The sequence below is a fragment of the Uloborus diversus genome, chromosome 1, assembly GCF_026930045.1.
Source record: "Uloborus diversus isolate 005 chromosome 1, Udiv.v.3.1, whole genome shotgun sequence".
Classification (NCBI taxonomy): domain Eukaryota; kingdom Metazoa; phylum Arthropoda; class Arachnida; order Araneae; family Uloboridae; genus Uloborus; species Uloborus diversus.
Window position 1 is genome coordinate 118,075,074 of NC_072731.1, and position 258,985 is coordinate 118,334,058.

Consider the following 258,985-nt stretch of genomic DNA (forward strand, 5'->3'; position numbering starts at 1 on the left):
AAATTAAAGTAGCAGTAAGTAAAAAGAGCAAAATAGTATTCATTTAGAAACGAAAACACGAAATTTAAGCGTATACAAATTTGAAGAATTTCCAAAATATGAAATTAAACTTCACATGTTTAAAAAGATTTATCAGTTAATATTTATTTATTATTATTTTTTTTTTTACATTGAGTCTTACCTTCTCTGTATGTCTGTTGAAGAACGAACTTTTTAAAAAAATGTAGCCGCGCGCCCGTGATCCCCTTAAACTTGCTTTAGTTATTTTGGAAAATCTTAATTATTGTGGGTTCTAGGTGCGATTTAAAATATTACCGAATTTGCGGGAATCGTTTTGGGATACCTTGGATAATGCTCCCCCTCCTTACTTTGTAAAACGGTATGTTACTAATTTTTGTTAAAGAGATATTGTCGCCATATGCTAAGACACTTTTGGTCACCATAAAATGGCGCTAAACAATTTCATCCGAAATGTTTCCAAAATAAGTAGTAAAATTTGGCGATGGTTTAAATTTGTGCAGAAAGTCGCATTAATGGAAGTTTTTGTGCTGTTTATGTATTTGCCTAATTTAGTTGCTGGATTATTTTGCAGTAAAAAAAGTTTTTAAAGAATCTTTGATTGACGATATATATATTTTGTTTACATGGTGAAAGCTGACAAACATTATTACGTAGTCTTTGACTTCAAAAACCGTGACAGTTGAAAAAACTGCCAAATGCATCCGCTACTGAAATCTTTCTGCATAAATTTTGGCGAGGTTTCTGCTGTTAGATTGGATAATGATTAAAAAATCCAATCAGCACAAATAATAAAAAAAATCCCATTAATTACACTAAAGTTCCGTTTAAATGGAAAATAATCAACCAAATCTAGAGTTATTATTAGCCAATCTTGGGGAAAAAACGTTACTTTAAGATTTGACTTGAGAAAAGCCTCGAACAGTCAGACGGAACGCAAAAATATTCAACAATACAACAATTCTAGCTATCAACAGGGAGTTGAGATGATACACTAAATAATGAATTGGGTTGAGGAAAGCCTTCGAACATGGAAAAAAAAAGCCCATAACTCGTTTTTCATACATATTAGAACTTTCTAACAGATGCCATCATCAGCAGAAAAATAAGCGCTTTCGATGGACACATAATTTTGATATGTGCACGTATTTTTTAACCGTCATATTGGGAACTATCAATCGGATTTTTATCGAACTGGTCTACAAACCTCCCCAGTACCAAAAAGAACAAACGGTGAAAGTTTCAGCCAAATCTGCCGGGTAGTTTCTGAGATCTTAGGGAACAAATTTACCAAAGTCCATTTATATATATATATATAGATTATGAACTAGCCACCTTCGGCGACCAGCTGGTTCGTCTTTTTACGCCAGGGTTGCATAGACAATTTAGCGACGGTATTAATCAATGTTTTTCTCTATACATCAATATTATCATCTGCCTTTTTACGCCAATATTGTCGCCTTCGGCGGCTGCTTAAATAAGTTTCGTGGCGGTATCAATCGATCTATATCTATATCATTATTAATTTAAATAAAATATTTTCTAGATCTATCTCCAGTTCCGTCGTTTGGAATATTTTTAAAAGAGGGGGAGGGGAGACACAAACTGCTTGCACTTCATGCAAATTTTATCGAAAAATAACAAAAAACACTTCCACTTTTACTTGAAAGCATTGTTTTTTCAAAGTCATGGTGTGTGTGTGTGGGGGGGGGGGGCATTGACACCCCGTTGAAGTTCCTTAAATAACGGGCATGTCTCTTTTTTGCTCTCCATCTACTATATCGACCTCTGCATTTGTCTATCTATCTATCTATCTATCTATACGATCTATGCGTATCTACCTCTGACAGTAATTAACAATGTTTTCAAATCGCAGCGGCGCCCCCCCCCCCCAACCCCCGTTGTTGTTCTTTAAATAACGGGGTCTGTCTATCTCTCACTGTTCATCGACCTGTAGATTTATCTTTCTCTAGATCCATGGAAATTTACCTCTAATAGTAATTAACAATCTTTTTTCAAAGAAAAAAAGTATTAATTCGAGAACAAAATTAAAAAAAAAAAAAACATTTTTTGTACACTCAATGTATATCTATCTACCTATTCGATCAATCTCTAAATTTTCTCATCTATCTCTATTTATTTTGATCTAACCTCCAATCTTATTCCCTAACAAACAGAAAATCATGCAAAAAAAGCGCGCTTACTTATTTATTAAAATGCACAAAAAATTGATGTCTGTGTGGTACCCGGGGTTTGCCAAAGTGTAAAAATCATTGTTTTTATTAAAATTCAAAAGAAAAAAAAGTGACTGGGACCAAAACGATCCGATGTGGTCCGTCTGATTAACCGAAATCGAATGTTTAGCAAAACATCCGGGGGGGGGGGGGGGAAAACAAATGAAATACCTGGAAAGAAAAAAAAAAGCGGATGAATCCTTCGAAAGGAAGAAAAGAAAAACAAGTTACGCACTTCAGTTAGATCACGTGGTTGCGTTACATCATATTCGCAGCGGTCAGCGGACAGCAGATCTTCGGTGAAGCGATAGCTCATATCTTCGTTCTGCCTTTAAAAAATTGTAAAAAAAAAAAAAAAAACTTTTGAATATTTTTTTAAACGTTTTTTTTTTCTGCAGAGGGCGAAATGTTCTGGCTACTACATAGTAAAATTGTAGAAAAGCGGTTATTATATTTTTCACGGGATGCGTTTAGAAAAACATTAAACCCAGAAAAAATGCAAAATAAAGGTCTTTTCAAAAATTCCTAAAAAATACAAAAATTGCTCTATCTTCAAAATTTTTTTGTTCATCATATTTAAAATTAAATTTCGGACACTATAGTGGAAAACATATTTGTCTGGCGCGATTGATTCGGGGTCTCTGAGGTTAAAAGTACTAAAAAATGCTAAAAATCACATAAAACATTAAATAACTTTTTTTCTAATTAAAATATCAAAAATCGAAGCCCGAGGTGCACAACTTCAGCAAAAACTACACCTGTATACCAAATTTCATCTTTCTAGGCCTTACCGTTTTCCCGGGATGCGCGCCACAAACACACACACACAAACATCTTATTTTATTACCAGCCGCCTGCGGCGACCAACTGGTCCGCCTTTTTACGCCATTCGCCTTTTTGCGCCAGAGTTGCCGCCTTCGGCGGCTGCTTAGATAATTTAGTGACAGTATTAATCAATGTTTTTCTCTTTTTTCTCAATATTATCATTCGCCTATTTACACCGATGTTGCCGCCCTCGGCGGCTGCTTAAACAAATTTCGTGGCGGAATCAATCAATCTATATCTATGTATATCATTTGTAGTTTGAATAAAATATTTTCTAGATCTATCTCCAGCTCCGTCGTTTAGAATATTTTTAAAGGAGGGGGAGACACAAACGACGTACTCTTCATGCAAATTTTGTCAAAAAATAACAAAAAGCACTTCCACTTTTATGTGAAAGCATTGTTTTTTCAAAGTCATGGTGTGTGTGGGGGTGGGGGTGGGGGGTGGCATTGACACCCCGTTGAAATTCCTTAAATGACGGGCATGCCTCTTTCTTGCTGTCCATCTGCTATATCGAAATCTATATTTGTCTATCTATCAATCTATACGATCTGCGCATATCTACCTCCTGACAGTACAATCTCTTTTTATTTATATAAGTATTAATTCGAAAACAAAAACATTTTTTGTCCACTCAACCTCTATCTATCTCTGTATCTATCTAACCTATCCGCCAATTCGTAACAGAAACGAAGATCATGGAAAAAATCGCGGGCTTTATTTATTTAATCAAAATAACCCTCAAAAATAAATTCTCTATGTTCCCCGTAGCGTTCAAAAAGTAGCGCTTGCAAAAAAAAAAAAGATGAAGAGAAGACAAACGATTTCAGTTGGATCACGTGATGAGGTAAGCTTGGAACTCAGCCGGCAAGCGAACAGCTCGCGTTGCGTTCTGCCATTAAAAAAATTGTAAAGAAAAAAAAAAAAACTATTGCGTATTTTTCAAAACTTTTTCTTCTGAAGGGAGCGGAATGTTTTTACTATTACCAGCTAAAATTTTAGAATTGAGGGTTCAATACTTGTCGCAGGATGGGTTTCGAAAAAAACTAAACCCAGAAAAAAACATAAAATAAAGATTTTTTAAAAAATCTATAAAAAATACAAAAATTGCTCTATCTTCAAAATTTTTTCATTCATCATATTTAAAATAAAACTTCCTACACAATAGTACAAAAAATATCCGTCTGGCGCGATTGGTTCGGGATCTGTGAGGTCAAAAGTACTAAAAAGTGCTTAAAATAACATAAAACAATCAATAACTTTTTTTCTAACTAGCTGCCTGCGGCGACCAGCTGGTCCGCCTTTTTATGCCAAAGTTGCCGCCTTCGGTGGTTGCTTAGACAATTTAGTGACGGTATTAATCAATGTTTTTCTCTTTTTTCTCAATATTATCATTCGCCTTTATACACCGATGTTGCCGCCTTCTGCTGCTGCTTAAACAAATTTCGTGGCGGTATCAATCAATCTATATCTATGTATATCATTAGTAGTTTGAATAAAATATTTTCTAGATCTATCTCCAGTTCCGTCGTTTGGAATATTTTTAAAGGAGGGGGAGACACAAACGACGTACTCTTCATGCAAATTTTGTCGAAAAATAACAAAGAGCACTTCCACTTTTATGTGAAAGCATTGTTTTTTCAAAGTCATGGTGTGTGGGGGGGGGGGGCACTGACACCCCGTTGAAATTCCTTAAATGACAGGCATGCCTCTTTCTTGCTGTCCATCTGCTATATCGAAATCTATATTTGTCTTATCTATCAATCTATGCAATCTGCGCATATCTACCTCCTGACAGTACAATCTTTTTTTATTTATATAAGTATTAATTCGAAAACAAGAACATTTTTTGTCCACTCAACCTCTATCTATCTCTGTATCTATCTAACCTATCCGCCAATTCGTAACAGAAACGAAGATCATGGAAAAAATCGCGGGCTTTATTTATTTAATCAAAATAGCCCCCAAAAATAAATTCTCTATGTTCCCCGTAGCGCTTGCAAGAAAAAAAAAAAAAAAAAGGTGAAGAGAAAGCAAACGATTTCAGTTGGATCACGTGATGAGGTAAGCTCGGAACTCAGCCGGCAAGCGAACAGCTCGCGTTGTGTTCTGCCATTAAAAAAATTGTAAAAAAAAAACTATTGCGTATTTTTCAAAACTTTTTTTTCTGAAGGGGGCGGAATGTTTTTACTATTACCAGCTAAAATTTTAGAATTGAGGGTTCAATACTTGTCGCAGGATGGGTTTCGAAAAAAACTAAACCCAGAAAAAAACATGAAATAAAGGTTTTTTAAAAAATCTATAAAAAATACAAAAATTGCTCTATCTTCAAAATTTTTTCATTCATCATATTTAAAATTAAATTTCCTACACAATAGTACAAAAAATATCCGTCTGGCGCGATTGGTTCGGGATCTGTGAGGTCAAAAGTACTAAAAAGTGCTAAAAATAACGTAAAACAATCAATAACATTTTTTCTAATTGAAATATCAAAAGTCGAAGCCCGAGGTGCACATTTTCAGCAAAAACTGCACCTGTGTACCAAATTTCATCTTTCTAGGCCTTACCGTTTTCCCAGGATGCGCGCCACAAACACACACACACAGATACACACAAACATCTTGTTTTATTATATGTAGAGAAGATATGTACTAGCCGCCTACGGCGACCAGCTGGTCCACCTTTTTACGCCATTTGCCTTTTTGCGTCAGAGTTGCCGCCTTCGGCGGTTGCTTAGACAATTTAGTGACGGTATTAATCAATGTTTTTCTCTTTTTTCTCAATGTTATCATTCGCCTTTTTACACCGATGTTGCCCATTCGGCGGCTGCTTAAACAAATTTCGTGGCGGTATCAATCAATTAATCTATATGTATGTATATCATTAGTAGTTTAAATAAAATATTTTCTAGATCTATCTCCAGTTCCGTCGTTTGGAATATTTTTTAAGGAGGGGGAGACACAAACGAAGTACTCTTTATGCAAATTTTGTCAAAAAATAACAAATACACTTCCACTTTTATGTGAAAGCATTGTTTTTTCAAAGTCATGGTGTGTGTGGGGGTGGGGGGGGCACTGACACCCCGTTGAAATTCCTTAAATGACGGGCATGCCTCTTTCTTGCTGTCCATCTGCTATATCGAAATCTATATTTGTCTATCTATCAATCTATACGATCTGCGCATATCTACCTCCTGACAGTACAATCTCTTTTTATTTATATAAGTATTAATTCGAAAACAAAAACATTTTTTGTCCACTCAACCTCTATCTATCTCTGTATCTATCTAACCTATCCGCCAATTCGTAACAGAAACGAAGATCATGGAAAAAATTGCGGGCTTTATTTATTTAATCAAAATAGCCCTCAAGAATAAAGGCTATCCCCGTAGTGTTCAAAAAGTAGCGCTTGCAAAAAAAAAAAAAAAAAAAGATGAAGAGAAGGCAAACGATTTCCGTTGGATCACGTGATGAGGTAAGCTCGGAACTCAGCCGGCAAGCGAACAGCTCGCGTTGTGTTCTGCCAATAAAAAAATTGTAAAAAAAAAAAAAAAAAAAAAACTATTGCGTATTTTTCAAAACTTTTTTTTTCTGAAGGGGGCGGAATGTTTTTACTATTACCAACTAAAATTTTAGAATTGAGGGTTCAATACTTGTCGCAGGATGGGTTTCGAAAAAAACTAAACCCAGAAAAAAAAATGTAAAATAAAGGTTTAAAAAAAATCTATAAAAAATACAAAAAATGCTCTATCTTCAAAATTTTTTCATTCATCATATTTAAAATTAAATTTCCTACACAATAGTACAAAAAATATCCGTCTGGCGCGATTGGTTCGGGATCTGTGAGGTCAAAAGTACTAAAAAGTGCTAAAAATAACATAAAACATTCAATAACTTTTTTCTAATTAAAATATCAAAAATCGAAGCCCGAGGTGCACATTTTCAGCAAAAACTGCACCTGTGTACCAAATTTCATCTTTCTAGGCCTTACCGTTTTCCCAGGATACGCGCAACAAACACACACACACACAAACATCTTGTTTTATTATATGTATAGATAGATTAAAATATCAAAAATCGAAGCCCGAGGTGCACATTTTCAGCAAAAACTGCACCTGTGTACCAAATTTCATCTTTCTAGGCCTTACCGTTTTCCCAGGATGCGCGTCACAAACACACACACACACACACAAACATCTTGTTTTATCATATAGAAGATAAGATAGATTGATACTCATTCATCTTTCCACTAGATGGCAGCATTAACGAAAAGAAAATCAAGCAGAAATGCGAATATATTGCACTATTTCACTCGGACACCTTCGGTCCCTAACCGAACGTCAAGAATCGCGGGGAAAACAGCGGCGGTCGACACACTACTATTTCTAGGCGCTATAATTTTGCTTATCGCCAAATATGGCGATAAACAATATAATCTAGCAACCGTTTTTAAAGATTTTGCTGTATATAACGGACGGTTATTAGTTATTGTTTTGTGTTTTCGGCATGATTTTCGGTACTTTCGTCTGCTTTTAAAGTTGATAAATCTGATAAAAGTGAATAAAAAAAAAAGCCCTTTAGTTTTGACTACAGGACTTGTGAGTAGTAGAACTCATATCGCATTTTTACTGAACAATGAAGTAAATTAAAATAATGCCTGCAACAATGGTTTTTTGTCTCAGCAAATCTTTACAGAAATTCGTCAACTTTTCCTCTTTTTCAAACAAATTTTTTTCCAGATATTATTCAGGTGCTTGCATCTTTGTTTTCCATAATAAGATGTGGCCTTATTAGTTATTCGATTTATTCATTATCATTTTTCTTTTTTAGCTCAGAAAAAAAGATTTTATAAAAACGTGTATGTTACTGACTCTGATGGTAACTATACTGTTTTTTTATCTCTTCATCAAACTTAGCTACATTAACCTTAGTTATGCAAAGAGTTATATAATTTTAATACGTTTAGGTAAATTTGAAATCAGTCTGGACAAACGAAAATTGAAAACTCCTCTTGGAAATTTGCTACAAGTTCCAAACGAAGCTTTAGCCGTAGCTGTAGCTACTGAATGGGATTTGCAACCTCATATTTTAGAGCTGCAGAACATGCACATGGTAAGTGTTGTTATAACAAGTTTCTGTCTTCCAATGTAATGTGAACTTGATAATAGCATTCAACAATTTCATCCCAGGGCTTTTGCATAAAAAAACCCACTGACTTCGATGTTATAGCTACTTGGATTCTCATTATTATTATCTTTATTAGGTGAAGTCAGTGATGTTCCCATCAATTTTTCTGAGGGTATACTCGCAGTAATCCATTATGCGCAATTTGTGTTTGTGATCATATGCATAGTATGTCATAATACCAAGGGCGGATACAAGGGAGGGGCGATGGGGGCGATCGCCCCCTCCTTGAGCCGAGAAACTAGTACTTTCTTCAAGTATATTTTCAATATTAAAGTTCCAAAAACGCAATTTTACGTAATCTTCATTGGTGTTAGAAGAAAAGGAGCTAGCTATTCCCCAGAATTCTTCCAGAATCGAAGTTTTGAAAACGCAATCGTAGCCCATCTCTTATTACTCTGGGGATAGGGACTAGAACTTTCAATAGGATATTTTTTGAAGTTCCAAAGAGTGAACAGTAAAAAACAATCGCCCCCTCCTTGAACATTTTCTGGATCCGCCCTTGCATAATACGAAAATGTTTGAAGCTTGAGGGTTTATACGCTTTATGTCTAAAAAAAATTTGAGAGAATACCTCATTTATGGAGTATATACCCTATGGGAACACCCCTGGGAGAAGTGAGAAGAATTTTGCTAACTGGTTCTCTTGTTTAATCTGAATAAATCATCATATGCATTTTAAATTGATATCCCGATATCAAATTAAGTTTTTAAACCAAAATCAGTAATAAGGAACTGATCTACTTGGGGTGGGGAGTATGCTGATTAAGTTAAACTATAATTTTAAAGGTCAAGATTAACGGTTGCTCTTGACACGTGGCGACTCAAAAAACTTGCCTCCCTTGCCATTTTTACCCCAATGTTTTATACAGATGCTAAAGAAGTAAATAGTAATTACACATCCCTGCTGTAATTTAGCATGGTTTGACTGAATTAAAGACTAATTAATAAGAGTCGAAGGCCAAATATACAAAAAGTAGCAATTGCCGTATTCACAAATTTCCCCGATAATAGAAGTATGGGGGGAGATGGGATACATTGGACCGGTCTTGATTATTTTAATGATATTAATCTTTTTTATTTTATTTCATGTCTAACAAACAGCACCTATGGTCTACAAATCTTATAATTAAATAGCAAGGTACAGTTATGTTGAACAAATTTTATTTCAGTTCTCCTGAGTAATTTTCAGAAAATTGTAACTTTATTTTTTGTAACGGTTTTCATCAAGATTGGGGGGGGGGGGGAACTGAACTCTTTTCTAAAAGTAAGTTTTTTTAGTTCACAATAAATGGCATTTTTTTCATTTTTCGTCAAAAAGGAAAAAACTATGACATCACTTTTTCATACCAAGAATATGGAATAGGTTGGTCTATTCTTTGTGGGGCATGTTGGACCAGACCAACCTACCCCACATCATTTTAAAACTTTTTTTTCCTTAAATCTCAATAACTATAACAATATGCTAAGTGCTTGTATATTATACATTAATTTAATTTCATGTTACACATGTTTTGAAATAATAATTAAAAACTGAGAGCAAAAAAAGCAAGATATATTTTATAATTATAAAACAAAAATTGTACTAAATTAATTTCACCAAAAGATTTATTTCATATCTGCACTTTTTTGTAATTTATATTTTTGGACATACTTCTACCTTTTTGCACACACACACACACACACACAAAAAAAAGTTTTCTTAGAGTAAAATATGCAATACATGCTATAATAAAGATCCTGCATTAAACAATTTTTTTTTTCAAAACATGCATTTTACATAGGAACAAAATAAAACAAATAATTGATTAAAGGAATAAAATTATACTTTTACTGAAGATTACTAGAGGTCAAGATTCACGGTCGCGAGTGGCGACCTAGTTTGAAAAAGTGGCCACCTAAAAAAAAATGTCCTCAGTCGCCATTGTTGTTTTAAAGAAAAAAAATCTTGGTATGAACAGTGGGACTCAAGAGGGTGGAAGAAGATAAATTGCTTTAGAAGCATAAACCTAAGGATAAACACATCAAAGAAGATCGTTTTTTGACCAGAATGGCAATACTTTTCAGTTATGTGTGAAACATATACGCCATATTTGGTCACTCACAAGATGGAAGTAGGCAAAGTACTAAAGTGCTTAAGTTTGCAAAAACAAAGCAGAATTTGATATTTATTCAAACGTAAACTAATGAAAATAACACAAAATGTGCTGTAAAGAATTTTATTCATTTATTTATTTGTTTTTTTATTATTTAAAACAGTTTTCTTGAGAAATGAAAAATTTTGTATTTAAAATTTCATCTTATCCTTACTGCATTGGAGGCTAATGTGCTAAAACCTATAACAGTTCAATTAAATTGATATTCAATGAACATTTTCCATTTTATACAGTGAAACCTCAATAAGTAGTCGACCGGTTTAGTGATCACTCCGTTTAAGGAGTCGTTTTTCTTTGGTCCCAACAAGATTTCATTCACAGTAATGTAAAATGACCCTCCTTTACTGGTCACAAAATTTAATTTCATCCGCTTAAGTAGTCACTCAAAAGTTGTTTTCTAAAATTCCTTTCCCTTATCGGATCTTAGAAAATAGTGTCGGACTTAGTTGAAAGGCTGTTTCATATTAATTTTCCTTGAAATCTCGATCCTCGGTTCTGGTCATTCAAAGCATACTTCTTGCTGTAATTCTGCCAAGTGCAGAGAATATGAATCTAACTACTTCCAGCAAGACACAAAATCTAATACCTGGAGAAAGTTAGTCAGTATTTAACATCCGTTTGCAAGGAACAACAAACACAAAATGTAAAGCTTGAAGTGTGTTAGAAGAGAGTTCTTTTTCGTAAGCAACAACTTCATCAGTCAACATTGAAAGATTGTATTAATAAACCATAACTGCATTAAAATAAGTTGTTATTAAGTAATGTATAAAGTAGGAGAAAATAAAACAAAGTAACTATCATTAGTATTTTCCTCCCTTTTTAAATTTTCCACTAATTTATAGACATTCATTACATAAACTATTGTTTTTCTCACAGAATTCTACTGCTATTCATGAATATTTGTAAGGCTTTTTTTTTCTTCCTTAATTTCCCACTCCACATAAGTAGTCACTCCGCATAAATGGTCAAAAATTTTTGGTCCCTTGACTGACGACGTAACGAGGTTTTACTGTAATTATTTTTATGCAACAAATTCAAAAACCTAAATCTTAATTTTTAACGCAGTTGCTATATTTGGTCTCTTCTAAGATGGAAGTAGACAAGATTCTTTAACAGCCTAAGTTTTCAAAAATAACACTGTATGTCTATTGCAATACAATGCAAACTATTGAAGAATCCGAAAATGTGCCGCATTCCCCCCCCCCCCAGATAATTAATTATTTTCTTGAAAATGCATTTTTTTTTCTTCAAATTTTATATCCAAAATATTCTGGATACTGTTAAGTTATGGGGACTGTAGAAAATGAAGAACAAGCAAAACAGCTGCAAGAGGATCTAGACCATATTACAGAGTGGGCTGATAAATGGGGTATGGCTGTTAATGTAGGGAAATGTCAAGTGCTACATTTAGGGCATGGAAATAAGTGTACAAGTTATTATTTGCAAGGTTCAGTCATTAGTCAGGCAGACAAAGTTACTGATCTGGGGGTCTTAATAAGTCAGGATTTAAAGTTTAGCCAACAGTGCAGCATTGCTAGCAACAAAGCCAATAAGATGCTTAGGTTTATCAATAGATCTATTTCAAATAAATCTAAAGAAGTTCTTCTGCCCTTATATAGAAGTTTGGTAAGACCCCATTTGGAGTATGCTGTTCAGTTTTGATCTCCTTATCTTAAGAAAGACATTAATACAAATACAAATACAAAAGTGTCGACCAGCAACAGGCTCTGGGCCCAGCTAAACTGGTCCTAGTCAATTTACAATCCCCATTGAAGATCATTGGCCCTCTCAAAACTATCTACTCCCTTGCTCATTACCACCTCTTCCGGTAAACTGTTCCAAGGTTCCACTACCATGCTAAAATAATAATTTTTCCTAACATCCATGTTAGCCTGAGATTTAAATAGCTTAAAACAATGACCCCTTGTCCTGTTTTCAGTGCTAAACTTCAGCCCCGTAACATCTTTCATTTTAATAAATTTAAACAACTGAATCATGTCCCCTCGGTCTCTTCTTTGCTCAAGACTGTACATTTTTAGCCTTCTAAGCCTGGAATCATAATCTAAGTGGGAAAGTCCACTTATTAGCCTTGTAGCTCGTCTTTGAACCCTTTCCAATACATTAATGTCTTACTTAAGAGAAGGAGACCAAAACTGAACAGCATACTCCAAATGAGGTCTTACCAAACTTCTATATAAGGGCAGAAGAACTTCTTTAGATTTGTTTGAAATAGATCTATTGATAAACCCAAGCATCTTATTGGCCTTGTTACTAGCAATGCTGCACTGTTGGCTAAATTTTAAATCCTGACTTATTAAGACCCCCAGATCAGTAACTTTGTCTGCCTGACTAATGACTGAACCTTGCAAATAATAACTTGTACACTTATTTCCATGCCCTAAATGTAGCACTTGACATTTCCCTACATTAACAGCCATACCCCATTTATCAGCCCACTCCGTAATATGGTCTAGATCCTCTTGCAGCTGTTTTGCTTGTTCTTCATTTTCTACAGTCCCCATAACCTTTGACATCATCAGCAAAACAATTCATGTTCCCAGAAATATTTTTGTGAATATCGTTCATAAAAAACAATGAACAAAACAGGCCCCTAACTCTGATCCTTGAGGAACCCCGCTTAAAACCTCACTCCAATTAGAATAATTTCCCCTTACAACTACCCTTTGTTTCCTTCCGGTCACCCAGTTTTTTACCCAAATGAAAGTTTTCCCTCCTATTCCTATATCAGCTAATTTACTAAGTAGAGCAACATGCGGTACCTTATCGAAAGCTTTTTGAAAATCAATGTAAACAGCATCTACAGGCTTCTTATTGTCCAAAGCCATGGTAACTTTGTCATAGAAATGTAATAAATTGGTTGCACAAGATTTACCTTTCCTAAAACCATAAAGAAAACTAGTCAATAGATTATTAGTCTCTAGAAAATTTACTATCTTAATTTTTATCAATGTTTCAAAAAATTTTGCAAACCACCGAAGTTAGACTCACAGGTCTATAATTTCCCGCACTCCCTTTAGACTCTTTCTTGAAGAGCGGTGTAATGTTAGCCAGCTTCCAGTCCTCTGGCACTGTCCCCGAGTTATAAGAAGCATTGAAAATATTTACGATTACATCTGTTAATTCCTCTGCACATTCAACTAAAATTTTTGGATAAATATTATCAGGTCCCGGAGCCTTAGTCTCTTTAATGTTTTTCAAATGAAGTAAAACGTCATCCCTGGAAAAATACAAAGTCCTCAAGCTGTACTATAGCTTGTGTCTTGTTGGTGTCAACTGTTGAGATACAGTTATCGTTAAAAACACTCGAAAAAAAGTTATTAAGAACATTAGCAATATCACTATCGTCCTGAATTAAAATTCTGTGCTCATCAACCAGTGGCCCAATATGACTAATTCGAACTTTCCCCCGAATTAGCGTATGCAAAAAACCTCTTTTGATTCCTGTTTATGTTATCTGCCAGTCTTTGCTCCAACTCTCTTTTCTGAATCCGTACCAAATACTTAAATTTACGCCTTGCCTTACAATATTGGAGCCTATCTGCACTGTGTTCAGTTTCTCTAAACCTATGAAAAGCAGCAGGCTTGGAGTCAATTACGAGGGAATGTAATCGATTATTATTACGGGCAAAAAAAAAGGAGGATTACAATTATGATTAGAATAATCATCTGGCAAGACGTAATTACAATTACAGCAACTATCCGATTATGCAGAAAATGTAATCGATTACGATTATAATATTCCGATTATGATTTTGATTACGATTACAGACTTATATTATAATGTATATATATTACTCATTTGCATCAACAATGTAATTGTTGAAAATTATGATTTTTGATTTCATATTAAAGAGATAATTGCAACTACCGTGTAAAATTAACTTAAAGACTTGATTTTGTATTATTGCGCTGTCGCAGGAAAAGAGCAATATATGAAAGATAAAAAAAAAATCTAGAAAATTTAAACGGCATACATTACACAGTGCTATAATGATTGTACAGGTATTGGCACACTCTTATTCAAATGTATACACAGTGTATATTGTTTTTGGCTCAGCTCAGCTGTTCGTTATTATTTTGCCGTTGCAGTAGTTCTGCCTTAGCCCTGGCTTAAGGGCTTACTGCTAAACTGCTCAACATTTTAGAGCTTATAATTTCTGAAAATTGTGTGTCATATTTCCCATTTGTGTGGTACTCTGAATTATTTAATATATTATCAGCTAATTTAATACGCAGCTATTTAAAAAAAAAAGAACCTCGTATGGTTCTTTATGCAGAAAAACTGCAATGTAATAAAATACGCATTTCTTTCTTCATTCTTTGAGAAGTGAAAAAAATTCCAGCAATGCTAAACAATTGTTGAACTGGAGCAGATGGCGCAGAAATTAAAAAAAATACTTGGGTAGTATTATTTTTACAAAAAGATATATATGAGTATTAGACTCCAACAACTCTATAGGATCAATTTTATGATCATTTGATAAGCTATTTGCATATGCTTTAATTTCATTCTTGAATCTATCACTTACTAAAGAAATTGCACTTTCACAAGTGCTAAAAGGTTTCAACTTAACATTCATAAGAAATAAGATTGGCCATAACATGCTTTGCTATGATTTCCACTTTTACATACAGCTTTTTTTTTTTTTTTTGCATAAATGAGTATTTTATAATAATATTTATACATCACAGTTTTAATGCAGAACTTAGTGCAGTTTTTCTCACTTTAAAAATGTGGCATAAAAAGGTAATTAAATTTCAAAATTTGTGTTAATTCCTTGATAGAATTAAACGTAAGCAAATATTATGAAATCTATCAATGCGAACTTTTTACTTTCATACATACTCATTAAATAGAGATAATATCAGTTGTAAACATATAAACATACATTTAATTATTAAACTATGACATTACTAACATACATTATTAAACTATGCTAGAAATTATTATGAAAACATTAAAAAAAAATCTTACTCACCAGGGTTTAGATTAGATGTCATGTAGCAAAAAATAAATGCAATACGTGTAAAGGCAAGAATGTTTAAGGAATCACTGAAACACAAATGCGAATTCGGTTTTCTTTTGACAAAATCTTTTTTCAGTCATTCACTACTTTCTCATGAAAGTATAAACCCAAAAGTTTTTTGTTGCGCGAAGCTAAGTACTTTTGATATCATTGTACTTTTTCTGCTAAAATAAGATTTTGAGGCGGCAATGTGCTTTGCTTGATTGCCTATCATTGACAGATGAAAGGGAAACTGATGAATGATCAATTGTAAAGATTTGGGAAGACGTTCCGATGAAGCTTCCTGTCAAATGCGCTCACAGAGTACTAATTGTACTAAACACTTAAGAGAGGGCTCGATTTATGACTCTCGTTTGCAAACAGGGACGAGTGGGGACGAGCACTGAATAGTTGTTTAAAGATAGAAGTCATTTTCTATGTCACTATTGAACTATGTTATCTTTTCATACATTAGTAAAAGGGCAGCCAGCAGCTTAAATTTTTTCACTTTTAGAAAGTCAAGATTACACGATTACAAGGGGGAAATTACGGATTACTTAACTTAGATTACAGTTACGATTACGCATGAAAATCCTGATTATGATTTCGATTACGATTACCGGAGTATCCCATCAACAGATTACGATTATGATTATGATTACAGAAAAACGTAATCGATTACTCAGATTACGATTACGTAATCGGCGATTACTCCAAGCCTGAAAAGCAGCTTGCTTGTAATTTAGAGCGTCCTTAGTTTCCCTGGAGAACCACATTGGCCAAATTTTAGTGTTGACACCCTTTGTATTGGAAAGGGTTCAAAGGCGGGCTACAAGGCTAATAAGTGGACTTTCCCACTTAGATTATGATTCCAGGCTTAGAAGGCTAAAAATGTTCAGTCTTGAGCAAAGAAGAGACCGAGGGGACATGATTCAGCTGTTTAAATTTATTAAAACGAAAGATGTTACGGGGCTAAAGTTTAGCACTGAAAACAGGACAAGGGGTCATTGTTTTAAGCTATTTAAATCTCAGGCTAACATGGATATTAGGAAAAATTATTATTTTAGCAGGGTAGTGGAACCTTGGAACAGCTTACTGGAAGAGGTGGTAATGAGCAAAGGAGTAGACAGTTTTATGAGCGCCATTGATCTTCACTGGGGATTGTAAATTGACTAGGACCAGTCTAGCTGGGCCCAGAGCCTGTTGCTGGTCGTCACTTTTGTAATTGTATTATTTTATTCATACTGCTTTAGACGCTAATGTGATAAAAATTGACTCTTTCATCTAAATTAATGTTTTTTGAGGGTTTTTAATTGTTAAAATTACTTTCATATCTTAAATTTTTCGTGTAGTCACCATGTTTGGTCACTCGCAAGATTTAAGCAGACAAAACTATTTAATTGCCTAAGTATCCAAAAACAGAATTGAATGCTTATCTCATTGCAAATCACTGAAAATAACATAAAAAGGGCCAGAAATTATGTTTTTTTTTAAAAATTAGTTATTTTCTGGAAAAGTGAAATTTTATCAGCAAAATTGTATTTTTTGTAAATTCCTCAAAAATGCAGTTTCTTGCCGACTTTTCCTTGATTTAATTATTTATTTATTTTGAGAAAAAAAAATGCATGTTTATAGCTTTTAAAAAAACTCTGTAAAGTTCTATTTATTTGTTTTTTTGTGAAAGTTGTAAAAACTCTTCTCCCACTTTGTACTTCAACACTCGCCGACAGTATTGGCCACCAAGTTTTTTGGGTCTAGTGGCCACTGGCCACTCAGAAATTTTCTTAATCTTGACCTTTAATGCTGACTTAAAGTTGCGAATTTTTCTTTGAAATATATGGTATTAGTATACAGGATTCTTTTCTTTTTGGAGCTGTTTCATGCAATGCAATGAAGAAAAAAATATCCTTTCCCCCAAGCAAATAGTGATATAACTTTGCATAAAAGTAACATATGACTTATCCTTCCAAAACCCCTCCAATAAAAGTGCTATTTCCAATGCTCTGGATTCTGGAAGTAGTATATTCTCAAATATCATTTAACGCATCTTTAGGTACTGCATGGTTAGGTAATCTGCATTAATTGTTTCAAGAATATTCAATAATTGATTTTTCTTTTAATTTTTAAAAATGATTGTGTACTAATGGTGAATGCTTCTTGCTGTTTTTTTATTAAAGATAATTTATCAATTAAAATCAAATTAAAATGTTATATTGATCTTTAAACTTAATATTTTTTGCTCTACACACAAAAGGGAATAAGGTAGTTACAACATTTGATAGTATTTATCACTAAAATTATAACAAATGTTGTTTGAGTTATATGGCTCAACATGGGGCACATTGTCCATTTTACAAGGTTACGTTAAAAAAATGAATTTAAAAAAAGTTTATCAGTTTTACAGTTCCAAAAAAATGTGTGGTGTTGAGAAATGTTTATTGAAACGTATTGTAGAAAATCAATCTGTTCGTTAAATTTTTTGATGAGATCAAAAATGATAAGTAAAAAAGCAAACAAATGTGCCACACCTCCCTCTATGCTCATATTTTTGCAAAAATAATATAATATGACACCGGAGCATAACTTAATTGATATTAATTTAAAATAAAAGCAACAAACAACCAAAATCGTAACAAACCCTTTACAGAAATCGAGATTGCCTAAACAAACCTCTTTTATCCAAAAAAATAAAATTGAACGTTTTTTTAACATAAGATTATTATTACATTTCATTTTCTTTCTTTTAATAACTTTATAGTCAAAAATGGCAGCAAAACGTTCCTGATTTTTTCGGAAGGTAGGGGCTCAACTTATATGGAGGTTTTCAATTTTCCCCCAATTCTCTTCCTAAAGTATGGGGGTTAACTTATACCTGAGCACATTTGGTTTACTCCAAAATATGATGCCAAATTTAGTATCAGTCTGGTGAAAGTTGTCTCTAAACTATCACTGCCAATATGTTGATTAGTAAACCAGGGGTGCTCCCCCCTAAGGGCAAGGGTGCACCCCCCTCAATATTACAGAGACCACTCCCAAAAGCAAGAGCCCCCACCCAAAATAAGAAGAATACCCCTCAAAACACCCCTTTAAAAATTTACGGCAGTCTGTGCCATGACCCCCCTCCCAGGGGGGCACCCCTGAGTAAACCATATCCAGATTTCTATCGAAAATCTCTGTAAAAGCTTTTTGTCATCAGTTTTGCAGCACTGCAGGAATCACATAGCAAAAGTATTTTGCTCTTATTTCTGCCCAAATTAATAAATAATCAATGGGCTGATGTTGATTAAATTACAAAATATTTATACTTTAATTATAATTTTAATCAATGTATTTTATTTCGTCAATATTTTAAGGTTTTTATTGCTATTCATTGATATATCCAGTAAATCACTGCCCATTAGCCAGGGCTAAAGCTGAAATACATGAAATACACCGCCAAGATGATGGAAATGACTGAGCTGGCGGTGTATTTCATGTATTCATTGATAGTCGAACCTATAAATACGTTTTTTAATTTCAAAATTTTTTCACTATTGTGGGAAAATTGAAAGTGGCAGACGTAGCTTTTTTTCTCCAAATAGTGGCACTCTATCCAAAAACTATGGTTGACTATCCGTAGCCTAGATCATAACAACAAAACCTTCTTATAGGAAATCCCACAAGTATTCTATGGGATTCAGATCTGATCTTTGAGCAGGGCAGTCCAATTTCTGAACTCTCAAACTTATTGCAGCAAACGATCTCAGGCTCTGCAGTATGGATTTTCTCAAAACTCTCCACAACAGTAGCAGTTCAATATTATATTAAATGATCAGAAATGTAGCAATTTCCGTAGATAATTCATACGTATATATCTTGAAGTTTATACAGAGTAAAAATATTAGCTTAAATAGATTCTTACTACAACTCATGAAGTGAGTAGTATTTAAATTTTAAAGATTCCCATTAGGGTGTATTTCTTTTATTTGAAAATGAGCAAAGATATCATCGCCTCAGAGCGATATCCAAAAACTATGGTTGACTATCCGTAGCCTAGATCATAACAACAAAACCTTCTTATAGGACATCCCACAAGTATTCTATGGGATTCAGATCTGATCTTTGAGCAGGGCAGTTCAATTTCTGAACTCTCAAACTTATTGCAGCAAACGATCTCAGGCTCTGCAGTATGGACTTTCTCAAAACTCTACACAACAGTAGCAGTTCAATATTATATTAAATGATCAGAAATGTAGCAATTTCCGTAGATAATTCATACGTATATATCTTGAAGTTTATACAGAGTAAAAATATTAGCTTAAATAGGTTCTTACTACAACTCATGAAGTGAGTAGTATTTAAATTTTAAAGATTCCGATTAGGGTGTATTTCTTTTATTTGAAAATGAGCAAAGATATCATCGCCTCAGAGCGATATCCAAAAACTATGGTTGACTATCCGTAGCCTAGATCATAACAACAAAACCTTCTTATAGGACATCCCACAAGTATTCTATGGGATTCAGATCTGATCTTTGAGCAGGGCAGTTCAATTTCTGAACTCTCAAACTTATTGCAGCAAACGATCTCAGGCTCTGCAGTATGGACTTTCTCAAAACTCTACACAACAGTAGCAGTTCAATATTATATTAAATGATCAGAAATGTAGCAATTTCCGTAGATAATTCATACGTATATATCTTGAAGTTTATACAGAGTAAAAATATTAGCTTAAATAGGTTCTTACTACAACTCATGAAGTGAGTAGTATTTAAATTTTAAAGATTCCGATTAGGGTGTATTTCTTTTATTTGAAAATGAGCAAAGATATCATCGCCTCAGAGCGATATCCAAAAACTATGGTTGACTATCCGTAGCCTAGATCATAACAACAAAACCTTCTTATAGGACATCCCACAAGTATTCTATGGGATTCAGATCTGATCTTTGAGCAGGGCAGTTCAATTTCTGAACTCTCAAACTTATTGCAGCAAACGATCTCAGGCTCTGCAGTATGGACTTTCTCAAAACTCTACACAACAGTAGCAGTTCAATATTATATTAAATGATCAGAAATGTAGCAATTTCCGTAGATAATTCATACGTATATATCTTGAAGTTTATACAGAGTAAAAATATTAGCTTAAATAGGTTCTTACTACAACTCATGAAGTGAGTAGTATTTAAATTTTAAAGATTCCCATTAGGGTGTATTTCTTTTATTTGAAATGAGCAAAGATATCATCGCCTCAGAGCAACAGTGGTATAACTTACTGTTATTCCTGGGATTAGATGTCTTACTGTTGCTCAGAAGCGACAATACATATAAGTTGATTTTAGCAGTAATTTTTCTATGAGAAAGATTTATATTTTCAAGTAGTCAGACCTGCTGAAATGAATGCTGTCTGTTCCTATTCCTGGTCTTACTGTAGCTCTTGGGTGATGATAAAGCACTCAATTAAAGGGGTATTTGATTATTCTGGGAAGTGTCCTTTGCCTTACCAAATTAATAACAGTTGTCTAAAACACCAGTATTGAATCATTAGCTATTAAAAAAAAAAAGAATGTTAGTGTAAAATTTTTGAAATTAATTCAATAAACAATAACATGATATAATAATTTAGTATGTAAGTAACTTAGAACTTAAACTACAAAATCTTTGTTTTTGCATCCTGCATAACTTTTTGAAAAAGTCCATAAAAGGGGATGGTTTGCTGAAAGTGTTTGAGAACACTTTTATATATCCTTTTTCCGCAATCTTGAAAGAACCTTATAATCCTCACTTCTATTTCCTAAGTGCCTATTATTCCCTGGTCAAGGGGCTGCATTCTGCTATGTTTGTTCAAAGTATAACCTTCATTTTCCAAATCCTTATGGAAGTTCTTCCAGCATTGTTCTTAAAACAGGGCTGCCCTCCCCCCAGAGCAAGGGGGGGGGCACCCCCACCCTCTAAATATGAAGACTCCCTCCCAAAGCAAGAGAGAATTTCCCCTCAAATCTTCAGCGGCGCAGTCTGTGCCATGACCCCTTCCTTCCCTAGGTGGGCACCCCTGCTTAAAGAAACAATCTTATCTTTTTTTTTTTAAATTTATTCAAAATTTTGCCAAGTAAAAATGTTAAAAGAGCAGACCAGTGTTAGTGAATTATCCAGGGAAATTATTCAATTGAATGGAGACCTTTAAAATTGTCTGTATGAGAAAACATTTAGTTTTGGAGAGTTTTATTCTTGTAACCGGGGTATTGACTTATTCGTTACCTGATTAAGTGTGACTGACAGTATATTTGTTTATTTCAAGTGTAAACAAAATTTTTTTATGGATTTTAAAAACAAAAGGCAGTTTTAACTAATTATTATCCATATAGTCCAGTCAATGAACACATTGTAGCATGCATGGAATATGCGATAATTTTTGACTTCAGAATATTGTTAGGGGTAGTTAGTGAGTAAACATGCTAAAAGTCCCTGACTCTGGGGGGTGAGCTAAAGGTGGGAGGGAGAGGGGAAGAAAATTTTGGGTTTTTCGCGAAGATGTCGGAAATGGTAGAAAAATGCGTTTAAAATAAAAATTCAAGCTAAATAAATTTACTATGAAACTTTCTACACAAATGTGTCAAATTTCCAATAATTTTCCGGGTATATGTTATGAAAAGTCGATGATTTTCGAAAAAATTCTCTCTTTTTGTCAAACATTTGCTCCTAGTGCTTCCCAGGATCAGTATTCATAGAAATTGTCAATGACAAAGTTGTAGAGCTTTAAATTTCCTTCAATTTGATACGCTACTTTGTTGTAGTTTATTCAACCAATGAAAAGTTACAGAATTTAAAACATGCACTTTCATGGCAAAAAATGGAACACTTGCCATTCACAAATTTCAAACAGGCTTGAAAGGATCACGCACTTTCTTTCTTGTATGAATTCGACAATCCTGATACACAATAAAGAAGTATTTCTGGATTACTACAACACAAATGATGTTTAAGGTGTGTGTGTGTGGGGGGGGGGAGGTCATGAAATTGCAACTTTGTGACAAGGGGGAAGGAAAGAGTAAGAAGTGTGACATCAAACATTTTTTAATACGAATATGTTTATGAAAAGTAGCTTGTAAAACGAACTTTGTGACAAAGGGAAGGAGGGGGGGGGGGGAGAGGGTTAAAAATGTTGAAAAAAAGTGCGACATTATTTATGGACACACAGCCCTTTACCAAGGAATCGGACGAAGATTTGCAAAATTACATATATGCAGTATGAATTGGTGGACTGAGGTCGTGTAGAAAGTCAGCACTATACATACTGTTTAAGGAAATTGATAACAACATTGTTTTAATTAAACTTGAGTTTGTTGTTTTTGAGGATACCTAGTTTACAATACTGTTAAGCAAAAAGAGACGATTGTATAAACCATATGGACATCAACGTCAGTTAGAAAATTTAAACGACGGTCAAGCAAGAAGGTTACTGTCCAACTTTCATAATAACAGTCAGCTGACAAATCTGCTGATGATGAAGCTGCTGAAAAAAGAGACAAATACGCTCCAAGCTTTAGGTGATGTTGACCTTGATATTGAGAAGACGGCTATCATCAGATGGCAAAATTCTTCGGTACCTATCATTTGAGAGGAAGTCTTCCTGGTTGTCCTCTTGATAGCCAAATCCTCAACTGATCACAACATTCTGCCAGAAATCTGAAATTAAACAACATGTATCTGAGGTATATATTAACAGTTCTTCTTCCCCTGAATCCATTGAGGCTGCTGGGGTGGTCATATCTATCTCTCTTGGTACGGTGCTCTAGCCACTGAAAAGTCCCTCGATGAGTTCCGTTACAGATCATTTATCAAAGTAGCTGCAAACATCAAGACTGATCTCTAACTTTGCTGTACTACCAAGATAATCTGTAGTTAGGAACTTAATAATGAAGTACCGGATTGGACGTTTGGAAAAGGAGGAATGACCAACTCGTGCTGAAACTCTCGGAATTGGATGTGGCTCCTGACAGTATCTTAAAGATGACTTTGACAGATTGCTTTTCTAAAAGTGACCAGGAGGTCACTTGTAGAAAATCATTGTTGGACTACCCTGTCGCAAGCTTGCATTGCAAGGGCAGTTACAACAACAGAATCAAAATATTTATCCAGGATGAAGGGGATGACAGTGACATCAATACATTACCAATTTCTAAGAACAACTTTTCCACTGCTGGTGACATGACCCTTCCGCCTCAGAATAGAACTAAGATGTCACCCTAAAGATGATATTTTCATTTTCTAGTTACTGTCAGTCCATATTCCATATAAACACTTTCAAAATATGATTAATAATAATGTAATAAAAACTATAATTACAAAAAGATGCTGCCAGTTAGCTACATTTACCTTATTTCTATTATTAAAATTTTCATTATCCTGCTATAGTGTCACATATTCATTTCAATAAGAGTAATGAAATTGAGTGCATGCTAGAACTTCATAGTTTTTGATTGCTTGTCAGCTGGGTGTCGCTGTGATTGGGCATAGGCTTCATATTTCTTTGGTATCAGGTTTGTATCTGCAGTTCAACTGTTCAGCCGGTGGATTTTCAAGACACAGAAAACCGTCAGGGTCCTTGTCACATGATTGCTGCACAAGATCCATTGAGCACCTGCTTGGCACAGACACTCTGAGACAAAAAGAACAATGTAATTTTTTTTTCGAAAAGTATTGGTTTTCAAGAACGCGTACCTAAAAAAACACTGAAAATGTGACATGTATGAAAACAATTTCACAATAAATATAGTTAACTTTTATTCGGAACACATTTTTCCTGCCGTTTCCAAGACATAATCGAAAACCACAAAATTTGGCTCCCCCTTCCTCCTTTAACTCCCTCAACCCCCAGGGTAGGGGACTTTCAATATGTTTACTTATTAATTACTTCTAACAAATTTCTTACTGAGGAAATGCTGACTTTCTGCACTTCCTCAGTTCACTTTTGTTAAATAATGCAATGGGTATGGAGCTAGTTCATACTGCATAAACGTAGTTCTACAAATCTTCATCCGATTTCTTGGTAAGGGGCTGTTCACAGTCTTGAATAATATAGACGAATATGTGCGAACAGTGTTCTCAGAAAATTTTTGGCTCTCTGCGGAAAATTTTTTCAGACTGCTTAACGTTAATAAAAAAAAAAAAAAATGAAGGGAATTGAAAAAAAAATCCCCCCAAAAAATTTATTTCTGTTAAAGCCTTTCTCCAAAAGCCTTTTAAAGCACATGTGTGAAAAAAATAATGGTTTCGGCAGTTTTCTTCAGTTGGTGAAAAAAATAAGTACAAACTACATGTTATTGTAAAAAATAAAATAAAATAAAATAAATGATTCAAAACATTTTTTTTTTGTCTCTTTCATATTTGAATATAAACTTAATTCTTCATTCAAGGTTGAGTTAGATAAAATGATTATTTGCAGAAAATTTTAGTTAGGATTAGTGTTCGCAGAAAGCTTTTCATTTTATCTAAGTCTGGCTGTTCATAAATGATGTAACACTTTTTCTCAACATTTTGACCCCCTCCCCATTTGTTACAAAGTACTTTTCATAAACTAATTTTTATAAAAATATTCATATTAAAAAATGCTTGATGTCACACTTTTTACTCTTTCCCTCCCCCTTGTCACAAAATCACAATTTTATGACCCCCCCCCCCCCAGGAACGGATCAAGGAGTCGGAGGCCCTTAGGCATTAGAAGTGATGGGGCCCCCTAGAGCCATCCCAAGGTCATAAAACGGGGGCGGGGGTCTGTAGCGTCTAAATTTTTCACACCCAACGCGCAAGCACATATTTTTATTGAATACAAACAAGGAAGGAGAACCCCCTCCCATTTTTTTGAAGATAATATATACTTTTTATACTTTAATATATATATACTTTTTGTATTTGCAACTTTGATATTTCTCTGGGGCCCCTAGGCTACTGCCTACATTGCCTATTTGGTAATCCGGCCCTGCCCCAACCCATCATTTGAGTTGTAGTAATTCACAAATTTTTTTTTTTGTCCATCTGGATTGTGTCAAATTTATTGAAGAAAGAGGATGTGCGCGATCCTTTCGAGTCAGTTTGAAATTTATGAATGCTAAGTGTTCCATTTTTTGCCATGAAAGTGCATGTTTGAAATTCTGTAACTTTTCATTGGTTGAATACTCTATAACAAAGTAGCATATCAAATTGAAGGAAATTTAAAGCGCTACAACTTTGTCATTGACAATTTTCCTGAATACTGATCCTGGGAAGCACTAGGAGCAAATGTTTGACAAAAAGAGAGAATTTTTCCGAAAATCATAGATTTTTCATCCCGGAACATTATTGGAAATTTGACACATATGTGTAGAAACAGTTTCATAGTTTATTTAGCTTGAATTTTTATTTTAAACGCATTTTTTCCACCATTTCCGACATTTTCTCAAAAACCCAAAACTTTCTTCCCCCCTCTCTCCCACCTTTAGCTCACCCCACAGGGTCGGGGACTTTTAGTATGTTTACTTACTAACTACCCCTAACAATATTCTCAAGTTGAAAATTGTCGCATGTTCCATGCACACTATACCCGTTTTGAGCACTCATTGACTGGGATTAATATGATACTACGAATAAAATTTAAGCTGCAGAAAACATGGATGTTTCTGGTTTTCTTTTGTAAAAATTGTTATTTTTTTCCCCAGACATCTTTGTGTAATACAGCTTTGGATAATCCTTGTAACCAAAACAAAGAAACATTAGCAGACTCCATCCTACAATTTTTAGCTGCAGATACTTTATGGTAACTAGAATTTATTTGAACATAAAATGTGAACTTTTATATTTCATTGACATAAACACACTGCTTTTTTTACCAGTGCAGGCCGCTCTGAGAGAACAGCAGTTTTAGGTTCTCAGCTGTTAACTAGTAGGAAGGATCAATGCAGCTAAAAATCCACTTTTCACATTTTGCATTGTATCGTAGTTCTTTCAAAAAAAGGTATAATTAAAATTTGAATTAATTTATGTTAAAAATTTTGTTATATTGTTACGAGTTCATTGTTATCTCAGTTGAACTTGAAAGGGTGATTCAGCCGTTATAAAAGCAGAGCAACGTAGTTGGGTCATTCCATGCAAAATGACAAGCTAGCTGTGGCTGACATGTCGCAGATTTCAATGAAAATATTTATTTAGGTAAACCATGCATATCTATGAGGGACTGCAAAGTATGGAAGTTTAAAAGCTGTTTGTTGCTTTGTTGTTGAAATTAAAAGTTGATGCTTACGCTAAGCCTAAATTTTCAGAGTTCATTGCAGCCACTTTGTGACTCATAACTCCATAAGTTATAAACATACACTTAAAAAATAAATATTTCACATTCTATAAACAAATCTCTATTGAGAAAGCGGAAAGTATAATTTATTCGGATCTTTTTTTGAATCTGAGATATTAACAAAGATTGAAATTTTGCCAATTTACTTCAGATTTCAAATCACTCTTCTAGCTATTTTAATGAAAAAATAACAGTAAAAATGATTCAGATTGAAAAACTATCTATAACTAACTATCTCTAATTTAGTAATTGTTTATGAATTTCTTGATGACGAAATCGTACTTTAAAAAATAAAAAAATTCCGAAAATTTCATTTTCCCCTCTATTTCAGATGTTTTTTTGAAGATGAGGGAATGCTCTAAATTTGCTCAATTTTTTTTTACCGAACATATTGAAGTGTCTTTTACATGCTACTAAATTTTAATCCTTCAAATCAGCGTATTTTTGTTACTAGAGTAACTTGAACTAAGGTAAAATTTCATTAGTTACTTCTTTTTATTGTAAGTTTAGCAAAACTAACCATTTTTTTCTTGTTTCATTTTCTCAAAAGCATGTTTATGAAGTACTTGTTGAAATGTTTCCTTAATTATTGTGTTGAATTTTCCTCTCTATTCGTGATATAGGAAAAAAATAGCTCTTAAAGAACATACTGAGTTTAAAGATATGGGCAGAGGTCCATCTCGTATAATTCACAATAGCATTTGAGATTGGACTATGAGTTTGAGGAAATTTGTTTTATTCATGAATAAGTATATTTGAAGAAATACACATATTTATTTCAACCGCCCTGCAGCGACGTTCTTTGAAACAAAAAGATTCCTTTGGTAGTGAAACTCGTCTATTATAGTTGTAGCTTTTCCTTCCAAAATAAATATCCTCAGTTAAACAACATTTGCCACAATGAATCTAATTTTCAATGGAAAGCAGCTGGCTTTTCTTTCTACTATCATTGGCAAAAGTGCGTATTATGGCATTGATAAACTATCAAACTATTATCCTTCAGAATAAGTATGCATACGACATACAATAATCCTCTTATAACTGCAAGATATTTTCTTCTTCTGCCTACTACTCTGAAGAGAAATTTAGAGATTTGGCCTAAATCCAACATCAATTATTTCATTTGTTTGTTATACAGTCGAACCTGTCTATCTCGAATTTTACGGGAGAAAGGAAAAATTCAAGATGTGGAGGTTTCGAGATACCGAGGTTTTGAAAAAAGTTCTAAAAATAAGTAATTGGAGCAATGACTCGAAAGTAAAACTTTGGAAGCAATTTTACAAATCAACAATGTCCCCTTCCTCTCAGTTTCAGAATGGATATAATTGCTGGAAAACTTGCTTTTTGTACATAAAGTTTTAACACTGGAGGATTATGTGACTGCTAATATTAAGAAAAATGCTTTCTGTCTCCTAATTCCAGTCAATAAAGATCGTTGGGGATGGAATTCAAAAAAGACACTTTAGTCGAAATTCGAGTTATGCAGGTTTTCAGAAAATTTCATTCGAGACAAACATGGGGGAAAACATTCAATAAATACTTTATGTGCAGGGAAAATGAAAAACTTCGACACAGAGAGGTTTTCGAGATAGGCAAGTTCGAGATAAACAGGTTCGACTGTATATGTATAGTAACTATTTGTGACTAGGTAATATTTTTCTACACATTGATTTTATGCATTGATATTTTTTCAGACAATTGATTTTTTTAAGTTACTGAATCCACCGTAGTACACATGACCGATTAAAGATGATATTTGTGTGAAACTACTAGAAATATATTAATGAAAGTACTATTAATGTCTTCAACTGGAAGCCACAAATTTTTAGCCAGATAGGAAGATTTTTTGTGAAGAGCAAAAAGAGAAAGAAAAAAAAATTATTTTGATGTTCAGTAAGTTACCGCCCTATATCCAGGGCTAAGGCAGAAATACATGAAATACACCTCCAGCTCAGTGAATTCCAGCCGAGGACTGCAGTTTCGTGCTTATTAGCACTCATCAGCCCGGCATAGGAAAGTGACTGAGCTGGAGGTAGAAAACCTCTTAAGGAAGCCAAGAGTGTCAAACAAACTGGTAGCTAATACAGAATTAGCACTGACCAGACGAATGACCGAAGTAATGGTTCAGTCAATTTGGTCGCCTTCAATATTCGAGTTGAACCGAACCATTGCATTTATCTAGTTGTTTGAATTCTCGTAATTTCACATAAGGGGTCAATCCATACAAGTTCTATACAGTATAAACCAGGGGCGGACTGGCCAGGTCAGCTAGTCGGAGATCCCCGACTGGGCCAACCGCCGAGTGGGCCACTTTAAGCAATTTTTTATTGAACTTAATACATTTAATTAACATCTAACATTTTTTAAAGCGTAATAAAAGAAGAAAAAATTAAACTTGTTCACTCAATGCGAAAAAAGTGTTTCAAAGCAGATTAATTTTTCTTCCACCCTTAGCTCAGGGGCCAAAGTAAACAGCCGAAGTCCACAGGTGCGAATGCTTTCCTCTCTTTGTCAACTCTCTCTCTAGTTTTAGAGCTATGGGGTCCATGGCTCCCACATTGAGGAAACGGGAGGGGGCCAGAGAAAATAGGGTCCGACGCGGCCTGAAAAAGGACCCAGGACGAAAAAAAGCTTTCAAAATCTTACATTAGTACGTCTATTAACAACAATTGGCCTGCACCACAAGACAAAGAGGCCCCTGATAGACATCGGTAAACGATATTTATCCGCGTTCTCATTCCTAATGTAATGTAATATAAAATTAACTTTATTCAAATTAGATTAACTTCTCAACTCTTTCGGCACGTGTAAAGTTTCAGTTTTAGGTTGGCATCCTTTGATGCCCAATCATATGCAAATGAGGCAAGTATAAATAGTGAACGATTCCAATCGTTCTCTCTCTCTTCTTTTGTGTTCGTCAGCCTCTTGTGAGTTAGGTCCGATAGGTGTTGGGGAGTTGCGAACTCCGCCTCCACTTATGGCCGGGTTTTATTCTTAAGAACTTATTTTTGTTAGTTATATTTATTTTAGTTACTATTGACCAATAAATTCTTGGTAAGATTTTAACAAGTTTCCAATGTTCATTTCTTCACATTAATATTTGATTCTGCACCTTCCACTGTATGATATTATCTCTGCTTGTATAAGCATGTAACATTGTTGACTGACTTACGAAATTAGCCCTTCGGCTTTTCGTTTAAACATCGTAAGTTATCATAAGGGTTATGGGCCCAGCCCTACCCAATTGTATCATAACAACTACGTGTTCAGTATCATGATGTATTAAGATGTTTTCGAATTGTCAGCAGAGTAGAGTATTAGACTTCGTGTTTTTGTGATGAAATGGAATGTTGTAACTGACTTGTCTTTTTGCTGAATCGGTAGATGACAAGTGTTTGGAAATCTTTTCAAATTGTTTTCCCCGCATCGGCGTTGAATGAAAACTGTGAAAATAGAAGCTTTTCTTTTGCTTTTTGGAAATTTGTATCGAATCTTTAAGCCATGTGTAGTGTAAACTTTTCTCAGACGTTTCGTTTGCATTTTATGGGGGGATATAGTTGGTTTGGTGTTAGGCAGAATAGTGGCTGCTAAATTCAGCGGAAGACCTGGACTTGTTCCAGGGGGGAAGCTGTAACAGTTGCACTATTTAGGTTTTTTTTCGGGGATGTTTTGAGATTTTGTTGGTTGTTTTTTTTGCAATTAGGTTTTTTTTATTTTTTTGGCGTTTTTCATATTCTTATCAATCATGGCATCCCAGAGTGTTCCTATCGAAAAATTAAGGTCTGACAACTATGTGAGTTGGTCATCTGATATCAAATTTGTCCTAATGGAACGAGGTTTATGGAAGATAGTTAATGGCATTGAAAAGGAACCTTTTTCTAATGATGGAAAAAAGGCTACTGAGCAAGAGATTCGTAATTTTCAAAATCGACAGGATGTGGCTCTATCCATAATTTATTTAAATTTGGAGAAAAATTTCAAAAAGATAATCGAAAATCAGGTCAACGCGGCTGATGCCTGGAAGGCTTTGAAAGATCACTTCTTTCCTGACAATCGTTGTCAGCACATGACATTGTTTTCAGAGTTATCCCAATGTCGTATAAAAGAGGAAGAGTAGATAAATCTTTTCGCTGCCCGTACTCGGCAAATTTTCGAAAGAATTAAGGCTATAGACGCGAATTTCTCTGAAAATTATTTGATTTTTCAAATTTTGCGTCATTTGCCCTCAGAATTCGACAATATTTGTCAAGTTATTCTTAGAACTACTGCACAGGAATTCACATTTAATAAAGTAGTCAGCGAACTTATTGCCGAGGAATCGCGAATTCGACTAAAAGATGAGGACGATAAAATTATCGGCAGGGCTAACTTTGTAAAGAAACCGGGTAATTTTGACAAGAAAGGAGTAAAAGGGAAACTAATTTGTTTTAACTGTAATAAACCCGGCCACAGGCGGAATGTGTGTCAATATAAGAGGCTTGACAAGGACCTCGAACAACGTAACAGAAAGTCAAGATCACCAATCCGGAACAAGAGGAAGGCGAACAAGAAAACTGCGAGGTGCAGTTCCCCATCAGTGGAAAAGGAAGCATGTAAGTACCAGAACTTTTTCATTTCCGAAGTACATCTGAATGAAGTATCAGAAGACCCAAATGAATTTATTTTCGACACTGGTTCCACCCATCATTTTGTCAACATTCGTAGTGCGTTTGAGGACTTTAAACCATTACGAAACAAAGAAATGGCTGTAGCCGTTAGAAATGAAACTTTCCCCATTTTGGGGATGGGAACTGTGAAATTAAAGTTTGATGATACTATCATTGTTTTAAAAGATGTAATGTACTCTCCTAATCTGCGTCAAAATTTGTTATCGGGTACTAAATTCGATAAGGGGGGTGCTAAGTTTGAAGGGGGAAACGGCTCCGTGACGATATCTGGTCGAAATGGATTTATATTTAGAGCAATTTTAAGAAATGGCATTTATTTTGTAAAACCTCAAATTTTGTATAATAAATCGTATCATGAAAGTATAAAACCAAATAAAAGTAATGATCATTTCGAAAATGAGAAAATTGAATGCTCTAATGTAGAAAAATTAGAATTGTGGCATAGAAGGCTGGCACATATTAACACCGATAGTATCAGAAAGAGCGGTGAATTTGAGTGTGTCCATGGCCTGCCTAAATTCAAAAATGTAAAAATAGATTGTGAAAATTGTAAAATTGGTAAATTTAAACGTGTTTCATTTAAACCAATAGGTAAAATACGGTCTAAATGTCCCCTTGAATTACTTCATGCTGATGTGTGGGGTCCATGTAACATGAAGGGAAATAAGGGGGAACGTTTTTATTTATCAATCATTGATGATTTTTCACGTAAATCTGCTTTGTATCCAATTAGTGAAAAGAGCAAAGTACCAGAAATTTTCATAAGGCACATAAAGCGTGCTGAAAGATTTTTAAATCTTAAAGTAAAAGCTGTTAGAACTGACAACGGGGGAGAATTCGTAAATAAAGTTTTTGACAATTATTGTTTGGATAACGGTATAAAACATGAGTTAACCAATATTTTCAGTCCAGAGATGAATAGTTTGGCCGAAGTGTACAATCGCTCAGCCGCTAATGCTGCAACAGTATTATTGGAAGAAAGCGGGCTAAGTAAAAGATTTTGGCCGGATGCTATGCTTTATTTCAATTATACTTGGAATAGGATTTGTCACTCAGGACAAACTAAAACACCTTTTGAGTTATATGGTGGACGTAAGCCAAGTGCTAGGCACGTCAAACCTTTCGGTGTTTTGTGTTATCTTGGAACACCCCGTCAGCAAAGACATAAACTTGATGTAAAAGCTAAAAAGGGTATATTTTTGGGCTATGCATTTAACACTAAGGGTTTTCGTATCTGGATTCCCGAAAGCGGAAAAATTTTTGAAAGTATAAATGTAAATTTTAATGAAAATGTGTATTACAAAGAAGCTTTTAAAAATATATCAGAGAGTGACTCTAGTGGAGCTGTGCTGGGTCCCTGTCTCAAATGGTCAAATATTCAATCAGATTCTCAAAATTCAGAAAATGAATCGAATTCCGAATCGGATAACGGAAGTGAAAGCCCGAGTACGCCGTCTAAATTCTTATCTTCTGATGAGAGTGAAAGCGAGACGAGCGGGGATGAATCAGATTCGAATTCTGACTTGAGTGAAAATGGGGAAAACCCACCACGCGCCCAGCTGTGTGAAACAGAATGGGTGAGGAAAGCAATCCCAAGGTCAGATAAATCTCGTACTGATATTTATTTTTATGAGAAACATTCTTCTAAACGATTACGTTCTTTAAATGATGTTGAAAAATATTGTTCTGAAAATGCTATTTTGTTTAAGCCACATTTATTTGATTTTAATGGTAAAAATCTATATCAAGGTGAAATTTCTGATCAAACTGTTCATTTAAATTTATGTAACTTATGACTAGATGATGAAATTGTAATTCCTAAGAATTACAAACAGGTTCTTAAATCTAAGCAAAAGGACCAGTGGTTAGATTCAATGAGGGATGAATTAGAGGTTATGCATTCTAGAAAAGTGTGGGATTTAACGCCTTTGCCTGCAAATGAAAAACCAATCGGATCGAGATCTGTTTTCAATGTTAAAAGAGATGAATCGGGAAAAATTGTTAGATATCGCGGGAGACTTGTTGCTCAGGGATATGCACAATCCCCTAAATCGTACGATCAGACTTTTAGTCCGACGATTCATTTTTCATTGGTTCGATTTTTCTTTTCCTTGAAAATATCAGAAGGTTGGTTCGATTTGCAGTGCGATGTGAAGAATGCTTATTTATATGCACCTCTAAAAGAATGCATCTTTATGAGACAACCACCGGGTTTTGCAATAGAAGGGAAAGAAAATCTAGTTTGTAAGCTTAATAAAGCAATTTACGGTTTGCACCAGAGTGGCCGTATGTGGTTTTTTGAGATAAACAGTGTTTTATTGAAAATTGGTTTTCAGAAATTTGAAGAATGTAATTGTGTTTATATTTATAATTCATGTGTCATTTTATTGTTGTATGTTGACGATATTGTTTTGCTCGCACGGAAAGAAAAGAATTTAAATCATGTTTTAAATTTACTTAGGAAAAATTTTAACTTAAAAGTTCTCGGAAAAACGAAAAAACTGTTAGGTGTTGAATTTGAAAGAACTGAAAATGGTTTGAATTTGTTTCAAACGAAATATATCATTGAAGTTTTTGAAAAGTTCAAACATTTTAATTTTCCGGTTTCATCATTGCCGATTTGTAAAGGTACTGTTTTTTCGAAATCTAATTGTCCTAATACAGAAAATGAAAAATTTGAGATGTCAAAGATTCCTTATCGTAATTTGTTGGGTTGTCTTTCTTTCATTGCGAGCAGAACGAGACCGGACATTTGTTATGCGGTCAATATCTTCAGTCAATTTCAAAGCAACCCTGGTGTCATTCATTGGAACGGTCTTTTAAAACTTCTGGGTTATGTTTTTCAAACAAAAGATTTAAAACTTAAATTAAATTGTAATAGAACCCAATTAATAGCTTTTTCTGACACCGATTATGCAGCTAATCGAGATGATCGAACTTCACTCGGGGGGCAGTTAATTTTGTTGGATAATGCGCCGATTGAATGGCGAACCTTCAAGGAACGTTGTATTAGCCTTTCCACTATGGAAAGTGAGTTTGTGGCCCTTTGTGAAGTGTCTAAAGAGCTTATGTGGTTTGACCGTGTATTAAATGAATGTTTACGCTGGGGAATTGTTAGAAAAAGTAAAATTAAATCTGTAATGTACGTTGATAATCAATCGGCCATTGACTTTGTTAAATCTCCGATTGAAAATCACCGTACAAAACATATTGATGTAAAATTATTTTTTGTTCGTGATTTGATTCAACGGGACATTTTTACCGTAAAACATGTAGGCAGTAAATCCAATAGGGCCGATATTTTTACGAAGCCGCAGACCGTTTTGAACTGAATCGTTTTTGTGAACAAATATTTTGTTAATTTTTAATGATATGAAATTGTTTAGTATAATAAATAAAATGGGGTATTAAAGTATAAATATATTTGTAACAACTGAAATTCTTTTTCAAATTTCTCGTTGGTTTAATCTTTGAGATGGAGGAATTTGATTCAATGACAAGAGTTTATTTTTGGAAACTAAGCGTTTTAAATAATTTTGTCATTGTGAAAAAAAAAATTTTTTTGTAAAATCATTGTGCCCATCTATTTCAAAGATACTGTTTCGAGTATTTTTGTCAATTACAGTTTGACAAGATAGTTTGCAGTGGAAATGTTAATCTTGGACTTACTATTTCCTTGGACTGTGGATCATCAATAGGAAAGAAGGACTTTTTTTTTGAGAAAGGACTTCAATCAAATAAGCAGTGATGTATTGAGCTGCAGCTGCTGATGGATGATGTATTATGATGGATATATATCCATATTTGTTTATTGTTGAATTGTTAAATTTTTGTAAAAGATTAAGCCTGGCCCTTTGTGGATTTTTTTGGGTTATTTTTGAATCTATTAAAATTGTATAAAAATTTAAAGTTTAATAACATTACTGAATGAGAAGGGGGGATATGATAGACATCGGTAAACGATATTTATCCGCGTTCTCATTCCTAATGTAATGTAATATAAAATTAACTTTATTCAAATTAGATTAACTTCTCAACTCTTTCGGCACGTGTAAAGTTTCAGTTTTAGGTTGGCATCCTTTGATGCCCAATCATATGCAAATGAGGCAAGTATAAATAGTGAACGATTCCAATCGTTCTCTCTCTCTTCTTTTGTGTTCGTCAGCCTCTTGTGAGTTAGGTCCGATAGGTGTTGGGGAGTTGCGAACTCCGCCTCCACTTATGGCCGGGTTTTATTCTTAAGAACTTATTTTTGTTAGTTATATTTATTTTAGTTACTATTGACCAATAAATTCTTGGTAAGATTTTAACAAGTTTCCAATATTCATTTCTTCACATTAATATTTGATTCTGCACCTTCCACTGTGTGATATTATCTCTGCTTGTATAAGCATGCAGTGGCGTAGCTAGACCCGACTTTCGGGGGGGGTTACTTCTTATATATATATATAATATATATATATATATATATATATATATAATATATATATATATATATATATATATATATATATATATATATATATATATATATATATATATATATATATATATATATATATATATAAATATATATATATATAAATATATATATATATAAATATATATATATATATATATATATATAAATATATATATATATGTATATATATATATATATATATATATATATATGTATATATATATATATATATATATATATATGTATATATATATATATATATATATATATATTATAATCGCTTGGAATTTTTTCCTTTTCTTTTTTTTTCTTTCTCTTCTCTCTTCTTTTTCTCTTTTTTTCTTGAGACTAACTTTTCGGGGGGGTTTTGTCCCCAAAACCCCCCCCTTAGCTACGTCCCTGTAAGCATGTAACATTGTTGACTGACTTACGAAAGTAGCCCTTCGGCTTTTCGTTTAAACATCGTAAGTTATCAGCCCCGGCCCTGCTATAAATGTGTGGGTCATGCTTTGGGGTGTTGATGGTGTTGATACATGAGCAGTGGCATGCACAAGGTTGGGGGGGGGGGCAGTTTCGCCATTTTTGCGCAACAACTCCGCAAAATGCGGAGCAGTTGAGACCTGGGTCCCTATGGTATTTCAGGTATGAGGTCCCTTTGTAGTCCTAAAATCACGATAGTATTGAGTCCATAATTGAGGACTTTGATGCAGGAACGAGTTAAGTCCAAACTTTACCTTTTTTAAAAATTCATTTTTGCGTGTGGAGAATTGATTGTTCCGATTGGTGCAACAACGGGTCACAAAAGTAAGATTAGACCTCTGCTTTGTAGTAAATACTGTGGGAAAGATAGTATTAGCCTTTTGATAGGACAGTGATGAATATTTGTTGGTCTTACTAAAAATGAATGAGTCTGGACTTACCTGGTTCTTGGTTTTTGCATTAAGGCCCGAGAAGGAAATTGTGTATTACAGATTTAAGGTGGTCCGGGACACATTTTGAAATAAAAAAAATGGTATTAAACAATTTAGAGTTTTGAAATTTTTTGCACTGATTCACCATCAGTTTGATTCGCAAAATCATAACATAAATATTTAAAAAAAAAATTATTTAAATTTAGTTATTGTTTTCTAAAAAAATAGGATTGCTTTAAATTGCTAAAACTCAAAATATTCTTGGTCAATTTTCAAATTTTTTTCAAAAACTATGCAGAAATATCTAAGTTTTAATTTTTATTCGACGATTAAAAAAATATTAATTCAATAAAAATAAATATTTGAAGAAAAATTTCGAAAAATTCAAAGATACTTTTTTTAAAAAAATCATATTTTTTGAAGTAATGGTTTTTTTTTTCTTTCAAATTCACCATATAAAAATCAAAGCAAACTGTTTGAAAAAGATATGTTTCAAATTTCAGTACTTCATCTTGATCAGTTCTTAACTTATAAGAGTTTGAATGCGTAAAATTGGAAAAAAATGCATCATGGAGAGAAAGGCCTTTGAAGTTTTAAAGTTAAATATATTATTAGTTAAAGAATGCAACAAAAATAATTATATCTTTCATTCTAATTAAGATAGAAACAAGATTCAAACGTCCTTTTAAGCAGAAAAAGACGGAGAAGTTTTTTTAATGATAAAAAAAAAAAAAAAAAAAAAAAAAAAAATTACAAAATTTGACACATTTTGTTTCCCGGACCCCCTTAGATATCTAAAAATTGCCGTACAAAGTCTTCGAACCTTAGGCATTCCCCTTAAAATCACTAAAGATAGCTTAGAATTTCAATTATAGAAATTTTCATGGAAGAGCTTCGCAACCCTTTTGTTTGCATACTATAGCCAAAAATTGATTTCGGTTTAAGAAAAAAATGCCCAGAGCGAACAAGCGTTTCCTCCAGACCAAAAAAGTTGCAGTGTGCTTTCAGATAAAAGGGTAGAGAAGTTTTGTTGAATAAAAAAGGTGCTTCTTTTACATTTTGGTATACTAGGTACATACAAAGTTCAAGTGTTTTCAATAGTAATTATTTTTAAAATATTAAGCTTTTTGATGTTTAGTTTTAAAGGTAATGCAAAAAACATTCAGATATATTCTAATCGGATTCTTGTGGATGAATGATTGAAACGAAAAAATGACGTTTCAAGGACAGGGGTCGAAGGTTAGCTTAAAAGCGGAAGGGCACGGTGCCCTTCTAAAAAATCTTGAGGGAAAACTTTCTCTTTTTCTTTCAATGTTTCCAAACATATTATAAGATTATAATTTTTAAAATTTGAATGTCAGAAAATTTCGAAGGAGAATCGCCAGATTCCTTATAGTAATGACATGTAGTTTAAAGTTTGGTCAAGTATACTTCAGTTTTTAAATGCTTCCAAATGAGATCATTTACCCTCCTATTATCTTAAACGTGACCAAAGTTAGTTTTGTGTTTTTTAATAGTTCAAACTCTAAATGTTTTTGTAGAGAGCTCCGTATTATTTTTCATTAATTATACTAAGGGTAGCCTAAAATTGCATTTCTAAACCTTCCCATTTCGGAGAATTTCTGGGAAGAGCCCCCAACATTCCATTGTAAACAAAGATAGACTAAAATAGATTTCAATTTTGAAAAAAAAAAAAGAAGTCAAGAAAACAAAATTGTGGGGGAATCCCTTGTTTTCCGTCTCCTTTAACGCTACCGAACATTGTAAAATTGTGTTTTTTGACATCAACTTTGAAAATATCACTTGAAATGGAACTAGAACCCTGTGTCCCGATTCTTTTCTTAGGCCTTATAGATCAATCAACTTCAAAATATTTCCGAGGTTATTTCCCTGGTTCTCATCTCTTCCTCATGTTCTTCCTATGTTGTCAGTATAGAAGCTTAAACATGTGCCTTTTCAGGTTTATAATCATAAGTATCCTTTCAAGGCGCATAAAAAATGTGTTAGTGTAAGCTATTATTTTACGTTTCACAATTTTCTGTTTTTGAACTTTAAATCTTGATTTAGGAACTTAAAGAAAAATAGGAACTAGTGGTAGTTTAATGTCTTTGCTCGACTAATTTCCAGAAGTGGGCCAAAATATTCTTTTGACGACTGGACCAAAGTCAGCCAGTCCGCCCCTGGCATAAACTATTCATTCTTGTTCAAATATTTCTAAGTTATCAAATTAAAATAATTATTTTGAAAATTACAATATGTTTTTCCAGCATGAGTGCAAGACCTTCCGTCTCAGGACGGATTTCCGTCTTGGACAAAATTTCCGAGACAAAGGTCGGGACGGAAAGAAATTCGATGACTTTCTTTCATTTTTTACTTAAAAAAGAAAAATCGAGTGTTTGTAAAATGTGCTTTAATATTACTGGACAGTTCCATAATCACGAATTTACATCGACATTCTCTCGGTTTTCCGCCATGTACTTGTTTTGTTTGCAACTTGCATTTAGAGGTGTGGCTCTTAAGACTCGTGCCGTGTGACTTTTTTTAGGTATAGCTCTGTTATTTCCAACTCACTGCATTGCAGACCAAGGATTTACTCGCTATTCTCCCTGATTTTTCGAAATAATCGGCTCTAATTGAAAATTTAGCCTTTTCTCATGCTATTTTCGATCTTCCTTTCGTTTTTTATTTTTGCAAACTTTGCACGCATAAATGAAAATTATGTACGGTCTTAAAATGTCTTAGAGTTGAATCTGAATCACCGATTGAGAGTGATTGCTGACAAGATGAAATGTTTTCGCCACAGCAAAGGGCGTCCACATACCAGGTAAAACGGAAACTATCAGGGATTTTGAATATTTCAATGAAAAAGGGAATTTTGGATATAATCAAGGGGAAATTTCAAGCTGGTTGGAAACACCAATGGGCAACCGTTCCTGCATTTTTGACAAAGACTCCAGGAATCACTAAATTCCAATGTCATTGAATCTAACACTCACTAGAATGGAAATATGGGAGGGGGGAGAGAGAAAGGAAAGGAGAAAAATAACGGCAGCACGAGTTTGCGAAAAAACGCTGCTTTTGCAAAGAAGGTAATCAGTCCGCAAATTAACCCACGATACTGAGGTCTTTAAACGTTGATATCTTGGACCATCTAAGACAGGGGGGGGGGGTTACTCACGGGTTACAGTATAAAAATATCGAAAAACTGAAATCGAAAATATTTTTGAAGCTAGGAGTGGTTCGATATTTCTCCTCTGCAAACTCTTATAAATTTACAAGTCAAAAAGTTTTAGGCTGTCGTTGATGATGTAAAAGTGGGGAGGGGAAGGTTTAAAAAAAAAAATCGAAAACTGGAGTCTTAAAAACACTAATTTAGGCACTCTTTGGTGAATTTATGAGAGATGGTTTTGGTGTTCTAACATGTAAAATTGGAATGGAATTCGAAGGCTTTCTCTCAATACGTTTTAGAATTTAAATTCTTTCATCTTCGATGATGAAAAGGGGCAACCGCAAATTTAAATCAAATTTAGTGAACGTAGAGGAAAGAGTTCGGGGGGGGGGGGGGATCTCTCTCTCCGAAGTATTGAAATGCTATTTTGGCTATTTTTGAGTGAGTTAAGAGTTAGGGAATTCAGGGGTCTTTCTCGAAATTGAAGTCTTAAAACTTTGGGTTGTCTTTGGCGATGTGTGGAAGGAAGTTGCTCTGTCAATTGAAAAATAAATCTTAAACAAAACTTACACTGCGTTTAGTAAACACGAGAGGGGAGGTATTCCGCACCCCCAGCCCGAAATATTTTCGTTTCTGAAATTTTAAGAGCTTTGTTTTGGACTATCTTTGGATGACTTAAGGGGGAAGGGTGTAGAAAGATTCTTTCAAAAAGTTTCCAAAATTAAAGTATTAAAATTTTTAGGTGCTCATAAGTCATGTTTATAGGTAAGAAGAGATACTATTCCTACAAAATAATTTGAAACTGAAGCCTCAAAAATTGAAATTTAGGACATTTATGGTGAACTCAGAGGAAGGTGTTCGGGAGATCTCTTCCGAAAATTCTTTGATGCTGAAATATTTAAAGCGCCACTTTAGGCTATATTTGAGTGCCTTAAGAGGGATATGATTCGGGAACCCTGCCTGGGGTTAGGATTCAGTTCCCCTATTGCTTTTTTAGTTAATGAATATTGGATAGTGTTCTTCGTTTAAAAATATATCTACTTCACTGAAGCTGTTTTTATTGCTAATTTCACCACCTGCTATGTTATAAATGAATTATTTTTCAAATGAAGACTGTGGGGGAATGCTGACAGTTCATTATCATTTAGTCGGTCATACCCTTCCCCCACCTTTCCTTTTTTTCTGGTTTGATGGCGCTACCTTGGGTAGACTTTTCGGTGAGAACTAAGTTATGTTGCAAAAGTGAAAATCTTATGTCCTAAGCGATTTTATTGCTACAATAAAAATGTTTACGATCGGCGAAAAACTAATGGTGGGGCGCTGGGAACGCTTTTACCCCTTACATTATCCAACATCGTCTAAAATTTTCATTTTTGGAACTTCAATTTCGAAATATTGCCGAAGGAGGGTTCCTGAACTCCATCCCTTCAATAGTGCATTCAAAAAGCGTATAAACGTTATGAAAGATAGAGTACAATTTCGTTTTAAAGCTCCCCCCCAGATCCCCCCCCAAAGTTGCCGAATTTTAGATTTTTTGGAATTATGATGTCAAAATGCTTAAATATTACAATTTAAAGGCTTAAAATTTAAATCAAACACAGATTCCAAAACTGATTTTGTTAAAATCTACAACATTTGTACATACAAATTTTTCCTTAAACCCGCATCCAGGCGGACCATGAAAATATTTTCCGTCTTGAACACATCACCAAACTTGCACCCATGTTTTCCAGTATAATGTATTATATAGGGCACAATATACGTAATTTAAAAAGGTGCAATGAAGTTATCACACTTTATTTCTGTTTTTGTGTGTGAATTGACTAGCGAAATTGTTCAATTTCAAAGACCTGTATCCTTTTTCCAAACCAAGTACAAAAAACTAATATATATATATATATATATATATATATATATATATATATATATATATATATATATATATATATATATATATATTAGGGTGGTCCTTTTGTATATGGGAAATTTTTTTTTCGGAATTCAACAAGTGATGCCCCCTAGTTTTGTGACACTATTATAAAAAGGAATCTGTGCAAAATTTGAACTCGATCGGTCAATAATAACACGTGCCCCTAGGACGTTGAACTTTAACACTTTTGATAATTTTCTCACTAATCTTCGATTTTTTACTTCAGACCCAGTACATCGTTTCTCCTATGTTTGCAAAATATTTTTCCAGTGAGGTAGCACAAAAATTAATCTTTTTAATTACTTCATATCGTCTAAAGATTTTACATTGAATAAGAAAGAAATAGTGCTTTAGAAACTTTACCTTAATCGTACGCTTTTCTCAATGTATCTCAGTCGTGTGCCTATTTTTTCTGATAGTCTTGGACTGTCTGTAAAATACTAAATTACTTCTGTGACTCATACTTGGTTAATTGATTGTGAAATTCTTCGATTAATTGTGCTCCTCTTTTAGTTGTATCATTCACAACTTTCAGCATTTTAACAATATCTCTTCTCTTTAAATAGCTTCCTTCATTTTGCCATGAATCAGTATCAAATAGGAAAACATCTTTTGGTGTTTGTAACTTATCCAACAGTTTTATTGACTCGTAATTGATTCTATAAAGAGGAAGATCTTTACTAAGAAAGTATTACAAATCATCTACTGTTATCTGAAATTTTTTATACAGTCATCAGACATGTCTTCCTATTCAGCAAGCATTTTTTTGAAGTAGTCTTTTCCTATTTTCAAAGTTAATTCCTTCATCCAATACGGACAAGCTACTAGTTCATCCTCTAAGTACCACAAGTGATTTATGAATTTTTCAATTACTGCTTCTGCTGCATGTTTGTCATCATTTTGTACGCTGCAGGTTTTTTAGACACTTAGACTTTATATTACTTTAAAAGGCCTAGAATGGGTTGCTGCGAAAAACTATATCTTCACACAACATTTAACTGTAAAACAGCATTTATGGGCATTCTCTTCATGTAAGGTCAATTTAAATTGTTTCCTAAATGTATAAATATTCAAACAATAAATTCCTTTTGCCACCTATCTGGCTCACAGATAAGCTCCAGTTTACCAAAAAACATATCCCTGTAGGAGGGAGGACTTCAACAAGAAATATTATTACATGTTATGAGAATTCTCTGCAATATTTCTTAATTCCGCTTTCTACGATCAATAATATGTCATCAAATTTTAATTCAGTATTTAAGTGGTATGTGTACTTTTTGAATTTTGAAGCGCTTAAATAATGGAATATTGAGTCTAGAACTAAGAAAGGCAAGAACTTCTTTAAAGACACTGTGCAGTACAATTTCAAGTGCATGATGATAGCAATACAAATGCAATTTATCACCGTTCAGCTTTTGCTCTAAAAAATTACATGGCCGGTATTGAAAGTCGCTGTATAAAACACTACAGCTTGAACAGTTAGCAATAAAGAGCAATCATCTAAGATATCATATACAACTGAAGAAATATCTCAGAAATTTTGAGTAGCTGTTCAACATCGGGACCTGAAGCTATCACGGTAAGCCTATCGGCATTTTTTTCCAGTTACATCTGGATGTAGCTTTGTATCCCAGGGAATAACTAAAAAATCTAAATTTAAATTCATGAAATCTGATTTTACGTCTCGAAGATTTTCTCTTGCTCTCTTAAGGGATGTACGATTGATTATAAGGTTATTTGGATTTAAATTTACTGCATCTACATAGGCTGTTAATAAATGAGCAGCATCTTTGTCCCTAATATAGCATTTGTCTAACATTGATGAAATGTGAGCAGATATCAATAGTTGTTAAGCTTTTTCGCATTGTGGTAGACCAGATATAGAAAAAAGGTTCAACAGGTTAGGATAGATACCCATTTCGGTTTCTAAATCTTGTGAATTGCAAGAGGAATTTGATGATAATAAAGGATTATGTACTGAAATAGAAGACAGTTTAAAGTATAGATTTTTACATTATTCCGATCTGGAATTTTTTAAATTTATATTTTACATATGGAAAATAGAGTTTATTTTTATGGGGGGGGGGGGGGGTCTAAAGGGGTCTAAAAATGACATTTTTCCGATTTTTGAGGGACTATAATCTATAAAGGGTACACAAACACACACCAACAGTTACATTCTTTTTTAGCATGGTTCCAGCGATTAGTTTTTGTGGTATTTCATTTTGCGTTTCCGTCCCCTACGTGAGTTATCCCCCTTTGATATGAGTAAAAATTTTTCATTTGACCTTGAACTTTAACCTGTTGCTATTATTTTAATTATTAACTTACAGCTACGTAACTCGGCATGTAAGACTATCTACTTATGCACCTGAGCATTAAAGCGTTAAATTAACTGTCATAAATGTAATTCAAATAGATTTTGGCCAAAATGCAAAGGTCTAAAAGTCCCATTTTTGACTACGAAAATCACTTTTGATGACCTCTAAAAAATCAAAGGTCTAGTTGAGAGAAAAAAATGAAGTGGTTTTAAACATCTTTCCCATGTAGCTTTTTGGGACATGAATTTCAAAAAGAAAATAAAAATGGTCGAGCACACTCATTTATCGAACCTGTATATATATTGACCCATAAAACACAAAGAAAATGATATTTTTCTGCATTTTATTTTACGTTTGGAAATCGAAAACCAATTTCGAGTTTCTTCAGTTTAATAGTAGAAACACAGCTCTATATTCTTGCAAAATTTTAAAGTTGTCTGAATGTTTCCTCATTTGAATTTTTGTGTCTATGTGAAGGGAAAATCATCATTTTACAAAATGTCACTAAGTTTAAAATTTATTTTGAAGACAAAAGAGTTAAAATACAACTTCAAAAGTAAGGTATTTCTTTTATGATACTTAGCACATTATTGGGTATTAATTTCAGCAAAGCTAATGCATTCCTTAAAGATTAAGATTAAAAAATAAAATGCTTAATTATGACAACTGAAATATTTTCAGTTTTTGAAACTCGGTTAAAAGTTAACTATAATAACTTTGAAAATTTTACTGATATCAGATTAATTACCCTATTCCATAGATTGCAACAACATACAACCTTTATGTTTTCATTAAATTGTTACTAAGATACAAGCCATCAGAAATGGAACATTTAGCATTTATGAGAATGCTGTTCAATTTGACCAATTTTCAATTGCATGTAACTATTCAAATAAAAAATATTAAGCAAAATATTTTAAATATTTTTATATAGACATAAAAGGAACCTGTATACCAAATTTCATAAAAAACTGTTATCATGCGGCCACCACTTTTTTGTGCATTTTGCTCATTTCGTATGAATGACCCAGTTCCGAAATTAAATCTTTGCAATCACTGCAATTAGAAAAATCTCATAAAGCTCTTGAGTCACAAAGATAGTAGAACAAAATAACAGATCTAAGTCTAGGTTCCTGTTGGTTATATCTGCTAGGAAATTTGATCCACATCTAGAAACAGCAATCTATGAAAAGTGAGGAAAAAAAAAACCTAATATTTTCAGAATAAAAAATCTTAAATTTCAGCAAAGGGAGATTGGTAATTCACGTGTAGCTTATATACAGTCGATATCCATTATAACGACACTTGTCATTCAGACAAAATCAGTTACTGTTACCAAAGATCAGTATAAGGATTATGTACATGATATTACATATTGTCTTCAAAAAAAAAATTCTGGAATAATGTTTACAACTTACGCTTCAATTTAACAGGTGATTTATGAAACAAACAAAATAATGAATGGTTGCAATTTATAATAATATATATAATTTAAATATTTGCAGCAGAATCCTGCTTACATTTAAAGGCATTCAGGCAGTGAAATATACTCTGAAAATAAGTGGCAGAAATTCGCCATATTTTAAATTAGAGATCATGCTTTGCTTCTATTTTGTTTGAGATATCAGGGGTCTGACCAGAGCAAATTTGGGTCCGTTAACGGACCCTTCACAAAAATCCGATCAACCAAAATGGACCTTTCACAAAAATCCGATCAACCAAAACGGACCTTTCACAAAATTCCGATCAACCAAAACGGACCCTTCACAAAATTCTGATAAACAAAAACGGATCTTTCACAAATTGTTTATTGAAAGAGCAAATCTCAAATTAAAATAATACAGTATATTTCCTGTATAAAAACGAAAATGTTTGAAACCTTTTTTAAAAGTTAAATTAGAGGAATCAACTTACACAAAATAAGCTAATTTTGCAAAAAAAAAAAATCGGCACTCTTGTGATGCTCCTGCAAGCCATAAATAATTACTACAGCCAAATAAATATAATGCCTGTTGTTGGTTTCTTTGAAAGAAATTAACAGCTGAGAGTCAGTTCGGTTTATTATTTTGCTTGTTTGTTTTATTCAGCGGTGTTGTTGTAAACTTCTTTGAAAAAGCGTCAACATTCTCTGAATAGCCATAGTAAGCACTTTTCTCCCCACTCATGATTTAATAATTAGTTATACAGCGAAATGAACTTAGAACTGCAAAGGATAGTAGGGGTGGGGGATGTGATCGCTTCAGATAGGGTTACCAAATTCAAACATATTGCCACTTAGAGTCTGGTGGTGCGATTTTTAACTGTTTATCGCCACTTAGTGTCTGGCGCGATTTTAAACTGTTATTTTGGGAGAAAGTTATACGAGGTGGGACCCAAAAATAACCGGATTTTTGTTCTAAAATATTTATATATTAGTTTATTCACAAAATTTCTGTTGTCTCCTTTAAAGTGTTCACCCTTAGATGCAATACACTTGTTAATTCTTTTTTTCCTCTGTTAGAAGCTCCCCTGGAACTCTCTAACTTTGACCATGTCCAGTGCCTGTTGCGAAGTAGTTTTTACAGCCTCTACATCATCGAAAAGCTTCATTTCCAGATTTTTTTTCATCCTCGGGAACAGAAAAAGATCACAGGGGGCTAGGTCTGGCGAATACGGGGGTCGAAGAACGACTGGCCACCCCTGAAAGCGGTTAATGGCAAAGGTTGTATGTGTGGGAGCGTTATCATTGTGAAGGAACCATCCTTCCAATCGCCCAAGCGAGCTCCAACTCTCTCTTGTTTCTTCTAAATTTTCGTCAGTCGTAAAACGACCACTCTCGTTGATTTTTTGGCAGATTTTTTCAACATTTTCATCATTTTCAGACGTTGAAGGGCGCTCAGAGCGAGCATGATCTTCAACATTCATGCTACTGCGTTTAAAGCGCCCAAACCACTCGAAAACTTATAGACGGCCCATAGCATCGGTCTTGAAAGCTTGTTGAAACATTTGGTAAGCTAATCCGTTGCCGACTTTTCAAGCAGGAGAAGCAAAATTTCAAACTTAGTTTGTTCTTTTAAATCTGCCATGTAATGAGTTCGCAGGGGGAAAGAAACAGCACCTGAGAAAACTAATCCTACGATCAGACGGTATCAATTAAACTGACGCCACTTGCACAGCTGGTTTGTGAAGGTCTCTACTTAAGCCATCTAGATGGAGAACACTCTACTACATCTAGGATTGGCATCGCACCATTAGTCCGGTTTCTTTTGGGTCCCCCCTCGTATGGGTTTGATTTTTCGATGCTAAGAAGGATAATTAACTTTAAATAAACTCTTTGTTTTACCGTTTTTTTTTCTACAGATACCTACATTTTGAAAAACGCAATCTTTTTACATCCAATATGAGAATCATATTTTATTCTTTTTCCAAGCTAACTTTGCTTTATTAGGATGCAAATGAATGAAAAGTCTCTTTATTTTTGTAACAAAGCCTATTTTAAGTTTTCAAAGCGAAATTCCATTTTCTTTTGTGAGTCAATAATTAAAATGCTGAATCGGTGGTTTATTTTTTATTTAATTAATTGATTTATTTATTTTTTGCTTCAACTGTGTCCAGATATTAATGATATGTTTATCAGAGGACTCTAAAGTGCAATTCTAAAATAATTTTATCAAAAATATTTATTTTACAAGCCGTTTTTATACTTTTGACGCCTTCACTTTGAGTATTGCAATCTCTTTGCATCCGCTATGGGAATCTGATTTTTTGAATTTTCGATGTTTAGTACGCTTAGTTAAGAAGTAAACAAATAAAATATTTTTTTTATTTTTGTAAAAATCATGGAGTTTATAAGTTTCAAATGAAACTCCGTGCTCTTAAACAGTGTCTTGGTTTAAAAAGTTAAATGCGGAACCCCTGCCTGATTTTTTTTTTCTTAGTTATTTTAAATACTATACAAATAACATTTCTAGTATAATTTAACATGATGTAGAATGGTTGATAAATATTGATACATGAGGGGTGCCCATCTCCCAGTGAGCGATGCCCCCCCCCCATCCACAAATACTAGAAAAACACCCAAGAATGATATTCTCAACAGAAAAGAGGCAAAACACTCAACATTAAGTGTCAATGATGCAGTTTCCACCATCTCAAGAGTTTAAACCCTCGTTTTTACCAAAAAAAAAAAAAAATTCTTTTCTTTTCTTTTCTTTTCTTTTTTTTTTTTTTGCAAAATATTTTGATTTTTTACAAAATTAATTGATTTTTCACAAAATTAATTGATTTTTCACAAAATTATTTGATTTTTCACAAAAAACGACCTTGTGAAAACTCCTGGACAGACCCCTGGATATATTCCTTCATACTGTCTATCGTTTGTACGCAATTCTGATGAACGTTTCACCATGTAATAACTCCTTTCAATCCAAATATTTAACCTTTAGAAACATACAATTGATGAATATTAGTGTTCTCAAATATATAGTTTTGAGAATTAGAAAAAAGTTGAAACCTGGATGATATATTGGAATGAGAGGTTCAGTTTGTAGACATTCTATTGGACGTTAAAATGACATTACATCTATGAAACAGCAAACAGGATTCCATGCGTCCTGGTCTGGATCTATAAATTTTGGGCCCACCTGCAACAAAATCTGTAGGGTCCCTCTACAGAGGCCAGCAGTGTATGTTTTCAACGTTAAAAGCCATAGTGCTAGCTTTTTCATTTTCTTTTTCCAATTTCATGGCCGTTGGCCCCTTAAGGATATGGGTCCCCCCACACTTCGGGTATGTAGATCCGGGCCTGCATGCACTGGTTGTTTAATGGAAGGGTTGCTGTAATGAGAGGTTATTCTTCAGAGCGTTGATTGTACTTGCATTAACATCCTATTTTTAAGCATTTCTCAGAACAGATTTATATTTTATGATTACTTAACGTCAGTTTATCTTGCAGATTTTTTATTTTATTTTGATCTGTGTCTCAGACTGCTGCAAAAAAAAAAAAAAAAAATGTTTCTGGAGAGGTGATTATTGTTGTCATTTAGCACGAAACATTTTGAAAACATGCAAAATAAGAAATAACCTTATGTTGATTTATCTTGCTGACTTTATTTTTGACCAGCATCTCGGACTGCTGAAAAAAAAAAAAAAAAAACTGCTATTGGAATCAAAGCTATATAAATCCCAATCTCATTAATCGTAGTTAAAATGCTTAACTACACCATATTTTGTGAATTACCAATTATTTTATTGTTATTTTTAAAAATAAATCTGATGTTATTAGTTACAGTTAAAATGCGAAATTTCATTACATATTGTTGCCTCAGAGCAACAGTAAGACATCTAAGCGTGAATATAACTGTAAACTGTCCTACTGTTGCTTAGAGATGATGATATATCAACTATTGTTTTTTAAAAAATTGGTTTGTATGATTGAGCTATTTCATTTTTTTTTTAGATACGTACTTTTATAACTATAGTAATTGATTTTCAGTTATAGATCTAACGAACCACCAGAATTATCCTCTTTGCAAACAAATGAATGGAATCCAATTTTGGAATGGTTTGAAGAAAGGTAAAAATTTTGCTTTGCCTGCCTTTTTTAAAAAATTCTTTTTGACATCACAGTTTTTTTATTTGACATTATTTTTTATTTTACAAGGTATAAAGTAAACCTCTGCATTTGTCAAGATGTCAGTGCTATTCCAGCATCTGATGAAACCATCAAACACATAAAAAAACAGCTGATTTCCTTCAATGATTGGTGCTTATTAGGTAATGTTTTTTCTAATTCCTCCAAAATGGTTAACAAGAGATGCTGTTTTTAGAAAGAGTATGTTTTGAACAAATACTTTAGCATAATCTTTTTTTCTTTTGAAAAATCTTTATTTTTTTAAAGACTATCCTGTTTTATACCCACCGCCCTCTCTTTTCAAAATAGCAGATTAAAAAAAATAATAATAATAAATTGTAAAAAGCCAAAGAAATAGATAAAACAGAAATTTTTATGTAACATTATTTTCTAACAAAAAATCAAACCAGTTGTTTAATTAATAAAAATTGAATAAAAGGGTAATACTTACTTACTACCATCAAATCATCACAAAGAACCATTATAAAAACTTATGATTCTTGATTACTTGTAATCTATAGAGTTTTCTTGTTTAAATAAAAGAAGTGTCTCTGTTATTTATCCGAATAAATTTTTCGTGAATAAGCTCACTAAGAATTCTTACATAGTTTTTGAAATTAAATTTTAGCATTTTAGAAAATGATCAAAAAAAAAAAAAAAAAAGACAAGCTATAGAACATGATTAAAAAAGTCCAGTAAGTTGTGAAAATACAGGCCTTACCTTTTTATTTAAATTGAATTCAAAATTAAAATGCTTGAGATTAATCTGGATCTACTTGAATACTTCTGTTAGGGGGGGGGGGATACATTTCAGAATGTTTCTTGCTTTGATTTGTGGAATTTAACTTATATAATATTTACTATTTCTTGCATTTAAGGTATCAACTATGCTGCAGAAAATTTGAAGTCCCTTATTTTAACATTTGCTCTCATTAACAATAAAATTGATGTACAGAAAGCAGTGGCTTTATCAAGATTGGAAACTCTTTTTCAGGTAACTTCTTTTTGTTTCCAAGCTTTACCATCTGTATGTAGTGTTACAGATGTAAAATTTAGAATTTTCAGGAAGAATAATGTTTACTATTTTTATTTATAATAACTTTTAAAAATGCTAAAGCACAAACAATTTCAACTAATCTAGTACATGTAAAAATGCAAATATTGAGCAGTTAATGTCACTAAAAGCTTGGGAACTAAACACTGAGGATTCTGCGTTAGGTTGACCACCTAACCGGAACATCTGCCTTGTACCCCAGGGCCCCTGGTCAGCAAAACTGAGTTGGGCACAGTAGGCCATGGCCCTCACAGGCTGGCGTGCCTCAGGGTTTGGTTTTTGTCAATTATACAAATGCTCTTAATGTATTAGTAAAAAGAAATCTGGCTATATCTTATCTAAATATTGAATAGATTCTTTTAAATATCTACTGTAGATGGATGGTATGATAATAAATATATCTGAAGTTTTTTGAAAAAGAATATCATATTTCTTTTGATGTTGCAAAAGTTAATGCACAAATCAGATTTTATCCAAATAACTCTTGAAACATTATAGGTGGAGAAAAGGTAAGACTTTTTCCTTTGACTATATTGTGTAGAGATCTCTCAACAGCGCCGTGTCCAAGGGGAGGGTTTTAGGGGTTAAACCCCTCCCTTGGGGAAAAAATAAGCAAAATGAAGAAAATGTATATTTGGCTTAAATTTACTTTAATAAGAAAGTTTGCGTTCAGCGTTTTTATTTTATTTTAATTTTCTCTCTGAAGTTTTTTGCGATTTACAACTGCTAAAGCCTTACAAACTGATGTAATATTTCGGAAAAGTACGGCCGACGAACCGCTGAATGATCTACCAATGCAAAGAAAGAATATTGCTTATTGTAAGGAGCTTATGGTGAATTTGGCATATGTTACATCTATAAAGATGCATTAGTGATTGTTCTTGGCTATGTAATTTGCATCTGCAAAGAGCTCCTTCTTGTTTAGTTTATTAAGCATTATTTCAGAACATAACAACCTGATATACATTCTACATTATAAAAGAATTTGTGAAGAGTTTTTAATACTCATTGCAATATGCTACATAGTAAACAGATTTAATTAAAAAGAAACAAGCAAAGTTTGATTAAAGCGAATCTGTGAAACGAAGGAATACTTGGGTAACTTGTACAGCTAGAGGTATCCTTCAAAAATACAGCAGTCCTTACATGTGAATAAACGCCATACTGGGAGTGGCAATTTGTCGTAAAACTAAAAGCTGTAAGGGGGTTGAATTCTCCCCCCCCCTACTAGTAAGATTAAAACCCCTCCCTTTATGAAAATCTGGACACGGGCCTGTCTCTCAACAAATAATCTCTAGTCCCAAAATCTCTAGTTCTCGCCTGCAGAAGATGAGAAAGCTTGGAAGCTGAATCCATTTCACAATTTTTTTCTTTTAAAATTGTTCCCAAAGCACAATATACACAGCAAAATCTGTTAGATTTTTAATTTAAACTTTCACAAAAAGTGAAAGAATCACTTAATTTGAAAAAAAAAAAAAAAAAATACGTTTTTGCATCATGCAGTATCAATCCTTTTTCGATGTAAACATTGCATCACGTTGTGACGTCATGTGTGCGATCGGTTGCAATGACTCAGTCAAGTGAATGAACTTTTGGGTGAACCGAGTCACCAGTTCATTGTATCTTATAACCGCGAGAATTTTTTTGTAGATTGAGTTACTTTTTGATTGGCAACATATCTTTAACTTTCTTGCATTGGCAACACATCTTGTATTTTGCATATTCTTAATTTGAAAGCCATGTGAAGACCTTTAAATACTTCGAGCGATCTTTTTCGCTCTCTCTCTCTCTCTCACCTCACATAGCCGCAAAATGTGTTGTACGTGATTTCGTGATGTCTGCCAGTGCCCTTTACTCCTGGCAGGGCGTAATACAACGTGATGTCAATTTTAAAGTCATAAAACGCCTTTAGGCCTATTTTTGTATGTTACGTTAATGCCATATATTCCTTGGAATCAGCATGTTCGTAAAAACTGAATGTATCGTTGTATTTTAGCGGCTAATCTTTGTCTATTCTTCTAAATGTTTTTTAATATCAATGAAGATGTTGTTCGTCAACTTAAGTAATCCTTTGTGGATAATAAATACAGATTTTCCATGAGGAAAAATGCTTCACGTGTTTTTCTTTCCAACTTCAGGCTGTGGACATTTTTATTTGCAAGTTCACTTCTACTAGCGGTGTAGTAAGTCTAAATTTCACTACACATAATGCTCACAAGTGGTTATGGGCCCAGGTCACCTGGACTTTGCAATTCCTGGCCATAACCTGAAGAACTTGGAAAATTTGAATTTTTATGCTCTGAAGAATTTTTAAAACATCGTGAAATTTTGAAAGTATGGAAGTCCCTACAATACCTTTACTAAATGCCAATAATTGGAATACTTGGAAGAGAAACATACAAGTTGTCTTGCGTCATTCGGGTAGCTGGGAATTTATCGAAGCTGACGAAAAAGAAAAGAAACTTGAAGAAGAAAAATTGACGTTCCGAGATAAAGCGGAAATAAATCTTAGAAGAACTCGAGCTTATACTACTATTTATCAGTTCCTGTCAGAAGAATTCAAGCCTCTCATCGAATGCACTACTGAAGGAAAGATAGCTTGGGAAATCTTGTGCAAGTATTTTGAACCTGACACCCGTGCCAGATTAATATCCCTGTTGGATAAATTTTTTCAAGTCAAGTTTCAAGATGGCGAAACTGTTGGTCTTTTCATCTGCCGAGTGAAAGCAGCCGCGTCACAATTAAAAGAAGTTGGCCATGCGATGTCCGACCTTTACATAGGTTTCCAGTATATCCGGAGTTTACCCCCTGAGTTTGCATCCATTGTACAGCAAATCTACAGATGGTCTGACGTGGACTTTACCCCATTGAAAATAGAACAAGAACTGTTGCTCGAAGCAAATAGAATTTCTGAAATGAACGTTCCACTACAGACACCTGCTGTGTATGTGACCGTTCCGAATTCGCTACCTGCCGGTAAGATCCATCCTTGTAAAAGTAGTTGTAAACCTGTGTCAAATTTTAGTAAAAATAGATTTAAAGGGAAATGTAATTTTTGTGGGATTTTTGGGCATAAAAAGGTTGATTGTTTTAAATATAAGGCAAAATTGAATTCTAAAAATTTATCTCAAGGGTCTTCTAATTCTCAACATAATGTGAGTGAAATTAATGAGTCAGAAGCTTTGAATATTACTTCATCTGATTCAGATATAACGTGGATTGCCGATTCTGGAGCTACGTCACATGTCACTAAAAATAAAAATCTTTTCTCTGATTTTAGGCCAGTTAATAACTTAAAAATGTCTATGGCTGTTGACGGTAAACAAAGCAATATTTTAGGGATTGGTACAATTCAATTTTTGGTCAAAATTAATGGTAGACATAGGAAAATTATCTTGAAAGATGTTCTGTACAATCCTGAAATCCGTCGTAATTTATTGTCATTATCTAAATTGGAACAGGAAGGTAACAAATTTGTTGGTCATAATACCATTCTTAAAGTTTATGACAAAAATTGGAATCGATTATTTTATGCAAAGCGTAGAAATGACATAAATTTATATTTCTTTAAGCCTAATAGATATTTGTATTTGAAAAATAGTGAACATTGTGATAATTCTGAGCCTGTTTGTAACATTTCTGAAAAAATTGGTAAAATTTCACCTGAAGATTTATGGCACAAGAGATATTGTCACATTAATTATGAATATATTTCTAGAACTAGCAAAAACAATAGTGTTAGAGGTCTTCCTGAACTGAAGAAAAATGTTAACTATTGTGAAATTTGTAAATATACTAAAGCTAGGAGTATTTCTTTTAAATCGATTGGGGCCGTGAGATCTTCTAAACCTTTAGAGCTTATACACATGGATGTAGGTGAAGTCCCAAATTTAACTTTGAGGGGAGAGAAATATTATTTATCCATTATGGACGATTTTTCAAAACGCGTTGCTGTATACCCTATGAAATTGAAGTCGGATGTTTTCAATATTTTTGTAAGATTTTTAAATCGTAATGAAAGGCTTTTAGGGAGGAAAATTAAATCAATTCGTACAGATGGGGGGAAAGAATTTTGCAATCAAAATTTTGAAATTTTCTTGAATAACCGTGGCATTAGGCATGAGAAAACTAATCCCTACACACCAATGATGAATGGCATAATTGAACGGTTTAACCAGACATTAATGGGGGGAGTTAGAGCACTTTTAAAAGAGAGTAACTTACCTTCGAAATTCTGGGGGGAAGCTGCATTTTGTTTTTCTTATGTTTGGAATAGGTCTTGTCATGGGAGCAATCATACCCCGTTTGAACTGTTTTTCAATAAAAAGCCTAACGTGAAACATCTCAGAACTTTTGGCTGTTTAACTTTTGTAAATGTTCCAAGTCAGAAAAGAAAGAAATTGGACGATAAATCTAAACCAGGAATTTTGTTAGGTTACGCTCAAAATACTAGAGGTTATCGTGTCTGGCTGGAAGACGAACAAAGAATCATAGAAACATGTAATGTCAGTTTTGATGAGGGAACTAAAGGGGCAGATGTTGTACTAGGTTCTGGATCAAGTAGTCCAAAGGTTATGAAATACTTACCTGACAATTTTGATTATGAATATCCTGTAACTTCAAATCAGGGAGTGGATGAGCTTTCCAGTGATAGTCCTAGTGAAGAATTAAAACCTTGTTCCGAAATTAATTGGTTGCGTCAAGCTGTTCCTAGACCATCAGGTGATAGAACTGATATTTACTATAGGATTGAAGGTTCAAATATTCGCTTGCGTTCTTTAAATGAAGTTATTAAATATTGTAATGATAACAAAATTGAATTTGATGAATCATATTTTGACTTTTCGGGCAAAAATTTAAAAGAGGGAAAGGTAATAGAAATTTTAGAGGGAAATCTTGCTGAAATTAAACTTCCATTAAATTTTAAAGAAGCCATTAATTCTAGGGAATCTAAACATTGGATTAACGCGATGGATCAGGAAATACAAACCATATATAATCGCGGTGTATGGGAGTTAGTGGATCCACCTGAACATAGTAAAATTTTGGGAAATCGGTGGGTATATACAGTAAAAGAAGATCAGCAAGGGAATATTGTGAAATACCGTGCTCGGTTATGTGCCCAAGGTTATCTTCAGGAAGCTGGAGAATCATTCCAAGAAGTTTTTAGCCCAGTCATTGATTTTTCTATAATCAGATTGTTTTTCTGTATTTTTGTATGTCTTTTTAAATGGTGTCATCTGCATGTAGACATAAATAACGCTTATTTGTATGCTAATTTGGATACTAATGTATATATGAAACAACCTAGTGGATATGTACTAGAGCCTGGTAAAGTTTGTTTGTTAAAGAAAGCTTTGTACGGTTTACACCAAAGTGGTAGAATGTGGTACTATCAACTCCATGAAACACTTTTGAAAATGAACTTTTCTAGTTTAGATTGGTGTAATTGTTGTTACATATATAAAAATAAGGTTATTCTTCTTTTTTATGTTGATGATATCATACTTTTTGGCAAACTAAAATCTGATTTGAATGAAATTGTAAATTTTTTAAGAAATCATTTTGAATTAAAAATTTTGGGTGAAATCAGAAAACTTCTGGGTGTTGAATTTCAAAACATTGATGGTAATTGGTATATTCATCAGACAACATATATTAATAAAATTGTTGAGTTGTATTCTAGTTATAATATTCCAATTAGTAATGTTCCTATTTCGGTTGGGGTGGTTTATTCAAAAATTGATTCGCCTACTAGTAAGTTAGAAATAGATAAATGTAATTCTTTACCATATCGAAATTTAATTGGCTGTTTATCCTTTTTGGCTAGTAGAACTCGTCCCGACATAACATATGCTCTGAATATATTTTCCCAATTTCAATCTAATTATGGTGAAAAACATTGGCATGGTTTACTTCGTCTTCTTGGTTATGTTTTGTATACGAAAAATCTTAAATTGAAGTTATCAAATATTTCAAATTTAAATATTAAATGTTATTCTGATTCAGATTGGGCAGCTAGTAGAGATGATAGGGTTTCAATGGGAGGTTACATCATTTTGCTAGATAATGCACCTATCATGTGGAAAACCTTTAAGCATAAATGTATTGCTCTTTCCACTATGGAAGCCGAATATGTCACTTTGACAGAGGCTGCTAAAGAATTTGTCTGGATCATAAAAATTTTAAAAAATGAAAATTTGAATTTAATTTTGAAAAATTGTGAAATATTTTGTGACAACATTGCTGCAATAGATTTTTCCAAAAGTCCTATACAAAATCAAAGAAGTAAACATATTGATATCAAGTATCATTTTTTGAGAAATTTAGTAAATGAAAAATTGTTTAAATTAATGTATGTGAGTTCTAAATTAAATTTAGCTGATGCTTTGACAAAACCTTATACCAAATCTCAACTTGGACATTTTTGTGACATTATTTTTGGGGGGGAAAAATATATAAACTAAATTTGAACTTCTTGGGTGTGTAAAATTTTTGTGAAATTCAATGGTGACTTTGTCAATTTGAATTTATTGTGAATTTTTCTGATTGTTGTGCATGTTGCAAAAATGGGGCCGCTTGTTAGATTTTTAATTTAAACTTTCACAAAAAGTGAAAGAATCACTTAATTTGAAAAAAAAAAAAAAAACGTTTTTGCATCATGCAGTATCAATCCTTTTTCGATGTAAACATTGCATCACGTTGTGACGTCATGTGTGCGATCGGTTGCAATGACTCAGTCAAGTGAATGAACTTTTGGGTGAACCGAGTCACCAGTTCATTGTATCTTATAACCGCGAGAATTTTTTTGTAGATTGAGTTACTTTTTGATTGGCAACATATCTTTAACTTTCTTGCATTGGCAACACATCTTGTATTTTGCATATTCTTAATTTGAAAGCCATGTGAAGACCTTTAAATACTTCGAGCGATCTTTTTCGCTCTCTCTCTCTCTCTCACCTCACATAGCCGCAAAATGTGTTGTACGTGATTTCGTGATGTCTGCCAGTGCTCTTTACTCCTGGCAGGGCGTAATACAACGTGATGTCAATTTTAAAGTCATAAAACGCCTTTAGGCCTATTTTTGTATGTTACGTTAATGCCATATATTCCTTGGAATCAGCATGTTCGTAAAAACTGAATGTATCGTTGTATTTTAGCGGCTAATCTTTGTCTATTCTTCTAAATGTTTTTTAATATCAATGAAGATGTTGTTCGTCAACTTAAGTAATCCTTTGTGGATAATAAATACAGATTTTCCATGAGGAAAAATGCTTCACGTGTTTTTCTTTCCAACTTCAGGCTGTGGACATTTTTATTTGCAAGTTCACTTCTACTAGCGGTGTAGTAAGTCTAAATTTCACTACACATAATGCTCACAAAATCAATGTTATTTAACAAGTCATTGATTACATTGCCATTACTATCTTTACTTCCAGCTATCCTGAATTGTAGAATTGCCTAAATTCTGGTTAAGATTTGAAATAACCTGAATTCCTGGTTGTTTCCAGAGTACAAACACCCCTGAATTTGTAAAGGATTTTTCAACTAACACTCGAGTATTGAAAATTTTTTTGCACAAACACAACTTTTTTTTGTACAATTTTTTTTTGTTGTAGATGCTTTGATTTAAAAGATCTTGAACTGTAATCTAATTTCATGTAGGAATAAATTCTATTAGAAATCTAAGTATTTATATGGTTACAAAAACCCTCAGGGAAATACGCAAAAAAATAGAACTGCATTTAGCATATAGACTTCTATTCATTGAGGAAAAAATTACAAAGTAATTTGTAAAGCATTTTAACTCTGAACTATTAAGACTACAAAATATACAGCTTGTTTTAGAATGTAGAGCAGACATGTATTATTGTAACTTGTAATCGCTTTTGTGCTGAAATGCAGGCATATTGCTATGTGATTTTAAAACAGTGAAATAAAAGTCTCTTTTCTTCTAGCCATACTTGATTTGATGCTTTTGAAATTAACTTAACAATGCATTCTACAGCTTTTGTGTGGCAAGAAAATTGCATAAAACTCCAATTTTTCACATGAAACTCCGTATATGGAACTCCTCCTTCTCCGATCAACCATCATAATTCGGAGATAGTCTGAAGAAATGTTTACTGGGCAATGGCAGCGATGTTATTTTGCAATTATTCCAGTCAATCAAATCAACATTATCTGCAGCCTCAAAGTTAAGTTTTGTTATACGGGGTGCGCACATTGTCTTCTTTGTCAGATACACCTTCTCTAGCCTTTAGGATTCGATGGAGGCCTAACACTTTGATATGCACCTTTTCAGGGCCAGATATGGAAGTGTGGAGGCCCCTAATCAGGGTTCGAAAAGATCATATTTTTGAAAATATCCGATACTTTGATATATATCCGAATATTTTGATATATATGTATATGTCCAATATTTTCAATCAGCACTTTAATAGTAAATACATCCTGAAGTTACTGCTATTTATTTTTTAAAATTATTATTATTATAATTTATAGGGGAGAAAAAACATAAAATTTGCCGACCCACGAAAGTTAGGATATTTTGTAAAAATTTTATTGTGGGAGCCCCTTTGTTGTGGAGGCACTGGGGCAGTAGCCCCGCCTAGACTCCCCTAAATCCGGCCCTGCACCTTTTTGTTTGTTATCATACTTAACAGGATATTTTCTGAAGCAAAAAATGCAGCTTGGGCAATGGGGAGAGCTATCACATTGACACATTTTTTTGCTAGTATCTTGATGCATAAATGAATTTTCATAGATGCCTTGCTTCATCTTTAATAGAATGGTTGATTTTTGTTCTAAACTTGTTCAGACGGGAACCCTGTAAACATGATCTACTATTGAAATAATAAATGAAATTTTTCAATATATATATATATATATATATATATATATATATATATATATATATATATATACTGAAACAAAATACAAGAAAATTAGAAAAGAATAAAATAAAATGGAGTAAACCACAAGCGCAATGTTGGCAAAGCAGCCAAACAAACAACCACGTAAATATTACAAAATGCAAACAATAAACACATAAGGGATTTACAAAATTAAACAAATAAGAATGCTAAAACTAATAATAAGACTAAGTTGATGAAGCCAGAACTCCTCAGCAGTGGGACCATCATCCTAAGGTCATATATATACATATATATATATATATATATATATATATATATACACACACACACACACTCAGTCGGCCTCTGATATAATTTACTGATTATATCAGAGGCCGACAGTAATAGTTCAGAGTTAAAATGCTTTACAAATTACTTTGTAATTTTTTCCTCAATGAATAGAAGTCTATATGCTAAATGCAGTTCTATTTTTTTGCGTATTTCCCTGAGGGTTTTTGTAACCATATAAATACTTAGATTATAATTTACTGATATAAGGTCACTTTTCTAAAGTCCTGACTCATTGAATAGGGATGCTGTGTTATAGATTATCGGATATATGGTCAGGTCTCAAACACCGCCATCGCTTATAAGGTCATTTTTGTTTGCCTTTCTTTGGAGTGATTTCAATGCTTCACTGATTCAGTTCCACAAATTTTCCCTAGTACATGATCTTTTATCGACAAAGTGCTATCTGCCCGACGAATGTAAGCAAAACTTTTCCACGAAACCCTTTATCCCCTCAAATTCTATGGTCGGGGGCTACGGGGGAAGAAATTGCATTTTGTGATAAAATTTTGAAACTTGGCATATTTGTACACATTGTATATACAAATATTTCAGGAAGGTGAGACATTCTAAAATCCCCCCCCCCCCCAGACCCCGAAGAGTTCCAATTTTTCCTACTTTTTAGAGCTCTCTCCTTATTTTCCTACTTTTCCCTACTTTTTCTTCCTTTAGTATAGCACTTCTAATTGTGCATTGATTCTTATTTTTACAATGCCGCACCGATAATTTTCTACATGTTTCAATTTTGAAAAGCAGAAGAAACAAGCGGATCCTGAGCTGTTCATTGACTGACTACAGTAATTTCTGGAAGGAACACCGCAGCGTCTGCGTGTTTAAAAATTAAATTTTCGTAAGTGACTTTTTTGCCGTTGCGGCGTTTATGATCGACTTTTCTTTTTATCGCCCCAACTGCAGTCCTACTGTTTTAACGAAACAATAAAGAAATAAATAGTGGCACATTCTGATGCAATTATATATTATTTACCAGTCAATTAAAAGCTTCAATTAAAGTAAACGGCTGACGGTTCAAAAAGTGCGGGAAAAGCCGAATTTCCTATTCGCCAATTTTTCGTAAAGATGATTACAAGTGAAATGGAGCTCTATTTAAGCAGAAAGGCAATGTAAAATCTTAAAAGGAACATAAGGAAGCAAAAATTGAAAAACCTGTACAATGTACATATTTTATTGATGTTAGTACAAAATACAGTAAAACCTGTAAAGTTGACTACCTTTGTAAGTTGACCACCTGTCTATGTTGACCGCTTTTGTCAGGAACGGAATTTATCCTATCTTATATAATGAAGGAAAACCTCTGTAACTTGACCACCTCTCTATCTTGACCGCCTGTGTATCTTAACCACTAATGAACACTAAGTTTGGTTTGGAGTATTGTAAAAAACCCTTTAAGTTGACCACTTGGTTTATTTTTTTTTTTAAATTTTATTTAGCAAATTATTTTTTTACTATTATTATTTTTATATCTTTCCAAGAATATTTTTAATGCCAGATCAGCATTTTACCAATTAAATGAAACAGCAGCATAACTAAATCTCTTTTTGAGTTTAACCACATGGGGAAAACTACTGAGAACCCTTTTATTCTCCAAACTTGTTTTTCTTTTATTGTTAAGCGAAACTTTTGTAATTTTTTAATAGCTATAAATTTTTAGGAACTATTAATATAAGATGAGTAACTTTTCATAAACAATAAGAGTTTTTTTTTTTTGATCAATTTACTGAAATTTTAAATTGGCATGACACATTATACGTAGTTCTGGGAAAATAATCTCTAAAAATATTTGAATAATATCTTAAATTATTGTTTCAAAGTAATGCTAAACAATGAAAATGAGTTGAACAGAAAGAGTTGGTGTCAATTAGTCAAAAAATGAATAAATGGTGCAAGAATTACAAAAAAAAAAAAACCATTACCCCCTTTATAAGTTGACCACCTGTCTAAGTTGACCACCAAAGTACTGCACCGCAAGTGGTCAACTTACGCAGGTTTCACTGTAAAAGCAACAGATAACAGAAATTCGCAAAAACGGACCACTTCAAAAATAATCGCGGAAACTTAACTTTTTTCGTATATAATATGATTACTGTTCATTCTAAATCGGAAACACGATTATAAATTTAAAATTTCAATTTCTTTCCTTGCAAAAAATGTATTTGCAAAAAAAAAAACAAAAAAAAAAAAAACAGCAAAACCTAGATGGCCAAAATGTTCCTGATTTTTGGAGAATAATCGGGAATCAATTTAAATGCGAGATTTCGTTTTTATTTCTTCACATTTTCAAAAATTGTGGGATAGAGCCACGAGCTAATATGTACTGTGTGTTTTTTTTTTCTTTTTAATGGGTATTTTGTACTCTGATATATGATCAATATCGAGGAGTTGCTCATCATTTTTATGTGTAGCGTTTATGGCAATTTGGCATTTCTGAACATTTAAAATTTGTTTAACAGACTCTTGTTCTTTTCGGGGTGCGGCAATTATATCGATGCAGCGTAAATACTGTAAGTTATTGTACTCAGGGCACCTGATCAAACGGAGGGGGAGAAAGAGATATATGCTGGCATTTGATGCCAGGTGTTCCCCCCTCACTCTCAATTTCGTGAACAATTTCCCAATAAAAATTTTTGTTGTATGGTGAGGATGGAGAGAAACTTCATGGCTTCACTTTTATGCACAGAGAAACATTTGTAACTGATCTTTTTTGGCTTTGATAAAAATGTTACGTTTACCATGCATGGATTTTTCCTTTTTTTTCCGTGACAAAAAATTTTGGAACAAGGAAGTAAAAAATCATCAAACCAAATAAAACAATATTTTTTTTATTGCTTGATTAAAATTAAAACTGGCCTGTTGTTTCGATCCCCCCCCCCCGGGATGGCTAGCGAAGGATGTATAACTAAATGCAAATTTTATCTGAAAACAACAAAAACCGCACAAACTTGTATAGTTAAGCATTAATTTTTCGAAGCCAGGGAAGGAAGAATTTGACCCCACTGACCTCCATAAATGATGTGACTGAAACAAAAATTTATGTTGAATGCTAAAAATACATAACATAATACAAACCCTTTAGTTTACTTATTTTGTTATTTATTTAGTTTAATTATTTTATTATAAATTTTATGTCCCAAATCTAAGAATCAATTTATTTTAATTCTGCATTTTCAGTCCTTTTCCCTTTTTTTTCGAATTCAAACATCTGCCCCTGTTTATGCAAGAAGGCGTGTCAGCTGCTGATTATTTTAAACTGAAACTAATTTAATATATTGTTACAAATACTGTAAATAGTAATTATTGTAGTAACGTAACCTGTAAATAGTTTCCTGTAATGAATATACAACCCCTATACATTCGGCTGAAGTATACGATCCCCCTATTTCTTTTTTTTTCTCATTGATAAAATTTGAAAACGGTCTACGCATTTTGAGAAGCATTTCGAATGTTGTGGAATCTTTTCGATGTTTATAAAGGCGTCCCGCGTGATAAAGAGTTCAGTTTCGATTGAGAATTTGTACTGAGAGTGTATTAGCTTTGTTTATTGCAAGGCATTTTGCTGTGTTGTTTTTTGTATTTGGAAGTAAATATGTGTGTAACCATTGAGTTTACGGTGTTGTGTGATATTTGCTTAATTGTTGATGATTAATTTAGCAGTTGTTGACGATCTTTCCTGTACATAGTGTAAATAAATTTCCTGTGTGTTTAATCAAGAACTGTGTCGTCCTTTCAAGAAAGTTGGAAGTCGCACCGAATCCGTTACAATATGCTTCGCCAACTGATAAATGGATGCTCTGGAAGGAATGTTTTCGTTTTTGACAAAACAAATCTTTAAGAAAAATGGTTTTATTGCATCAAAATATGAGTTTTATTATTATTGTTATTTTCTTTTTTTGCGATCGCTGTACTGCATTTTATTCTTTCACATTTAAGTTTTTATTACTGTATTGTTAAAAAGTGCTTCTTTGTTTGGATTTTATTTTCATATTTTTGTAATTAATATATCTTTGTTTCCACCAGTTTCTTTTTCATACTAATGATTGTCAGCTTGTTTCTTTCGTTTTGTTTCTGCGACTCAGTCTTTCATTAAATCCCTTTCATACTTCAAAAGTACTTTTAGTTTATTTTAGGGGCAGTTTTAAATCAAAAATAGTTTTAGTTTATTTTACATTAGAAATAAAATTTATGCTAACTTTGTTTCCCCTTGATGTTTGTGTAATGCTACCTCTTCCTATTTTTTCCTACTTTTTTAAGTGATATTTTTCTTACTTTTCCAACTCTTTTAATTTTTAATCCCTTATTACCTACTTTCCCCCTCCCCCCAAAAAAACCACTTCGGGGTCTGCCCCACCCCCTCCCCAACTAGCGGCCATTTTTGGTCCAAGACCAAATTTGGCGATTTAAAAAAAAATATATATATATAATTTTTTTAATCTTTGGTTGTGTAACTCCGTAGATGTTAATTATATTTTTTTACCATTTAAAGCTTCATTAAATGTCTAATTTCAGAAATAACTACACAAAAATTGGTTTTAAAAAATAAATCAAATTTTTAAATTGTAAATTCTTCGATGTGAATTTTCCCCCCTCATAACATAATTACTGGTTTCTGAATTTAAAGATACATTTAATTAGGGTATATCAAAAAAGGGTTCCATTTATCTGAACTCTAATTGTCCAATTATCCGGCAATGATGCATGACTGAGCTTTTTTATGACTGAGCACGCATTCTCAAAACTATTTCCAACGGGTATAAGAGAATAAAGACTTGAAGGAAAATGAGTGAAATTAATGTCAAGACAACATAATTTTAATAGAAAGAAATTTAATGTTTAAATTTCTACTTATTACTATTGCTGTTGTTAATTCTTCGTTACCCGATTGATCACTGGTAAGCTTTTACTCATTTTATGATAAAAAAACACACCTGAAGTGTATAATAAAATGTTTGTAAGTACTTCTTACAAAAAGATTCACATCGATGCAATGAAGATACTTTTGACAGAGAAGTTTTTATAACCTAAAAATCTGAGAAAGAAAGCAACCATCTCAATGTTCAAATTTTGGAACACCGTATTAAAGCTGGAGCTTGTAAGGTTAATGGTAAGGCTTAAGGTTAATTAGATCACAGCTTTCAACCAACTTTTTGGTAACTATATATGCTCGATGGTTACCAGTTTTCTTCTTTAATTCACAAACCTTCCAGACATACACAAAGCCTTCGAAGAAGGAATGTTTATTGTAAAAAAGATAATGAACGTGTTTTTTTGCAATTGGATTGGACCATGCTTACAAGCAAAACAATTCGGTTTTGTGAAAGGAGACGAGGGTATAATTGGTCTATCACAGATCCAACTGCGTTAAGAAGATGGATGTTGGTTGGTCTTGAAGTTATCGATTTAGTTACTCATTTTGAAAAAGTTACCTTGACTCATTTAAAGAAACACTGTATATGCGCAATGAAGAAATGTTAAGATTCCAAAGCCTGTTGTCAAGAAAGGTCTTGAAGAGTCAAGCCTTGAAGAACTGAACAAGGAAATCCATTTTTTGAAACATCGAAAGAATTGTTCTCATTAGAGACGAATATAGCAGGAGACGAAGAATATTTGGAGGAACTCATAAAGATTGGGCAAGTTGGGGGAAAAAACCGTTGCAACAAAGTCATAGAGAAAAGAATTGCGATTCAAAAGTCACTTCATATTCACGGGTAGAAAAAAAAAAACTTTTTAGTCTTTCATTTTTACAGAAAACTAGTAAGTCTGTTTAATGAAAAGATTAAAATTCGATGCAGATTTATTTTCAAAACTTCATTATTTGCAATATCGTACTTTTAAACCAGGATGAATTTCTCCTCTATGAAAATCAACCTCACCCTCTATTGATTTCAATAAATGGAATCTCTTTGAACGGGACATAAGTCTAGTCATTAACATTCTTGCTCAATGAATTAAGTAATAGTATTCCTACTGATGAAGACTACTCGAGAGAAGACAAAAACGAGTTGAGAAGGGTTGCTGAAGATGAAAATGAATGCCAATTTTAGAATAAGTGCAGAGATACATTGTGATGCTATTGTCTATGATTGATGGTTCTTTCATCATTCACATAAAACGACCTAGGACCAAAATTCTTTTGTTGGAGTATCTGAAGTCGATACAGATACAAGATGTGTAAGAGGACTAGGAGAAAGACAGGGGCGCCGACTTGCCAAAATTATTGGGGGGGGGGGGGGCTAGACATCACTGGGGACTTAGGGGGTTATGTACTCCTACGGAGGTTCCCCCCAATAAAGGTCAGATTTTTGTTTCTTGAAAATACCAATTAACATATTTTCTGGTGTGTATAATTTAAACAAACAAATGTGACATGGCGTTTTCAGAGTAAAACAATCTAAAAATTGGTATACAAATTTTCTGGTTCAACTTCTGGATCATGTCACTTGTTTTAGTAAGAGACATTTTTTTGTTCTTTTTTATGGGAAGCCGTGCAGTGCCGTAGCTAGGCATTGTAAAAGGTAGGGCACTTGACTTGCATAGAAGGGCACTCCCAGAGATGCTGACTAAAAAAAATATTGTAAGGGGGGGGGGGCATACCAAAGGATCTTGCAGCGGGAAATTTCCTAAAGATGAAAAATAGTGAGTTTTAAAGCATTTTAAAGTTATATAATGAACATAAGAACCCCGAAAACTTGAAGCCTGAAACATATTTTTTGGCTTTGAAAAAAGGAAAAAATAAATACAAACATGCACAGTATTTTTGTAAAAAGGTAATTTAATTTACATATATTTTTTAAGACCAGTTTTTTTTTTCATTAGTGATATCGGCTAACATATTCAAATGTAAACGCTGTCTCTCAATGTCTAGGTTATTTTTGAAAAATAGTTGATTTTTCAAAATTTCTTTCACCTCTGTTTAAAAAAGCAAGAACTCTTGTTCAACTGCAATGACCTGTGGGAGTCCAGTTGATGTAAACAGCCCAATAATGCAAGATTGCGCCATTTCGCAAACCTCATCAGTGTATTGCCTTGTAGTAATTTGGGATTTTGAAATTGTGCGGTGAGCTGGCTTCATTGTCTTCATACTTCCTTGGTAAATGTCGATTCTGAAGAAGCGAAGGATGTTGAATTTGTTCATATTGTGAAGGTTTTTCTTTTAAACACAATACCCAAAAGTATTCAAAACTATCACGCCTCCCATTTAATATAGAAATTAAACCCTCGTATATTTTTTCCAGATCAGCAAAACTTAAATGAGCACGTGGCAGCGCTGCCCACCAGCAACTGACTTGACCCGTAAGTTCGCGCACTGGGACGAATTCTAAGTGTACTTGCAGCACCGTAACACTATCATTATTCAAATCACTTGTTTTCAGTTAACCTGCTTACTACCGCAATAATTATTTGTTTTAACTCATGTAATGAATGTATTTTACAAGGTAAACTGTCTACAAACAAAGAAAATAAAAGTTAAATTTATGAGTTTAGAAAGCATAATATAACTAATAATTTTCTTTATTTATTGCGGGGGGGGGGAGGGGGGGGGAGGCTCTGCCCCCTCAAAAATATTTTTGAGGGGCCTCAGGCCCCATGGAGTCGGCGCCACTGGAGAAAGATATCATTTTGGAGAAAATGGTTTGCTTCCTGAGAACTGGATCAGTTTCCTCCGGAATGCAGATAAGAAGACAGAATTGGTTTTCATGATTGCATTGCCTATACCATCTTGTTTTGCTCTATTAATGATTAGACGTTGATTTTCATTGAATACAACATCTCTAGCTCCATCAAATCACGAGGAGGCTGATTGTAGGATCTTGGTACATGTTTTGGATGCTGCAGAAAGAGGATACAGAAGCATATGAGTAAGAATTGTTGCCCCCCCCCCCCCCCCGCTGTCATTTTAGGCACATCATACTTTCATGAGCTGTACAAAAAGGGGAGTTCTTTTGACTTATACTAGTCCAAGATTTTGATCACAAATTCAGTCAGCAAAAAGCAGTTTTTCAAAGAGGGTTCCACTCATTCTTAGCATGTGACACGACCTCTTTTTTTGCAGGTTCGGGAAAAGTGATGGTGTGGAAAAGATGGAAGACTATCTTGATTGGTGCATTTTTATACCTATCCCAACCTCAGAAAAAAAAAAGGTTGCCTGTTTAAAAATTTCAAATATCTTAGGGAATCTTTGCTACTCGTCTTCATGTAACTTCTGTCCATAAATGAAGCTAGAAAATATTTTTCCACCAGCAAACAAAGATCAATGATTAACTTATCACCCACAACTGAAGCCCTTAGGCAACTTATTTAATGCTTATCACGGTAAATATTAATGGGGCAGTATGCCCAAAGTTTTAGCCAATACTTAAATTCATGATTGGGGTTTACAGTAATTGATGAGAAGCATGTTCTTGTTTGTTTGAGTTTGCCCGCAGTTTCAAGTGCTTGAAGCGAATTTATGTCATGCTAGTGTAAAAAGCAGCTGCTCTCAAATAACTTGTGGGTGTTTCAGAAATAAACTTATCTGCACATCGATGTGTAAATGCTGTAACTGTGTAAATTACTTGTAAATTCAAACGTTTTAAATTACCTTATATAAAATCATTGTACATACCACTCAGATTTGTTAATAATTTTTGTAATAGTGAGTTATATTTCAATAAATAACAATTTTATTAATAATAACAATATTGTTAGCTTTATCAACATAGCAATAAACTTCTTATTGCAGTAATTAATAATTTATTCCTCTTACATCGTTTAAAACATAGAACAAACGCTTCAAATTGTCTGAGAAAAAACTTAAAATTTGTTTTAAAGCTTTTTATTATAAATTCTATTCTATGAACAAAATATCCGTGCTCCCCCCCCCTCCTCTCATTTTTCTAATACAAATATTACTTATAAAAGTAAAGAATGTGAGTGAAATTTCCAAAAATTGCGAAAAAAAAAAGTTTGAAGTTTTCTATTTTTTTGCCAATAATGAAAATTGATTCGTTTAAAGTAATCAAGGTATTGTATTCTTTCTTAAATAACAAAAGTAATCAAGGTATTGTATTCTTTCTTAAATAACAATTCAAATGTTTGTTTCAAGTTTTGAAAGAATTACTAGCTTTGTTTATGATTTTTTATTTCTAGTTTTATTCTTTGTTTTGTAATCAGTTTTTAACAGTAAATTTTGAAACATTTGTTCAGAATTTCTGATGTTTTGGATTTCTGGGGTGCAGATTGTTGGATTCTTCTATCAATGAATTTATTTTCTTTAACATGGTGCTTTAAAATACATAAAAAATTTCTCAAACAACACCTTCAGAAATGTTAAAGACTTCAGTTAAAGTTTCTTTAAAAAGAAATCAAAGTGTTTGAAATTATTATGAAAATTAGGAGGTTGAGATATTTTGATGGCTTTTTGCACTTAGGTAAGGATAATAGAATTCAGAAAAGAAGATTCTGTGAGTGTTTTTCTAAAAATAAAAAGTAAAAGTAGTTTTGGATTTTTGACCAAAAATGGCCGCTAGGAGTTTTTTTTCGGGGGGGGGGGGGGTTTGAAATGTCTCCCCTTCTAAGGGCATAGTCTGCATGCATGCCAAGTTTCATGATTTTATCACAAAATGCAGTTTTGGGCTATATTTTCCACCATAGCCCCTCTACTACCAGGAAAAAGGAGTGTAGAGACACTAGAATACTGCAGAGAGAAGAGAAGAGTGGAGTGAGTAGGAGGGAACACTCACCCCCCATATCCTTAACGCAGGTAAAGAGAGAGAGTTCTGTTTCCTCTGGCTGCTTGCTGTTGGTCCCTATTCATGCTTTGTGGGTTGAGAGTGACAGCTTTTAGATAAGGGTCAAGGTCAATAGATACAGCTTTTAGTAATTCATGCAAATTTGGAAGGCAGGTCCCCCCTAGTGCAATGTGTACGTCGTAAACACATGACCATTTTTGGCCAGCAAATCACTGGAAATTATCTCATTCCAGTCGTTTTTCACTTGTATTAATTAGAATTTTAACAAAAAATTTCCTAATTTCTAAATAATTGCATTAATTTTGATTGACTTAAACTTAATGAAAACATCATAACTTCATCAAGTGATATAGTTTTGAAAACATTATATTTTAGAATTTTTTTTTTTTGATAAAAGTTTATGAATTGGTTATAAAGTCGGTCCGCTTATGTCACATTCTCGAAGTCCTGAAGGGTGACCTTATATCGAGATCTGACTGTATATATATATATATATATATGTATATATTTAAATTTTAAATTAGGTGCAGCAATGGGGTAATATAGAATGGTGTCATGATGTTGACAATGCTCAAACATGTGCCAGAGTTGCTGCTGCTGCTGTATTCATATATTTAAATGAAGGCTCCTCAAATTACGTGGATAAGCATAAGGTATGTACATGTTCGAAAATAAAGCAATCAGTTTATTTCGAAACGATATGAATTTTACGGCAATAGGTTAAAGCATATTTGTAAATGAGAAACTGAAATTATTTGAAAACATATTAATCTTTTAAATAAAATTAGTTAATTTACAAAGTTTTGCGACAAAAAAAAGAAAAAAAATATTGAACTATTTTGTGCACCATTGAATTTGTCATCATAGGTCAACTATAGGATTTATGGCATGAATAATGACCATGCTACATGATATGAGTATAAGAGTCGTAATATAGCACACACACACAGATGAACAAGATATCCCTTTTACAAACTGAATAGCACTTGCATTTGTTCCAATGATACATTGACTATTCTAAGTAATAATTAAAAAAAAACTAAAGCAATGTATTATTATTGTCCAAGTTTGGTTCAAGTAAAAATAATTATTCCTCCGAAAATAAATAATTTCCATTTTTACCGCTTTGGCAAAAAGGTATTTTTGCTCAGACGGTTTTTTCCACCCATATCAAAGTAGTTAATAATAGGTTTTCAGTTTTTTGGTTTAAGACAATAAGAACGTAATCTTGAGTATAATATCCTAGTGGTGGGGTCCAGGGGTTTCTACTCCTGAAAATTTTCAAATTTGTAGTTTTAATAAATGCATTTTATATGAGCTTTGATAAATGTTAGGGAAAGAAGAGGTTGGGGGGAAGTCCCCTGGAAATGTTCCGAAATTGTAGCTCTTAAAACCCAGTTTTAGACAAATTTTGGTGATGTTACGGGGAGGAGAGGTTCAAGGGCTCACTCTTGGAAAATTTTGAATTTATAGTCATAAAGAGGCATTTTGAACTATCTTTGGTCTAGAGAATGTTAGGGCTTGAAAAGGATCGGGGGTCCATCGCCGAGAATTTTTGAAATTAAACCATGAAAATCCTTTTTGTAGGCCATCTTAGAAAACGTTTAGAGGACAGACAGTTTTTGAAATAGAATCTCGAAAAACGCACTTAAAACAACTCTTTAGAAAACCGAGACAACGCCCTCTCCCCATACTGATACTGCTCTGCTTGATAGATTAAATATAATTCAAAATGTCACAGTAAAAATTTAGAATTAAAGTATTAGTATTTTTCATAAACTCCTAATTTCAATTTAGCATCAGCTCCCCTTCCAAGGGTTTCTCCCAATACAAGCATTCTCTGCCTCCGTGTTGTGATGCAAATGTGTTTGATAGAGGAAATGGAATTTAAAATAATAGGGCAAATTCTGTGAAATGAAGTATTTGTATTTTTCAAAATTTTTTGCAATTCCACTTTGGGTGTTACCCTCCAGACGATAGACACCCGGGGCGGACTGCCCCCTCATAACTTTTAAGCCATTTGCATCTGTGTTGATTCAAGAGATTCATAAAAATGGTCATTAATTTTCAGCAGTCAAATTAGCAGTTCAGTTAATGAAGATTTTAGAAAATAAAGGTCTACAAAACTAATTCAGGACATTGATAAAATAAAAAAATCAGATTCTTCAAGGGTAGAAGTTTTGAAAAGTCCGAATATGTTGCAAAAATTGCGAATTTGGGATTTATTTGTTGCTTCAAAAATAATGGAAACTGACAACTGGTCATGGATTTTGAGTTCAAGGACATGCATATTTATCTAATTCTACAGATTAGGTGCTAAATGTACACATGATTTCAGTTTCTTATGCTTCAGTTCAGATTTTTCAAAATTTCGAAATCAGATTGCATCGGCTTCTTTAATACTCGCATGATTTTCTTTTCTGTGTTATTCTACCATTTGGAAATTTATAATAATATTTTTAACCCTTTTTATATGTCTAATTGTGCAGTTGAGAGCTTTTAAGACTTCTAATATTGTCGCTCTCATGCTCATTCGACTCAACAATTTTAAGTCATCCGTGTTGATCATTAATTTTCAGCAGTGTTTTAAGTTAATGAAGATTTTAGAAAATAAAATTGGTCTGAAGAATTAGTTAAGGACGTTTTGGACATCGATAAAATACAGAAATCGAGGAATATCCAGGGTTCGTACGGGTCATGGAAATCCTGGAAAGTCATGGAAAAAAATTTAGCGAATTTCAGACCTGGAAAAGTCATGGAAAATTGAAATTTTCGTTCTAAGTCATGGAAAATTATTTAAAGTAATGAAAAAATGTCCTGGGCAAAGAGAAAGTAAGAGTTGCTAAAAGAGCATCAGAAATATTGAGTGATTTAACAGTCTTACATATTAAAACTGGAAAAATTGAATGATCGCAAAAACAATTCCGAATTTTGAAATCTCATTACATCCACTTCTGTAGCAGCCGCTCGTCTTTTTTTGCAATGTGATTTTACTGCTTGGACATCACTCGTTTTGCATTTACCATTATTTTCAAGACTTTTTATATTCTGTAGTAGCGAACTTGTACATTCTTGATTTTGCCACGCCCACTTAAAAAATGCAATTCAATTGCATCCGAGTTTGTTTCCATCACTCGTAAAAACTTTTATCTCAATTTGTTGAAAGTTTTAGAAAATGTAGATCTTTAGTCAGGGCATAAAACATAGAAATAAAGGAATTCTAATGCTCTAAAACAGTACTGCCCAACATACGGCCCGCAGAACTAATCCATACGACCCACTGCTACGTTCAATGTCAGGAATCAAACCCTATGTTCAGGAATTTCTGAACCTATTAATTTATATGCATTTGAAAATGTGCAAATAAGTAAACACGTACATTTGAATCAGAAGATTTATTCGCTACTGAATGTTTTTCTTTCTTTTTTTAAAATATAAATATTTGGTTTAGAAACATGAATTTACTGAAGAATGGCTTTTCTTTAATGAACCAAAGTACTGTCAAGCTATGTGTATGCTTAAATGCACTGCTGATGCTAAAAGGCAACCTTTGAAGCAAATTTATTGAAATTTAGTTTTAATGACTCATTCAACCTTTGTCCCACTCATTATCATTTTACCTGTTTATAAAGATTATTAGACATTTAAGCACCGTTATATTTCATTCACTGTAGTTTTACTAACTTTACTAAAAGTTATATGATGAAGACAAATAAGAATAGAGTTTAGTTTTTAGGTGTACACTGATATTTTTTCAATCTCAAGTAAGTGTTTCGATGAGGTAGAAGCATTCACGTAGAAGTTTCGCTAATGCTCATTTTCAAAAAATTTCCAGTTTGAAATTAAATAGTACTATTCTCATCATGTAACAAGGTCATGAAATTTTTTTATGAAGTCATGAAAAAGTCTTGGAAAAGTCATGAAATATTTTCATCCGAATAGGGTATGAACCCTGAATATCATGAATGAAATTTTTAAAAAGTCCGAACGTATTACGAATTACACAAATTCTGGAATTTTACAATATTTTTAGCCTATCCTAAATTGGCAGTTATCTGTTAGTTATTTATTAAGTACTTTAATTTAGTACTTTATTTTTCTGATTATTTATTTTATTTATTATCGACTGAATTTAAAATTTAAATTTTTAGAAATGTCCAAAGCATTTGATCAGATAGTTACCATTTAATTTTCACAAGAATATCCAAAGAAATGTTTTTCTTTGAAAATATTGCATCCCATGAGTCATAGAAAGTTACAAAAACAGCTCATGGATTTCAAAATGGAGCAGATACCATGTATATTCTTTGCCCATGAAAAGGTACAAGGCAAAACTCTGCATTTGTTAGAATAACCTTGTAGATGTGTGGTAATTTCCTCTGTCAACGTTTCTAGGGTGGTTAACTTTACGTTCTTGACAAAATATTTTTTAAAAAAATGTTCTGATACTTTAACCTGTAAAAATAAAGTACGTATGATTATTTGTTGAAGTTTTTCAATGAAATTAAAAGGAGCGAAATTTAGAGATTGATTCTCAAATCAGTGGACGCATTACAGTCGAAGACTAAAAATCCACTCACAATTTTTCTTTTTGTTCATTTATCTTGAGTATTTTTAAAGAAACTAAGAGGTGTTACTGAACAAGACTTAGCACAAACTGAAGTTTTAAAATTGGTTACAATTGTCAGACCTACTGAAAATTTCCAAAATGATTTCTCATTATATATTGTTTCATTGCATAAATTTTTAATATTCAGTATTTTTTGCCATATTTAATTGTAGTAGAAAAATGCATATATTCTATGTTTTGTTTGCATTACTTACCTGTTTTAAGAATTGAAATCTGTACAACCTTTAGCCCTAAGTCTGTGTAGATTTAACTCCCTACTTAAAAGAATATGCATTCTGATTTAGAACTAGCACATAGTAATTTATTTTTAAAGCTTCTTATTTTAAAAAAAAAATGGATATTGTTCCGGAGATTAATTCATGTCATTGCATATTATGTGTGCAAGCTACAAACTACTTTAAGCTACTGAGTAATTAATTGAGAACTTTTCAAATAGTTTCTTTCCAAGTTAAAAAAAAAGTACACTTATTATCACTTAGTTATAAAACTTTGGTTCGTGAATAATGAAATATTTCCTTTTACTACATTATTCTAAACACTAATTCCACAATTTTGTTTTTAGGTGAAAGGGATGCAGCGAGCACAGTCATTTAATTAGGGTATTATTTTGATTTCAAAAACATTTCACATAAGATTTTTAATTTGATGTACAATAGAATTAACGTGCATAAGTGCATTTGGAATAAATTGTTTAAAATATTAAGTTTGTGTTGTTGCTTTTTATTTAAAAAATGACCTTATAAAAATTGTTCTGTCAGCTAAAAATATTATCTATTTTTTTAATCCCACTCCCTTGGTTCAGAGAAATCCTATGGGTGATATTAGTGGCAATTGCTGTTGAACAGCTATGGAGCGATCTCCAGAGGTTCAGACTATTTGTCGGCTCCAGTGATTTCGCAAGACTAGTAGGCATCAACATTTTTACAACTTTGTGTCTCAAGGCAATGACTGCATTTGAATATTAATTAGAGCTTGATCAGGAGAGATGGTGGATGACCTTGAAGTAGAAACATGTGTAAAAGGGAGAAGAGGCGCATTCTCACTGATTATATTGCAAAAAGAACTATGGAACCCCACAATAGAGAACACATCAGATTAAAAGTACATACATTTCAATGATTTGCTTGATTTTTAGGAAATGTCTGTTTTTTTTTTTTTTTTTTTTTTTTTTCTGGATAATTAAATAATTATTGAAGTTACCTGAAAATAAGATATCTTTTCTATTAAATTTTTTATTACTCTTGTTCTTACTAAATCTTACTTGATAATTTTATTGTTTAATGGCAAAGTTAGGAATTTTAGCGAAAAAAGGATGTATTTCTACAATTACCAACTATAACTTGTATTTTTAATGTTTTAACTTTGAACTCCAACTCGTTTATGTTCACACTGTAGAATTTGAGAAATTAAGACACAAAACACATAAAACAAAAGTTTTTATTATATACTATGAACTTATGAAATGTTTGGGCAGAAAACAAAATTACATGATAATAATTAGGAGGCAAACTACAGCACTGAATGATTAACTGGACAAAAGATGACAAACAATTTCACCTGGCAAAATGGTCCTTTAAACCGGAACAGGTTACAGATGTGCTGAAAAATATAAAAAGAGAAAATCAACACATTGGCACCCATTTCAAATTTCACTCTTAAAATGTAGCTATATTTCAACTTCTGGCATTCTACATAAAGAGAGAAAAAAGTGATGTGACACATTATCCTGCTTTTATTCATGCTAATTTCTGGTTTGCCTGTAAAGTTCAATTTATTAATATGCTTAATACTTTTTTTTTTCAAGACAAAAAAGTTCAGAAACTAAACTTACATGTTTTACAAAATTTAAGTCTATACTGAGTTTTAAATTTTATCATTTGAAGACTTGCCAAATCTTTTAAGTTGCTTTGAACCTCTATTTAATAAATATATACAGAACACTACCAAGTGTTTGAAGCAGTGTCATGAATGCAAATAACAATCAAAACACGTTAGGCAAACCAGATGTGTGTGTGTGTGTGTGAATCGAGAAGGTGGAGATACACAAATGTGTTACAAGAGCCCACCTCTAACAGCTGCTGGCAGGAAATCTTCATGGAAACCTCCGCTTACTTGTAAGAAGGCCAAGTATCATCTCACAGCTAATCCTACATTAAGATATGTTAATTCACTCAATGAACGGAAGTTTCAACACATTGTGTTCTAAAATAATATCACAAAAAGCCGAGCATATTCGGGAAATTCCTTTTTGAAGAGTCAATTTTAGCTCTCCTAATTTCTGCAAATTTGTGGTACTTGCCCTTTTAAAATTATAATTTAAAAAAAAAAGTCTTGTTTGAAACATGATTGTGCTCGAATTAAGATTTTTTTATTCTCTTTCATTTACAAAATTGCAGTTACGTGTAAATCAAAATGTTTTTTTCAATGAATACCATAAACTAATACTAAATATTATCCATACTTTTTTTTTGATATGTAAAAAAATAAAATAGAAAAAGGGCTACTGCATTATTGGTCTGGCTAAAAATACAGAGCTGTGTGCTTGATTTTTGACATAATTCAAGCTCTCCTTGTTCTTCTATGTTTTGAAAGTAACTTGCCACATCGCCTTCGACAATTTAGTAAGCAAGGCGGTTGAATATCAAAAATCGTCTATACGTTTGAAAAGCCAGTTTTTTGCTACAAGTGTGGGAAAGAGATTAGGCCCTGATTTTTCTCTAGCATGAAGACACCTTTTGAATGTACTCATGCTTGTCTTTGCAGTCTTAATACTTTTGTATGCCACATTTCAATTGCTGTAGAGTTGAATTTAATATGAGATTGGTTCTCAAGTAGATATAGGAACAGGGCAATGACAAAAGTTACAATGAGGATTTAGCCGTGATTAACTGCCTTTAAGCCAGGGCTAAAGCAGAACTACATGCAATATACCAGACAGGACGGTTGTCAAATCCTGAGACTAACTATGGTTTTGTTCTTAACCGGGCTGTCTGGTGTATTGCATGTACAATAGGGATATTTGATACATGATAACAGTTTGTAATTGACTGTTTCAAAAAATCTTAAGGGATTATTTTGAGATGCCATGCTGAAAGAGACCACTTAATGAGGGTGCTTGCCATATTCAAGGGTGTAATTATCCAGGATTATACATCAATTGTTGAGTTTATCGAAAATTTAAAATGCAGTACTGGGTGTAAAAACATCAAGGTTATACATTACTCAAAAACAATTACACCAATGTTGCATATAAATATTCCAAGCATTATAAAAAAAAACAAACCCCTTAATACATTTTTCTTCTTTTTCAGCAAAAAAAAAAAAAAAGCTTCTGCACCCTTTTAAAATAAAAAAAAGGATAAGCTTAACTGATATAGTTAGGGCTAATTAAATGCAAATAATATATTTTTAAAGAAAAAATTAAAGTTAGTTTTGAAATGGTGATTTATTGCAGGGGCGGATTTGGAAGTGTGGGGGCCCCGGGGCAACAAAGGAGTGGAGACCCCTAATTAGGGTTTGAAAAGATCATTTTCGAAAATATCCGATACTTTGATATATATCCAAATATTTTTATATATATGTATATATCCGATATTTTCGATTTAAAAAATTTCCATTCAAGTCATTTCGTTAAATAATTTTTAAATTTTTGAGCTCAAGAAATGAGAAGTTATAAGGATGACCTGCAAAGCTAACCATTTTTCGGATTTTTTTTAACTTACTTTATTTTTATTTAACTCATAGGTACAAATTACAAATTAAATGAATAAATAAATAAATATATATATATATATATATTGCCACTGAAGTGCTCGATCAAATAAAAAAATGACAGTAAATGGATACTTGCAATCAGGGCTTTCTGATATATCGATAATATTATTTTCGTGCAAGCATTCTTTGTAGAAATACAAAAAAAAAAAAAAATGTCTGGGAGAAAAAATGTAAAATTTGCTGACCCGTGAAAGGATATTTTGTAAAAATTTTATTGTGGGGGCCTCTTTGTTGTGGATGCCCAGGGGCAGTAGCCCCGCCTACCCTCCCATAAATCCGGCGCTGATTTCTTGCTTGTTTATACATTTAAAAGAATGTAAATGTGACCTTAAGAAATTAAATTTGAAATCCAATTTCTCAACAAATTGAAAGGGGGGGGGGAGTAATAATGACAAATTTTGTTTCAAACTAGTATTGAACAGTTAAAAAAAGGTGTTTTCTCATTTATTCAAGTTTTGAAAAATTACAAACCATATTTTGATTTTTAACTCTTAACAGCCATTAACTTTAAAACGTTGAAGGAAACATTCTGAATTTTTGTTTAAATGTACGAAAACTATGATTTTGTGATTATTTGATCATAATTGGAAAATAAAACATTTTACATAAAAATTAAAAAAACTAGAACTCAGTAATAGTCTGTAGACCTACTCAACAATTTGCGATGGAAATCGGTTTCTGCCACCGGAATGGGAATTTTTTTTGCCTATAAACCACATTGCAATAAATTTGCACCAAACAATGTTTTTCAGCACATTATCGGCAGTTGGGAAGTATCTGCAGATAATATGTTCTGTCTCATCATTGCACTTTATGCAAAAGCCAATTAATGCAACCATATTAAAATATTGGGTTGGAGGGAAAGTTCTGTCGTATTTTTTAAAGAAAGGAAAGCTGTGTCATATTTTAAAGAAAATATTTGAATTCATTTATAAAAATATGTTTAATATTAATTATATATGCTCCATTATTTGTTACAACTTGTTGCCATCTTTTAGGTAACCTGTGAATTCCCGTTTTGTACAAGTTCTCGTCCTTGGATTTAAAATCGGTAACTGCCTTAGAAACACTTTCAAAAGACTCGAACTTTTTTCCCATTAGATAATTTTTCAGGGATCTGAATAGGTAATAATAAATATTGTAAATGAAAGCACACATGCTAAAAGATTACTGCACAATCATACGCATAACACAAGAAGAAACACGAAAATACGACAAAAATGCGAAGAGTATATAAATGTGAAATGTAAATGATTTCGAACCTGTCATTTTAAAATAATGCCTCCGTTTTTCCTCCATGTGACTGTGGTTGGTCATAATAGAATATTTAAAAATTTGATTCAGTTAATATCTACTTGTTTGTACAGAAAGGTAACATTTTTATTCATTTTCAATAAATGTTACTTCTCCATTCAAAATGAGTATTTTTAGTATTTTAAAGCGTGAGTGGTGTCTCCAAGCTATTTTCCTGCATAATCAATGTTTTAAGAAACTTTACAAATAAATATCTATTTACAGTGAAACACAGTTTATAAGTTTCTCCTTTATGTTTTTTAAATTAGTCCCTGCAGAGTCTAATACATATTAACATATACCTATTATACGTTTTTTCATTCATATGCTTTTTTCATTAAGTTTCTTCAAAAACGTATAAACAATGCTTCACTGTACACTCTAAATTTAAGTTAATTTTCAAAGTTTAAACGGTTTATAGGCAAAGATGTGAAAACAACATAGATAATATCTTTATTAACCTAATTTACAGCAAATTACTTTTTTTTTGCTGCAAGCTGCTAAATTGCATCTGATCTAGACGATTATTAAGTAGGTGTAACATTTTAAATTAAGACATGTAAGTAAACTCCAATGACATCCCTGCTTAAGTTTAGAAACTTTAAAAAGTTAAATCTATGTCTATGTAACTTGTGGCATAGGCAAACTCCACCCCAACATGATCACATTTTGCCAAAAATACGATGGTCTAACTTTTGGAGAAACTTGGGCACCAGTAGATTCTGAGTCACCTTAGTTGAATAATGCCACAGTATAATAAGATAAAAACTTACATTAAAACATCCTATCAGCAAATAGATAGTAATATTAAAAAAAAGATAAATGAAGTTTTCAAAAATCTCAATTGGGTCAGTTGCATATAAAAGCCATTGAAGAAACAAGACTTAGATTAAAAAAAAACAACTAAAGTATCACTTTGCCAAATATAGTCACAAACATGAAAATTAAGTAAAACAAAAAATGAAAAAAGCATAAAAGTGATGCCATAATGTAAAAAGATTTTTATTTCCAAATCAACTCTAAAACATTACCATCTAAATGCAAAATTTAAGCCCTGCATTACCAACTATGGTGTATCAAATAGAAAAAAACATGGTAATTAGTTATATCAAGCAAACATGCCTAATTCTTTTAAAATAAATTGAAGCATCACATTGTCATATTGAATCCCGAAAATGACAATTAAAATAAAATTTTACTCAGGGGATAAAGATTTAGGGCGGGATGGCAAGTTTCACTCCGTAATTTTAGATCCCTCTTGATAAAGGTTCTACTCTGCCCACAGAAAATTCGAAAATCTTCCATGAAAATGAGCAATTGTTAATGATTTAATTAAAGTGAAGGAAAAAACACAACCCATCAAACACAAGAAATTACTCTGTTGGAATATGAAAAATGCTATAATAATTAAACAATCTTGCTGATTTTGATTCCTCCCAAAAACTGACCTCCTTTAAACATAACTTGCTGACCCGAGTGAAGCATTCACACTCAAAATTTATAACAATGCAGTAAAAATATCATGTAAAAAACACACAATCTGTGTTATACATAAACGGCTTGATTTTAAAAAATGAAAAGTTTTCCTGCTACATTAATTTTTAACGCCATAGGTGTTATACGCAAAATGTTTGTTTTAAAAATGCTGTAGAGACAGACGTCCCGAACAGGGATTCGATCTCTGGTACTTGTGGTTGAAAGTCAAATGATATACTAATTGAGTTTGCTGCTCTAACTTTTACCAATGCAAGAGGAATTAACAATGTCTGAAATGATTCATCCAAGTTGAGAGAAATTTTCGAAAAATAGGTAAAATATGAACTGTTTGTATATTTTTTGCCGAACAAGAAGAAATCTTTAAAATGATACTTTACTTATGAATTTTGATGATGCATTAAGGAAATTTTGGCATTCCCACGAAAAAAAGCCTTTGAGAAATATACTGTATTATCCGACACGCCACAAAATTCGGGGGGTCACCAGATTTTCAATAACGCTTGCCTGGTCCTTTCCAGCATGCCGAAAAAATCCAGGTTAGGAAAAAAATTTAATATTATAAAAATATATGTTCAGCTTAAAAAGTTATAAAAGTTCAATAAATATCTTATTAGTATTAATAAACAGTTTAATTTTGTAAAAATATTAGCTAACAATGTCATTTGTTATTTTAACAAGAAAAATATTATTAAATAGCAAATGAAGTAGTACTAAAGAATTTACTACAGTTTTTCAATAAATAAAAATTAAACTCACTTCCCTAAAAGGAACCTAAAATAATTAATACAAAAAAAATTATGAACAAATCGCAGTAACAATAATTGCTTCTGAATTGATTACTTCATTGGCGTATAATTAAATCCGTTAATAATGACCTACCATAAATAAGAAGCACATATAATATGCAATACACAATCGAACTGAATGAGAAAATTTGCTTTTATTTTGTTGTTAAATAAACCTCAAATTTCCTGGCATGCTGGTCAACCTCGCTTTTTTCCGGCATGCCAGATAATGTGGGGTAATACAGTATAATTCAGAGGGAAGTTTCTAATTTTAGCCTTTGTATTTAAAAGTAATAAGTTGTAAAAAATAAATTAAAAGGGACACAAAAATTATTGAGTTAAGTCTGCACTAATGTAATTTCTTTTTCATCTTTAAGATGACAAAAGGATGATGAAGGCACGCAACAGTGCATGCCTTTTGTTCATGTCATTTTCTTATGTTCAAGACAACAGGAAAGCGTATAATATTAGTAGAAAGCCGACAATAAAAAGTAGAATGGTAATTCATGACCTGTGTGGTGCTATAAAATAAATAAAATTGAAATGAGGCAGTGAGAAGCAAAGGGATCGAAGTCGACTACTTCAAGTTTCGAGTAAATCCTGTTTAAAGTTTAGATTCTAGGTAAGCTTTCATTATTTTTTTTCTAAATCATGCTGTACAGCAGCACCTACTAGGGCTACTAGTACTATTTCTTGCCCCAAGACAGAAGAGAGCTCCACCTACCATTTGTTCTGGTTACCTCCAAATTTTTAATTTTGTCACATCCCTTTGATTCTTCTTACTGCCTCGAATGTTAAAAATTGCATCACAAACACACTTAATTTGAAAACACAAGCCTAAAACATAATCACAGGCTAAAACTCAGAATAAGATTGTAGAACTCTTGCCAAAGCTTGCACTCAGTTGGTAATTCTTCTGCAATTTACACATTATTTAACTTTTCATGCAATTTTAATTTATTAAAAGTAAGAGTTCAAATTTTAGAATATGATAGTACTAAAAGTGAAAAGTTAAAATAATCATCCTACCCTTAGTTTGTGACCTCTTCTTAACATAAAGCTCGGAGTGGAATCCACATAATTTAAATGAAACATTAAATCCTTTCTATACGAAAATGTAAAATAATTAGGCATCATAACCATATTTTGTAAGCCAAGTAAATTTAGATCACCCAGGATTTACTTATAATAGGAGAATAGGCTCTAAAGGCTAAGATGAAATCTGCTATTGAAGTGAAGGCATTGAAATTTTGAGGGTGGAGTTTGTCTTTGCCAAAAGATGAATGTTATTTTAAATCACCACTACCAAAAACCAAGACAAGTATTGTTTTATAGACAATCTTGTAATACTGTACGAAAACACAGTTGTCCAATCACCGCAATTGGTATAAAAAGAGATCACCTGTTATTAATGGTCTCCAGATAGAAATGAGAAGAGTAGACAGTATACCAACAGATGTTCCAGTTGCTTGGCGCACCATGTGACAGAAATAGACCTGCTAAACTGACGAACTACAATTGTTAGGGGTATTGAGAAATATCTGTTGCGTCTCTAAAGTAATCAGTCACACTACTCATACTTGATTTTAAAAAAAATGCCACACAATAATGTTAACTAATAGAGCTAAATAGTATGCAACTTTCATGTGTGATTACTAGAGGATTTTATTTTGTTTTTGAACCCATTATGTTGCTACATTATTTTTAAACTGTTGAAAAATAAAATTTTTAGTTTTCCTACCTTCCAAAAATAAACAATGAAATAGCTAATAGCAGGATAAGAACTATAACAAATTGGTGAGGAAAATACTAAATATTTAATTAACTAAACTACCCATAAATAGGCATTATGCATTTACAATTTCAATATTAGTAATCCTTAGCAATGCAGATATTTTATCTATATCTATTATTATTATTATTATTATTATTTTGTAATAATAGTTTAACAATGCAGATATTTTATCTGTATCTATTATTTTATTTTTTGTTCTATCAGAATTCCCTGATTTTCCCGATTGCGACAACAAAATACAAGCTATTGATCTCCTTATATCTCCAATCATAAGTTTAAAAATAGTATTTAAATACTTAAACAACAGCTTGAAACTAACAATGGGTAATTTAATATGCCCAACAAAATCTAGTTTTTGTAATTTAAATTACTTTTCTCTAACCTCAAGATAAGATTGAATCAAAGAATTAAAAAAAAATCAAAGAATTGGCTCAAAGATTTCAAATAAAATTGTTTTGCCTTAGATCGAACATGTATTTATGCTTTGAATATCTTGTTCTAATTAGTGAGAGTCTTCTAAATAAAGCAATTTCTCCATGAAATCTTTGCCCTTTGGAAGGAAAATATACAGTTTAAAAATAAAGAAATTATTGAAAATAACTGTGTATATGCATTTTAGAAATTTTGTTTGTGTAAAGGTCGCAAATACCTGAAATACATAAAGAGCTTCAATTCAAAATCCTGCTCTGAATCCGATCTCCTCTGAAAGACATAGGTACAACAGAAAGATGCAGGCAATCATCTTCAATTTGGCATCAATTGATGCTTAAGAATAGGTACTTACCTGTTTTAAGAGACATTAGATCTGAGCTCAGTCACCTGAGGAGTGGCGTCCTTTATTGTTATCTTCAGAACGTGGTAATTTTTCTGATGAGTCACCATTTTCATCTGCAATAAAGGAAAAAAATCCAGCTAAAAAAAAATTAACTTGAATCCATTTCCAATCTGAAAACTTCAAACCATATTTTTTGCAATCAAGATCAAGATTGGAATCATATGATCATAAACAGAATTTTTCGAGGAAATTCAGTTGAGTTTAAAAAATCTGAGGTCCCGTATAATTCGAGTTGTTGATTTATATTAAAGGTTTTTTTTTCTAATAGCTAAAAATGTTTTGCATTAAAATTTGAAAATCAAAATTTTTGCTATAAACCTTTCTTAATTTACAATATTATACAATTAAGTAATAATACGATACTGAGAGGACATTATCACAACACTTGCCAAGTGGTACCAAATCATTAACTAGATACAAAAAAAAAAAAAAAAAAAAAAACAAATTAACATTGTTTTGCGGCAAAAAATGAATTAACAAACCGCTTGGTACTTACATACATACGAACATTTGTTTAGGTTTAGACATTATGAAAAAAATACTATTAAAAATTGGTTTAAGAGTAATTGAAATTTGTTTAAATTTGAGCGATACATTTTTCATTTTAAGACAATACATCCTCTTCTTTGTACAGGGAAAATTTTTTTGCTCAAACAGTGTAAAATTATAATCAATAAGAATTTTCCAGATAATCCGTTACCACAAATTTTCAAGGTTATATAAAAATACACAAATGATGTTACCTCTACTCCAGTTGTGTAAAAACAAGAGTTTTGGAGATTTTAATCCCCTTCTCCCCTCATGCTGCATCACTCACATAGTATAAGTTATACTGTATAAGAACAATTTTCAAAATAATTTTTAAGAGAGAAAAATTTTATTGCATTCACTTAGCTGGCATAGCTATAAGAAAACTCAGAAACAAGTCGTGAAAGTTATATACAGACGAGTCCCGACTTACGCGAGGGATGCTTTCCAAGATTCCTCGCGTAAGTTGAAATTTCACGTTGTGGAAAAATGTATATAATTTTTCTAGAAACATACTAAATCCTTTAAGACATTTGTAAACACCCCTCAAACTGCTTTAAAGCATTCATCAACTATACATTACAGTTTATTACACCAAGAATTGAACTGTTACTGTACTTAAAAAATAAGAAAAGCTGTTTTGTTCAACATAAAATACTTTTAGATGCACAAAATGAATGATCTATGGGAGGGAAAGACATAAAATTAAACAACATGGTACGCACAGTATGTAATAATAATAAAATGCTGCACTATAGTAGTACTGTACAGTAGATACAGTAGTAATATTAATGAGTTAAAAAAAGAAGGTGATGATGGTTTATGCTCCACGATCAGATTGTTATTCTTATCTAATACAGTTTAAAATACGGTTGCTTCGCCTTGCCTTTTATAACGTTTCCATTTAAGGTAACAGCACCTCTCTCTGATCTCTTTAATCCTCAATACAAGAGCAGCTTCCATTTTCATAGTATTTAATTTGCTTAGACTCTGCAAGCTTCAATATTGTAACTAAGAGGCCTAGTCTCTGCCCAATACGTAAAAATTTAACGTATGCAACGCCCACCCGTGACGTCACTTTTACGTACGCAACAAAATTCGCTAGTCTCTGCCCTTTCTTACCGGACGCAAAAGGCAGCTGCCAAAACGCGAACGTACGGTAAATTAACGCCATGATTTTTCTGGCGTAAACCCTTTCGTACGTACGTTTAGAGTCAAAACAAAGATGGCTGCTGTATTCGCCGCGCAATGAGTTTTATGAAACTTGCTGAACTATTGGAACTTATCGAAAGAAAAGTATTGAAGAATCATCACACGCGTTGGATATTTTTGATGCAAGGTTTGTCAAACTTTATAAATAGATCAAAAGTTAAGTGATTAACGCCACAGAAGTGAAACATTGCTTTCCCTCCTGTATATAGGGTTACCAGCTAATTTGCGAGTACATTCTTCGTCACTGTTCTACAAACACAACATCATTTTTAATTCTTAGCGTTCATTTATATTTATTGATAAGAGTGAAGTAAAAGATCTTGCACCATGGCCCTACGAAATTTGCTGTTGATTTTGTTTGTACAGATTAATTATTTTCCGACAGGTAAGTGGGTCATTCCATTTTAAACCAAGCAATAAAATAAACAAAATTCTCAAGCTGATCGTTTCAGATTTTCAAGAAACTTTGCGAAATCCTACTACTCTCTGACACCTCAAATGTATATAAACTTTAAAAAAAAATCTATCTTACACAATTGATCAGTAACTAATGTCTGAGTTTGTTAAACACTATTTTCCCCGCAGTGTTTTGAAATGTTATACCTAACTCAAGTTCTATGGGAGCTTCAGAGTTGCATAATAGCTCATTTTAAAGAAAACTGCATATGCCTTACTTTGATGTGTAACAACACAAATATTTCAGATAAAAATATTTTTTCACAATTTTAAATTTTGACATTGTGTCTCAAAAATTCAGGGGTTTTTTTTTTGTAATGTATTATAATGAATGCATCCCAAATGTTCAGAGTGGGCTCAGAACAGTTGATACAAATATTGTAGGATAATTTTTACAAAAAATTGGCTTAAAAAAATCCTGACTAGTGTTATGCCGGATGTCCGAGGGAAGATAAAGATGTGTATCCTTATCTGTTTTTTCCAGATCTTAAACAAATCTTTTATATTCTTAAATTTCAACACATATTTGAATTCTAAATATAGATAGGCATGAAACACTCTTAAATTCTATGTAAGTTAAGTGTTTTCATTTTGTTAAATAAGGTATCATTTCAGAAATTGAAAAAAAAGTTAATTTTTAAACCCCGACTCTATTAGGAAAGAGATAATAAGTTTGACATGTATATTTGTGTGTGTTTGTGGAATCGTAGCTTCCAAACAGATGAAACGATTTTGTTCATTCTTTTTTACGCTCAAAAAGTGACTTGACCTTTGTGTTCTTAGCTTGGTCTCATCTTTGTAACACTAATTACCCAGGGGTGTCCACCTCTTCCCCAAATACAACAGAGAAAAATACCCTTGAAAACAACCTTCCTAAAATTTTCAATGCCGTAGTCTGACCTTCCCTTGGTGGACACCTATGAATTAATGAAGATATTAATTAAAAACCAACGTAGTGTTTTTCGCAGTTTGAACAGTGAGATCATATATGTGCGTTTAAATATTGGGACTAGTTGAAAGAATGAAATTTTCTGCGTTGAATATTTGTTAGGAATTTCCAAGTAGGAGTTATAATCTTGTTTACACAATAAAAGAAAATTTTGAGTTCAATGTTAAACCTTTATGCTTGCGAGTAATAGCAATTTCTTTGTTGCTCCACGATTTAAAATTTATCTACTTTCAGTTTCTGGCGTGTACTGACCCACAAGTAGTTCTCACGGATCTAGACACTAGTGATCCCTATCCGCAGATCTGAACTTTTAACGATCCAGCACGTCACTAGTTATAAGTTTTTTTTTTTGAACTACAGAGCTGTACAATAGCACATTTTAAAGATAATTTCATTATCTTTCATCTCTGATTTGTAAGTTAAACATTTTTTTTATTCCAATAATTTTAAAATTATGTACTTTTTAAAATTTTGTTGTAGTCCCACTCTGAAAATGTTTGGCCCTATTCACTAAAATACAGTAAAAATCATGCTCTTTTTTATAAAATGACATTATTCTCAATTTTTTTTTAATTTGAAAATTTTGGGAAAGAGAATTTTTTTCCGAAAAGTATTTAAGTTACACATTCAACTGAAGTGCATGTCTTTCTCTTCAAAGTGAGTTATAATACAGCTCTGTAGCTCTCATAAAGATTGAATTATAAAATTTTACTCACTGCCAGCAAGTTAGAAAGAAGTGCTGTGCTTTTTAACAACTTTCAGAAATTAATTACTAATCATGTATGAAAGTTTTTTAAAAATTATATACAGTAAAACCCCTCTAATACAGACACTAATGGGACAATTTTTTTGTCGGCAATAGAGGGATGTCCGCAGGACAGAGATTTAACAATGTTATTTTCTTTGAAATCGGAGAATAAAATATTGTTCACATCAGTGAGGTGACCGTTTGGAGGGGTTTTACTGTTACATTTAAGATGTCAGAGAGTAGGGCTTCTGAAACTTTCATGAAATTTGAGACGGTCAGGTTGAGAATTTTATTTATTTATAGGTTTGATATATGATCCATTTGCGTGTCGAATAATATTAATTTGTACAAATAAAATAAACAACAATGTTTCTAGGGCCAAGCTGCAAGATCTTTTACTTCACTCCCATCAGTAAATATAAATGAATACCAGGAATTAAAAATGATGTTGTGTTTGCCGAATGATGAGGTAAATTAGTTGGTAATCCCATAATGATGAATGAGCAAATGAGCTGGTAATATTGCTGACGGAAAGCAATGTTTCATTGCTGTGAGGTTAATCTGAACATTTTGGTCAGAAAAAAAGTTTGACAAACTTTGCATCTAAACTATTCAACACATTGTATAAGACTCCTGAAATACTTGTCTTTTGATGCATTCCAATATTTCTGCTTCTTTTTGTTGAACACTCAAAGCAGCAAATTCATCACTCAGCAGCCATCATAGACTTTGCACATAATAGCTGTAAGCTCAGGTACACATGTATACTTCCGTAGGACTCCCTTAAGCTACAGTAGGGTCTCATTTCACAATTTTCCATGGGTGGGGGGGGGGGGGGATCTAAAGATTTGTGCGCAATAGATTATATAGGAAGAAAATAAACTGCGTACACACAATAATGCCAAATTTGATTGTTTCTAAAATTCAGAGGGTTCCCTTACCACCCAATTGATGAATCTGGAATTCCTGTTCTTCACTATACATATCATCATTCCCATAATACACATCACAAAATTTTACACAGTTGCGGAACCAATAAATGCACATTTACATCAATGTTCATTGTTGTTTCTTCAATATGCACTTTATTTGTATACCTTCGGCTGATTTCAAACAAATTTCTTTATTTAAGCTGTCATTTTATTATAAAAAGGAATATTAAAACATATTCTGTACAAACTGCAGTATAGTTGTAATGGAATTTTAGAGGCTCTGCCCCCTGCTTGTTTGGCTCGCCAACCCCCGGTTGCCACCTGTGGGCGCTCAAAGCCACTTGCAGCAGGTGACTATTAATGATTTTAGGGGTGTCGAGACATCCCAGAATATCCTCAGGAATGGAAGCCCCTAAAGGTTTAGAGGGGCGTTAAAGAGTGGAAATGGCTTCCCCTATTTGCCCTGTATCCAGTGGTACAGGTAGACACGGCCAATCCGGAGAAGATAGACACAGAAATAAATAGTTTAGACTAGGGGGCCCGACTCCCCTGCTCGCTTTGCACGCCAACCCATTTGCCATCTGCCTCAAAGATTTTATGCTTTTTAGGGTATCATGACATCCTTGGATATCCTCAAGACATAACTGGATATCTGGTTCCTCAAGGTTTAGAGGGGTGAGACAGGGTGCAATAAATACAGAGATTAACAACCCGTATCCAAAGGTGGGGTGTGTTGGCCGGATTCGTAAGGTGTCAGACTCTTAACTCAGGGGTGCCCACCTGGAAGGGGTCATGGTACAGACTGCGCCAATAGAATTTCTAAGGGAAGGGGGGGGGGGGGGAAGAAAATTGAGAGGTATTTTTTGGGGGGTGCTTTTGCTCTTGGGGGAGGACCCCTGCTTACCCGAAGGGTCCAAGGTCCGATGCCAGCCGGTCAAAGATCTTCCATGTTTGTTAATGGTGACTGGGGCAAGTTAAATATGTCGCAGTCAAAGTCCTTCAAAGAATTAATACCTCTGGGAGTGCTAGACCAGAGATTACTCGTCTTCTGACCTGGATCAAAAAACAGCTGTCTTCAGGCCCCCATCCAACAGTTTAGAACAAAAATGGTAGGTACGGGGAATCCTAGAGTGTGATGTATTCAACAGTACCAGTATTGACTTGGCAGACATTTCCAGTTCAGAGGAGATGCGGTTAGGGACAGGCAGTCACAGAAATTAATATTATCGACTATTAGATAATCTGTTATGCAAATTGTTCTGAATGATGTTTTAATTTTCAAACTACAAATAGAAAGAAATTCACGAAAAAACATTTTAGCAATTATTTTTCTTTTCGTAATTGCATATGTAAAGCCTAATAAATACAAATTAAATTTCATTCATTGGATATTTAAAGAGAGATGGGTTTCTAAACTCCTTGGGCCTGGGCTCAGTTAGCCCCCGCTCTAGATCTACTTACCTGCAGCGCGGGGCGGCTCACTATACTAAATGGGCCCCCGGCTTTAAGTGGCTTAGAACTCCAGTAGCCAGTTAGGGGCTCTGCTAATTTTTTGCCAGGGGGGCCTAAAATTTATAGATCAGAGCCAGACAAGGGTGTCATCATCTCAACATGGAAGGGGAGGGCAGGCCCAGGAAAGTCCCAATGCAAAGTCGTTGTGACTTCCCAAAATTTTCCTTATTCGATAAATTTTTTTGCCGCTTCAGCAAAATTAGGAGTTTTATTAGGTAAAATTATCCTCATTCAGCGACAATATTTGTGGCATTCCATTCGGCAAATAATTGAAGACTTTTTTTCCTCCCAAAGATTAAAGTTCAGTGTCCTCCTGGGCAGGGCCATAATTTGGACAGTTTGGGGACTGGTCTTTTAGCCCCCCGCCTCCCCCCAAGATTTTGGAAGCAATGCAATTCTAAAATGATAGCAGTATTAACTCAACACCAGTAATTTTTCTTTTTTAATGTACTTGGAAGAAGATGTATACACTTTCAAACTCCATTGACAAACGCCCCCCCCCCCCCCGGTGAATATGTCCATGGTGCCAGAAATGCCTGTTTTTTATTTGAGAGTTGGCACAAAAGTACTTTGCGCCAAATTCTTAAAAAATATTATAGTGTTAAAGCTATTTTGATAATTTACAAAACAATTCAAAATAATGTTTCAAAGAATGATATTTCGCTACATTAGGAATATTTTGTAATTTCATTATCATATTGACAGATCAATGAAGAAATATTAAAAATGAATTTAATTAGAACCTTCCATTGCTTTGTTTTCTTTGCTGGTTGATATTTTAAATTTTAGGAATTTGTTACTGAATGCTCCAAAAAAAAAAAAAAAAAAAAATGGTAAAAACTCCAACAAAAATGCTTTTTTTTTATTATCATTATGATTCTTAGGTCAAAAGGTTCTTCTTTTGTGGCCCTTTTCTTCTGATTTGGGTACCCGAGTGGTGTAAGTAATAACAAGAAATTTTTTTTCCATCTTTCTATGATTGAGAGCAGACGTCAAAAGGAGAATCAAAACAAAACAACTGAGGCTAGCCTCGTCTCCTGAGCGTTCTCATGTCAACGATTCTAATTTTCCATTGGCTTACAGGGACAGGAAGAAAGGCGTGGTTTAATGCTTACCGTACGTTCGTTATCCCAGTGAGTATTAACGAACTTCCGGTATTTTTGGGCAGAGACTACCGCAGTTACCGTACGTACGGTGAGTGCGTAAGTTGCTAGCGTCCGATACGAAGTGCTCGTGCGATGACGTCACGATTAACGTATGCTATTTACGTATGGGCAGAGACTAGACCTCTAAGTTCTGAATTTTTACGGATAGCTTTTTGTTTTGACTTTTAATTTTATATCGTATAGAAGATTCACTCATACTCATTGTGTTGCTACCCTCAACGTTTTGTAGATGTTCATGTAGATGTTCAATTCGCGTTATAGCCATTTCGCATAAGTTGAATCGCGTTGCAGCGGGAGTCGACTGTAGCTCCATTTTTCCTCTCTCCGAGGGAGTTGATATCTATATTGAAGTCGGATACTTTTAGTCTCAAATTACTCGCAACATTCAATGCACTTCTATATTTATTTTATTGAAAAACTGCAATGAAAAATCTCATTCAAATACATGTAGGTTGTTGAAAACCCCCTCAAGTGTCTCAATTCACTGGTTAGTCATGCCAGTTCAATAAAAGAGGAGCATATTTAACTTGTTTGGCAATTTTATTTCAAGGTGTTTCTGATTCATTTGATTTCATCTTCATTTACAGGGGAAAATTCCTTAGTTGCTATGAGCTAAGGAGAGCTTTTGAGTGACGATACATCTTAATAAGTGAATTTCGCAAACAATGGAAATTGAGACCGCAAGATTTATTTATCTTGGTTCAGATTCTCGACCAGTGTCCGTTAGGGTGGATCGAAAAAAAAATATTTCAAATCTCAATTTGGAATACCCGCCAAAAGTTGTGAATGTGTAAGTACAATACACTTGTGAAATATTATCAAGTTTGAACAACTCCTTGAGGGTCCTACCAAGGCTTAAAATTTTCCAAAAATAGGAAAAAAGGTCAATTCTCAAAATTTTTTTTATGAAAATACTAATGTTTAAAATTTTTGTTCTTATTCTATTAAGTTGCTTCTTTTTAAAACCCTTTTCGTGTATCTTTAAAATTATATTTATTCTTTGCAGCATTAAGTTCGCACATAGGCCGCAAAATTAACCAAAAACTGACTTTTTAAAAGCTTTTTTGCGTATTGCAATATTTCTTCTTTTGAAGCCCAGTTATTATTTTTTCTGTATGATCGTGCAGTATGCAGTTTTAAATGGAAGTTAATTGATACTTTATTACATTAACAGTCCAGCATCCATTACAGGAGATGACTACATTTCAAGTTCAATTCTGTCTTTTTCATCTACTCAACCACATGTATTAAGTAAAAATATATTATTCATTTTACATTAGAAGTAAACTATCAAAATGCTTTAACAGCATTAACGAAAAAAAAGTGAAGAGCAGTATTTACAAATAATGTATATTTATGCATACACAATCGCTCCAATATATAGGCAACAACATTTCACAAAATACAGAACTTGGGGAGCAGTTATTTCACATCCTTGCCAGTTGATAACATTACAGTAGTCTGAAGCATAAAAGTTAATCTTTGAAATACGGAATTCTCTTATTTTTCCATGAACAGAAGGCCTTAAAATTTCTCCGCAAAGCGAGTTCTCTGAAGTGCCTTCATTCACCAGTTATTAGTGTTAAGAGAATGTTTTTCGGGTGGAAGAAATAAGTATTTTGTTAAATGTCAGGATCAATTACTTTTTTTTCCAGATCTTCACCTAGATAACGAGATGCTGTAATTGTCTTGAATTCATGCCTTGCTCCCTTCAAACAAGATGGGATTTTCCTTATTTGGAACCAAACTGGAGCGCAATCTTTTACTATATATCCAATCAGAATTTTCAAATTTAAAGGAGTGTCATTCAAAATGCCAAGTCTTAACATTCTATTTGCTGCTGTAACCCATCTCGAGTGGATATTTTTTCTGGATTACGGCTACTCAAATTCAAGGAACGTTGGCCATTCGAAACCGTCTGACACATTTTATACATATATTTCTGGTCCATACTGAGGTCATCATGGTCTATTTCTGGCAAGATATACGTAATTGCTTCAAACTGTGTAAGTGGTAAATTTTCGCACCTTTCCAGCAATTTACTTGTTGGTCCTGAAACTTCCCATTTACCTGTAGTTTGACCATCAAGGAATGTGAACAGGTGACGCAAAGGCAGCTCGTTTGCATGCAAAGGATATCCTTTTTTTTCTCTATATCTGCAACTGCACTGTTCCTTCTTCCAGTATTCGTGGCCGCAACATCACAGCCAACAGCTAAAATTTCCTTGAGGCTTAAACCATTTTCAGTGCAAATATCACACATTCCTGTCCCGACATGAAAAATTGGCGTCACTTCACCCAAATAAAGAGAATTGTTTTCTTCAATCATGGATATATGTTCCTCGCTTATGGGTCTTTTATGGTATCTGTCTTCAATCATTCCTTTTGACAGAGTTTTGTCTTTACGACTATCGAAAAATATACTTTTCAAACCCCGTTCACTTCCAGTTTGCAGGTTTTGAAGAAAAGCATGTGTTTTCTGTAGGTCGCTGTCTTCGAAACTTATCCCTATCAACGACTTTAGAGCAATAATCGCTTGACCCAATACCAAGATCCTGTAATGTTGCTGAAGCAATTACTGCAGCACATATCTGTCAGAAGTGCGGTACTGGCCACACACTCTTGGTATAGTTGGCAGAGAAACCCTCATTTGCTCTATTTTTGAAGTTACATCAACACTGAAAGATGTTGATGGTTCTGTTAGAGGGAACATAGCCATTACACTTTTTTCTTCTTCTGGAATTGATACAAAGCTTTGCTGATTTTCATCAGTGTTATCAGCTAATCAGAACTTATGTCATTGCATGCTAGTATATTAATGTTTGCACAATTATTACACTAAATGATATCCATTAATGTTTTGATTCGTATAGTTAAAGAAAAAATATTGCACTGTGCAAAAAAACTTTAAAAAATGCTTTTACAGCTTAAGTGCAAACTTAATACTGCAAAAAATGAATACTTTTGAAGATACAGTAAACCCTCGTTTTACGTGGTTTAAGATTTGACACCTTTATTTTTATTTTAAGCGGATGCGGCAATGAAAACAGATAAAATTTTCTCCTCTTTCAAATTCCAAACTCCTAAAGGTTGCAGATTATACGTAATAAACTGCATTTTGGTGATTTGGCGTGCTAATAATCGAGCTTGGGCCACTGGAGACATTTTAAGCAATTGGTTCCAAAGCTCTTTTCAAAAGTAAAGTTATTAAACTCAGTGAGTTCAGAACTCATTGCAAGGAGAGCTTTTAGGAGTGACAAAAGCAGCTAAAACCAACAAGGACATCGACATTGGTGACACACAACCGAAAACGATCACATTGAAAATTTTGAGCCATTCCTATACAATAGAAATGATCTTTCTGATTTGTTACTGAAGGAAGATTCTATCATGGAAATCACGCAAGTGGTCATGGATGCCTTGCATGCATGTTGTGCATAAAAATTGATATAGACATTAAACTTATTATACAATTAGTGATCACTATAATAAAGTAGTTTTTTTATCTACGGAACCTAACCCCTATTTTAACACTACTATAAGGTCTCAATTCATGCAGTTTCGATTCAGGCGGCATTTCAATGGAACGTAACCTCTGCGTAAAACGAGGGTCTACTGTACATGAAAATAGTTTTAAAAGGAAACATTTTAACAGCACTAGAACAAAAGTTTTAAACATTAGTATTTTCATAAGAATTTTGGAAAATTGATCTTTTTTGATATTTTTCGAAAATTTCAAGCCTTGGTAGGACCCTCAAGGAGTTGTTCAAACTTGATAATATTTTACATGTATATTGTACTTACACATGCAGATTTTAGGGGGTATTCCAAATTAAGATTCGAAATTTCGTTCTTTTCGATCCACCCTAGTGTTCGTTGCTCACTTAAACCGGGGGGGGGGGGGGGGGGGGGCACACATGGCCCATGGGTTGGGAACCGTCGACTTACGCATTCATTTCTTCATTTATTATTTCTCTCTCTCTCATTTGCATTCTTTCATTTAATAATTCCCTTATTTATTCATTTATGCACTTAGTTTCCTATTCATTCACTCTCTCTCTATTTTATAAACTCATTTATTTTCTCTCACACATTAATTTGTTTTTTCGTTATAGTTTGATTAACTTTTATTTACTCATTTACTCAATAAATATTTTTACTAATAGCATAGAACATTCTCATTCAAAAAATATTTTATTTTTCACTTTGCACCCATAAAAATAAGAAGTCAAAAATTTCCACCTTTTTTGGATTTACAAATTTACTGCCAAAAAAAAAAAAAAAAAAAATATATATATATATATATATATTGTAAAATATATTGTTATTTCTTTATGTACCATAATTTTCAGAACAAATTTCCAATTTATCCATATTGAAAAAAGTTATCTATTTCACTTAGTCCTACATTCCCTACTTGAATAAATATATCAAGAGAATGATTCGAAAATAACTAAAAGAACATAAAATAAGGAAAAAAATCCTCTAAAATCCCATTAGAATATAACATTAGCAAAAAATGAAGAGAATCAATTTTTGTCTTTACCCCTTGAAATAAACACAACAAAACACACATATATGTCATTGGCTAAAAAACCAATAAAGATATATACATTCTGCAAAATAGCAATTAATAAAATAAAAAAAAAAAAAAGTTTCATTGAGGAGAAGAAAGATTTGCAAGGATTTATATTGCATTTTCAAATAAACACTATGCAATAAATCATGTGACTTATTTACCAAACACAAAGTTAATAGAATGCCTAAACTCTAGCAACTGCAAACTGAAATGAAAAAACATTCTTAACTGTTAAAAAAAAGATGATTGACTAGAGCAATAGAAACATGAATTCAAATAGAAAATCAGTGTGCTTAATTCTGAAACTAAAAAAACTCTTACATGACTGTCTCCTGTGCTTCCGACTCTTTTCTTCATCTTTACGGTCTTTTCGATCTCTGCGATGTTCGCGTGACCTGGATCTAGAATGTCGTGAGTGACGATCATGAGATTTGGAACGTTCTCTTTTCCTATCAGAGCTTTTGCTTCTTTCCCTTTTCCTATCAGAGCTTTTGCTTCTTTCCCTTTTCCTATCAGAGCTTTTGCTTCTTTCCCTTTTCCTATCAGAGCTTTTGCTTCTTTCTCTCTTCCTATCAGAGCTTTTGCTTCTTTTGCGTGACCTATTAAAAAATAATACATTTAATGCATTCATAATTCAAAATAAAATGCAAAACAATGCTATTTAATACAGATAGATATAATTCTTCGGTAAAATAAAAAGCACACCTGACAATGTAAATCCACAATAAAGGTGCTTCACCTACATGAATATTTGTTATACTTCTGGTGCAAATAAAAATAAACTGCTAAAAATGTATTTCAACAAGCAACATTAATCAAAGTAACGGAAACAAATAGAAAAACTAAGAATTTCCTTTTAGTTTAATACAGCATTAATGGCGGAACTAAACTTACCTGTCTTTATCTTTACTCTTACTATGTGAATGTCTCTCTTTACTTCTACTACGATGAGAGTGCCCTCTATTTCCTGTTCTTTCACGGCTTCGACTTCTTCGTCTTGTTCTATCTCTCTTTTCCAAATCTCGGCGCCTTTCATCTTCAAACCGCTTTCTCCTTTCTTCTCTTTTACGATCATCTTCCTCTTTTGCTTTGCGCCTTTCTTCTCGTTCTTTATCTCTCAGTTTTTCTCTATCACTCCGCTCTTTTTCTCGATGACTCTGTAGAAAAAAAGTAATTTAATTCCAAATAAACTATTCCAATAAAAATACTAAATATTGTTTGATAAATTATTCATTGAGACAAGCATAAATTGCTTTTTTTTATTGATGCAAATTCCTTTCTTCTAAAACACAAGAGTCAAACCTTATACATGAACATAAAACATTATTTCTCATGGTATTTGTTTTTTTCTACCATAATTAATAATGCATAAGATTTTTTTTAAAATTGCGATATGAAAGTGGGGCGTATTGCTGACATGATTTTGAAGCATTAAAAAGAGTTCCAATGTCATAAATTAAAATAAAACCTGGAAATCTTGTCATGGATTGAATATGAGATGAAGTTTACCATACATAAAAAAAGTTTTTGGCTTTCAATTGGAGTTGATTGAAAAATTTATCTGGAACTTAAATTAGCCAATTTTCTTGATTCAGCTCTAAATAAAGTTCAATCAAGGAAAAGGAAAAAAGCTTTCAGATTTAAAAAAAAATCAGAAAAATTAAATACTGAACACTTATTAGGCACGTTTCCACGGCTTTGCACCGCATTCTCGTTATTTCCTTGGTATATGTGGAAATTTTCTCTTTCTGCTTCATTCTGGGGTAAAAGCGGAGTTTTTACCCAAAATGTACTACGCAGACCTCCCCCAGGATTGGGCGGGAGGGCGGCGCGCCCAACTTGCCCTTTGATTCTTAGAACGCGCCCAACTTGCCGTTTTATCGGTAAAACGGCGCCCTAATTGCCTTTTTCTTCATGAACTGGCATCCTTTGGATTTAAGATTTTTACTAGAAAAAGGAAGGAGCCAGTGTCCCTTTCCATTGTTTTCCCACAATGACTTTCTTCTAAGTGAAAACAGCGGACATCCGCCCCTCCCCCTCGTCTCTTAACTAGGATTGCCATTGAGCTGACTATTAGAAAAGCATGCCTTCCATTATCAGTTACCACAAGGGATAAAAAGTGGCCTACTGGGCATTCTAGAGACTTAACAATGTTCTTCCAAGGACCTTTCACTTTTAGGAACACTACTGATAAGTCACTGCTGAATTCCCAGAATCACTTCCTTGCTCCTTGCCTCGGGCTTCCCATCGCCCTTTATTTAATAATGGAGGGCTGTAGTGAAGAATACTGGCTGTCATCCTTCCTCCTTATCGCTTCATGACAAGGAAAGTGTTTCTTTGTCCAATTGACATGTATGTTAAGAAAACTCTACTTCTCTTCCAGCCAGATCAACTTTAAGTTAGCCCTGCATTTTATAATCATTCAATCAAATTCATATTTTTAATAGTGCTTTTCCATTTTGAATTATAATTAAGTAGATGCAATGGAGCGCCACAAATCCACCAACCTAAAATCCGCCAACGTCCAAAATCCGCGCCATTTTTTTTCCTGCGCTGCGAATTTAATCTTTTTTTTTCTTTAATTTTATTTCAGTCTAAATTAATCAAAATCATGATTATTTGCTGAAACAGCTGTTTTAGCGGATAATATGCTCTGTTTTATTATTATGCTTTATACGCACGCCGATAATTTTTTATCTGAAAAATAAGTTTGTATTTTTGCTCAGTTTTCTTCATATTGTGTACTACTCAAAAAATAATAAGAAATATCGAAAACTGAAAGCAGATGCTAAAAGATTGCTGCAGATTAACAGCAAAACGCTAATATTTCGCATGACACGTGGCATCAAAAAAACGCAAAAATATGACAAAAATAAAAAGAATTCAGCATGTAAAAGTCAAATGTGGATGATTTTCGACATTTCAAATGAAAACAAATAACTTTTAATTATTGAAAATAAATACTAAGTGCTTTGAAACTGGTGCTGTTTATTGGTTTTTGTTTCCTTATGGTGGTGGTTACTCCAAGAGCAATTATTACTTTTGGATTTAAAAGTCTTAAGTTACAGCTAGTAACAGCTGAAAGAATTAGTTTTCCGCCCCTCCCCCTTTTATAGTTCATTCTTTGTTTTCCAATTTAGAAATCAAAACTAGAAATTATTAAAAAAAAAAAAAAAAGCAGAATGTCCAAATTTTCAGATCATAATACTAATTTGTTTTACTTATGTATATCTGCTTACAAAACATTATTTAGCCGCAAGCAGAAACTTTTACTTTATGTATTCATTGTTTAGATATTAGTAAATCAATTGTTTTACATAAACAAGCCATTCTTGCTTAATGAAATTGTTACCAAATGTTTGTGACATCTCAAAGTACTTTGTGGTAACTAATGTAAGTCTAATTCATGTTAAAGTGTGTATTGGGGAAAGTTATTATGTACATAATTCATCAAAATCTTAAGAGAAACGTGAGTTAAGCTGTTAGATTTGCATCAATTACCACTCACATGCTCTCAAAACCAGCCTTAGCAAAATTTCGTACTGTTTTCTCTCCTTTTTTTCTTTCGTTTTTCAACCTCCCCCCCCCCCTCCTCTTCCCCAATTTTTAGTCCCAATCTCCTCCTTTGAAAATGTTTATAAACTATTCAAAAATGTCCTACGAAGTAATTCATAAATGTTTCAAAGTTTTTTTGTTGCGACAGTAAGACATTTGAACCCAGGAATAACAGTAATATCCTGCGACTATATCCACTGATGCTTTGAAGCTATAATTAACATGCCTTTTAGTTTCGAAAAAGTGCCCTTTTCTCAAAAAAGTGCCCTTTTTTTGAAAAACAGCACCCTGCCCTTTTTTAATCCTGGGGGAAGCTCTGGTACTACGTGAAACTAGTTCGTCTCCTTGCTGGGTAATTATTTGGGTGTGGATATCCCCCCCCTCTCTAAGCTTCTCTTTTTGTTATCTGTGCTGATGATTTTAAATATTGAGCCTTTCTTGCCCTCCAAAACAATGTTAGCAGTTAATATAATGCTCCTTTCTCCCCCAAAGTAAAATAATAGATCTAAAACTAAGGGAAATTTTTCTTAAAAAAAGGGGAGGGGACTCTTCTAAAAAAAATTGGTATCAGTAGCGGGAAAATGGAGACCATATTCGGATTCAGAGGGTCATTTTACATAAGATTCAGCCGACAAAATGCCAGAAGCATTTTGAAGGTTTTTTTGCCGTATGGTGTAATATGCCCAAGAGTTTAAACTCACATTGTATACATGTATATCATATGCTTGTATGTAAGTGTCTACCCCAAGTAGGTCTGAGTATATAAGTGTTCGTATATATACAAGTATAAACGAGTATATACATGTATAGACGAATGTATATCTGTATAGATAAAAAATACTTACAGATACCCATATACGTATTCATTGGTGTATTTATGTGTATACGTATATACACGTGCCTACACGAGTATATGGGTCATTCTTAAGAAAACGTAACTTCTGAATGCAAATATTTTTCAGTTTCAAAACCTTTTGTTTTCTTTTTTCTTCATTCTTACATGAAAGTGTTACCTACTAGAAGTAACCATACAAAATGGCCCAGCTAAGTTCCAAATATTTTACTCATAAAAAAAAATATTAAAAAATGCCTTGTTCTCGGAAATTAAAAAAAAAACTTCTGTTTAAAAATTTAGGATAATTCAACAAAGTAGTAATTTTGTTAATTGTGCAAACAATGAGGCATTTTAATGATTAGTGAGAATCTAATAAACTCCGCTAATTAAAGCACGGCTTAATTAGTAGTTATGGTTTTAGTTCAAATGTGTGTTAAAAATAATATTTAGTATATTTGAGAATATACCGGCAATTTATAATTTTGGTAGAATGCCTAAGATTGATGTATTTCCCCTCCATCATTTGTTTTCAGCACAGAAATAATGGCATTGATAAGGTCTGTCATGGAGATGAGATTCACGGAGGTGAAGAATTTTCCATTAATATACACTGGTGCGCCAAAATTAAGGACGAAGTCGAAAAATTAGCATATAAGCTGAACGAAGAGGCAGAGTGGACAGAAAGACCAATCAGGAGATTAAGTAAGGTGATGTACGGTAGCACATGCGCAGATATGCAGGCAGACGTAATGGGGGAGTGTCTGAGTAGTATAAAGCATGTTGTCGGTGTAAGATCAGTATTTCTGGCAAAGAGATTGTACGCCATATAGCAGTTAAAATCACACCGAGTTGCTGCCTCAGCGAGAAATGGCGAATAATCAATCTGTTAGACGACATCTGGATACTTTTACCAGAGGTCGAATCACTGGGAAGTTGGAGGAAGGTCGCAGTGTGACAAGTGTGGCTGCAGAGTTTGGAATTGCTCACAGCATCTTTTCATGACTTTGGAGACAATTTCAAACTACAGGAACAGCTATCAGGGGGTTCAGTAGTGGTCGTCCACGAGGAATCACACCCGCAGATGACCGGTATATTGTCTTACAGGCCGGAAGAAACAGGCGGCAGACAGCGGGAGAAATCGCTAGACACACGACACAGGCGACCAGTATCGCATTTTACCGTGGCCAGAAGACTGCACGGTGGTGGTCTATTTGCATGACGCCCTATACAGTGTGAACCTCTAACACCTGCCCATCGGAGAAGGCCTTCACTGTGGTGCCGGGAACACCGGAATTGGAGAGACAATGAATGGGGACAAGTACTCTTTACAGATGAGAGCAGATTCAGTCTGAGTAGCGATTCTCATCACATACTCATCTGGAGAGAGCGGGGAAGCCGCAATCATCCCTCGAACATCATTGAAAGGGACAGGTATGTAGGTCGCGGTGTTTTCATTTGAGGAGGTATCATGCTTGGTAGTCGTACAGACCTTCACATCTTCGACGCAGGTTCAGTCAACGGGACCCGTTATTGTAATGATATTCTTCTTCCATATGTGCGTCTTTTTAGAGGCGCTATGGGCCCGCAGTTCCTTTTCATGGACGACAATGCACCATGTCGTCGCACAGTAGCTGCCGAACAGCTCTTGGAGAGTGAGGATATTGAACGTATGGATTGGCCGGCACGATCTCCGGATCTCAATCCCATCGAGCATGTATGGAATTTTCTAGGCAAACGCTTGGCAGCTCGTACCTTACCACCAGTAACGATTCGGGAGCTTTGATTGGCGCTGCAAGACGAATGGGCAGCAATGCCTAAACAACTCATTGACACCCTCATTCTCAGCATGGGCAGACGCTGTGAAACCTGCCTAGCAGTCGGGAGAGATCATATCCCCTACTAAAGACCGGATGTTTTTTGCTGGACACCCATCACAGGGATGTTTCGGCCTTCAGTCGCATTGCGCTCCATGCTACTTTTTCAATAAAGCTTCTTTTTATCCCTCTGATTTCTCTTTTAGTAAGTGTTGCTTACATTACACATGTCCTTGCGTATTGGGGATCTTACGGTATTAAATGTGTTGATTTTGAAAGCTTTTGTACAAAGTTATATTGAAAAAACCGTCTCGTCCTTAATTTTTACATACCAGTGTATTCCTAGTGGATACATTTTTCAGGGAAATTTTTTTTTTTTTTCCTTTGCTAAAATTTACACGTTAAGAAAATGTGAAAACATGTTCACTTCTTTTTTCACATTGATTTACCTCCCTGAAAATCAAATTCACAGAGGTGAGAAGTCAGTGTAACCACACTTAGATTTTAAAACAAAACCTATCTTCTTGTTTTTCGACAAAAATATCACAACTTATTTATGGCTGAAATCAACAAGGGGTCTCCCTTGTATCATGGAAAATAAAATTTGATGTCCACATGTTAATGAGGAATGGCATTTTGTGTTTAGGTAACGGAGGTGAGAATTTACTGTGTGAAATGACTCCTTATCCTACTAAAACAAACGATAACACAATATTAAAAAATTAAATGTACTTAAACAATTAATATTGTAGACTAGTGATGTTCCCATCAATTTTTCTGAGGGTATACTCAAGGATCAATGTTAGGGCCTGTTTTGTTCATTGTTTTTATGAACGATATTTACAAAAATATTTCTGGGAACATTAATTGTTTTGCTGATGATGTCAAAGTTATGGGGATTGTAGAAAATGAAGAACAGGTAAAACAGCTTCAAGAGGATTTACATTATATTATTAAGTGGGCGGATAAGTGGGGTATGGCAGTTAATGTAGAGAAATGTCAAGTGCTGCACTTAGGCCATGGAAATAAGCGTACAAGTTATCGTTTAAAGGGTTCAATCATTAGTCAGGCAGAAAATGTTATTGATCTGATTATCTTAATAAATCAGGACTTCAAGTTTAGTCAACAGTGTATCATTGCAAGTAACAAAGTCAACAGAATGCTTGGATTTATCAATAGATCTGTTTCAAACAAATCTAAGGTTCTTCTGCCTTTACATAGAAGTTTAGTAAGACCCCATTTGGAGTATGGTGTGCAGTTTTGGTCGCCTTATCTGAGGAAAGATATTTGTGTATTGGAAAGGGTTCAAAGAAGGGTAACTAGACTAGTAAGGGGACTTTCAGATTTAGATTATGATACCAGACTTAATAGGCTTAATATGTGTAGCCTGGAGCAAAGGAGGATCAGAGGGGACATGATTCAGTTGTTTAAATTTATCAAAATGAATGATGTTAATGGATTAAATTTTTGCACTGAAAGCAGGACGAGGGGTCATTGTTTTAAGCTATTCAAATCTCAGGCTAACCTGGAAATAAGGAAAAACTACTACTTTTGTAGGGTTGTGGGCACTTGGAACAGCTTACCGGAAGAGGGGGTAATGAGCAAGGGGGTGGATAGCTTTAAGTTATTCATTGGGGACTAATAAATTGACTAGGATCAGCCTAGCTGGGCCAAGAGCCTGTTGCTGATCATTGTATTTGTATTTGTATAATGTGTCATAATATGAAATTTTTTGAAGTTTGAAGGTGCTATATGTCTAAAAAATATTTGAGAGTATACGGCATATGTGGAGTATACCCTATGGGAACACCACTGTTGGAGGCACTTGTGAAAGGAATAATAAATAAATAAGTATACACTTTTAATTAAACAAGTTATTAAGTAAATAACATAATAAGCATAAACAGTCACACAAGGTGTATGACATGCCACGGAGATGAGAATTCACATGCTGTGAACCAAAAATAGATTAAAATATAAATTATTTTTAAAAAAATGTTGGCAGGTTTAAATAAATATATTTTTGATGAAATTAAAAAGCATTGTTAAATGAATTGTTCTTTAAAGATTTTACTGTAAAAGGTGTGTGACATAAAAGTTATGCTTTTTGAAAAATGACCCACATGCGTATGCATACGCATTTACTCGTATATTTAAGCCTGTTTACTGTAAAAACAATACATATTAAGTGAAATTAACATTTAATTTATGTTTGTCTTATATTTTAAGATTAAGCGACTTTAGAAGAACAATATTCGTTAAGCCTAATATTATGACCACTTTACCCCATCTTACTTAAATTGTTCTAAAAAATTATCCAAAATAGATTCAGCTAACTGCTAATGAGTAAGAGTTCTTAAGACATTAGGATGCTTCCTGCGCAGTCAATCAACAAAACAAAATTTCCCAGGGAAGTTAAAAGAGGTATTTAGATCTTAAAATTTTACATATTCACACAAAATATTTTTTTTACCAAATAAGATTTTGCCGGTTGTAAAATTTTGTATTCAAAATGCAGTTTCTAACTGCACTACCCTAAAAAAATTTTTTCACATTCATTCTAACATTTATTTCCAAGCTATAGCTATTTATTTGACGTATGACCACTTTTCCCCAAAGACCCTATTTAAAGAACTTAGTTTGTGTAAGTTGAAAACACAGTGGAGTCTCGAGAATCTGAGGTAATTGGGGCTCACCTGATCTGGGATTACTGAAAACTCGGAATATCCTGAAAAATTCTTCCAAATTTAAAATTTACACTACTCGGAAGACATAAGGAGGGGTAATTTTTACTTTGTTGCATAAGACAAGGATCTATAGTTTTCACGGAAATTCATCACTCAATCTTTAACAAAAATTTTCTTTTAAATGCGTCTAAACGAATGTTAACTTAATTTTTTCGATATCCGTGTGGATTTATGTGTACAATGCAACCAAAACATAACGAACCTTTTGGTGTGTTTTTATTATTTACTATATATAGTCAACAAAATTTGCAGCAGTAAAAGATTTCTGATTTTAATGAAAATCAAATTTTGAGCTACTAAAATATATAACTTAAAATATTAATGAAGCACCTCAGATTAAGCGGAACCTCGAACTTGTGAGACTCGGATTTTTGAGACTCTACTGTATGTGAAATGTATCAAAAACTTGGATATTTGATGTTTTAGAAAATATCATGATGATATTTTTAAACTCAGAATAATAATTTTTATTGAAACTGACCAGAATTTCATCAACTGCTTCTTTTAATTTAGCATATCCAACGTGTTGTTTCCCCATTAAATGATCATCTACTCGTTGTTGAGCATCTCCAACGATAAGAAAAGCACCACAAACTTCACAAACTTCCATTTGCTTTTCTTGAGCAGCAGCAATTTCAGCAGTCTAAAAATTAAAAATTTATTTGTTATTCACTGCATTTCTAGAGAAATGTTATGTTAACAAGCATGACATTGTCAATGCTTACATGCAATCTAATCATAATAAAGGGGTTGGCAAGGTTTTGGACACTACGGTAAAAACCCTGGTTTTTATCTGAACATTTATTCAATGTGAAGATTCAACTTGTTTAAGCAGCTGATTTTAATCTAGTTACATAGTAGTTGAATTCTTGATTAAAATTTAAACTTTTATGCATGAGGTTATTTATTTTATTTATTTATTGATAATAGTTAAAAAAAATCCCTATATTTATGCATGTATGCAAATAACAGCAAGGTTGGCAAAGTTTTTACCATCTTTTTTAAAACCCTTGTGTCCAAAACTATTTTTTAAGAAACTATATTTTGTGAGAAAATGTCAAAAACAGAACAAAATGTGCCAAAATTATGTTTTTCTTAACTATTTAATACATTTATTCAATGTGAACATTCAAGCATAAATATATATATGTAACTTATTTATACATCTGATTTTAATCTAGTTACATAGAAATTAAATTTTTCATTAAACATTTCAATATGTATGCATGTTTTTTTTATTATTTTTTTAATAAAACAAATTTTTTGACATTTATGCATGTGTGCAAAAGAAAGTGTTCAAAATATACTGCAATAATTGACTTAAATGAAATAAATTACAGCATTTTGTAGTTACAGAATGTATTACATTAAAAATATGAACTAAAAAAAGAATAACACAAGTTTTAAAATATAAGTGTTTAATCATCAATTTCTTGTTCTTTAATTTATAATTCAAAAAATAATTTTCATTAAAACATCATGTAAAACTTATTAGCAAAAACTATTAAAAAATTAACTCCCCCCCCCACCTAAATATAGCTCATTTAATAACATTCCTTTCAGTTATGAATGGAACTGAAATTAGTTGTCTTGGTAGTGTTGTGAATTTCCTTTCATAACTCTACCACCTGTTACATAAGGAAGTTTTTATGTAATAGAGTTATTGCCAATTTTTTTCAGTAAAATATTTTTTAAATGAATATTTGAGAAAAATATTATCAAATACTCATTAATAAAACCTCATTCACATCTATATTTGTGCATTAATAACATTGCAATAAATACGAATTGATTTGATTACCCCCCTTTAGCTTTAGCATACTTTTGGACAGTTTAAGACAGTTTCAGACACTTTTGGACAGTTTTAGACAGTAAAAACCACCTGTCCTGTCCTAAACCAGTTTCGGACAGTCCAAAACCCAATCCTGCAATAAACATGTCCCTATGAAAAGATTTTTTGAAAACAATTATTCTTACTTGAAACCAGTGATTAGCTTCTGAAGCTTTGCGAAGAGTTTCTCGTTCTTCTTTAAGTTGCTCACATAATTTCATGATCCCTTGAGCTTCCTCAACTTTTCCTTCACATCCTAAATTTTCAACCTATAAAAGTTGACAAAATTAAGAAATATACTACTTAAGATTTAATAAATGATTATTTTTTTGTCTCTATAAAATATAATAGCTGCAGGGCTTACATACATCAGCCAAAAAATTGAAAGGAGTCCAGAAGAAACTCAAAGGAGTATAAACAATTTTAAGAAACTACCTTAAAACACACACAGCATGTAATATCCTCATATTTTATTTACTTTGAATAAGGATATACCAATTTGCTTTTTACAGTAATAAACTAAACATCAAAAATTCGAAAAATCCAATTCTCAAAGCGGCTACAAAGAGATTGCAATTCTCAAAGTGAAGACTCCAAAAGTATAAAAACGGCTCATAAAAGAATTAATTTTTTAAATTTTTTTTTAGAATTGCATTTTAGAAGCCTAGATAAACATATCATTAATATCTATCGACACAGCTGTAGCAAAACTAAAATTAAACATCTATTCAGCATTTAAATTTTTGACTTGTAAACAAAAACAAAATTTCTTTTTAAAATCTTGAAATGATGGTTTCAATAGACTTTTCATTTATTTGTCTACATATAAAGCGAAGTTAGCTTGAAAAAAGAGAAAAAGTTTTATTTTCATATGGGATGCTATCAGATTGCATTTTTCAAAATGAAAGCATTAAAAGTATAAAAACAGTACTAAAAAAGTTTAATAAAGTAAAATAATTTTAAAATTACCATTTAACAGGTCTGCATGATGAATATTATTTATATCACTGACATATTCACCCAAAATCCGAAGTCGTGAAAAAAAAAAAAAAAAAGAAGATGAGTTAAAGGTTTAACACCAGACACTAAATGGCAATAATTTTAAAGCTGGTAACCCTATTTGAAGCTATTACATTTCAATTTGCTGATAAATGCTTTTTTTTTAAAAGTCATTAGCAGAAAGTAAAAGTCCTTACAATTCATTTTCAGAGAACTTTATAACAACACCACTGCTATACTTATCGCTTGCATCACAAAAATGAGTCGACTTTTTTTTTTTTACACAGAAATATGTTAGGGCAGCACCACATGATCCTTCTCTTTCTGCATCATGATCATTCTCTCCCTGCCTCAGCAGTTCATGCAAATGTCTGAATGTCTACAAATTTTTTCTTTTAACGCAGACAGAACTGTTCTCCAGGATAAGGTTTCATTGTCTGCAACAATGTATGTTGCTATGTGACGTTTCTGGCACTGGGTATGATGTATACATATGTTTTTTTTTGCTGCACTTTTTCTTTAAAAAATAGCAGCTAGTTAATTTCACACATTTATGAACACTTAAAAGCTATGAGAGTCCTTTTCTCCTAGTTTCTGTTTCATATTTAAACTGGGTCGTTTGGTTTAAACCATGGTTTTAACCAATTGTTTTTTTTAAAAAAACATGCGGTTTTTTTTAAAATGGGTTTTTTCAAAAAAAAAAAAAAGCCAAAAAAATCCATTTTACAGGTTTACATTGATTTCCCTACACATATTGAAAAATGTAAAATTCCATTTATGCTAAGTTCCTAGCTAAGTTGCAGAGATAAATACTAAAATTGCAAAGTTGTGTCTTTAAAATGTATTACAAGCTTTAATCGAAAAAAAATATTAATATATTTTTTATTTCATATATGTGCCCTAAAGCAGATTTCAGTCAATTTCCATCATTATGCTTAATTTGCATGATTAGTTAAGATTTACTAAGGATTGAATCTTTTATTGTAGATGCAATCCATTATATTGTTCACTCCTGTTGCAGGGGTGTGACATTTTTGCCCATTTATATGCACTTTCCTGAAATTTTAACTTTGACTTGTAAGGTAATCAACAGTCTAACTTAATTGTTTGCACCTAAAAATTAAGATTTGTTCTGCAGGTGAACACAAATAATATTTTTTGAATCAAATTAAAAAAAAATGTTTATAGTTCATATTATGATATATAATAGTTCCTTATATTATAATGTAGGAAGATTAAAAGACAAATTTTTAAATTCCCAGAACAAAATGCAAATGTATGTGTAAAAATTGATTGAGAAATATATAAATCTTCATATATAAACTACACTCTCCATTGGTGTGGTTTTTTTTTTTGGATTCTGTGTGCTCAAAAGATTTTGATTGGCTATACACCTATGCTGCTTTATGACTATTGGGTGCAGATGATTCTTAGTCCCCCCCCCCCCCCCCTTTTATTCACTGGAATTGGGATTTTGGTATTTGCTTTGCTTTAGCTAACCTGTGCAGTTTACAGTGGTGGCGCTAGGAAATCCCCGACAGGGTGGCAAACTTGCCCGACAGGGGGGCATAGCCAAATTTCACTTTGCAAGATTCCCCCCCCCCCAGAGCCTGATCATCCTGACATTGGACATGGGGCGCATTTCTAGTTCAGGAAATTCATTTTGTGCCCCCCTCCCATTTCAGTTTTTTTTTATATGTTGAAGCAATAAAATATTTCGATACTTGCGTTTTTACACAACCGTACTAAATTTAGTGGTACCTCATATCACAATGTAATGTATACATTTAAAAAGTAGAAGAGATATAGTAGTATACGATAAACATATAAATGTGGTTAAACTTTGCAGTAAACTGTAAATACCAAAATGATCTATCATATAACTTTTAATAGTAAATACAGACTGAATTTGGAGTGGTTTTCCGATTTGCAAAGAGATCACACTTTTAAGGCGAATTTTTAACAACAAATAGATTTTTTCCTTGTTTTGGCATTTGCAAAACTATCAATGATATCATTGTACTCTAGATTCTGAGTGAAATCATTATTTATTTTTAATTAACATGATAAATTAAGGGGATTTTAGCCCCCCTGAAATCTAAGAGGAAGGGCCTATGCCCCACATGCCCCTGCGGTAATCAGGCTCTGCCCCCCTCCAATTCAAGTGATAAAGAAACTAATCATTCTTTGCTTCTAAGAACACGAATTCCCTATAAAAATTAAAGGCAAAAAATAAAAAATTTAAAATAGATAAAATGAAATATGTAGGGAAAAAAATCAAATTTAAAATGAAAAACATGAAACTAGGCTTTTGTGAGCAGGGTCACCGCGAGATCAATAAACTAGAACTGTCTGAGAATCAGGAATTGACGAAAAGTCTGACTATGATGTAAAATCATTATAAATGCGTGCTCAACAGAATTTTATGCAGAGAAAGAAACTTAACAACAGGAATTTAGTTGTGCTTGTAGAAATTAGGGGGGTCCGGGGGTTCTCCCCCAGAAATTTTTCGAAATTGTAGCTCTGAAAACGCAATTTTAGATGATCTTCGGTAATTTCATGGAGAGAAGGATTTGGGTGCTCACCCCCAAAGAATTTTAAGAAATTGAAGTCGAATAAGCGAACTTTTAGTCGATCTGTAATGGTATTTTATAGGGAGTGAGAGTCGAGGTGCACCCCCGAAAAAGTTTTAAAATTAAAGTATCGAAAACACAATTTTAGGTCATGTTTCCTAACGGACCCCTGTTTGATTACGGAAGGGGGAGGGTTCCCCCCCCCCCTTCCGTAATCAAACCTTATAAACACACAAATTTACGGAGGGAAACTCCAGGGCTCAAGGTTATAGCGGTGCTCATCAACTAGCTCAAAATATTTATTGAGGAGCAGAGAGACCCACATCTTAAGCAAACAAAAGAAGAGCAACTAATATTAAGTTAAAAAATTCAAAAGAAACTTGAGCCCGATACCTAGCTTTATATTTAGATGAACCTCGCGAGTCAGAACATGTATAAAATTAAATTTATTTATATTTTCTTTCATTATGTTATTTTTCCGGGATAACTTGGGAAAGCATGGAAAAGGGAAAACGATTACAACTACTAAGTTTTGCTAGCGCAAAAGCAGAATCAAGAGAAAAAATTGAAAATCTTTTGAAGAGCCTATTTTGCTAAAACCCATTACAAGTATTTTATTTGATAACAAATAGAAACTGGAAATGGGTAAAAATTTTGCGCTAAAAAAATTGGAAAAGGTGCAAATTTTTACGATTTTTAATTAATTTGTATGGTAATAAAAGGTCTACATCGATTAGGCCTAGCTGGTGGTGGATGGAGCCGGCGGGCAACCGGGCTAATCAGATAAATAATCATGATAGTTTCATAGGGGCCGCAAACATATTTCATTCCTAGATTTTTAAATATCATCGTACAAATCACAGCTATTTGGAGGAAAATGTGTGGGCCGTCTAAGCATGTTTGAAATAGAAAATAAAAGTTAAAATGTAGTGAGCGAGATTTAAATTATTGAAATGAATAGTCACACCAGCAGTTCTAAGCAAGACTACGGAGTCGGAAGAAAAATGACCGACTCCGACTTCGGGAAAGAGCCTTCGACTCTGATTCCACAAGAACTGGCATGGTTGCAGATTTTAAGGGAAAATGATCAACTCCGACTGTTGAATTTTTAAACCTTCGACTACTGACTCCGACTTCTTTACCTCAAAATCAATCCGACTTCAACTCCTCTCCGTTGGTTCTAAGTTTTTGAAATGTACTAAACAAAAGTAATGTGTGTGTGTGTGTGTTTTGTGTAATCCAAAAAAAAAAAACGAAACTTGATAATATGATCGGCACTATGCTAAACTCGGTACAAACAAAGGTGAAAAATCGCGAATCTCGTTTTTCAAATTCAATGGTTTGCCGTAGTACTCAAAAAGGGCTATTACTACTGTACACTGCCCATTATCCGCGGAATTAGTGGCCCAAGTACCGCGGATAACGAAAGTCGCGGATAATGCGAAAAAGGTGTAAAACCAGTGATAAAGAAGACGGAAATTATCTTTTGCTTGCGAATGGTTGTATTGTAAATAAAACGTGAAACGTTTAAAAGAGATGCGGCAACATTAAAAAATATTTGTATTTCAAGCTCTACAGAACTAAAATTTAAATCATGAGTAGGAACTTTCCGTCAACCTAAAACATTCAACAGCCCAGAAGTGATAACAGTGACCACAACAAAAAAGACCACCCCTGTCAGAGAGTTCTCAATCGGAACAGATGTGGATAATGTCGTACGCTCCTTAGGGGATAAACTAGGGGTCTTCAGTAAACACATGTGTTTTACCGAAATCAGCTGAACGCTTTCCCTTGAGGCACGTGCATACCGACTTTCACGTTTTTTGAGAAGGAGCACTGTGGGAACGTTTTTGAAGAACAAAATTTTTCAACTATTTTTTTTTCCGAGACTTTCGCGGATAATCCGCTCGTGGATAATCGAGAGTTTACTGTACTTCAAACAATAAGATTTACACTTAATGTTATTTATAAAAATCAAAACATTAAAAATAACTAAAGCGTCTGGTGGACAAAAATATTGTTTCGGCTCTCCTGAAAAGAGCCAATTTTCACATTCGGTAGTTCAGCATAGTGCCGACGATATTATGCCATAAACAAACTTATTAAGTATCAAAGTGATTAACATTAATTGCACTAGTTTCTTTTGTGTAAGGTTTTTCTTTTTTTTAAATTAACTATATACCTAACTTGTTTATTTTTCAAAGTTTTTGAAGCATTCATAATTAGAAAATGCATAACCATTAGTTTCAAACTTTTTATTGAACATGCCAGTTGAAATAGGTCATTATTTCAAATTTTAAGTTTTAATTCACTTCCCAGACTAAGGGGGGAAAATGTAAATTCAAAGTCTTACCCCAAAATTTATCTACATAGACCATTTTTGCAGATCTACGGAGTCGGAGGGAAAATGGCCGACTCCAACTCAGGGCCGGATTTAGACTTAACGGGGCCCTAAGCTATTTTAGTTATGGGGCCCCTTTTGCAGTTTTAACAACGTTTCTCTCGGTGGTGTAAGAGAGGCATTTTTTTTCTTTTTTACTATGTCTGTCTCTTTCATCTGATACATACAGCAATACTTTAATTTTGATGATCGTGTTTTAATGTGTTTTCCCTGATGTCCTGTGTTGGATTGACCTTAAGAGGGGAAATGTTATCAAGAAAGTCACACATGACTCCGCTTTAAGTGGAGTACAAAATATTCTCAATTGTAGGGGATCCGGGGATTTCCTCCCCGGAGGAAATTTTGAAAAATAGATATAAAATTCCACATTTTTAAGCCTTATAAGATGTAGTTGGAACTACAAAAATATCAGGACAGAAATAGGCAAACAAAAATTTTTTTAAGTTATAAACTCTTTCAAAAATTAAGATAATACACAGTAAAAATTGTTTTTGATTCGAAAAACCAATGACAGCAGTCGACAGAGAGAAACAGCGCGGGAAACGAAAAGACAACGCATTGCTTCGTGCTCACATTGGCTTTCGATACAGTTAGTTTTTAATCACCCCTCTAATTCACTGACAAACAATTCAACTCCGACTCCTTTACCTTAAAATCAGTTCGACTCCAACTCTCACTCCGACCCCGCAATCACTGGCAGTGTTACAGGCATTGAGGGAAAATGACTCCGACTCTTGGGATTTTTAACCTACAAATGCCGACTCAGACTCCTTGTCTCGAAAATCTGTCCGACTCCGACTGCGCAACACTGCTTTTTTACACTATTTTAGTACTTGAAAAAAAGCATATTAAAAAAAAAGGAATATAGCTTGCAAAAAAAAAGAAAAGAAAACTTAAGCAAGATTGAGTATGGTATCAGTCTGTAAGTTGATTTGATCGATCTCGAAGGAGCAATGTTGACTTTTGAATTGGACTTGGTCCGATCAAATGATTACAGCGCTCTGGGCTAAGCGCAGCTTTTACTTTAAGTTAGAAACATGTGTTTCGACTACAAAACATCTGAAAAAAAAAATAAATTTGGAAGCAAAATGTATGTTTTCAATTGCTCTTAACATATGACTTATTTATGTATTTAATTTTGCCTTTTCCAAAAGGTTCGCCTCTCCCCCTCCTACAAACATTTTTCTCAAAAAGAACCCAAACCCGATGCATTATCAACCCGACGTTTAATAATCCAATGATTGTTTAGTTGTGCCAAGCCCGAATGTTTAGTAAATCATTCTCCATTCTTCCCAACAAAACTATTATGCAGTCTACAAACAAGATCAATATCAGTTTTTGAGAAAAATGTATTTAAAATGTTAAACATTTATTTGCTTTTATTATATTAGTCCAAAGAATTTTTTTCTGCATTTAGCATTTGCCGACAAGACATCATTGCACTAAAAAATTAAAACATTAAATCTACTTTAGTACACTTCCTTGTATGAGGTAAAAGGATCGTTTACTCATCGATATGTTTTGTTGCAGAATAATCAAAAATAATCAGAAAAGTTGTAAACATAACTATAGTAATAACTTACTTGTAACTTCTCTTCTGAGTGAATATAAAGTACTTGAAATCGCATCAATGAGAGCGGTCTGCGTCTGCGCACTTGACATGCCGATGAAGAGCTGTTTAGCGAATGTAATAGGAAAGCAAAAATCTCCGAAGCATGTTTTTTCTCCGATGACAACCCCCCCCCCCCCCTCGTCTCGTCCTGGCTATTGTCATTCGGTACGTATTTGTCTCGTAACCCGATGACGACGCCTTAGGTCTGACCGGTAATCACCACTACATTCTGCAGGGACGGGGATGGTACTCTTTTAGCCTAAGTGGACACCCTGAGGTCAAAACCAGCTCATCCACACCCTGCATCGACAAACAGAAATTTCAAGGATCAAAACACACCATTTCCCCCGAAGCAATAGCTATATTTTGTCACCATCTGGACGACGTTATACGGACTCGGGCTAACCTTGCCTCAAAGGGGATCGATTTTTTGCTTCCTTTTATATATATATATATATATATATATATATATATATATATATAAGATACTTCTACTTTTTTCTACTAATTTTTTTTTTCGAGTTCATATATGAGAAAATGATATCATTTACGATAAACGCCAAAGCAAATAGATTCCCCGACGAAATACTAAATTTTCCCCGACGGGGGGGCAAGATGCTTCCGACGAGGGGGCAATTGCCCCCCCTGCCCCTCCCTTGGAGCCACGTCTGGCAGTTTACAAAAGTTACTTAATCATATTGTTTTAAAAAGAATGTCTATGCATAGTGGATGTGGATCGGGTAAATACCCAGCGGGTAGGTAAATATTTTTTGGGTATTTACCCGGGTATTTATCCAAGGCCTCGGTAAATACCCAAAAACTGGGTATTTTACAAAAAAATGCAAAAAGTGAATGAGAATTTTTTTTTTAAATCTAAATATGAAATAATTGGTAAAACTGATACATACATATGTATTACATAGTTTATAATACTTTTTATTGAAAGACTTAATGAAATTATGAAAGAAACATATCGTGAACCAAAATATCTTTCTTTTCAATGCCATAATTGGAGAAGATGTTTGCTTTTTTTTTTTTTTTTTGTAAACAGTTAAGCTTTTTACTTTTTGTAGAATGGCTTTTTATGTCTGAAATTTGGCTATCAACTTTGATTAGGCATATTCAACACATTTAATGTGAATATCATATTAAATTGCCGAGTTGTTTCACACAATAATTCTTTAAATATATGATCAAAATACAAATTTTATTGAAAAATTAATTGTTTTGTATACGGTTGGTTATACAGGGTGTTCCGTTTTAACCTGCAAAACCTTTATTTTTGCAACCGTTAGTCCTAGATGCATACTTCCAATTGCAAAAATATTCAAAATCAGATGCGGAGTAAAGATATTGAAAGTTTGAAGCAAAAATAAAAGTCAAAAACTACAAAATTTAACTTTTTATTCAACCCTAGGTCCCCTAACTTACATTTAGAGAAATGATCTGCATTTAAAACTTACTGACACAAAAAAACTTGACATTTGTGCAATCAAAACTCAAGGAGATATTCCATTTGAAAGTTTTAAGGGACCATGCAGAAGATGACATTAGAACTTATTACCCTTTCAGAACAATGACAGGTTGGCAAAGTAAAAAACACAAGGAATTTACATTTTTCATTTCTATTCAAAAATTCATGCAAACGTTATGCAAAACACGCTGCAAAACCTTGAACAATTTGAAAAACCACACTCTGCACACATATAATTTTATATAAACACTCATTAACTGCTATATTTTCCCCCAAAAGATGTTACTGATGGCGAGTGTAAAGTGGTGTAAGTCACAAAACGCTGCGTTTCATATCTCAGTGAATATTGGTCGTACTAATGTCAAACTTTTTTTTGTTGGAATTGTTTTTCAGTGGAGATTTTTTCCCTAAACATAAGTCAGAGGCCTGTGTAAAAAGTTAAAATTTGTATTTTTTTACGCACTTTTATTTTCACTTCAAATTTTTGTATCTGATTTTGAACATTTTTGCAATTGGAAGTATGCATCTAGGGCTAATGGTTGCAAAAATAGAGGTCTTGAAGGTTAAAACAAAACACCCTGTATATATACATAATGGAATACATACAAAAAAGTATATTAGTTGAATATACATTTTTGAAATAAATACCCGGGTAAATACCCATTTTTGGTATTTACCCGGGTATATATCCTGGGTATTTACCCCTAAAAATAAATACCCAGGTATTTTACATCACTATCTATGCATACTAATATGTTAATCAAGTCAAACATTTCAATCAATATTTCCCTGCAGAAAGCTATTTTAATTATTTAATTTAGTTACAAGATTTTGTTCTAATCTCTTTAATTAATCAAGAAATTAGGTATAATGTGACTATTGAATAACTGTTAATTACATGGAACCTTAATTACCTTCCGAAAATTAATTGTTTTTCTCGCAAATAGTATTTAAACCAAAAAAACCTGGTTTAAACCAAAAAAAAGTTTTTTTTCATCTTTTTGAAAAAAAACCGGTTTTTTTACAAACCCTGTATTTAAATGAGTTAGTAATAGTAAATAAAATACAAGAGTATTTTCTCACACATTAAAATTACTTTGAATGTGATTATATTACTTAGTATGTAACAATTCGAATTAGTGTACTGTGATACCTACTATACTTTAATTTTCATTTATTGCAGAAAACTTACATGCTTGTTCACCAATTTTTGAATATTTTATTCTGTAAACTATTTGTCTGCCAAATATTTAAGTATTCCGTTTCCCTACCGAATAGGCAGTATACCGAATACCAGCCAAATATTCAGTGTATCTCTAATAATTACTACATAAAGTTTAAGATATTTATTAATTTATATAATATCACATAAAATAAATTAGGGGCTCAAGGAATCTTTTGTCACATTTTAAGTCACAATTGCAATGCCTAAATGAACATGAATAAACAAGCATATGAAATGAAACAATTAAAATTCTCAAGAGTAACATTTGTACACACTAAAAACCAAGTTTTTAAAAAAAGAGTAGTAAAAATTTAGTAATTACCTGGACTAACAAACCATTAATTTTTTCTGTAAGTACATTAACTTTCTCTTCGTTATTTTTAACTTGGGTTGGTTGGGATATCTAAAAATAAATTTTATAATTAATAAGCATGTTAAAATCGATAACTGACAAATAAGGTTCTTTATACAAAAGTAATTACAGAGGCTTCTTTGCTGCTGAGTGCCAATCTCTGCCGTGCTCTCCTGATTCGTTTATCCACATCAGATAGCATGCTTTGACAAAACCGTAAGAAATCTTCTTCATAACCCATTTGTTGAAAACGAGAACTTTTTTCATACCTGCATAATAAAAATGAGTTCTTACTATACAAAAATTACATTTGCTTTTTTAACCATAAATGATTTTCAACAGGTGAAGAAACATTTTATAAACTGACATAAACTATTATTTAAAAAAAATATTTTCTTTCAAATGTAAGCCTTGGATAAAGCATGATCAGTGCCCCAACCACAGAATTTTTTTAGGCAGTTTGTAATGCAGATTAAAAATCCAAAAATAGTTTGTGGGCCAAACAGACATTAGATCTATTGTAAAATCTGAATAGACTACAAAAAGTACTTCACCAAACCACTTCCTTTTAAGAGTTTAAGTAATAGATGTTTTTTAGGTAATTCAAAAAGATAGGTGTGTAAGCATGTTGCAATACTTCTTAAATGAATAGCTTTTTAGAGATTTTTCTACACAGTACTTTTTGATTTAACCTTATTACATGTCCAATTCTGATTAAATCCTCCAAAAAATCATTGTTTCTTCCAGCAGAAATATAGGCCAAATGTCTGTCAATAGTTTCCAGCATTTGTACATTGGAGAACTCAAAATAATCCAAATGACAATTTTTGTTTGTTTACAAAGGGATGATGGGAAGGGAAATCTTAAACTGCCAAAGTTGAGGTCACAAGCCGAGCTTGGAAGAAGGTTGTGCTGTGACAAAATTTATCGCTAAAAGGGAATGCAGGGCTCCCAACATATTTTAGCTTTTGAAGAGGGAAAAAGAGGACTATTTTCAATCAAAAAGAGGACTAAAGAGGACCAGTTAGGAGTAAAAAGCGGATCTTAGGAGGACCATTCATTTAAACCCAAGGAAGCACCAAAAGGCAAATTAGCTGCCTGCGCTAAATCCGTGGATATAATTTGTTAATTAACCATAATACTGATTTTTAATGACACAATTCCTTTATCACCTTCTGCACAATCGATCTTTTATCTATTGAATAATAACATTATTTACACAAACATTTGGATGGGGGGGGGGGGAGGAACTTAGCTCAGCAGGTAGCTAAATAGGTGTATGATACATTTTCAGATCCCGAAGTGGTTTCTTGGGGAGGAAAAATAGGAAATAAGGTATCAAAAATTAAAAAAATAGGAAAAGTAGGAAAAAATCACTTAAAAAAGTAGGAAAAAATAGGAAGAGATAGAACTACACACGTCAAGAAAATACAAATTTAGCGAAAATTTATTTCTAATGTAAAATAAACTAACAGTATTTTTCATTTAAAACTGCCCCAAAAATAAACTAACAGTTCTTTTGAAGTATTAAAGGGATTTAATGAAAGACCGAGTCGCAAAAACAAAACGAAAGAAACAAGCTGACAATCATAAGTATGAAAAATAAACTGGTAGAAACAAAGATATTAATTACAAAAATATGAAAATAAAATCCAAACAAAGAAACACCTTTTAACAATACAGTAATAAAAAGTTTAAGTGTGAAAGAATAAAATGCACTATAGTAATCTCAAAAAAATTAATAAATAAATAAATAATAAATAATAATAAAACTCATATTTTGGTGCAATAAAACCATATTTGTTTCAGATTTGTTTTGTCAAAAACAAAAGCATTCCTTCGAGAGCATCCATTTATCATTGTAAAATACTAACACTTTCAGCTCTTATTATCGTAAACTATGATACAAAAAGCTAAGCAAATATTAAATTAGTTTTAGTTAAAAAATTATCAGCAGCTGACATGCATTCTTGCATAAACAGGGGCAGATGTTTGAATTTGAAACGAAAGAAAAAAGACTGAAAATGCAGAACTAAAATTAATTTGTTCTTCAATATGGGGCATAAAATTTATAATAAAATAACTAAACTAAATAAATAACGAAATATGTATTTTTAGCATTCAACATAAATTTTTGTTTCATGCACGTCATTTATACGGTTCAGTGGGGTCAATTTCTTTCAGTATGCACCCTTCGCTAGCCACCCCCGGGAGAAAAATCAAAATGACAGGCCAGTTTTAATTTTAATCAAGCAATAAAAACGAATATTGTTTTATTGGTTTGATGATTTTTTACTTCCTTCTTGTTTCAAAATTTTTGTCATGAAAAAAAAAGGAAAAATCCATGCATGGTAAACATGACATTCTTATCAAAGACAAAGATCAGTTACTAACGTTTCTCTGGACATAAAAGGGAAGGCATGTAGTTTCTCTCAATCCTCACCATACAACAAAAATATTCATTCGGAAACTGTTCACGAAATCGAGAGCGAGGGGGGAGCACCTGGGATCAAATGTCTGCATATATCCCATCCCACCCCTTTGATCAGGCATCTTGACTACAATAACTTACTGTAGATACACCGCATCGGTATAGTTGCCGCACCCCAAAAAGAGTAAGTTTTTAAAATTCAGAAAATTTTAAAATGTTCTGAAATGCCTCATTGCTATAAACGCAGCACATAAAAATGATGAGCATTTCCTTGATATTGATGATGTATCAGAGTAGAAAATACCCATTAAAAAAAAAATACAGTACATATTTTCTTGTTGCTCTATCCCCCAACTTTTAAAAATGTAAACAAATAAAAACCGAATCTCGCATTTAAATTAATTTCCGATTTTTCACCAAAAATCAGGAACGTTTTACCTTTTTTTTTTTGTAATCACTCTTTGCAAGGAAAGAAAATGAAATTTTATAAATTTTATAATTATATTTACGATTTAGAATGAACAATTATGATATTTATGTATGAAAAAAGTTAGTTTCCGCAATTTTTTTTTTTTTTTTTGAAGTGGTCCGTTTTTGTGAATTTCTGTTACCTGTCGCTTTCATTTTGTACTAACATCAATAAAATATGTAGAGTGTACAAGTTTTTCATTTATTGCTTCCTTACGTTCCTTTTAAGGTTTTACGTTGCCGATTGCCTTTCTGTTTAAACAGAGGTCCATTTCAACTGTAATCATCTATACAAAAAATTGGCAAATAGGAAATTCAGCTTTTCCCGCACTTTTTGAACAGTTGGCCTTTTACTTTAATTAAAGCTTCTAATTGACGGGTAAAGAATTTATAATTACACCAGAATATGCTAGTATCTATTTCTTCATTGTTTCGTTAAGACAGTAGGACTGAAATTGGGGCAATAAAAAGAAAAGTCGATCATAAACGCCGCAACGACAAAAAAGTCACTTACGAAAATTTAACTTTTAAACACGCAGACGCCGCGCCGTTCCTTCCAGAAATTATTGCAGTCAGTCAATGAAATGCTCAGGATTCGCTTTTTTCTCTTGCTTTTCAAAATTGAAACATGCAGAAGATTATCGGTGTGGATTATAAAAATAAGAATCAAAGCACAATTAGAACTGCTATACTAAAGAAAGAAAAAGTAGGAAAAAAAAAGGAAAAAATAGGAAAATAAGGAGAGAGCTCTAAAAAGTAGGAAAAAGTAGGAACTCTTCGGGGTCTGCATTTTGAATTGAAAAAGAATCTTTCTTTCCAAAGATTGCCTATTGTTGGAAAAAAAAACTGAATTGCTTTTGTAAAGAACCTTAAATTAAGAAATTTCAAAAGTTACTGACTATTGATAAGGTAATTACATCCAACACCTCCTATTTATTTCACCCCTTTTTCCTAGTCGGTCTAAATATAAGAAAGTATTCAAATAGCTACACTTGGCAAGCCTCCTCCACCCACTAAAACCATTAGCTTCTCGAACCTCGTTTTCAGGGCTTCAATGTCGAAACATCTACAGGGGACTGTTACCAAACTCCTTGCCTTCTGAAAGCATCGAAAATCATTTAAGATTGCTTTTATTGAGCTTCAATTTTGAAAAATGTCGAACCCCTAATGTTACCAAATACGGCCCACAGTCGCTCTTTGAAGACTTCAATTACGGAAAAATTTCAGATAAGGGTCCAATTGCTCCTGTATGAAATCTGAAAATAAAAAAACTACAACTTCGAAAAATTTAAGGTGGAGAGCGTTTAAATCCCTCCACCTAGTGTCACTGAATATCTCTTTAAAATTTCGTTTTTTAGGCTTTTAATTTCAAAATAGTTTTTGGGGAGAGCCCCAGAACCACCCTGCCTGTAACATCATCGACGTTGGTCTGAAACTGCGTATTTAGAGCTTCCAATTTCCAAAAAATTGAGTAAAGGGGTGATTGATTTCACTCTGTTTTTTGAAACAATCAATTGGGGACAACTTCAAAAAGTCACATTCCTTTCATTACACTAACGTCAACAAGTATAGCCTACAATTGCATTTTTAAGATTTCAATTTCAATTTCTAAAAATTCCTGCCGAAGGCTCCTGAATTTTTCCTCCCCGTAGCATCACCAGAGAATGTCTAAAACTGCATTCTTAGGACTACATGTAATTAGAACCCTTAAACCCGCCCACCACCAGAAGCAAGAATATTTTAAGCGTTCCCCTTTAAAACTGTAGAACAGTGGTTGCACCATTGGTCACTGGGTGACAGTATGAAGACCTTGCCGCACATCGAAAAGATAAGAAGATCAGGGCACTGTTGCTCCCCCTCAAAAAATTCAAATTACAAAAAAAAGTAGGGGAGGGGAGCTAATCTTAGTTATATGGGCCCCCTCCAAAATAAAAGCGTATGTACACCGTCACGGACGTATGAACCTTGTTTAAACGAGCGCCTGCATCCTAGGAAGGGACTCTTACTCATGTCTCATACGATTGGATGGCGCATAAACGTGACTTCATGGCGCGGGGACTTCTACTCATGTCTCATTTGATTGGATATTGAAACCACATGACTTGGTGACGCAATTCCCGCCGTTGTTCTGAATGATATTTTCGTGCTTTCATTCTGAATGTTGAATATTGTTCTTCATAGGTGTTGCTCTGCTCAAAATGAACATGGAATTTACCTGTTCTATTTGTGGTGTTGGATTTTATGAGAAGAGATATTTAAAAAGCCATTTAGCTCGAATGCAAGGCTCAAGAAACCAAATTTCAAAAAAATGAATAAATAAAGGAACTTATACTCAAATTTTAAAAGTTGAAAATATTTTGTTATGTTTTAGAAAAAAAATTGAGGAAAAATATAGAAACTCAACACGTATGAACAAATCAAATCTTACTTAATAGAAATAACTTACTAGTAATAATAAATAATAATTTTTTAAGATTTAATCTGATGAATTCAAAATATAGGTAGAAATAGTAAAGCAGTTAAAATCTAACAATACTCTATCCTATAAAAAAATTTTTTTGCAGGGGGGAGAGGACAATCCAGTAGGCTGCTAGGGGCCCTGCTGCTTTTTTGTGGGGGGGGGGGCAATATTTATAGAACCTGCCTGTTTAACAGGTGTCTTTTGGGGGTAGGGATGGGCATCCTTGTGTATAGTAACAACCAGTGGACAAGAGCAGGAATTTGGGGATAAATCCCTTTGACTATAGCAGGTTGGTTTTTGCATGGACTGACCAATCTAGAATAGTTAATAACGGAACAAGAGGCAGATGTTGTTCTTCTCATTGGAGCCGAGAGTGCCAACAAACTTACCAGGTTGTTGATATGTTGCATGTAGTTCTGTCCTAGCCCTGCCATAAGAGCGGTAACTTACTGCTTCGTAAGTTGGTTGAATCAAACTACTGCTGAAAACTCATGCTGATGAGCTAAATCTATTTTTGCTACCAGTTTATTGGTCCTTGCAGCTTTAATGTGTTGGCGACTGTCTCCAGCTTGGTTATTCACTTTTCCAGACTGATGAGCCCATTACAAGGACAAAGCGACAGTCTCCGGATGTTATAGCAGAGCTGTCGATAAGTTGAATGTTTCTTACAAATGTAGTTTGCTCAGATATAATACTGCTGTATTATTCTCAGATATGAATTTTTTTTTTAGTAAAACAACACAAGAACTCAAATAAGTGTTCCTTTTTATTTTTGTTGATAAACCAAGTTCATCTCAAGCAAAATGCTAGAGCATTGTAACTATGAGTGGATGAAGAAAATTTCACTCATGTTGATAAAAGGATTCCTTAATGCAACTAAAATGAAATTTAATTATGCTGAGTTAATTCACGACTTAAAAGCTTCTTTAAACATATTTATCAAAACTCGCTCCATGATGGATATATTAAAAAAATAAATGCATAGTATATTTTCAATTACGAGTTCATCAGAAGATGGAAAATAAAGTAGAGTGATTTTGTCAAAATAGTAATATTGCAATAGTAATATTGACACATTCACACATAAAAAGGCCTTGAGCCTATAGCTGGTTATTTCTTTTATATGCGAGTGATTTCTTTTACATGGGTGACATTCATCTATACACAGATGTACACACACTCTCTTAATTTTACTAACCTAAAATCCATAGGATTTTATTTTATATGATGGAGTACATACTTAAGGGTAGTCGAGTTTTTTGACAAATGTTAGAGATAGAATCAGTTGAAATTTAAAGGTTCAATTTTCAAAACCAAAAGCTCTGTACTAAATGCTATACCTTCCTGTAGCTGTATCACCAAGTGTGAATACAAAGGAGTGTCATGTTTCCTCCCCCCTTCCCCATAAGTGACCAAACAGTCAAAAGCTACAAAATAGAACCAAAAAAGTCAAAAAATTCTCCCCTGACCACCTTTCCTAGAATCCAACAATTTGTTGATTCTAAGCTGTATCATGGATTTTTTATAAGCACACTGTATACAGTATAAGTACCCAGAATTCTATTTTATTTTCGCCTACATTATAAAAATTCATGTAACATATCAATTGCACCAAATATTCAGGAAAAGTTCAGACCAAATATTCAGCTAGATATTGAATATTTGTTTAAAAAATATTTGAATTTTACACAAATTTTAAACAGAAAACATTAATCTGTTTACGGGAAATGTATGTGCATTTCCATTTTTAGCATCGGAAATTTATCAACATTAAATTTAAAATAAACCGTTTAGAAGCAAACACTAATTATTACTGTAAGTGGCTAATTTGGTTTATATCTGAAATTCTGGCATTAGTGGATACTAACTTTCTTTCCTGTTCCTGATGTATGATTTGATGATTGATAATCATGGCAACATGTTATGTTTTAAATAATCTTAATACATTTATCTTACATACAAATAATATAAACCTAACTTGCTTAAAATATCATAAAAAATTACAATATTTTTCATGTGATTTCCTTGCACATTAATCTCTTCAGTAACTGATAAATAATTGTGTCATCATTAAAATAGAGGAATAAAATTGAAACATTATAAAATATTTTTATTTTTCACTTTTAGTATACATGATCATTGAATTTCTATTACAGTAACAAATTTAAATTTGTTGTTTTTAAACAATAATGTTCCATATGGTGTAACACACAATCGGTGGTTTTCTTTCATATTACTATGTTATATTTAAACGAGGAAAATAGTTAGCTATAAATGTGTCATAAGATTAAAGAAATATTAAAAAGCAACAAGATTAAAATTTAACATCTGAGTGTTTCTCAAACTTTAAAATTACTTTAAATATGATAAAATTAGTAACTAACAATTTGAACTGCGGTAGTACCTGTATATTGCAACTTTCATTCAATGTCTAAAATAGTATGCCAGAAATAGTTTACAAATTATGGAACATTTAAATTTGTTTACCATTCGGTTGCCGAATATTAAAGCATTCGGCTGAATCGAGTATTCGATTTGTCTGCCGAATAGCAGTATGCCGCATATCACCAGTCGCATTTTATTTTCGGAGACATCTATCTTCCATTGTTGAGCTGCTTCATGCGACAACAAACAACAGCTAGCGTCCCAAAGTCACGTGTTCTCGCCATCCAATCAAATGACACATGCGTAAAAGTCCTTTCCTAGGATGCAGGCGCTTGTTTGTTTAACACGCGCTACGGCAACATGTTTGGGTGTACAGCAACTTTTAACGAGATGAAAAACTTTTAAAATCTGATATTTAAGTAAAAACTATATAAAAGTGGACTAATCGAACCAAAATGTTAAAAAGCGGTCTAAAGTGGACTTTACCATAAAAAACGGAATTTGGCAGGAAAAGCGGACCATTTGGAAGCCCTGGGAAAGAAGAATGCAGTTTGCTTTTAGCTTCCCGTCTTGAGCTTTGATTCGAGTTTAATCATCCACTGACAGGGAGTTGAGAATACCGTACTGGTATTAGAAAACTTATGCTTTATGCTTCAATCCTGTCAACTATCCCATGCACAAAAATCCCCAAAAATAACAACCCGTTTCTCTAAGTTTCTTAGTATAAAGTTCTAACTAGCCTAATGCTTCCTCTGAAACAGTGGCAGATCCAGAAATTTTGCAAGAAAAGTGCGCTTGATTTTTAAACATATCTACGTGTCTTGTTTTATACATTCTTGGGGGAAGGGTCTGGCATTTTTATCTACTAGGGGAAATCTCCAAATTCCTTTTTCCTAGCATCAGTAAAAACGCCTTATAATGCATCTTTGAAACTTCAATTCTCAAAAGTTTCCGAGGAGATTTCAGTTCGAACCCCATTCCTTAAGGTCGTCAAAGATTTGCGCTTTAAGACTTCAATTCAGAATATTTGCCAGTGCAGGATCCTTCAAGGGAGCGCCGATCGCCCTCATCGCCCCCTCCCTTGCACTGAAAAAACAGCAAACCCTGAGTTATCACCAAATGAACAATCCCCTTCAGAACAATGCATATTTTGAATGGATCTGAAGCTTTTTATTACCTAGTTTTCTGCTATTCAGGGTTTTAGTGTAGTACAATAATACTTACTCTCGTTTGAGTCTTTCATCATGAATTTTAGGACACACTCCCAAGTCTGCTTTTGTATTTACAAATAAGTCATTTGGGCAGAACTTTACTAAGAAATGTTTACAAACCTAAAAAATAAAGAAATATGTTATTCAAATTAAAAAAAATTTTGACATATTTTCAATCAGAAAATATGTCACAAATTATTTATAATTCAAAGCCTAAAATGAACAATAAATTATTTACATAAATTCTAGTTTCTCAAGTGACCTAGTTTTTAATGCACAGTATGAATTCAAAACTCACAATTGAAAATTTTTTACTGTACAAACAACCAATCTTATTTAGCTTTTTGACCATAAAGAAGAACTTGGGATAGGAATAATTTTAGCTAAAGTGCTTTGATAATTCAATGAAACATATATCATACTTGCCAACCTTCGAAGAAAAAAAACAGGAGACTCCCCCAGAGGTATATAAGTGATCCACCAGCTACATATATTCACAGCAGAATTATTAAATTATGCTTTTAAATAACATGAATACTAAATTTAAAGTGAAATGGGGATATTTTGCAGATGTAAGCTAATCGGTAGTAGTAAGAAAAATATACTGCAAAGGAGAAACCAAATAATGAGTGAGTTTGCTTAAAGTATCATACATTCTCTAGTCTCTACCAAAAAAGTAGATAGAAAAAATTTAATTACAAAAATCCGAAAAAAAAAGAAAGAAAAATCAATATGTAATGAAAATATAAAATAAGTAGGTACAGGGTAGCACATGGTAAAATAACTTCAAACTTTCAAAATAATTGAAATATTTTCAGGATGCAAAGAGATGGAAATCTGCTGCCATTTTCGGCAAGGCACGTGTTTCCTTAAACATGCAATGTGGAAAGCTTTCAAAAATAAATTTTTACTGAATGAGTTATTAATTGGAAAGATTATTTTGCTCTGACATTGGTGGATGACTAGAAAAGGGCGCCACCTATTAAGAAGAAGGTGAAACTTTTTGATGATCGACTGAATAAAACTGCAAAAACAGGAGAAAATCGTAAAAAACAGGAAATCGGGAGATGGAAGCAAAAAACGGGAGTCTCCCGTTAAAAACAGTAGAGTTGGCAAGAATGATATATTGACAACAAATCATATTTTAGATGAGTAAAAATATAACAACGTTAATACATGTACAAATAAAATCTATTAAAAAGTTTAAAAAGTCTGCAAACAGTTGTTTCGGGGTCATAAAACCAAACTCCTTCATCAGCGCATAAAAGAACACTGGAACAAAGTCAAATGACCGACAAGTGAACAAGAAAAAGGAAGACAAGGACAAGTAAATAGACCGGAAGTGACCGGAACCGGGAACATTACGTCAGCAGAAAACAGTAAGAACATCTGTACTACTGTTTTCCGCAAACCCTTCAATATCACTGTTCTCCTTCATAAATTATCTAGTCATTCCCCACAGCAAAAATTAGCCTCTTTTAAAACTTTAACTCTCTGGGCATTGTCTATTTGTTCGGATTCTGTTTCATTTTCCTCAGAATTGAATTTCTTAAAAAAGCATAGCGTTGGATCGAGGTTTTTCAAATGTTTAACTTAATTTGAATCATGCATTTGTGTTAAAGCTGTTATACAAATACATACTGACACCTATTATTTAAATAATAACTACTATCATGAAACAAAAATAGCTAAAATGTTGCTTTTTCATCTATTGTATGAAATATATTACAGGGTGGCGACAGAAACTGTAAAAAAGAAGTTCCCCGACTTTTTCCTGATTTCCCTGGCTGAGTTCATCAAATTTCTCTGATTTACATTACCAATGATAATAGTCTCCTTGCTTTGCCCTACTTGAAAACTTCTGCATATTAAATAAAATGCAGTGTTTAAAACATTTTAAGCTGTTAATTAAAAATACGTTTTGAAAAAAAAAAAAACTTTGTTATTATACTTTGTTTCCAATCTTGAGCTTTGATTTGAGTTTAATCATCTGCTGACAAGGAGTTGAGAATACTGTACTGGTATTAGATAACTTATGCTTTATGCTTCAATTTGCTTTGCGGAAAACAGTATGCATTTCAACATTGAAATGCAAAAAAAAAAAAAAAAACAATTAATTTCAAAACATATTTATATGTATATATAACTTGGTTTTAAAATAAAAGAATTTTGTAGTCTGAACAAAAAAAAAACCTTCGTATAACATGAGGCGACAGCGAATAATAAGATGGCAAAAAACAAAGTTGATTCTTAGTCAACGTTCAATTTTTAGCAATTGAATTAAAAACGCAAATAAGGAATAATTTTTAAGCTTTTATCTGTATTAATTTTAAAAAAAAGATTTTTTCTTGAAACTTTGATTACAGTACGCTCATTACTTCAAGACACCGAGTAAAGGCAAGGGAGCTAAGGAATTAATGACATCTTCCTCTTTGCCTGTAGGGTTATTTATGTTAGGTAGCATGGAACTCGTGAAAGGTATATATGTAAAATAAACAATACTAAAGACACAGAAGCAATCATAGGAAGTCCATCCCCTGTTTAATAAGTTAAGATTCAATACTTTGACATCAAGAAAAAAAAAAGATGCACAAATATGCGGCAGTGTATAATCGCACCTCATTAATTACTTCCTTTTACCTTTTACAAAAAAGGAAGTATTGCATTCGCAAAAAAATTTTCACTCAAAAATCAACCTTAATTTCCATTTTGCTCACCCCCAAATGAATGTTGAGTTTTTTTCAACTCGACCACAAGTGGATAAGTGCCTTAAGAATATATAGACATCTGAAATATCCATTTTGACTATACCCGAGTTAGTTACGAGTTTTCTCGTGACGTCTGTATGTACGTAGTATGTAGCGTAACTCAAGAACGGTATGTCCTAGAAAGTTGAAATATGGTACGCAGACTCCTAGTGGGGTCTAGGTGTGCACCTCCTCTTTTGGTCGCATTCGGATGTTTCTAAGGGGGGTTTTGCCTCTTTTTGGGTGGAAACCATTGTTAATTTCAATGTAAACTCAAGTGGTGTTTCAATTTGGCAGACACTTGGCGATATATCGCCAGTCTTTTGGTCGCCAACTTGGCGATTTTTTTTAATTTTAAATCTGGTTTCAATTTGAACACTGTTGGTGATATTTAGAGAGTAAACTATTGAATCACATTAAAATTGCCAATAATGGGAAAATGACATTAAATTGGAGTAAAAGGAAGTCACTTGAGGCACACATCAGCTTGTTTTACTTTTTTCTCAACAGATAATTGGCAGAAGACTCGTAGGAAATTAGGGTACTTAATTTTGCAAAGCAAAAAAAAAAAAAAATTTTTTTTTCTTCATTTAATCAATTTCCCCTGAATTTTTGTTACTTTTTCGAAATTCCCTGATTAATAAAATTCCCCGACTTTTCCCTGATCTGTCGCCACCCTGTATTATGTTTATAAATAAGGCAGTGAGAAGCATTGGAATGTAGTCGAGTTTTTCAAGTTTTGAGTAAAATGTGTAAAAGATAACATCCTAGGTAGGCTTTCATAGAACTTTTTTTCCTAAATCATGCTGTATAGCGGCAACTACCAAAGCTACTAGTACCATCTCCTGCCCCAAGACAAAAGGAAAGGCTCTGGCAAGTTGAGCTCCGCTGCCCGACCGATTAAATCAGCAATTCCCAAAGTGTGTTCTGCGGAACCCCAGGATTCCGCCAAAGGATGAGAAAGCTTTGCCGCGAGTAGCATAAATTTATTATTTTCCACAGTAATTTTAGAAAAAGAAACTTTATGGGATTAAAATTGCTGCTCTAAACTGAAGTAGTAGTTGTCATTATATCCTTGTTACGCCAGCAAAAAACAACATCAGATTTAAAGAAAGTTCTTTATGAAGATTTAGAGGTAGTTAATTTTGTCTTGTTACCTCTAGTTAACAATATTGAGCAAGATTTATGAAGATATGAGTAACAATCACAAATCACTACTTCTTTGTACGAAATATGTTGGCTACTCAAAATAAACTCTTTTGAAAGATTGTATGAACTTACAGTTGAGCTGAAATTTTTTCAGTTAGTGCAAAAGACAGTAATATTTTTAGCAGTTTTCAATGTTTTGCATGCTGTCTGTTGGTTGCCTATATTTTCTGTAAACTGAACTCAGTCTCTATTATCATTCAAGAAGAGAGTTGTTGTCTCTCCAGGGTTCATACTGTATTTGGATGAAAAAATTCCATGATCTTTCCAAGACTTTTTCATGACTTCAATGAAAATTTTCATGACCTCGATACACGAAGAAAAGAGCACTATTTAATCTCAAACTTGATAATTTTTGGAAAAGTAAAGTAAAAATGCAGTGAAACGAACAGGATGATGCTTAAATGTCAGATACTTTATTTATAAACAGGCAGAATGATATTGAATGGGACAAAGGTTGAATGAGTCGTCACTAAGTTTCAATAAATTTGCTTCAAAAGTTGCCTTTCAGTGTCAACAGTGCATTTAATCATCCACGTTACTTGACAGTATTTTGATTCTTTAAAGTAAAGCCACATAGTTTAGTTTTTTATGTTTCTAAATCAGATCTGTTTTGAAAAAACCATTTAGTAATGAATCAATCTTCTGATTCAAAAGTATACTTGTTTTGTTTACTTATTTGCATAGTTTCAAATGCATATAAATTAATAGAAACAGAAATTCCAGAACATGTTTGATTCCTGACATTGAACGTAGCAGTGGGTCACATGGATTAGTTTTGCGAGCCGTATGTTGGGCAATACTGTTTTAGAGTATTAGAATTCCTCTTTTTCTGTATTCTATAGCCTGACTAAAGACCTTTATTTTCCAAAACCTTCAACAAATGAAGATAAACTTTGATAATTTTAATAATAAAGTTCTTAATAGTGATGGAATCGAACTCGGATGCAATTGAATTGCTTTTTTTTTTTTTTTTTTTGAGTGGGCGTGGCAAAACTAAGAACGTGAAATTTCGCTACTACAGAATATGAAACAAAAGAAGTGTAGAAAATAACAGTAAATTCAAAATAAATGATGTCCAAGCAGTAAAATCACATCGCAAAAAAAGGCAAGCAGCTGCGACAGAAGTGGATGCAATGAGATTTCAAAATTCAGATTTGATTTTGGGATCGTTCAATTTTCCACTTTTAATAGCTTTTATGTGCTATACTGTTAAATCACTCAAGATTTCTAATGCTCCTTTAGTTACTGTTACCTTCTCTTTGTTCAGGACATTTTTTCATGACTTGAAATAAATTTCCATGACTTTCAATGAAAATTTCAATTTTCCATGACTTTTCCAGGTCTGAAATTTGCTTATTTTTTTTCCATGACTTTCCAGGATTTCCATGACCCGTACGAACCCTGTCTCTCTTTTGTTGTGAAAGACAAAATAACTCAGCAAAATGAAAGGTAAGTTTTTGTATTCTGTGCCTAAGAGGAAACAACATAGAATATTTTCCTCTCTTAAAGTAAAGTTCTGCCCGAAAACCATCTCTATGAAGAAAATTCTATGCAAGTATTTCGTGGTACTTTAAAAAACATTACTGCTTATTCGAGAAATCTTACAAAACACTTCCCGCTCACTCATAACGACTTTTAAACGACGGCACAAAATCCGTTTACCAAATGACTGTTCATGCCAGAGCATGAATCATTAAATGAACTTCAGAGATCATTTGCATTAAAAAACTTGTTTGATTCCATTTCACTTAATGATTTTTGGGTTGGTGTTTAAGAGGAATACTAATTATTGAATAAGAAAGCTCTTAACTTTATATCTTAAAACAGCTTCAGCACATAGCAATTTCTCAATACAATTAAAGCTTTTCAGCCAATGTGTGTATGAAAAACAAATTCAGTTCTAACATGGATTATGCTCTGATTGTATGTACTGAACTTTTTGGCATAAAGCCAGAGTTTACGGCCATTATCAGTAATACAGTGAATCAATTTCATTCTTCATATTAATAACATTTCTTGAAGACAGTGATAATTGTAGACTGCTGTAACAATTTCATGCAAAAAAATTTTATGTATAGGCCTGTTATTTCAAAATGAAGGTGGTATTTTTTACTGAAACAGCATCAGTTTCTTTGAGAAGTTGCTTTCTGTACAAAGTTAACTAGAATGTTGTAAGGTAGCCCTACTGATAAGGCACCAGATTTGTGGCAAAAGTATCACAGGTTCAATAGCAACAACAATTGAAGATCCACCTGGTGAGCTAATTTGACTACTTCTTGTTAAATCAGTCGTGGTTGTTTATTAAATTTTCCATGTTTCCCTTCCAAATCAATACTTCTGAGGTTTTTGAATCTGTTCTGACTTGCTTCCTGGTCTGAATTAAAAACAGAGCTTACTGGTTACCCTATGAACTGGTGAACATGAAATCATCCCTGTGACAGATATGAAGAACCTTGCAGAGGGAAGTGAAGTATGTAATGGACATCATGAAACTTTCTTATTTAAATTTCACTTGAGCAATCGATATTTAGGGACTTTCGTTCACATTTACCACAGGGTTGGCAAAAACCCGGGTTTTTTTAAAAAAGCCCATGGACCCAGGGTTTTTTTTGAATAAAACCCAAAAAAACCCAACTAAATGTGGGTTTTTTTTAAAAGAAATGTGGGTTTTTTTGTATTTTTTTAGTGAAAATGTAGGGTACTTGTAGCATATTGCAGCGTAAGTATATGGACAAAGCACAAAAATTGTCTTGGGGTAAAAAAAAGCTGGAAAACTAGTTAAAATTCAACGTTTTCTGAAGAAAAGTATAAAAAACGACGAAACCCAAGAATGGTGAAGTTTCAGATTTTTTAGTTTCCATAATTACCAACAGTTAAGGCAAAGTTACATCTTGAGTAATAAAATCTATTGTTCGTTTTTAATTTCTTTTTTTTTTTTTTTTTTTGCATTTTACTTTATCATATTTCATTTTGTTATGCAAAACTTCTGTAGAACCTCAAGTAGTTTAAATCCCTATTTACTGAATTCCAGCTTAATCAAGACATTTCTTTGAATTTTATGTTGCCTGTTTTTCTATTTCTGTGTACAGAGTAAGAAATATTAAACTTTTTCGTAAAATAATGAAAATACTGTACATCCTATTCTGTTTTCTGTCCGACCATTTGTAAAACCTGTTAATTTGTTTAAAAAAATATAACTTGTTATTCGAGATTTGTGACATGTTGGGTTGCAAAAAATAATTCACATGAAAGCCTTTTAGCTAGAGTAGTTTCCTATGTACAATCTACAAATATTGATAAAATCAGAGGTGACAGGACTTAGTCAAGATAATTTAAGTTATTTATTTAACCAGTTAAAGAAAAAAGTGAAGTATATTTATTTAAAACCTTTGAAGTACTTTTTTAATGCCGTTAAGAGTTAAGAAATACCATTAAAGATCAAAATTCATTTTTTATGTCCATTGTCTGTGGCGAAGAACAAATAAAATAGAAGTTTGAATTGTAAAAGTATTCAAATTAATTACTTTTTTTTAAAAACTTTTCAGAAAGTTTTAAAAAACCCAAAAGTGGGTTAAATAATGGGTTTTTTTAAATGGGTTTTTTGAAAAAAACCCATTGGGTCCAACCCAATTGGGTCCAATCCAGCCAACCCTGATTTACCAAAATTTGGAGTTATGGTTACATTTGAACTTTTCGTGTCATATCAACCAGGTTGTAGCAATTTTTTGTCTTGGAGAAATTTTAACTGTATGTATTATCGCAACCAAGTTGCATAGATTAACGCTAATATTAACCAACCTGAGCTGAGGAAGAGTAACTGCCGAGTAAGTGAACCCAGGGCTAACTCAAACCGCGAGGTTACTCACAGTTGTCATTATCCAACAGCGGGTCACCCAGATCGTTGATTTTTTCCTCCCTAGATGTAAAAACCACTCTCATTGGTGGATTTTGGTCATGTGATGTTTACAGGAGAGGCAAAGTCGACGGTCGGCAGCGCGACCCTGTTGTTGATTTTGAAACATGTTGTTAGGCTTCGAACGAAAGTGTCTTTTTTTCTTCTATTTATCACTAAAAGATGAATTCCGCTTCCACAAAACAAACTATTCTCCTTTCGAAGCTAAAATACCGACTGTGCTCGGTGCAGAGTTTCCGCTACGGTCGCCTTTTTCGCAAAATGCGAAAACACTATCTCAATTGTGCAAACAAAGTAAAGCATTTTCGCTTTTTTGCTCAAACCAAAAATAAATTATCAAAAAAAAAAAAAAAGAGAGAGAGAGAGAGAGAGAGAGACAATGTATAATCCAAGAGAAGAAGCAGCATGACGATAGTCAATTTGATCTTTTTTAAATCTTAAGCCAAGATTTTAAAATTACCATGAAGTCACCCAGTGGCGGATCCAGCCGATTGTTTTGGGAGGGGCCATCCGAAATTTTTGAACAAACTCCGAACTCCCCAGAAATTTTATTAAAATGAAGTTTTAAAAACTCAATTTTCGGGGTATCGGGACATTAGGTGAGGGGGTGGATTTAGGAATCTCCCTTGAAAATGTTTCAAAATTTAAATTGCCGAGTAATTTTTGAAAATTAGGAAACTAAAAACGCATTTTGTCTATTTTTGATGATGTACCGAGAAATGTCAGGTTTCAGGTGCTGGCCCCAAAATACTTTTTGAAAATAAAGCTTAGAAACCACAATATTCTGTCATTATACATTGAGAAGCTAGAAGAGGAGGGATGCTCTTCTAGCTCTTCAGCTGTCCATCCTAAAAATGCACCTTTAGATAATGTTTGCTTACATTAAAGGAAGAGTGAAGGTGCTTAGAATCCTTCCTTCCTAGAAATATTTTGCATTTGAGGCTCTAAAATTTCGATTTTTAACTTTTTTTATACATATTTTAGAAAGAGATGGAAAATTCGTGAGCTCCTCCAAAAACCTCCTTTTAAAGCTATCATCACGATATAAACTAGGGAGGGAGGGGGTCCTATCAAAGATCGTTTGTAATTGAAGTCTCAAAAATTTTCATTTAAGTTGCTTTTAAGCAAGTTAACTGATAAGGGCTGGATAAGCTAGTTTCCGTTGACATTTTTTCCAAATAAAAGACTTAAAATGCAATTTTTTGCTACATATCAAGGCATTTGGGAAAGGGCATGGAAAAAGGGGGTTCTCTCCCTAGTTTCGAAATTAAAGCCATAAAAATGAAAATTTATGCACTCTTTGGTCTTGTGAACAATAGGTATACTCTGAGAACAGCAGCATTTAGAGATCGTCCACAAGTGTCTGCAGTTGAAATCAAGAAATAATGTAAAAGATGGAGAAAAATTTTGGAAATAAAAGTTTTGTTTTGAGGGTAGGGACATAATTTATCTCTCAATTAATGCTTATGCTTCTTTTTCAGTATAACACATGTGTTAAATTTTGTTATCTTCTCATCATATTTTTTTTCCTTTTTTTTCTTAAAAAAATTTCTACAATCACAAGGCTTTGGGAGGGGCCATGGCCCCCATGGCCCCCCTCTAGATCCGCCCCTGAAGTCACCAATACTTAAGTCTTCCGGCATTATGCCCTTCTCAATAGCATAAATAGTAACTAACCCTAAATAACTGCATTACTAGGAGAAAGAGAGTGCAATGTTCTAAAAACCAAATATGTAGTTTTTTTTTTCATTTTACATTAAAAAAAATAGCTGCTGTACTTATTTCTTTAAAGATGCCATAGAGATGAAATAAGAATTTTATTTTGAAGTGGAGATGAAACGCACTGAGACATTTAGAAAGATATGCGCATATGTAACATTTTAGCATTTTCCTAAAACTTTTTCCCCAATTTTAGCTTTTATGCTAAAGAACATTTGAACCCAGCTCAAACCCTGGCTCGGTGACAATTACAAAGAAATCAGCGCAAGAACTATTTTTCATTAAATATCTTGGGAAATTCCATTAAAATTATAACTTAAACGATTTTGTTTTAAAACTAATTTTATTGATATGATTTTACAAAAATTGTTTCTCATTATGCTTATTCACTAAATTTATATGAGCCAAGTGCATTTTTTTTTTTTTTTGTTTGTTTTGTTTTGTTTGTTTCATTTAAAATATTGTCACTTTTATCGTTAATAATGGAATTTAAACATTCTTGTCATGTCGTCACAGCACCTAAACCCCAACTATTTTAATCCAATGCATAAATCATTATTCAGATTAACAGTTTCTTTTTGTTATTTCGGTATCTTAAAAATACTCATCACTTAAAAGAATTAATTTCTACAGATTTAAGAATTCACATAAATTTCGTTTTGTAGTAAGAAGTTTGAAAGCTTTGTTGACAAAAATGTCACTCCACTTAGGAAACAAACAATAGTGTAAAAATTGAAAAATAAAAGCTATAAAAATATTATACCTTTCTTTTTTTGTTTTAGCATTTTAGTAATGAAAAAGGAAATGGAAGAAAAAAAAATATCAGTTTTAATGAAAATTATTTTATTATATAATACCTCTGGCTACCACCAAATTTCTACAACAAATTTACTATTAAAAATGAACTTTCAAAGTTGTGAACAAAACAGTGATCAACTTTGGCGCGTACTCCACTGGCTCACTGAATGCTTACGCTTGCTGTCTACCACGCTTTCAGATTATGATAATTAAGAAGCGAATTAAATATTGCGGTCTGTGCTAATGGCGTCAGTGAATGCCAATCAATTGTGAAGCCTTGTGCAGAAGCGTAAAAAATGAAATCGAATCTGCTCACTGATTAAAATAATTGTTGAAAAATATAAAAGTTTGTCAAATTATTTCGAAAATTGTCAAATCATATGTTTTTAAGCATGCTCTTTGAGAAAAAAAAAACTTTTAAAATTTCGGAAATAATCCCATTATTAAAATCAACTGCAAACTATATAGCATTTGATCTATTTCAGCCTCTGCTAGAAATTTTGAATGTTGACTATTAAATTCAGTTTTAAAAATTTTGGAGCAAAAGTTTTATTTAAAGTATAATATCACAGCTGTAAAAATGTGCTTTAATGTTTACACTTTCCTCAATATAGTCTGTAACAATGTGAACTTCATCATGTACACAAAATTAATTAATGTATAGTTTGTTTACTTCTGAGAGTTCCGGGGGGGGGGGGGGGGGGGGAGAATTGCTGCGTCCTGCGTGCATTTAAGCAAGAACTTTTTTTTATTACATATTAAATGGGCTTTCTTTTCGAATTAAAATATCGTTACTCGTCCTTCAACCTACATTCCTTCATTTAATAATTCCCTTACTTACTCATTCATTCATTCATTTTCTTATTAATTTGCTATTTTATCCACTCATTTAAATTATTTTCGTTTATTCTTTCATTTTCTTCTCATTTATTAATTCACTCTTTTATTTACCCATTTATTTGATAAAAAATATCTTCAATGATGAAATTAAAAACAGTTCATTAGAAAAATATTTCATTTTTCACTTTGCCCCATAAAAAAAAGATGAAAAATTTCCACCTTTTTCCTGAGGCACAAATTTGCCGCTAAAAATGAAAAATAATATTTCATTGCGAGTTTTACTGTAAAATATATTGTTCTTCCTTCATGTACCGTTATTTTCAGAAAAAAATTCCAATTGTTCATTTTGAACAAAAGGAAGTTACTTTAAATATTTCACTTTGCCTCCACATATAAAAAAAGACATGTGCAAAGTATTTAATTTATTCACATATCACCATTATCAAGAAAATTTAGTAATTACTAAAAACCAAGTATATCCGATTCTCATCGCTGATTAGTGTTTAATGTTAAATAATTTAAAATTTCATAACCAGAATCAGTGGTAGATTAATCATGTCACAGTTGAGAGGAGTCCCCATGACATTAGGGCCCCTTTCTTTTATTTTAGCCGAACTTTTTGAGGCTTAAGTTCAATTAATTCCAGCAATTCCAAACCCTTCAACATAAACAAGTCGTAGTTGTCCAATGTCCGCCATCTTTAGTAGCTCCCTGTCGCGAGTTAACTCGCCGAAACAGAGGGGCTAGATTTGGAGCTGAAAAACCGGTTCACAACACGGCGTTAACTGCAATCCGCGTTGGTTAATAATGTCAACCCTTCGATTGGCAGGTAACCATTGGATGCCGGAGTCACTCGCGTTGGTTAATAAGAGCGTAAGTGTCTTGACCATTCTACTTTTGATAATGCACAGGGGCTGAATCATGCAAGAGAACATCGGTTACAAAGGACAGCAAAAGCAATCAATGCACCTCCTATCTTGAGCAATAAATCGATGCCAAAGTCAACTCAAAACTAATCCACAAATGTTTCAGTTGTGTTTCCATCGTACTTCAGTTTTTGTTTGAATATTTACGTTATTTTTCCAGAAAAAAGCAAACTTTTTGTTCTGACACTCCTTGGAAATGAAAGACAGCAAAACTTTAGCAGCTCCTCTCCCAGTGTAGTGCATATGAGTACCAATTTTTTTGCGAATCCTTGTATTATTGTTTCAAATACAGCAGTCAGACTAATAACGAAAATCATTCGGATGGGCTACCATCTTTAGAAATTAGTGCCAAAACTATTACCAGTTCACAAGGGCGTGCACATGCATACCATGTTTTGATCAACTCCATGTATTGCTTTTTCCATTAGAACGCCTACAATAAAACGGTCAAATATATGCAAACCTAAACAGATCGACAGATAGTTTCAAAAAATGGTCAAAATAGGTTCAACATTCAGCACACCTTAAAACTTGACAATCTGTCAAAATATGAATTTTTCCCGTGGTTTAGCTTTCTTTATGTAGAAGATAGTATTTAAATGATTTTTCATCATTATGATTTGAATATCAGATGGTTAACATTTTGTCTTTAAAAGTCGTAAACAATAACGGGGTTCCTTGAGGTAAATGTAAAGCACTAAGGGCTCCATGGCCTAAAAAGTTTGGGAACCACTGGATTAAATGATTCCATTAGTTGAAATAGGGGTGAGGAAAAGAGACTTAAGAACTTGCAGATTTAGTTGGCATCGTATTGTCCTTTGGCGAACATTACTATTCAGGTTAGGGCATAGCAAGTGGTACAGGATTTTCTCACCAATAAAAGGGTTGCAATGGTAGCCCAACTCTGCATCTAATAATTCCCCTTCTAATTGATTGCTCTCTCTTGAAATAAAAAGACTTGCTCAAGGCCACAACTCAACTTCTCAAAGGTGGACAGTACAGATGTCCTTGCTGTTTTCTGCTGAACAGGGATGAGTGTGGTCAGACAACAAAAAGGAGGAAATCCAAAACAATTTCGTAAAAGGGATGATATCCAAAACCACATCAAAATAAAACCTGGAAGCCTAATGTTCAAAAATTTAACAAAAAATGGCTAATTTACAAGTTTTGAGCCAGATGTCAATCTTGGCTGCATCACACGATAGTGTCAACTTTTCATATTTTTTAGAGAAAAATACTTTTTTTCATTAAAAACATTTGAGTTTATAGTGTTAATGAGTGAGAACATAAATTTTAAAATTAGGTCAGTTTGTAAAATAAAAATTTTCAACAGAGAGAAAAATCTAAAATTTCCCTATGTGGTAGAACATACTTTTCATAGTAAGAATTGAAAATAAATAAATATATATGTATATAAACGAATGCATTGGAACCCAAAATTTGTTTTTAAAAACTTCCTAAATACGATTTCAGAATCAAAAGAACAACTTTCAGCTGCCTCATTCAATCATGAAATCCCAAAACTTTTAACAGGCTGTAAAGCCCAAACATTTGAGATTCACCATAAATATTTTTTTACGCTTTCTTAAATACATAAAAAAAAGTAACCATGCCAAGTTTCAATAACATTTGAGACTGTGAGTGCTAAACCACATTTTTTGATTGAATTTTGCATTTTTTATTGAAATAATGAATAAAATAAGCAGATAAAAGGTAGCACATAGTAAAAAATTCACCCGCAACATTAAAAATAATTGAAATACTTGCAAGGTGCAAAAAGATTGAAATCTCAAACGAGGCATGCAAACTTTCGGTGCAGCACATGTTTGACATTGCTGGCATGATTCCAAAACATACGCTTTTGGCAGATATCGTGAAGGAGGATGAAGATTTGAGGGGGAAAAATAAGAAATCGGAGACCAAAAATTAGAAAAAATCGTATTCTTTTCTGATTTTTGAGAAAAATAAGGCCTGAAAGAGGCAAAAAAAGGAGGAAAGGTTTTAAAAGCCAACAGAAAAAGCCGGAAAACTTTCATCCCTGGCTAAAGTGATGTTTCTGGTTCCGGCCACTTTCAGGCTATTTACTTATCCTCGTCTTACTTCTTCTTGTTCACTTTTACCATGTTTGATTTTGTTCCACCGTTCTTTTACGCACTGATGTGGGGGGTTTTATAACCACGAAACAGCTGTTTTCAGAGTTTTTTTTAACTCTTTTTACTTTATTTTATTTGTACATGTTGTTATATTTTTACTTATTTCCCTGTACTAAGTTTTTGACTGCTTCTTTTGCATATATTTAAAGACCTAAGAAAACACAATATTTCCTTCCTAAAGGTTAAAAATGATGCAAAAAATATTAAGTATACCTATGTGATTGAAAAGAAAAAAGGAAAAAAAAAACAAATTTTGTAGGTTTATTTTGCACAAGGAGACTTATTATTTTTTTTAACTTCACACAAGGAAGTAAAATTTTATTACAATTGGCCTATTTCTTAAAAAATGTCATTTCATTAAACCGTGTGAGAATACAACACTGAAAATCCTTTTGCTCTTTGTTTTCCATTTTCCACTATGCAAAATACAGAGTGAAAACAAGCTTAACCAAAAATAGAAATTGTCGGGGGAAAATGAAAACATTTTAGTAAAAAAAAAACTTTTCCCGAAAGGGTTTATTATTTCCACTTGGGAAACATATGAAAATTTTAATAATTAAAGCAAATAATGCAGTCAGAAATTTACAATACTTAAATTATAATACTTTTCTTGATTAAAAAGTTTTTTATGTTCGTACTCCATATGAAAACACTAATTTATGATAATGCAAGCTGATTTAATTTCCCTGTACACCAAAGTACCATTTGCTGCTTTTCTCACTAAAACTGTTATGTACATTAGGGTGGAACAAAAAAAAGTTTTTGATTTTCATTTTGCCGTAGTGCGGAATAGTTGCCTTTTCATGCAAACAAGATGTAAAAAAAAATATGAAAAATATTGAAGCACGTCTTGAGGTGCCGCAAAGAGCATAAAGTTTTGCAAAATTGCAATTTCTGCTACATTTTATTTTTTTTCAAAAAAATTTGAAATATATCTTTATGCCTCAAATGCTGACAAAAAGCAATTTTTATGCTCAACAGGTCGCACAATAACTTTTTTTGTTGTTCGGATTATGTCTTGAGGTTCCGCAAAAGCAAAATAAGTTTCGCAAAAACGCACTTTTTGCCGAATGCACTGGAATTGGGAGCTTGAGTCATTGCAGCAGGGGTTATTTAAATGGGGCTGGTCAGCAAAGATTTGTGTGAGTGGGGCCAAGCTCAGATCAGGTGTCAATTTCTTTGTCAAGTTGAGTTAGTGAGTAATGTAAAATTTCGTTAGTTGGTAAGATACTTCATTGTTGTGAGTTGCAATGACTCAGTCTAAACAAGTGCAGACGAGACAAACATCAGAATGTGCTATATTTGGAATCTTTAGCGACTTCAATGAAGTTTTAAGTTAAAAGTGCGGCTAGAAAAGATTCTTTCTGTCAGTGAAATATATATGACTTTTTAGTTTCCAGAATAGATTACATTTGGTCAAGAGCTTCTTTGAGATAACAGGAATAGAAGCCTAATGGATTCTTAGATGGTAAAACAAAATAATCAAATGAATTTAAAGACAAAATAGTTCAACAGCTGGAAACCTGTTCTAATCTTCCTGTGGTTACTTCCTTACCTATTGAAAATAACCTTCGTTTTGAGAACATACAGGACTTAAGTACCGATCACAAATATGTATTGGATATGTGTGTCACTATATCAAGTGGGATTTGCTCACTAGATTTATTTTCAAGGAACCTGGGAAAACTTCCCCACTCCAGATGACTTACATTTGCAAACCGTATATTTCGATTGTACGTTGCAACTAAAAATCCGACAGAAAATCTCAAGACTGACTCAGTACATTGTTAAAGTGTAGTAATGTATAGTTTAATTTATATGGGTGTGGCATTTCGCTAAAATTGTTTGAAACAAATAATAATACTGAAATATATTAATAGTAATCATTATTCATTCATACATTTTCAAGAAAGGATCCATTTCTTGTACGGATCAAGTGGGCAATGCGTATGCTCCTGTGTGGTTTAACATCAAGTTAAAACCTTCTGGTACTTACGGCTCTAAACATTTATTTGAATGTATCTTACATTCACGATATCACTCTCATGATTTTAAGAACATTATAGACCGGGTTATATAAAGAAATAGGTATTTTGATGCAACAGAAGATCTCTATTTGGCTATGTTATGCAACGAGCGTAGAAATGTAAGAGAACTTGGATTACGACGTGTGTTGAATGCAAGAACACAAAATAGAGGCGGGTTTAAGAAGTTGAAAGTTCAATAAATATGCTTTTCTGCCAAAGATTACATCGATTTGATCTCATGGGGTGAAAATGAAAAAAACCGAACGCCTCTTGGTAAAACATTTGTCTAGTGAATCCCTCAAAGTGAAACTTGTAACCCCTAAGCGGCTCTTAAAAAGTATGGTTCAGTCGCAGGAGACGAAAAATTGACTCAAGAGTTATTTTAAAGTAAGAGCTATTTGGTACAAAAAAAAAAAAAAAAAAAAAAAAACACTTTAATGTGTCAAAGAAGTAGACCCAAACATCATACAGGTTTAACCATTTATTTACAATCATTAAGAATAATGGTAAAAATGGAATTGTTAATGTCTTTTATAGTATACTAGTGATACCTGCACAGCTTTGCCCGTTGTAAAAAAATTAAAAGGTCATTTGGTTTGCTTGTATATTTACAAATAATGTAAGAAGAATTTCAAGCCAAATGACTTGCCCATGTACGGTTTCACGTTATGACAACTTGGTAATTTACTCGCTCATCTTATAATTTTGCTCGGGTAAATGTGATTAAAATCGGAATAGAAAAAGAACAAAATCGAATTTTCGAAAAATCGCTTCGAGGTGCACACCCCCCTGCTACAAACTAACTTTGTTCCAAATTTCATGAAAGTCGGCCGAACAGTCTAGGTGATATGTGCGTCACAGAGATCCAGACAGAGATCTAGATCTCCAGACTTTCAGCTTCATTATTAGTAAAGATTATGATTTTTTTAAAAAACTGTATTTTGTAATTAGTATTTTTTCCCTTATGTAATGCTTAAAAAATGTATTTACTGTCATATTTTGAGCCGTTATATACAGTAGGAAAGCATAAAAAGGAATTTCATTGTTAAATGGAAATTTCGGTTATTATCAAACTTTAACATAGTTGCCAACCTCAAGATAAAAAAAATAGGAGCACTTAAGGGAAAAAATAGGAGCAATGAGGGTTAAAATAGGAGCGCCAAATCGTGGTCTGTGCTAAACCTTCCTTCAGTACCGTAAGCTTCTATAAGTTCTAAGCACCATTACAATGCGTTTCTGAATTTTCATGTTAGATTTTTAACAAAACTACAACCAAGTATAAGATAAAAATATTTTACATTAAAAAAGCATCATTACGTAGGTACATATTGAATATTAAAAAAAAAAAAAACATGATTACTGTTTGATTTAATAAAACTGCAACCCTTTTTAAAAATATTCCTTTATACATATCCTACATATATTGAAAATGCATTGCATAAAAATATATTGAAGATTTAAAAAAAAAAAAAAAACACGATTACTTCTTATATTTGGAAGTAAACCAACTCATAGTAAAAGTCAAGACTTGGAAATCTTCTAAGTGGGCAGTGGCCACTAGACTCCAAAAACTTAGTGGCCACCACTGTCACCAAGTTTTGAAACACAAACTGGAGGGGAGATAGGGCAGTTTTTACAACTTTCATGAAAAAAATAGATGAATAGGACTTCATACATTTTAAAATAGAGTCATTCAATACTTTTTTTGTACATGGAAAATTCAAGTTAAAATAGATTTCTGATTTATTAAAAAAATAAATAAATAAATGAGAAGTCAGCAGGAACCTTCATTTTAGATGAAATTGTTTCAGCTTATAACAAAGCCTCCGAGGCAATAAGGATCAAATACAGATAAAATTTTTCTTTCAAAAAAATAATTAAAAAAAACCCATAAATTTTTGCCTTTTGTTATTTTTAATAGTTTGCATTGAGACAAACAACCAATTCTGTTTTCGGAAACTTAGGCTATTAATAGTCTTGTCTACTTCCATGTTGCAAATGACCAAACATGGCAACAATGCAAAAAATTTAAGATGATAGATTTTTGAATTTGTTGCATTAAAAGTAATTATAAATAATTAATAATCCTCAAAAAAACTAAAATTTAGATGAAATAGACAGTTTTTAGCACATTAGCATCCAAACCAATCAGGATAACATAATATTCTGAAGAAATTTTTTTTTCATTTTACAAGAAAAAAATTAAGAAGTTTCCGAAAAAAAAAAAGAAAAAAGAAGTCCATTTCGCATTATTTTCAATAGTTTGCATTGCAATAAACATCTAATTCCGATTTTAAAAACTTGGCCACTTTAAGAGTTTTGTGTACTTAAATCTCGCAAATGATCAAATATGGCGACTAAGTCAAAAATTCAGATATAAAATTTTGAATTTGTTGCATGAAAATAATTTGAAAATAAAAAATCCCTATGAAACTACAATTTAATTGATAATCTTTAGCACATTCGTGTCCAAAGCAATAGGGATAAGATGAAATTTTAAATCGTATACTTGTTTTCATTTCTCAATAAAATTATTTAAAATAACCAAAAAAAAAAAAAAACATTTTGCAGCACATTTTGCTGATTTTCATTAGTTTGCAGTTAAAAGAAACCCCCAATTCTGCTTTGTCTTTGAAAACGAAAACACTTAAGCATCGTCTACTTCCATCTTCTGAATGTCCAAACATGGCGGCTACGTTTTGCACATAGCTGAAATGCTAAATGAAAAAACGATGTTCTCGGATCGATTAGCGCTCCCACTCAGTGTTTATCTTGACACTAATGCTTCCAGGGCAAAATTGCCTCCTCTTTTGTTGAGTTTGTGCACAATTCCTACCTTCCAGGATAAGGAAATTTCTTCTTTTTCCTCAGAAATCGAAAAGTGTACGAGCAAAGTCAAAAAACGGAGTTTTTTGGAATAAATCGGATTTTCGGAGTACGCAATAAAAATCGGAGAAACTCCGGAAAAAACAGAGCACTTGGCAGCTATGCTTTAAGCTCGTTGCGGCACCTAAAGATGTTGTAGTAAAGCAATGAAATTTTTTCTGCTTCTTTTTAAACTTAAATGACAACTTTTCCCCCCTACGGCAAACCAAAAAAATTGAAAAAAAAAAATTAAGGTCATTTTCGTTCCACCCTAATGTACATCCATTATAGAATTAGTATATCAGTATTAAGTCGAAATATTTGCAAAAATGTTATGCATATTTTCATTTATTTGTGTACACAGTAGCAGATTTTAAAAGGGCCCCAGGCACCTACTAAAGGAAAAAATTAATTTAAATATTTTCTTTCTTTTTTTTTTTTAATTGACTTCTCTATGTAACATGAAGAAATTTTTAGTTATTTAAAAGAAACACAAATCTTATTTGAATTTTTGGGACCAGAGAGGCAATTTAACTTAAACTGGTTTTGAACTCAAAGGAACGTAATACCGCCATTCGTCTATTAATTCTTATTTGATGGAATCAGTAATTGATATTTTTTTTAAAATGTTTTAAGATATGCCTATAAAAGCCATTTCAATTCAGGATGCTTAATTGTGATATAACAAATTTTTTTTTCAGCTTATAAAAAATTCAAAATGAAGTAAGTAGATGATAGTTTCTTGGCAAAACCATAATAGTAACTGAACGGCATGTAGTGTTTAAATTTTTAAAAACAAATCAAATGCTATGCTCATTTCATTTGCTTTGAAATTTATAAAATGTAGGTTTTGAATTCTTCAACAAAACCTATATACATTATAAAACTATAATTTCCTAATTTACATATTTTATAGTTAAAATATGAATTTCTTTAAAAACTCAAATGAGGTATGGGTTTATTTAATAACCTTATCCTTGTATTATAATCATAATGAAATTGTTCCTAATGAAAACCGCTCATTTTACAGCATCTCGGTGAAATTATATAACATTTACAGTTTGTCTTGAAATGCTGAAGATATTTTATTTCCATATATTCAAAGTAGACAAGTGCATTAGTATTTATGAATTTAAAAGTATATTAATTGGCCGTAAGGGATTCTGGGAAAAAAAAAACATTTGAAAAACAAAAGTCATGAAAACTTTGCTATGGAAAAATTGGAATTATGCGGGGGTGAAAGGGGGTATTGAATTTTCAATTTCTAGGGTCCCCTCCAAAAATTATTTCTGTATCTGCCCCTGTATGAACAGAATTGTACACAGCGTATATACAGTGAAATCCCATTAGAACGAACTTCAAGGGACCAGAAATTTTGTTTGTTGTAACAGGAATTTTGTTTTAATGGAATTCAGTGTAACAATTACGTTGAGACTAAAAATTCATTTCATTGAAACAGAAATTTCGTTGTATTGTTATTCGTTATAACGGGATTTCGCTGCAGAAAATATCAATGCGTGTGTCTTTAGTCCAATGGAACTGCCGTAATATCTCGAATAAGCGCCCGTACTTTAACCAGTCCCCCTTTTTAGATTAGAACATTTATGCTTTTCAAGAGACATTTCTCCAAAATGACCACTTTTCTTTTTCCAATTCCATCATTTATCGTAAAGATCGAGGAGTGGGCGCGGGTGGCGGCCTTATGACCATCATCCCCAGAGCCTTTCCCTCTGCTGAAATTAATCTCAACCGGTTTCACTCCCCTCATACTGAAATTCTTGGCGTCAGCATCTGGAACAACTACAAACAAATTGACATCATCAATATTTATTCTCCCAAAGGCAAAATTCAGACAGATTGGCTTGAGAACTTAAAAAATTCCCTTTCCACGTCCTTCTTTATTCTCGGAGACTTCAACCTTCATCATAATTACTGGGGCAGCTCGTTCAACTCCCCCAATGCTGACTCTTTCGCCAACTTCATTATCAACAATAATATATGCATTATCAACAACAGCTCCCCTACTCATAGGGCCCCCTCCGGCGCTCACTCCCTTATCGATATTTCACTTTGTTCAATTGACCTCTTCCCCCTCTTAAACTTTTACGTCCAACCGAACCTTTTTGACTCTGATCATTACCCCATCATCATTGACCTCTCCCAGATTTTTACCTCCAACATCTCTACAATTCACCAGAAGAATAGCCATAATAGGAAACGCGTAGTAAACCACATCAAAAGCAACTTCCAGGACAATTCTGACTTTCAAGATCTCCATAACCTTTTTATTACTGCACTCAACACCAACAAGAAAACTCACTCAGATCAGAAATCTAAATTCCCTCCATGCTGGACTCAAAAATGCAGTTTCCTTCTCGGACAAAAACGCAAGTTCCTCCGAAAAGCAAAAAAAACGTCTCACGTGACGACTGGCTTAAATACAAATATTTCTCCGCTAATCTTCGTAAAGAAATTAAAAAAGCATCTCGCAACTACTGGAACAATACCTGCAATAATCTTGGATCTAGCAAAAACGCCTATCGCATGATTAAAGCGATCATCTCTAATAGATCCAAGGGGATCACCGAGTCAAACAACATCATCAATATTGGAACCACCTCTGTCTCCTCCGCCCTGGCTCAAGCCAACGCTTTCTGCTTCCATTATTGCTCCCGCCCGTCTCTTCCTGGCATCCGACTTGACTTTAACTCTAATCATAGCCACCATTTAGATAAAAACTTCAGCATTCAAGAACTGAACATTGCTATCAACCATATGAAGAACACCTCCCCCGGCGAAGATGGGATCTCCGCAAAAATCTTCAAACTTATGCTCGACAATATCAAAACCAACCTCCTAAAGCACCTCAACTCCATGTGGGACAACGTCACCATCCCCCAAAATTGGAAAACTTCTATCATTATTCCTATAAAGAAATCTAATAAACCCGCTGCTGACATCTCTGCTTACAGACCTATCGCCTTAGGTTCTGTTTCCGCCAAATTATTTGAACGTCTCATTCTCCGCCGCATTGTTTCGTGGTCCATCTCCAAAAATCTTTTTCACAGTAATCACCTTGGTTTTCTCCCTTTTCGTGACTGTAACAATGCTTTAACAAAATTCTCTACGATAGCGTCTGGATTGACGACCTATCATGGAAACTTTTGAAATGCGGCATCAGCGGTAAAACAGCGTGTTGGATCAATAAATTCCTTTCAGTCAGGTTAATCAAAGTTCGGTGGAGAGAAGCCACCTCTTTCTCCCACACCCTCTCTTCTGGGGTCGCCCAAGGATCCGTTCTGGCACCCCTGCTTTTCATGATCTACATGCAAGATATCCCTTTTGGAGCAAAAATTCTCATATACGCTGATGACAACATCAGTTTTTCCCAAGCAGATGCTTCAGAGAATGCTAAGCTTAAAATCGAAAAAACCCTTTCCCATATTACCCAGTGGACCCAAAATTGGAGACTAACAATTGCTCCGTAGAAAAGCGTAGCCATGAATTTTTCTAGAAAAAGATATTCAATTCTCCCAACTTCCAATTTCATTACAACGGGAAAGTCATTCCCTGGGACACCAATATGAAATTCCTTGGAGTTACTTTCACTAACAATTTTTTATTCAACAGCCACATCATTAATCTTCAGAAAAAAGCTTTCCAACGCCTTAACTACCTCAAAATCATTGCTAATAATAACAGCGGCACCAATGCTAAGAACCTCGTTACCATCGCAAATAGTCTCATTAGAGGATTAATAGACTATAGTTCTATCGTCTACGGCGCGGCTAGCATTTCCAGCCTTAATAAGATTGAAGTGATCTACAATAGCGCTCTTCGATGGGCTCTTGGCCTCCCTCGTTGGACTCCTCTCCCTATCCTCTACCAGGAAAGTAACGAAAACCGTATCAGCGACAGATGTTCTTCAAATGATCATTAAGTATACCCTGTATCATTTCTCCCTTGATTGGATGTCTCCTATTTCGAACAAAACTAAAGCACATAGTATTGATAACCGCTTCAAAAGAGACAATCACCACATCTTTCCCCGCCTTTTCGACTATCTCAGAGACAATAATATTCATTATAACAAAATAATAAAGAAAAGATTTAAAGAAGACCTGATCAACATTAATAATTTTTACATTATCTCGGATGGCCTCCCTTTCCAAGACAAGAATATCAACTCGACTATAGCACGCTCATATTTTTCTGAATATCAAACTAATTTTCTTCAAGGTAAAATCATTCTCAGCACAGTTGGATCAAAGAATAACAACTTCACCAGTATCACTGCCATCAACGTTTCTCATAATATCAACGCTGCGACCAGCATTAATAATAATGCCTCCATATTTACAGCTGAAGCCCTAGCTATTTCCCTCGCTATCATAGAATTCGCCAATAACTACGAAGATTACGTTCTTTTCTCTGACAGCAAATCCAATCTAAGTGCCCTCTCTTCGTTCAACCTGAAATTCCATTCTGTTATTTTTTACGCCATCGAAGCAATTGTTGAAGCTACACAAAGTCAAATCTATTACCATTATTTGGGTCCCAAGCCACATTGGTATTCCGGTAAACGAGAAAGCAGATCTCCTCGCCAGAAACGGGCCCTTTTTAAGCCGCTCCATGTACGATATTGCCTCTGAAGACATCATAACCATGAACAAAAAAGAACTCTAGTCCAAAATCAACAGCGACTGGATTAACTGCAAGTACTTCAACCACAAACTCTATCTTGGATCCATCAAAGACTACATCAACTGGACCCCTAACAGAAAACTTGGAGTTCTCCTCACTAAACTCCGAACTGGGACTCTCCCTGTCAACAAGACTCTCCATCGTTTCAAGTGCAGCGTCTCCCCACTCTGTCCCCTGTGCAATAACATCGAGACAATTGACCATTTCCTGCTTCAATGTCCCTGTCTCTCCAGCCTTCGTCGTTCCCTTTTTTCTCGCCTCAATATCTCGGATCCCAATGCTCCTCTCGCCCATGTGATCTCTCGTATATGCGCCAATTGTTCTTCCATCCGTGCGTTCTGCGCCTTTCTTGCTTGTTCCAATCGCTTTTTAAGTCCCTCCCCCCCGCCCGTGCATCTCCCGAGTTTTTCCCCTCTTTCTCCTGTCGTGGTACAAGCCTCTTCTCGTAGGACAGGCAGAAACCACCTAACATTCCCAATCAAGCAATATCAATGCATGTAATTCGAAAATAAAAATTTCTGTAGAAAATCTCACAATTCACAAAAAAAGAAAAGATAATTTCCTACGAAACAAGTCTGAACTATTTACAAAACCCATAAAAATTAATGATTTAATTGATGATTAGAATAATTTGGATATTTTTTGGTGCTTTGAACAATGAAAGTTACTGGCTAATTTTTTAAATAGGTTTAAAAGTATATTGTATGCTTCGCAACTCTATGCACATTAATTAGCATGATTGCCAACAACACTGTAAGAACTATTTGAGGAGCATCTGTGGTGATTTTAAGCAGAATTTTGAAATTCTGAGGAGCAGCTCAGTACAGCAGAATGCCTTTATAACGCCAAGTTATATAATGCAATTCTCTATAAACCGCACAACTTTTCAGAAATAAACAATAGGTTTTGAAGATTAAAAAATCCCTCTATTTTGCTTTGCAAACATAAAAATTGTTATGCAAATTAAATTTTGGAACAGTTTTTCATATTTCCATCTTAATTTAAAGTTTTTAAATGAAAATTAATATTCATAGTAAGCAAAAATCTTCAAAGATGGCTCTTGAAGATGCAGCTGTTATGCAAACATTGAAGCTAGCAGAAATGCAGGATATTTCACTTTCTTTTAATTGTGAAACATATTTGTGAATGACTAATTGTTATGTTAGTGCTTTAATACGCATTGCAGATAAAACTCACTGTGAAGTGTTTTTTATCCTATATTCTGAATAGGGATGCACTGGATATCCGGTAACTATCCGGTATCCGGCTGATTTTTTAACTATCCGGAACTATGAGGTATCCGATCCAACAAGCCACTACGGATCCGGATATCCGACAGTTTTTTGCAGGATATCCAGGCAGTTATCCGGTAAAAATGTGAGAGATATAAAAAGAATTTATACAGAAAACAGAAACCGACTATCACCAAAATAATGCAGAAAAACTTCTGTTTGTAATGAAAAGTTAGAATGTTGAATAAAGTAATAATTGCGTTTAACAGAATAATTATTTTAACTAAGACTTTCAACTGATATTTAGCATTTAAAATAGACGATGAATATAGCAGTGAGAAATAACAGCTATAAGTTATTGCTTCATTTTCTTCTTTCTAATTTTTTAATTATATAGTATAACTTTTAATAATATATTTAAGAATTTAATTTGTATTTTTTAAGAATGTGTATTTTTATTTTTTCTAGAATTAAAGTAAAATGTAAGTTTATTGTTCAAATATAAATTTATAAATTCATTTAAGAAAGATTGAACATGTTTAGCATATTTTTTAATATTATATATAAGATGTTAATTTGCATCATTAAGAATGTGTAACTTTATTTTTTGGAATTTAGTAAAATTTCAAGTTGACTATTTAAGAATTGGTTTATTAATTTATTTTTAAAAGCGTGAACGTGTTTAACACGACTCTTAATAGTTTGTTTAAAATGTTAATTTGCATCATTTATGAATGTGAATCTTTATTTTCAGAAATTAAAGTGAAATTTTCAGTTGATTATTTAAGTATAATTTTATTTATGTTTAAAAAAAATTGTTAACATGTTGAGAACAACTTTTAATAATATATTTAAGATATTAATTTGCATTTTTTAATAATGTGAATCGTTATTTTCTGGAATTAAAGGGAAATTTTAAGTTGATTATTTAAGCACAAGTTTATTAATTTGTTTTTAAAAAGTGAAGGCGTTGAGAATGACTCTTAGTACTGTATTTAAGATGTTAATTTGCATCTTTTAAGAGAGTGAATCTTTGTTTTCTGGAATTAAAGTAAAATTTTCAGTTGATTATTTTAGCATAAGTTTATTAATTTGTTAACTGGGGTGCCCACCTTGGGGGGGGGGGGGATATTTTAGGGGTATTTTTCTCTCTTTTGGGGGGGTTTCTATTTGGGAGGGGGGTTTTTATGGTTTTTAGGGGGTGGGCCCTTGCTCTTAGGGGGGGCACCCCTGTATTTAAGATGCTAATTTGCATCTTTAGAGAGAGTGAATCTTTGTTTTCTGGAATTAAAGTAAAATTTTTAGTTGATTATTTTAGCATAAGTTTATTAATTTGTTAACTGGGTTGTCCACCTAGGGGGAGGGGGTTTAGGGGTATTTTATCTTTTTTTGGGAGGGGGGGGGCTTTCTATTTGGGGGGTATTTATGGTTTTTAGGGGGTGGGCCCTTGCTCTTAAGGGGGGGCACCCCTGTATTTAAGATGCTAATTTGCATCTTAAGAGAAAATGTACCTTTATTTCTGGAATTAAAGTAAAATTTTAGGTTGATTATTTAAGTTTATTTATTTATTTTTTGAGTCAAACTGGCCCTGTTTTAATATTTTCTTTTTTAACTTGTATGTTAGAAAAATTTTACACGTGTATTATCTGTAATAAAAATGATTTCAAAGCAAAGTTTTATTTTTTGTTATTTCTAAATTGGAAACAAGAAAATGTATTACTTTATGATGAAGTTTAAAAAAAATTCTACACGTCATGCAAATCTAATAACAAATACGACTCATTATACGACCTTTAAGATTTCAACTATGAATAATTAAAAGTTTAAACCATGTGTACAATCAGGGTTGGCCGGATTGGACCCAATTGGGTTGGACCTAATGGGTTTTTTTGAAAAAACCCATTTAAAAAAACCAGGGTTGGCAAAAACCCGGGTTTTTTTTAAAAAGCCCATGGACCCAGGGTTTTTTGGGTTTTTTTAAATAAAACCCAAAAAAAAAACCAACTAAAGTTGGGTTTTTTAAAAGAATTGTGGGTTTTTTGTCTTTTTTAAGGAAAGTATGGGGTACTTGTAGCATATTGTAGCGTAAGTATATGAACAAAGTGCAAAAATTGTCTTCGGGGAAAAAAAGCTGGAAAACTAGTTAAAATTCAGCATTTTCTGAATAAAAGTATAAAAGACAAAAAAACCCAAGAATGGTAAAGTTTCAGATTTTATAATTTTCATTATTACCAACAGTTAAGGCTAAGTTACTTCTCGAGTGATAAAATCTATTGTTCGTTTTTAATTACAACATTTTTTTTTTGCATTTCATTTTATTGTATTTCATTTTGTTATGCAAAACTACTGTAGAACCTCAAGTAGTTTAAAAATCCCTTTTTATTGAATTCCAGCTTAATCAAGACATTTCTTTGAATTTTATATTGCCTGTTTTTCTATTTCTGTGTACAGAGTAAGAAATATTGAAATTTTTCGTAAGATAATGAAAATACTGTACCTGTTCTGTTTTCTGTCGACCGTTTGAAAAATCTGTTTATTTCTAAAAAATATACCTTGTGTTTATTCGAGATTTGTGACATGTTGGTTAGCAGAAAATAATTCACATGAAAGCCTTTTAAATAGATTAGTTTCCTCTGTAAAATCTACAAATATTGAAAAAATCAGACGTGACAGGACTTGGTCAAGATAATTTGAGTTATTTATTGACCAGTTTAAGAAAAAAGTTAAATACATTTATTTAAAATCTTTGAAGTATTTTTTTAATGCCGTTAAGAGTTAAGAAATACTATTAAAGTTCAAAATTCATTTTTTATATTAATTGTCTGTGGTGAAGAAAAAATAAAAAAGTTTAAATTGTGAAAATATTTAAATTCATAAAATTTTTAAAAAACTTCTCAGAAAATTAAAAAAAAAACCCAAAAGTGGGCTAAATAATGGGTTTTTTTAAATGGGTTTTTTCAAAAAAAACCATTGGGTCCAACCCAATTGGGTCCAATTCGGCCAACCCTGAAAAAAACTCATTATTTAGCCCACTTTTGGGTTTTTTAAAATTTTTTGAGAACTTTTTAAAAAAAAATAATTAATTTAAATACTTTTACAATTTAAACTTCTTTTTTATTTCTTCTTCACAATAGGCAATGGACATAAAAAATGAATTTTGAGCTTTAATAGTATTTCTTAACTCTTAAGAGCATTAAAAAATGCTTCAAAGATTTTAAATAAATATATTTAACTTTTTTCCTTCAACTGGTCAATAAGAACTCAAATTATCTTGACTAAGTCTTGTCACGTCAGATTTTCTCAATATTTGCAGATTGTACAAAGGATACTACTTTAGCTAAAAGGCTCTCATGTGAATTATTTTCTGCAAACCAACACGTCACAAAACTTGAATAAACAAGGTATATTTTTTAGAAATTAACAGGTTTTACAAATGGTCGGACAGAAAACGGAATAGGATGTACAGTATTTTCATTATCTGACAAAAAAGTTTAATATTTCTTACTCTGTACACAGAAATAGAAAAACAGGCAACATAAAATTCAAAGAAATGTCTTGATTAAGCTGGAATTCAGTAAAAAGGGATTTAAACTACTTGAGGTTCTACAGTAGTTTTGCATAACAAAATGAAATACAATAAAGTAAAATACAAAAAAAAAAAAAAATGTCGAAATTAAAAACTAACAAATAAACAATAGATTTTAGCACTCAAGTAACTTTGCCTTAACTGTTGGTAATCATGGAAACTAAAAAAATCTGAAACTTCACCATTCTTGAATTTTGTCGTCTTTTATACCTTTCTTCAGAAAACGCTGAATTTTCCAACTTTTTTTATCAAGACAATTTTTGTGCTTTATCCATATACTTATGCTACATTATGCTACGAGTACCCCACCTTTCCCCTAAGAAAAGACAAAAAAACCCACATTTCTTTTAAAAAACCAAGTTTTAGTTGGTTTTTTTTGGGGGTTTTATTTAAAAAAACCCAAAAAACCCTGGGTCCATGGGCTTTTTTTAAAAAAACCCGGGTTTTTGCCAACCCTGTGTACAATACAAACAGAATAGGGAAGTTTTCGATTTTTCAATTTTATTTTTATATGATAGAGTAACATGTATGAACATCATAGGTGAAAAAATTTTACGATACGATAAGTAGTTTTTTTAAATTAATTTTTAAAGTTCAAGCGCTTGTGACGTCAAATTGCATAGGAAGTGACCTCATGCGCTCTTCCGATAGGGGAGAAGCCAAAGGTCACGCATTCGACTTTGAAGACAAAACGTAAAAGGCTTATCTCCTCGCATTTCTGGAACATTAAACATCTCATCCTCTCGGATATATTCGAATATCATCATTGATGTTACATGAGGAAAATTATTTAGATTGTGCTTTAACGAATCTGGTCTCCATAGTGTGTTCAAAAGGATTATTGAATTTCTAAAAAATAAAAATATCAGCGTGCTCAAAATGTCCCTAGCGAAAACAAGGGATCTTTGGCCGAAGGCTGCCCATTCGCGCCCTGTGACGTAGGCTCGTGACGTTTCAGAAGAGAGCACTTTTGAGCGTGGATTTTTAAAAATTCATTAAAAATCAACCACGGTGTTTTAAAATTCGGCGATGGTGAATTTTTTAATTTTGAGGGTCAATTAACAATATCCAGTAGCCAAAATATGAACATTTAATAGGTTGCAACTTCCCTATTAATTTTTGCCGAAAGTTTGTCTCTTTCGAAAAAATCTGTCGAAATAAAACAATATTTTAATGTTTCATTTTATATATAGCACAATTCCTAAATTAAAATATAGAGGCTCTAAAAAAGTACATTTGAATGTACTTAACATGTTTTTAAAGAAATGATATGTGGAACAAGTTTGATTTATTGTTTTGAAACGGCGTTGTAGAAAAATATGCGAACATGCAATGCAATCGAATTGCCGGATATCCGGCAGGTAAGGGGGCATCGGATATCCGGTATCCGGCAAAATCACTATCCGGTGCATCCCTAATTCTGAACATTAAATTCGGATACGCCTTTCAAAATTTGTGAAATGATCTATATAATGCAATAATCTGTATATGTAAAAGCTCTGGTCCCAAGGTGTACATTATAACGGTCTTCTACTGTATTTTGTATTTAAACAAATCAATATAAAAATATAAACCTTTTATCTAAAATTGTTTTTGATAATCATTTTAAGCACTGGAGAAAAAATAATTATTTTTAAATTAATAAAACAGCTTTAAACACTTATGTATTGTATAAGCATCTTTAATTTCCATAACTGTTAAACTGTTGAACAGTAACTGAGTAAAAAGCGAGTTAATTTCAAAACAGTCAGCCTTCTGTTTTCATACTGAAATATTTCAAACATAATATGCAAAACCTATTTGAACCCTGCAGTCGATAATCAAATCTAGGAACATAGGTTTTCGATTTAAGTTAAAAAATTTTAATGTATCCATTGGTGTAAAGTATACTTTAATTCAGAAGAGAAATACATTAAATTGCAAAAAAAACTTAGAAATAAGATTAGTCACAAGTATGAGATTAAGCCTAAGTCACGCACAAACTTACATCAGGTCCATCCCAAGTAAAATCATTCTTTTTTTCCTCCAAACCCAAATCTCTGTCTCTGCCCATTAATTCATCTAGAAGCTGTTTCGCTGACAACAGAGCCATATTTTCTGAGCTAAGTTAACAAGAATTAGGCATTGAATTATTTTTAAAACTGCTAGCAAAACAATGTCCAAAGTTCCAGTTTGCGGGGAAAAAAAAACTGTAGGGGAGCGGAGAGGGCAGAGGGGAGTGACGGGAAGAAATTGTAGTGCTTCGGGTGTAAAACATAAAGCAAATAAACATTTCGTAATTTTATTATTTTTTTGTTTTAAAATGATCTAGAAAAAATGAATTTTTTTATTAAAAAACAAAATATTTTTGTATTTTTGTGAGATATAAGCCTCAAACATGAAATGTGGTGGCTAGCGCACTGCGGTCCGATTAGTGCGAATGTCGACGGCCACGCGGATTGCATTTGCTATTTTGTAAAGGTAGGGTACCGAACTGACTAAGACGTGTTTTGACTAATATCGCTTTGTTGGTTTGCTATTTAATAAAAATGGACCAAAAAACAGATGATCAAGGCACTCCAGATTCTTGGGAACAGCATTCTGATGGTGCCTTAGATAATGGAGAGGATGATAACGATTTGTTAAAGCCTTTTATAGGATTAAACGTAGATGCCCCGCCATTCGTACCATCTTTTGCGACTTTAGTAGCAGCTCAAGCTGTACCTTCTGAGCAAGATGAACCTAATTCTGAAAGTGAAAAACAACCAGCGCCAGGTATTCGAGAATTTCTAAGTTTCTGATTTCAAGTATTTATTGTAATTTCAAAACGAGGTGATCAGTGCATGCAATTGTTGACATGTGTACTATAATAGTTTTTTGAGCGCAAAAAAGTTGTCTTCGTGTTTTCAGTCAATAATTTGAATGCAAAATTCAATATTTTATGAAAATATGTACTCAATACTACATATTAAGCGATTTTTGTTTGTTGTATTAAATGTAAACACTGCTGTTCCAGATGTTAATGTCCGATTGCCTTTCCAATTTTTGCGGCTGCATAACATCTCTTTTAAAACATTGTTGTGGTCAAGACAAGGGTGTACTTTTGTTTTTCAGAAACCGATCTCTCTTTTTGTTTTATAAAACTTCCTGAAAATAGTCATTGAATTGAGCTATGCAATTTCCTAGTTAACTCTTTAAGCGAACTTCAAGTACCGTAACACTTTTTAATGTTTTTATAACTGCAAGAACTCTATATACAGTGGCCCCCAAAAGTGTTTGTACACCTATGACTTTCAATGAAATAGGCCCCCGTGCATTGGTTAGAATTAATGTTTCGGAATAGGTATTTAATTATAAGATCTATGATCTATTTTTAACAAAACTACACGAAAAGTTTTAATAAAACATTAAAACTCAATTTTTTAAAAATCAAAAACCAAAAAGTGCCGGAAATCTTATCTCACAAAAGTCTTCGTACACTTTGAAAAAAAAGTCAAAAAATTAGTAAATCTAAATTTTTACAAAAGTATTATTTAGTAGAATATCATGCAGTATCAACAATAGCTTTTAAACATCTGGGAATAGATTTCATTGTTTTTTTTTCTTTTTTATGCAATTTCTGAATGAGTGTTCAGCCGCACTTTGAGTCTTACTGTTTCTCGTTCGCTTTTCGTTTCAATGGTGTATCTTCGTAATCAAGCCACCAGATATGTCCACATACAGGGCCCAATACAGGCTGATTTTGCTACCGTTTTTCGGTACCTTCACAAAAATCTTATTTTGAAATCGGTACTTTCACAAAAATCAAGTAATAAAATCAGTAGCTTCACAAAAATATCGAAAATTTCACAAAAATTCACATTTTAAAATATGAAATTTGTTTCTCTGTTTAAAACAAAATATACTCATAAAATAGAATTATAAGCAGGTTTATATGAACAATAGCTTAAATAGAAACCTTTTTGTAGTGTTTTAACTAATTTTTAGTTGTTTCACACCAAAGTGTATTTATGCAATATTATCGCAATCTTTAAACATCTGTTTTGAGGAACCATTTTTCTCATAATTTCCTATATTGTACACAGTACATAGACCATTAAGCTGAAATTACGATGGTATTTTTCCTACTTCTTAGGTTTTCAGCTTCCCCCCCCCCCCCAAAAAAAAAACGAAACCTGTTAAAAATACTAGATGACATTTACACTTTTCAAACTAAAATTTCACTTGTTCCACTACTTCTTTTACAAAAATTAGGATGTGTCTAAAATTTCACAAAAGCAATGCTGATAAAAAAAACTTTCACAAAAATAGGTAGCAAGAAAAAAATCCTGGATTGGCCCCTGAAATATGTTTCATTAAGTTTAAATCTGGCAATTGAGGCTATATTTCTAAGTTAAAGGACAATTTTTGATGCACCAAACGCAAATGTGTACTTCTTATCGTTATGTTGATAAAAAACAAAGTTGTTTCCGATTGCTAAATTTTGGGCTAATAAGTGAACAGCATAATTCATTATTTCATCAAAAAATTCCAAATTTCCAAATCCTGATGCTGTTATTCACCCTCACACAAAAACACCTTCACCGTCCTGATTAACTGATCCAGCAAAGTTCTTAAAATTAAGTTCCTGATTTTTTCTTATATTGACAATTATACACCATTTTAACTCAAAGTATTGAATTTATTTTCATCTATAAGTAAGACATTGTTTCAAAACGTTTTGAGCTTATTTATCATTGATTTTACGACGGAAAGCGTAAGTTGACTTTTTCGCACAAACAAGAAAATTTCTGCGGGAAGAGGTCCCCTTTAATCCAGCTAATCAGAGAACTTGGCGAACAATTTTAGGTGAAAATTAAACGTAAAATGTTTCATTCAATTCTGCAGAAACTTTTTCAGTACTCAAATGTGTATTTTTCATAGTTTTTTTAACTGTAAACTTCCAATCCCGCATTGTTAACTTTGCTAGTTGACGTTTTCTTACCTTGTTTTCGATCCGATTCCTTTCGTTAAAGTATTTTATCAAACACTTTAGTATAGAATGGAATAAATTAACTAATTTAAAGACATTTCAAACCAATTTATGGCTACTGTGAGGGAAAAAAAATCAAATTTTGAATTGTGTTTGTTGTTTTCTACTCATACCTGCCATTTTAAAATAATAAGCAGAATATTAGGGAATAAATAAACAAAAAATTAAAGGCAAATGACTTTACGGTGTCATTACAATGCAAAAAATATAAAAAACCCACATATGATAATTTTAGTCACGAATTTAATCGAAAATATTTCAGTGTACAATGACTTTTGTGGCTTATTTTTTCTGTCTCATCGTTTTTTGACAAATTTCAAAAATAAAATTTTGCAACATTTTGAAAAAAAAAAACTACTGGTTTTTATTCAAAATGGCATAGGAATGGTGTGAAAAAAAAAATTGGACTTCATATTTGAATTCAGTTTTGCATTATTTTGGTTTTACTACAAAATTTCAAGGTGTACGAACACTTTTGAGAGACACTGTAGGTGAATATGAATTTTCATATTATTCAAAATTCATTGAATATTAAGCACCTAGCAGGGCTTTAAATTAAAAGTGGTCTGCTGGACCGAGACAACAAAAACATTTTAATTTTAATGGTCCTTTGGACCAATGAAGATTTATTTCTGTTTCTCTGTATATTAAAAAAAAGAGTGTCAAAGAAGTTTACAAGATGTCTGGCGCACCTGCATCCAGGAGACCCCATAGCAAGGGCGGATTCAGAACGTATTCAAAGCAGGGTTGCTATTTCGTCCACTTTTTGTAAAAAGTCCGGGACGCCGAAGAAATAGGACGAAATATAAATCAACTGATTTTCCATATGTTTGATACATACATTTAATTTAATATTATAAATTTAGTAATTATTCTAATACATTGTCCACTGTCAATTGGATGCCTCAGTTGCCAAACCGATTATACTGCAGTTTAAAAAAAAATCTTCTTTTCTGCTTTAATAGTGCTTAATCAATGCTTAGAATGTGAATTTATATTAAACTTTTGGTTCAGTACATTTCTGGTCCTGCGATGACAGAAAATGTAACACAAGGGCCCATTCACTTCTATGTAAAACGCTATCTTCTTCATCACTTTTCTCGACTGTTAGTTTTATGGAGTTAATCAATTTGGCAAGTGAAGCATCCAATTAATCCATAAAATAAAATCACTAAATCCATAAAATAGAATTACTTTAAAATTTAATAAATCAAAAAAAAAATTATTAGACATTGGTGTAACTAATTTTAGATTATAATTTACTAAAAACTAAAAGAATTAAACAAAATGAATAAGCCATTGAGTGTAATTACATTATTATGTTTTAAAATAATAGAAATTGAAGACCTCAATGGAGCAGTCGCATGGAACGCTTAGAGACACACTTAGGGTTGGCCGGGGCACTTTTATGTAGTGCCCTTTTTTCAAAGAGCCAACAGTTATATCAGATTGATGCTGCTCCCCAAGCAAGAGCGGAAGATCATTGTCAGGTGTTACGTTATCCAAATAAATTTAGGCTATGAAAACTTTTCAATAGTAATTTTTCTCCCCTTCCCCCATCTTTTATTGTCAAAATAAATAAATAAATAATTCCAGTAGAAATATTTTTTATACTATTCTTCAAATTATTATTCTTAATATTTAGTACACTTTCACATCATAAGTGTTTTTTATTTATTTATTTATTTTTACGAAGTCTGAAAACCACGTTTTTGCACAATTCTTTTCAAAAGTAAACAACTTTTTAGCGATTAACTATTGATGCAAATCCTTTGAGAGTCCAGTACTAATTGTTCTGAAAGGTTTTTGGCCTTTTTTAAGCTTAAAAGGGATTTAACCATCTTGCAGTTCTTGACGAGATATCTCGTCCATTTAACATTGTAATTCTGGGACTGGCCAACCACAAGGGGGTTAAAGTAATAGAAAACTTGTATTTTCTGCAAAACAAACTTTATTTTCATTTCAAAACAACAAAAAGCACCCTTCTACTTTTTTTCTACATAGCTGATTTAAATATGCTAAAATAAAAAAAAAAAAATGATGCAGATCGTAGTAGGTACTCCGGAGATATAACTTATTTAATCTCCCAATTGAAAACACATTAAAACTGACTTTAGATAAAGAGTGGCAACACCCAACTGTTCATAGAATATTTTCTGTCCATTCACATTGAAAGAGAAAAATATTAGCTTGAAATTGATACCAAATTCAACTTAATTGGTTGAAAAATAAAGAAATTAGAGAAATTTTCTGAATTTGTGCCAAAATGGTGACTCTAAAAAGTGATCAAAAATCGAATTTTTGAAAAAATTCTCCAAAGCGTAATTTTCATTCAAAAAATCTAAAAAAAAATGAATTTGGGCTTTTCTCATAGGTATCTGTTCGTAAAAAAATAATGGACAAAATCTGAGACATGACGGCACATGGCATTAGGCGATTTGACGTGAAATAACCCTAACCAAATTTATCTTTTACCGGGACATGGAGTAAACCGGCCAGGACTCAGAGATTTTGTCTGAAGACCAGGACTCCTGGTCAAATCAGGACGTCTGGCAAGCCTACTTATAGAACTAGAGATATCAAGTTTGTTGTTCTGTCCTTTTCTTCTTTACTTTCCTCATACATTAATTCTCCCGCAAAGGAGAAAAAAGGTTTAGCTTCAGAATGGAAAAAAAAGTGCTGGCTTAAAAGCATGATACCTCTGAATAAACAATGTAACCAGAAGTAAAACTAAATTATTATTGTAGTTTAAATTTTCAAAATATTTTACAGTATTTGTTCATGTATTTGTAGCATTTGTAGAATTTTTTTAAATAATTATTTATTGTCAATTATTCTTTTATAGATCCACCACCTTTAGCCATGGAAATAGACCTTAAAGAAGGGGGGGACATAGAAATTGGCAGTGATGACTCTCCTGCAGGTAGTTTAAACACTCTTATAAAAAAACTACATTATTCTGACAAAATTATATTTTTACTATACATTTTTAATTTTATAAAAATTTAACTCTCATTATTATTTTATTAATAAAACGCAAACAATTTAAAAATTCTCTATGATAACTATAGTCTCGAGCCCGCTCACATATGGGTTATTCTCCTGCAATATGGAATTTTGCAATCCTGAATTTTTAATTTTTGAACTTTTCAGTAAGGATGCAGTTTGGCATTTTTTTGAAAGACAAAATATGTGTCTTGGTAAAACTACAATAGTTCATTAAACATGTACATTTATTATGCAGATAATGATGCTTTAGTGTGTGAAAGGGACAAAAAGTGTCATTATCATCCCATGTTAAAAAATCATGTAGAATTTCCAAAAAAATATATTGTTTTTAGTGGTTTTAAGGTTTACAATTAAGTACCAGCAATAACCTGACAGAAAATAAAGAACAAATATATCATTTTAAATCTTTTAATAAATTTAAAGTAATTTTGAGATTCTTTTTGTTTTATAAAACTATACTGGATGCATTACATCATTCATTTTTACTCGTTCAAATTAAGTCTTATAACCTAAAGTAAATATGTTTACGAAAATACTAATAGAACTACCTATTTAAAATACTTTTATTTAAAAAATTGAGAGAACATTAATAGTTTGAGAACAAGCCATTCTGTAGCAAGGACGGTAATGCCTCTGGAAGGATGGTAATGATCATGGCAGGTTGGAAATGACGTATGCATGGTTAAAATAACTTTAAGCAAACATACAGTAAAATTAATGTCAAAATACTATGTTTTTTTTTAAAAACAGAATATTATGACCTCATTATTTATGTATTTATTTTGCATTAAATACAGATGCTGAGAGTTTCTCTACCGAATTATGTTCTTCTTTTGCTACACAAAAAATATCTATGAGAAATGAGTATAGGAGGATCTTTAATAATGCAAAAAATGTGTTCTATGTCTATCTGGTGCTTGTCCTCTTCTGTGGACCAACAAAATTACTTTTTGTTTTTAATCTGGAGATAAAGTGGATTCTCAGACTATTACTTTGGTTTGAATCAACAACACCTGCACATTAAGGTCTGAATTAGTTATCATCCTTTGACAAATTACATTTTAAACCAATCAATTTAAAATATAATTTATTTTACAAAATGATAGCTAACTGGGAACCATTGAAGATTAAAAATAACAGCAACCCACTGCCTAACAGGTACTTATAATATAAGGTAATTTTAAAAAAAGTAGGTTTAAGAAAATTATGCATTTAAAATATTCAAAACAACGACAACAATTTGAAGGTAAAAATGTATATAATTAAAAAAAACAAAGCAAATAATTTTATTCTATCCTCAGTCTGACATTACCATCCAAATCTTTACGCTTTGTGCTGGATGGTAATTATATTTCGCTTTATTTTACCTGGCATAAGCTAAACTGTAGCTACCATTCTAAAAATTTTGCACATTTTGATCAAAGGTTCATCTAATGTAAGCAAATAAAAAACAAAAATACATAATAATGTTTAAAATAACTATTAATAGGTATGGATAAAAATGACAGCAATAAAAAAATTTCTGCTTAATTTGGTAGCTACACATCTAATCAAGATGCATGAAGATTTCCACACAATTAAATTTTTGCTTTTCAAACAAACTTAAAGGTGGCTGTTACTAAAACTGAATACTGTTTGGGTTAATAATACCACCAAGTGGTTATGAAAGAGTGTAAAAACTGTTGGATGGTAATGATGCAAAATGTCAGGGACAAATTAAAACTGTTTCACTAAAATTTCAAAATTGCAATCAAACAAAAAAGAAACTTTGTTTTGAATTTGATTATGGTAGGCAATTATGAAGAATTCTTTTCAAGGCATTTTTAAGTTTTATTTGCAGTATAGTTAGATCATAAAAGACTAACATTGAGTTGAGGGACAGTGGATGGTAATGACTTTTTAGTATATCTTTTTAGTCTCAACAAAAATAGATATTATCTATCACTGCTAAATCCATGTTATTTTGTTTGGCAGATAGTGACAAATAAATAGTATTAAAAAAAATAGTTTTTAAAGATTTATGAAGTTGCAGCAAACATGGGACAGAAAATTCCACATTTCTAGAGAATGACCCATATGTCCATATGTGTATATATATAGTTATTGAAAAAATAGATTTAGTTTCTTTTGACTACTTATGTTTTATTTCATTATTCTACTTTTTTGATTCAGCAGTAATGATATGTATGTATATTGAGGAAGTATTCTAGTCTAGAGGCAGAGCTTCAGTAATGGAGGTACCACTATTAGGGTGGAGTGAAAAAAATAAATTTTTGAATTTTGGAAATGCTTGGGGTCTCAAAAGTTGCCTTTCAGCATCAATAGATTAGCCTTAAGATCTTAGTCTCCTAGGATAAAGTTTTTAGGTTCCAAAAAAGTCCAAAAGTGCTTAAAATTGACCTTTTTTTTGGACATTTTTTGCTCAAGATAAAATATATAATTTTGAAATTGCATGTTGGTGTGTTAAGTCTAGGTAACATTAATATCTCCTACAAGTTTTAGTTCAATAGAGTAATGTCTTTAAATTTTCCAAAAGCCACAAAATAAACCAAAAATCTATGTTTTTCTTCCATTTTCACACAATCTTTCAAAACCAAAATAGGTTTAGTGCATACAATATAAATAGTTTAAACACAGAGTTGGAACTTATTTATCAGTTATTTAACTTATTTCTTATTTAGTAGATAACAGATAGCATTACATTTAAGAACATTTGCTATATATCAATACAGTAGTCTTTTATACAATAGTGGTCCAAGTAAGAAGCACCCAACAAGAACAAGTAATTTTTTTACCAGTGAAACTTTTTCGATTATAAAATTTTTCAAATCCATTTTACCGAATTTTCCTTTATGCAAGTCGAATTAACTTGTATTAACTTGCAAACAGGGCCACCTTCTTTTTAGGGTGGGGCGAAAAAAATTAATTTCCGCATTTCGAAACGTACAAGTGATTTTTTTCCCAAGTGAAAGAGCATTATATTACATCTCCTATAGAATTACATTTTATTCTGATAAAAGAACCCTGCTCAAAATACACAGGACATAAAGCAGTTCCGCACAGAGAAGCTGAAATGATACAGTACAACATTATTAACTTCTTAACATCTAATGAGCAGCCACTTGACAACTTGGATGTTTTTGGTTGCAGCGGTTCCAACACCAATACCGGTGTGACAGGAGGTGTCATTCGTCGTCTAGAGTTAAAACTAAACAACTTCAAGCAGTGGTTGATTTTGTCTGCTGTGTGCAAATGAACTTCCATTGCTTGATTCCTTGATTGAGACATTAAAATGCACATTTGAACAGAGCAACAAAATTACCCGCAAGTTTTTTAGTACATATCAGAAAAGCTACCAAAACGAGCAAAAATCTCCCACTGGTGAAGTTTAAATGTAGACAGAACCGGTATCCAAAGTGGTCATAATTTCAATCCCATGAAAAAAAAATATATATACATGTATATACTTACATATATTTTACTTTACCTCGACATCGTAAAATGTGCCGCCCCCTAATATATGCCGCCATAAGTGGTAGCACAGTGCCTACACAAGAAGCCAATTAATCAACGAGGAAACAATCAGTCATTTGTTGATTTTTATTTAATAATTTTACTAAAGGCGAATCTATTTAAGTGGCTAGTACACGTGTTCTGGTTCAGTCCCACGAAAAGTGCTTACTTATCTTTGTTGCACCTAAAAACGCTTGTGTAAAGAATTGCTTGCTGCTCGCCGCTCCATTTTACCGACTTCTCTTTTAAAATGTGCAGCTGTTTTGAAACTAAATGACTCTATAAGTCAAAAACAAACGAGAAACTTCCTACACAATTTTTATCGTATCTATTAAGAAAAATGTTCTTAGTTTACTTTTTCATTGCTTTATTTTTTTTCTCCAGTTTCAAATATTCAATAATTTAATACTTTCTAGAATTTATTAGGATACGCCTTTCTTTCCTGCTGGTAACACCACTTGAATTTGCCGCTCCCCTGAAGTTGCCGCCCGGGGAAAGAACCACGGCTTGCCCCTCCATAGATCCGGCTCTGGTTTTTTTCTGCATCTGATAGAATGTGTTTGGAACTTCCATGTTATATAGAATTCGAATTATAATGCTTCTTTTTAAAGCAGATTTTAAACATGGCTAAGCTTTTATTCAAGCAATTGGTAACCAAATTAATTTTGGCCGACAAGGAAATTAAAAGCAATGATTTAAAATTTTATCTGTTGCCAGTTTCTATTTGTTAACAAATAAAATACAGTAAAACCTGTAAAATTGACCACTTGTCTAAGTTGGCCGCTTTTTTCAGGCTCGGAATTAGCCTTTATTGTATAAATCAACCTCTGTAAGTTGACCACTCAAGTAGTGCACCGGAAGTGCTCAACTTATACTGGTTTCACTGTGCTTGTAGTTTATTTTTAATAGTGTAAGACTTTTTAAATATTTTTCAATTTTAACCCTTGATTCTACATTTGCGACTCAGGTGTTTTTTTTTTTTTTTATATATAATTTTTCATTTAAGATGATCTTGTTTCCAAAAATGTTTTTCACTTTACTTCAGAAAATAAGAAACAGTTTTGGTGATTATAGGAAAAGGTATAAGTGCATTGTTATTTAAAGTCTGTATCAAATGACTGGTATGACAGCAGCATTGTCATGAGATCTTTTGAACTCTTAACTAAAATTTATTTATAATTGTTCAAATTCTATTGCAGGTTTTTTTTTTTTTAACTAAACGGTGCTATTTAACAACTACCAAAGTTTTATTCTTTTTTCATCTAATTTGATTTAATACAGTAGTAGTAGTTGAATGAAGGATACCAAGATAATTTTCATTTTGATTAAATTACAATAAAAATAACCCAAAAAATTAATTTTCTTAAAAAAGCCGGCTTTTTTAAAAGTGATTTAAACAAAAAAAAAAAAAGGCCGGGGCTTTTTTAGCCCGGCTAAAATCAAGCAGTCCTGTTATCCCACGAGGTTAAGATTTTATGGGTAGCCTATTAATGCTAAAAGGCAATTTTTGAGACTCCAGGCTTTTCAAAATTTAAAAATGTTTTTCACTCCACCCTAAACACTATACCAGTACTCTGGTTATATAGATAATCACCAGAAGAAGTCGCAAAGCTATCCCAGAAATTTCTTGAAATTGTAGTCCTTACTATGCAATTTTAGACAATCTTTGATGATTTAGGGAAAAAGAGATTCGGGAGCTCCCTCTCGAAAATTTTTCGAAATTTGGCAATTAAAATTAACTACTAAAACAAAGTTTTTGGAACATCTTTGGTAATGTTAGTGAGGAAAGTTCGCGAACCCTTAATCAGCATTTTCTAAAACTGAAATTCCAGAAATGCAATTATAGATGATCTTCAATGATTCTATCAAGGAGTTCAGGTGCTCTCCCTCGGACAGTTTTTCGTCATTGAAGCCCAGAAATCGAAATTTTAGACAATCTTTGATGATTGAAGGTGGTTCGGGGGTCCCAGAAAAATGTTGCAAATTAAGGTCCTAAAAACAAAAATTTAGACAATCATTAATGATGGATAGAGTGCGTTTCTCGCGGTTTTAGGTTGGGCGTTTCTCGGGGAAGCACTCTTACACTTAGTGGTAGCACTCTCTTTGAAGTTTTTTGGAGTTGATGTCCTAAATATGTAATTGTAGGCCTTCTCTGGTTACGATATTGGAAAGGATGCGGCTTGGAAACTCTCCGTCAAACTTCTTTCAAAATCAAAGTTTCAAAAATCCTCTCCACAACTACCTTTGGTAACAAAAAATTAAAGGATAAATTTCGAGTTCCCTCCTTTCCCTTTCTTCGCTATGTCCCTATCTTCTTTTTTGTGTCAATTATTGATATAAATATTGTGGAAACCCATTGCCGAGTTTTTCTTCTCCAAAACTGAGTGCTTTCGTTTTAAATAATGAAATTTTCTATTTCCAGCCTGGTACTTTTATTTATTTGAAATATAGTGTTTGCAGACTCAATAAAAATACATTTAACATTTTTGATTGATTTGGTACTTTTAGTGATACAGAAGTGACTCTCGACAAGGGTGCAACAAGAAGAAGGGCCGTAATTTACCAAGATTATTTCGAAAAATTATGACTTTAAAGTTAATTACCTTAATTATTTTTTCAAAGAAAATTAGTTACAATTGAGCTAGAAGGATAAAAGAGGCAATTCCTAATGCCCCCCTCCAAAAAAAAGAATTTTTGCGTGCATGACGCATTTCCTGGGTCTTCTAAATACTTCTACATTGGATTCTCCCCTTCTCTCGCCAAAAACATTCAAGATAGTATCAAATTTTCGCTTCAATTTCATAAATGTTCCGAGTGAGAATCTTCGTAAACTCCTCCTGTAACATTATAGAAGATATATTTAAGGCTAAAAAGCATTTTTGGCTCTTCAGTTTTGAAAAGTTTCCAGAGAGGACCTTGAGTCTTTCCTCCCTCTAAGCATCACCTGAAATAGTCTAAAGCTGCGTTTTTCGAACTATATTTTCACAAATTAGGGGGCAGAGGACCCCGTGGTTCTTTCTCTCTAAAATAATCGAAGATGATCTGCAGCAGCGTTTTTAGAAACTCAATTACGAAATTTGCCGGGGGAGGGAGCTCAAATCTCTATTTCCTTGAAACCTACATTATCAAACATCGTCTAAAAATGCACTTTTACAACTACAATTTCAAGAATTTTCTAAAGGGAGAAATCTCCAGATCCCCTTACTTCTACGTAAATATTTTACTTACGAATGTTTCATAATAAATTGCTACATTTTATTTTTATTAATGTATTTCCAGAAAACGGTGTGGGGGGAGGGCGCTAACCTTATAGTTCCCCTTGGACGCTTTAGACTCAATAGGCACGCCACTGAGCATCTTAAATTTGCACACGAGCGTCTTTATTTTTCTTTCACGAAAAGCATAATATTCCTTGATATTTTTACTAAGCGTTTCAATATTATGAACTTTATTCATGTAAAAAGGGGGTAAAAATTAATTTCAAGGGTGTCAAAAAAAGTTCCCATTCAAATTTAGGACCCGAATTGATTTCGCAAAACATAACCTTGCAGCGCTAATTCATGAAAACATTTTTTTATATTTTTTATCATAACATAAATGAAATGCGTATACAAGAAGAAGAAATGATGAAAGCTGAGTGTGTGATGTGGAAGCTGAAGCTGGTTTGTAGAAGCTGCCTTGCCCGTCAGATCTTAATAAAATTTACAATAACTCCAAAAATAATTCGAATTTCTGTAAATCCTCTCGGGGGTTTATTCTTAAAGGTCTAAACTTTGAAAATATGAAAAGAAAAAAAATCTATTTTTTGGAATTTCTGGACTAGAATACCTCTTTAAGCGCGTAGTTAATGCTCATCATAAGTAAAGCAGGATGTTCGAAAAAACCATGAAAGTTATAAGTTTTTGTAAAAGCTAACTAAAATGTTATGTTCATGACCCAAGTTTTGATGACATTTTTTTTCGTTCTTGGGTTAGTTTTAATTTTTAGGGCATTTTTTCATTTAAATGCATATTTTTTTTACATATTTTATGATATTTTAAACATTTTAGGAGATATTTATTAGGAGGCAAGGGAATGTAAGTGGACATTTTCAAGCTTTGAGAAATCCTTGTTCAAGGTTACGATTGTAGGTAGGCTTTCATTGAAAAGATTTTATAAATGTTGATAGCACCTAACAGGGGGTAATTGTACTATCTCTTGGTCTAAAACAGATGAGAGGTTCACCTACCATTTGTACTGGTTATCTCTAAATTTCTAATTTAAGCACGTACATCTGTTTGCTTCTCACTGCTTCATATAGAATTAAAGAAATTGTTATAATATTTCTGACTTTTGTTGTGTAACTCAATATGTCTCCTACAACCTGCTTATCCTTACTATCCTAAATTCAGGTTACAACGGCATTGCTTTTGGAAGTAGCATCGATGAAATTAATGATTATTTATGAAATAGCCTATTGTCAAGCATTAAAAACTTGATACGAATGCAAGAATTTTTTTATCTGAACCAATTGTATGAAATTTAATAAACTATTGTATGAAATTTAATGGCCTAAATATTTTTCTCAGACTGGGAAAATGTTGACATAGAAAATAACCACATTGCTGATGATGATGAAAGTGCAGAAGTAGAAGAAGTAGAAATTGTTACAAAAAGTAAGAAGAAAATTTTATTGGAGGAAGAAGAAGGGACGAGAAAGGAACATGTAAATGTTGTTTTTATTGGACATGTAGGTAAGCATACATTGAAATTTTATAACCAGGTAATTTTTGGATCAAACTATTTTCTTGTTTATTTCCAACATCCTCATTAGCTTCTTGAATTTGTTGTTAATTTCATATCTTGTACGTCCTAGCTTGGACAGGACAATATTCATTCTATCTTGAATTTCATATAACAGAAGAAAAATTCGAGATAGAAGGGTTCTAGATATAGAGGTTTTGAAAAAGTTTTTTAAAAATGGGCAAGTGGAGCAAAATTAACGAGTTTATATTCTTTTACACTGATATTGTTGATAAATTTTGCCGTATGATATGTTGTATCAGGGGCAAATACAGGGAGATTTTGTATTTAACTTGGTAAATAATTTCAATCTCCTGAACCGGCATACGCAAATGCTTACCCCCTTAGTGTCTAAAGAACCAACTGATTCATGTGTTTACCAGCAGAAACGGTATAACGTCACAGCCTAAGTGTTGAGTAACATGTTGCAGACGCTGATATGAAAAATTGTTTTAAAAGTTTTCACGGTTAAAAATCTCTAAGAGTTGAGATGTAAGGGGTGTGATCGTAAAAGGATTATTAGAGGATTCGGATGTATTAAAAGACATGTTTTTGCTTTTCTGAGAAATGTTGCGCAAGTGACACAGTTAAAGCCAAAAAATCATAACTTTGGCAATTTTCATGATATCACAAACATTTTTTCATTAGAATGTTCAGAATAACTTGCAGAATAAGGAAAAAATGTATTTGAAAATATATATATTGAATAGTGCAGTTACCATTAGCTCAAACTCGGATTTCTAAAAAAATTTTGAAGAAAAAACATGAAATTTTTTTAAAAATATTTAAAAAAAAAAGGGCACAACACCAATCAAAGTAATTTTTTAAAAAAATAATCCTTAAAGTATAAACTAAATGCTTCTAAAAAGAAATTGGTGTTTTTTTTACTGGCAATATAGTTAATTTCACTGTAAACAACAAATTATGTTTACAATAGCTTACGCAACATAACTATTTTTGGCTTACTGCTATGCAATACTAATTGCTCTATAATCATATACACAAGCTATATATAATACAAAATAGGGCTGTTTTACAATATATTAGCTCATAATTCAATGTTGATGAGATTGAAAATAAAGAATTTACACAAAATTGAAAAAAAAGAAAAGGTGCTATTTCATGATTTTGTACTAAATATTCTGAACTTAATACTGGCTCATTTAGAACTATTTAAAACAAAAATTTGTGTGTGACAATAACTTTTAATTGACCTTGAAACTATTTTAAAATGCAATTGCAAAGGAGGTCGATTGAATTTATCTTTCTCCCAGGAAAATAGTACATTCTGCCTGTGGCTTTTGTAAGAGGAGGATTGACACATAAAATTATATTGCTAATCGGAATGCTGCTAACATCTTCTTTTGAGGGCCAGTGGAAAGATGGAGATGGTCCATGGGGATGCATAAAAGTTACTTTAAAAACCCCTTCTTCTTTGTGTTTCGAAAATACTAATCCAAAAAACCACTGGTTGTCATAAATGCAGGCTACATAATTATGTACACCAACATTTTAATGGATGAACTTTCTTCGGAAAAATTGAAGACAGTGCAAAAGTTTTTGTCAAAACTTACACGTTTTGTTGCAATTGAGTTTTCAGAGATGGGTTGAAAATGGCAATAACTACGAGTTCCTGGAACAGTCTTGGCTTTTGAGAAAAGAGTCTCCAGTTCTTTGCGTGTTTCTCTTAGTGTTTTTTTTTATCATTGTGAATTTTACGGTTTTAATATTTGTAATACAAAACTCAACGATTTTTTGTGTAGTATTAATACTTTTGCTAGGAGTCATTTGGAGACTTGCTTTTGCTACCATGCGTTTGACGGTGCCACTACTCACAAAGAGATTTGCCTTGGCTTGTGGCAAAAAAACACCAATGAGCTTTTAGTTGGAAATCTCTTTTATGAAGCCAAATTAAGAAAATTTTTAGTTTTTGTACTGTGCAAGCACATTTATTACTAAAGTAGATTACATTTCTTACAGCTGGAAAATTATTTTTTAAGTATTCCACTATAACCTTTTGTGTTTGGTAAACAAATGCAACATCATGTTCCAGGTCATTTGACACTATGCACAAACTGGAAACTATTAAAGCATTATCGTTTTCGTTCTTTGTATAAATTACTGCTGGATGAAGAGAGCAACTATCACTTGTGCAATGGTACCCTTGGGCTTCATTTTGTAAGATAAAGGAGTAGTTTTCACTAAAATCCATAATAACAATGGCTTTATCTAATTGGGATTACCTTTGATTTTTTTCAAATACCTAGCTTGAGCTTTAGTTATGAAGGATTGAGGTATTAGTTTTTCTAAGGCTTCAATTAAAATTTCCGAATATTCTTCAAAGGTGACAGTGAACTGCACCTGTTGAGTTCTGTCTTTAGAAATCCAAGCAGAATAAGTAACTTCAACAATAGGATCCCACTCTTCAAATTTTTCCCTTATAAAAGATTTCAGGTTGTCACTTGAAGGGCAGACTGTACAGCGCTGTAACATACAATCCCTGTTTTCTCTTGAACAAACTAACTTCTCAATGAGTTCATTGTAGTTCTCTTCAATTGAACAAGCATGTAATAATAGTAAAACATTTTCATGAATTGTGTATACACAAACGGTGTACCAGCAGTACCTGCTAATACACACCACTTTGGTTTAAGCATGCAAAAATTAACAATCCAATTTTAATCTCTGGGTGGTCCAACTTGAAAGCAGAATATAGTTCATTTAGATTTCCTAGCAGCAACACGTTTTGCATATATGCATTTTTTGAAACACTTACTTTATCTTTAGCACCTGGTTCTAGAATATTCATCACTTTGATAGAAGTTTTTCACAAGCATTATTATGTTTTCATCAAGTGTTTTCCCTTTTGGATCAGGCAGTGCAATTATACCCTTACTCTTTAGAAGATCTTTTGCTTTTCATACAGTGTACTCACTCACATTGAATTCTTTGCTTATTTTAGTTCTACTGCATAAAGCATGAGCTAGGGTTAAAATTTGTATTTTTTCTCTGCATGAAGTAGTAACCCTAAGCTTTTCTTTCATTAATTCTATTAATCTGTCCATATCATTTGCTTTTTGTTCAACTTCTTTTGTCAATGCAAGTGGAAATTCATCAGCTGCAGGGATTTCCTCTTATAAAACTTTGCTCAATTTAGATTTCAGTGTACTGGTAACAGATTCAACTTTTCACTTTGCATAGCTTGATTTTCTGTTTGGTGCATAGACATGGAAACCGGTTCGCTCGCGCTCTCTTAACTAGATGGATCATCCTGTGGTAGAAAAGTGATTCCTTTTCAACCAGCGATCGTCCGCCATTGGTAGGGCAAGAACTTTACACCGCGCAACACATAAGCTTACTATCGGTTCGTTTTCCGCAATTTTCTGGGATTTTTCTGTTTTAAAATAGTACTTTCAGTGAAAGATTTTTTTTTTCAATTTGAAAAAAAAAAATCCTCAAAATAATTTTTCTGTTCGAAATTAACTATTAGAGGTAATTTCAAAACAGAAAATAGATTTCGCATCTTCTTAATTTGTAACTCATTCGTCATTCGGAATTATGCGAAACATTAAAGTATACTTTTGTCTTTAACGAAAAATTAATTTTTGGGTAACGGATAAGTCAGTTTTAATCACTACGAGGATTTTTTACGCTGCATCTCGTATTTTGTGTGAATTCTCGCATATTTTCAAATAAAGGGATTTTAAATTAACTCGGATATATCTGTGAAGTTTACTGCATAAAATTTGCAATTTATGGGTAAATTTATATGTACTTTTGGTTGGTAATAAATTATAAATTTAAGAAATCAAAATTGATATTGAATGGCTTTTAAAGTCATGATAACATGTTTAATTACTCGTAATCAGAATATGTACTTTAAATTGCAAGAAGTAAAATTTACAAAATATTTTTATTGAACAAAAATGGCATAAGGTACATAGATTTGTAAATCTCACATCCACTTTCGGATCAGAATCAATAACAAATATCTTACTAATATTATATATGCGAAAGTTTGTCTGTATGGATGTATGGATGGATGTATGGATGTTTGTTACTCTTTCACGCAAAAACTACTGAACGGATTTTGATGAAACTTTACAATAATATAGCTTATGCATCAGAATAACACATAGGGTAGTTTTCGTCCCGTTATGGGGGGAAAACCCCCTTAGGGGGGTAATAAAACATAATTTTTGTATAAATTCTCTAATATTGGGATGAAAAAATACTTGCACATATTTACATTATATGTCCATCGAAAGCTCTGATTTTTCTGCTGAAGATGGCACCTGTTCGAAATTTCTAAGTAGAATAAAAAACGAGTTATGAGCTTTTTAGATCCATGTTCGAAGGCTTTCCTCAACTCAATACAGTATTTAGTGTATCATCTCAACTCCCTGTCGATAGCGACAATTGTTGTATTGTTGACTTTCTTTGCTTTTCGTGATTGTTCAAGGCTTTTCTCAAGTCAAATCTTAAAGTAAGATTTTTGCACAAGATTGGCAAATAATACATGATTTGGCTGATGATTTTCCATTTAAACGGAACTTTAATGAAATTAATGGTTTTTATTATTATTTATGCTAATTGAACATTACTCATTATCCAAACAACCAGCAGATCGCCAAAATTTTTGCAGAAAGATTTCCGTAGCTGATGCATTTGGCAGTTTTTTCAACGTTGCTGTTTTTGAAGCCGAAGACTACGTCATAATGTTTCTCAGCTTTCACCATGTAAACAAAATATCGCCAATCAAATAGTTTTCAAAAGACTTTTTTTACTGTGTTAAATAATCCAGCAACTAAATTAGGCAAATCCATAAACAGCACAAAAACTTCCATTAATTTTCCTTTTTGCACAATTTCAAACAATCACCAAATTTTATTACTTATTTTGGTAACATTTCGAATGAAACTGTTTAGCGCCATTTTATGGTGACCAAAAATATCTCAGCATCTGGCGACGATATCTCTGTAACGAAAATTAATATCATATCGTTTTACAAAGTAAGGAAAGAATGGGAGCATCATCAAAGGTACCTCGAAACGACTTTCGCAAATTCGGTAAAATCGCACCAAGAGCCACAATGATTGAAATTTCCCGAAATAACTAAAGCAAGTATAAGGGGATTACGAGCGCAGCTACTTTTTTTTAATCACTTCGTACTTCATTAGCCATACAGAGAAGGTTTTAGACTCCATGTTAAAAAAAAGTATCAACAGATTAATCTTTTTAAACATGAGAAGATTAATTTCATGTTTTTTAAATTTGTATATGCTTAAATATAGTGCTTTCGTTTCTAAATCAATACTACTTTGTTCTTTATACTTATTGCTATTTTAGTTTTATGGGTAAGGAAGAAACTCGATTTTTAATCACGTCAAAAAGATGTGTTTTAAATTCTTTTACTTAAAACAGAAAACAAAAGCAAGTAACGATTTTTTCTAATAATTTTTACTGACCCAGGCAACGCCGGGTATTTTTGCTAGTTATGAAATAAAATAATATGTAACACTTGCAACTAAATTGTTGATAAAACACGAAAATTTGCTATTAATTCTCTATTACGTGCAGGTTTTAATGGTGACAACTTTTCAACGCTATTTTTTGATTGATCTAAAAGTTTTTTGTCCTTAAAAAGACAAAAGACTTTAGTTTTCGAGCGGTATCTGCCTGCATGCGTGTGAAAAATTTTATCCATTTCTCACTGAAACTTGCTAAATTTAAACTTTTCTTAAAATTACGAGAGAACTACAAACTTCATATTTCGGTTACGGGGACACGAAGGCAAAAAATTTACGAATCTAGACACATGATGTACTTAGCTCTTTCCATTGCTACTAAATCATCAATATTTTTTCGTTATTACACTATCGTATGGTTTCCTAGTATCTTTCAAACTTGAAGCATTAGCTATCGTTATATTGTTCTAAAAGCTAGTAAATTGCATAAAACTATACGTAATCAGCTTATATGTTAACTTAGTAATTGTTCATGTTTTACTTCAAGCAAAATTAAAATAAAATGCTGTTTGGTATAAGTTTATTTATGCTATTTTACACTTAACGCATAATTTAATCGTTATTAAAGAGTTTTTGTTAATTTTTGTCTGATTCTACTACGCTTACAATTGAGATTCTTAGAAATATGGTGACATCTAGTTTTAACATATTGGTTTGCAAGTAATTTTATTAGTTGAAGTGTATGCTCCCTATCTTTATCATCATTGCCATGATTGATCTCTTTAAATAATGAAATGCAAGTAAAATTGGCTACCACTAAATTGACAATTTTGGTTCTTATTTTGACCACACACATTTTTGGTAAACCTTTGTTAATATACTTACGGATATACTTTTCTGTTTCTGAGCAAATTTTAACACTATCCTTAGTCGGTTTCGTCAGCCCTCCTTTATTTTTCCTATCAAATAGTAGTATGCGTTACAATATTACTCCTGTTGATTATTTAACCTTATAGTAGCTCAAACTAAATTCTACGCTTCTAAATACAAACTCACTCTTATCTGTAGAAAGATACATTGCTTCCTTTCTTTGCTCTATTCGTACACTTAAATGCTGAACACGAAGTCGGCATGATTGAGTTTCATCCACCTGAAAAAAGCTGAGAAATGAAGCAAATGGTGTTCAACCACCAATATACAGTAGTACCTCCTCTATCGGACACCTCCAAATAAGGGACACCTCTATTTAAGGGACATTTTTTCTGGTCATTGGGAGCTTCATGTATTTGCCTCTGAATAAGGGACACTCTATTTAAGGGACAGTTACAGAGAAAACATACAAAAATTAATGCATACAAAGTATTGAATTTACTGGAATTTGAGTCTTTAACTCAATTGGAGAAAGGTTGACATGAACGTATACTGACGTATTCTAAAAGTCTTGCTAAAATTTATATGCCTGTTCATTTTCTCTCTGAGCACTTTATTCAAGTAGGCTAACAGCCGATGGATAGTCAACGGCCCACGAATAGCTTTGTGAAAAAAACTTGAGGTGTGAACACTGATTGAAATTTATACTGTATTGAATTTTAAATTGCATGAAATCAAATAAATTCATGTAAGAAATTACTTCAAAATAGTTCATGTATCTTCCAAAACTTTAGGATAATCAAATTTTTGATTAAATTTTAATTATTTAAAGAATAAATTTTGAAATTTGAATGGTTTTGAATTTATTCAGTATACATAAATCATTTTATCTTAAATGTTAATAGTTCATGTTTATTACGAAATTATTCTGAATTAATATCTAATCATTTCATATACCTCCGAAGAAGGGACACCTCTATTTAATTGTGAAAATTTTCGGTCCCCTTAGTGTCCCTTATTGAGAGGTTCTACTGTATTTGCCCTCACAATGTCTGCCGCGTCTACTCCTAGGGAGAATCATTTTCCCCTCCGAACTTCGGTAGGCTGATCCATCTAGTTAAGTGAGCGAAAGCGAACCGGTTCCCATGTCTATGGTTTGGTGCTAACCCGTGAAGCTTCATTGGTGATTCTCCTAAATTTTGTAGAGATGAATTTAGGTCTTCCATTGTTTGTAGCTTGGAAGTAGATGCTTCTAAGTAGCTCACTTCTTCACTGTCACTGACCATTTCTTCCTCTTGCAATAAAGTACTACTTTTGTTTACTTTATTTCTACAGACATCACATATTTTCTGCCGAGGTACTGATTTCACACAATTTTGTATGTTATTAATTTTTTGGGAAAATTATAAACTTATTACTTGAAAAGATTTTGATACATTTTTCTTGTGAGATCGGAATGGATCCACACAGAAACTTTGGTGGATTTCAAACTTTGTTTAACAATGTTTAACTTGTTATAAAATACAAGTTGTTTTCTAAATAAACAAATAAACGGCCTCTTTGGAATACTCGATTGAAATCAAAAAAAGTCGTGCGAAACTTGATGCTGTACAATCGTATGTACGTACAAAATTTTAACTTTGGATTAATGAATTTGGCATAACTGCAATTTTTGATTGCCTGCAAACATCAATATGTGTTCAAATATCGTTTAAAAACATCAAAATTGGTTTCAAGGTAATTAAAACTAAATTTTAATTTTTTCGGATAATCCGAGTTTTTAGTAGTCCAAGGGTGGTGCAAGCCCCAGTTACCTCGGATTTTTGTGACTATACTGTACATATTACTGCTTTATACCAATTTTTTAAAAAAAGAAGTTCTGGTATTAAAAGCCCCCCCCACTCCACCCCACCCCTCTCATCTATTGTATTTGTGGCATCTATATGACCAATTTTTAAATATGTTATAAATCAGTTTTTCAAAAAAAAAAAAAAAATTGAAATTATTTTTTGCACAGTTAAACTTTGAACCAATTTCGAGCTTCTAAATGCTCGAGACAAACATAAATTGCTAATGATCAGTAATGATTCATGGTCATTTGGCTATTTTATTTAATTGTCAAATTGAACAGTTCATAATTAAGAAGAGATTTTTTTCTTTTTCTATTCTATTGGTGTGATTTTTTTTTTTTTTTTTTTTTTTTTTTTGCTTACTGTACAACTTTCAGTTATCTTTTTTGTTTATACTGTATAACTTTTAAATTTCTTTTTCCCTTATAGATGCTGGAAAATCAACCATTGGAGGCCAACTTTTGTAAGTCTTTTGATGTCAAGGGTCAATCCAGTCCGCATTATGTGAAAAAAAAAATTTTTTTTTGGCATTTTTCTTTTGTATGTTCTTTGTGAAAAGAACAATGTCATGTGGTATAGACATACTTGCCAATTCTACTGTTTTTAACGGGAGACTCCCGTTTTTTTGCTTCCACCTCCCGCGATTTCCCGTTTTTTACCATTTTCTCCCGTTTTTTCAGTCAATCATCAAAAAGTTTCACTTTCTTCTCAATAGATAGCGCCCTCTTCTAGTCTACCAATGTCAAGGAATAAGAATTTTTACAATTAATAATTCCGTTAGTAAAAACTAATTTTTTGGATGCTTTCCACATTGCATGTTCAACAAAGCATGTGCTCTGCCAAAAATTGCAGCAGATTTCAATCTTTTTGCATCTTGAAAATATTTCAATTATTTTGAAAGTTTGAAGTTACTTTAACATGTGCTGTGCTCTGTACCTACTTATTATATATATTATTTTCATTATATATTGATTTTTTTTTTCCCGAATTTTAGTCATTAAATTTTGGTAGCTACTTTTCTGGAAGAGACTGGGGAATGTATAAAACACTTTTTAAGCAAGTTCACTGCTTATTATTAGGTTTTTCCTTTGCAGTATGTTTTTCTTGCTGCTACCAACTGATGTTCTCAGGGATCGTGCTGAGGATTTCGAATTGTTTGCCAATAAATTAGCCAAATTTTGAAAGTTAGCCATATTTCAAAAGTCTTAGTCAATGACTAACTTTCACTCATTTTAATGTATTTTTGTCTGCAGAAATATTTAATCAGAGTGAGGAATAACTTAATTTTTGACAATTTTTTGAGGATAAGGACGGGTATATCCAGGAATTTTTGTCCGTTTTTAGGAATTTTGTGAGAAAAAAAATGCAAATTAAGTACAGTTTTTCCACATCTTATGTAATTTTCCCAAGGAAAAATGGCTAAAAACAACTCAATGTGATATTTATCATTCTTAAAAATATTTGAGAGTAGAAATAAAAACTTTTAATCAAGTAAAGATTGCATTCTTATCTTACTCCAATGTTTCAGACATCAAACTCAATATAACAAACGCGCTATTCACAAAGCATCCGCTAACAATTTCTACTCGGTAGCCACGCTGTGCACTCGATATCCAATCAGCAAGAGGCGCAAATACAGTGGCGCAAAGAGGCGAGAGACAAACATCCTTCCACCAATCCGATGGAGGGTAATATTCCGATCTGATGCTAACGCGCATGCGCGCACCTCATTCTGCTCCGAGTGGTCTGAGGATTAAACAACTTTCAGTGATTGCTAGTCTGAGAGTTTTGTGAAAGTTTCGTTTTTATGGGTTTGAATTTAGCGAAGGATCGGTTTTTAGGGGTCCGAATTTTGTGAACGGACCTAATTTTTATCTTGGTTTGACATCTGAAGGGAGATTTTTCTCTTCTGTGTATATTTTAGAGAATTTTCTGTTCGGCAATAAAATCGCCAAATTTGAATTTTTTTCGCCGAATTGACGATTTTATCACATTTAGTGCATTGGCAAATGCTTAACGCGATCCCTGTGTTATGATTTAAAAAATTGATTGAACTTAAAAGTGATTAAAGACCTGTTTTGGTTTTTTTTATGATAAAGAATTTTGTAAAGGCATTGCAAAACGGACCCAATTTGCAGTTGAATGGACCCCTGGATGTATATTATTGGTATTTTATTTATTGCCTAGTACCCACTTCGAAACTAATTATATATATTTTTTGAAATAGGTACTTAACAGGAATGGTTGATAAGCGCACACTTGAAAAATATGAACGAGAAGCAAAAGAAAAAAATAGAGAATCCTGGTACCTTTCCTGGGCTCTTGACACAAATCAAGTTAGTAAACATATTTGTTCTAAATGTACTGCGTTACAAATTCGTATAAAATGTTATTGATCCACTTCAAATTTAACATAAAATATGCATTTTGCTCTTTAAACTTAAAAGCATTTTTGATCATATAGTTTTTCTTTTTTCTTTTCATAAAATTTGGAAAATTTAGCTAAACTTCATTTCAATGCTTAAAACAATAAACTAATTTTTCATATAAGAAAAATTGCCTAAATATAATTGCTCAAGACTGCTGTAAGTACTGTCAACCCTCCTATAATGAACCTTCAGCAAGCTGGCTTAAGAGATCGCTATAACTGAGAGTTTGCTACATCAGATTTTTTTTTAATTTAATTAATGCAATCTGAGCTTATTCTATAATGAATCTTTGCATTAACACCTCGGAAGAAACATGTCAGCCTTATTTATTTTGCTTACTCAACTGTTTCTAGTTAGGGTTTCAAATCCCAAATCCTACAGGATCCCACATGATATTTAGCGGAATTACGAGCAAAATCCTGCGGGATTTCCAACCCTGCAAACTTTTTCCATGTGAACATGTTTTGGCTTTTCCCGCTCATAAAACGACTATTTTCACAAGCATCATTTGAAATTCGAATCACTTTTCTTGCATATCTGCAAGAACAGCAAGAAGAACTCTGTCTCATATGATGAGTTGTGGATTTACCATTTAAGAACACAATAAAAATAGAGTAAATTTTTCTGAGAATGAATTGGTATTCTCATTCGAACTTTCAGTTTTAATGCTTTCAACAATTGAGAAAATGCGAATAATTTGAAAACTTTTTTGAAAACCATGACTAAAATTTAAAATCAAAAAAATTACACTTTAGAAACTAGTATGTTGTGGCCATCACGAAACTTTCTTCTATATTTTTCCTTTTTCTGATCCCTCCCCATGCTTGACGAGGAAGCAATATTCCTAACAAAAACAAAATTACACATGCAAAAACTTGACGACCATCCCAATGTCTGAATTATTGTAAAAACAGAACAAAGAGCGAAAATTGAAAGTTACTTTAAAAGCCTTACTTGAATTAATTACAAATATTTTATTTATTAACAAACATAAGATGGCAACAGTTAAAAATTTTAAATCATTGAGATAATATATCCGATCATTTCCATACAATTAAAATCACGAGAAATACGCAGACGACAATCTATTACGATTTATCTTTCTTATTGTTGCATTAATAAAGCTATTTTTATTCGCAAAAAAAAATCAACACGTCTTGGAGCGATCGGCGTCAAAATTGAACCAAAGCCTGTTTACGTATGGATTCACATATATTCCAAATTTCAACCAGAACGTAGCATTACTTCTTGAGATAGGGCACTCAAAATGGAAAAAAAAGAACGGGTGATTGCGCTACCCCCTTTTTAGCTGTTGACACAAAAATAAAATCAGTTCTTATACCCACTAAGGGCTACTTGCCGATAAATTTTTCTTTCATTCCGTTCATTATTTCTTGAGATACAGCAGTCACAATTGACGACAAAAAACGTTCTATAGCTCAACCCCCGTTTGAGTTATTGACACCAAAATTGAATCAGCACCTGTTCCTGTTAATACCAACATATGGACCAAATTTTGTTTGATTCCGCCAGTTACTTCCTGAGGAATAGCAAGCACGCGTAACTCGAAAAACGTCCCATTGCTCCACCCCCTTGGAGGAATTCGCGCCAAAAACTAATGGGCACAAGTTCACATAGGGGCACATATGTGTACTAAATTTAGTTCGATTTCATGCGGTAGTTTTTGTTGTAGAGCGGCCACAAAAAACTGGTCACACACAGACGTGACACACATACATACACACACACACACAGACAGACAGACATTTTCCAAAAATGGTCGAAATGGACTCAGCACACCTCAAAACGTTCGAATCCGTCAAAATTCGAAATTCGAAAATTTGCACGAATCCAATACTTTCTTCTATATATTAGATATAGAAGAAAGTAAAAATAGGAAAGAGTATTACTGATTGCAAAACCCGCTGCAGTAATCTGAAGGCAATGTTAGAGCACTTCTGAAAGCTTTAAGGAAAGCATAAAAAACCTTTGACTTACAAAAAGGGCACACTATTTTTTTCCAAAGAAGGAAGCAAGGAAAAACTTGACAATTATGTATTTAGCTTGACTCGAAATATGATTTTAGAGAGGTGCAGACATGCCTTTGAAACTAACCCATGCAAAGTTTCAGCTTCCAAGACACAAATCATGAGGATCCAGGATACAATAAACTCCGAATTATCCACAAGTCAATCAACAATCGGAAACATGTATTTTCCCAGTAAAATAGCAAAAACCGATAGCTGTTTTTTGGTCAAAAAATTGCAAATTCAAACTCAGTTTTTGTTTTATTTATTTATTTTTTGTGCTTTCTTCATTGTATATACACTTGATTTTTATTGATGCTAAGTTTTATTGTGCAAAATATGCAAAACATTTTACTGTTCTGTATATATATTCGCTGTGTGAAGAAAGTATTATGCAACAATACTGTTAAGTTTTTCATAAAGGACAGTTTTTACCTTATTTGTCACTCATTTTAACCTTTTTTGCGACTTATCCATGATTTTTCTTATCCGCGGCCATTTGTGCCACGCAATTCCTCGGTGTCTTGTTGCGCGATTAATTTTGAGAAATTATACGAAAACCAAAGAGAAAGCGATTTTAGGCCGTGGAAGTGGAAGCATCGCTGCCGCGCATAACATCAGACCAACGACTGCCTTGAATGCCCGAGAACCAAAAATTTAAAAGAGACTTACCCGGGGGTGGTGTGTTAGTTGACGATAGGAAGCACAAAAATAATTACCATACATTCTTTATTCAACGTTACTTCAAAGCAGACATGAAGATAGGCACTAGGCGTGGTGATCACCAGAACATTTCACTTAGTATAAAAAAAACAAATGTGAGGAATACAGACTTAAGAGTTCATGAATGGAGCTGGGTTTTGTTGCTAAGTTCGTTAACGATCAAAAAAAGGTAGAGTTCTCGCGGAGAGTGGTGGAATATTTAAATTGAAATGGAAGAAGGACGTACAGTTCGCTATGAATATGGTGGGATGTTATCGAGGGATGGCTTTTGATAAAAAAAAAATGTCCGTTGCAGGCCGATGTACGTTGAGACGAAAATGGTGCAGGCTGTAATCACCATGGTGACAACGTTGAGCTCGTCACACGCTTAAAAAGGAATCAGGATACTTTCAAGGTAATTGCGGATCCATGCCGTCACCTCATGGTATGTAGATCATCGAAGAAGTAGTTACATTAAGGGGACGATTCAGGTGCACTCTGCGTGCCGCCATCGGACGCCATCATTCAAACAGGTGATGGATCATCAATGCACTCATCTTCAGCTGCGACGAAGTACGGTCTTGATTAATATATTTCAAACATATATTGAAAAAATGAAACGTTCACCTCATGTTGAGGTTATTAACGATTTTGCGGCGAGCAACGGCCGTCCCCAGACGCCGTGCACCGATGCTTCATTATCGCCATCTTAGAAAAAAAAACCGGAGCCGCAGAAAATGCGACCGAGCGGACAGAGAGCAGCAAGTAGAGTGAAGTCGGGTGGAAAAATGAATCGGCAAATGAGCGATCAGATCCGGGTACGCGGTGATGCGCGGGAACCAATGAGTGCGTTTGGCGCCCAAACAACGAAGGGAAGGGGACGCTACGCCATTTTAATGGCCGACAAGAAGATGCAAAAAAAATCAGATCGACGCTTGAAAAATTGACAAAAAGCTAAACGATGGGAAAAGTGAATAAGTCATATTTTGATATCGTAAAGTGTGCGAAATTTAACGGTGGGGAACGCGGGGAAAACGGTGGAATGCACAAGAAAATAAAAAAACAACAAAATGGGGGAAGAAAACGATTAAAATGACCGAAAACATGGGAAAAATGTAAATGGGTAAAAAATGTGATATGCATTATCACATACACTGGCAAAGCAAAAGAAAAAAAAAGAGAAAAAAAAGAAAATTTTAAGTCCAGCTCCAATTTACCGAAACTTTACACAACAAATTCATACATCATATATATTCAAATGCATAAAGAGTTGTAACATCCAAAAAAAAGACATGGGATACAGTTTATACTATCGTCAAGGTAGAAAATGGGTAAGTCAAAGAAAATGAACTGTTTGCATTTTCTTTTTGCATGTCATGATTGCACCCTGCTCACACAACAAATTGCCACACACGACCAACCAAAAGGACAAAAAAAGTACACACAGTTGTGATTACGTGAACAACACATAGCATACCAAGAGTTAAAAATATAAACATTCAAAAAAAATTCACAACAACCCAACACATGTAGAAGGTATGAATACAAAAAAATGCAATAACCCTCAAATATGACCATTCTCGATATGCATTAAATTATACAGAAACATATTAATGCACAAAAAACATTAGAATCATTATCTTGACTATCTATGTCACGTGTTACACATTAGGGTAACATGAGTAAAAAATTTCAAGTAGAAATTTTTTTTTTTTTTTTTTTTTAAACAGTTCATATTGTTAAAGAGTTCAACAGCGTAGTGCACCAAATTACCAGGAGCACACTGAGTACAAAATTTGTATTTGAAAAAAAAATTGAATGTTGAAGACACACTAAGATTGAGACGGACAAATTCATAAGCATGAAGAGTAAGACATAATAAGGAAAACCGGTTGTAGATATTAGGACATAATCGAGAGATTGACATTATTATGTGGAGGAAAAATTGTTACGCACATGTTGACATACATATGTTGGTACCAACAGCAAAAAATATGACAGCGTCCTGTCATACGTAAAAATTAAAAAAAACACATAAGAATACATTTCAAAAAATAGAAAAAATGAGATCGACTTGCCTTGTATTAACAATAAATTCTCATCACTGTGCCCCTCAATGAAAACAAACATAGGGGAGAAAAAAATACGTTCATAAAAGACATAGAGAGAATCACAAGCAAAATGATACGGATTCCGGAATTACAATCACGACCAGCACGACTGCCCGTACATAACAGCAAGTGGCACACCCTATGATTAAATTACTTACAACTACGGAGAAAGTAACGGGTTTGTTGACTGGGATGCTGAGGTTGGTGGGACACATTGTTATCTGTGTTAACAGACATTAAATTGCTTTTGCGAGGTGGGGCTAAACGTAAACGATTGACATGAATTACAAAAGGTTGCGCGGAGTCATCACCTAAGAGTTTAATTTTACAATTTACATCCCCTACATTGCTTACAACAGTATAAGGACCATCAAATCTAGGTTTAAAAGTGTCAGCCGACTTCATGTATACAATATCATTTTGTTTAAAATTTCGACTGTGAGAAGCAGGCAATTGCCTATTGTTTTGATTGATCTGTTTGAGTTGTAAAGAAGAGTACGCCTCCTCATAGATTAGGCGAAGATCCTGCAGAACATTTTGTATATAATGTGAGGTGTTAAGAAATCGAGGTTGCACGTCATTATCAAAAGTGTCAAAAAACAAGGATAGTTCCCTTCCCAAGTGCAACATGTTAGGAGTGAAACCAGTAGATGAATGAGTTGTCCCATTATATATAGACATGTGAACCATAACAGCAACTTCTAAAGACACATTCTGCTCGAGTAAAGACAGTAAACTAGACTTGATTTGACTATTAATTCTCTCAGAAATCGAATTGGACTGGGGATGAGCACGAGAAGAATGCTGAATTGTAACACCTAAGGCCTTGTTCAGAGAGTGAAATACATCACTGTCAAACTGACGGCCTAAATCTGACAGAATATACGACATTCTACCATATAGAGAAATGTAATTCAACATGTGCTTAACTATTGTGTTGGCAGTAATATTTTTACAAGGATAAAGGACAACGTGACGAGAAAAATGATCAGTAACCGTCAAAATATATCCATATTGGCGAATTGGACCTACCAGGTCGATTGAACAGAACTCACCAGGTCTCCTCGGAATCCAAATATTTTGCAATGGGGCGGGTTTAATGGAATAGGGCTTCAGTCGAATACAAAAATCACATGATAAAACAAAATTCGACACATCCCGATACATTCCTAACCAAAAATATTTACTAACAACTACCTCATACGTTTTCTTTATTCCGGTGTGAGAAATGTGACAAATTTGCAAAACTTTAGCTTTCAATGTGTCGGGAACAACAATAGTAGGTAAACAAGTTTTGTTGCGAACATGCATTAATAGGTTTGTAGTTGGACAAATGAAAAAATCCTTAAGCTTGTGAGCATGATGCAGATTAGGCTTTTGCAAAAAGGAAACAGCTTCTTTAATGTACGGATCATTAAGTTGCTCACGTAAAAAGGTTTTAATAGATATTTCATTATGTGCATCAGTTTGGGCACACACAAATGAATGAGAGCTTAAATTATGACCAGACTGAGGTTCACATAGGGAAGTAGGGTGCGGTCTCAAATAATTAACCACATTAGTGGATTCAACACAAGGAGTATTAGAGGGTATATCACACTGCATATTGTCAGGGGTGGAAATATCAGTGAAGGGAAGGATCAACTCCTTATCCGCATTGGGTTGAAGAGCTGATTCATGTAAATTGGGGTCAGGGCTCCGAGAACAGAAATCTGCTAAAATATTCTGAGGGCCAGGGATATATGAAAAAGTATAGGAATATTGACCAATTTCTAACAACCAACGAGTAACAACATCGGCTGGCGAGGTTACATTGCTGTAACGCTCTAAGGGCTTACTGTCAGACATGAGAATAAATCTTCTATTAAAGAGGTATGTCTTGAATGCTGTCATTCCTTTATATATAGCATACAACTCGAGTTTAATTGGAGGATAATTACGTTCAGACTTTGACAAAGCTTTACTAAAATAAGACACGGGTTTTAGAATACCATCTCTCTTTTGCATCAATACAGCAGCAATTCCCTGAAGTGAAGCATCTGTATTTAAATAGAAATCATCATTCCAATTTGGAAGAACCACAAAAGGCTGCTTAAAAAAGGTAGACTGGAGATCATCAAAAGCTTTTTGGTGAACATCATTCCATTCAAAAGGTTTATTTTTTGCGGTTAATTGTGTCAAAACATGGGTGCGTTCAGCATACTTGTGAATTAAATGCCTATAAAATCCACATAACCCCAAGAATTTCTTGACCTGTCGCACTGTGCGAGGTGGGGCAAATTTGGTAATTTTGGCAATATTAGAAGTAATAGGTTGAATACAGTTGTGTGATATATGAAATCCCAAATAATCAATTTCGGTCTGGAAAAAAACACATTTAGATGGCGATAAAGTTAGATTATGTTTGGAGAGAACAGAAAAGACAGCCTCGAGCTTAGATACCATCTGGTCAAAGTTTTCGGCACAAACCAAAAAGTCGTCTTGAAATGCATGAATTCCGTGAATTCCTAGCAATTTTAACTCATCAATTAACTGATCCACGGCAGATTGGAAAATGTTGCTACTTACCTTAAGGCCAAAGGGCAAACGGTTATGAGCAAAAGAGCCAAATTCGGTCGAGAAAGTCACAATATCTTGGAGATGATTGGGAAGGAGAATTTGCCAATAGGCCGAATGCAGATCTAAAACGGTATAGTACTTATAGGATGAGACGGCATTGATTAACGTAGAAATTTTGGGAAGTGGGTATGTGGAACTTTCGATGACGGAATTTAATAATCTTAAATCTAATGCCATACGGTACTTAGGTGGTTCATTAGGCCCAGATTTCTTACGTACCATTATCATCGGACTCGCATAGTGGCTCACATTTCTAGAAATAATTCCAGCCTCAATTAATTCATCCAATTCTTCCTGAACCTGTCCTTTTAACGCCTGAGGAATTTCAAAAGGTAAGGCCTTAATTGGATTATTGTTACGCAAAATGACTGAAGGAGTGACAATGTCAGAACACCCTAAAGCTTTGACAGATTTACTAAACACAGAAAAATTTTTCATCAAAATGTTTAATAAAATATCTTGTTGTGAAGTATTTAAGTGATCTAATTTAAAATCTGAAGGACTAAGTTCCTCTTTCCTGATTTTTAATACTTCGTCTGATGCAATAATTTGGTGACAAAATTGGGATTGATTGCTTGAGCATGTAGTTTCATTCAAAGAATCATTTAAAATTTCAAACTGTTCAGTGACATGACCCATTACCATACCTTTATTTAAATGAAGAGGATTGTTACCTATATTTCTGATAATAGAGGAGAAATTATGTTTCTCGACTAAGTGCACAGCGGGATGAATTTCACAAGTTATGTCATTAACGGTAGGAATAAAATAAATTTCAGATGATTTGACCGGTATGTCAGATAACGAAAAATTAGCAATGGCAGTTTCCCCCGGTTGGATAATTAATTTGTTTTTAAGAGCAACAGAAAAAGCCTTGTCACTATGCAGAGAATTAATTTTGGCCAAATGTTGTGAGATGTCAGTTTGAGGCATTAAAGGAGCTTTAAAATTATCAAAAGTGGCACTGCCGGTCTTAGTGTCAATTAACACATTGAAACGGGTTAAAAAATCATAACCTAATATCCCATAAAAAGAGGAAGGTGCAAAATCAGCAACAAAAAATGGGTGCTTAAAGAAATTTTTACCAATTTTAAATGAAACCTCAGCGCACGCAGAAAATGATAAGTTAGAATTTACAGTCCTGATTGTGACAGTGCGTGAGAGAAATCTGCATTTTGTCAAAGATTTTATCTGTTCGAAAACAGCTTTTGAAAATAAGCTGACCGAAGATCCTGAATCCAAAAGCATTGGGAATATCTCATGACCAATTGAAATATTAAGTATAGGTAAGTCGCTAACCTTGTTATCAGAATGAACATTAAAAATGGATTCGGATTGTTTGCATTGAGACTCATCAGGCTTTGAAAATTTCGACAAAAATTCCCCAATAGTATCTTTACCAATGGAGCTATTTAAAAAGGTATGTAAATCTGGATATGTATTATGTTTCTTACATTGAACAGATTCAGTCTCCTGTACACTAATATTTTGAGGGACCAGAGATGAGAAATCAGTTACCGAGGCCAAGCCGTCCCTCATGGATGACCCCCTCGCCAGTTTAAATTGTCTCCATTTTGTGTTGGAGTATTAAGTCTTACTTCCGGCGATGAAAATCTGTTTTGCGACGGAAATTGTTGGGGTGGAACAAAATGGTTGGGGAAATTAAAGTTACCACGTGGCCTAAATGGAATACGAGGTGCAAAGAAATTTTGACTTTGAGGCCTATTTTGACCTTGATTTGAGAAATTGTTAAGGGGTTGACCCCCATTGTAAATCCGACAATTAATCATTAAGTGGTTTGTTCTACCACAAAATACACAAAAAGTGTTATTAGAATTTTGAGAGACTTTTTGCTGGGGTTTGGGCAAAACAGTTTTCTCATTAACGGAAGAGACGCGAATGTACAAAGGACATTCAACAAGTGGGTGTGGACTTTCCCCACAAAGACGACAATTTGACATTAATTTAGTGACACATGTTGTTAAAGATCGTAAATTTTCGGCCAAGGCATCTATTTGCACTTGAGCACTAGTCATAGCATTTGTCAATTTTGGTTGGCCTGTTACATGTAAACAGTGTAACTTATTAGCCTTGTCGACTAAATCGGTAAACTTTGACGTGTCGACATCAAGTAGTTTGTCCTTGATATTCAATGGTAAAGCCGCCAAAAATTGGTAAGATTTTATTTGGGTGAGGGCAGCACTATCCGTAATAAAAGGATATGCTGAGTGAGCAGCACGTTCAACACGATGTGCTAAACTCTGAATACTCTCATGAGTTTCAAATTTGATATTTTGAAATTCTGAAAGGGACACAGAAGAAGGGGTATGCATTTTGAAAAATGCACGCAATTTGTCACAAGCCTGGTTAAAAGTCATAGACTCCAAGCAACTGGGATTGGTCGCAAAAAAATACAAGGCAGAGCCAGAAAGTTTTGACTTTAAAAACATAAGAGTCGTGGGATCATCCCAACCGTTTAAATTCTGCAAGTCCTTAATTTGTGATATAAAAAATTCAACAGTTTCTGGCTCGCCTGAATATGAGGGAATGGGGAAGTTAAAATTCCTACTCGCCACAGCACCTTGAGGTGACTCATTGGCCATATTCACACCTTGGGGTGGGTCGGTTTGAGTACTATCAGTTGACATGGCAACAAATGTGCCGTCTTTTACTTTAGCACAAAAATCAATGAGCATCTAATATAATTTTCACTTAATTCACACGGTGCAATCATGAGAAACAAAAAATTTTTAAATGCAAATATTGTTGAAAGCACATGCACACATGAGAATAAGTGCAACTAATAAAATAAAAATTGACATCAAATTTTTGAACTAAATTAAAAATATAAAATTAATATATCCCCCCATTAACATCACAGAAATACAAAGAGCCATATGAAAAAAACAACAAAAGTGCATATGCATTCAACTTCAGAAAAAAAAGGCATTCAAGACCTGGTCAAAAACGGCGCCATTTTGTCGTGATGCGCGCGATTAATTTTGTGAAATCATACGAAAACCAAAGAGAAAGCGATTTTAGGCCGTGGAAGTGGAAGCATCGCTGCCGCGCATAACATCAGACCAACGACTGCCTTGAATGCCCGAGAACCAAAATTTAAAAGAGACTTACCCGGGGGTGGTGTGTTAGTTGACGATAGGAAGCACAAAAATAATTACCATACATTCTTTATTCAACGTTACTTCAAAGCAGACATGAAGATAGGCACTAGGCGTGGTGATCACCAGAACATTTCACTTAGTATAAAAAAAACAAATGTGAGGAATACAGACTTAAGAGTTCATGAATGGAGCTGGGTTTTGTTGCTAAGTTCGTTAACGATCAAAAAAAGGTAGAGTTCTCGCGGAGAGTGGTGGAATATTTAAATTGAAATGGAAGAAGGACGTACAGTTCGCTATGAATATGGTGGGATGTTATCGAGGGATGGCTTTTGATAAAAAAAAAATGTCCGTTGCAGGCCGATGTACGTTGAGACGAAAATGGTGCAGGCTGTAATCACCATGGTGACAACGTTGAGCTCGTCACACGCTTAAAAAGGAATCAGGATACTTTCAAGGTAATTGCGGATCCATGCCGTCACCTCATGGTATGTAGATCATCGAAGAAGTAGTTACATTAAGGGGACGATTCAGGTGCACTCTGCGTGCCGCCATCGGACGCCATCATTCAAACAGGTGATGGATCATCAATGCACTCATCTTCAGCTGCGACGAAGTACGGTCTTGATTAATATATTTCAAACATATATGAAAAAATGAAACGTTCACCTCATGTTGAGGTTATTAACGATTTTGCGGCGAGCAACGGCCGTCCCCAGACGCCGTGCACCGATGCTTCATTATCGCCATCTTAGAAAAAAAAACCGGAGCCGCAGAAAATGCGACCGAGCGGACAGAGAGCAGCAAGTAGAGTGAAGTCGGGTGGAAAAATGAATCGGCAAATGAGCGATCAGATCCGGGTACGCGGTGATGCGCGGGAACCAATGAGTGCGTTTGGCGCCCAAACAACGAAGGGAAGGGGACGCTACGCCATTTTAATGGCCGACAAGAAGATGCAAAAAAATCAGATCGACGCTTGAAAAATTGACAAAAAGCTAAACGATGGGAAAAGTGAATAAGTCATATTTTGATATCGTAAAGTGTGCGAAATTTAACGGGGGAACGCGGGGAAAACGTGGAATGCACAAGAAAATAAAAAAACAACAAAATGGGGGAAGAAAACGATTAAAATGACCGAAAACATGGGAAAAATGTAAATGGGTAAAAAATGTGATATGCATTATCACACTCGGATAATGGGGAGTTTACTGTACCTCAAAAAGAAAGAGAAAAGTGAACTCTGAAAGGACATTCAATGTGGGAACCGCGCTAAACATGACAATTGGTTTCCCAAAGCTGAACCACCATTTTAGAGTCCTTTTTTTTTGAGTCTAGATCCTCAGGATTTGGGTCTTGGAAGCTGAAGTTTTGTATGGGTTGTTCAAAGGCATGTCTGCATCTCTATAAAATTTCATTAAAATCAGAGATGGTCGGGTGGAGACCACAAGGTCACTTGACATGGAAGGACTTAGTTTTTGACGCACCTTTTGCTAAGTTGCCTTTCAAAACCAGTGAGACTCAGCTTAAATAAAAGCGAACCGTTCTTACCTGCTATGATGTGCTTATGCAGAAAAATTTTGGGTCTTAAACAATGACGCAGATCTGGCACTCATGGTCTCTTGCTCTATGTACCAAGTGTGTCATCAAGCAGTTTGAAGCTCATTCATATACTCGGTTACTATATGAGGTTATTCTAGTTTGACAAATCCAAAACAAGGGGGAAACCTTAGTCTCTAAATGCTTAGCTACCCGAACACCAATTTAACTTTAGGACGCAAAAATCAATTGGGCTGAGGCATTTTAGAAAAAAAATTATATTTTTTAAACAAATAATCAAATATGTTTATTGAAGTTAGGACTAATATATCAGTTAAATACAACTTTATTTTACTGCCCAGAATTGCTATGAAGAGGGTATTCATTATAGAAAAATAAGGATCGTAAGGTCCTGTTATTAAACTTGTTAAAAAGAAGGAATTGCCATTAAACTTACAACAGTAAGATGGGTAAACAATTTTTTGTTTTTTATCTCCAACAGTAAACTATCTTTCTCAGTAAGAAGGGCAAGAAACGTAGGCCACGGCCATGTGCAGACCACAAGTTGGACCACACTGCTTTTAGCCATTGATTTGGTGTAAGAGTTTGACTTGTTTCTTTTGACTGCTTTAAAAAAATGAGGGGAAAAAAAGTTGACTAAAGATGTCTGAAATGAAATAAGTAACCGAATACTTAATTATTTATTTCCCCTCTTTTCTAGGAAGAGCGTGACAAAGGTAAAACAGTTGAAGTTGGAAGAGCATATTTTGAAACGGAAAATAAACATTTCACTCTACTTGATGCTCCAGGCCACAGAAGTTTTGTACCTAACATGATTGGTGGAGCCTGTCAGGCAGATTTAGCTGTTCTAGTAAGTTTCTCTTTGTTATGTTATATCAAAATTATGTAATTTTTGATTTTGTTTTTTATTTTAAATTGATGTGTTACGATGTTGCAACGTTATTACAATAGCATTAGAAATAAAATAATGCGTAGAGTTCTGGTGATACAATACACATGTTTTTTTAGATTAGGGATGCGTCAGGTAGTGATTTTGCCGGATACTGGATAGTAAGATATCCAGCTCTACATTTGCTTTCAGTTCCATTAAATGTTTATTTTTTAGACAATGCTTTTTTGAAAAGTTAGTCACAAACTTGTTTCACTCATCATTTTTAAAAAACATGTTATGAATTGAATATGTTTAAGAATGTTTTTTTATAGCCTCACTATTTTAATGCATTGTATAATTTAACAATGTTGTGTTCAGAAAGAAACATGAAAACCTTTTTGTTCTTTTTTTTTTTTTTTTTTGAACTTGAACTTGAACTTGAACTGAAGGTTTTTGAAGAAAAACTTTAGACATAAAATATTTCTTCGTATACTCATGGTTTAAACTCGTCTAAGTATTAACTTAAGTTTTTAGAACTTTTCTCTTTTATGATCCATTTGAACAAAATTTGTCTGTGTAATACTACCATAAAGTATTTTATTATGAAAATACATGTTTCAAACTATGCTGAATTACATTCAGCATAGTTTGAAACAGAGCATTAATCCCTCAATTGGTTTAAACAGAGTCTACTTCCACATGGATCTTCCTTCCCAGGTGAACAAGAAATCAGATGCACCGGCTTATTTGAAACAATTGGCTTTAGAAGTGATAAACAATATCCCTGAGGACTCTATTTTAATGTATACGGATGGTAGAAAGGATGAACATAACTGCTCTGGTAGTGGTGTTTATATCTTATTCCAAGGGTGTGCAACAAAATTAAGCAGAAGAAATCCAGACTGTTGCTCAGTTTTTAGAAGCAAGCTTATTGCTATCGATGAGGGGCTGGGTTCAATTTTGTCTTCTCCCGGCTCTTCAGCCGTTTGGATTCTGTCAGATAGCCGAAGTTCCATCCAGTACCTCTCTAATTGAAAAAGAGATGCAAAGTCCCCCTGGACTGTCCCTCCTACCCATAATTGGTACCAGGCGAAGTGCCCGGGAGGTGCATTATCTCTCAAGTGTGGTAGGCGAGTTCAGACGATCATCACTAGGCTCATTGGTGGTCACCTAAAATCATTGATTTTATGCAGTGGAAAAAAGACTTTTCCAACCTGTGTGAAGTGTGCCAACCATCAGACCACCCCCGAAAATATACTGAATTGTCTGGGATTTTCAAGATTGGATCTTTTGGCGGATCCAATGTTGGTGTTGGATTTTTTGAGAGTGACGAATTTCATAGACCTGGTTTAGCGCTGCTAAACACCGGAGATTTGCAACAACAGTATTTTACTCACAATATATCTCTTGTAAGTTAATTTTCACAATAAAACCAGGCATTTTTTTTTCAAATTATTGATTATTAGCAGTACCTGCACAGCAATGCCCGTGCTAAAATTTTAATGGAAGTCCGTTGAATAAAAAAATTGATGCCCCCCTTCGCCTCTTAAATGATCATTTTTCTTTGTATAAAATGCGTACACACCTTTTCAAAAGAAAAACTATTAAAATTTCTTTGGAATTTTAAACTTTTCGTCAAATCATTAAATTAGATTTACAGTTGCTTTAAAACTCTATTTAGCTAGTGAAGCCGTTTTCACTGCAACTTAAAAAAAATTGCCAAATAAACAAAAAAAGACATCAAATAATATTTTTCAAATGTAAAAATAGTTCCGCAACCCTATTGTTTATCGCCGAACTCTTCCAGCAACCACACTATCATAATCCATCCATCTAAGAAAAAAAAAATTCCAGTGGAACATTCAAAAACCATTGTCGGAAAAAAAGAAAATGTCGTACATTTCACTCGGATAAAAACAAATCAAAAGTTTCTTTTCTTTCAAAACAATGAATTACATTTACGGTTACTTTAAATCAATAATCCTAGACTGAAGTGCCCAGCGCCTAACATGCCAGGCGACCCCGCTACCAGAACCCAGCCCTTTTGTGAGTGAAGTGGATGTTTTTTCTTCGGCAATAATAAATGTTTCGCCAAACAAACAAAAAAGTATAAAATCACATTAACAGTAGCTTTCAAATCTTTATATATTAAGAGCTGCATTGCCCGCTTTGCCCGATTTACCTTAAAAATAAAAATTGTGTCAAGTGACATATATTCAACAATCAGTTTTAATTAAAAAAAAAAAAAACACCATGCAAAATTACCCTTCAAAACAATGACGATAGATATTAAAATACTTTTAAGAAATTAAAATGTGAATGATGGATTTTAAAAGCATAACCATGGAAACACGAAATAAAATAAGTTTTAGAAATTAAATGTGAAATAAGGAAAGAAACAATGGATTCAAAAATAGTGTTCACTCTAGGAAAAAAAGGTCAGTCTGACCTTTGAAAGGGGCACTTTTTTAAAAAAGGGCACTATTTCAACGCGGTGTCCCGCACCCAAGACCAATGATGCATCACTCAAAAAGTACTGAGCGCCCCCCCCCCCCAAATTTAAGAGGAGGAATAACACTTAAAACACCTTGCAAAAATTCAAACAGTCCAGTCTGCACCATGATCCACCCTTGATCGCCGTCACCACTGATTTTAGTATTAAATATGGTTTCATCCAGAAAACGCACTTGTCTTCAGAATAGGGTTAGCTCACCCCTCCCCCCTCCCACACACAAATGCCAACTAAGCTAAGCACATTTTCCACACTCCATAGGAACATTTAGCTAATGCTGAAACTTGACTTTGGGTGTTTTTCAACACTTTTCAGGCCATAATTTTAACTACCTATAAGAGTAAAAAAAATTCTAGGCATTTCAAAACCCTTTGAATTTCAATTTAAGAACAGTATTTAATTACTGATCTCCCCTTCCTACAAAAGAAACTGCCTATTAATGTGCATTGTGCCATTAAGTATTTTAGTAGACATCAAAATCGTGATGAGTGTAAATTCTCCTTTTTTAAATATATTACATTTCAAATAGAATAAATAACTTAAAATACTGTGTGCAGTGCTTCAAAAATGTAGTGGTAGCAAGTCGCCCTGTCAATGCAATATGTTTCCATTTCAAACGGTTTTTTTGGGTGGGGAGGGCGCTGGGGGTGGGGGGTTAAAAATCCAAGATATTAAAAAAATACCCTTGCATTTTAGCCCAGTGAGCTTTGTACTATGTTCTTCTTAGGAAACAATCAGAAAGTTAACTTTCCAGAAACAGATGTGAAAAGATTGCTACACAATCACTACCAATGCGCTAAAATTAGCTAAGCCTAATTTCATCGTGCAAACGAAAAACGGGCACAAAGGGCTGAAATGTTAGGAAAATGTCCTATTCCCTCTCTCATTGTTGATTCTCTGAAGATCAAGGATGGGAAGGAATGAAACAAAGATCTCTCCCTTTCCAGAGGACCCTACTCCTTCCCACAACCTTTCAAAAACCCACCCTCAGTAGAAGGAAGAACATGCCTTTGTTTCCTACTGATAAATCTGTTTGAATTCTGAGAATCTCATCCCCTCTTTGCCTAGGTATTTGCTTCTTTTGTTTATGGGGCCGTTTTCAGGATGAAATTCTGGGAACAAGAATAAGGCATGGGCGTTTTTGCAGCCGATCGCTGGACAAATAAAATTGCACCGATATCGCGGCAGGTCGAAACGATGGTTGAGGCATCTTTCTAAAAACACAGACTTATTTTTGAACAACAAAAACTTATTTTTGAAAAGGGCGGGGCGCTTTTCGCGATCTAAAAGAAAGGCAGGGCGCATTCTGCTGATATGGAAAAGGGCAGGGCGCTGCGCCCTTCAAAAACGGCCTAGCGGGAACACTATTCAAAAAGTATAACCGTGGAAATGCAAAAATAAAATGGTTGACAACCTGAATCAAAATGACATATTTCGAACTTGATTTAAAAACGCTTTTAACTTTTTTTCCTTTGAAGATAGAAGCTAAGTTTTTCGACTCTGGAGAAAAAAGTGTCGCAAATGTCAAAAAGAAAACTGTGGGACAATTCTTTCACTTTTTATTGATAGATTTATTGAAGAAAGTAGTGCCTAAATTTCAGCTAAGCCTAAAAAAGTTCGAGCTAAAACACAAATTACTCCCGCCGTTATTAAGTTAGAGCATTGAAACAAATTGTTTAGAACACGGAAAATTCTACCCTTTTCAACGATGTGCAAGTAATTTTTCACTCCCATATTTGGGAATCTATGTGAAATTTGGGCCTAAATTGGAATGAAAAAGAGCTATTTATTGGATTTTTTCGAATTATAGCCTATGTCACTCAGTAAGAAAGCACCTTTCATATAGTGAAGGAATTTTTAAATAGGTGCAGTGGTTCTGGAGATTACCTCAAACATATAAACACACAAAAATCTGCCCTCTCATTTTATAATATTACTATAGATGAGTGTTTTGAATCACATTTACTTTTAATTTTAAGTCTTTTTTTTTAGAATTATATAAATTAGGAAAAGTTTAATTTGATTACAAAATAATACTTTTGCAGTTTTGTATTAACCCCTTAACGATCGGATAATTTTCAAAGAAAACGTTCATAAAAGTGTCTATTTTTTTATTTGAGAAAATGATATACAAATAGGTGTATGAACAACATGTGCATTCAATTTTTCATTTTCAATATTTTTTAGATTGAAATTTTTAAAAAAATTAAAATTTTATGAAAAGTCAACTAGCAAGCCCAAGCAAGCAGCAAAAATTTAAGAAATGCGTCTTTTAAACATTAAAAAAGAATTTTGTTATTACTAATAATAAAACTGAAAGTCCCTCTGTCTGTCAGGATCTCTGTGATGCGTATAGCCCCTAGACCATTCAGCCAATTTTCATGAAATTTGGCACAAAGTTAGTTTGTAGCATAGGGGTGTGCACCTGGAAGCGATTTTTCGAAAATTCAATGTGATTCTTTTTCTATTCCAATTTTAAGAACAAAATTCTCATAAGATGGACGAGTAAATTACGAAATTATCAATTGGCGAGAAAATTCACCGTACATTATTTGTAAATATACAGGCGAACCAAAAGACCTTTTAATTTTCTATTATGGGCAAAGCCGTGCGAGTACCACTAGTTGTGTAATATAAGTAAAGATAAGTAAATTTTTCTTGTGTGGTAAATTTCAAAGCTTGATATTCAGAGGCCAATGTCATAATGTGGTAAGTTAGTACCAAATTTCCTTTCTTCTTCTCTGCAATTACATTTAAAATGGACTGGTGCTGCCATCTAATGTACAAAGAGAAATGAAATGTATTCCGGGCAAAATAAATGAATTTGTTTTAATAGTTCCGTCACGTTAATATTACACACCCCAGCACGGCAGTATCACGGGAACGAGAAATGGAGGTCAAAACCCCAGCACGGCATTTTCACGGGAGCGAGCAGGAAGGTGTTAAACAAAACTTTGTTTTGAGAATCTTACCATTAAGAATGAAGCATTACAAATTATTTTTGGCATAAAAATCTAAAAAGAGCACCTTATAACAAGCATTATTTTTTTCTTTTTTGAAATCAAATTAACAAACTTCTACTTAAATTTAAAAAAAAATATATATACATAAATAATCAACTGAATGTCATTGAAAATTAAGAATTTCCAGTTCTTTACAGGTATAAAATATTATTTTTCATCAGAAGCTCAAAAACAAGTTTAAAAAAAAGGCCTATTTATTAGTAAATTAGTAGTAAGAAGCAAAGGGATGTAAGTGAACTTAGTTTTGAGTAACGCATGTGCAAAATTCACAATGTTGATAGGGTTTCATTGTAAAGTTTTCTTAAATCATGCTGTGTAGCAGCATCTACCAGGATGTGGTTTTACAATATAATTTGCATCAAGTATATTATACCCTATGACAAAATAATGGACCTGTCTCATTGTAAAACTTAACTCACATCATTTTAATGCCGAAATTCAATTAACCCTCCTGGGTAAGTAGTCCTGGTTCTGGGTCATCAGTAAGATGTGGGAAATTCTTCCCCATGAAAATTTTTTTTTTGGAGTAACCTGCCATGTAAGTCAAGTGTCCTACCTTCTATCAATGCCTAGCTATGGCCGGCTGTGTAAACAGCTTTTGAAGTGTGCTCGCTATGGTGTGATAAGACATTCAAAACCCTTGGACAGTTAAATAAAGAACAGGAAAAGCAACTTAAAATAAAATGAATGCGGGAAAAAAAGCTGTTTTTTTATTTGTACTTAAAATTTCTTTTAGGTTATCTCTGCAAGGAAAGGAGAATTTGAAACTGGCTTTGAAAGAGGTGGTCAAACAAGAGAACATGCAATGTTAGCGAAAACAGCTGGAGTAAAACATTTAGTAATACTTATAAATAAAATGGATGATCCAACTGTAGAATGGTCAGAGGAAAGGTATAAATTCTTCATAATTTCCTTGTTTTGGAAGTTTAATGCATAAAAACTGCTAAATTTGACTATCATTAAAAATTCAGTGCTTTCTTTTGATAGACAGTTGTGATTTTATTAATATGATGCATCGAAATTCTTTAAAGGACTGAAATCTTTGTCTATTTTTGCAATTGTAGAAATATTTCAATAGAAAAAAGTTATTTTTTTTTAGACGCAATCAATGTTGCTTATTGATTTCCAGAAATTACATGTATTTACAAGTATTGTCATCTGGTTTTTTTTTTTTCTTTTTTTTTTTTTTTTTTGCACGAGAAAAAAAAAAACTATGGCAATTTGTTTCCGAGATTGTACCAGAGATTCTACTTGATATTTTATTTCTGTAACATTGTGGAATATTATTTCACCTTATACAGTAATTATAAGTGATAGTTCTTTAAATCATTTTTAACTTAAAGAATTTCTTATGCCACAGATAGATGAAAACATTCGTTTAAAACAGGGTTGGAAACCGGGTTTAAAAAAATAATAATAATAAATAATAAAAGATCAATAAAAAATAATAATCATATGTAATGCTTTGTGTAGGATAAATATTGTTTGAAAGTCTTTAACTTCTAAAAAAGTGCCATAAATTTAATAAATAGACCTTAACAGAAATGAAAGTTGCTGTGAGAGTTGAGACATAATAATAAATACCCAAGAACAAAATTTTAAATAAATTTCTCCATAATTATAGCTTTTTAGCAGGGTACCTCACCTGGGGGGGAGGGGGGTCATGGCACAGGGGGGGACTGCACCATTTAAACTTTTAGGGTGGTTTTAAAGCATATTTTTCTCATTTTTTGGGGAGGATCTTTGCAATATTTATGGGGGTGCGCCCTTGATCTTAGGGGGGTTGGCACCCCTGTTTCTACAAGGAAAACTTCCACATGAAATCAAACAAAATTTGGTACACATATGTGCCCTTATGTGAACTTGTGCCCATTGGTTTTTGGAGCGAATTCCTCCAAGGGGGGTGGAGCAGTGGGACGTTTCTTGAGCTATGTGTGCCTGCTATTCCCCAAGAAGTAACTGGCGGAATCAAAATTTGTTCCATATGTTGTCCCTAACAGGTACAGGTGCTGATTCAATTTTAGTGTCAATAGCTCAAACGAAATTAAGCTATAGAATTTTTGTGGTCAATTGTGACTGCTGTATCTCAAGAAATAATAATTGGAATCATACAAAAATTTATCAATAAGTAGCTCTTAAAGGGTATAAGAGTTTATTCTATTTTGGTGTCAACAACTGAAAAGGAGGTGGCACAATCAAATGTTCTTTCTTTTCCATTGTGAGTGCCATATCTCAAGAAGTAATGCTACGTTCTGTATGAAATTAGGAATAAATGTGAATCTATATGTAAACAGGCATTGGTTCAATTTTGGCTCCAGTCGCTCCATGAGGGGCTGATTTTATTATTTATTTACTTTTTTGTGTGAATAAAAATAGCTTTGTGATTACAACAATAAGAAAGATAAATCGTAATAGACTGTCGTCTGCGTATTTCGCGTGATTTTAATTGTTGGAAAATGACCAGAAAATCAAGATGATTTAAACTTTTTAACTGTTGCCATCTTGTGTTTGTTTACAAATGTTTGTAATTATTTTAAGCAAGGTTTTTTTTAATTTTCATTCTTTGCTTTGCTTTTGAGATAAATCAGGAATTCGGATGGTCGCCAAGTTTTGGCATGTGTAATTTCATTTTTGTTGGGAGTATTGCTTCCTCATCAAGCATGGGGAGGGATCAAAATTATAAGAAAGATATAGAAGAAAGTTTTGTGATGGCCAGAACATACTAGTTCTTGAATATAAACAGCATTTCTGATCACAGTTAATTAAGCAGTTACGAGCATTATCATTAAATTGAGAAAGCTTTATCACTAAATTCAATTATCTTGTATCCAGACCAGTGAAATGTTTCCTTAAATTTGTCATCCTTTAATCAAAGTTATATTTAATATAACTTTTAGCAAAGTATGGTTTTATCTAATGTTTAACTTTTCTTATTTTTCTTTTTAGGTATAATGAATGTAAAGATAAACTCATACCATATCTTAAGAAATGTGGTTTCAATCCAAAAGTTGATGTTATTTTTATGCCATGTTCTGGATTAACTGGAGCTTTCTTGAAGGATGTCCCAGATGAAAGTGTTTGCCCTTGGTATCGGTAAGTAAAGTTATGGTGTGGAAATCTTGTTCAGTACTAGCATTAAGTATTTTCCTTAATTTTAAAAGTAAAGTTTTAATTATTTTAACAATTTGGACCATGAAATTATGATGAGGGCACTGTTCAGGTGTAATATGAATCAGGTAGCACAGTTCCTTAAAGCCTTTATCAGGCTTTGTGCACCCAAGGAAAACTAGGAGTTCAAACAATCTTCAGGTAAATTAAGAGCCAGTTTTTATAAGAACCGGGCAAAAATGGGGTGTTCAGATGTACACCATTTTCAATTTTGGCTGAAATTTTTATGGTGCATTCCTTTAAAAATTTTAGAAGACACGTATTTTTTCTTTTGCTCCAAAAATTTTTTTGGAGACCTGTAAAAATTCGTGAAGTGGAGCCCGACGTAGAGGTTTTTCCAAATCTGGGTTTTTAAAAATGGGATTATTTCTGTGCATTAAGAATCAGCCAAAAAAATTATTGTGTTGACAACAAGGGCGCCAATTTAGGAGGGCAAGGGGAGGGGGATTCAAGCCTCCTAGAAATAAGAACTTTCTTGCTTTTAGTGCTTTTTTTCTTTGCAAAATGCATAAAAATTTCTTTTCCAGCCATTAATGTATAAGATATTAAAAATGTCAAACTTTAATATCTCTTAATATGTACTGAAATCAGTTTCCATGGGAAAAATACTCTGCTAAACCATGGGGAAAACTTTTAAGGCCCCCCTTAGGGGAAAACTTTTGAGGCCTTAAAATTTTGCATATGGGTGCCCTTGGTTGACTATATGCTATTTAGAACTAAAATTGAAAAATATCGTAAATTTTGTGGCCGACCTTCAGTACAGCCTTTCAGGGGTTGCTAAACTTAGTCAAAATAAATGAAAAAGTAACATGTTTGAGACCCTCTGGTGCCCTGCATTCAGGTTCAACCATGGATTTTGTCCATAATTTGTGTAACAATATATATAAATTATTCAATACCCTCATTAGTTGCATTGCTCACTCTATGTGCTGCCAAAAAAAAGGCAGTTTTTGTATCGAAAAATGCTAAAAAGTGCAGTTTTCATCAGCCTTTATCTCAGTGCACTGAATTTCAGTGTAGAACTGGATGTCTGCATTTCAAACTAGAGTATGTGAATTTTCACAGACAAGTGACAGAACTATGGGCAAATTCTTTTCAAGAATGCAATACAAATTTCATAACAGTAAAATGAACTATTGAGTTTTCCACTCAGTCAGCCATATCTGGGTTTAAACTTTCCTCCTGGGACTTCCAGATACTATTTAAAAAACTAGTATGATCAAAAATTTACCCTAAAAGAGTTATAAACTTGCAAATAGACTGATTATGCTTACTGGTATACTTTATAATATGATAACTAGCAGTAAGACGAAAGAAAAACATCAAAATATGATACAAAATGTACTTTTTTGAGGCCTGTATCTCAGTGCACTAAGGATTAGTACAGAGCTTGATGTCTACATTTCAAACTAGAGTGCATGTCTTTTTCCAAACAAGTGACATAACTATGGGCAATGGTTCTGCAGGCTTGTAAAATTCACTTCAAGATGAGGAAATGGCATAAGAGTTAACTACGCATCCAGTAGTTAGTTGTACTCAAGCTACAATGCTTTGCCTTACTTCTTTTTTATTTTCCTACTAGTCAGTTAGGCAACTATACCCTTGATTTATAATGTCATAGTATTGTATATCATAAGTAGTAAAATATGGCTTAGTAATTGTTTGCTATCAATGTAGTTTAGTGCAGAGAACATAATTTTTGTCACTATTTTGTACAGCCTAAACGAATGTCAATGAACTATAACGTACAGTACAAACCAAAAAAAGCTATCTTAATTAAAATAGTTAAAAATATACCTAAAACACATTCAAAATTGTGCTACAAAAAACTTAAGTTTTTACCACAATAATAACCTTTTTTTTTTTTTTTCACTTTGCTTCCAGTTATCATATTATAAAGTATGCGAGTAAGCATAATCAGTCTATTTGCAAGTCTATAACTATGTTATGGTAATTTTTTGATCATATTAGTTTTTTAAATAGCCTCTGAAAGTCCCTGGATGGAAAGTTTAAAAACGAATATGTTGCTTGAACTGAAAGCTAAATAGTTCATTTTACTGTTTTGAAATACGTATTGTGTTCTTGAAAATAATTTGCCCACAGTTCTGTCACTTGATTGTGAAAATACATATACTCTAGTTTGAAATGCAGGCAGTAAGTTCTACACTGACCCTCAGTGGACTGAGATACAGGCCCCTAAAAAGTACTTTTTATCATATTTTGATGACAAAACTGCTATTTTTTTGCAGCAGTGAGTATTAACTACGTATTTAATGAGCCTATTTAATAATTTATGTATATCAGTACACAAATAGCTCGAAAAAACTATGATTGAACCGCAGTGCATGGAACCAGGAGGGCTCAAACATGACACATTTTCACTTTATTCAGTACAGTTTAGCCACCCCTGCCAGGATCCACTGAAGGTCAGCTATAAAATTTACGATATATTTCATTTGAGGCACTAAATATCATGTTGTAACTACAAAGATTGCTATTGCTGATGCTCAATGCGCAGAATAATTGAATATTAAAAAATGTCGTTTTGAGAAAAACCCTAAGTTGGGACCAACTTTTGGAATTTTTGTGGGTCACAAAAATTTTTTTGGAAGAAAAGAAAAAATGTGTGTCTTCTATAATCATTCAAAGGAACCACTGTGAAATTTTTAGAGAAATCAAAAATGGCATGTATCTGACCTGCCTGACTCTTATAAAAACTGGCTCTTAAAATAAAAACTCAAATTTAAAATTTTTTCAAACTGTTATTACTGGTGAGATTTTTTGTTTTTTCAAATTGTCAATTTATGATCATTTCAAACCATAGTTGTGCGTTGGGAGGAAAGTAGTGCACCAAAGCAGGTTTCTTTCTTGGCTACTGTTAGAATTGCATGCTCCTGGAGCACTACGCACATGCAGAACACGTTCACACATTCTGGCTTGAAGCAAGAATCTTACAATTTCTTGTACTTCCCCACTAGGGGGCAGGGTTAAACAGGAATGAACTAACAGGTTGCCAACTTTTTTTCTTCAGATTATTGCATGTTTGGTGTTGCTGGGGGGGGGGGGGGTGGAGAGTAGTCCACCCTGGGTGTCACCCATCTGGGAAATGGGACCCAAAGTGGAATTGCAAGTTTTTGAAAAATATAATGCTTTTATTTTTAAGACAACAAATTTGAAAATTTTTTGATATAAAATCCCCCGAATCCCTTCTATTCCACATCCAATCACAGGGTGAATACTATACTTTCGATTATCTTCATATTGTCAATATTTAGACTTAGTAGTGACTTTCTCTTGCACCAAAAAACCGAAACCTATTATTTTCCCCCTGTGTTTGAGATATGTTTGAAATAATTACAGGGCCATCAATATCACACACCCCATTACTTTTTTGAGCTCTTGAAGCATACACGCGTCAAGGGCAAGTTATATAAAAAGCATTCATAGTTTTTATTTGTCTTTTGTACACCATCCTAATTAAAATTTTGTTATAACACAAATGTAATTGTTTCTGGAATAACTTTCATGTTTACATAGAGAATATTAAAACTTTTTTTTTCTGTGTTTGTAGGGGTGGGGGAGGGGGGGGGGTGAAACCACAAATCTCCGTTCCGGGTGTCACCCTTGCTAGGTACGCCACTGTTAGATAAACTCGTTGTCAAGTCGCCCTTGGGCCAATCTATAAAACGTCATAACCAGAGCAACATGTGAACCAGAATAGTTTAAAAAAAATACATTATACGATGTTTTATGATAAAATTACAGATTTAATAAAATGATATCCATTTGATGTTATTAACTAGATTCAATCGAGTAGTGTTGAATTGTTGACAGAAAAGGCAAAAATCATAAGAAAAAAAATGCTTCACGTTTTCAAACTGAAACACTTTCTAATAATTATTTAGTTTTTGAAGTAACAATTTAAACAGTCACTCTTTCTATGAAGTTGATCTGTATGTGAGAAAAAAAAGGGTTCCCCTTGATTATCAGCAAAAAAGAAACCAGTGGAAAACCTCTTCAATTTATTCTACAATCTGATCAAATTCCGACTATTAATCCATATCTTTCGAACATAGAAAAAACTCTTAATTATTTCCTACTATAAGGTTGTGCTCCTTGTTTAACTAATGAGAGGCTCAATATTATCTCTTTCTCTCATGTGGGACAGCTATTGACTTTTTTTTCTTCTGCCACTTCTTTTGTTCAGTCTTAAAATCCACCTACTTTGCATTCCTTTCTATTGTATCTCATTTCAAAGGCAGAAAGCTGTCGCTTTCAGAACTTATGTACATGATCTGCCATTCTTGAACTGTTCAGTAAGTTACCGCCCTATAGCCAGGGCTAAGGCAGAAATACATGAAATACACCGCCAGCTCAGTCAATTCCAGCCGAGGACTGCAGTTTCGTGCTTATTAGCACTCATTAGCGCGGCATAGGAGTGACTAAGCTGGAGGTGAAAAAAAACTTTTAAGGAAGCCTTGAGTGTCAAACAAACTGGTAGCTGACACAGAATTAGCACTGACCTCGGCTGGAATTAACTGAGCTCACGTTGTATTTCACGTATTTCTGCCCCAGGCCTGGCTATAAGGCGGTAACTTACTGAATATACCTGCCTTGCCTTCAATATTCGAGTTGAACCAAACCATTGTTTCGGTCACTCGTATGGTCAGTACTAATTCTGCATTAGCTACCAGTTTGACACTCTAGGCTTCCTTAAGAGGTTTTTCCTCCTCCAGCTTAGGACTGCAGTCCTCAACTGGAATTGACTGAGCTTGCAGTGTATTTCATTCATTCTTCAACTGGCTTGCATGGACTATAATAATAATAATACAAAAGTCTTTTATTGATTGTGCAAAATTTCCAAAATTAGCTTTTCCAGATGTTTTTATTACTTTACTGAAAGTATTGCAATTATAAAGAAAACTTTGAAGAAGAAAAGATCTTAATTAAAAGCAAATGTGAACAAGTTATATAACTCTTTCTTTAGTGTAGAATTAGCAATATCCTGGTTGGAAGTGAGAAAAGGGAATTCCGATCATGAAGTCAAAGTGTCGCAATACCAAGGTTTGACAGTGTGTGTGTGTATATGTATATATATATATTTATATCTTTTTTTTCTTTTCTTTTTTGCTTAAGGATAAGTTTGTTTTTTGCTAAATAAAAATAAAAACTTTTGTGAGTCTAGTTATTATTATAATCAGATAAAAACACAATTTTTCGAATATACATAAAAAAAAAAAGATTTTACTTATGCTTTGATATTGGTATTTAGTACTTCTTTTTTCACTCAAAACTGAAGCAAAACAAGGAAGAGAAAAAAAATAATAAAGAGGAAGATTGAGGTTTTGATTGGGTTTTGAATATTTTTGACATAAATAAGTGAAAATAACTGTAAGTTACTTTATTGTGAATAAATTAATAATGATTAGGAGTTTTTTTTTACTTCAGAGGACCTGCCTTCCTGGAGTACATCGACACATTGCCATCCTTAAACAGGCCTACAGAAGGTCCGTTTAGGATGCCAGTTGTAGACAAATATAAGGTAAAGATTTTTTTTTAAGTTTTTGAAATAATCCAAAAAAATTCTCATTTTAGTTTCTTTAATTTTAGTGCATTTAATGTGATTAAGGTAAAAATTATACTTTTTTCACTATTATGCACTTTTGTTATTATGTTGTGTTGCCAAAGAAGAAAAGATCTTAATTAAAAGCAAATGTGAACAAGTTATATAACTCTTTCTTTAGTGTAGAATTAGCAATATCCTGGTTGGAAGTGAGAAAAGGGAAATCATTTCTTTTTCAAAAATGATCAAACCAAACCTGCCGACACTTCTACATTAACATTTAAAATCTATATTTGGCATGAAAGATAAAACTTCCACATTTTCCCTCCCAATTTAAAACAATTTTCCACGTATTTCCAGTTTCACTTTCTTCAACTTTCATATTTCCTGCGGTTTCAAAAGCCAAGACAACTCATTTTCTTTGTGGCAGGTGTGAGCATATCCATTGCGTAGTGAATTTTGCATCTTTCAAAGTGCCTCTGAGGCAAATAGTTTTTCCTTATTAGCCAAAAACTATTATGTGCTGTAATTAATTCAAATTCATTGTTTTTACTTCCTTTAGAGAAAGGGTAAAAGAAATATTGCAATTGAAAAAAAATCCCCCAAATTTTGGCATAAATTTCCATTTTACTCATTACCGAGTGAATGTTGAGTAGTTTTTTCGATACGTGCATATGTACATAAAAACATATGGATAGTTGAAAAGGATCATTTTGACGATCCCCGTGTTAACTATCACAAGTTTTCTCATGACGTCTATGTGCGTCTTTATGTACGTATCTCGCATTACTCAAAAAGATAGACGGCTGAATATCACATTCATCATAAAATCATCATCCTTTTGAAAATTTATTATTTTTATTTTCAAAATCTATATTTCTTTTTCAATTTTTACACAAGTCTGTACATGCATCTTGAACAAAATCTGAGCTTGGCAGAGATCGATCATTATTTTAAAAAAATTTATTAAAAAATTTCAAAAGGATTTCATATTTTAAAAATCTTGTAAAATGACAATCATTATTTAAAAAGTTTTTTTTTGCATTGGATTTATTAAAAAACATGATATTAATCATTCCTAATCAATTTTTTTTTTCAATTTTAAAAATTAAAAAAAAAAAACATGCTTTAAAAAAATATAAATTTTAAAGTTTTAAATTTATTTTTGAAAAGTGTACACAAAATTAATGTTATGTCATTATCTACACATCTTACAACTATTTGCTGAAAAATGTTAGGTTATTTGCATTAAATCTTTTATTATGGAATTTAAAAGACATCAAAGATGTCCCTGAAATGACAGTTTGTTACCGAAATGACAAAAACAGTGTTATAGAACTTACTAATAACACAAGAGCATATCAGAAAAATTGTCTAAATGTTGTGAAGAGAATGGAAATAAACAATATTGAGAATAGCAACCAATTTTATTACATTAAAATACATTTAGTTTACTACATTTAAGGATTGTATGCTTGAAAAGCAATTTGAACTATTTTAAAATCCTTTTCCTGCAGTTTAAAGTAACGTGTTGATGCAGGTTCTGGAAAACTCATAATTTTTTAAGGTATGAAGAAATTGTTTCGCCCACATATTGTCATGAATGACATGTACAAAACATTTTCCTTAATATTTTGAATGACACCTTAAACAAAAGAAAAAAAATTATGAAACTTTGTGTTGATTGTATTTTAATATGTTCTCTACTATGTATTTGAATTATTTTTTGGCTCTCATCTGGATACCACGCATCTGAAAAAATTAATGCAACCCAATCATTGACATTCAAGTCGTCTTTAGTTTCACTGACCATATCTTTCTAACATTATTAAGAAAATTAATTAAATTAGAAAAGAAATAAACATTAATTATTATCACCTGTGTATAATTGAGAGTTAGAAAAAAATATATATAGGTATATTACAAAAATAATAAAAAGGATACCGTTGTTATCATTGAACTGGTACAGTATGGCTGCATCAGAGAAATGCTGACAACCAGCTAGGCATTTCCAGCAGGACAATTCTCTGTTAAACAAGGTCTCTAATGTTTTGTCCCATTTTACCTGGTGCATTTTTGAAATATTAGGTATTTCAACTAGGGATGCACCGGATAGTGATTTTGCCGGATACCGGATTACAGATATCCGATGCCCCCTTACCTGCCGGATTCGAATATTCGGGGCGGATATCCGGCATTTCGATTGCATTGCATGTTCGCATATTTTTCTACAACGCTGTTTCAAAACAATAAATCAAACTTGTTCCACATATCATTTCTTTAAAAACATGTTAAGTACATTCAAATGTACTTTTTTAGAGCGTCTATATTTCAATTTAGGAATTGTGCTATATATAAAATGAAACATTAAAATATTGTTTTATTTCGACAGATTTTTTCGAAAGAGAGAAACTTTCGACAAAAAATAATTCTGTATGTAATGTACACATGGTTTAAACTTTTAATTATTCATAGTTGAAATCTTAAAGGTCGTATTTGTTACTAGATTTGCATGATGTGTAGAAATTTTTTTAAACTTCATCATAAAGTAATACATTTTCTTGTTTCCAATTTAGAAATAACAAAAAATAAAACTTTGCTTTAAAATCATTTTTATTACAGATAATACACGTGTAAAATTCTTCTAACATACAAGTTAAAAAAGAAAATATTAAAACAGGGCCAGTTTGACTCAAAAAATAAATAAATAAACTTAAATAATCAACTGAAAATTTTACTTTAATTCCAGAAAACAAAGATTCATTCTCTCTAAAGATGCAAATTAGCATCTTAAATACAGGGGTGCCCCCCTAAGAGCAAGGGCCCAACACCTAACAACCATAAATACCCCCCCCAATAGAAAGCCCCCCAAAAGAGAGAAAAATACCCCTAAAACATCCTCCCCCAGGTGGGCAGCCCAGTTAACAAATAAACTTATGCTAAAATAATCAACTGAAAATTTTACTTTAATTCCAGAAAACAATGATTCATTCTCTTAAAAGATGCAAATTAACATCTTAAATACAGTATTAAGAGTCATTCTCAACGCATTCACTTTTTAAAAACAAATTAATAAGCTTACGCTTAAATAATCAACTTAAAATTTCCCATTAATTCCAGAAAATAACGATTCACATTATTAAAAAATGCAAATTAATATCTTAAATATATTATTAAAAGTCGTTCTCAACATGTTAACAATTTTTTAAACATAAATAAAATTATACTTAAATAATCAACTGAAAATTTCACTTTAATTTCAGAAAATAAAGATTCACATTCGTAAATGATGCAAATTAACATTTTAAACAAACTATTAAGAGTCGTTTTAAACACGTTCACGCTTTTAAAAATAAATTAATAAACCAATTCTTAAATAATCAACTTGAAATTTTACTAAATTCCAAAAAATAAAGTTACACATTCTTAATGATGCAAATTAACATCTTATATATAATATTAAAAAATATGCTAAACATGTTCAATCTTTCTTAAATGAATTTATAAATTTATATTTGAACAATAAACTTGAATTTTACTTTAATTCTAGAAAAAATAAACCCCACATCAACCCCGGATATCTCTCACATTTTTACCGGATAACTGCCCGGATATCCTGCAAAAAACTGTCGGATATCCGGATCCGGAGTGGCTTGCCGGATCGGATACCTCATAGTTCCGGATAGTTAAAAAATCAGCCGGATACCGGATATCCGGTGCATCCCTAATTTCAACCACATTATTAGGCAGTTCTTTTTTTCATGTCTTGAATTTTATCTGTTGTTAGAAGCCAGACTTCAACTTTACTTGAATAAAAGATTTGGTCCTCAGCAGATGCAATATCATTACCTTGTAGAAAGTACGAATAAGCAGTTCTCTTAAGAGAACTGCCGATATCATCCATAGCACCCTTTCCGTGCCCACTACAACTAAAGTTCCATGAAACTTCAACCAATTTCGGGAAAAAAAATGGAACCATTTTTACCATTAAATATATATTGTAACAATTACATTTATTGTCCTGTAGACCTATCTGAAAAAAAAGGACCTTTTGGATAGCGCTTTTTTCTAATGCAGAAAAAATACAGGTCAAACTTGCCCATGTAGCATGGGCTTGGTGCGATAGGTCTTCTGATACAGTGCAGAAGCTTTTTGTATCAAGTTGGTTTCCAATATTTCTGTATAAAATTACTGTGTGGAGTGAGAGCTGTTTTTTTGGAAGCACCAACATGCATTGTCTGTACTTCCTTGCTAAGTTTACATTCATAATTTTCAGAAAAATCGAGGCGAAATAAAACCTCACTTAAGTTCAGGTGTTCTTTCATTTCTTTTAGTGCCCTTGCTTGATGAGTCATCGTTATCACTTGATTCCTAAACTTGGGCACTTCAACTTTTAATTTTTCAATTACTTCTTCTAGTGTGGAAAACTTCTTCACTTAAGCCATTTTTGTTATGGTTCTCAAGTTTCCTTTTATAATTTTCTTTATTTTTATTATTTGCCATGCAAAATATTTAATGCCTTGTTTTAAATTGGTAATTAATTTTAATTCTTCTAAATTTAAATTAAATAAGCAATCTGGCTTCTTGTCTTTAATAATTTTTAGATAATGAAGTTTAGATATTATAAATTGTATATTTTCGTATTTGATGCAGGAACAAGTTTCTCTGTCTTTCATTTTAGGTGGAACCACCCAAAAAGGTTTCATCCTGCAGAATGTTGTATAAGAAATATTTATTTTTTTTTCTTTAATGAATTTTTCATGAATGTCTTTCGCAGACTTTGTCAGGATTCTCTTTTGCACCTTTTCTTTTGACCTAATAATATAGTCCCTTTTGCATGGGGACATTCTGCTGTTTTCATCATCTTCAAAACATTCCCTAATTTAAATTTTGGTAATACAGTGAAGCACCATTTATACATTTTTGAAGGGACTGTATGATAAAAACTTACAAATGAAAAAATTTGTAATTGGTATAGGTTAATGTATATTAAACTCTCCAGGGACCAACTTAAAAAAGTATAATTGATAAAAACGTATAAAAGAGAAATGTATGAACGGTGCTTCACTGTATTCAGAGATTGACTAGTTTCATTTTTTTCTTTCGCAAGTTAAATTTTCTGCATCAAAATTTGTTTTTCTGCGAGAGAGGAAAGTCCGTGTTACATTCAAAAAATGATTTTTCTTAATAATTTTCCCACAGATCACTCTATGCAGGGATGAGATTGTTGACTTTTTTAAACCTTTCCTCCTTTTTTTTGCCTCTCTCCTTATTTAAAAAAAAAAGGGAAAAAATACGATTATTAGTCCATGATTTCTCATTCTTTCTATTTCCCCCCTCGAATCTTCATCCTCCGCGATATCTGCCAAAAACGTATGTTTTGGAAGCATGCCAACGACGTCAAACACGTGCTGCGCCGAAAGTTGCATTCCTCGCTTGAGATTTCAATCTTTTTGCATCCTGCAAGTATTTCAATTATTTTTAATGTTGGGTGGTTTTTTACTATATTCTATCTTATATCTGTTTATTTTATTCATGATTTCAATTATATTTTTATTACTTTAATTTATTTTAGAAAAAATGCAAAAGTTAATTAAAAAAATGGGGCTTAGCACCCACAGTCTCGAATTTTATTGAAACTCGGCATGGTTACTTTTTTTGTGCATTTAAGAAAGTAAAAAATATTTATGATGAATCTCAAATGATTTAGGCTTTACAGCCTGTTAAAAGGTTTGAGATTTCATGATTAAATGAGGCAGCTGCAAGGTGTTCTTTTGATTCCGAAATTGTATTAGGAAGTTTTTAAAAACAAATTTTGGGTTCCAATGCAAGGAAAAAGATAACCAACTGTTAAGTACATGTATATTTATTTATTTTCAATTCTTACTATGAAAAGTATGTTGTACCACACAAAGAAATTTTAGATAATTCTCTCTGTTGTAAAGTTTTCCAACAGACCTAATTTTAAAATTTATGTTCTCACTCGTTTAACACTATAAACTCAAATGTTTTTAATGAAAAAAAATATATTTTTCTCTAAAAAATATGAAAAGTTATCACTATTGTGTGATGCAGCCAAGATTGACCTCTGGCAACCCCCGACCCTTTGCTCAAGGACTCAGGGGTTAAAAATTGTTGACTCTTTTTCAAAATTTAGAATTTTTAAGAATAAATACTCTTGCAAGAAATAGTACAATGCAGCAAATTATATAAAATAATTACCTATACTTAATTAATACGTATTACCTTTAAAACTGGTAAATTAGCCATTTTTTGTAGAATTTTTGAATATCATGGCTTCCAGGTTCTATTTTGATGCGGTTTTGGATATTATCACTTTTACGAAGTTTTTTTTGGATTTCCTCCTTTTTGCTCTCTGACCACTCTCATCCCTGTCTATGGAACAACTGCTTTTCTCTCTGGGTAGAACGTTTCGATTTTAAATTTTCTTTCAGTTGCTCTGTCAATACTTCGTCATAACGTAATTTTTTCCTTAGTGTGCTTGAAATCTTCTGCCGTTTCAAGAGATTTTTGACCCTGCTGTACGGTGTCAAAGAAGCAGACGATGCTGCTTTCAATCTCAACCAGCATTGCTTATATTTCCACACTTTTTTTTTTTTCAAATTTTTATTTTCTTTTTCTTTTTTGCCAAATTGCGATAAGCCTTTGCTCTGCTTTTAGCAACCATTTTTCTGCCAGATTTCTGGCGTGAGGTGCTTGGGCATTCTATATTTCTCTCTTGCAATGGTGACGAGGAATTTACCATTTCCGATTTTTTCCCCTATATTTACAAGTAGTGTTTTTCCATATTTTTCTTTGCTTGAGCTTTTCCCTTTGAGACCTTTCTGCAATTGGTTGAATTAATCCAAGCTCCTTTTTTTTTTTTTTTTCGATATCGCTCTCTAGCTTTTGCTTTCACTATTTCCCTTTTCTGCTCTGATAAATTATATTTGTATTTCTGATTCCTTGCATTGGCTTTCTGCTGGTGCAACTTATATGCTTTTGAAGTTTTCTTTATTTTCCCTTTATCATTTTTATTTTCTTCTGGTTTTGTTTTATCCATCCTTAAAATAACAAAGTGTGTGAACATTTTATGCTTTTTCCTAAAATTCTAGTTTGGTTTTTAAGTGATAAATGGAGTAAAATTTTAGTTTAAATTGTTTAACAAGGGGCAGGGTTTTGCCAATGATATGAGTGGGCTGCTTAATAAGTGGAATAGCACAAAATTTGATAGGTTTATGGAGGTTCCCCCCCCCCCCCCACTCCCGAAATCTATGCTAAGAAGTATTTGTTTTTATTATTCATCACTCATTTCATTAGGTGTCTCTACTATGCTATATTTTCTAAGATTTACAGTATTTAATACCTCATAGAAATCACTCATACTTAAAAGCCACAATAATAAGAATAAAATAACTGTGCCATTTAAATTATTAGAATAATCTAATTCTAGAACAAAATAATTACTTTTAAAAAAAATAATAATAAATAATTTGCAAACCTGAAAATGCAAAATGCAGTGATTTTTATTTATCAATTTTTTTTTAACTTGAATTTTAATTTTTCCCGCCAAATTTTAGTGTTTGTGACCATTTTTAAAAATTTGCGAAAAGAAATTGAGCAAATGCAAACCTTGTGTCGAAAATTACAGATTTAATATTTAAAAAAAAGCAAATCCTACAAAAAATCTTTTTAATTTAATTTTGTGAAGAATAAATAATAGTTAGAATCCCCAATCCCAAAAATGAGGCCAATATCATTTTCGCGACTACATAGTCATTCAAGGTGACGGCAGCCATTATCGCGATGAATCATCAAAAATTCTTTACGTGAGGAAAAGCATGCTTGAATTAAGCCTTTTCGGTCAAGTTACGTTCTTCTAGTCTACATACTACATCAAAATAAAAATTAATTGTAAGCTTTATATTAATCTTTTATGCTTTTACAGGCATCTCAAAAATGACAAGCAATAAACATACACTCAACTTGTAAACAATAGAAATCTTTAACACTTACCTGATATCAAATTTTCTACGGAATTTCTCGTGTCTCTTTCGCAATGTCGCAACAATCTCTGGCGCCATCTCTTGAGGATTTATTACTTATTTTCATGTGTCGCGAAAATGATGTCTATGCTTGCGTACAACAATTTCATTATTCATGCATGAAAATTACCGTCATTAAAAAGAAAAAAACATTTCATTCCATGTAAAATTAACCAAAAAAAATGTGGTTTGACACCTAGGTTCGAATTTTTATAAAATTTTGTATCTTTGCTCTTTCTATGCATTTTGGAAAGCATATAAACTATTTTTGGAAAATCTCAATCGGTTTAGGTTTGACACCTTGTTACAGTTTTTTGATTTTATAGTTTTCATGATCAACTAATTTTCCAAATTCTGTGCTCTTTAATTAGTCATTTGGTTGAAAGCTGTGATGTTTTCGAAAATATTTCATTTCCACAGAAATAAATAACAACAGTCCAGTTTAAAAAAAAAATAAACAACTCCTATATGAAACGATTTTGATTTTTGCCACTCAATTTGTGGAAAATGTCACGTTTTTTCGCCTACAATGCTTGAAATACTTGCAGAACAATTTTGGTCAAATGATTTTACGTTGAAGAACATCGTAAAGTATTCTGCTTTAGGGGGGTTTTGTATTGTTTTATTTTTGTATTAACTGTGAGGAGTTCAGATTTTAATTGTCTCTTTAAACCGAAGAAGCATCTGTTTGTCATCGAAATTCTGTAAAATTAGTTATCAAAATAAAACCAAAATAAGATAATCTAAGGTAGCATACAATCAAATTTACGCCCGATTGTCAAAAATAAAAAAATATTTACAAGATGAAAAGGGATTGAAATCTCAAATACGGGAAAAGTAATCCACGACATATAAGTTGGCATGCTTCCAAAGATTTGTTTATTTATTATTTACAAAAATAAAACATAAAATAAGTTAATTAAAGATAACATATGTCAAAATAATTTCCAATTGTCAAAAACATTAAAATGTTTACAAGATGCATAAGTAAAGGATTGAAATCTAAAACGGAGGAAGCATTTTTAATCCTACCCATCACTCTTTCTTTTTTTAAAAATTCAATAAATATCACTAAATATGATTAAAATTGCCTAAAATTGTAAAAAGTCGCCAATTTTTAAAAAAAGGTCGTTTTTAGGCCGTTTTTTATTTTTAAAAAAGGTCGCTATAGTCACCTTTGGTCAAAAATAGTCGCAAAAGTCGTCTTTTTATTCGCCAGTGGCAACCCTACCTGATGTTATAGTGGACAATAGCAGCATCTGATAAATTGTCTGAAATTTGATTCTATCTTATCAAAAATGATCTCCTAAATCTGAAAATTCAATCCTTTTTTTGCACAAAAAATTATTTAGTTACTTATTAAGCATTTTACGATCCTTGATTGGCTTGCCATCAGTACTGCCGTAGTACATTACACACATTTCCCTAGCAATACATTTTTCAGTGCAAGTTTAACACTGATGCTCCTCTAAATTTCATTATTTTTTATGCAAATTTTTTGTGATGTATTTACAGCTTGCAAATTTTATTGTGTATAAGGGTTCCAGAGAGCTGGCATCTATAATTTGCAGAAGAAAAGAGAACAAAAAAAAAAATCTTCGTCCCCCTTTTGTTTTTGGCACAAAGTATCGCATGTTTCATTTTACCTCCCCCGCCCCCCATTTATCATGTATCACAATATATATCATAAACATAATGGGAAATAAAAGGGCATGATGTCAGACTTCTTGTTGTTAGCTCCTTTCTCCTTAACACAATTTCAACCACCTCCTCCCACCTATCTTTCAAAACATTACATGTTTGCAGACTCTTATTGAAAATTTCATTGTGATGCAAGTTTTATTTGTTCCTTTTCCTTTTTTTTTTAAATTATCACTCTTTAAAAATCAGAACAGAATTATATTTTTTAATTTTCTTTAAGGACATGGGAACAGTTGTTCTTGGAAAAGTAGAAGCTGGAAATGCTAAGAGAGGACAACAGCTGTTATTAATGCCAAATAGGGTAAGATGGTATGATTTCATTCTAATTGGATGATTTTGCAGTGTTAAAATGTACTACCATTCTTGTACCCGGCATTGTTCGGGTAATGGAATCAGCAGGGGATAACAGTGCTTGGTGCACCTAATTAAGAAAATCCCCTATAATAATTACTTATTACCTATATTTTTCTCATTTTGGGAGGGTCTAGGACCTCTGAACTCTTTATATATATATGTCCTTGCCCTAACTGTCATTAACGATCCTTTTAAAATATTGATTTTCTTTATTCAAGCAATGCTGGGTATGGGAATGCTAGTATGTATATGTTATCTCAGGACAGTAATTTTTATCATTTACTTTTACGATGTGAAATAAAACTTAAATGCTTTAAGTATTTTATCTGAGATGATGTTCTTAAAAACTTAGTTTCCAGTTTTGAAAAAGTGAAAGAGAAAGCCGAAAATGTTATTATTTGACTTGAGAAAAGTCTCGAAGAATCACGTGAGAAACAAAAACAATATGAAATTTAAAATTCGCTATCGACCAAAAGTTGAGATGCACTGAATTATGATTTGAATGGAGGAAAGCTTTCGAAAATAAGGGATTTAAATTTCAATTACAGGTTTTAATTTTGCAGAAATGAAGGGATTTTAGTTAATTTCTCTTGAACTAATTGATATTTTGAAAAATCCTTTCTCATTGAATAGTTTCGTAATCATGTGGACATGCTTGCCAAATTTCAAGTCTGAGGTATCAGCGGTATTGGCTGTGCGTCGATATACAGTAGACCCTCGTTTAAAGCAGGGGTTACGTTCCACGGAAATGCCACGTAAATTAAGACTTAATAATAGTGTTAAAATAGGAATTTCATTCCGTCGATAACAGAATACTTCATTCTGATGATGACTAATTGTATAAGTTTAATGTGTACTTATATCGAATTTTATGCGCAACATGCATAAAGAAACCATAAATTATTTGATAGTCTTTTGGTAGTCATTGTGGCAGTGATAATTTCAGTTCAATTTGGGCATTTGGATTAGATTAACCCAGAAATGGTTCGCAAAAGTAACGGTCGACTCTGAAGGCACTTTTTGGAAATTAAAAACTTTGAAACTGAAAAGCATATCACCCCTTCCCGTATTAAGTCCTCGTTCTCGTTGTGGGTCCCAAACTGCCGTCAGCCTGTTCTTTGAAAAAGTTCTTCAACTGAAAGAAAAAATTCAAAAAGACAATATCCAGCCGCAAAAAAAGTAAAGGCAAGAATAGTGAAGACTAGGTGCTTTTATTTTTATTTTCAAATTTTGTCTGTTCATAGTTCCAGTTTACATTCTTTTTTATTTGTTTTTCTGGAAGAGTGTTTCGCATCAATATTTCATCTTTTTTTTTCCAAACATTTTAATGACCTGAAACCAACAGGAGACACTTCACTCCTTTCTCAGAAATAACATATACCATATATTGGGAACTCAGCCCCTTTGAAATCCCTCGAAAAGCAGACAATATGTCACATACGAACCTTTTTTTTTTGCTCGTTATTTATTCATTTTTTTTTTCAGTAATGATTTATTTTCAACAGGAAGGTGGTCTCCGCAGCTAATCAAAATAACATTACAGATAAGAACAACTGTGAAAATTTCTGAGAAGTACACCAATTCAGCTAGAAAACGAAAATGTTCTTTTTCCTTTTTATTTTTATAAAAAATGCTGTTTCGTGTGCGATTCAAAATAAATTTATTTTCCTTAAAAAGATTACCAAAAGAAATCACACTAATGCATTTCTAGAAGAAAAACAAAAACAGCTCGGAACATAACTCATGTTCTGACTGCCCGTGCATCTCGCACGGTAGTCTGACTCTCGTCAGCAGAAAGTGTCTTACACTTTTTAAAAGAAAACAGAAATTAAATTAATTCAAAATAAAGAAAAACATACTTAATGGAAATTTTAAAAAGAACCAAAAGAATACTCAAATCCCTTGGCGGGCATCATGGTTTTTTTCGGACACCTCTTCCCCGCAGCCATTCCTCTTTTTTTTCTTGAGTCTCCAAACTCTTCTCTGCCATCATTACTTTCACCTGGCCTGTCACCTGTCTCAATTCAAATTCTCCATTTCAAATTAGTATTTAATTCTCCCTAACTGAAATTCCTAATTACAGCGTGACAAGCCAGTAACCAAACAAAAAACCCCATCACTTGATGCCAAGCCTGAGAACTAAATTCGAATGTCTCTGATTGGTGCAACGTCTCACGTGACCTCATTTGCCACAGAGAACAGCACTGTGAGTGAAGAACTGCTGGTGAAATGTCTCTCCTCTTCATAAATTGTGAAAGAAGGAGAAGACGCAGGGAAAATGCACACTGTGATAGAAACTCTATCAGTCATTAAGAATTTTTTTCTGTAATTCTTTGCAGAGCATTAACATATCCATGACTAGCTACGTTGCCCGGCTTTGCCTGGTCTACCTTGAAAATAAAAATTGTGTCAAGTGTTGTATATTCAACAATCAGGCATAAAAAAATGAATAAAAAACTATCATGATTTCCCTTCCAAACAATGACGACAGATATTAAAATACTCTTAAGAAATTAAATCCTGAAAGATGGATTTAAAATGCGTAACCATGGAAACACAAAATAAAATAAGTTTAAGGAATTAAAATGCGAAAGAAAATGGTTCACAATTTGAATGGAATCTAGATTTCTTAAACTTGATTTAAAAGGCTTGTAACTTTTTTTCCTTTCGAGATAAAAGCTTATTTTTTCGACCATAGGTCGAGTTAGATCTGGATTAAAAAAGGTCGCTTTTTCCAATGGCATCAAAAAGAAAGCTGTGGGATAATTCATTCACTTTTTATTGATTTCTTTAATGGAGAAATTACTGCCTCAATTTCAGCTAAGCCTAAAAAAATACGAGCTAAAAACGCAAATAACTCCCGCCGTAAAAAAATTAGAGCATTGAAACAAATTGCGTAGAACGCGGAAAACTCTGCCCTTTCTAACGGTATGTAATATTAATATGTGCAAGCAATTTTTCACCCCCATATTTGAGAATTTATGAAAATTGGACGTAAATTGGATTAAAAAAGAACTATTTATTGAACTTTATTCAAACTGGTCTGCAAACCTTTTCAGGACTTTAAAGGAACAAACTGTGAAAATTTCAGCGCAATCGGCCGGTTAGTTCTCGAGTTTTGCGAGTTCAAACACACAGACGCTTTTTGGGGACTTCATTTTATACTACGTAGAGATCACTTACATCATTTTCATTATAGACTCTTCCTTCACTAACAAATCAGAAAGATCATTTCTATTGTCTAGGAATGGCTCAAATTTTTCAATGTGAGCGTTTTTGGTTGTGCGTCACAGGCGTTGGTTTTGGCCTCCTTTGTCACTCCTAAAAGCTCTTCTTCCAGTGAGTTCTGAACTGTGCAAGTTTAATAACTTTACTTCTGGAAAGAACTCTAAAACTAGTGGCATAAAATGTCGCTAGTGGCCCAAGCTGCATTATAAGCTTGCCAAAATACAGTTGATTAAACATTGGAGTTTTTTTTAACATAATTATTATGATGATGCAATAGAATTATTATATAATTGGGTCAAATTATTTATAAAAATAGAAATTTTTTTAATTTATCTTTTAGTAGAAAGATAATGATTGTATTTTAATGTATATAAAGATGACTGCGTTTCTTTCTTTATTTCTTATCCGATGGCCAGACAACCCCATAGCAGACAGCCCTGAAACTTGGCACAAAATTTGAACGTACCCTGGAGTCCCGCTCCTTGAAACCGGAATTCTAAATTTCAAATTGTTTTTTTTTCGAAATAAATTAAGTTAAAATTTCAAACATTTTGCTTAGTTACAGTGTAAAAAATCCCCCCACCCCCTAACATTATATGTCGTTGGAAAGGATATTTTTTTGTTTTTTTTTCTAAACAAGACTATGTTTGTTCCATTTCTCTTAACTAATTAGAACAGGTAATATAAGCGATTCTAATTGAGTCAATTTTCAATGCTAAACTTTGATTAATTTCAGACTGACTTTTCTGTAATGACATCATCTTCGGCAGACATATGTGTTCAGATAATAAACCGAGAACTTTGAAATGGAATTTCTAAAGTTATCAAAACCACTGTAACTTACTAGGCAAATTTTACCTCACATTGTTTTTCCTCCTTCATGTATATTATATTTCACTTGCATAGCAAAATCAGTACAAAACAGTGTTAATGCAGATTTTCCATTTCAATGCATGTTCCATTGTTTACATTTGAATACATGTAATATGCTACCTAAATTTATAAAAATTAACTTTTTTTTTTTTGAAAACCAATTTTAATGGTTCATTTTATTATTATTGCTTCCTGTAAAGTCATTGCAAATTTGAAAATAATTTAAAATCATTTATATGATCTTGGAGTTGCAGAGCATTGAAGTAATGAGTTAAAATGCATTTTCTAAAACTCACTAATAAAGCTAAATTAAAATTTTCCTGGTCTTTTTCAGAAAGCTGTTGAAGTTTTACAGCTATGGTCAGATGAAGATGAAGTTTTATCTGTAATGTCTGGGGAAAATGTAAAAATTAAGTTGAAAGGTGTTGAAGAAGAAGTAAGCATAATTTGTGTTCTATTTTCTCTTCCCATTAAAAGATAACCTTAAGAATTTATAACTGGAAACAAAAATGACTTTTTATTAATATTTAATAGTAATCTGAGAGCGCATTTGTTAGTATGTATAGCCAAAACTGTACATTTTAAAAAACAGAAATAATGTAGATTGCCATGCAAACTATTGTTACTGATATTTCTCTCTTGGGTATTCGTTTTATTTAAAAATTGTGATTACAGTAAACAGCCTTTCAATTTCTTTTTCCTCTGTGATTAACTGAATGCAGATAAATACACAGGTTTTAGCTCAAACAATTGAAAAATCTGTTTTTAAACAATCGTATTTCATCGTTCCCGCTTCTTTCCAATATGATATTAAACTTTCCAAGGTCACAAAAACCTGACTAGTTGAAACCTGCTTTTTATATCTACACTACTTACTGCCCTAGATCTTCGCTACTTATTGATTTTTAGATTTACCCTACTTACTGATTTTTAGATCTACACTACTAAGTGCGTAAATGCATGACCAGACCAGCCTTGAAAAAATTCACCTCCCCAAATTATGCATTTTTGATGTAACCTAGCTTGATGCAGTTAATCTGTTTGCTCGATTTGCTTGCATATGTATGATCCAATTCAAATAATTACTGATCCTTTTCTGTCTTTTACATGCTTTGGTACAACACTTTTACATAGTTATTGTCTTCACTGTATGCAAGCCGTATTAATATTTTCAACAGGGTTGCCACGTCACCTGAAGTAACTTGGAAAATACACACAATTCAAAAATCAACCAAAAAACAGAAAATCGAGGGAATTTTGAAAATTTCTTTAAAAACCTGAAAAATGCAGGGAGTTTTATTTTATGTTTTTTTTGTTTTTTTCAAATTGAAGTTACAAAAAATCAAGGCTCAAATACATAAACTACAATATATATATATATATATATATATATATATATATATATATATATATATATATATATAATTAAAATGCTTTCTATCATAAAAGCCAAAATTATTGTTTGATATATTGTTTTATATTTGTCATGTATCGAAAAATATATTATAATTTAATTTGGGAGCATGAAACTAGTGATCAATATTTATTGTTCTGTTTAACTTCTTCATTTTTAATGTTTTAAGGTCAAAGAATCATCAAGTTTTTTTTTTTTTTTTTTTTTTTTTAATTCAAAAGTTAAAATAAATTCAATCACCATGCTATTATTTCAGTTGCAATGAATTCTTCATTATTTTCCGTCATTTATTTATATTTCTTTGTTTTGAAACTATCAGGATATTAATATTATTTTTCAAATATCAGTGTTCGCTCGTTTTTATTGCTGCATATTCATACAGGGAATTTTTTCTCCAGAATTGAGTGGTAAGCCTGTTCATGCACTAGCATCATTTTTACCTAATTTGCGGATTAACTGCAAATTTACATATCCGCTGTTGCTGAGCCACCCATTCCGTGGATGATTCAGAATTTACTGTACATGGCTTTTTTTTTAAATTAAAGCCATGTGCAAACTTGAAATGATACAAAAATTGTTTTCCAAAAATTTAAATGCATTTTAATTTGTTTCTTAGAAAAAAGGATAACTATCAATTTCATACTTTGAGTAAAATCAGGGTGGTAACACAGCTTGAAAAAACTGAATTTTAATTTCTTGATAAAATCAACTAGTTAAAATTTTCAAAATTTCCTCTAATATCAAATTTATTGATAGTTGTCAAACCATCTAGATTCCGAGCTTCTCTTCCTGGAATGTTCTTTAATTGAGGCAAAGCTGTGATTCATGACTTTCCTTTGCTTGTTGTGTTTTTGTTAATATTTTTATAGAATGGAGAGTAATGTTAATTGAGTTTGGGTGAAAATAAAATTTCTGTTTCGAGTTTGATAGATTGTAATGTCTGAATCTCTAGAACAGTTTCCCAACCCAACGTGAAACCCAGTTGTTAAGGGGGCAATTTGAAAATCTGCAAAAAGTTAAACAATAGGGGAAAATGTAATCACGCCATCACAGTGCTGTCATTTCATAAAACATCTGGAAATGGACGACAATATTAGAATTATACTGCTTGGCATTCCTACCTCTCCCACGCCAACTGATTTTAATTGATTTATAAATTTTAAACACCTTGGCAAGCCCTGGAAAGCAAGTCATTGTAACCTACACAATTTCGACATAGTACTGAAAAGGGGAATGTCTCCAGTTCCCTCACCCAAGCAAGTTTCTGTCAATCAACAGATTTTCCTAGTGTACTCAGTGGATATTTAGTTATATCAAGCTTAAGACTTGGAACTATCAGATTTCAAGTTCAACAGCTTATCCGCTATGCTGTTCGCAACCCAAACTAGACCACTAAGTAATCGCACAATTAACCAAAGAATAAACAAAATGAGTGAGTAATTTGAAACACAACTTGTTAAAAAGCTGTAAACAAGTCAAATAGGTTCTCAATACAAATAGATTAATTAACTTTCAGAGGCCAAACTTATAACTCATAAGATAGATCGGGTGAGTTCATTGATAAAAATATTCCATAAATCATTTTAAAAATGAAATCTTGATGTATCCACAAAAATTAAAGCTGCCACTGTACAAAAAAAGTTTTTTTTTTTTTTTTTTTTTTTTTTTTTTTTTTAAGAGCAATAAAATATGCTTAAATAGTTTTAAATAATGTTATGTTCATGTTACACTTATTATCATTTGATTATCAATTTATGTGTCTGTTCAAGGAAGTTTCATCTGGTTTTGTTTTGTGTGATTTTACTAATCCTTGTAGAACTGGAAAAGTTTTTGATGCTCAGGTAAGGAAATTTTTTCTTTAAAAAACTTTTAGGCATTAGTTAATAATATATTAAAAAAGAATTTTTTTTAATGTCTTTTTCTTTATCTTTTTTTATTTTCCCCATCATTTTTTAAAATTATTATAATCATACTAATAATATTTTGGTTATACAAGTAAATTTTTATCAAATTTATCTTTAAAAATAGATTATGTCACAGGGGTTTGGCCAGAGGATATTTGGGTCCGTTAACGGACCCTTCACAAAAATCCGATCAACCAAAACGGATTTTTCACAAAATTCCGATCAAACAAAACGGACCTTTCACAAAATCCCGATCAAACAAAACGGACCCTTCACAAAATTCTGATAAACAAGATCAGATCTGTCAAATTGTTCATTGAAAGAGCAAATCTGAAAGCAAAATAACGCATATTTCTGTGTATAAACCGATAATTTTTGGAACCTTTTTTTTAAGTCAAATTAAAGGGGTCAGCTTATACAAAATCGGCTAATTTTGAAAAAAAAAAAGAAAAAAAATCGGCACTCTTGGAATGCTCCTGCAAGCGATAAATAATGGCTACTGCCAAATAAATATAATGGTTGTTTGTTTTATCACAGCTAATTAGCAGCGGTATTTTTGTAAACTTTTCTGAAAAGGCATTGGTAAGCACTTTTCTCCGGCTCATGATTTAATAAACAATAATAATATAGATCTGTGAAATGAACTAAGAACTGCAAAGGGATAGTAAGGGTGAGGAAAAAATATGATCGCTTCAGATAGTGTTACCAACTTCAAAATTATCACCACTTAGCGTCTGGCGTTGAACCTTTATAATGACTTGATTAGAAAATATTCTCATCATTTTGCCAGCTTGTCAATATTTGCGTTTTTACGGTGGGTGCGGTGCGATGTTTAATTGTTATTTTGGGAGAAAATTATATGGGTTTTGATTTTTCAATGCTAACAAGGATGATTAACTTTAAATAAACTCTTTTAATTACCGTTTTTTTTTTCTTTAGATGTCTAAATTTTGAAAAATGCAATCTTTTAACATCCGATATGAGAATCACATTTTGTTCTTTTTTGAAGCTAACTTCGCTTTATTAGGATTCAAATAAATGAAAAGTCTTTATTTCTGTTAGAACTCTCATTTCAAGTTTTTAAAGCAAAATTCCATTTTGTGTTATGAGTCAAAACTTAAAATGCTAAATAGATGGTTTATTTTATTTTATTTTATTTTCTGGGTCAACTGTGTCCACAGATATTAATGATATGTTTATTATAGGACTCTAAAATGCAATTTTAAAATAATTTTATCAAAAATATTTCTTTTACAAGCTGTTTTTATACTTTTGATGCCTTCACTTTGAGAATTACGATCTCTTTGCATCTGCTATGGGAATCTGATTTGTCGAATTTTTAATGATTATTACGCTTTGTTAAGAGGTAAACAATTGAAATATATTTTTATTTTTGTTAAAAATCACGGAATTTAGAAGTTTTAAACCAAATTCTGTGCTTTTTAATAGTGTCTTGGGTCAAAAAGTTGAATGCTGAACCCTATTTAATTCTGAATTTTATTTTATTAATTTATATTTTTGTTACAATTATTTTAAATACTGTACAGAAATATATCTAGTATAATTTAACATAATGTAGAATGGTAGATAAATATTGATACTTGAAAGAGCGATGCCCCCTCCCCCCGCCAAATATCAGAAAAAAATCCAGAATGATTTTTTCGACGTAGAAGAGGAAAACACTCAACTTTAAGTTTAATTGATGCAGTTTGTGCCATCTCTAAATTCTAAAATTTCGTTTTAACAAAAAAAAAAAAAAAAAAAAATTTTGCGAAATTTTTTTATTTTTTACAAAATTAATTCATTTTTCACAAAATTATTTGATTTTTCACAAAAAACGAACCCTGTGAAAAATCCTGGACAGACCCCTGTGTCAACGTAATATGATCAGACCTGCCAACTCTCCCGTTTTTCACGGGAGACTCCCGTTTTTTACTCCATTCTCCCGGTTGTACGTTTGAGTATCCATTTCTCCCGTTTTTTTATTCTTTTTCGGGTTTTTTCTTTTTTTTAAAATTAAACTTTATTTTCTTTCTTAAAATAGTTACTCAGAGCCCTAATAGATGGCGTGGCTAGCAGTGCAAACTCGCACTGCTCAGTGAGCTTTACGTTCGACGAGCACGACCGGTTAGTTAATCAAGTGACAGCTAATGATCACGTGCTCCAATCTACTGCTGAGTCATTCCATTTCAAATCAGGCAGGCAGGTATGAAAAGTGTCATATGACCATCACCGATTTTTTTTGAAAAAAATACAGTAATTACAACTAAGGTACATATGAACTATCCCAAAAAGATTTTGCAAGAAAAAAATTTTTTCTTCAGTTACAGCCTATTAAAATTCTGCACAAAATCCGCCATTTTAGAAAAAAAACGGCAAAACACTCCATTTGAAATGGACACTATTTCAAAAGTATTTAACCTATTCGAATAATTCTTTTTTCAAAAAATAAATAAGGACCCATATATCCTCTAGACATCGTTTTTGAAAGTTTAGTTAGGTTTTTTGATAAAGAAAAAAATTCATTTTTGCCGCTAAAAAACTGCATTTTTACCAATCTTATGATGTTTTTTCTCCATGAAAAAAAAGTTTTTTTTACTAAACGGAGATGGCAGTCTAAAGCCCTTATATGATAGTTTCATAACATATTTTATTAGAATCCTTGGATGCATACAGCCTCGTAAATAAAATTTGAAATTTTGAAAATTTTCAAAAATTAGCGATTTTTGAAGGTATTTTACTCAAAAAACCCATTTTTTAAAAATCTAAAAATTGGCTCATTTGAACCCCATATAATGCTTAACTAGTGGATAGACACCGCATCCGGTATTTTTTCCCATAAAATGATTTTTTGAAAGTGACCTTATCGCCCATGGCATGCATGTAAAATAAAAATGTCTAATAATTTCAGTCACTGAAAATCTGATTATATTAATGCCTAATAGCTACAAAAATGGTGCACTTTATCAGGAACAACTAAAATCTTACTGACTTTTAATAATATATCAGTAACAAACTGCTTTTGATGATCCAGTCAATTCGTCTTTTTGTAAGACTCTGTGTGTAGTTCATAGATAGAAGAGCCTTTGGTGATTATATTAATGACTAGCTATGATAATGATGTACTTTATCAGTAACAGTTAAAATCTTTCCTTTTTTTTAAATAAATATTAGTTTATTTCGTCTCCAAAGCTATGCATTCACCGTTACTTTCATATGCAGCAACAAATCATATTTTTTGTCTTTCAATAGTCATTCTCTTCAACTCAATTACACGACAGGGGAAATCATCAAAGGGAAGAACAATACAATGCATTTAAAACAATTAATTTTAATTTCGTGCTTTGGTTGTCATTGGCGAATGTTGTCACATAATTTTTGGATCCTACCTCGTATGATTACTTTTATACGTAAGAATATTTATATTAAATTCAAACCGTAAAACTCACTTGTAGTTTAAGAATTTAAAAAGCCCACCTGTTTTATGAGAGAAGTAATCAATTGAACATGGTTGTAAGTTGAGATAACCAAACAGATCACGAAAGGTGACTATTATAGCCAGGGATCCAATTTCTAACAAAAGAAGTGCAGGATCCCTATAGTCTTCAGAACTTGTTTTAATGCTTAAGTGGCCTGAATTCGGTCAAAAATTCGAGAAAACAAATAAGGAAGTATGGGAGCTCAGCTCCCATAACAATTAGGCGCTGATCAACAGAAAAATATATTTATATAACGAAATACAAAAAGGCGAATTGACTGGGTCATCAGATATTTTGAAAAAAACTGCTGGGTTTTATTCAGAATGGCATAGGAATGATGTGAAAAAAAATTGGACTTCATATTCGAATTCAGTTTTGCGTTATTTTGGTTTTGCTACAAAATTTCAAGGTGTACGAACGCTTTTGGGAGCCACTGAATTAGTCATTAATATAATCACCAAAGGCTCTTCTATCTAAAGGCTACTCACAGAGTCTTACAAAAAGACGAATTGACTGGGTCATCAAAAGCGGTTTGATATTGCTATATTATTAAAAGTCAGTAAAATTTTATTTGTTGCTGCTAAAGTGCCCCATCATTCTAGCTATTAGGCATTAATCCCTTAATATGATCAGATTTTCAGTGACTGAAATTATTAGAAATTTTTATTTTACATGCATGCCATGGGCGATAAGGTCACTTTCAAAAAATCATAAAACATTTTATGGAAAAACATACTGGATGCGGTGTCTATCCACTTGTTAAGCATTATATGGGGTTCAAATGAGCCAATTTTCAGATTTTTAAAAAATGGGTTTTTTGAGTAAAATCACTTCAAAAATCGTAATTTTGGAAAATTTTCAAAATTTCAAATTTTATTTCCGAGGTTGTATCCATCCAAGGATTCTAATAAAAAATATTATGAAACTATCATATAAGGGCTTTAGACTGCCATCTCCGTTTAGTAAAAAAAACTTTTTTTTCATGGCGGAAAAAAATCATGAAATCGGTAAAAATGCAGTTTTTTCGCGGCAAAAATGAATTTTTTTCTTTATCAAAAAATCTAACTAAACTTTCAAAAATGATGTCTAGAGGATATATGGGTCCTTATTTATTTTTAGAAAAAAAGAATTATTTGAATAGGTTAAATACTTTTGAAATAGTGTCCATTTCAAATGGAGTGTTTTGCCGTTTTTTTCCAAAATGGGGGATTTTGTGCAGAATTTTAATAGGCTGTAACTGAAGAAAAAAAAAATTTTCTTGCAAAATCCTTTTGGGATATTTCATATGTCCCTTAGTTGTAACTACTGTAATTTTTTCAAAAAAATCGGTGAATGTCATGTGACAGACCCTGCCTGATCTGAAATGGAATGGCTCTGCTTAGAATGGTAACGGATGCAGTAACCGGTTGATCATAGGACGCTGCGGTTAGTACCGGTTACTTACCGGTCGACCGGTGAGGTTCGTCGAACGCAAGGTGAGTGGCAAACATCCGATGGCTGCGTTCGGAGTGTCGACCCCAATGCTTCCAGAGATGGTGTTTTGGTGGCACTTCCACTTCTATCTCACGCATACGCCGTTGCCATTTTTGCGGTATCGTTCAGTTTTCAGACGCATGCTAACTGCGCCGCGTGTTTTCATCTTGCGTCTTGAGCTACAGCGTGCGTTGTAGTTTAACATTCATCTTTAGCGATGTCTGAAAAAAAGAAATATCTACAAACTTATTAGAGCAATTATACGAGTGAATTCTCTTTCATGAAAAAATCCAATAAATACTTGTTATAACAGTGTTTTTTACTTATTATAGCATAGTTTGAAATCTCCCTTTTTCTCCCTTAAAGCTTTGACTGGATATCCCGTTTTTTCTTTTCTTAAGGTTGGCAAGTCTGCATGATGGTTTTGGGATGGAAATTTTGTTTTAATCAAATTAATATCTCAAAACTTATTGGGTTGTCCACCAGATGATGTCAATAATGATTACTGTTGATCACCCTTGCCCTATTGAAATACAATTCTAAAATTATTTTAATTAATAGATTTCTGTTACAGTGTGATCAGTTAATGTTTATCCAAAATTTGAAGGGGGGTAAAAGAGATAACAAGCAAGAATCATACACAGAACATATGGTCACAAATGAGATGCAGATGATGCATGTTTACAAAGCCAGAGACTGGAGGGTGTAAAACAGGTTGCCGATTTATTGCATAAAGACTATTTTACACACCATTTTAAATTTCAATAAGGTTTGAAGCTGTTGGTTAAAGTTGCAGCCTATAGCTCGATTATATTCATCACAGTGATCAATGAAAGTTTCTTGGAATTGCATGTCATTGTGATGATCAAGTGTGTTGTTGTTGAGACACATGGCAATACAGCTGCAGGACACATGTTGCAATAATTGCTTTTGAACCTTTCTTAAAAATTGTTATATTATGCAAAATAGTTTCTATATGCTATAAATCAGTGACTTAGGACACCCCCTTCTCATCTATGCCCCCCCCCCCGATCCCTTCTTATCTAGTTCATTAACACTACCTTAGTAGGTAGGCTGTTCTGATCAGAATTGATATATATTGTACATATGCACTAATGTCCGAAGATTAGTTTTATTGATGTAACAAAAATGTTTACAATATGTGAAAGACTTTATGGCGTACAGCGTTGGAAACCCTTTTTCCCTTAACATCATTGAAGATTGTTAAAAATTGCATTTTTGGAATTTAAATTTCAATTTATTGTCCATGGAGAGCTGCTGAACTCCATCCCTTCAATAAAGCATTCCAAAAACTTATAAACAACATTGATAATTGGCCTACAATTTCGTTTTTAAGGCGTACATTTCAACAAATTTCCAGGATGAGCCACCAACTCCCTTTTTTTGTATTATTTTTAGTAATCCCCTAATATTGCATTCCATAGATTTAAAAAAAAAACCTCATTGAAAATGGTTTCCACTTAAGATACAGTATAACTTTGACTGCATTGAACGTCTATGCTCCTCGACTTAATGATAACTTTTTTCAGTCCCTCAACAACCATTAAGTCGGGATAATACTGTAATTTAATTTCGATTTGTTACACCATTCAGTGTGTAACATGAAATATTTCTAAATATTGTGCAGACGATGTATTTTTATTGATTTGAAACTGAAAATTTTAACCTAAGTCTTTTATGTGCAGGTGGTTGTGTTAGAACACAAATCAATCATTTGTCCAGGTTACAGTGCTGTTTTACATATTCATGCTGCTATTGAAGAAGTATCTGTAAAGGTATTATATTTAAAATTTGTTTATTTTTTCTTTTAATAACACTATTGCACTATGCACAAAAGTAGTATCTGCAGCTGAGTTAAAAATTAGAAATTGCTTCAGTTTTATGTTGCCATATGCATGATTCAGATACCACTTTCTTTGACAAAACGTTTTTAGTACAGTCAAGCTCGCTTATTAGAATATTGGTTAAAAGAAGATCCCACTTGATGTAATACATTTTCAATGTACCAAACCAATGTAATGTGTTATTTTGATCCCAGTTAATGGAATATACCGCTTATTAGAATATTTTTGATGGCAAAATGACTCTTCTATTAAGCGGGTTCCACTGTATCTCCCATTTGCAATCAACCACAAAACATTGTATTTTAATAAAATATATTCAAGAACCACCTAATAGCATTTACTTAATTTTGCTAAAAGGCGTAGATACAACTTCTGTGCTTAGCATTGCAAAATAGGAATGAATATATTACAATTAAGATGTACAATTCAGTTACTTCATAGAACTAGGTATTTCATGATTTGTCTGGAGAAGTCACTTAAAGTAAATTATTAGTTGAAAAACCTTTGTGCATTAACTCCTTATTTTGTGAAATAACTAATGATTGACTACTAATAGGAAAAAATAAGCAATAACAAAGTTATTTTATAAATTAATCATAAATAGCTTAAACCTCTTCAAAATACATTTTATCTCTAATGCAGATGATTAATAGATGTACAAGCTTTTGAATTATTTTTGTTAAAAATTTATGACATCTTAAAATCCAGGAAAAATTTCCCCATAGCACTTTTTCACTAGTTAACAAGCATCTTGCACAAAATTTAATGAACTGAAATTCACGAAAATACTAGAGTATTGACAACAAAAAGTGCTTTAAGCTCCCAAATTTTCAGGCTTCTGATAAGATAACATTTTCTACCACCTTAGCATAAACACGGCGATTAGTCTTAAAGCTGATCTGCCATTTTGGAGCACATTTTTGGAGATCCTAGATCCTCAGGATTTAGATCTCGGGTGCTGAAAATCTGCATAGGTTAGTTTCAAACACATATCTACACCTAAAATTTCCTCCAATTCCGAGATGATCAAGTGAGGTGGAGACTATTTCAGAAATCAGGTGTGTTGATATGGCATGATTTACAACTGACTGGATTGTTTTAATTAATGCATGCAATTTATGTTTTTGGAAATTATTTTTAACTTAATATTTCAGGCACTAATTTGCTTAGTGGATAAGAAAACTGGTGACAAGGGTAAGACACGTCCAAGGTTTGTCAAACAAGATCAAATAGCAATTATGAGGCTAGAATGTGCTGGTGTTATTTGCCTTGAACCTTTCAAAGACTTTCCACAGATGGGTAGATTTACATTGCGAGATGAAGGTATATTTTATGTCTATATTTTATGTTTGATTATTTTGAGATACTGTTTTTTGTAGTAGTTTCAACGCACTAGATTCTCATTTTTAATTTTTTTTTACACAAGTTTTATTTTCTTAAAATTAAAAAAGACAAAAAATAACTCTCTTTGCTGTTAGCTTTAACTTCCTTTCCAGCTTTGTACAGATTAAAAAATTTTCATCTCTAAACAAACCTTTTTAAATTTAGGGAATAATTTAAAAACAAAGGTTGAGGAAAAGTTGGCACTAATATTGTGGCAACTTTTCTTCAAATTATATATATATAAATAATATATATGTATTCTTTCTTTTTTCATAGCGAAACTATTCATGTAGTATGTCCTATATTCATCCTATATTTTTTGTGGAAAATGTCCTATATGTGACAAGTCTTTCTACCGCTGCTTAACGCTCGAGCGAGGAATGGCAACACAATATTATCCAGCAATTTCTTCACGCTAACTATGTCGCTTGAAAAATCAAATAAAAATGAATTTTCGCTAATTTAGAATTGCTTCTTGATCTTTTTCTAGTCATCTTAGCGGGTCTCCGTTTTTGAGCTGTAAAATGGGGGGGGGGGAGTAAACGTTTTTAGAAGTATTTTTCACGAGCTTTTCAACCATACCAAGCTCGAAGCACTAAAATGCATTTTTCGTGTAGAAAAAGCGGTTTAAAAAAAAGAAATAAAACTGAATGTTTCACACTTCCAACAATGAATTTCAACAATGGAAAAGAGATAAAATTAAAATGTTTGAGTTTCGCCAGCTAAAAAATGTTTAACTTTTTTCTAGTGGATTTAGGTTATTGGACCTTGGGCGCCCTGACAATTTCTTCGTTAGGAGTATTTTTTAAAGACCTTTCCAACCATATCAAATTCGAAAAAATTGAACCTTCCGTTCGCATAGAGTAGCCATTTAGGACGAAAATGAGTTTTTAATTAATGTCTCCATTAATTAGCATTCGATTTCAAAAAAATTTATTGATGACACTAAAACTCGGCAATAGCTACTGAACAGAAAAAGAAAGAAGGAAATCGGTTACAAATATAGGAGGAATCAGTACCGAAAGAAAACGGTTTGCCTATTAATGTATAAAGATACATACTTGGGAGAGGAACTACTACATTTTTTGCGCCAGTGTTAAGGAAAGCAACTCAAATCTTGAATCTAAATATTCATAATTCCGCAATTAAATGAAGGTTAGTATCTGTTCTCTTGAACTTAGAGTTACACACTAACAGAGGAGTGCTGCATAGTGAAATTTTCTTACACTTTGTGAGTTTTCATTATAGATGCCACAATATTTCAAGATATTTATGCATAAATAATTGCCTTAAGTATATTATCTTGTTTATGAATTAAAAACAAAATCTTTAACTAATTTAGTCTTTCCTTTTGTTCATATAGGTAGGACAATCGCTATTGGTAAAGTTCTTAGGGTTATGGAATGAAGTGCAACGTATGAGCTACTATCTGGCTGCAAAATGAGAACTTAGTTTTGCATCTCTATTCTTTTATGCTTCCATGTTTTGTACTCACATAAAGTGAACAGATTCATATCCAGAAAGATATATGCAATAAAGTTGAAATTTATTAAATTTTGTTGGAGTGCCGTTTTGAGTATTGAGCTGTATCAGCTGCATTTATGGATGGTCCTAACTCGAATGTTTATCGGGGTCGACAATAATGTACTATGCAATTATATTGTAAATTATGTAAAGTTGCATGTTACTTAAATTGGCATTCCATATTTTGAGAATGTATTTATGGTTAAGGTGCTATATGTTTAACTCTTTCATTCACTAAAAAAATGCTTATTAATAAAAAAAAAAATCTTGTTGCAAGTATAGACTTCATTTTAAGTTTGAAGTTTCTCATTTCCAAAACATGTTACCATTTTCATAAAATCTTCTTCCACGCAAATTTTTCTTTTCTGATTTCTCTTTTTTTTCCTTGTGTAAAATATTTTATATGCTATAATTTATTAGTGTGTCAGTTACTTTGATGAATTGAGATTTCTTTAGTTTAAAAATTTATTTTAGTGGACCAAATATATTAGAAAAAATTAGTAACTATTTTAAATTATTGTAGATTTATTATTCATATTTATTTCAACAGAAAGGCGTTGTTAAATTTGTATGTTTATTATAAATATCTTCGACTTAATTATATATGTCTGAACAACTTAATGTATTAGCGTTTTGCTTAGACAAAAGTTTCACTTCGTTTCTAAAATAGTAAAAGTGATATTGATTGTACTTTTAAGTTCTTTTAATTTACTTTTTTAAATCATTGATTTCAAAATAAATAAAAAGAGGTTGGTAATTTTAACTGCAGTTTTTTGAGGAACAATCAGTGCCTGTTTGTCTTTATTTGCACATTGATTGCAGCTCTGTGACCATTATGTCGATAATATTATGCTTGCAATTTGCAGTGCAAATCTCCTCAGGAAAATGCAGAATCTGTTGATATTCCTTGAGGATTGTAAATTATGACTTGTCAAGAGACATTTGTTACTGAGATCTGGGAATAAAATTTTGTGAATTTTTCTTGCTGTCTCTTCTTTTCCTTCCCTGCACCCCATTTCCTCTCATTTTGTCATAAGTGAGTGACAACAGGAAGTGTAGAGAATGAATTTCAAGTAATAAACAATAATATACCCTTCAGGTCATTAAAAAATAAACCTTTAAAAAATGACTTGAATAGTGCTTCTAATTTTTACCTTTTTTTCCCCCCTAAGTAAAAGACAACTAATTGTTTTTTTTTATTTTTTTATTAGCTTTCCTGAATTTTTATAGTAAATTGTAACAAATTTTCATATTTTGTTGTTAAATTATGAAATTATTTAGAAAAGTCATTTGGAATCATTTCAGCCTTTGAAAGAGAAATTACCTAATTTTCAACTTATTATAGATTTTCAAGTTCCAAATGTTTTTCTTTTCTTTTCTTTTTGTTTTTGTTATCTGAATAGGGGAACACACAACACTTGGCACCAAGCAGGTAAATGTTAAAAACTCAAAAGAGCTGAATATATATATATATATATATATATATATATATATATATATATATATATATATATATATATATATACTCGCCTACTACTATAACAGTATATGTCATATGGATGCAACAGATTAGATGCTAAGATACACCAAAATGTAAAAGTTGCATGTGATTCATCCATGTTTTTTTGCAATAGCCTTGACAGTACTGCACTGATGCTTGGACTTTTTCAAAGAATCCTTGAATAATTTCCATTTCACTTTGAGAACTTACTGCCAGAAATTAATTTGTGATAATCATGTAGTTGTCACTGTCAAGTGTGCATACTGTTGCACTTGAACTACCACTTCAAAACATATCATTTGTTCATGGTTTTCTGTCTTTTTTTTCCAAACTAAATTTTTATTTCATGTTTGTTTTTCTATTGTTGATATTTTGAGAAATCTCACGTGGAAATTATTAATGTGCTAAATTTCACTAATTAACCTTTTCATATTTTGCTGCTTTTCTTTTCCAGTATTCTCCTCTGGAAAAACATTGCATATTGTAAAATATATTGCATTATATAGCTGTTATTTGCAACTTTAAAAAGTGATGTTATCATGCATCATCTCGAAAAATGTTTTTAAAAAACTTAATTTAAAAAGCACATTTAATTTGCAAACTAACTTTTTAGCAGAAGAATAAAAAGCTATATGTAACTAGTAAGTTATAATTCACTATTAGTGATTGCAAAGTATTTGCTGAGGTAAAATACTGGTACTTTCGGTATTAGCTAAAAATAATAAAAAAAAAACTCTTAATTAGAGAGTTTTCAATTTAACTTAATAGACATTTCTTGGTTAATTTAAAGGTGCATATCTTTTTCAATGAGACAGTAACAAAATCAATCTATTGATGTAAAAGAGCGGCTTCAAAAGCACTAATAATTAAACTAGCACTGAATAAAAGTAGCAGGAAAGATTACAGAATAATGCTTTCATCACTATAGATAAATTGCATTTTTGTGCATTTATGGGCGCCATGTTTTTATTTTTTTTTAATATCCTTGATCACTTGCCCTTTTATAAAAATTAATTTCAAGTGTAATTACGAATGTATTTATGATATGAATAATTTATTCCACCCATCAATGCCAATTGTATTTTATGACTTTATATATGTATATTTATTTATTTGACTTAACTTGAATTTTGAGAAAAAAAATTTCTTGTTAGTTTCCTAATTAGTTATTTCATTACCAATATTGGAGTGCTAGTCTGTCTTGCTATTTACATAGATTACATTTATGGTATACTTTCGAAATTTACGTAGTGGAAAGACTTAAAACTGGAACATATTTTCAGATATTTACATAATTGTAAAGAATTTTGAAATGAAAACGAGTAAGAGAAACTGACAAAAAAATATTAACTTTAAATTTAAAAAGGTTAAAAGAAAATTCAGTTAATTTCATTATAAATTTCTAACGAAAGGGTTGATAAAACGCAAAACGTTCATGATCAAGAGGAAAATGTGGAAGATGATGTTAATATTGTAAAAGAATTCTCTCAAAAAGAAATTACGTATGCAATAAATGGAGAAATACTACACACAATACGAAGCAACCACTCATGCACAAAATATCATTTATCCAAAACCAGCACGAAAGAGATTGAATTATTTGAAGATGAAAAATTTGAGGCATTTGGAGGAGGTGTATCGCTCATTATTAATACGACTATTTTGATACATCACTACAAGCATTTTATTATACAGTGGAACCTTTCCAAGAAGCCACCCCTTCGTTCAGTGAAAATGTGGACACAGAGGGGGTGGCCGTTCTTAAGGGTTTTCATTATTGAACTTGAGTTATACTGCGAATTATATAATTCAACACTCTTTAATGATGTTTCAAGAAAATAAAGTGGTCAACTTACATAGCTTTCACTGTATCACTAAATGGAAAAAATGCTCCTCATCAAGTTCTGAAAATGTAATAGCAATAACAGCAGCTATCAGAAAGGAAAATTTAGCGCACTGAGAACAGTGGTGTTCCCATAGGGCAGGGCTTCGCAACCGGTGTGCCGCGGTATTTTCATAGTTATATAGGAAGAAAGAGCCTTGACGTATTTTATTTTAGAACGGAATAGCGTTTGTATCGTTTTGTAACTTCTCAATTCACCTTGTCGATCATGTGCAATAAGACATACCCAACAAGGGGAGAGGCGGGGATTTGCTGCCCCACCTCTTTTAAACTTCTTGTGATCCTATTGCTTTCAGCTTTTGAAAACGGATTTTAATTTCCAGGAAATCAACTAATTATACAGAATTTTTTCTAAATCTTTCGCAAACGCGAGTATTGTCCCCAACTTTAGCTTTTGTTTTCCTCTTTACCAGTTCCAATACTAATTTCCTTTTATCGTAGTTTCTCAAAGCTCGATTCTGAGACTTAGTAAAATAGAAATTAAAACCATACACTGTTTCCTCCATCGTGAAGCTCTCAAGGCAGAACTTACCAGATGAGCTGAAGTCAGCTTTGGCTAAAGTCGTGAATTTCATAAAATTGAGACTGCGTAACTCTCGCCTTTTCTTCGTACTTTGTGAAGAAATGGGGGCAGATCACCACTCCCCTACTTCTTCATACAGAGATTCGCTGGCTTTCATGTGGTGAGGTACTATCAAGAATTTTTGAATTGAGGGACGAGGTACGTTTTTATTTTAAAAAACGAAATGCAATACGCCTCTTTGTTGCAAGACAAATATTGACTGGCAAAACTAAAGTACATGCCTGACATTTTTGAAAACCTTAACGAATTGAATCGGAAAATGAAAGGACAAGGAGAGAATTTGGGTTACATGTGTGGACAAGCCAAATGGGTTCAAATTAAAAATTCAGCTGTGGAGAGAAGTAATTCGTGGCTCATTGGACATGTTCAAACGGACCGTCAACATGGTATGTGAAGAAAATGGCATGGAAGAAAAGCTGCTGGATGTCGTGGTAGAAAATTTAGTCATACTTCAGGACACGTTTAAGCACTATTTCAAGAATACTAGCATAGAACAGTATGACTGGATTCGCGATCCATTCTCTTCATCTGCATATGCATCATAAACGACTGTACTCTTACACTTAAGTTGAGCGAAGTGCCTCTGGACGAATTTTGGTTGCTTGTTAAAAATGAGTATCCCAATATATCTTGTCTTGCTATTGATGTGCTGCTACCATTTTCAACGACACATCTTTTCGAACTCAGCCTCTCGGTACTTATAAAAAACAGTAAGAGATCATCTCTAAAGAGCCTGGATCAATAACTTCGTGTAGCTCTTTCTAGCATAGAGCCGAACATCAAACGTCTTTGCAAAAATTAGTGTCAAACGGAAGTTAGGAGCTTGGTTTTAATTTCTTGCTTACTTCTTTCTTGAAACATTATTTGATAAATCGTTTGATTGCAGTGTGCACTTTTATGACATGTTTGACAGAAATGCTTTGAAACATATGAAGCATAATTTTCTGTAAATAGCTGTAGTTTTGTTGTTTATTATCAACCTCAATACATTCGAAATATTTCTGCTTTCTAAATAAATTTAAACGTTTGTTATTTTACCCCCCCCCCCCCCCCCCCCGTCTTTTTACCAGTGAATGATAAAAACATTTCTATATTACCACTTCGAAATTAAGTTCAGTGTGCCCCGTTGATCTAGAAATGTCTTAAGTGTGCCGCAAAATAAAAAAGGTTGAGAAGCACTGCCATAGGGTATACTCCATATACGCTGTAGACATATAGCGTATACCCTCAAGCTTCAAAAAATTTCATATAATGACATATTACGTATATCGTCGCTTCAAAGCAACACTAAGACATCTAATCCCTGAAATAACACTAAGATATCTTACTGTTGCTCTGAGGCGATGCTATGATTGCATACACATACTATGCATCATGGGTGCAAGACCTTCCGTCTCAGGACGGATTTCCGTCTTGGACAAAATTTCCGAGACGGAGGTCGGGACGGAAAGAACTTCGATGACTTTCCTGCAGTTTTAAAAAGTTACTTAAAAAAGAAAAATTGAGGATTTGAAAAATATGCTTTAATTACTGTATCGTTCCATAACCACGAATTTACATCGACATTCTCTCGACTTTCCGCCATGGGCTTGTTTTTGTTTTGTTTGCAACGTGCTTTTGGAGGAGAGGCTTTAGACTCGCGCTGTTTGACTTGCTTTAGGTTGCTTTTTTAGTTCCAACTCACTGTATTGCAGACCGCGGAGTAGCTCACTATTCTCCCTGATTTATCGTCTCTATTTGAAAATTTAGCCTTTTCTCTTGATCATCCTTTCGTTTTTTCATTTGTGTTTTTTTTATGCAAAAAATGTCTTAAGAGTTAAATCTGAATCACCGATTGAGAGTGATTGCTGACGGGATGAAATGTTTACGCCACAGCAAAGGGCGTCCACATACCACACAGGCAAAACGAAAACTATCAGGGATTTCAAAGATTTTAATGAAAATGGGAATTTTGAAAAGAATCGGGGGGGGGGGTAGGGATTTCAAGCTGGTTTGAAACACCGATGGGCAACTGTTCCTGAATGTTTGACATGTTGCTGGTAAAATATTCTAAGACTTGAGGAATTACTAAATTCCAATGTCTTTCAATTTAACACTCGCTAGAATGGAAATATGGAAGGAGGGGGTGGGGGAAGAGAAAAGGAAACGAAAAAAACTAACGGCATCACGAATTTGAAAAAAACGCTGCTCTTGCAAAAAGGAAAAGTCCGCAAATTAACCCACGATACTGAGGTCCTAAAACGTTAGTATCTTGGATATTCTAAGAGGAGGCGGGAGGCTACCCAAGGGCTCCATAATAAAATATCGAAAAACTGAATTCAAAGTCATTTTTGAAGTTAGGAGTTGTTTGGGATTTTTCCTCTGCAAACTCTTTAAAATTTAAAAATCAAAAATGTTTAGACTATCCTTAATGATGTAAAAGTGGGGAGGGGGAAATTTTAAAAAAATCAGAAACTGGAGTCTTAAAAATAGTAATTTAGGTAATATTTAGCGAATTGATGAGAGATGGTTTTGGTGTTGTAACCTGAAAATGGTTTTTGTAGCTGATGTATTAAAAACTATTTAAGGCTGCACTTAAATTTCTTAAGAGAAAGGGAATTTGGGATCCTCTCCCGAAAGGTGTTTGCAATTGAAGTCTTAAAACTTTCAGGATGTCGTTGGCAATCTCAAGAGGGGAGGGGGAGAATCTCTTTAGGCGAAATTCCGAAACTGGAGTTGTAAAAGCGAACCTTTAGACTGTAGACCATCTTGGGGTTCCGTGTCCCCTTCCCAGAAAAAAATTCAAAGCTGAAGCATTCAGAACTCAGCTTTGAGTAATCTTTGAGAGACTTAAGAGGATGGAATTCAAAGACTTTCTCTCAATAAAGTTAAGAACTTAAATTCTTAAAATTTCGGTGATTAAAAGGGGGAACCGTAAATTTAAGTCAAATTTAGTGAACTTAAGGGAAGGAGTTCGGGGAGGGGGGAGGCTCTCTCCCCCGAAAATTTCTCCATGCTGAATTTTAAAATGCTGTTTTGGCTATTGTTGAGTGAGTTTAGAGTTAGGGGATTCGGAGGTCTTTCTCGGAACTTTTTGGAAATTGAAGTCTTTCAGTAGAAAAATAAATCTTAAACACAAACTTACAGTGCCTTTAATAAACACAAAGAGGTGGGGGTGGGTATTCCGTCGCCCAGCTCGAAATATTTCCGTTTCTGAAATTTTAAGAGCTCTGTTTTGGGCTATCTTTGGATGACTTAAGGGGGAAGGAAGTAGGAAGCTTCTTTCAAAAGTTTCCGAAATTAAAATATTAAAACTCTTAGGCGGTCATAAGTCATGTATGTAGGTAAGGGGGTTATTGCTCCTAGAAAGAAATTTAGAAACTGAAGCATTAAAATTCAAATTTAGAATTTTTGTGGTGAATTCAGAAGAAGGGTTCGGGAGTTCTCTTCCGATAAATTTTCGAAGATGAAATATTTAAAAGGCCACTTTAGGCTATATTTGAGTGCCTTAAGAGGGATTTGATTCAGGGCCCTCCCTGGGGGTGAGCATTCAGTTCCCCTATTGCTTTTTTTTTTAATTAATGAATACTGGAAAGTGTACCTCGTTTAAAAAATGTATCTACTTCACTGAAGTGGTTTTTTTATGGCTAATTTCAGCACCTGCTATCTTATAAAGACTTCTTTTTCAAATGAAGACTGTATGGGGGAATGGTGCCAGTAGTCACCCATACCCTTCCCCCTCCCCTTCTTTTCTGGTTTGTTGGCGCTACCTTGGGTAGGCTTTCCGATCATATCTGATTTATGTTGCAAAAGTGAAATTCTTATGTCCCAAGCGATTTTATTGCTGCAAAAAATATGTTTACGATCGGCAATAGACTAATGGCGGGGAGCCCCGAACGCTTTTACAACTAACATTATCCATTATCGTCTAAAATTGCGTTTTTGTAACTTCAGTTTCGAAATATTGCCGAAGGAGAGTTCCTGAACTTCATCCCTTCAATAATGCAGTCAAAAAGCGTATAAACGTTATGGAAGATGGAGTACAATGTCGTTATGTTCAATTTCGGGGAGAATTCAGAGCGCTCCCCCCCCCCCCCACCTCTTTTGCTAATACTTTTGAAGGTCGCCCAATATTGTGATTTTGGGACTATCAGTTTGAAAAAATTGATCTAAGAGAGTCCTTGAATCCCTCTTTCCCTGAACTTTACCAAATGGCCTATCATTGCGTTTTTTGGATTTCAATTTAAAAAAAAAATCTGGGGGAGAGTCCCCAGACCCCCCGTTATTGGCGGGTTTTACGTTTTTGGAGTTACGATATCAGAAAACTTAAATATTACAATTTAAACTAAGTTCATGTTGTTATAAAAGTCAAAAGCTTAATTTTTAAAATCAAACAGATTCCAAAACTGGCATATTTAAAATGTCCAACATTTATACACATAAATTTTTCCTTAAGCACACATGATGGGGGGGGGGGGGGGGAGAGATTGGAAATATTTTCCATCTTGAACACATCACCAAACTTGCACCCATGCTATGCATAATGGATTACTGGGAGTATACCCTCAAAAAAATAGATGGGAACATCACCGACAGAGAATAATTTGAACAAGCCAAAAATCTCATTTTTGAAATTGATTAAAATAACCAAATATATGTTTCAGTATTCTAAAAATTATTTTATTTTTGAAATCCTTGTGCAATTTCAACTTTTCATACATACAGCAGCAGCATGGTGTGATAAGATGCTAGAACATTCTAATTTTAAATTAATCTTTGAATTTCAGGGGGTCGCGGAAGGGAATGCCTGTTTGATAAACCCAGAATATCTTCCATTTATTTTTTTACCGTGGCCTTATTGTGCTCATATTATGTATCAAATATGTACACAGTTAAAAAATAACAAAAATACAGAGGTAAGCCATTGCGGCGATACACGGGAAAGCACACTGCTTGGCAAATTCTGAATTTTTTACTTTTTTTTTTAGCGTGGCTCAAAAAAAGATGAAAAAAGAAATCAGGGCTATCCAAGATGTGGTTTCTATAGATACCTTCTCCTCCAACTCGAGGGAAAAGTTTAGCGAGAGGGAAAATTTTCAGGGATATTTTTTCGTGTATGAGACCGCCATCTTGGACTACAAAATGCTAGTATTGTCTTAACTCAATTTTGATATTTTAAAAGATTATTTTGAATTTATATTTTTAATAATCAGTTATTTCCGTGCGGGAAAAAACATAGTATTTCCCAGGACGGTAAATACCGGTGGTGGGAAAAAACTTTCCAACCTTGGCTCTGCATCACAATCCTCCACGCAGTCTCTGCTTACAAGGTAAATAAAATGAAATTATAAAAAGATAAATTAATTTGAATTTTGGCTTCTTGCATTCAAATTATGTTTTTCGCAATCACGAGTGTGTGTCCAGGCATGAGTGTGTATGCGTGTGTGTAGAATATGGACGCAACCTCGATACTGTTTTCTCTGGAGGAGCAGCGTCGAGGGACCGATCGACAGCGGTGCTGCAGAGGGAGGCGGGGGGAAATAAAATCATAGGAATTCGAAACAGTCAAATGAGAACAATCAGCAATGTGATTGCTAAAAAAAAAGAAAACTAAGAAAAATGTTTAATTCAGAAATAATGATAAATAAAATAACGCACCTTTAATAGATTTTGTAAAAATTGGATGAAATTTCGTTCTGCTAAAGGGTAAATCAAGTAAAACTTCAAACACGTGTTTTTATATACATAAATTCAACTTTAGTTTTATTATTTAACATGTCCAAAAAGGAAAAGCAATTTTTGAAACAATAACTTTCTCACATTTTCACGGGAAAGGGCCCCCGGAACCCCCCCCCCCCCATACCAGGGAGCCTCATTCCAGTACCGACCTCCCCAGAAGGAGTCAGTCCGGGCCTGCTTTAAAGGCAACAACACAGTGAAATCAACGAAGTTATTCAAAACTTATACTGAGACAGCGACTTGGTATAACCAAACAGCATTCATCCCTTTCAGGATGATTTTCCCAATCAAATGCCCTGACAGTGACCAATATTAATGAAGGAACAAGGGTATTTTAAATACAAGTTAAATTGGATAGAGCAAAACACATATCCGATTGACATAGTTTTTCATAGAATTTTTCTGCCCTCGAGCTAAAATCCAGTATAAGAAAAGAAAAATCTATTTCAGAAGGTAATGAAGTTAATGGGGATATTTTGCTAGATGTCCACAATGATTTAATTTCGGTAAAATCAACTGCTGTGGAGCAAAAGCACGTGTTTTCATCAAGAGGATCATTTTTTGAGCAAAAATTCTTTCCCATTTCATACGAGCATTTTTAAGCTGCATTGGACATTTTTAGGGCACACTTTTGCGTACTAAATGATTATTAATATTTGGGAATTGAATTTGTAGTGCGAAACAATTGATGTACGGGTTTCGAGACTAATTCAAGTAACAAAAGCAGTCCATCCTAAAAGCACAACTTTTTCTGTTTGACATTGAAATTGATTTAATCGAGTTAATCCCGCGGGATTGGCTCCTTTTACAATCCCGAAATCCTGTGAGATTGGGAAACCTATATAGCGCCAGGGCACTCGTGTTACGGCCATTATTGCTGCTGGACTACTTATTCACCGGGATGGCCGCTGTCTGTACTTAATACAGTAATAAAGTATGTAATGCAGAAACATTAGCTAAGATTGCTTCCCCCCCCCCTCCACACACATAGAGCCATCATGCGAGCGTCATAAGTTCTCTAACCTAAATTTAATATAGAAAATTGTAAGGGCTTTTTAATCGGCGAAATTCCTAATTTTCAAGTTCTTTTTCATTGTTTACGCAAGCAGAGCCCGATGATTCTGATATTGGACAAGGGGCACATTTCTATTTCAGCCCCCCCCCCCGCTAGTAAACCGTAAATATCAAAGTTATCTATGATAAACTTTTAGTTTCTGCCGAGGCGGTTAAAACCACTGGTAGAAACCGGTTAAAACCGGCATGGCAAAAACCACTTTCTGCCACTTTGCGGCAGAAACTGGCAAAAACTCACAAAATGAAAAATTAATTCTTGATATACAACAGAAAATGCATGGAAAAAATAATTAATTGTTAACCAAAGTACTGTAATTTTATTACAAAATTATCACAGTTCAAAATCAAATGTTACACTGTTTGGACCCTGCAATTGCCTCTTAGAAAAGGTGGTTTCAAAAATCTAAACAGGTTCTCAATTTACTATGCACAAATGAGAAATTTTAGAATATCCTTAAAACAGAAGAGCTAGCAGACAATGTATCAAGGAGCAAGCAATGTTCGTGAAACTTTTATCTATTGTATAACTGTTACACCTTGGCTGCGTTCGGAAACGATCCACCGGTTACACCGCGTGGTTAGTCCGGTGTGGTCATGACGTATTTGGAATTTCTCTAGGAATTCCGGTAGAACAGCTGTGTTTCCGAACGCTCGTGGTTAAACCGCGGTAGTTCTAGTTCAGCAGCAAACGACACTCCAATCAACGCGTAACTTTCATAATGGGCAAGTCACGTGTGTTACGATCAAAACATGAAACACGACCGGATTGGCCAACACAGACTTTGTGACGTTTGTGATCTCGCTAACCGCTTCCAGACAGCGGTGCGACCGATCCGCGTTTCCGAATGCACCCCTTGTAGTAACTGGGGTTTGTGGTAAAAATTTGACTGGAATTCTGACATGGGATTTTATTTTTTTAAATGATGTTTAATTTTTTTAGTTTACCTAAACAAATATCATTTACTAATTACATCATTAGCTGTCACGTGATTAACTAACCGGTAGCTACCATAACGTAAGCATTGAGAGCGTTTCAAAATTCGCCACCGGGAACATTTGGGCGCCGAGCATTTTAGGCCCCGGGAATACTGGGCACAATATGCTCGGCGCCCAAAGTGGTCGGCGCCCAAAGTTCCCGGCGCCCAAAGTGCTCGGCGCCCAATCCTCCTAGACCGATTAATTTCGAAAATAAGATGATCTTTTTGAACCCTGATTAGGGGCCTCCACACTTCCAAATTCGGCCCTGCCCAAGTTCATAATCTTTTTTTAACTAAATCACTATATGATTTACGATTTGGTAGTTATATTTGATACACCTTCTTTTGTATTGTGAATGAACAAATGACTCAATCTTTGCACTTATATTTACCTCTCGAAAAATCGCATTTTATTCTTTTGAGAGGTGAATACCCCCAAGTTGGAACCAAAATGCTCTTAAGACATTTGACCCCGCATATATTCGAAAACGCTTTTTCGCTTATAGAGTAAAGAAATATACATGGAGAGGCCCCGTCTATGGTGAAAAGGAGATGAAATTGAAGCCGGAATTATGGCATACAGCGGTGCAATGATGAGCGGGGTTATGATAACATGATCGCTTCGCGAGAATGGCGTGTAGATAAACAACGACAGAAATAAACAATAGACGCGATGTAGATAGTCCCTCCTATTTTCTATCCTCGTCCGTACAGAAAAACGTTGCTAGGGACTCTATTAAAATCGGCTCCAATGCCTCCTTTTCTGTGCTCAGGCAGCAATCGGAGCAATCTATGCCTCTCGCTCGTTTTCGAAGCTCCCTTCACTTCTTCCTCTCCGATTGATTATATTTTAAACCAATCAGAATTTCAGTTTCAGAATTGCCTCTTCCCGTACTTACTACGTTGTAGTCTTGTTTACTAACGATACCTTGTGATGTTGTAAAGGAGAAGAAAACTAAATTATATAAATAAGTTAATGCCCTGTTTGCAGTTTTAAACTGTTGGGGCTTATAAAATTGAGTTTAAGGAGGAGGCGTAGAAGGTGCTGTAAGTCTTAAGCAAGGCCATTTGAGCGGTCAAGGCAAAATTTTAAGTTTCCTTCTAAAGAAGGTTCTAGTAGGTCTTGGCCTACTTAATTGCTGTAATACAAATATAGCGTTTTAAAGCAGCGTAAAAATTTGTCTGTTTGCAATCAGGTGTAATCTGATTGCAAAAGAATATCGTAAAGAAGCTCAGATTTAATCAGATTTAAAATATAATCGCAAATATTTTCCATTTGGGAATTCGATCAGTATATCGTAAAACCTTTTAAGCAGATCATTGCGGAAAGTATTCTGTTTCGTTTCAGCGGAGGAAGCGATAGCCAGATGTCTCCTTTTGTTTCAGCATTCTGCAAAAATGTTTGAAGTTTTCGTGATTAATTTGCCATTGCTGAAGGTAATAAACATTTCTTTTTGAAACTAATTTCGTTCACAAGATTTTCAATCGAAGCGATCCAGTTAAATTCTTTGGTTGAAATTACGTGGAATAAAATATTTTCAGTTTTTGTCATGATGTTGCTCTTTTATTCTTTAACATTGAGTTCGTAAGAGTTTTTTTTTTTTTTTTTTCAATTTCTAGAAATTGAGGATAGAATTTCGGAAAAATAATGATGAATATGAGGATCCATACGTTTTGTTTTTACTATTTTGTTAAGTATACTTTTAAATAACACGATGAAAATTTCTAATGGTCAAAATAGGGAAGTTTGTTTTCTGAAATATCCGAAAAATTTTGGGCTGACAACACATTTTAAAAATTAAAAAAATTATTCAAAAAAAAAAAAAGGTTTTGGTTTTTTTCAATGAATTTTGCATGCATATTTGAAGAGTATTTACGTGGGAAGGGGGGGTTACAGAGGCTGAAAAAAAGTCGAAAAGTAGTTAAACTGTGAACGATTATTTAGGCTAATTTGCTTTATCATTCGTAACATTGTCCTAAAAATTAATATTGGATTACATAATTATTTTGGAGAAATACATCAAAATTCATACCGTCATCTACACTTTTAAAAAATGCTTATTTTAGCTTGAATCATATACAGAAAAGCTCAGTATAAACTTTTAGAGCCTTTTCTTAAACAAATTTCTACTACATATGCAGTTTGGTAGGAAGTTCTACAATCTTGGTCCATAGGAGTTAGGAGTAAATAATCATTAATTGGTTATGGCAGGGGTCTCCAACTTTTTTAACTCCCGGGCCACATTAGAAAATTTTTTTGGGACAAGGCGGGACGGTCCAACAATATTTTAGCTCAAATGGTCTATTTAGCTCTAGCCCCCCCCCCCCCTCATAACAATAGGCGTCTTGTAAAATTTAGAATCGTACAGAAAACTGAAATAAAAAACATTCTTTGTCACAAAAGTAAGTGAAATTTTTTTTTTTTTCTTTAAAGGCTAATACAAGAGTGATACAAGACAAAATTATTGAAATGTACTACAAATTTATTTTATTGAATTAATGATGATTAAAAAACTTGGAAATAAATGAGATGCAACACAAGTAAAGCTTTTAAAATATTTTGAAAAGTTAAAAAAATAATGAGAAGATTGCATTTGTTTGATAAAATTTCAGTCCATTTAGAAACAAACTTCGTAGTTCTGATCATTAAGAGGGATTCTAAATTTTTGTCTGATTTAATGTACTTTAATTTTAAAAATGTCTGTTCACATTTGTAAGTGGATGCAAAAAGAGAAAACGTAGCTGTAACATGTTTTTTTTAAGTTCTTAAAGCCTTTTTCTGTAGAGAACTGTAAAATGGAAGTAGGTTACCTTCCAGGGGCCAGGCTGGGCTGACTTGGACCCAGTCAGCAAAAGAATATTTTGGCCCACCTCTGTAAATTAAAGAGTGCCGGATCTCAATTCTTCCGAGGTCAAACAGAGACATTAAACTACCCCTAATTCTTATTTTCCTTTAAGTTTCTAAATCAAGTTTTAAAGTTCCAAAAAAAAAAAAAAAAAGAAAATTGTCAAACATAAAATAAAGCTAACACTGATACATTTTTTTTATTGCCTTGAAAGAAAGATACTAGTGGTTTCAAGTCTTAAAAGACACATCTTTAGGCTTCTATCTATCTATCTACTATATGTAATAATTATAATAATAAAGTGAAAAATACTGAAAAAGACCACACCAAAAGCCCATAGATGCGCAACACATCAAAAGTAAAAAGCCAAGTAAATATAAAATAAGCAAGGTTTGAGCTCTTGTTTATTGTTTATAGTTTAGCATGTGATGCATTTGCCCAATGTTACTCTATATTGCATGTACTAGAGCTTAAACATTCTCTTTTAGTTCATAGTTAAAAAATTTTGGTCCTTTGACCATATTTAATGAATCCTCCACGTCTGATGAGCTCTGGATTCATATTTGTCTTTTCCTATTTAATAGCTATTTGCAATTTTCCTTTTTATCATCATTATTTTTATGTAATTTGTTTAACATTTGGAATTTGGCTTGCTTATTTTATATCTATATATGAATATATATATAGTTCCTTCCAAGGGATATTTTCAAAATTGATATGGAAAAAACCGCAATTTTACAATTTTCGGTAATGTTAGAGGATAGGAAAGAAAAGGGGTTCCCCCACGATTTTGTTCTCTTTCTTTCTTTCAAAATTGAAGTCTTTTTTGGTCTATTTTGCTTACAATAGAATGTTGGGGAGTCCTTTCCAGAAATTCTAGGAAATAGAGTGCAATTTTAGGCTACCCTTGGTAAAATTAATGAACAGGGAAACATCGGGGGTTCGCTATGAAAAGTTTCAATGTTGAACTATTAAAAAAGGCAAAACTGTCTTTGGTCACGCTATAGAAAGAAGGAGGCTCAGTGGTCTCATTTGGGAGCATTTCAAAACTGAAGTCTACTTGACCAAATTGCAATAGGGAATCCGGCAACTCTCCTTTTGAGTTTTTTGCTGTGAAATTTTAAAAATATAACCTTGAACTACATTTGAAAACATTAAAAGGAAAGGAGAGAGGTTTTCCCAAGGGTTCACTTCAAGATTTTTTGGGAGGGCGCTGCGTTGTGCCTTTCCGCTTTTAAGCTAACCTTTGACATTTAACTTAATCAACCCTCCTTGCCCTTTGAAAGTTTCAACAAAAGTTCTCTAAAAGCAAATTTTTTTTTCAAAAGGTAAAAATTCACACAAGCTGGTCCTTGAAACGTCACTCCCTTGTTCCAATTGCACAAGAATCTGATCAGAGTATATCTGAAGGCTTTTAGCATAAATTTTAAAACTAACCATCAATATTCTTTTCAATATTTTAAAAATAATTACTTGTATGCTCTAAAAAAACCAAAAACTGAAAAAAAAAAGCCTTTTTTTATGTGACAAAAATATCAAAAAAGTACCCTTTTATCTGAAAGCACACTGCCCTTTTTTGGTCTGGAGGGGAACACTAGTTACCTGAGTTCCCTCTCAACATTTTTTTATGAAACTGAATCAATTATAAGCTTTAGTGCAGGTAAAAGGTTTATGGAACTCTTCAATGGAAATTTCTATAAGTGCAATTTTAAGCTATCTGTAGGGACTTGAAGAGAATGGTGGAAGGCTTGAAGACCTTACCAGAAAAATTTTCGATATTTAAGTCGGGAAAAAACACAATTGAGGGCCTTAATGCAAGAACCAGGTCCAGATTCACTAAATTTTGCTAAGACCAGCAAATAACATCATGTCCTATACAAATTCTATTACCTTTCAGACATTATTTACTACAAAGCAGAGGTCTTTTCTTACATTTGTGTCCCGTTGTTTGCACCAATCGGAACATCTATATTGTCCACAATCAAAAATGAATTAAAAAAAAAGTAAATAATAATAATTAAAAATTTGGGACTTATCTGGTTCTTCCATCAAAGCCCTCAATTGTAGACTATCGTCGGTGACTTCAGAAGAAAGTCTTGACGCTACCTAAAGTAGAGGTCAGGAGACTTCTCCGAAGCTTTTCGAATTTGACATTCAAAAAACTTTAGGCTTTGTTGGGAAACGATAGGAGACATAAGGGGTGTGGTTCAGGCTTCTCGAATCTTAATCATAAAATCTTTCTCGAATTTAAGTCAATTTTGAATCTTTTAGAGTATTAAAGGGTTCAGGGGTGATTTTTTTAGACTGAAAGCCTTATTTAGGCTATCTTTGAGGAGGCAGAAGTGTCAGGTCCCCAGAGTATTTTTGTCATTGAAGATTTAAAAAATGCAATTTTTAGCTGTATAGTGAAACGTTACGGGGTTATATTCAGGAGCTCTCCATTTTAAGCCATAATTTTGCCTGTTTCATATTCAGTTTATTGTTGTCCAGACTTGCTTTCCCGTATGCGATTTTGAGATGAAAGTTCTCGTAGCGATAATTTACAACAGACCCGTGAAATATATTGTTAATTTACAGCATTTAGGTGAATCTGTCAACAACCAGCTGAGTGCATAGTGAATGTTATGCTTGTCTTTTTTCAATTGGGCCAGCTAGCCAAGATACTGTCCTCTCATATTTGTTGCCCCAATTATAAATGGGCAGTTAAACAATTTTCGAGGCTGCAGAGAGCAAATTTTCAATTTATCTCAAAAGTTATTCCCTTATACCAAGCGCTTCTATTGTTGTTTTCTCGACTATTAGCATTTTTAATAGCCTTAAATTTATTTCACCGTGGAATGGAAGCATAAATGTAGTGACAGATTCTACGACTGAAATACCGTATAGCAGTGGTACCTCAAAGTGGTGTTATGAAACTCAAAATCTATTCTGAAACATTTCAAACCTACTGATCATCTTCATTCAGTCTTATGACTGATAGTTGCAAAATTAGGAGCCAAGTATAGTTAGTATGTATTGGTTTCTAAAAAACAGATCCAAAGTTTTCTTATCAATGGAATAAGCATGCAGTAATAATGGAAGCAAGCTGTGGTTTGTAATAATTGTCTTTCATTTTCCTTGTTTTCCCATTCTATTTCAAATATATATATATCAGGGGTATGGCCAGAGGATATTTGGGTCCGTTAACGGACCCTTCACAAAAATCTGATCAACCAAAACGGACCTTTCACAAAATCCCGATCAAACAAAACGGACCTTTCACAAAATCCCGATCAAACAAAACGGACCCTTCACAAAAATTCTGATAAACAAGATCGGATCTGTCAAATTGTTTATTGAAAGAGCAAATTTGAAAGCAAAATAATGCATATTTCTGTGTATAAACCGATCATTTTTGGAACCTTTTTCTAAGTCAAATTAGAGGGATCAGCCTATACAAAATCGGCTAATTTTGAAAAAAAAAAAAGAAGAAAAAATCGGGCACTCTTTGCGATGCTCCTGCAAGCGATAAATAATTGCTACTGCCAAATAAATATAATGGTTGTTTGTTTTATCACAGCTGATTAGCAGCGGTGTTGTTGTAAACTTTTCTGAAAAGGCATTGGTAAGCACTCCCCCCCCCCCGCTCATGATTTAATAAACAATAATAATATATATCTGCGAAATGAACTTAGAACTGCAAAGGGATAGTTAGGGTGAGGAAAAAATATGATCGCTTCAGATAGGGTTACCAATTTCAAAACTATCACCACTTAACGTCTGGCGTTGAACCTTTATAATTACTTGATTAGAAAATATTCTCATCATTTTGTCGGCTTGTCAATATTTGCGTTTTTACGGTGTGGTGCGATGTTTAATTGTTATTTTAGGAGAAAATTATATGGATTTTGATTTTTTCGATTCTAACAAGGATGATTAACTTTAAATAAACTCTTTTAATTATAGTTTTTTTTTCTTTAGATGTCTACATTTTGAAAAATGCAATCTTTTAACATCCGATATGAGAATCATATTTTGTTCTTTTTTCAAGCTAACTTCGCTTTATTAGGATTCAAATAAATGAAAAGTCTCTTTATTTCTGTTAGAACTCTCATTTCAAGTTTTTTAAAGCAAAATTCCATTTTCTGTTATGAGTCAAAAATTAAAATACTGAATAGATGGTTTATTTTTATTTTATTATTATTATTTTTTTTTTTTGGGGGGGGGGGGTCAACTGTGTCCACAGATATTAATGATATGTTATCATAGGACTCTAAAATGCAATTTTAAAATAATTTTATCAAAAATATTTCTTTTACAAGCCGTTTTTATACTTTTGATGCCTTCACTTTGAGAATCGCGATCTCTTTGCATCCGCTATGGGAATTCGATTTTTCGAATTTTTGATGATTATTACGCTTTGTTAAGAGGTAAACAATTGAAATATCTTTTTATTTTTGTTAAAATCACGGAATTTATGAGTTTTTAAACGAAATTCTGTGCTTTTTAAGAGTATCTTGGGTCAAAAAGTTGAATGCTGAACCCTATTCTGAATTTTGTTTTATTTATTTATATTTTTGTTACAATTATTTTAAATATTGTACAGAAATATATCTAGTATAAAATTTAACATAATGCAGAATGGTAGATAAATATTGATACTTGAAAGAGCAATGCCCCCCCCCCCCCCCCCCTGCCAAATATCAGAAAAAAAATCCAGAATGATTTTCTCGCCATAGAAGAGGAAAACACTCAACTTTAAATTTAAATGATGCAGTTTGTGACATCTCTAAATTCTAAAATGTTGTTTTAACATTTTTTTTTTTTGCGAAATTTTTTGATTTTTCACAAAATTAATTCTTTTTTCACAAAATTATTTGATTTTTCACAAAAAACGGACCCTGTGAAAAATCCTGGACTGACCCCTGTATATATATATATATATATATATAATAATAATAAAAGTGAAAAATATTGAAAAGACCACACCAAGAGCCCATAGATGCGCATCGCAGAAAAACTAAAAAGCCAAGTAAATATAAAATTAAGCAAACAGAATTACAAATATTAAACAAATTATAAATAACAAATGATGATAAAAAGGAAAAATGCAAACAGCTATTAAGTAGGAATAGAAAAAGAGTGAATCCAGAGCTCATCAGCCGTGGAGGATTCATTAATTATGGTCAAAAGACCAAAATTTTAACTATAAACTAGAAGAGAATGCTTAAGCTCCAGTACATGTAATATAGAGTAACAATGGGCAAACACACCACTTGCTAAGCTAAAAACAATAAACTAGAGCTCAAACCTAAAACTAAAAGCAAGGGGTTTCGCCTTGACTAATTAGGAAAACAAGTTCCGATAATTAGCCATCCACGGGACAGTACCTGCCAAAAACAAAATTGTCTTACCTTGAAATCCAAGTAAACATATCCTGTCCGTTGTTCAGCATGACGGGTTCAGCAACGGACAGGATATGTTTACTTGGATTTCAAGGTAAGACAATTTTGTTATTGGCAGGTACTGTCCCGTGGATGGCTAATTATCGGAACTTGTTTTCCTAATTAGTCGAGGCGAAACCCCCTGCTTTTAGTTTTAGGTTTGAGCTCTAGTTTATTGTTTTTAGCTTAGCAAGTGGTGTGTTTGCCCATTGTTACTCTATATTACATGTACTGGAGCTTAAGCATTCTCTTCTAGTTTATAGTTAAAATTTTGGTCTTTTGACCATAAATTAATGAATCCTCCACGACTGATGAGCTCTGGATTCACTCTTTTTCTATTCCTACTTAATAGCTGTTTGCATTTTTTCCTTTTTATCATCATTTGTTATTTATAATTTGTTTAATATTTGTAATTCTGTTTGCTTAATTTTATATATATATATATATATATATATATATATATATATATATATTATATATATATATATATATATATATATACATATATGTATATATATATATATATATATTTGTTTTGACTCGTGATATCCCCCTTAATATGAGGTGTGACCCGAGGTGAAAATAAGAATGGGTTGAGTACCACTGATGTATAGCATCAATCTCAGTTCTGTAGAACATTTCCCGTTTTACTTTATACACAATTTCGACTTGAACTTAAAGGGCAAGAACGTAAGTATTTTTTTTATTTAGAAAATTTGACAAAAGAGGGTCAACTATTCAAGTTGATCCCCCCTAAGCATTTGGCCCAGTCGGGGATCCCCGACCAGCCCCACTGTTACCTTCCTTGTGGCATTCCTGGAAAGCTGTCTTGAGTAAGTCATTAGTAATTAACTCAATGACTTCCAGTTGCATTTCAGAAGGCACCTTGTCAATATCACACGTAAAAGGGTTTTGAAAGTGTTGAATTTCGTCTGATGCCCGATCAAAGTCTTCAAAGCTATTTGTGGGAGACTTTCGATTTCTGTTATCAAGTTTTTTTCGCAGAATTCAGAATCTAGTATTAAAGTTTGACAATGAACATTTAAATCTGATTTTAGCCTCCCTCTCATGCTGAGCTGACCACTAATTAAACACAGGTGAAGACAGGAGTGAGCACATGTTTTCCCTGGGACCTGAAAATGCTCCATGCCAGGGGACTAATAGCAGAATGTTGCGCAGAGAAAAGAGCAAAAAGAGAGATGGGTGCTGCACTCGTAGTTAATAGTAAAAAATGGTTAAAATTAACGGTAGAAAGATATCAAATAATTGATTTTAATTAAAAATAATGTCTCAATTATATTTCCAACATTTATTTATCTTATTTTATTTTATCTTAAGACTGTCTCTGTTCCAAAAAAAAGAAAAAAAAAAAGTTTGTAAGCTTCCCGCGGGCTGTAGGTTGGAGAGGCCTGGGATATGGCAAAATTAAGGATGGATATATGAGAGGGGCGATCTCCCCTCTCTTAAACGACCCTGCACAGTTTATTTGTACTTATTGGACGCTCTGAAATGCAAGTCTAGGCCCTTTTCAATTATGTAAAAGGAAAGGAATGTGGTTCAAATCTCCTTCCCAGTTACTTTTCGAAATTGAAGTTTCAAAAAGACAATTTTAGACGATCTTTGGCGAAGTTAAGAAGAGACGTTTGAAGGTCATCATCCAGACATTTCGCAAAATTTAAGTTTTAAAGACGTGACTGCAGACACCTCAGGTAGCATTTGTTGGGAAAGTGAGTTCAGCTACTTTCCTCCGGTAATTTCTCGAAACTAAAATCTCAAAAAGGCAATTTTTTAGACAACCTTCGATGATGTTAGAAACAGGGATCGTATGGGTCATGGAAATCCGTGAAATTCATGGAAAAAAATAAGCAAATTTCAGACCTGGAAAAGTCATGGAAAATTGAAATTTTCATTCCA

At 33.1% G+C, this 258,985-nt stretch overlaps 3 protein-coding genes across 4 annotated transcripts; 2 read left to right on the top strand and 1 right to left on the bottom strand.

Annotated features, from left to right (window-relative positions):
* Nucleotides 1–7,444: 7,444 nt before the first annotated feature.
* Nucleotides 7,445–75,143, top strand: LOC129231674 (ATP synthase mitochondrial F1 complex assembly factor 2-like). Its single transcript, XM_054866040.1, has 9 exons — nucleotides 7,445–7,826; nucleotides 7,907–7,954; nucleotides 8,043–8,188; nucleotides 26,114–26,211; nucleotides 49,676–49,756; nucleotides 49,844–49,956; nucleotides 50,692–50,807; nucleotides 70,341–70,469; nucleotides 75,009–75,143. Exons 1-9 carry the CDS (start codon nucleotides 7,730–7,732, stop codon nucleotides 75,042–75,044), a joined length of 864 nt encoding a protein of 287 aa, XP_054722015.1. The 5' UTR covers nucleotides 7,445–7,729; the 3' UTR covers nucleotides 75,045–75,143.
* A 747-nt stretch (nucleotides 75,144–75,890) lies between these two features.
* LOC129231685 (luc7-like protein 3) lies at nucleotides 75,891–157,810 on the bottom strand. 2 transcript variants are annotated; one of them, XM_054866056.1, is made up of 11 exons: nucleotides 157,587–157,810; nucleotides 126,894–127,000; nucleotides 118,055–118,193; nucleotides 117,895–117,975; nucleotides 107,435–107,557; nucleotides 105,939–106,100; nucleotides 97,401–97,663; nucleotides 96,980–97,105; nucleotides 96,828–96,949; nucleotides 84,375–84,478; nucleotides 75,891–76,045 (listed from the first exon to the last, which is right to left on the bottom strand). In XM_054866056.1, exons 1-10 carry the CDS (start codon nucleotides 157,689–157,691, stop codon nucleotides 84,402–84,404), a joined length of 1,305 nt encoding a protein of 434 aa, XP_054722031.1. In that variant the 5' UTR covers nucleotides 157,692–157,810; the 3' UTR covers nucleotides 75,891–76,045; nucleotides 84,375–84,401. The 2 variants fall into 2 exon arrangements, with proteins under 2 accessions (XP_054722031.1, XP_054722024.1); XM_054866049.1 differs by having other exon boundaries at nucleotides 96,828–97,105.
* A 204-nt stretch (nucleotides 157,811–158,014) lies between these two features.
* LOC129231698 (eukaryotic peptide chain release factor GTP-binding subunit ERF3A-like) lies at nucleotides 158,015–238,011 on the top strand. The gene is made up of 15 exons (XM_054866065.1): nucleotides 158,015–158,353; nucleotides 163,456–163,533; nucleotides 171,701–171,865; nucleotides 180,532–180,565; nucleotides 182,330–182,438; nucleotides 195,367–195,516; nucleotides 201,809–201,963; nucleotides 204,019–204,165; nucleotides 209,689–209,782; nucleotides 219,770–219,850; nucleotides 224,339–224,440; nucleotides 227,188–227,259; nucleotides 233,981–234,070; nucleotides 235,294–235,462; nucleotides 236,886–238,011. The coding sequence occupies exons 1-15, from the start codon at nucleotides 158,128–158,130 to the stop codon at nucleotides 236,927–236,929; spliced, it is 1,716 nt and encodes a 571-aa protein (XP_054722040.1). The 5' UTR covers nucleotides 158,015–158,127; the 3' UTR covers nucleotides 236,930–238,011.
* Nucleotides 238,012–258,985: the final 20,974 nt, after the last annotated feature.

What these genes read in the sequence shown, in the direction of transcription:
- LOC129231674 (XM_054866040.1), top strand. Translation starts at nt 7,730, where the DNA reads ATGCCTGCAACAATGGTTTTTTGTCTCAGCAAATCTTTACAGAAATTC. An exon ending in CAATGATTGGTGCTTATTAG is followed by an intron (nt 49,957 to 50,691) that starts GTAATGTTTTTT and finishes CTTGCATTTAAG; the next exon opens with GTATCAACTATGCTGCAGAA. An exon ending in ATTACGTGGATAAGCATAAG is followed by an intron (nt 70,470 to 75,008) that starts GTATGTACATGT and finishes TTTTGTTTTTAG; the next exon opens with GTGAAAGGGATGCAGCGAGC.
- LOC129231685 (XM_054866049.1), bottom strand. Translation starts at nt 157,691, where the DNA reads ATGGCTCTGTTGTCAGCGAAACAGCTTCTAGATGAATTAATGGGCAGA. An exon ending in TCAGCAGCAAAGAAGCCTCT is followed by an intron (nt 117,976 to 118,054) that starts GTAATTACTTTT and finishes ATTTATTTTTAG; the next exon opens with ATATCCCAACCAACCCAAGT. An exon ending in AAGCTAATCACTGGTTTCAA is followed by an intron (nt 106,101 to 107,434) that starts GTAAGAATAATT and finishes TTTAATTTTTAG; the next exon opens with ACTGCTGAAATTGCTGCTGC.
- LOC129231698 (XM_054866065.1), top strand. Translation starts at nt 158,128, where the DNA reads ATGGACCAAAAAACAGATGATCAAGGCACTCCAGATTCTTGGGAACAG. An exon ending in GTAGAATGGTCAGAGGAAAG is followed by an intron (nt 201,964 to 204,018) that starts GTATAAATTCTT and finishes TTTTCTTTTTAG; the next exon opens with GTATAATGAATGTAAAGATA. An exon ending in ATTTACATTGCGAGATGAAG is followed by an intron (nt 235,463 to 236,885) that starts GTATATTTTATG and finishes TTGTTCATATAG; the next exon opens with GTAGGACAATCGCTATTGGT.